The 288358-nt window shown below is 39.9% G+C and overlaps 1 protein-coding gene, 1 long non-coding RNA gene, 1 other non-coding gene and 2 pseudogenes across 5 annotated transcripts; 4 read left to right on the forward strand and 1 right to left on the reverse strand.

Annotated features, from left to right (window-relative positions):
• Positions 1-14973: 14973 nt before the first annotated feature.
• Positions 14974-15080, forward strand: LOC114514935. Its single transcript, XR_003686154.1, has one exon. It is a non-coding gene; the product is annotated as a U6 spliceosomal RNA (small nuclear RNA).
• A 10945-nt stretch (positions 15081-26025) lies between these two features.
• On the forward strand, positions 26026-41986 carry LOC118501880. Its single transcript, XR_004904542.1, has 2 exons — positions 26026-26061; positions 41890-41986. It is a non-coding gene; the product is annotated as an uncharacterized LOC118501880 (long non-coding RNA).
• On the forward strand, positions 41073-41830 carry LOC114514868 (annotated as a pseudogene).
• Positions 41987-60917: 18931 nt separating the features above from the next.
• On the forward strand, positions 60918-207125 carry FAM110B (family with sequence similarity 110 member B). 3 transcript variants are annotated; one of them, XM_028533959.2, is made up of 4 exons: positions 60918-61287; positions 91240-91337; positions 141919-142005; positions 204248-207125. In XM_028533959.2, the coding sequence occupies exon 4, from the start codon at positions 204570-204572 to the stop codon at positions 205680-205682; it is 1113 nt and encodes a 370-aa protein (XP_028389760.1). In that variant the 5' UTR covers positions 60918-61287; positions 91240-91337; positions 141919-142005; positions 204248-204569; the 3' UTR covers positions 205683-207125. The 3 variants fall into 3 exon arrangements, with proteins under 3 accessions (XP_028389760.1, XP_035887024.1, XP_028389761.1); XM_036031131.1 differs by lacking the exon at positions 141919-142005; XM_028533960.2 differs by lacking the exons at positions 60918-61287; positions 91240-91337 and adding an exon at positions 135993-136911.
• On the reverse strand, positions 81414-82213 carry LOC118501707 (annotated as a pseudogene).
• Positions 207126-288358: the final 81233 nt, after the last annotated feature.

The raw sequence follows: 288358 nt of genomic DNA on the forward strand, positions 1-288358 counted from the left end.
GCAGTGGCGGAGTTGAGTGGTTGCAACAGAGACCATATGATCCAAAGCTTAAAATATTTACTCTCTGGCCCTGTAAAGACAAAATTTGCCAACCTAAGCTTTAAGGTATTGATAAAACATACTAAATATGACAAGACTGAATCTAATCCCACTGTTGAGGCATCACATCCCCCTGAAGGCTGAGGCTGATGTTGACTCATTAACCAATACAATTAGACAGCTGGAATAAATCTATCAGACTACATGATTTTTAGGTCGTATGTATCAAGTATGTAAGTTAAAAACTTATAAAAATGAATGCTGACCTTGAATTAAATGAGTTGTCTTAAAAGATAAATCCCTTATCACTTTCTGTTTAAACAGTGATAACATTCAAACACAAAAGAATCAAACACAAAAGATATTTATATATAGGAGTGTAGAATCCTATACATGGAATTCTATGGAACATGGAATCCTAATGGATTCTAAGAATTCCCAAAATGGATTCTAAAAAACATTCAACCTGTGGAAGGAGAAAAAAATACATTAATGCTATAAGTTTGTGAAATGCTGTACTTGGAGATTTACAATATGTTAGTATATGAGAGATTTTGAGAATTCCTGCCAAAAAGAAAATATCAACTCTATTTATGCAAATATTACCCACTGGGAATTATTTCTTTCAATTTCATAACTCTGTGATTCTATTTTATCTGCATTTACATTACAGGAAACACTGTCAAATGCTTTGCTGACATCATTGGTACTAACCAAATGATTGATGATATTTTTCATGGTTTTCAGAAACTCTATCAACTTTATGGTTTTCTATTAGAGCATTGTTTTACCTGGAAGCTAGCCCAAAAGAAGCTGACAGTTGACCAGACAGAGGCAGAGCACTAAGATAAATGGTGTTTATCATCCACTCTCTCAGTCTCCCTATTCTGAGCCCAACAGAAAGGAATGAGAAGATAAAAGCAATAACAGTTTAGCTGAGAATAATGGCATCACTTGTAACTGCTGGAAGCAACTGGAAAGCTCTGTACTCAGCAAGGCAGAAGCAGATGGCAGGACAGCCCCTCAGCAGGCTTATGGTGGAGCTTGTCTTGATATGTACAATACAGTCTCGGACTGTAGGCTTTCATGCTGCATTTGGTAGAGACCCATGGAGGCCCACTCACAGGTGACTGTCCCGTCATCTCTCTCATGAAGTGCTCTCTACTATGCCAGCATTTTGATCACCCTTTCGCTCCTGTCAGAGGTGGTTTAAGCTATTAGAAAAAAAATAATTTATTTGAGCACTTAGTCATCAGTTTATATACTACTAATAAAATACTATAAACCTAACACTTCTGCTCACTGCACACCGGATACACACTAAGTGAGAGCCATCCTCACAAGTTATTTCTTTTCACACAAAGAATGAAATGGGTAAGATTCCAGTGAATTAGGATCTTCTCTCCTGCCATTAATTTTAATGATTTACTTCATGATACATTATCTCACTCAAAAACCAAGCTGCATTATCACTCCCATTTTGCAGATAAATATACCAAAAACCAGACTGATTAAATAACTTGCCAAATGTCTCAGAATTGAGCCAGGATTCAATACTTAGACATTTTATCAGCAAATCCAGACTCATTTTAACAAGCTATGCTGCCCATCCAAATACTCTTCATTTTTCTCATTCTGCAATTTTATCAGCTAGTAAATCTATTTAAAAAAAAACCTACAAGTAAAATTACCTGTGGCTCACATTATATTCTGGTGGATAGCACTGACTTATGGATCCAATGAAATCTCCATCAAAATCTCAGCAGGCTTTATTTATCATAGAAATTGAAAAGCTAACTCTAAACTGTATATAGAAGTGCAAAAGGCCTGGAAAGAGCAAAAGAAATGTGAAAAGAACAAAGTTTTAAGACATATACTCCCTATTTTCAAGAGTTACTATAAAGCTACAATAATCAAGACACTGCAGTATTAGGATAGACATGAAGATTAATGGAAAAAATAGAGATGGAAGTAGATCTACACTTCTGTGGGCAATAGATCTTCAACAAGTAGCAAGATAATTCTATGGTGAAAGAAAAGTATTTTGAATAAATGAAGCTGGGTCAATTGTATAACTACACACAAAAAATAAATTAAATTAAAATGAATCTTGACCTTTATCTTACACCAAATATAAACATTAATTTGAATTAACTATAGACTAAAATTGAAATTATTAAACTTTCAGAAGAAAAGCATCATAAGATATACTTGTGAAGTTAGGGTAAGGAAAGACTGTAGATAAAATACAAAAAGCATAAATCATGAAATAAAAAATGGATACACTGGACTTTGTCTAAATAAAAAAATCAGCTTTTTAAAACATATTGTTAAGAAAATGAAAAGGCAAGCCACAAACGTAAGACCATAGCCATAGCACATTAATCTCACAAAAAATCTGTATCCAGAATATATTAAAAATTCTGATAATTAAAAAAAGAGAACAAAACAAAAAAAACTAATTAAAATGGGCAAACATTTAACTAGTTTCATCACAAAAAAATATACAATGGGCTCTGGCCAGGCAGCCAGAGTCTTCCGATATGCTAAGGTTGTGGGTTCAATTCCCAGCCAGGGCACAAACAAGAATCAACCAATGAATGCATAAATAAGTGTAACAACAAATAGATGTCTCTCTCTCTCTCTCAAATCAATAAGTACAACTTTTTTTAAAAAGAAAATATAATGGTGTGCCAGTAAGCTAATTTGAAGATGCTCAATGTCATTCATTAGTTATCAGGATAATCAAGCCTAAGTACCCATCAGTAAATGAGCAAATCAAAAAACTGTGGTACATTTATACAATGGAATACTACACAGCAGAAAGAAAGAAGGAGCTCCTACCCTTTGCAACAGCATGGATGGAACTGGAGAGCATTATACTAAGTGAAGTAAGCCAGGAAGTGAAAGAGAAATACCATACAATCTCACCTATAAATGGAACTTAATCAACCAACCAAACAAGCAAGCAAAATATAACCAGAAACATTGAAATAAAGAACAAAGTGACAGTAATCAGAGGGGAGGTGGGAGGGGATAATGGGGGAAAAAGGGGGAAGAGGCATCAAGGAACATGTGTAAGGGACCCATGGACAAAGACAATGGGGGAGGATTGAATATGGAAGGTGGGAGTGGGTAAAGCAGGGAAGAGCAATGGGGGAAAATGGGGACAACTGTAATTGAAAAACAATTAAAAATTCAAAAAAGGGAGAAAAAATAAATTACAATACAGAATTTGTAACAAATTTAAAAAAATTAAAGCCACAAATACATACCCACCTACTAAAATGGGTAAAATTAAAAATATTGACTCTCCAATAAGTGTTGACAAGGATGTGGAGCCACTAGAACTCTTTATACACATCTTTTAGGACAACAAAATGGTACTGAAACAGGCTGAGCCTCTTTAAAGAGGAATTCCTCTGGGAACCTGGAAAGCAAAGAAATTTATTCTGTGCCTGCATGAAGAACCAAGCCCTATATAAGCCAGACCCTGCAGCAGTTCAGGAGGTCTGATTCTTCATTAATGTGTCACAGCCCCTCCCTTTATCCTTTCCCTCCATTTCATTCACAATAAACCCCTTCTTTTGCATGTTTTGCCTCCTCTCTTGATTTCTATCGGGAAGGGGCAAGAACCCCTTTGCAGGTGTCAGTACAAATGCTTTTGAAAACAGCTTGGCAGTTTCTTAGAAAGGTTAATATACATTTATCATGACTCAGTAATTTGATTCCTAAATATTTACCCAAAGAAATGAAAATGTATATTCCAACAAAGATTTGTTCTTGAATGTTCAGCAGCTTATTCATAACAGCCCAGAATTGTTCAAAAACAGTTGGGTGGATAAACAAATTATGGCCTGTCTGGAAAGTATCCAGCCATGTAATATGAAAAATAGAGATATTTATTGAAGAAGATACAAGATACAAGAAACGTTGTAACTAGGATAATGACACCTCAAGGTTTTTTTTTAGAGTAGGTACCTTGGGACTTCACACAGTTCTCCCAGCATCTCTTCCACTGTTCAAAACACTGAAAAATCCTTTGCTGGAATAGCCATTAGCTGCCCACTACTATTTTACTGAATCTCATCAAGGATCTGAAATCTCATCCCTTTCAAAGGCGATTTTGTTTTGTGAAAAGCCAGAAAACACGGGGCACCAAATCTGGGCTGTAGGGGGGCTGAGTCACCTGGGTGATTTGATGTTTCACCAAAAAATTCCACACAGACATGATGCATGAGCAGGCGAATTTTCATGATGAAGCTGCCAACCAGCAGTTGCCCATAGCTACAGCTGTTTTGGTCATATTGCATCTCTCAATTGATGAAGAATGTTGAGGTAGTACTGCTTATTAATTGTTTGATCTGGAGGAGCATCCTGTGATGGACAACATTTTCCCAATTGAAAAACATAGTTAACATGGTCTTGATTTTGCTCCAATTTTGCAGTTCCTTCAGGCATGGAAAACCAGGTGGCTTCCATCGGGATGATGGGGCCTTCATTTCCGGATTATAATCATATTCATGATTATATGAGGCTCATGATTATATAAGATTACATGAACATGAGACTCATGTTCATCTCTGGTTATGAACTTGAGGAAATCTGGATCATTGGTAGAGGTTTGAATCAAATCATTAGCAACTACAGCATGATGTTCCTTCTGCTCTGGTAGCAGAAGCCATGGAATGAATTTTGCTACAACATGTTTCATGCCAAGATCCTGCATTGAATTCTCAGATACAGTAGTTTTTGAAATCTCCATCAGCTTCTAGGTCTCACACTGTCAGTCACCAATCTTTGTTGATTGCAGCCCACACACATTTAACATTCTCAGGTGTTCTGCTTGTTGCAGGTCTTCCAGAATGTGAATCACTTTTAACAGATTCTTTATCATAGTTGGAGCATTTGCACCACACTTTTATTTGCTCTGCACTCATTGCATCATCCCCAAAAGCCTTCTGAATCCTCCAAATAGTTCCCATGGAGGAATGTTCAAGCTTAATGCAAGATTTTATGAAGATTTGTTGTTCTACTCACTCAGTCATTTTAAATGTGATGGCTGCACAGTATACGTGCTCTCTCACCAGTGTCTACCACCCCCACTGACTAGTACATTGAGGTCGTCATTGATCATGCATGTGCATTCCAGTCCACTCTCCTTGGCTGCCAGGTTACATAGATGTCATGTAAACCATTCTTGTTATGCTAACAAGGCTGTACATTTTCCAGACAAACCCCATGTGTATGTGCATATGTGTAACACATAGACACAGACAACAGTGTGGTGATAAAGGGAAAGGGCATGGGGAACAGGCAGAGGTAGGCAAATAGGGAGAAAATGGGGCTGGAAAGACACTTTGTTTGGGGTGATAGGTGCATGATGCAGTGTGTAGATGATGTTTTATTGAGTTGTACACATGAAACACATACCTCAATAAATTCAATTAAAATTTTTTAAAATCTTGTAAAAAAAAAAAAGAAAATTATACAGGGAAAATGGTTATATTACCAGATTCCCAGGCAGAGGAAGTAAACTTTTAACACACAAGACATAACGCATCTGCCAGCCAGACATAAGACAGAAAGCTAGCAAAGCTTCCCCATGTTTCTTACCATCTCACTTCACAGTGCTTCCTCAGAAGTTATTTCTTTGTCATAGTCTTTTAACCATCATGTTCAACAAATCACCCTAAAGAATTTTTTTAAAAGTACCGCTTGTAGAGAATGTCATTGGGAGACATTCCCCTGCCTAGCTGCTCCCAGGAGCTGATAGAGGGGCACCCAAGTGGGGAAAAAGTCCTGGTGGCAGGGAGCTGATGGGGCAGACAGTACTGAGAGCTCTGACAAGTTCAAAACTATAGAAACTCTAGTCCAGTGCCTGAGAAGTTTCCCAAACACACTGTAGCTGCCCAGGTGTAACTGGATTGACTCCGTATCTCTTCCATCATAATCACTCTTTTCTTGACTCTCAATATGTGCTTGTGTGTAGAAGGAAGACAAGGATGCACAGTAATCTCTGTAGGACCCATACAGTTGCATATAGATAAGTTGCTCAATAAATTTTCAATTATTTTAGTTCTTATGGAAAAAATACAACTGAATTTTATTCTAATGAAAAATCTGTGGTGTTTGAAATGCTGGAAGCCTAACAAGGTCGCTGTCATGCTCAGTATTTGAGAAAAAACATCTGTAAGTGATGAAATGGGTCTTGAATGGTGGGGAGACAAACCCTTGAGTTCTGTCCTGCATATTCTCCAGAGTGGGTGTGCAGAGCTGAACAGAGGATTCATGAGAGCATTATATAGCACAAGCAACATGCTATGTCAAATTCTAATCCAAAGGTTTGGAAAAATACAGATTTTGTGTTTCCCATTTCACTTAAAAGGAAGGTTTTTTTAACATACTATGTCTATTACCAGTGTAGCATACAATACATAGGAGCATTCATCTCAAACAATTGCTAACTAGACCTCTTTGAGACTTCATCGTGAGAGCTTGTCCTCTTTCAGCTCAGTGATCTTTTGTCTGCAGATGAGAAAAGTACTGGCGCTCTAATTAAGGATAATCTGTGAGCTATGACAATAGGAAATTCACTTATTTTTTTAAAAGAAGAGAAATATAGAATTATATAAACTTTAAAATTCAAAAAAAAATTTTAATGTGTTTTGCATTCCAAAAAATAATTTCTTAGTATTTCAGCAATCAGGTTCATAATAACATTGGCACTCTAAGGAGATTGGAATGGCATTGCATAAAAATAAATCAAGATAAAAATACACGCATAATTTACTAACTTTTCTATTTTGCTCTGAACCTATTTTTGGGGGGCGAGGAGGGGAGAGTAAAAAACACTGTTAGGTGTCCTTCAGCAGGCTTCTCTAAGAAATAATAATAAATTTATTCTTTTGAAATATTGTATTTCAGGTACCTCTGAAATTACTCAAGAATATTCTAATTAGTTCACTAAACTAATGAGATAAATAGGTTTGATATGTCAACAACTTAAATATGTAATTTGAATTTTCATCAAATTTATGAGTCCTCATTCTGAGTTCAAAATAAGTAACTATTGCAGTGTTACAGAGAGCTCTGATCAGATCATTGGAGAGAAGTAAGGAGGGGCCAAAGGAGGAGTTTGCTGAGGCAGTGGTAAACAGTCTTGGACAGGATTGACTGAGAAGCTGAATGCTTCCAGAGCTCATGGAATTATGGGCAAGAAGATTCGAAATAAAAGAAGGTCTCTTAGAAGGGCAAGGGTGGCCTCTCTCTGGCTCTTGGCCCATCTTCTCCCCCGAGGATGCCTGGATGATCGTGCTTCAGCTACCTGTGTTTCCCAAAGGACAGTATTTTGGATGGGAAGGATCGCCGGGGGGCAGCCTAGGGTCAGGCTGACCTGGCAGAGAGTGGCAGGGTTATTCTTCTAGAGGGGATGAGCTGTAAGGCAGAAGCCTGCCATTCTTCCAAAATTGTGTAGCTTTTGCATCTTATGTTGTTTTGGTTTGTAAATTAACCCTATAGAAATAACTAAAAACTAACAGTGGGAATGATAGAACTCAGGTGTTAAAGAGTTTAGCTTTAATTAATAGGCCTAAGTGACTAATTCAGGTGCAAAGCTGTTATTCCAAAATTGTGAAGCTTTTGAATGAAGTCTCCTTTCCTTTATCACCAAACCTTTGTCTCTAGAATTTTGCCTAGAGGGTGGCAGAGGGCAGCAGGACCCCAGTTGCAGTTTGGTATCACTAGAACTGATTGGCACTCATTGTTGGGAAGGGGAAGGTAAAATGTGGCTAGAGTCTTAGGAGTATGGTAACAATCTATCTATTATGCTCAGAAAACAAGGTGCCATTGTTGGCCTAAGACTTAAATAACAATACTCTGTACAGATATTATTAGAAGGACCTGTCCAGCTCTAAGATCTGTAATTCTACAATTCAATTATAGTTCACTTATTGGTGGAATTGAACCCTGAATGAATTGTGTTGTTCTCTATAGTTCCATAGTCTGCCTGTTGGGGTTTTTGAGACAGTAAAATAATCAGCATCACTCCGATGTCTATCAAAATTCTACACAATTGAGAAAAAAGACATTGGAATAGGCAGGTGAAGGTGAGGACATAATTGGAGAATGTGGCTCATATCCTCAGGTAAATGGAGTTCTTACTACTGAACCTAAGAGTTCATCCAGGGAAGTTTGGGACTGAGAACAGTTGGCATCAGGGCGAGCCTGTCCCTTCACTTCTCCCCTGTTTTTCTCTCCCCACAGAGCCTGCCTCTGGAGGGACAGTCAAGGAGAATGTTTATTCTTTGTAGACAACAGTCCTCAGTGAACATGGCTGGGCTGACAATGCTCAGATTCTCCTTCTAAAATCAGCAGATTCTCTCTAAGGGTAGAATGATAGGAGACACAGAATCAAATTGAATTTTTTTTCAGATTGAAGGAAACTTCAGGATAGAGTCATCTTTTCATAATGTCCTTAGAAAAACTGTAGACAGGTGTGTCCTCTACCAAGTGTTGGGGGTCTGAGACTGTATAATTTTTGTTGTGTAGTCCAAAGAAAGCCATCAGGTTTTGTCCTGTATCATACATCTTAATTCTGTGACCATTTTCCTGGTGCACCAGTTGGTCAAGATGGTAAAGAGATATGTGTCCTCTGTGGTAAAGGGTATCCTGGTGGATTAGTCATACTTGCCTGAGGGAGTTATGGGAAGGTGACTAAGTATGTACCACCAATCCTTCATCATAACCCTTGGGCCCTACAAATGGGGCTCTGTGAAATCAGGAACCATCCAAGGAGATGAGGGGAAAACGTATAATCTGGGTTCCAAGTCCTGGTCTTGTATGTGCTCCCCAAAAGTGTTTTTATTCTGTTGGTCTACAACTCAAAAACACAAGGGTGTCTGTTGCCTCTGCTTCTACCTCTGTACTTCCTTTCATATTCTTTGCAGGACTGGTTCATGCCAGTCCACATGGACTCTTCGTCTCCTCTCCCATAGAAACAGATTACCATATTTTGCCATGTATAATGCACACCCATGTTTTTGGCCCAACCTTGCAGGAAAAAAAAAAAAACTTCTCACTTTAATTTCTTGATTCAGTTATTTAGTTATTTATATTTATGGTAGATACTTGTTTTTTATATTATAAAGGAATTTTAGCATTGATTTTTGAACATATTATGGTACAGGAAATTTTATGTAACAAATAATTATAAAACACAAGAATAGGTACAAGGTATTTCAGGTACAACCCATGTGTAATACACACCCTCATTTTTCCCTCAAAAATGTGGGCAAAAAAGAGTATGTATTATATACCACAAAATACAGTAACCGACCTCTGCAGAACCTTCCAGTTATTACAAGGTAGAGTATGGTTAGGAATCAAGCAATATCATCTGAACGTTCATGTCCCCTCAGAATTCCTGTGTTGAAATCCTAACCCCCAATAGGATGACTTAGAAGACGGGACCTTTGGACATGATTGGATTATGGATTATGAGGGTTGAGCCCTCATGAATGAGATTAATGTCAATGGAAAGACTCCACAGAGACCCCTTGTCACTTCCATCTTGTGAGGACACAGCAAAAAGGCACCAGCTGTGAACAGGAAAAGGACTCAGCAGAATGCTATTATGCTGGAAACTTGGTATCAAGACTTTCAGCTCCCAGAAATGTGAAAAATAAATTTCTGTTGTTATAAATCTTCTAGTCTATGGTATTTTTGTTATAGCACCCCAAATGGACTAAGAAACTGAATCCTATTAAGTGATTGAATACAAGTACACTTTTCTTGGGAAAGAGTTCATGGCTTTCATTAGACCCTTCAGAAGATCTGGCTCCAAGAGGTAAACTGTCTGCTCATCATATGCCCTGGCACAAATGATGGACAGATCATAGTCGCAACACAGCAGACTCTCCCGAGACACCTTCTTTGTCATAAATACTTCAACCTGGACCACTTTCCCATCTAGAAACAAGTCCAAGATGTCATGTGTCAGGAGCAGCAGAAAGACAGTTTGTGTGTTCTGGTAGCTCAGAGGTGTCCCTTCACCATGCTAGGCTGCAATCCTGGCTTCACTGCTACAGCAATAGACCTGGCCTGCTCAGATTTCTACAAAACCATCAATCCCACAGCCTAGCTTTTGGAAATATTTAGTAACCCTGTTCCCTGAGAATTTCTGAACTCTGCTTTTTACCAGTCAACCCAGTTTATCACTTTTCCCAACAGGAAACTGGATGAATTCTAGTGGTGTTGAATTTCCCCTGGAACTGTAAGCACTGGATAGGGAGCAGACACAGAGAGGAATTTTGGCTGGGCTGGGGTCCACCTCAAGTGCATACCTTCTACTGAGTCAGAAATGCCTGATCTGCACGTGTTTGCTACTGTTCACGGATGGAGTTTTTAACATAGGTAAGACAATTAACTGCTTTACCTATTTTGGAACTATGAAAAATTTTCAGACTGGCCCTTTACTAGACTCCCTTTTCCAAATGTCTCCTCAAAACTCTCTCTGTAGAAGCAGTAACTAAATTATTGGAGAGAGCTTTAATCTGTCCTTTTCTCCTCATAAATTTCTAACTTCTGATTTTCCATTGAGATAGAAGAATTACTGGAAAAACTCCTACTTTCTTGTTTTGCACTTCTTTGCATAGTACAAACACAAAAAATGAAGGAGAGTTGTTTATATAAACTTAAAAACAAAGAAAAACCCCACTTTCCTAGATCTCCAGTTGATGAAGCCCAGACCTTAGCAACCCTTTTGATCTATCATTTAAAAAAGTACTTAAAGATGTTTTGTTCCATTTAATTTAAGAGAAACATTAGCAAAAATGAGGAGGGCACATAAAGTTAAAACAATCATATTGTTCTCCCAGATTCTCTGAAATCTCTCTTTCCTCTTACTTCCTTACATGGAAGTTAAATTATAATTTAGAGTCAGATCTTAGTTTATAAGGGGCATATGCTATCTTTTCCCTCTATTTGTCCTTTGGTTCCTTCTCTGAAGAACTTTACCTCTAGGCTAAATTATTTAGTTGCCAAATTATTTAGTTACTATAAATTTTCCTCAGTGCCTAGGAGCCTCTTACTTATAAATATTCTAGAGGTGCTAACGAAGCTTCCTCCAGACTAGGTCAGGAGAAGACACTGTGCTTTTCCCTATTCCTCTCTCATCCACCGCATGAACAAGAGAGAATTTCTCCCATCCACTCTTCAGAAAACAAGCCTGATTCTTAAGCCCACAATGATAGAGAGTCAAGGAACTTTGAGTTAAAGGTGCGAGATACAACTAAATCTTGTCACTGAGCAGAACTGGTAGCCACTGTGGAAGTTTTTCTGCACTCAGAATCATCCCCCTCCACACACAGAGCCCTGGCCACACCCCCATCCCAACTTGGACTCTCAATTTAAGATTGGAAGGTCCTGAGGGAATATCATCTACCCTACATCCTCAGGAATGCATCTAGCAACAACTTTCTTACCCCAAGGAAGCAAGTCAGGCACAGTTGAACTTAGAATGTTTTCAAATCAGAAATCTCTTACTCTAAGGTGAAGTTTCCAAATTCTTATTGAATCGAACTCAAATTTTCACTTACAGAAGTGACAAATTCTCTTGTCTCAAATCATGCCATTTGAAAAAAACAATTTGGATTTCTTAATTGGATAGAATAGATAATAATTTAATTTCCTACAAAGATTATACTTCATTATGCTAATAATTGCTATTCACTAGAAATATCAGTAGGTTAAAGTACTATTCCTCTCTTGTTTTCATTTAAAAGGTTTAGTTAAAAAAAATCAGTGGAGAAATCTAGAGTTACATTCAAATAACACACACAAAAAAATTCCAAATATTTCTTAGTACAAATGTTGATACACTGTACTTAACTAAAAAGAATCCACTTATGAAAATATTTTTAGTGGTCTGTGACACATCATTAAATTTAGAAGAATCCTCTTGTGTGAAATCAAAATATTATATTACAGCATTTAATTTCATTTATATGATTGCTTTGTGCTGATATTCAAATCAATATTTTTACTTAAAGAAGAAAAAAGCCTCTGAGTTATATAATACATTCTTAAGACTTAATCCCTGTCTTCATATCTGAATGCCATTTCCAAACCCACTTAAAGAAGATAATTACAAAGTAAGTTAGTCATGAGACTTCCTTTTACAAACTGTGTATGTTATAGTGAGATTCAATTTTAAATTCCTCTCCAGAGTTACTTCTCACAAGTCTTGAATTTGATGCATGTAAAGGTGATGCGATTTTAAAAATGGATGCCACTGACACAGCTTGACCAATGTCTAGCCAAATAACAATTCCAACCTAGAGTCATTTATAAAGTCTGATAAAATTTTGAAATTGAAATATATGTCCTAAATCTGATCTATGACAGGGATATTATAAACATGCTCTGAAGGTGCCAGCTTGAACTGACAAACCCTTCCCAGGAAACATTGGGTTGCTCAGTGTGATTCTGGAGCTTCTGTGGCTCCCTGAACTACAGCTCAAGCTCAGCCTGGAATGGATCCTTTAGAAACACTCCATTTCCAGATTGTCTCTAGGAAACGGGAATGATGAATGATCTTTAAGTTACCTCCAATATGGGGCACACCATGTTCAGAATTCAGACATAGTTGTAGAAAGTTTTCCAAAGAACTTACTATTGTAACTCCACTATCATGAAGATCTAAAATTGCTATGTTAAATCAAAGGATAATAACAGATAAAAACATCATTTGTATATATCAATTCTTCTCATTTACAAATGAAGAAACAAAAAGCATCTGATTTTGTGGGTCATTGTTGCTTGATATCTGTTCTTTAATGGCATACTCAGGGGTTCCTTAATATTTGATAAAGTTACTGTGCCTAATGGCAAGATCATGTAGGCACTTATGTACACCATGTAAACCTGTCAAAGCTTCTCTGGTTAATGAGTTTTAAGGGTAGCACAATAATAAACTTTGCACTGTTCAATTATATCAGCATCAAAGATGTGGTATTGAAAGGACTCATACTTTAAAATCATAGACCCTGAGAACTTTGTGGTCAAAATCATATAAGTGAATATAAGAGCAGAATAAACAAGCTGTGCTCTGGGATAAATCAGAATGCTGAACATGAAAACGTCTTATTTTAGCCTGGGAGCAATGAAATTCTTTTTTTTTTCTGATAGACCCAGTCATAACCTTCCCACTTCTATTAGAACTAGTCAAAAACCTGTTCATTTACCCAACATGATATACAAGTAAATGATCTACTCATATAAAGGTGAGACCATGTTTCCAAATGCAGCTTTTTCTTAGCTAGCAAGTATAATAAATTCAGTTTTGTCTTTTATTTGTTTTCGTATTTTTATTAACACTTGTTCCATGAAATGCATTTGTTTGGGCAGACTTTTATGTGCTTGTATTCACCACATAACAACTTGGAGCACAAAGAAATCTTAGTGATATATGTTACTCTTAAGCTAGTCTCCTAATCTTCTCTAAATTATTGCTCAAATATCACAAAGGTTAATAGTCATGGAATTTTGCCACAACTACATAAATAAAAAAGGAAGAAATCTTTTGTAAATTAAAAATGCTTAAAAATGTTAACTATTATTTTAGTATATCAAAAGATACACTATCTTTTTCTTAAATTCCACCATAGAGCAAAAGAAATGGAATGTCTCAGCAATAGACATTGAGAAACACTTATGAATTTAAAAATTCTTCCTTGTCACTTTTGAAGTAGATGGTATTTTTTGAGACCCTGAAATTCATGAAATTCAAAAAAAAAAAGACATAGCAGAAAAGCATAACCTTTGCAAACTATCAGTTAAAATTTTTTTTTCACTGTCTACATTACCTGCCTACAGTATATTGAATGTTGGAGCAGTTACAAAAATATGCATAAAAGACATCACCAAATCTCAAATAACATACATTTATTTAAGCTGATAAGACCAATGAATACCAAATAATTAAAGAATAATGTAATTCTGAGTGATTCAGACTAAAATGCAATGTGAGTCAAATAAACATTCTAAATGAAATATTAGCATTCCTTGGCAACAAGAATTCCTTTTAAAGAAGAGGAATTGCACTAAGAAAGAAATCCACCAGATTAAAAGAAATAAGTTTTAAATCAGACTGAAGGTGTTAAAGCAAAAATGATTCTAAAATCCGTTTATAAGCTATAGGAAACTACACTTTCATAGTTCGTTTTATAATTATTTTGTCTCTAAAAATCTTTACTATATCTAATTTATCTTTGGGGAGAAAATCTTACTGATTTGATGAATAGAAGTCTGACTCAATAAGGAAAAACATTAGAGGTTAACAGTATGGTATAACTATCATCTAGTGGATTAGTTTCAATAGCATTTAAGTTTCTCAAAGCTGAAAAATCACCTATGAAAAGAAATTATAGATGCCATGACCTCTAATCACTTAAAGCAATAAACATTCTTAGGTTACAAGTTAGAAGAAAATACGTTTTATTTAATTAATATAATTAGAAAGCTTTGTATGTACATATATTTCTTAAATATACCTGGAGAATTTATAAATGTTGACCTTCAGCATCATATAACTTATAATGTATATCTCTAATGAAAGGAAAATAAAACTTTAAAAACTTTAGAAGCATTCTTAGAAAATTTAAATTATATTCTTAACTGATTAATTTAAATAATATATGATAAGGGGAATTAGAATATATCTAGAAATGAAAGAAAACATCTGTATTAAAATTTCTGGGATATAGCTTAAATAGTACTTAAGGAGAAATTTATAGCCTTAAATTCTTACCTTAGAAAAGAAGAAACATTAAAATTTAATAAACTAATTGTTAAATTTGAACATTAAAGAAAAACAAAAGGAATTATTCTAAAGAAAATAAAAGTAATGAAATGATAAAACAAAAGCAATAATGGGTGCTTGCTTTGGCAGCACATATACTAAAATAGAAATGATAGAGAAAAGGTAAGTATGGTCCCTGTGCAAGGATGACATGCAAATTCTTGAAGTGTTCCATATATTTGAGCTAGAGTACAACATGAAATATAATAATATATGTATAATAAGGAGACCAGAAGGAGAAGAAGAGGAGCAAGGGGTGGAAAACCTGTATGAAAAACTAATGACAGAAAACATCCCAAACATTGATGAGAGAAAAAGTCACACAAATCTAAGAAGCACAGAGGGTCCCAATCAAGTGAACCCAAAGAGACCCACCCCAAGACACATCATAATTAAAATAGCAAAATTCAAAGACAAAGAGAGAACCTTAAAGGCAACAAGGGAGCAACAGGAGGTAACATACAAGGGAGTCCTGTTAAGGCTAGCAGCTGACTTCTCAACAGAAACATTATAAGTCAGAAGAGAATGGCAAGAAATATTCTAAGTAATGAAAACCAAGGGCCTGCAACCAAGACTACTCTATCCAGCAAGGCTCTCAGTTAAAATGGATGGTCAAATAAGCAGTTTCCCAGACAAAAGAAGGCTAAAAGAATACACCTACACCAAACCAGCACTTCAAGACATGATAAAGGGACAGCTTTAAGATGAAGAAAAAGAGTGAGAAAGAGGAACACAGGTACAAAGGGGGAAAATGGCACTGAATAAGTACCTATCTAATAACCTTAAATGTAAATGAATTGAATGCTCCAATCAAAAGACATAGGGTAGCTGAATGGATTAGAAAACATGACCTGCATACATGCTGCCTCGAAGAGACCCACCTCAGAACAAGAGACCTACACAGCCTGAAAGTTCAGGGCTGGAAAAAATGTTCCAAGCAAATGGACAGGAAAAAAGCCAGGGTGGCAAAAAGCCATTAAAAGAGACTTCTGTCCAAGACAGAGGTGTAGGTAGACACATTGTGCCTCCTCACACAACCAAAAGAAGGACAACAACAATTTAGAAACAAAAAAATAACCAGTACTGACAGAAAATTGAACTCTATGGAAGTCTGACAACTAAGGAGTTAAAGAAGAAACATTCATCCAGACCAGGAGGAGATGCAGAGTCAGGCGGCCAGATGGAGAGAACTCATGGCAAAGTGGTGGCTGGTGGACCCCTTGCGCACAGGCATCAGTGGGCAGACCCACCGAGGAGGCGGATTATGGAAGGGCCTGGCACACAAGGCGGCTGGCTGACTGGGTGGTCCCATATTCGTGTGCAGATAAACCAGGCAAAACTGGGGAGCGAGACAGACCATGCAACCCAGGGTGCCAGTGCAGGGAATTAAAGCCTCAAAACACTGATTGAAAACATCTGTGGGGGTTGAGGTGCTAGGAGAGACTCCCAGCCTCACAGGAGAGTTTGTTGGAGAGACCCACGGGGTCCTAGGATGTACACAAACCCACCCACCTGGGAATCAGCACCAGAAGGGCCCAGTTTGCTTGGGGAAAGTGGTAGAAGTGACTGAAATCCAGCAGAGAGTGGAGCAAGTGCCATTATCCCTCTCGGATCCTGCCCCCACATACTGCGTCACAATCTAGTGATGTGTGTTACCCCACCCTGGTGAACACCTAAGGCTCCGCCCCTCATATGTAACAGGTGTGACAAAAAAAAAATGGCCCAAATGAAAGGGCAGATCAAAGCTCCAGAAATAATACAACTAAGCAATGAAGAGATAGCCAACCTATCAGATGCATAGTTCAAAGCACTGGTGATCAGGAAGCTCACAGAATTGGTTGAATTTGGTCACAAATTAGATGAAAAAATGAAGGCTACACTAAGTGAAATAAAGGAAAATATATAGGGAACCAATAGCGATGGGAAGAAAACTGAAACTCAAATCAATGGAGTGGACCAGAAGGAAGAAAGAAACAACCAAACAGAAAAGAAGGAGGAAACAAGAATTAAAAAAAAAAAATGAGGAGAGGCTTAGGAACCTCCAGGACATCTTTAAATGTTCCAACATCCGAATTATAGGGGTACCAGAAGAAGAAGAGGAAGAGCAACAAGTGGAAAACTTATTTGAACAAATAATAAAGGAGAACTTCCCCATTCTGGCAAAGGAAACAGACTTCCAGGAAGTCCAGGAAGCTCAGAGAGTCCCAAAGAACTTGGACCCAAGGAGGAACACACAAAGGCACATCATCATTACATTAGCCAAGGTAAAAATGAAGGAGAGAATCCTAGAAGCAGCAAGAGATAAGGAGACAGTTACCTACAAAGGAGTTCCCATCAGACTGTCAGGCAAGAAGAATCTGGCAAGAAGTATTCCAAGTCATGAAAGACAAGGACCTCCATCCAAGATTGTTCTATTCAGCAAAGCTTTCATTTAGAATGAAAGGGCAGATAAAGTGCTTCTCAGATAAGGTCAAGTTGAAGGAGTTCATCATCACCAAGCCCTTATTATATGAAATGTTAAAGGGACTTATCTAAGAAAAAGAAGATAGAAAACATGTACAGTAAAATGACAGAAAACTCACAATTATGAATAACCACACCTAAAACAAAAAGAAAAACCATCTAAGTAAACAACTAGAACAGGAACAGAACCACAGAAATGGAGATTACATGGAGGGTTGTTGGCAAGAGGGCAGTGGGAGGAGGAGAGAGGGGGAAAAGGTACAGAAAATAAGTAGCATAAATGGCAGGTAGAAAATAGATAGGGGGAGAGTAAGAATAGTATGGGAAATGTAGAAGCTAAAGAACTTATAAGTATGACATGGACATGAACTAAAGGGGGGGAATGTGGGTGGGAGAGAGTGTGCAGGGTGGAGGGGAGTGAAGGGGGAAATGGGACAACTGTAATGGTGTAATCAACAAACTATATGTATAAAAAAGAAAAGAAAGATAAAAAAGAAAAAGAAAAGAAAACTGAGGCATTGAGATTCTAAGGTCAAAGTCAAATAGCTGATAAGTTTGGAACCATGACACAGAAAGGTAGGAAAGATGAGGGAGAGAGAGAAAAAAAAAGCCATTAAAAGAGACAGAGAAGGACACTTTATAATACTCACGGGTAGAATCCATCAAGAAGATATAAACATTGTAAACACATATGCACCCAACATAGGAGTACCCAAGTACATAAAAAAAATTTTGGAGGACTTCAACAAAGATATAGACAATAGCATACTTATAGTAGGGGATTTTAACACCCCACTATCAGCAATGGATAGATCTTCCAAACAAAGCATCAACACAGATATTGTGGCACTGAATGACATCAAATGGACTTAACTGATAAACATAGAATCTTTGACTGCAAAGAAGCAAAATATACATTCTTTTCAAATGCACATGGAACATTTTCAAAGATAGACCACATGATTGGACACAAAACAAGCCTCAACAAATTCAATAAAATTGAAATCACAATGGCTCAAAACTAGATACCAACCTAAAGAAAAACACTCAAAAACATTCAAATTCATGGAGACTAAATAACATGGTATTAAACAATAAATGGGTAAGCAATGAGATCAACAAAGAAATCAAAAATTATCTAGAAACAAATGAAAATGAACATACAACTGACCAAAACTTATGGGACACAGTGAAGGCAGTCCTGAGAGAGAAATTCATAGCAATACAGGCCTACCTAAAAAGATAGAAACATTTCAAATAACCAGCCTAACCCTACAACTATGAGAACTGGAGGAACAACAAACAAAGCCCAGAGCAAGTAGAATGAAGGAAATACTGAGGGTAAGAACAGAATTAAATGACAGAGAGACTAAAAGAACAATTTAGAGGATCAGTAAATCTAGGAGCTGATTCTTTCAAAGATAAAAAAAAAAATTGACAAACCTTTAACCAGACTCACCAAGAAAAGAAAGAGGACCTAAATAAATAAAATCAGAAACAAAAGAGGAGAAATTTCCATCAATACCACAAATATACAAAGGATTGTAAGAAATTACTATGAATAATTACATGCCAAGAAATTTGAAAACCTGGGTGAAATGGACAGATTTCTAGAAACATGTAATCCTCCAAAACTGAATCAAAGAGAAGCAGAAGGCATAAATTGACTGGTAAGAGCTAGTGAAATTGAAGCAGTAATAAAAAAACTCCCAGCACCCAAAATCCCTAGACTGGATAGCTTCGCAGGCAAATTTAACCAAATATTTAGAGAAGTGCTGACCCCTACCCATCTCAAACTAGTCCAAAAAAACCAAGAAGAGGGAAGACTCCCAAACTCTTTTTATGTGACCAGCAGCATACTAACTCCAAAACCAGAGAAAGGCACACACACGAAAGAAAGAAAGAAAGAAAGAAAGAAAGAAAGAAAGAAAGAAAGAAAGAAAGAAAGAAAGAAAAGAAGGAGGGAGGGAGGAGGGAGGGAGGGAGGGAGGGAGGTGGTAGGAGGAGGTGAGGAAGAAGGAAGGAAGAAGAAGGACTGACGGAAGGAGGAGACACGCATTCAATCCCATAAAGCCCCCCCATCCCCCCTCCCTCAATCCTCCCTCCCGCCCTCCCCCCCCCGCCCTCCATCCCTCACTCGCCTCACTCCCTCCACTCCCTACCTCCCTCCCACTCCTCCCTCCAATCCCCAGAAACTTGCTGCCATACTGCTGATGAATATAGATGCTAAAATCCTCAACAAAATATTGGCAAACCAGATCCAGCAATACATGAAAAGCATCATACACCATGACTTACTGGGATTCATCCCAGGGATACAAGGATGGTACGATATTCAGAAATCAGTACACGTGATACATCACATAAACAAAGGAAAGACAAAATTGCATCATATCAATAGATGCTGCAAAAGCATTTGATAAAGTACAGCACCAATTTATGATAAAAACACTCAGCAAAGTGGGAGTAGAGGGAGCATATCTCAACATAATATAGGCAACATATGAGAAACCTGCAGCCAACATCCTAACCAATGGGCAAAAACTAAAAGCTTTCCCACTAAGATCAGGAGTAAGACAAGGGTTCCTGCTTTCACTGTTTTATTCAACATAGTATTGGATGTTCTAGCTACAGAGATCAGACAAGAAAAAGAAATAAAAGGCATCCAAATTGGAAAGGAGGAAGCAAAACTGTCATTGTTTGCAGATGACATAATAATATACATAGAGAACCCTACAGAGTCCACCAAAAAATTATTTGATCTAATAAGTGAATTTGGAAAAAAAATGAGCTACAAGACAACATTCAGAAATTGAAGGCATTTTTGTACACCAATAATAAAATATCAGAAACAGAAACTAGGGAAAAAAACATTCACTATAGAAACAAGAAAAATAAAGTACCTAGGAATCAACTTAACCAAAGAGGTAAAATACCTGTACTCAGAACACCACAAAACACTGAAAAAAGAAAATAAGGAAGACACAAATAAATGGAAGCATATAATATGTTCATGGATTGGAAAAATTAACATCATTAAAATACCCATACTACCCAAAGCAATTTATAGATTCAATGAAATCCTTATTGAAATTCCAGTGACATATTTCACAGATATAGAACAAACCTTTCAAAAATGTATATGGAACCATAAATGACCCTGAATAGCCACAGCAATTTTAAGAAAGAACAAAGTAGGAGGCATCACAATATCTGATATCAAACTATATAAAAAGGCCACTGTAATCAAAACAGTCTGGTACTTGCATAAGAACAGACACATAGATCAATGGAACAGAATAGAGAGCCCATAAAATATACCCACGTCTCTATGATCAATTAATATTCAACAAAGGGAGCCATTGGCATAAAATGGAGTAAAAATAGCCTCTTCAATAAATGGTATTGAGAGATCTAGACAGGTACATGCAAAAAAATGAAACTCGATGACCAGTTTACACCATACAGCAAAATAAACTCAAAATGGATAAAAGACTTAGATATAAGCTATGACACAATAAAAGTCCTAGAGGAGAACATAGGCAGGAACATTTCAGATATCCCACGCAGCAATATTTTCACCTATATGGCCACTAGGGAAAGGAATATAAAGGAAAAAATAAACAAATTGGACTATGCCAAATTAAAAAGCTTCTGCAGAGCTAAAGAAAACATCAGCAAAATGAAAAGGGACCAACCATATAGGAAAATACATTTGCAAATGATGCCTCAGACAAGGGTTTGATCTCCAAAATACATAGAGAACTCACATGACTCCACACCAAGAAGACAAACAAATCCAACTAAAAAATGGGCAAAAGACCTGAATAGACACTCCTCCAAGGAGGACATACAGAGGCCCCATAGATATGAAAGGATGCTCAGCATCACTGGCCATCAGAGAAATACAAATTAAAACCACAATGAAATACTGCTTCACATGGGTCAAAATAGCCATCATTGACAGTTTAACAAACAAGTGCTGATGAGCTTGTGGAGAAAAGAAATGCTACTGCACTGTCAGTTGGAATGTAGACTGGTGCAGCTACTGTGGAAAACAATATGGAATTTCCTCAAAAAACTAAAAATTGAACTGCTTTTTGACCCAGCAATTCCACTGCTGGTATTATAACCTAAGAATCCTGAAACACCAATTCAAAAGAACTATGCACCCCAATGTTTATAGCAGTGTTATCTACCATAGCCAAGTACTAGAAACAGCCTAAGTGCCTATCAGTAAATGAGTGGATCTAAAAACTGTGGTACATTTACACAGTGGAATACTATGCAGCAGAAAGAAAGAAGGAACTCCTACCCTTTGTGACAGCATGGATAGATCTGGAGAGCATTATGCTAAGTGAAACAAGCCAGGCAGTGAAAGACAAATACCATATGATCTCATCTAAAAGTGGACTAACAAGTGAGGGGATTGATGGTGGGAGTGGGGTGGGGGTAGGGGAGAATAACAGGGGGAAAAATTGGGACAAGTGTAATTGAACAACAATTAAAAAAATAAAAGCAGTAATTTATTATTATAATGAAGAAAATCATTGCCAAAAACAGGTTTTTGAAACACTTACAATAAAGTAGAAAAAAACTCTGCTAAAACTGACCAAGAGAAAAAGAGATGGTGCATATACACAAATATGTTAACAAGAAAAAAGGGGATCTAGCACAGATGCATCAGATATCAAAAAGATAAGATAATAATATAGATGGCTTTAAACCCAGTAAATTTAAAACTTAGATAAAATAAATACATTGTGGAAAACATTATTAAACAAAACCGTTTAAAAGAGAAATACACAAGATAAACAGCCCTGTTATATTTAAAGAAATTGAATCAGTATTTAACATCAGTCTTTCCACAAAAGAAATATCAAATTTGGTTGTTTTGTGGACTATTTCAGTTTTATACCAAAATGTCCAGAGACGAGAAAAAAAAGGAGCATGCTGAAGTTCATTTCATAATACTGAAATCACCTTGATGCTAAAATTATGCAATAACAGCAAATAGAAATGAAATTATAAACCAACTTGCTCACATACATAGATGCAAAAATATCCATTGGCTACATTAATCCAAACAATACACATGTGAAAATATAATTGATCATTGAAAATATATTGAAGTGCTAAATGTCAGGAATTCAAAGTTGGTTTAACATTAGAAAATCTTTTTAAATAACTCAGTATATTAATAGATTAAGACAGTAAAAATAATCTCAACAGATTCAGAAAAAAATATTTGATAAAATTGAAAACTTATTTATGATTTTTTAAAAAGTTAAACTGATACCAAGTTAGAAATAGAAGAGAATATATACTAACAACTGACAACAAATATTACACTTAATGGTCAAGTGTTATCATTCAGGAACAAGAAAGTGATGCATGATATCATTTCTAATAAATATTGCTGTAGAGACCCTAAGTTCAAATTTGCAATTATGCAAGAGACTTCCAAAAAATATCACCATTTTAAAGCCACGGTGTCAGACAGCTGGTGTCACCTCATGCAGAGATGTCACCTCACACACACTTGCCTTTTCTTAGAGATTATTCACAGCACAGCCTCCCAGATCATAATTCCAGTTTGTAAGCATTTAACAGATAGCGTTAGTCCAAAAGGATCTCTGTGGATCTAAATTTTGCAGAAACCAAGTCCTTACAGAATCAAGAATGCCCGAAACATGGCGTCATTCCTCAATGGAATTTAGGAGGCTGCCTGAAGTCACCAAGAGTGGTAGGAGCTCATAAAATCCCCATGTTGGGACAATCTGTGATGTTCAGAGGACCCCAACTGAGGAAATTCTTTATTCTCTGTGCTTATCTAAGAAATTTTCTGTTAACAGCCTCCCAGTCTCTCCACATTAACTGAAATCTCCCATTTCTGTTTTCTGAAGAAGGGTAATTCCATTGCTCTGTAACAAGTTACCATAATTTTGGTGGATTACAACAGGAGTGAATTCTCTCACAGTTTTGGAGTCCAAACGTCCAAAATCAGTGTCTTTAGGCCAAAATCAAGATGTCAGCAGGGGCTTGTTCCCTTCAGAGGCTCCAGTGGAAAATTCTTGCTTGCTCCTTCCAGTTTCTGGTCACCGCCATTGTTACCCAGCTTTTGTTGCATCACTCTGATCTTGGCCTCCATGGTCACATTGCCTCCTCCTCTTCTGAGTGTGTCATGTCCCTTTGCCTCCCTCTTAGAAAGACATTTGTGATTGGATTTAGGGCCTACTTGGATAATTTATGATGATCTCCCCATGTCAATTTCTTTAAGTTAATCACACCTGCAAAGACCCTCTTTCCTTATAAGGTAATAATATGTACAGGTTCCAGGGTTAGGACCTGATATCTCTGGGTGGCCATTACTTAGCCCACCATTCAGGGTGACCCAACATCATGAAGAGCAGCTGGGGACCCTGACCAGGAGCAGTCTGGACACACCCTGGCACGGCTCTGCTGAGTTTTATCTAGGATGACTGCCCTCAAATACATGGTAATACTAAGTTCTGCCTTCTCAGGCCAAGAAGTAAAGATGCCTATGACTACCATCATAGGAAAAGGCAGCGATAGGTTTGCAATTGTGACCACAATATGTAAAAGATAACTTATTTTAATTTACTAGCACATTGGCATGCTCAAAATTAAGAAGCATGTGCCCCCCGACTAGCACAGAATTTACTGTCTAATAAGAGGCCACTAAGTAGGTATTGGGCTGAGCCAATGAATATATAAAGATATTTTTTCAAAGGAGATTGTATTTGAAGGAAATGTCCCTAGTTTACTTTATTACAGTAAAAATTGTAGAAACCTTACCAGAATAGTAATATATCAGTAAGATTTTTTTTTGATTAAAAAGGACAGGGCTACTTTAAAAAAGAGGACTGGGGTGAATTATGGTAAGATCATACACAGTGTACAGCAGTTGGTCCTAAAGCAATTCCTCTTCACTACTTTTCAATCCTCATGTATTTGCCTCTGCTCCTTTTAGGCTCACTGGGCTTTCCCCCAAATACACCCACTTTTCATTACTTCAGTTTGAGTGGGGGACCCATGCTGACTACCCCATTCAATTAGTGTCCGAGTAATTTTTGTCAATTTTCTTCAGAATGGTTTACTTCATAAGATATAATGTCTAATGGTTGCAACTTAATCTTTTTCTATCCAGGGGTTGTAGATTGGTTGATCATGGGGTCTTTGTCAATTCAAGGGCAGGGTGAGAAAAGAATTAAGGCAGGTTCATGTGATAAAAAGAACATACCACCTGGGGTCTAAGGTGTTGTGTAAGTGGATGTCCCCCTAGAAGTGTACAAGGGTAAGCAGGCATCCTAATCTACACCAACCACAATCTATTGGAAATCTGGGTCATTAAAATTCAAATAATGTTGCCCTGAGTGTGGCTTAGTTGGTTGGAGCATCATCCCATAACTGAGGGGTTTTGGATTCGATTTCCATTGGGGCACATGCTTGGGTTGTGGTTTCAGTCTCCAGTCCAGGCTGGTACAGGAGACAACCAATTGGTGCTTCTCTCTCATCTATGTTCCCTTCTCTCCCTTTCTCTCTAAAAAGCAATGAAAAAATGTTCTTGGATGAGGGTAAAAATAAAAACCCAAATAACTCCTCATAAAGCCAGCTTAAATGTACAGACTGTAATTTTTAAAAAACAGAATATACCATCTGGTTGTTACAGTATAAGCACTTACAGAGGAATGGATTTTTTAAATATAATTATGCTTAAAATCTAATGTCACATTCATAGTATATCACTATTCTCTTCATCTTTACTCTTTTCAAAATTTCAATAAATTACTCTCACGTTTAGTCTTACCTTGCAACTTTTTTCCCCCATCCTTCTCCTCACTGACCTCCTGGGCTGGAAGGATAGCAGGATACTAGGGGCCTTAGTGCCCAAAGAAGGGGCACATTCCTTCTCCTGCTTATTTCTGAACTATCTTAGTCTCAAAAGCAGACCAGAAGCCTTGCTTTCTGCTTAGTGGGAAGACTATTCTTAAATACTGAAGAAATGAAAAAGGAGCAAAATCTGCAAAGAGTTAAAAATCCCAAACCTGACCAGTACCAAAGAGGTAGTTCCTGAAAAATGTGACATCATTTATAATGAAGACATACTTGGAGTGGATACTAGCTTTCCTTCACTCAGCGTTTCATATTGAATCCCACTGTGCACTGTGAAGTGAGCCAGGAACTGACTTAGAAAGGACAGTCCCTGGTGTTGAAATGTGTTCCCTAACAATTGAAACAGACATTTTGTGACATAATATACATGCAGAAAAAGAAGTTTGTACACAGTGCAGTGGCTGCTTAATGGTTCTAGAAACACAAATTTGGGTATTCAGAAAATGTCTCATCATGCTGAAATCATGTTTGGTATGTGAAGGATATGGAAAACATTCTCTAGTCAGAGAAAAGAAAGGGAGCAATTATGATAAAAAGATGTACAACAGTGTCCATGTGCATAAATACACTGTGTCTGGTGGTGTGGAACACAGTGGCTAGAGTTTTTAGGATGTGTGACAAGAGAAGGGGTAGCAATGAGACAAAAAGTATAGACTGAGGCCAGCGGTGAATGACCTGGAAAGTCAGTAAGAATTTTCCAGTCACTGGAAAATACAAAAAGGTTTAAGATAGCCCTGGCTGGTGTAGCTCAGTGGATTGAGTGCTGGCCTGCTAACCAAAGGGTTGCCCATTCAATTCCCAGTCAGGGCATGTGCCTCAGTTGCAGGCCAGGTTCCCAGAGGGGTGTGTGAAAGGCAACCACACATTGATGGTTCTCTCCCTCTCTCCCCCATCCCCTTTCTCTAAAAATAAATAAATAAAATCTTTAAAAAATAAACAAAAACAAACAAACAAATAAAAACATGTTTTGAGATAGAAGAGAAAGGTGATCAGACTTGGGTTCAGCAAGGTGAGGACAAGAGTACTCGCAGATAGTTGTAAGGAAGGATGAGCTGGTCGGGAGTTATTTGGGAGGCCTTTGTAACAATCCAAGTGAGAACCACAGAGGCCCGAAACAAGGTTTGGAGCGGAGAGCTTTGAAACACATTTCAAAGGCAGAATCAACTGGATTTTAACACTGTGAGAGGAGAAACATGACATCTATTCAACCTGGGTTTGCTAGCTTGACTGAAACATGTGGGTGATGCTATTAATTGAACTTCTCACAGGAGAAGGAACACAGTTGGAACAGGTTTGGAGGTTGGATTGAGGAAAGGGGCTGGGTGAACTGCAGGGAGTGAAAAGTACTAATGGGGAACTTGGGTAGCATTATAATCAGGCAAGACAACAATGTGACTATACCAAAAACCATTGAATTATAGAATTTAAGTGGATGAATTGTATGCTACATGAATTATATGCCAATAAATCTGTTTTTTAAAAAAGTCAGACCAGGGAGGAAGAATCCACAAAAATGATAGAGCAAAGGTAACAGGAGAATTCAAGGAGGAAAACGTAAATATTCTTCAGGTTCCCACCATTTTTTGAATTCTATTATTCATTATTCTATGTCAAATTTCTACTTTTTAATCCCCATCAAAAGGGCCTGCAACTCGCCCTTAATGGAACCTAAATTCCACTGACTGATTCAGTAGTAAATTCACATTTCACATTTCTCATGAAAAAACTTGTGACTGGAGAGAAATCAACATTTTTATTTCATTGAGCATATGCAAGTGTCACATGAATTTATTGTACTATAATAAAAAGTGAAGTGCTTTATTTGGCTAATTTTTGTAAATGATTTTTGAACAATGATATCAGGGAAACTTAAGAGCAAAGCTTTTAATCTGATATACTATAACCATATATAAATACTAAAAAATTCACTGAAAAAAATTTTATATTGCATAGATTCATCATAATCCTGAATGTTTTTATACCAGTAATAAAGTATTGGTACATTTCCTATTATGTGAAGGACCCATATGTGATTTCAAAATCATGCTAGAAAATGATAAGAGTAAGTTTTCTATAAAAAATGATATTAATACCAAAAATATACCATACTCTTTTAAAAAAATTAAGTGAAAAAGGCCAATTTAGAGTAATCCTGTTAAAATACAGGTCAGAGCCTTATGATGCTGCTTTCTCCTCAAAACCCTTCCAAGCCTCCTGCCTCCTGCAGAATAAAAAGCAGGTCCTTCCACGGCCTATAAGTCCCCATGCTGCTGGGCTGTCCCTTCCTGCTTGACCTGTTTTCCTGCTCTCTGTCCCCATGTCGCATGTTCCCGAGATGCTGGCTCTCAAAGAACCTTAAACTTGCCACTTCTGACATAAGACAATGGCTTCTGCTCTGCCCCGTGGCCAGGAAACTCCTAGGCTGCACACCCCAAGTGGCAACTCCCTCACCTCCTTCTAGTCTTGATGGCCTCACCCCTACATCTCCAGGTCCCCCTCCACCACTCTACATCTTCCCAGAGCGCCTGTCCCTTCAAATGCCATGTCACTTTCTATTTGGTTTCTTGTTTCTCCATCACACTTAAATGTTGGTGCCACAGAGGCAAGGATGTTTATTTTGTTCACACATGAGTCACCAGCACCCAGAAGTGTGCCTGGCACATAATAAATGGCCAATAAGCATTTGTGAATGAAGGAAAGAATCTATTACTTTAGGTTTGCACAATACATATTTATCCAATTATTACTGTAGAAGTCAATACTCTAGATAACTGAAAAAGATTCTCCTCATTAACCTATATTAAGAAGTGTAATATATTCCTTATTAGGACCGCACCTCTTTGAAGTCCTGCGGATCCAGTAGGAGTCTTAAGTAATTAAATAATATGTACCCTATAGAGGAAATAAGTATATACAAAACACGTTTTTAGTCCAGCCTATGGTTTATTGCTATTAACATCTGTATATGTATCAAATATCCATGAAAGTCTAACTCAGTGAGTAATGCTGAAAATTCTATGTATTTTTCTGTATAAAAATAATTTTGGTTAAAAATAATCTTAATGAAGTCTCTTGAATTATTTTGCATGTGTATATATGCTTCCTTTAAATATATTTTGTCCTCTTATACTTTTTATAATGTCCAATTATCGATTCGGAGTGCGGAGAATAATTTACCTTTACTTTCTTTGTATCATTCTCCCAAATTTTACCAAGGAAATTTTTAAAAAGCTGTAAATAAGTTGCTGAATGTTTGGAAGTCCATCAGGACAAGGCAGAGGAAGGCCGCATGTGGACACTGCTGCCACAGTCCCCAGGCCCTATAGCTCTGACTTCCTCAGTCGTTTTGTTCAGGACTAACTCTTCATAGAGCTCTGCTCTGATTCAACACATAAGTAAATCTGTAATTGAAAATCCACAACCATTATGGAAAGCAGTTTGGAACTTCCTCAGAAAACTAAAAATGGATCTGCCTTTTGACCCAGCAATTCCATTGCTGGGACTCTATCCTAAGAACACTAAAACACCAATACAAAAGAACCTTTGCACCCCGATGTTCATAGCAGCACAACTTACAATAGCTAGGTGCTGGAAGCAACCTAGATGCCCATCAGTAAATGAATGGATCAAAAAACTATGGTACATTTACACAATGGAATTCTATACAGCAGAAAGAAAGAAGGAGCTCATACCCTTTGCAACAGCATGGATGGAGCTGGAAAGCATTATGCTAAGTGAAACAAGCCAGGCAGTGAAAGACAAATACCACATGATATCACCTTTAACAGGAATCTAAACAACAAAACAAAACAAAACAAAAAACTAGCAAAATATAACCAAAGACACTGAAATAGGGGATAGTCTGACAGTGGCCAGAGGGGAGAGAAGAGGGAATTTCAGGGGGGAATGGGTAGGGATTACAGGAACAAATTTGGAGGACACATGGACAAAAACTAAGGGTGGGGGGTAATGGGGGGAAGGGGGGAGGGTTGGGTGGAGGGGCTGAAACGGGAGTAGGGGGCAGAAAACTGTACTTGAACAATGATTGAAATAAAAAAAAAAAAAAGAAAGAAAATCCTTGGCATTTATACTATTTGAAAAAATAAATCTCTCAAGAGATACTGAAAAGCAAACACAACTGCTCACATTCTAATAAGATCCATTTCAGAGTATAAAAGAACATCTGGTTCATTTGGGGACATATATCATCATCTTAAGAATGTGGAGCGGCTAAAGCCCGAGAGAATCAAATTCACCGGGAAGTATATTCAGCATTATTGGAAATGTGTTTTACTGCAGACCATAAAGATTTATGACTGAGTCATGAGGATTAGCAGTAGTTTTTTCATTTTCTTTAATAAGTACATTATATCAATAATAGATTTATGAAACATCAGTGAGGCACAGTATAATTTTTAAGTTACCTAATAAATAATGATTAGAACTATTACTAAATCAATTAAAATTTAGATTCAAAATTCTCTAGTAAATTTACCTATACTTATTTTAGAGGTCTGTGAAGTTTCCCATCTTGCTGACCTGAAGTTAATTATTACTTAATGTGCTTTATGCACATACGTTCAAAAATTTTTAAAGTTTTACATAGATGATTATAATCAATATGTCATATTCTCCTAGTCTAGTTGAAAGGTATACAAAAATGAGGAGAAATAACAGAGTAGAAGTTTGTTGTGCAATCTTTCATATCTTGAATTTAACAGAGTATAAATATTTGTTCATTTACAATTCCATTCATCAAGAATAATTTCTCTGTGCATACATAAAAGAGATTCATAATGTTATATAGATAAAGCTAGTGAGATATTTAACTAGTCCATTATAGAAAGCAGAGTTTCTGACAAAACAAAATGGAAGAGTATTTTGGGATTTGTAACAAATATTCTGACTTCAAATTTTATGGTATCATTCCCTTCCACATGAGTGTTAAGAATACGGCTGGAATTCTGGTGCAATTCTCAGAGCCCTGTAGTTAATGTGGGGCCAGAAGCCAGTCTTTCTGAGCCAGGCTTCCCTGTGCATTCTTCCCAGATGAACCCTGTAAACACCTTCTACAGGCACTTTGGCCTTTAAATAGGTTCTTCTACTCCTTTTAGGTGAGTAATGAGACATTTCCAGAAGTATGATATAACTCTTAGGCAAGGTTCCTCCAACAATGGTAAATTCAAATAACAATATTTTCTTACAAAAAGGGTCAAATTATAAAGCCTGGAACTTCCAGAAAGAAAAATGTTAAAGCTCCAAATAGAAATATCCCAAGAGCAAAGTATTTCTTCCATGACTTTTCTCCCAACCTCTTACCCTCTGTCTGACCGTAACTTCTCTTCCCAGTTAGCACCTGTCATGGGAGGTCAGTAACTAGGAAAAAATATCTGAAAGCCAACATGGAAGAACCCTCTGAGTCTAGTTTGGGGGTGCTTTCTGTAGGCTTTTTATTGTTCAGATGTGTTTTTCTTCATTTCAGACCAACACAGTTATTCGTCCTCCTTCATCTGCTCTTTTTGGAAGCAGGACTGACTTTTCAGAGTTGGTAGACCTTGTTAGCAGGCCCATCAGTGGGCTATCTGCCCAGAAATGTCTCTCATTTATCCTCTTAAGACAACTGATATTTCACCATCAGGGAAGTCTTCACAACTTCCAGTTTCCATAAGGGAGAAATACCAATGGAAGTCTAATTGTTTCCAGACTTACAAGTCTGGTGGACACAGGGCATAATTTGTATTGCAGAAGATCAAGTTTCCAGGCTTCCCATTGTGGCAAGGAAGAGTGCAAGCACCACTTGGTTCACCTTTTGTGAAATTCCCATTAATATCTTGAGATAGTACTCATAAAATACATACATAATGCATTTATATCTGCATTATAAATGAGGAAGGACAGAACATGATGTGCCAAGAATCTAGGGCAAATTTTTACTGATTTCTGCATTATTAGGGCTCAATTGAGAAAAAAATCATGGGTCACCCCACACTCAAACCAGTATAGTATGGCTGGGAAAATGAAAATAGGAAAACATTATTATTTCTGTAACTTGTTTTAAATTTTCATTCCTACCACCCATCAGGGACTGAAACAGCCAGTAAATAACATAGCCCACATTCTAAAAGGCAAAGAAACTTTACAAAAAAAAAAAAAAAAACAGTACATGCAAGAAGAGAGAGAAAAGTCCTCAAAGAAATACATACTAAAGGATCTTTTAGTACCCAATCTGGATTAAAAGAACACCTTTCTAAGCAAACAGAATGCAGCCAGTAAAAGAGAATAATACAAATCTCACCTCTCTTCTTAGTCTAAAAGAGTGGCACTACATAAATACTGTATCATTCAGATACTGTCCATTGGAAATAACAGAAACCTAAATCATTTTAAGCCAAAGAAGGAAATTTATTAGCATTGCAGTTAAGGCAGAGGTGAAGCTGGATTCCAGGGCAATGTGTTCAAAGTATGTCTCTTTCCTCCCTCTTTCCCTCCCCCCTCCCTTTCTCTTTCTCGTCTTCATTCTCCCACCTTTCCTCTCTCTCTCTCTCTCTCTCTCTCTCTCTCTCTCTCTCTCTCTCTCATCCTCTTTTCCTTTCTGTCTCCTTTTCTCTGGACTTTCTTCCTTCTCTCTCTCCCTTCATCTTTCCTTTCTCCATGTCAGCTTTATGCTAAGTGCAATAGAGGAACAAAGCTTCCAGCATTCCTGTACTCACATCCCAAAGGCTCTAAATGTGGAAATAAAAGGTGGCAGAGAAGCCAGCTCCATTTTAACCTTGACAGCGAGAGGCTTGTCTTGGGTTACATGCCCATCTCTATGCCAGGGGAGAGAGTAACATGACCAGCAAGGCCAGTATCATATATCCCTGTCGCCATGGCTATGGTTGGGGTAAAAGGAAAGTGGCAATGCCTTTGAAGAAAGGGTGGAAAAATAACATGTGTTTTCTACAAATGCCTGCCAAGCATCCAAACTTTTACTAAGTTGGCATCTTTCTTTTCAGGTATAGATTTGTCAATATAACTTTGGTATATATAATCGTACATTTAAATATGTGTGGTTTAGTGTACTTCAATTATACTACCTGGTTAGCAAACCTGCCATGACAGATGTTAGTTGGGGAAGCAAGTTTTGGTCAGACAGAGGTTGAGATATTAGGACAAAAGTCAGGAAAGAGTTAATATTGCTTATGAGCCTGTGGACTCATTTAGATCACCCTAAATGTTGAAAGGTTTACCAACAGTTTAACAGAAAGGCTGACACTTAATTAGTTAAACTTTCTTCCATACTTATGCCATCCTTGACTTTAACAATTGCCAGACCTGTTTTTTTTAGGAGACTCCTGGAATGATTTAGAACCACAGGGTTAATCCAGCTCAAACCAGCTAGGGCTGGACAAAGTGGCCTGGAGGACCCTCTACTGACCTCCTCATGAACTTTCTCATTACACCCTCAATATAGTCCTAAAATGTTTCCCCCGGCGAGTGGGGTGGGGAATTCTTCCACTATTTTTTGAACATGTAATATATGTATAGGCATGTTTGCTAACTGTGCAGGCACAGGGATATCCCCACCTATACATGTGATGATGAAGCTCACCTTGATGTTTCCACGTGATTTCCCTAAACAAAGATGAGTTTAATCCTTTGTTCAGGGATGCACTGCTCTTAGAGTGATCCCCAGCGTGTTCCTGCTTACAGGCTTGCAATAAAGTTCCTTCTTATAATATCTTCTTAGAGCTGTCTTTTGGCTGGCAACTACTGAGTAATTGGACCTGCACTACTGAGTAAAAGATGAATTCAGTCTGGTAACAATCGTCACACTCCATTTACTGTGAAGTGAGTTCCTTCTTGATCAGAAGTAATGATGTATGAACTATCATGATGGTGGATAAGACATTCTATAAGTCCGTGGATGGTGGTTTTGACAGTAGCATCGCAAGTAGGGAAGGCAAACCATATCCAGAGTAATAATCTGTTGATGTGAAAACAAAACCCTACCCCTCCTATGTTGGTAGTCCAAAGTAATCAACCTGCCTACCAGGCAACTGGCTGATCACTTTGGAGAATGGTGCCATTGCTGGTACTCAGTGTTAGCCTCTGATGCAGGTTGGGCACTGAATAGTGCCAGCAGTCAGGTCGGCTTTGGCGGGTGGAAGTCCGTGTTGCTGATCCGAAGCATAACTTCCATCCCTGCCACCATGGCCATTCCATTCATGAACCCATTAGGCAACAACAAGAGTGGCTAAGGAATAAAACAGACTGGTATCCACAGAATGAACGAGTCATCCTCTCTACTTGATAATTAAAATCCTGCTCTGCTGAGATCGCCATTTTGTAAACATTCACTCAAAACACAAATAGATTCACATTCTTTGCCCATTCTGTCAGGTCTGTGCACTTCCTCCTTCCCCCCAGTGGCTGGCATGTGCATTTCCTTGAGAGCAGGAGCCTCCTGACATTTTGTGTGCTGGGCACCTCACTTATCTCACCCTAGTCCTGGGCAGCTTCATATCTCCAAGACCATGTTACTAAAAGATGAAGCTAATTCTATTTTAGAACTTCTACCATCTGACTTTTTAGAAACTGAGGAGGAAGTTAAACATGTCCAGAGACTGAAGAGGAGTAACTACTGACCAGTTCTGACCAGAAGCCCACTTGTTTACAAATCATCTCACTTAATGTCTGTTGTGGGTCAGGCTGGGCAGTTTGAATTTCATGCTGAGACATGATTAAAACTTATGGAAAGAGAATGATGACATTATATTTACAGTATGTGTGGGTTCTCACTACAGGATGAACCATGGAACAAAGAGAGAAGGGACTGGAAACAAGAGGACACATATTCTTCCTAAATGAGCATAAACAAAGTGGTAATCATTATACATCTATAAAGCTTGTAAGAAAGGACTAAGTGGTCAGCTCTGCTCAAGCTTGGCTAGCCAGCAGTTGGGAAAGGGGTATTATTGGAGTGGGACCAAAGGAGAGGTTTCAAAGATGAGATGGTAAAGAGTCTTAGAAAAATATGTAGATAAGAGATGAGAAAAGGGGGAAGGTATATTCTAGCTAAAGAGTGAACAGGATGATAGATATCTAGTTTAAGAATTATCCGAGCATGGACAATGGCTGAAAACATCAGGTAGTTAATAGGGCCCAGAACAAGATAATCTGAAGAAATCTCAACCCTTAGGGAGGAAATAACTCTTTCCATCAAACTCTGGGAAATTCTACTGCATGCAGTTGGGCTCACATACAAACAGGTATCCTCTGTGTTTTGAAAATTTGCTTTTATGAAAGACCTATATTAGTTACTACCTGTGTTCACTAACTGAAAAAAGAAATCTGAAGATGATTTTTACTTTTTCAAAATAAAGACAAAATGGGCAGATAGTGTAGCATTTCTTTTGTGGGGAGCAAAAGAGGCAGCACTCACCTGCAGCAGCTAGAGCGGCCTGCCAAGCTCCTTCCCTGGGAACCACACTCGGCCTCTCAGCCTCAAGCTGCCAAAGCTTTGAACTGTCTCTGTGAGCATCTGTGCTTTATCTTGATTTAGTCAATGCATCTGTTAGCAAGATGTGTGGTAAGGTAATTGCTTCTTTGCTTTCCCCCATTTCAGCTCAGGAAAGATTTGAAAGGTTTCAAAGGAAAGCTCCACTTTCGGATAACAAGAGAAACCTGTATCTGGGCACTAACTATTCCACAGTTCCTAGTTATTGTCCTCAGGCAATTAATTCATTTAACTCTCTCAGGCCCAAGTTCCTCTTATGCACAATACTTCGAAGGTTGTTTAGAGTGTAAAATCTGATCCCATGCTCTCATGCATTAGTAGTTTGCAGACACAGTTATTATTATAATTATTAATAATGGCAACTTGAAGAATTGTGTAGTTATGTAAATTTGTGACTCCCCCAAAACTGGTAATTAATGAATATTACCCTGAAGTAGGACTTTGAATAGATTCTATTTTGAGCTTACTCTCCTTTGGCCTTATTTAAAATATTAGCAATAGCTTCTATGTAAAATAGAATACATTTTAATTAAATTTACAATGACATCAAGTTGGGAGCAAAAGTATGTTTGATAGCAAACGAAAATTCAAAAGGAAAGCAAAGTGGTAGCAGATGAGACCATTAGGCACAATTGGCAAATTTAAAAGGAAAAAAAAGAAACAATGAATTAACTTACATTAACTTTCTTTCTGTTCCTCAAACATGCTGAGTTAGGAAATTCTTGCATTATGGCCTTTGCACTAGTTTCTTCTTGCCAGGAATGTTCCACTCCTTTTGCTGGATCCATTGTGTCCTCCAGACTTCAGCCCAAGAATCACCTTTCTCTCACAGCTTCCTTGAGCACCCCATTTTAGCACCATCCTCCTAACCAGTGCCTAGTTACCATGCTACTTTATACCATTACCTTTACAGCATTTATCAAAATCTAACAATTTTCATTTCATGAGTCTCCTTTGGAATGTGTCAGGTACTTCTCTTTGCCTAATGTCTATTTCTCTGAAAAGATTCTTTGATGACACTCACAAATCCAAGGCCTAACATATACTATTATCTGGACTCTTCACATCTAGACTCTGCCAGACTCAGAGTATGCTCTACCCCATATGCAACTGCCTTCCTTCTTTTCAGAGAGTTGCCATCCCCAATCTAGAAAAAGGACTATTGGTAAAAGTAGGGGAAACAAATAGGGAGGCCATTGTCTGTTCTCTGAATGGGGCATGCTTTTGTTTTCTGTTTTGTTTGGCAGGAAGTGAGGGAGAAATTGCTGGATTTCAGCCTTAATTTTTGCCAGTAGCTTTGCTCCATTTCATCTGACCACATAGCCTCACAGTAGCAGTTGCAATTCTTAATTCAGCTCCACTGCTTTTTAAAAAATACTTTATGGCAAATTGTCTCAGAAAATTGTCTAATTTGGCAATAGATGGGCACTTTTGGTATTTTCATTCGATTAGCAGCATCTTTAGTGCTACTTTAGAGAAAGGTTAACAGAAGTCAATTAAGGGCTCCTATCTAAACATTTAATCACTTCAGCCTCTCATAGCACGGAGGCTTCTTTTCATGTGCTGTTGACTTTTTAAGGGTAGGTTGTTTTCATAAACACATGAGTATGACTTTGTTCTTATACCTATTAAGCTTTACCTTGTAGCATTGGTTTATTGGTCCAAATTGGTGAAATCTCTTTAAAATCTGTTTCTGTCACTTTCCCCCTCTTAGTTATATGTAACTTTGTATTTCTTGAGCTATAATAGGTTATGCTCATGGTTAGAAATTTAGTAGTGTTACTTAACCTCTTCTTTGTATACTTTAAATATAAATTTTACCTGAAATATAATTGCCTTGCAGACATATATTAACATATATTTAAAGTGTTACAAAAATTTACATGCTTATATATTTCATTAAAGTGTAACTAACTGTAAAAATCTTGAATGTAAATTTGCTGAATTAGCACAAAGTGTACCCCACATAACCACCATGCATTATAGAAACATCAAATTACTACCAACTCTTAAGCCCCTCCTAGTCTATCCATTGCTTCCCAATTACTAACAGCACCCTATTACCCCAAAGTAATCTTACCTATCCTAACTTCTAAAACCATAGATTAGTTTTGCCTTTTATTAAATGTTATATATAAATAGAATCTTATGGTACACATTTTTTGTATCTAGCTTCTTTTATTTAATTAAGTGCTTATCAGTTTCACTCTTGTGATTGCATACATTAGCAGCTAATTTATTTTCATGCTTTATAGTATTCCATGGTATGAATATACTACAATTGATTTATCTATTCTACTTTTGAGAAACATTGGTTTTTGCAGTTTTTGGCTCTTGTAAATTGTGCTGCTATGAGCATTCTTGTCCATGTCCCTTGGTTCATGTATGATTGCATTCCTTTGGGCATATATTTAGAAGTAGAATCACTGGGTCTTAGAGTATGGGTGTGGTCAGCTTTGGTAGACAATGGCAAAGTGCTGTATATACTTTCACCCCTACCAGCTACGTATTAGAGTTCTAGTTATTCCAAAGCCTGTAAGTTTTTTTTTTTTTAATTTTATGTATTCTGATAGTTCTGTAATGGTAACTTATTATGGTTTTAATTTGCATTTTCCTGATTATTAATGAGTATGAACACATTTTTTATATGCTTAATGCTTACTTCCCATTTCAATATCCTCTTTTGTGAATGCTGTCCAAGTTTTTTGCCCCCTTTTCTTTGGTGTCTGTGAACTCTTTACATATTTTACTAAGGAGCTTTTTTTTCAGTCATAGGTATTGCAAATTCTTCCCCTTTGTGGTTTTCCTTTTAATGAGCAGAATTCTCTAATTTAATGTAGTCCGTTTTGTTAATCTTTTACTTCATGGTTTAATTACTGTCACATTTTAACAAGTCTTGGTATAACACAGTAGTAAAATTCCTCCAACTTCACTCTTATTTTTCAAGGTAGTTGGATAAAATTGTTGAAATGTTATTTGTTTTGATTATGCACTTTTTATCCAGTACTTTATAAGTCACTGTTAACCTTAAACTAATAAACAGCTGGATATTTCTACTGCAAGATGGGCCTACTCAGGAACAAGAAAGAATTTCAATTTGAGACATGCAATCTAGTGGCAACCCACGTGTGGTGTCCAAAGAAACAAAGGAAACAAAAGGGAAACGTGAGTGATATGTGCATGTCCATTTTCTCCTCTGGCCTCCCAGACTCCTTTTTAAATAAGGTTTGTTCCTATTAATTTTCACAGTACTAAAGGAAGAATCAACACTCTTTAATAAGAAAATGATAAACAAATTTTGAAATTTTCACTTCTTTTTTGAAAAATACTCTTTATCTGTTCTCTTCTGTTAACTAGATCAAAATCTTTGCTGACCCCAAAATGTGATTGACAGCATTTCTGTTATACTTTGGCCTATAATCAATTACACGAGGCATTTGAGAGAATTTTAATTCACTTAGTAGACATATAACACTGTTTTAACGTCAGAGGACCATATGGCCCTCTGCTTTTAATAGATGGTCTTAACTGCCCAGAACTAATTGCTTTCTAATTTAGCATTATAGGGCTACAAGGCTCAAATGAATTTTGAAGTGTTATGCTTCTTAAATCCATTAGTTCTTCCTCACAGCAAAATAGAATATTTTCTATTTGTAATCGATGACATTCTTTTATACCTAGTCTTTTATAAAAATGCAGAACAACTGGTCAGTTTGCTGTCTGCCCCATCACCCAAACTTTCATGTAGTTTCAGAGTCTTATCCCTTCTCAGTTGTCCCATGACCTGTTTCCAACTCCCTTAAAAATTATCTTAGCTATATTGAAAATGTCTTCCTCCAAATTTTTACTTTCTTTCATAAAAACATTACTCATAACTCTTGCTTATAGCTGGTTGAGTAACTGCTAAGTTCTCATTTTGCTTTGTGAATTCTATGAGTCTATTTATGTACAATGCACAAACATTATCTTCAGCATATAAATATTTTAGATTCTTTGATCAATTACTTTGTTCATAAATTATTGGAAGGCTTTGCCTGTCATTTGGTGAAGCATCACAGATACTTCTTACTATTCCTGCCATCCAAGGAACCTTAAAAATACCTGAAAATTCTCTTACAGAAAATATTTTCCTTAGATTCCCTTTTAAGAGTTTTGAAGTTTTTCTTATCACTGCAGAGGAAAGCAATTCAAGTAAATGAAAAGGAACAGAAGCTGGAAACTTTCAGGCATATTTGTGGCTGGAAGTGATTTCACTACTTGTACATTATGCGGTTGACCTCAACGTGTGGAAAAATACAGTAAGTCCTTCATCATACAGGGTGTAGTTATAGTATCATATAACTTAGATGGTTTATTTTTATTGCAAATATTTTATGATAAATACACAATATACTGAGATCTTTTCTGAATAATTGATGTCTATTGGTGTAAACAGATTTTTATTTATAAAAGCTCTTTTTAAGAACTTGTATTTCTACCTCTCCTTACTTCTATTAAAAAAGACAATTTCTGGTTATAAGAACAATCTGACAGTAACCAGAGGGAAGGTGGGATGGTATAAAGGAGGTGAAGGGAGGTAGGGTTTTCAGGAACAACTATAAAGGACACATGGACAAAACCAAGTGGGAGTGGAAGCAGGAAAGGAGATGGGATGGCTGTGTTGGGGAGGAAAGTGGTGGGGTATAAATGCAAACATCTGTACTTGAACAATAATAAAATAATTTTTTTAAAAATTCCAACCCACAGAGGATCCAGAGACACATGAAAAGATGGTCAATATCACTAGCTATCAGAGAGATATAAATTAAAACCACAATGAGATACCACTTCACACTGATTAGAATGGCCATCATAAACAAAGCAACAAACAACAAGTGTTGGAGAGGTTGTGGAGAAAATGGGACCCTAGTGTACTATTGGTGAGATTGCAGACTGGTACAGCCACTATGGAAAACAGTATGGAACTTCCTCAGAAAACTAAAAATGGAGCTGTCTTTTGACCCAGCAATTCCACTGCTAGGATTATATCCTAAGAACCCTGAAACACCAGTCCAAAAGAACCTATTCATCCCAATGTTCATAGCAGCACAATTTACAATAGCCAAGTGTTGGAAGCAACCTAGGTGCCCATCAGTAAATGGATGGATCAAAAAACTATGGTACATTTACACAATGGAATTCTATGCAGCAGAAAGAAAGAAAGAGCTCCTATTCTTTGCAACAGCTTGGATTGAACTGGAAAGCATTATGCTAAGTGAAATAAGCCAGGCAGTGAAAGACAAATACCATATGGTCTCACCTTTAACAGGAACCTAAACAACAAAACAAAGAAATAAGCAAAATATAAACGAAGACACTGAAAGAGAGAACAGGCTGACAGTGTCCAGAGGGGAGAGGGGAGGGAATTTCAGGGGAAAAGGGGAAGGATTTACAGGAACAAGTATAAAAGACACATAGACAAAAACTAGGGGTGGGTGGAAATGGGAGGGAGGTGGGGAGGGCTGGTGGGTGGGCTGGGATGGGAGTAAAAGATAGAGAATTGTACTTGAACAACAATTAAAATTAAAATAAAATTTAAAAAGAAGTTCCAATCCCACAAATGTGGAAAATATCTTTAAGTTTATTGAAGTCATTTATTCATGGGAGTATATGGAAAAAGTCTGACCTACCCATCAGGAGAGACAAAAAGAAGGAATTTTGAGTTATTAATGTATCAGATTTGCTTATGACAAAAAAATTACAACTTTTCTACTCCATAAATAATTCTTCTACTCTTATTAAGGGTGGGTTAAATTAATGTGTACAACACAGAAAGAGTTTATGCCCCACAAAGTACGTTTTTCAAAGTAAAATATCTTTTTAATAAATAATCCCCAGAAATCATTAAACTATTTGTTTCAGATTCTGATGTTTTCCATGGAGTCATTGATTTCATTAATAAGAAAAAGAAACACTTCTTATGTGTTTGATTTTAAGGATTAACGAAGTTGTAAAAGTCTACTGCTTTATTCTTTTTTGGAATCTTGAAAATTCTTAAGGACTTATTTTGCTGTATCTGTAAAATTCTAATGTAGAATACTAATCTGAGCATGAGATTAAGATGATTTCAAAAATATAGACTAAAATTTATATGCAGTTTCAAAACATGTTTTATATAAAAATTTGTTGAGTATTGTCACATAATTATGTTTTTTATTACTATGTACTTCAATTAACCCTATCTTTTTTCATACATTAAAAAGTCTTATTTTATCTCTTTCTTGAGGCGCCTTGAAAGGGATTGGCTACATCAGGATGAAGCTGAATATCTCTTTCGCAGCCATTGGCTGGCAGAAATGCATTGAAGTGGGTGGTAAATACAAACTTCATACCTTTTATGAGAAGCATATGGCCACAGAAGTTGCTGCTGATGCTCTGGGTGAAGAATTGAAGGGTTATGTGGTTCAAATCAGTGGTAGGAACAACAGACAAGGTTTCCCCATAAAGCAGGGTTTCTTGACCTGCGGCCATGTCTGCCTGCTACTGAGTAAGGGGCATTCCTATTATAGAGTAAGAAGGACTAGAGAGAGAAAATGCAAATCTGTATTGTGGATGTTGATCTCAGTGTTTTTAACTTGGTCATTGTAAAAAAAAAAAAAAAAAAGAACAAAGGGAGAAAAATATTCCTGGTCTCATTGATACTATTGTGCCTCATTACCTGGAACCCAAAAGGCTTAGCAGAATTGGCAGGCTCTTCAATCAATCTCTCTCAAGATCACACCCACCAACATGTTGTGAGAAAGCCCCTAAACAAAAGAGATGAGGAACTTGGGACCAAAGCACCCAACATTCAGTGTCTTGTTACTCCATGTGTCCTGAAACACAAACATCAGTACATTTCTCTGAAGAAACAATGTACCAAGAAAAATAGGGAAGAGGCTGCAGAATATGATAAAATTGTGGTTAGGAGGATGTAGGAGGCCAAAGACAAACACCAGGAACAGGTTGCCAAGAGTAGTAGGCTATCCTCTCTGAGAATTTCAACCTCTGAGTCTGAATCCAGTCAAAAATGAGATCTTCTGCCCTAACGGGTGTGCCTCAGTGGGTTGGATGTTGTTCTGCAGACTGAAAGGTCACTGGTTCAATTCCCAGTCAGGACACATGCCTGGGTTTTGGTGCCAGGTCCGCAGTTGGGGGTTTGCAGCCAATATTATATTGATGTTTCTCTCCTTCACTTTCTCCCTCCCTTTCCCTCTCTCTAAAAATATGTAAATAAAATAGTTTCAAAAAATTAGATTTTGTAAGAGTAACAAATAAATAAGAACAAGCATCAAAACAAGAAAAAGTCTTATTTTACCATTTAATCATGCCTGTCAACAATATTCAACAATAATGTTATATATTAAAATTAGAGATAAGTGACCAGAGATTCTCTTACGACTATCAAGAATCTTTTGAAATGCTGTTTAGAAGCAATCATTCAGCAAGGCAAAAGCAATTTTGCACTTGTGACTGTGCAAAAACAGTTTATTCTTATATTTATTTTTGTATTATCATTAATTAATTATTGTATTATTTGCCATATGAACAACTAGAGTATATATACTTTCTAACTTAAATTGCTTTTTTAGAATTTGAGGTACAGAAAAACAAACATAGTATCTGTTTCATCAATATATCACTTAGTTAAATGCAGGTTAAGAAGTATATTGCAGATACATAAAATGACCTTTTTATATTTATAAAGCTACATGGAAAATGCAACGCGTCAGATGGGCTATAGACCAATGGGGGAAAAAATGTGATTGGGTGCATATGTACTTTAAATACCTTAATTTAACTAACCAAAAAATATGAAATATGAATATATCCAGTATGTATAACTACCTAGATGAAGCCACAGATAACCCAAGCCATACAGGGAAGCATCTATTAGGATTGTAAAAGGACAGTAGTTCTTATGCCTCGGCTTTGTTATATTTGGAGGTCATATCTTCATTCTGAAAGAAATAAAATTATGATTTAAGATATTATTATTGAGAAAACTTTTTGGTATATTTTATTGATTATGCTATTTCAGTTGTCCTATTCTTTTCTCCCTTTTATCCTCCTCTGCCCTGCATCCCCTCCCACAAGCATCACCCCTTTTAGTTCATGTCCATGGGTCGTACATATAAGTTCTTTGGCTTCTACATTTCCCATACTATTCTTAACCTCCCGCTGTCTATTTTGTACCTACCATTTATGTTTCTTATTCCCTGTATCTATTCCCCCATTCTCCCCACCCCTCTCTGCTGATAACCCTCCATGTGATCTCCGTTTCTGTGGTTCTGTTCCTGTTCTAGTTGTTTGCTAAGTTTGTTTTAGTTTTTGTTTAGGTGTAGTTGTTGAGCTTCCTGGACTTGCAAGTCTATTTCCTTTGCCAGATTGGGGAATTTTTCCTTCATTATTTTTTCAAATAATTTTTCAATATCTTGCTCTTCCACTTCCCCTTCTGGCACCCCTATGATTCAGATGTTGGATCATTTAAAGTTGTCCAAGAGGCTCCTAAGCCTTTCCTCATTTTTTTGAATTCTTGTTTTGAAGAAATTTTTTTAATCAAGTGAGTATTCTTGGATCCCTTCTTGAACATTAGCTGACCATATACTCATGTGTGTATTTCTGGGATTTTGATTCTGCTACATGGTCTATGTGCCTGCTTTCATGCCAATACCATACTATTAGGATTACTATAGCTTTATCATATAATTTGAAATCAGGAAGCATGGTGTCTCCAACTTTGTTCTTCTTTTTCAGGATTGCTTTGGATACTCAAGGGTTTTTGTAGTTCCAAATTAATTTTAGGTTACTCACTAATGAAAACACAGTCTCTTCAATAAATGGTGCTTGGAATATTATATATTCAGACAGATACACACACACACACACACACACACAATACCCATTCACAAATATTAACTCAAAATAAATTAAAAACTTAAATGTAGGACCTGAAACCATAAACTCCCAGAAGAAAACATAAGGAAAAGCTCCTTGACATTGGTCTTGGCAATAATTTTTGGATATGTCACCTAAAACACAAGAAATAAAATCAAAGTAAACAAGTGGGACTACATCAAACTAAAATCTTCCTCACAGTAAAAGAAGTTATTAACAAAATGAAAATGCAACCTATGGAATGGGACAAAATATTTTCAAACCACATATCTGATAAGGGATTAATGTCCAGAATATATAAGAAAGCATAGAACTCAACAACAATGACAAAAACCCCACAAATAATTCAATTAAAACATGGACAAAGGATCTGAATAGATATTTTTCCAGAGAAGATATTCAAATAGACAAGTACATGAAAACTTGCTCAGCATCACTAACCATCAGGGAATTGCAAATCAAAACCACAATGAGTTATCACGTTACTTCTATTAGAATGACTGTCATCAAATGGGTGAGAAATGAGTGTTGGAGATGCTGTGGAGAAAAGGGAACCCATGTGCACTGCTGGGGAGAATACAAGTTGGTGCAGCCACTATGAAAAGCAGTATGGTGGTTCCTAAAGAAATTAAAAATAGAATTTTCATATGATCCAGCAATTCCACTTCTGAGTATTTATTCAAAGAAAGAGAAAACACTAACTCAAAAAGGTATCTGTACCCCTTGCTCATTCCAGCATTATTTACTATAGGCAAGACATGGAAACAACCTAAGGGTCCATCAACTGATGACTGGACGAAGAAAATGTGAGATGTACACACACACAAAATGGAGTATTACTTAGCTATGAATGAAAAAAATCCTGCCATTTGTGACAACATAGATTAACCTTGAGGGCATATACTGACTGAAATAAGTCCAACAGAGAAAGACAAATACTGCATGGTCTCACTTATATGTGGAATCTAAAAAAACCCAAAGCAACTCATAGCAACAGAGAACAGATTGATGGAGGGTAGGTAAAGGAGGTCATAGATCAAATGTCAAAATCCCATTTACAAGATAAATAAATTCTGAGGATATAATATACAGTATGGTAGTGGTAGTTAAAAACATTGTATATTTAAAAGGTGCTAAGAGAAGACCTTAAGAGTTCTCATCACAAGAAAAAATTGTTAAGTATGTGAAATGATGGATGTTAACAAAAAACTTAATGAGGTAATCATTTTACAATAGATACATGTATCAAATTATGCTGTATCCCTTAAATTTACATAGTGCTATATATCAATCATATTCCAGTAAAATTGGGGGGGAAATAAAATATGAGCATAGCCATATTTTCCCAGGAGAGAAAGAAAAAACTCTCAGGCTTGCCCAAAGAACATCTTTGCTTGTATGTTCCCAGTATTCTGAAAAGTCAGTTTTCCTCCTCCCCTCACCCCTCTACAGCCCTGCCTGAATGATTCCCAACTCATTGGTAAGTACATGAATTGTCATCATAACTCTATTTTCTCAAATATGATATTTGCATTTATTTATTTATTTACTTACTTACTTACTTACTTATTTTTCTTTCCTCACCCCAGGACATGCTTATTGATTTTAGAGACAGAAGAAGGGAAGAAGAGAGAGAGGGAGAGAAACACCTACTGGTTGCCTCTCGCAGGTGCCCTGACCAGAGACAGAACCTGTAACCTAGGCAGGTGCCTTGAGTGGGAATGGAACCTATGACCTTTTGGTTCATGGGACTACACGATAACCAAGTGAGCCACACCGGTCAGGGGAAATATTTGCATTTAGAGAAAAACAACACCTTATTCATAGGAGATTAACAAAAATATTCTTGTTGTTTATATTTTTAAATATGTAACTTTATGAATCTTTTCTAATCCAAGGAAAAGTTAGATCTTGTAATCCCCATTTTCATCATTTCCTGCATTCTGCTGTGTTTTACCAGGTGGGAAAAGTGATTTGGTGAGTATTGGTAACTGCACTGAGATAGGAGCTTCCCCAGGACGACAGCACTTCTTGGCACTCAGGTCTGGGCTGTCCAGGAAATGTGGCAGTGTGGAGACATTATAGCAGTTCCTAGGGGAGGGAAGTCAATGAATATAAAGTGACATCATAAGTATGCCACTAGCAGAGCTCGTTATCTCAGTGAGTATCTGATGAAATTTTGTCAGCTGCTCTGATTTTCCTAAGTAGTGTGAGAAATTTGAAAAGGGGTTAGCTACCTCCCTTTTTCTCATAGCCTAGTAGTGTCAAGGGACATTAATGAGGAGCCACCCAAGTACCATTAATTGAGCAGGAAAATTTATTAGTGCACAGAGAGGTTTGTGTTCTGAGAATTATGTGATCTAATCAAATGTAACATAGAAAGACCTTCTAAGAACAGCATAATTAAGATGTTTTCTAAGTGTTTGGGAATCCAGCCAATCCTAAATTTGTAAGAGATTATTATGCTTTATGATTATGAGAAAATTGTGCTAGTATTTAAATTTTCTACTCACTACTTTGCATAAAACTCCCAACTAACAATTAAACAGGAAATCGAGGCTGTCAGATGCGCAGAAGGAAGATGTGCATTTGCAAAAATGCCATAATTATACACTGACATTTCTGTAGCCCATGCTGACTATGTGTGCATCCATACTCTATTTCATCAGAAACACCAAAATGACAACATATGCTGATTTTCTCCCCCAGAAGATTTCAACATACTGTGATTTAGTCTTCCTGTACATTCTCCAGCAAAACTTGGATGAAGCTTTTTGAACTGGGTAGAATGGTGTGGAGTAGAGATACTCTCTTCCTCACCTCATTCAGTCTTTTCCTAACCTCCCTCCCTCAGTTCTGCTAATCATCTGTTTTCTATAAAAAACTGGCTGGGACTTTGCAACTGCCCATTTTCAAAAAGGATGTCTAGGCCCAGGTAGCTCAGTTGGCTGGAGTGTATGTCACCTATTGCACCAAAAGGTTGTGGATAGATCCCTGGTCAGGAAACATACTTAGGTTGCAAATTCGATTCCCAGTCAGGGCACATATGGGAGGCAACTGATGAATGTTTCTCACTCACATAGATGTTTCTCCCTCTCTCTCCTTCTCTCTCTCTGCTCTCTTCCTCTTGCTCTAAAAAAATCAATAAACATATCCTCAAATGCAGATATAAAAAATAAAAATAACATAAAAGGATATCTACTTAAATGTCCTGGCAGTTAGTGGTCAAACTAAATAGCAGAAAAGTAAGGCTATGTATAATCTGTGAGTACATAAAACAAGCGACAGTCATTAAACTACTGTTCAAAAGGTTGACCTTTTGCCAATTTTGTAAATGAAAGAATAATCAAAGGAGAGGTAATAAAGAATACATTTGACTGGCTGTGTGATTACACAATGAACTAGGAAAGTTATGGTACTAAGTGCAGGTAAGATGTGAGTGACTAGATGGATGAGTGAAAACATTGAACATGAGAGATATGGTGACAGAATGAGTGAGAGAAGCATAAGTGGTTAGAGGAGCTAAAATTCATAACTATACCAAAAGCATTCTGACATTGTTAAAATTTCCAATAATTTGCAGGTAATTTCACTTTTTTACTGTTGTTCAATTATACTTGTCCCCATTTTTCCCCCATTACTCTCCCCTGCCCTACCCACACCCCACCCGCCCACATTCAACCCTTCCCCCCAGGTTGTGTTTGTCCATGGGTCCTTTGTACATGTTCCTTGACAACCCTTCCCCTTCTTTCCCCCGTTATCCCCTTCCCCCCATTATCCCCTTCCCCTGGCTCTCTGGTTATTGTCAGTTTGTTCTTTATTTCCATGTCTCTGGTTCTATTTTGCTCACTTATTTCTTTGGTTGATTAGGTTCCACTTTTAGGTGAGATCATATGGTATTTGTCTTTCACTGCCTGACTTACTTCACTTATCATAACGCTCTCCAGTTCCATCCATGCTGTCGCAAAGGGTAAGAGTTCCTTCTTTCTTTCTGCTGCATAGAATTCCATTGTGTAAATGTACCACAGTGTTTTTATCCACTCATTTATCAATGGGCACTTAGGCTGTTTCCAGCACTTTGGCTATTGTAGATAATGCTGCTATGAACATTGGTGTGCATAGGTTCTTTCAAGTTGGTGTTTCAGGATTCTTAGGATCCACCAGGGATTCCATCAATGGAATACCCAGGTCAAAAGACAGTTCCATTTCTAGGTTTTGAGGAAGTTGCATACTGTTTTCCACAATGGCTGCACCAGTCTACATTCCCACCAACAATGTACTAGGGTTCCCTTTCCTCCACAACCTCATCAGCACTTGTTGTTTGCTAATTTGTTAATGATGGCCATTCTTATTGGTGTGAGGTGGTATCTCATTGTGGCTGTAATGTGCATCTCTTTGATGGCTAGTGAGTTGAGCATCCTTTCATATGTCTATGGGCTCTGTTCTACTTGGAGAAGTGTCTGTTTAGGTCTTTTGCCCATTTTTTAATTGGATTGCTTGTCTTCCTGGTATGGATTCATGTGAATTGTTTATCTATTTTGGAGATCAAACTTTTGTCCAGGGTATCGTTGGCAAATATATTTTCCCATATGGTTAGTTTCCTTTTCATTTTGCTGATGTTTTCTTTAGCCATGCAGAAGCTTTTTAATTTGATGTAGTCTCATTTGTTTACTCTTTCCTTTAATATCTCTTGCCCTAAGAAAGGCATTAGTGAAAATATTGCTGCATGGAATATCTGAGATTTTCCAACCTATGTTCTCCTCTAGGACTTTTATGGTGTCATGACATATTTAAGTCTTTCATCCATCTTGAATTTATTTTTATGTATGGTGTAAGTTGGTGGTCAAGTTTCATTTTTCTGCATGTAGTTGTTCTAATCTCCCAACACCATTTGTTGAAGAGGTGATTTTTACTCCATTTTATGCCATAAATGGCACAAAAGACTTGGGTTTATTTTGGGGCTCTCTATTCTGTTCCATTGATCTATGTTCTTAAGCAAGTACCACACTCTTTTTATTACAGTGGACTTTTAATGTAGTTTGATATCAGGTATTGTGACCCCTCTTGCTTTGTTCTTCTTTCTCAAGACTGCTGAGGCTATTCAGGTTGTTTATGGTTCCATATCAATTTTTGAAAGGTTTGTTCTCTATCTTTGAAATATGCCACTGGTATTTTACTAGGGATTGTGTTGAATCTATAAAGTGCTTTGGGTAGTATGGACATGTTAATGTTAATTCTTCCAATCCATGAGCATGTTATCTGCTTCCATTTATTTGTGTCTTCCTTAATTTCTTTCTTCAGTGTTGTATAGTTTTCTGAGTACAGGTCTTTAACCTCCTTAGTTAGGTTTATCCCTAGGTACTTTATCTTTCTTGTTGCTATAGTATATGGGTTTTTTCCCCCTAATTTTTGTTTCTGATATTTTGTTGGTAGTGTACCAAACTGCCTTCATTTTCTGAATATTAACTTTGTATCTCACTGTTTTGCCAAATTCAGTTATTAGTTGAGTAGTTTTTTGGTGGGCTTTATAGGGTTCTCTATGTATATAATGTCATTTGAAAACAATGACAGTTTTACTTCCTCCTTTCCAATTTGGATGCCTTTTATTTCTTTTCCTTGTCTGATCTCTATGGCTAGGACTTCCAATACTATGTTGAATAGAAGTGGTGAAAGCAGACAAATCTTGTCTTGTTGCTGATCTTAGGGGGAAAGCTTTTAGTTTTTGCTCATTGAGTATGATGTTGGTGTAGGTTTTTTGTACACGGCCCTTATTATGTTGAGGTATGCTCCCTCTATTCCCACTTTGCTGAGTGTTTTTATCATGAATGACTTGTGTGACATATCAAATGCTTTTTCTGCAACTATTGATATGATCATGTAATTTCTGTCCTTCATTTTGTTTATGTGATGTATTATGTTTATTGATTTCCAAATATGGCACCATCCTTGCATTCCTGGGATGAATCCTACTTGATCATGGTGTATGATCTTTTTAATGTATTGGTGGACTGGTTTGCCAATATTTTGTTGAGGATTTTAGCATCTAAATTCATCAGCATTATTGGCCTGTAGTTTTCTTTGTGGTATCTTTATCTGATTTTATAATTAGGATTATGTTGGCCTCATAAAAAGAGTTTGGGAGTCTTCCCTCTTCTCAGGTTCTTTGGAATAGCTAGAGAAGGATAGGGTTAGCTCTTCCTTAAATATTTTGTAAAATTCTCTGGTGAAAATGTCTGGCCCAGGGCTTTTGTGTGCAGGAAGTTTTTTAATTACTGCTTCACTTTCACTAGCTGTTATCAATCTGTTCAGGACTTCTACTTCTCTTTGATTCAGTTTTGAGAGATTATAGGTTTCTAAAAATTTGTCTATTTCACCCAGGTTTTCAAATTTCTTGGCATATAGTTGTTTGTACTAATTTCTTACAATCATTTGTATTCCTGTGGCATCGGGAGAGTTGTAATTTGTCCTCTTTTGTTTCTGATTTTATTTATTTACTTTCTCTTTTTTCTTGGTGAATCTGGTTAAAGGCTTGTCAATTTAGTTTATCTTTTGAAAGAACCAGCTCCTGTATTTACTGATCCTTTGAATTGTTCTTTTTGTGTCTGTCATTTAATACTGCTTTTACCTTGAGTATTTCCTTCATTCTACTTGCTCTGGGCTTTGTTTGTTGTTGTTCCTCCACTTCTTGTAGATGTAGGGTTAGGTGGTTTATTTGAAATATTTCTATCTTTTTTAGGTAGGCCTGTATTGCTATGAATTTCCCTCTTAGAACTGCCTTCACTGTGTCCCATGGGTTTTGAACTGTTGTGTGTTATTTTCATTTGTTTCCAGAAACTTCTTGATTTCTTCCTTGATTTCATTCTTAACCTATTCATTGTTTAATAGCATGCTATTCAGCCTCCATGAATTTGAATGTTTTTGAGTTTTTTCCTTTAGGTTGGTTTCGAGTTTTAAGTCACTGTGTTTGGAGAAAATGCTTGATATAGTTTAATTTTCTTCAATTTGTTGAGGTTTGTTTTATGTCCTATCAGGTGGTCTATCTGAAAATATTCCATGTACATTTGAAAAGAATGTATATTTTGCTTCTTTGGTTTAAAAAGTTTTATATATATAACATCAGTTAAGTCCATTTGATCTAGTTTGACATTCAGTGCCACCATATCCTTTGTTTGGAAGATCTACACATTTTTAGCAGTGAGGTGTTAAAATCCCTTAGTATTAGTGTGTGCTGTCTATATCTTTCTTGAAGTCCTCGAAGATTTTTCAAATATAGTTCCATACTCCCATGTTGGGTGCACATATGTTTACAATGTTTATGTCTTCTTGATGGGTTCTCTCTTTGAGTATTATAAACTGTCTTTCTCTGTCTCTTTTTATGGTCTTTCTTTTGAAATCTATTTTGTCTGATATAAGTATTCCTACTGGCTTATTTTTCCTGTCTTTTTGCTTGGAATATTTTTTTCCCAACCCTCCATTTTCAGACTGTGTATGTCTTCTGTTCTGAGGTGGGTCTCTTGTGGCAGCATATGTGGGTCATGTTTATTTTTTTCATTCAACACCCTATGTCTTTTGATTGGATCATTTAATCCACTTACATTTAAGGTTCTTGTTGATAGGTACTTATTCTTTACCACTATTCCCCTTTGTGCCTGTGTTCCTCTCTCACTCTTTTTCTTCATCTTCTTAAAGCAGTCCCTTTAGCATATTTTGCAGTGCTGGTTTGGTGGATGTGTATACTTTTACCCTTCTTTTGACTGAGAAATTCCTTATTTCACCTTCCATTTTAAATGAGAGCCTTGCTGGGTTAGTAGTCTCGGTTACAGCCCTTGCTTTTCATTACTTGGAATATTTTTTGCCATCCCCTTCTGGATTATAGTGTTTCTGTTGAGAAGTCGGCTGTTAGCTTTATCAGAGCTCCCTTGTATGTTACTTCCTATTTCTCCCTTGCTGCCTTTAAGGTTTTCTCTTTGTCTTTGAATTTTGCCATTTTAATTATGATGTGCCTTGGAATGGGCCTCTGGGTTCATCTTTTTTGGGACCCACTGTGTTTCTTGGACTAGTGTGACTTTTTCTCTCATTAAATTAGGGATGTTTTCCATCATTACTTATTCAAATAGGTTTTCTATCCCTTGTTCTACTTCTTCTCCTTCTGGTATCCCTATTACACAGATATTATTACATTTCATCTTGTCATGCAGTTCCTTTAACCCTTCTTCATTCTTTTTGAGTCTTTTTTTTTCTTTTCTTGCTCTTTCTGGAATTTTTTTTCTACCTTGTACTGCTCACTGTTTCAACCCTTTGCTTCTAGCCTGCTTTTGATTCTTTCTACTGTGTTCTTCAATTCATAAGTTGTATTCTATATTTCTTCCTGGATCTTTATGGTAGTTTCTGTCCTTTTTCATGCTGGTATCATTTGCAGTAAGTTCCTGGTAGCTTCCCTATTGGTTTTGGTAATTCTATCTGAGCTCTTTGAGCTTCCTTACAGCCATTGTTTTGAACTCAATATCTGATAATTACTTGACTCTATTTCATTGAGCACTCTTTCTAGGGATTTCTCCTTTCCTTTTGATTGGGGCTTGTTTCTTTGTCTTCTCATTTTGAGGGATATGTTTCTAGTTTGCTTCTGCTTCTTAAATTGATCTGTTTTGACTCCCACTATTTGTGGTCTGAACAATGGTAGGAGACCTATGTGATTTAGTAGTACAGTTTCCTTGATCTCCTGAACTTGATGCTATTGAGATGCCCTTTATGCCACTTACATTGGCCCTCTGCATGTAATTGGACTTTGATTATTGGTTGGCTGTTCTTTGGTACGTCCTACCTTCCAACTGGTTGACTAAGGGTCACTCCACCCACCAAGTCTTGTATGCTATTGAACATGTATGTCAGAACAAAACCACAAAGCCCAGGAAACAAATCCACACGTGCAAAAATAACTCCCACCTGCAATCCCACTATCAAAAGCAAAAGAGCCAGTATAATAAGAGTGTAAAGGGATTGACTATTATAAGAAAGGAGAGTGTATATAAGATGACCTACTGAAAGAAAAATGATTTTGAGAGAGCAGAAGGAGAGGGAGGAATGCTAATAAGAGCAGGGAATCAGGGCAATGCAAAGAAATAAAGTAAATTTACATCATGAATAAAAAAGGGAATGAAGCCCTGGCTGGCATAGCTCAGTGGATTGAGCGCGGGCTGCGAACCAAAGTGTCTCAGGTTCGATTCCCAGTCAGGGCACATGCCTGGGTTGCAGGCCATGGCCCCCGGCAACTGCACATTGATGTTTTTCTCTCTCTCTCTTTCTCCCTCCCTTCCCTCTCTAAAATGAATAAATAAAATCTTTAAAAAAAAAAGGGAATGAAGAAAGCAGAATGGAGTAAGAGAAGGGAAACCTACAGTATTAAGTTTAAACAGAAATTAAAATAAACAATGTAAAATAAAGTGAGAGAAAGAAAGAAAAATGAAAAAAAATAAATAATAGAAAAATAGGTACCAAATTGGAGAGAAAGGTCTACCACAGCACTATCAACAACAAATGAGCTAACATTAATATAAGTGGAATGGGAATAAGAAGGGAGGGAAAAAAGGAAGAAAAGCTTAAGAGATGTCTAGAAGAAAGTGAAGTAAATTTGAGATGATAGAAGAAGAGAGAATACTAAGATTGAGGAATAAAAACCAGGGTAAGAAAGGGAAAAATTAATATTTGAGACAAAAAGGAAAAAAAGAAAAAAATGGGCATGATGAAAGAAAAAAATAGAGAAAAATATGCTAAGACAGGCAAAATTAAAATCTGATGTGTAAAAAAGAGTCAAAGAGGGGAATGCTAAAATTTAAGATATGAAATACAAAATCAGTGGAGATTTAGGGACAAAACTTAAAAAAATGCAACAATGGCTCCCCTATCCACAACCAACAAGTAAAGATTGCTAAAGATGGTGAGAGAACACGGCCACTTAAAGATTGGGAAAAAGAATGTGAGATGACCATTGACAAGAAAATACCACAAATCATGGAGAAGACCATGGTGGATTTCATCTCAGTAGCATCTAGTCTTTATCATTGTTTTTTTCCTTCTGGATCTGCCTCTGGTGAAGTCAGAAGGTGACCTTGTCTGATCTTAGACAGCCTGTTCGAGATTTCCGGGGATCTGCTGTGTGTGGCTGACTCCTTCAGTAGTTAATCTAGTCACTCTGCACTCAGCAGTCAGGTTTAAGCACCACAGGGTAGGATAGAGTCCCTACTGGGGGAGGGGCTATCGCTTCCCCTCAGGTTTCTGCTCCTAGGAGGGGAGTGGTCTGCCAAAGCAAGATGGCTGCTGCTGTATGGGGTATGACTCAGCACCAGGATCCCCACTGCTACTCTCTCAGATCTCTCCCCAAAGCTTCAGTCCCCAGTCTCTCCTCAGGTGTCTCTAGCACACTGTGTTCCTGCCTTTGCCAGAGCCCAAGGTAAGTGGATACAAATGAAAGTGAGTGTGTTGGCCCTTTAAACAGCAATTTGTGTCTCCAGCCATCCACCTCTGGCAGAGAGCAGCCCTGCTGCTTTTTGTAGCTGGTTGTTATCTGTGTACTTTTGGGCTCTGGTGCTCTAGGCTGGGGTTCCTATTCTTCTTTGGGGGATCCGGCCAGCCACTTAAATATTCCTCCAGCAGTTCAGCTGCAGCTGCAACCTATGGCTCCCCAGCCAGCCCTCTCGCATCTTCACCACACTTCCTACCAGTCACATTGTGCTAAAGCTGATTCTTCTGTCTGTCCATTGTTATAGGCCTCTTTTTCACTATTGTTCAGTTTTTTGTTCCAGGTGATTTCTCCACAGTTTAGGTGTAATTCCAGATTGGCCCTGGGCAGAGGTCAGTGTAACTTCCACTCCTCCACCATCTTGGATCTCAGTTATCTATAAATGTTAGAAATAACCATTGCTAGTCCTTCAGAGTAATACTGGGTGACTAAAAAAATAGAATGTCTACATGCAACTCTGAATAGGTCTTTACCAAACATTTAGAAGCCATAACATAGACTTGAAAAAAGTTCAGAAAATAAAGCATGAAAAAAATACCTTGAACCCTCAAGCTCATAAGTTTGTGTACCTACTTTAAATGTGCTTTAAATAGAGGAAAATGGTTACTAGTATCAATTCAATACAATCTTTGACTCAGAGACCCAATATTCCCTTACATGTTCCTTTCTCATGTTCTCTCCGACTTATCTATTTTGTTCATTAGCATCTCTACTATGTAATGGTAGAAAGGAGGACAAAAGTTAAAATTAGTTCATTTTCCTGGCTACAAATGATCTGGTTTAATATTTGATTAGGAAGAGGTTTGAATGAAATTAGAGATTTCAGTTATTCATGCCACCTCTGATTTTTGATTCTAGGAAAAATGAGAATTAGTGAGCTCTGCACAAAGTAGATGGATTATATTTCTCTTAAGTAAGTAGCTTAAGTTCACCTTGTCATAAATAGTTTAACAATGCTCCGCGTAGTTCATACATTATTTCACTGTCTATGAGAATTCAGAAGGCATATATATTAACCAAATATTCCACATACTATGCAGGCAAATTCTGACAACTTAATCCTTTTGAAATAGTTGAAAATCTGGAAGTAAATGAAAGTTCTGTGCCAACTAAAAATAAGAGCTCATGTATTTATTTCATAAAAGCAGATGCAGCATCTCAGTTCTGAAGTGTAGATCAGTTTTATAGCTGGCAAGGACATGAACAGTTCCACATTCTTTTGCATAATTAACTTGTTAGATGCAATATATGGTGATCTAGCATTCCTCAGGAAACTTTTCATTGTGTTCAGTGTCAATAACAGAACAGGAAAATCAATTTGGTTCAGTTTAGTTCGATTAAACAAACATCACCTGTGTGCCCCCCATGGTCTCAGTGCCTGGGGAGCAGTCCTTGTTATTCCTTATAATTAATCAGTTCCCCTCCCTGGCTCCAACTTCTTTATCTGTGCTCTTTATGGTAGAGTTTTCTGTTCCTGCTAAAGCTGGGGTCTACTCACCTTCCAGTTTGTCCTTTCAGCTTCCCTAGCACTTTTGTATATAATTCCCCATGTTCTTGCCCCATTCCCTATTTCCTGCCTTCGTCCTGACTGATGTGTCAGTTAAGGACAGGTGGTGGTAATGAGAATTAGGGGCCTGGGGAACAGTCAACTACTCTCTATAATTTTTATTATTACTTCCCAATCCCTTATAGTCTGTTAAGTACATACAGTGTATAAAATACAACATGATGTCCCAGCAATGTCAAATTGCTATAAAAATTTATAAACACAAGTTTCCGTTTTCTAGATTTGTCTTGTCCTAGAGCAGTAACAAGCAATTCAAAGACCACAGCTAGTCCACAGACAGCGCTTTGAGTAGCACCAGTCTAATCAAGGGCTAGAAAAAAGAAACTTCTCTGAAATCACAAAATGAGGTGGGTGTAAAGATGAAAATTCTGGAGCCCCTTGCAACCTGTGGCAGATGGAGACATGGAATTAGGAAAAAACTCACAGAGAGTACATGGGCAGAAATAGAAGCAGGCTGAGGGTGGAATGTCAGTGAGCACTGTAATGAGTCCAACAGCGAGCAGACAGTTGAGTGAAATAGGAAGTGAAGGTAGGAAGAGAGAAGTCAGATGACAGAGAAGCATAGGTTCTGTGCAGCCCACCATTTAAGTGAATTGAGCTGGGTACCTTGCCCTGAATGCCAAAAAGAGGCACTTAGCTCAGTGTACTCTGCTGATTAAGGCAGGCTGCTATGGACTAAATGCTTGTGTACCCCTAAATTCGCACATTGAAATCCTATCCCCAAAGTGATGTTCTGAGTAGGTAAGGCCTTTGGAGGTGATTAGGTCATGGGGGTGGAACCCTCATGAATGGGATTAGTGCCCTCATAAAAGAGACCCTCACAGAGCATCTTGCTCCCCTCCCCTTTCTGCCACGTGAAGACAGCGAGGACATGGCCGTCTATGGTCAACCAAGAAGCTGACTCTCACCAGACATGGAATCTGCCATCACCTTGATCTTGGACTTTCAAGCCAACAAATATCTGTTATTCATGAGTCACCCAGACTATGGTATGTTTATGACAACAGCTCAAACTAAAACACGAGCACATAAATGTATTACATGTTTTAGAATTACATCAAAAACAGTTAATGTAAAGGAGTTGGAGTAATTTACTTGAGAAATACAGTCACTAAATACACTGCCTTACTCAATGACACAGACAACTGTGTGAAGCATCACTGACATAAAGAACTCTCCACAGTGATGGAAAAAAAATTTTTTAACTTGTGCCATCTACTAGGATTTAGCCACCCACATGTAACTATTGAGTACATGAAAAGTGGCTAGTGTGACTGAAAAACTGAAGTCTTCCTCCAATTTAACTTTAATTTATATTTAAAAATAGCCACATGTGGCTAGGGACTATCTGATTAGATAGATGATTCATATGACTCACACATAGGCAAGTTTGGTTTACAGTAAAAAGACATATAAATTTTGGGGTCACATGGTTCAGCCTTTAATCTTTTAATTACTAAGTCTATGACCTTAGATTGTCATTCATCTTCCCTGGGCCTGAGCTTCTTGTTCATAAAATGGGGGTCATATTTATATTTAGGGCCATTGTGATGAATAAAAATTAGGCATGTAAATTGCCAACGCAGACTAATAAATAATAACTATTACTCAATATTAAATAGGTCAGTATTCATGAACATAATTCAATTGTTTTGATTCTTCTAATCATCACCATCCATTAACATATAATAAGCTATGAAATATGCAGTAAGAGATAACCTTTGGGTCTGTAACCTCTAGTGGAGTAGCCTCAGGATGGCTTACCATAGTAACTTACAATGTTTTTCTAGTTAGTGATGCTCTTATCTCAGCCTTGCTCTGTGCTGTCCTTTCTCAGTGTAATTGTTTCTGGCAAAGGCTCCCCCTTCTATGGATCATTACTCAATGCTCTTTCTATAACCTTGGGAAGAAGAGAAGGCTGTTCAGGGAAATGACACACTGAGCTGATTCAATCACTAGCTTTAATTTCAAATACAATTTTAAGTCAGTGGTGTCTGGTCAGAAGGTTTATCAAGTCTTTTTCTGTGGAATTGAGAGCATACATTCACAGACTTTATTGACCTTTACCCTGGTGAGCATCACAATATCTGGAGGAAACTTTAAAACAAATGCAACTCTATCCCTCCTCTCCTTACCCCACAGACCTGGCATTGTTAGAAGCACTCCAATGCTACCAAAATCTGTCACAGAATTTTGAGACCCATTAAAACAAAGTTTAATGAGAAAAAAAAAAAAAAGAAGAAGCACTCCAGGCAATTCCATTTCATGGCTTGAAAAACACTGGTGAATACCACTGGTGAATGCCATGTTTCCAAAGTGAGCTCCAGACAGGTGTGGTTGTTTGAACCCAGATTAACTGAGAGACTGTTAGGTGAGAAAATGGCATAGACATCACACAGATCCAGCACGTGGTTATTGGGGAACTCTGGATATTTGACTAAAATTTTCCCTGGGGAATCATTGTCAGTCATTTGAACAAGTGTCACTCAGAGCTGGGCTTAGATTCCAGCATTAATTTTTCTTTACTTGTCCTCCTAAGCCACCATGTCATGTTTCTGGAGATGGTTCACCTCCTTATGCTGTTCTTTGTGAGACTCAAACTTGTTTATAATATTCAGGCTCCAGCAGAAGTAATGCCTGCTTGAGTGTAATAATTTAGTTTTAATTTGAACATTTCACCTAAAATGTCATGTGGTGTGCCTGAGTGTGATATTATGTTACGGAATTACATGGTTACAATTTTATAATGAAACAGGGGCATTATTTGTGCTGGGCCCTGTATTATTATTCAGTTCATGGACTTTTTTATACAGGAAATTTGACACAGCTAGGTGCATACTCGTCTGAAAAAAGACTAGTGAAAACTCTGAACTGGTATCCTAATTTCCCATAAGAAACCATGCCTACAGTCTGAGGCTCAGAGCAATGCCCTTATGTCCGTCTGTCAGGCTCACCCCCACGACACCGACACTCCCAATGTTCACAGTGACAGTGAGTGTGGTTAAGCAACATACTCAGTAGTCAGTGTAACACTGACTGGTCAGTGTTACATACTTTTAGAGACAAAACTGTCTGTGAAACAAAAGAACTTCAGTCATAGGCCAATGGCTTACTTCTGAATAATACTCAACACAACAAAATTCTAGCACAACAAACCAATTTCAACAATTCCTGAAAGTCTGTAGCAGGTCATATAATTTTCAGCTCAAAGGAGAGGAATTGTCCTGTATCAGCAAATATTGGAGATTCTGAAAGGCACGTTTGGAGTATTTGATAAGATTAAAAATTTATTGAGATGTTCTGGTTTAGACATTTTATTGCTCTCTTCAGTTCTCTAACCACATCTTTTATTAATTTTGGGTTTTGGCGAAGGCAATATGAAAATGTTAACTCTACACTGGGCAGTAGTAATACCCTAAATGAGAACCTTAATCCTATTAAAAGTTAGGGCTTCCTACTAAGTGACCTCCTTGGCATATACTTTATCATGAAGAGGTAATTTAAATGATAAAGAAGCTAGAAGTCATTTCTGATTTTCAGAGCATAGCTCTTATGGGAATCTTTCCTGGCTTTATAAGTGAGTATTTTGGAAAGAAACGTAACTCAGAATAGCATAAGCTAGAAAGACAATTTATTGGTGCATTTCCTCGGAAGTCCAGGGGTTCTGACTGGTTTCAGAGACAGCTGCCTGGAGGGGATCATTAATGTCATCAGGGCTCCGTCTGTCTCTATTGCTCACTTGGCTTTCCTCCTCTCTAGGAGGCTACCTCCAGCTGCTGCAGGCTTACACGGCAAGGTCTCAGAAGCCACCATATCAGTTCAGAAAGAGAACCCTCATTTTCTCTCACTTCCTTTGTGCCCAGGACCTGAGATGCTCTCTAATTGGCAAGCCTGAGTCACATGTCACTGCAAGGCAGAGATTTGTCACATGCAATAGGAGGGAGCAATTTCCAAAGGAAGAGGTTGGGGCAAAGGATTTTGGGAAAAAAAAAGTCTACTTTAGAGTAAGAGAAGTTGGTTGCATTTGCTATGAAATGATAAGAAACAACTTCATTCTGCTGTTAACATGACTTGTTGGAGTTAGTGGAGACCACAACATAATTTGTGATCACATGGAATGCATTAGTATGCCACAGGGAGGTTCCATTTAAAACCCAGTATCACGTCACTTTCTCACAATGGTTGTCTTGTAGATAGCCACAAATCTATTATGGAAGTCTGATTTTATTTCTTTGATAATTTCTGAACCAGAATGAAACAACAGCCATACAATTTGGATATAGATGATCTTTCTGAGAAAATAGGATGAATGCAATTGCATTTTGAATGTACTAAAGGTATAAAAGAAATCTTTGCTAAATATTTTAGAGAAGCAATTGTGCTGTGAGTTCCTCTCACTCAACAATTTTGACAAAAATGGATTTCATCTTTTAGAGTTCCCAATTAAAAAAAAACTATACTAGAATGTATTTACTCATTCTAAAATAACAAAACCATCTAAAAACCAACCAACTCATTATGCAATTCTAAAGGAAAAGTATTAGCAAACCATACATTATGAGATGGATAATGACGCACTCTATCTAAAACATTAATTTTGAAACATCGGCTAGTTTATACTCTAGGGGCAGCATATCCATCCTGTCTGAGACTTTTTTCTATATTCTTTACCAGAGTTTAAAAATGTCTTCAGAAATTAAATCTACAAATATTAAGACGGCCAATTTAAGCATATGAAAATCAGCAGAAAATGTTGTCAGGCGCCGAAGATCATCTGGGTGGCTTGACAACCTGGTGGGGTTATTACAGTCACAAAACAGGTTTTGGGTCTTGGCGCCATGTGTTCTAATCTCAGGCCTCCTGACAGCTGAAATCCGGTTGAGATTTTTCACTGGCCAGGAGTGAGGGTGAGGATACTGGAGGGGGTTTGAAAGTGAGCTAGATGGGTATGGGGGAGGGATTTGGAGGTGGAAATGTAATGGAGGGATTTTGGGGTGGGAGTGAGGGGAAGGGATGTAGATGAGGAAGGGGGCCCGGCTAGAAGTGGGTGTACAGGCGGGGGGAGGGGAAATGGGAAGTGGGAGGAGCTAGGGGCGGGATGGAGGCGGGGCGGGGCGCTCCAGGGGCGTGCACTCTGCCGGGGACATACACTTTGGGCCACAGCAACTCGCTTCAAGTTCCCTCCCTCGCTCTCTGGGGAATCCTGCCTGAGTCCTCCCATTCGGTGCAGACTGAACCCTCGCAGGCCGCCTGCTAGCCAGGGCTCTCCACGGCCTTGCGTCCTGGGCCCGCTGGTCGCTGGTCCTGCGGGTCCACTCTCTGCTCGTGGCCCCGCTGAGGCGGTGACGAGGACTAGGCAGCCCCTGCGTCTCCTGCAGCTCGCTCTCGGCCCTCCAGAGGCACCGGCAGCCCAGATCCCGTCTCTCCCTGCCCGACTCCCTCCCCGCCATCCCCGGGAACCTGGTGCTAGGCTCAGCCTACACTGCCCGGGACCGGGGAGAGTAACAGAGGTAAGGCTGGGCCGGTAGCTGGGTGGGGGACAGCGCAGCGCCCCCGACTGCGGACAATGCCGAAGCCGCACGCAGCTGGAGAGTAGCCGGGTCCGCCCCTGCAGCACACTACCCAGCCTGGGTCTCCGTCCAACCCAGCCTCAGGGCCGCGTTGGCCCAGATGGACACGGGAAGGCTTTCTGGGCTGTGAGGGTAGGCGCGGTGCCGCTGCCCTCCCTGCGCTCCCTGAGCCCCCTGCATGCGAGGCTTCACGTCTCCTGTCCCCTGATCTAGACTGGGCAGGGGCCCGGGAACAGTGCGGGGACTAGCTGGAGAGTGGGGGTCGGGCTTGAGGCGCAGGAACGGTGGGCTCCAAAAATGAAAACGAGCCTGCTGGTTACTGCCGGTCGTGTGGGGTTGGCCAGCGACTGGGACTCTGCGCAGCCAAGTCTCCTGGGAAGGTCTCTAACCTCGGGTGCTAAGTACTTTGGGGGTGTTAGTGTTTCCTGATGGCTGGCTGGGAGTCCTTGGAATAATGTAGATTCAAAGGCTCTGAAAGTTTGTTTTTGGTTATGCCCACCATCTCCAGCCTTGGTATCAATTGTCTCTACTTTCTTTGAAAGCATACAGATTTGAACTAGAATTTAATTATCCTTGGCTCGCGTGTGCCCCCATCACCCAGAGGAGCTCATAACTTGGCAACAAAGCGTGTGCAGGCTGTAAGGAAGCCCTGCTGCCCGATGCCCAGCCGAGTGCCCTCGGATTGTCGTTAGAACAGGAACCACATAGTGTGAGTGGCAGTGACAGTTCTCCCTCTCTGTGGGCTTGTGGGGAGGGAGGGAGGCGGAGAGAACTTTGCTGCATGCTTAAATTACTCTGGAAAGTGGAAAGAAAACACCTGGTGCCCAGCTCTTTAACCCTTTCCAGGTATTACTCAGGCTGGGTGACACCAAAATGAGCAGGCTTTCTTTTCTGCCTAAGATGAGGCTGACTCTGGGCTTTTCCTCCCGGCCATGTCCTGTGCAAACTCTGGCACACATCTGTGACAACATTACATGGCTGGCATTGTAAGCACTACAAACACTGTTTCTGAGAAGGGGAATATGATAGTAGAATAAGCATCTTTGCAGTATAAATTAGCATGGCTTCCTTTTTTTTTTCAGTTCCCTTCTTAACATGGAAGATTTTTATTTAGCACACCCCCCTCAATTTACACTCAGAGTCATTCCAAAAGAAATACCTGCATTCACTTGTACTTCATTTGTGATCCCACAACACCTGATTTTCAGATGAACTATTTACTAAGCATGGTTATTTTAACATAAGGGTGAGTCAGCCAACATTCTTTGCCAGTAGGAAATGTCCCATTGATTTACCCTATGGTATTTAACCTATGGTGTCATTATAGGTCATACAATAGTAAAGTCGCTATTTGAACAGGGAAGTGATGATGCTTTGTCAACCTGATATTCTGTAAAGGGTTTAGACTAGTGCCCGGAACACCGTACTGTGTAAGTGTTAGCTAGTTTTATTTTTAATTTTTAAATTTTCATCATCAATTCATGTGTTTTTGTCTGTTTGGAAAATGGATGTTTTTGTTTTTGTGTTTGAAATTCCAGATCTTTTTACATTGTGGTCTATTTTAAGCCTGTGGTTTAATTTTAGACAAGAACTGAGGTTGAGTTGTTGTTTTGCTTATGACTGACAAGCTGTTTTGTGTATTGTTATGCAAGGTGAGTTGATTTAGCAAATCTTGTGCAGTAGATCTGCAAGGGTCAGACCACAGCCCTGAACTGAGTCCTTCAAGGAGACTAATTACCCTTAGGGGCCTAATTTTGTAAGGAAAAGCCTAGACTTTAGGAGAAACTTGGACTACTGACCTCCCCCAACCCTCTTCTCTAGGTTCAGAATAATACTTCCAATTCTTAGTTTAAAGAGCCCTGTTGACTCAGCAGTTAGGTAATTCCCATGGTGTTAAAAGGTAATAAAAGGTAAACATGTACACTGTATATTCATCAACCAGAGCATGTAATTCTTATTCGTGCTTTAAAATCTTCAGAGCACTATTTATAGCCTAACTAGCTAAGAAAAGAAAAATTAAAACTACCTACTTGCCATGAGTCAGGAACCAAAAGATTATGTTTGTTGCCTAGATATTTTAAAAGATTGTCAGCAGTGTGCTTTCATTTTGAGATTTTTTTCCCTCTCTATTTAACTGTGAAGTGACATCTTTTTTATTCCTAAACAGTTTAGTTAGCTAAGCAAAGGCATGGTGTTAACTCTTGGGTCCCTGCAGAAGCGAAGCTGCTGTAGGCCCTGGGCGGCAGTAGGTGGTGCTGTGGGTAGTGCTGGTGGCAGAGGCACTGCGTGCTGGAGAATTGGAGGGATGAGTTTAGCAACCCAATCACTTGCCCTCTCCCCAAATATACTCTCATCCCAAAGACAACATCTAACACTCTTTTTAGGAATAAACTTTTAAAAAGTTTGTTTTTTTGTGTTTTCAACTTGTTAATACTATTTACTTGGCCAAATTTTTCCCTCTGAAAACCATAGTATTCCAGGTGTTAAGGCAAAACATTGCTTCTGAAACTATTTAGTCAACTGTGCCCTTATTCTTATTTCCCTACAACAGAGTAAGAGTAATCATTCTGAGCCTAAAAGGATCCCCAGCTAACCTAGACTTTGTCTTTCTTTTTTTTTCCCCACTACTCTTAAGTGGGAGAAACAAGTGATAAGAAACCTACTGGCATCATGACTAAATTAAATCATTTATTCTGATTTTTATCACTTTTCTGACTCCCCGTATGATGCAATGAGGATTGATATTCAGGTCGAACCTCTGTAAAGCAATGACTCATCCAAGCAAAGTATATTCATTCTATTTAGTTCAGCACTGAGGGTAGAAAGTAAATACACTCAGAACAAGGGTTTTCCGGATTACAATCAGAGTTATCTCTGAAGCAGCACTGGGACTGGCCTAGCCCTGGGCAGTTGACACAATATTCTTTCTACTCCTCTAACACAGAATGGTTGCTGTTGTCTCCTTTCTGCAGCTGAGGTGAAGCGACTTGGCGGAATCATGCAGCTAGTAAGTAGCAAAGCTGCAGGTTTCACCAGGTGTGTGTGCTCCTCTGGCACCTGTGGCTCTCTCCACCGTGCTATGTGGAATAATCTATGGTTTGTGCATCCAGGAAGCATTCACTATATTCTTTCTGGGTTTGATACCAACAAATCTCTTCCTCATAATTCAATGACAAGCTTTGAAATTCCTGGGTAGCATTTGGTCTTAAAAGAGTCCAAAACAGGAGAAATGGAGCTGTTTTTTGCTTTCAGAGGAAACCATAAGATTTCCCAACACTGTGTTAAAGATTGCTTATTTTAGGAGTGTTGAGGAAAAGGATGGTGGGTTAAGTTCTTTGAACCATGTATAAAGGCCAGTGCAAATGGCTTAGATTATGAAGTGATAACGTTGGGTCTGTTTTGACCTTGTTGCTCAGGTGATCTGACAAAAATCCTACTGCTCCTGTATGTCCATGTCTTTTTTCCTTTGGGTGAAAGGACGTTTATTCATTTTGATCACTTACATACATCAGAGAAGATCTTGATTAATGAAACATTGGCTCAAAACCCCATTTTATATATTTGTTGTTTTTTTTAAATTTTATACTTTATCCAGAGCCTAATTCATTATTTTTAAATGGCAAACTTTTTGGTGTTCAAAACATTATAGAAATAAAAATAAATACATAAATAAATAAATAAACTAGAGAATTGTTCAGAAGAAAGCACAAACTATGTCCAAAATGTTTATCAAAGAAGCTAAAGGGAGCATTGATTCTGAACTTTGATAGGAGAAGGTATGGATAATTTGCATGGAAGATTTCAGAAAATAGTATTAAGAAATTTAGTAATTGATTGTTCTTGGATGTCATCAGCCAAACATTGAATAATGACGACTGAGTTATCAGTAAGGCTTCAACATTGTTGTGGAATACATTTTCATCCTGTTTTTAAACCTGAGTTTTTTTTCTGGTTGATCTTTTGTGATAAAATTAAAAAACTTAAGTCATGCATATTCCTATTTTGATGCTTTTGGTTTTTTCCCTACTTGTGAGAAGGGACTGTGTGTGTGTTTTTTTACATTTTTAACATTTTACAGTTTGAGTCTCATAAGAAGATTCACATACACACAGCATTCAAGAACACGAGCCTTGTTTTGGGGATTGTTTTGTTTTTAGGAAACTCGAGTAGATGAAACAAACTCCTTCCTTTTTTCAGTATGTTTGGTGATAAAAATAGTGAATGTGTGGATGATTCAACAATTTTAAACTGGTATTAAAGCTGGGATTTTCAAATTGTAAACACTTAGGGAGAAGTTCAAAAATGAACCCTAAGCAAAAGGAAGCAACATGTCGTTTGGCTGACAGGTTTCCAGAATTATAAGAATACTGTGGTATGTTTTGTGTGTCAGAGCAAGATCACTGCATTTTGAAATTGTCCAGCTCCAGATAGAGCACTTAAAAATATAATTCAGAACCATATGGGAAATTTTTGAGTAGTTATGTTGTAATGCAAAGCACTTTTTCCCCTCACACCCCCATTAGAAGTTTGTTTTTAGGAGGAATCACAGATAGGCTTCAGAATAATCATTCTTGCCAGCATTTTTTCTTTTTTTTTTTTTTTGGTCCCATTGGCCGGAACTTAATGGAACTTTATGTGGAAGAATGTTTAGTAGTTTCTTCTATTATGACTATTATATTAAATATATTTATAGAGGATTCATTATGTGCCAGGTACTAGGGATAAGCAGCATCCAGGAATGACAAGGTCCCTGCCTCATTGAGGATTTACTGTGTAAAGTGGGAGAAAAAAATGATAATAAAATAAATAAATAAATGGCAAGCTAGTTTAAAGCAGCCATAAGTGTGGTCAAGCATGAGGGTGGCATTCCAATCTGGATTGCATGGTTAGTGAGGGCCTCATGGAGAATGTTTAAGATAAAACTTAAGTGAAAAGAACGGGGCAGCCTGTGTCAAGGCCCTGAGGCAGGTAGAACATTCCTTTGTGAGGAGGCCAAGTGCAGGAAACAGCAGCAGGGAATTCAGGTCAGCAGGACCTTAGAAGCCATGGGAGGAGTTTCTGTTTATTTTTAATGTAGTAGGAGCCCCCGAAAGGTATGATGTAAAGAGGGCCAGGCTCTAATTTTCAGAACTGGCAGCTCACTCTGTCTGCTTTGCCGAGAATGGATTACTAGGTAGCTGGTTAGGAAGCTGTTGTGGTGACCATTGCCAGCTGGGCTGCAAAGAAAGCAAAGGAGATGGAGAGAACCTGATGTTTGCAGGATTCTGAATATGTCCTAATCCCTCACAGCCTTGATCTTAAAGTACATCATTATTATATATACCACTAAGAAAGAAATGTCAACTGATGGTCACTGGTGCCAGTTCAACACTAACAGGAGTCCCCAGTTTGGGGTGTGGTGAAGAAAGAAACTTTACTCAGTCCAAACAGCTCAGTTGTGATACAGCACAACTGCAGAACAGCATGGCTGTGCGACAGTTTGACAGTGTTACAGCTCATTAATGAGTCAGAGACATGAGTGCCTGTTCGGAATGCATGGCAGTTCACTTGGTGGTCAAAGGTTTTGTTTCCCTCTGTTACACCAGGGTTGGTGAAGGTGTGCTCACAGCTATGGGGATTCTAGGCCTAATGCTTAGTTGTAGGCCAGCAAAGAGGTAAGTTGGTTACTGAGTTTTCTAGGCGAGTCTGTCTCAGTGCAAAGATTGGCTCTGTGTGAAGCTGAGAAAGTTACGGAGGCTTATGGAACCTCGGTTTTCTGATCTGTAAAATGGGGATGACCACGGTACCTACTTTACAGGATTGTTATGAGGGGTAAGTAAGATGATGCTTGCAAAATGCATCTCATGGATTTCCTATATTGCTCCCTCTGTCTTGTATATTCTCATCATACTGGTCACAGGATGAAAGCCACTTCTTCAGTGATACCCTGACCACTGAAGCTAATGTAGCTGCTTCCTCAGCCATTCTCTTTTCCTTTATTCTATTTTATTTTGTCCATAACCCTCATTCCTAACTGAAATTGTGTAATTTGTCTATGTGTTGGAAGTACATTTCTCCAGTTGAAAGGGACTCTAGGATGTAAACTGCTGTATCCTCAGTGCCTAGAACAGTGTCAGGCCACATCTCAGGGCTTAATTCTTATTTACTAAATGGGAGGTGAGGGTGACACTGCTGATCATGAGGACTTTGAAGGTACCACAAAAGCAAGCAGGGATCTCCTCTCCACTTTGTTTTCTGTGCTCTGAGATGATCCATATCTCCATTGGACAGGTTCTGAGCAGTCTGTGGTGGGGGAGGGCGATCAGAGGGTTGGGAGAGTTTATATTTAGAAACATGGGTTTCTTGAGGTAGTTGGACATACTTATTGTTTGGCCCGGCATTTCAGATGGGGTGGCTTGCTTCATCTTCAAGCTGAATGTCACCTGAGGCCTACCCAATGCCTGAGATGCCAGCTTACAGGCACCTAATTCTTATGAAGGCCACAAGAGTAGCCATGGTAGGGAACTGTGCCCACTGTGAAAGTAGCCAATGCTTGTCGGACTGCTTTGGCCACTGCAGAAGCCGGCACTGAAATTGGGGTTTAGCTGGAAGCCTGATGGACCTGCCCACTCAACACTCTGGACTTCGGGTTATTCATCTGGTTTCTAAGTTATGTTACTTATGATACCACATCTCGTTATAGTGACTTTTGTCGGTGCATTGATTTTGATGCTATTTTTATTTTTCGAAAGGAAATCATTCCCATTTTAGAAATAAGAATATAGATTCTCCCCCAGCTTTCAATATTTCACTTTGCTTGCTTGTTGACTATAGTCTTTGGGTGAAGGTTAGTGAGTAAAATGTAAAGACTTATTTTTCAAATCCTTATGTGATATTCCACAATCATAAGTGTATGGACACGTTTATTCACACACACCTGTAAATTGTTCCTCATCTTCCTTTCCCCAGCTACCATTTCCACCCTTGGGAAAAAAGAGACGTTTGGAAACTGGGAGCTCAGCAGTGCTGGGAAATACCAATGGATTCTGATAGCACATTTGTGTTTTGACGCCATAGTCGAACCAGGTGAATTGGGAGGCTCATTGTACGCTTGACTGGGAATTGGGATTTTTTTAATTCTTTTGATCTATTCTGGCCTGCGCTCACTTGAATGATCATTCATTGGAATGCTGTGATTTTTAAGGATCAGATGTTTTTCTTCCCAATAAATTTTGTTCTTGTGTACTGACCATGAGGGAAGAAGAGATATCATTGTGTTGGTTTTGAATGTGACTAGCCATGGAACTTTTCATTGCTGCTGTGGGCTTTGTTCTATCCTGCAGTTTGGATTGGATAATGTGACTGAACTTTTTTATAATGTTTTGGCCAGAGTGATCACCATCTTTGAAGGGATAGACTGGCTGTTCAGTAACTTAGTTCATTAATTTAATGAAAATTGTATTTTTTCTAATTCTTGTTAGTGAATTTGTATTTATAGTTCTTGTAGGGGGAGAGAATACTACTGTCATATAAATGTATATTTTGTGGGGAGTTGAAATATTATTATAAGTAGTGCCAGAAATTTGTGGCCTATCTTCATAAGCAGTTTTCAACCTTTTTTGTCTCATGGCACACATAAACTTAAGTTCTAAAATTCTATGGCACACCAAAAAATACATGTTTTGCTGATCTGACAAAAGCATAGGTGTAATTTTGATTGATTTACAAAAAATAATAATAGTAATTACCTATCCCTTTTGTTCCAAAATGACTTTTTAAAAAATTAGTTACCTATATGTGTATATAAGGATATTTCTGGTACCAAGAATTAACCAATCAGACGCAGCCTTATTATGCAATGTGACCAATAAGATGCAACTCTGTTATATGACCTATATTTTTATGGTTCCACAGCAGGCATTCACATCAGACGGCTATTGTTGTGTTCACTGTTGTCATTTTTTTATTTGGCAATCTAAGGAAAAAGAGGTCAATGCCCCTGACTAAATAGTCAGGTATTATTAGTCAGGTATTATATGTTTTAAAAATCTAATGAACAAACTGAACTAACAAGCAAAATAGAGACAGACTCAGATAGAGAGCTGGCTGACAGCTCTAGTGGGTGGTCAGGGGGTGGAGGGATGGAGCATAAAAGGAAAGGACTCATGGACATGGACCACAGGGTGGTGATTGTTGGGGGGCAAGTGTGCCATAATCCTTATGGCACACTGGTGTGCTGTGACACACTGGTTGAAAGTCACTGGTCTATATTATTTGGAAATTGGTTTTAAGTGAATTTTCCTTAGCAGTGATGGGAGTCCCACATATATCATATATAATTAGTTTGTGTGTGTGTGAATGTGGTGGATATGAATATGTGTTTTAAGTGTGTGTGTATAAGCATATACGTGAGTTTGTGTGTGCAAGTATGTTTGAATATATACTTGTACATATGAGTGTGTGCATGTATGGGAGTTTGTGTATGTGAGTATGTGTGTTTCTGTATGCAAGTGTGTGTGTGTGTGTGTGTGTGTGTGTGAGTGGGAGTGTATGTGTGGGAAGGCCAGTGTTCAGTATGGGCTTCTCAGTGCCAGTGTTTCCCAGTCAGAAGCCGCTCTGCCCTCACCCAGGGCAGACTGTTCCAGCTCCTGTGGCCTGATTCGCTTATCTGATTTCTCCTACAGGCATTTTTCTTTTGGAATTCACCAGCACAGGACTGAACTGCTTTGGTTGTTAATTCCCCATTGCTATTGCACATGCCTCTTCCAGAGGTAATTTCAGTGTGAACCGTTCACCTGTTGAAAAGCTCTGCCATCCCTTGGACCTTTCCCAAAAAGCGTTTAGGCAGTGCGAGTTAGTGATAAAGAGACGACATCACAAGGCCTTTAATACAGCATCCAAGACATTATTACATGTCTTTATTCATTTTGTGTCAGAAATACTTAAATGTCTTCATTTTAATTGGGATTTTTTATTTAGCAAGATGGTATTTATTAATCACATATACCAGAGAAATAGAATCAATTGGATCTCAATCTTAGCATCTCTCTCTAACTCTCTCCCTTCTCCCCACTCCATCCTCCTCATTGTTTCTATCTATCCCTATCTCTAGATCAAAGAAATTTATTTTAAGGAATTGGCTTATGCAATTACGGAGGCTGAGAAGTCCCACAGTCTGTTATGTGCTAGTTGGGGACCCAGGAGAACTGATGGTGTAAGTTCCAGTCTGAGGGCAGGAAAAGACCTATCCAGGCAGAGATCGAATTCTTCCTTCATGCACCATTTTATTACATGCAGAGGCCCTCAGCAGACTGGATGAGGCCCACACACATTAGGGAGGGCAGTCTGCTTTGATTTAGTCAACCAATTCGAATGTTAATCTCATCCAGAAACTTCCTCATCCAGAATAATGTTTAACCAAATATCTGCACACCCCTATGGCCCAGTCAAATTTATGCATAAAATTAACCACCATATACTTGTATGATAGTATAACCAGAATGTTTCAGTAATTAGGTAAGCTAATTTCAAAATGTTTTGAAAACATTTTGTGAAAGTACTCTTCCAAGCCTGTTTAAATGATGTTCCTAGAATGGTGCGACCAAGTGCCCGTCTCTCTAAGTCCTGCCCTGCCACGAAGGCTTTCTAAGAAGTGCTAGCAACGTTACACCTGTACCTTCCTGCTCAACACTGCCTTCATTGAGTCAACTGACTGCTGTATTTTATGATGCGTGCTTAGTTTGTGACTGTCTCTTTAGTGAGATGGTGTGTTCATCGGTGGGGAGACGGTGTCTCTGTTCCTCCACAGAATACTCTCTGCCAGGGAAACAGCGTTGTCTCCTCCCTTCTCTGTGTGGTCTTTGCATAGTGCACGTGGAGATGGTGTTCTTGGCCATGACTGTGATGGGTTAAGCCTCTACTTTATGATGTTTCTCCAGTACAATTTATGTTCAAGTTTAAAGTGACAGTAGTTACTTCATATAATTATATCCAATTTACAGTTTTTACTCTTACTTAATCGTCACATTCCAACCAGGTAGGGAAATGGTTTGAATCTTAAAAACATACATTTTCTGGTTTCAACATCAGACTTGATGGTAGATACCACTTATTGCCTATAATAGTGAATATAGGAAGAAATTGAATGCTATATAATTTTTGAAAAACACTTAGATTATTCACACCTCTGACTTTTCCTTCATTAGCATATGCAATCAATCATAAAACTAGTGATAATGATTTTATTGAGTCAGACTCTTACATGGTGCCTACTGTGTTGCTGGCACTGTTCTTAGCATTTCACTGATACTCTTTGTATTTGCCTGATGGTGCCCTCATCTTCCAATTGAAATAGTTGATATATTTTTGTTTATACATGATTTCATCTTTGTTTTCTGAGACATTTGGCTTCAAGAGGCCAAGAACTAATTAGTTGCATGTACTTAGAATTATTAATTTCTCCACCAGTTCACATTTATATTTACTTGTTTAGAATTCTCTGGCCCTTCCTAAGTCCCCTCTTTTGTTTCTGGTGTGGTCAAGAGTTGGTTTGAGACTAAGATTGACCACAGGTAGCAGCTTGCTATGAGGCCCAGGTGACCCTGACAGTGGTGGGTAGCTTCTGACCATATAGTGTGGCCTTGGAATATTCCAATAGGCTGAACTTAAAAGTCTTACTAAACTCCAGGGGAGAATTTTCTCTAAAAACATGACAAGATGAAGCTGGCCAGGGCAGAGAATGTAAAGCTAAAACTTCTTGCCTAACCTGTTGCACCCTTAGGAAGTGTGATTGAATTGTTCTCCGAAACCAGTGCTCAGATTTTGGTCAGCTGATACAGTAATAGTGGTGACCCTAGTCATTGGCAATGCTGTCATTTCTCAGTCAATACATGCTCTAGTACCTGCTGTGTGCTAAGGACCATGCTGCCACCTGGTTGGGGGGAAGTTGAGTCTTCACTCATGCTGAAACTCTGGGGCTTTAAGACCTACAGGACACCTCTCAGAATTTCACCTTTATCTTCAGCCATCTCTTACTTAGAGCTTCACTTCCCTAGCCCTAACCCCAAGTTACTGCCTGGTGTAAGAGAACTGAAGTGCCCTCCATGGTGCTTCTGACCTTGTCCATCCTCAGAAATGTGCTGTTGCCCTAGTTGAAATTGTTAGAGTGTCCTGTGTATTGGTGTCACGTGTGTCACCTGTTGCCTACGTGACTTGGGAGATGCAGTGTCAATAGAACAAAGATTTATCTTTTTATTATAGGGTGAAAATAAGACTTGTCTTTTTTTACTGTCACTTTTTTGGCCCTTCTACCCCCCTTTAAACAAAAAGTAATACAAAAGGAATATTATGTTAGAAGGTATTTTTTTCTTGCCTTTTGGTATGTAAGGTAGCGGAACTATAAGAAACTTCCTTCTACCAAAAAAAGGTAAATTCCTCAAACTTAAAATAGCAAACATAGTAACAATATCAGTCTGTGTTCATAGATTTTTAAGAGGTTAGTTGATACTTGTGGTCAATGAAGTGACAGTATAGAAATCAAGAGAAGTTTGCACTTGGGAATGGGGAGGGTGAATTCTTCTCCCTGCCTCCGAGGTGAAACTGACACCAGACACACTCCCTGTGAGCTGGAGAAGCCTCCTGACTGACAGCCAAAGACAAGCCCATATTCATTGGCCAGTGCTCTTACCAACGGATGCTCAGCAGCTCACTTGCACCGCACAGTAATATTGTACTTAGGCCCCTAATTCCCTTTGGTATCCTCACATCCTGGTTTTCCCCCACTGTCTAACCCTGAAATGTCTTTCCTGCCTGGCCGTGCTTTGTATTCCTGGTACACCTGCCACCTTAGTGTAGGATTTTTGTCATCTTTTCCTTTCTGTCTGATCTCCTGCCTCAGCCTTCTTCCCTTTCCTGTCTCTACTGTTCTGCCTCCAGAATTAGCTGATATCGTCCCATCCCATTGCTCAGCTGCTCCAAGCCCTGACCGTGTGTGTGTCTAGTACAAAGTCTAGTTAGCACGCTTTTCTGTGTCTCCCCTTACTTGGCCTCCATGCCCCTCTGACCCCTTTCCTGGATGTATCCCTGCCTTTGCACATGCTGCTGCTTCTGCCAGAAGTGCTCATTAATCTCTTCTGTGCTTCATGCACTCTTGGTTATTCTAAAAGGCCTCTATTATGTCTCCTCTCTAATTATTTTCCTCCTATGGTCTGAATAAAAAGAACAGAAGAAGCAATCACATCTTTCATGATGCTCGAGTAACTTAAATGTAAAGTCATAAAAGTATATCTCTGCCTTATCATTTCTGTAAGACTTGATAGAGGGGAGTAAATCATATTCATAGCAACAGCTTCATCTGAAACCACTCTGCTACTCTGAGAGTAGTTTGTACCTTGAGATCGAGGTGAATGATCTCTCAGGTGCTGAGGGAATTTGCAGATGGAATCAAGGTACCACAATTGATAATATCCTGGAAGTTTGTGTCAAAGGCAAGAGGTATCAGAATTAAGATAAATACCCTGATTTTGCAGAAGGCACCAAAAGATCCTAGGCCTGTGCTGTTCAGTATGGTGGCATTGGCCATATGTGGTTACCGAGCACTGCATTCCTAGCTGACCCACATCGAGATGTCCTGTTAGTACATATACACCTGACTTTGAAGATTTAGCTTTGAAAAAGGATATAAAGTAACTCATTAATAATTTTTTGTGTTACATGTTGAAATAATGTTTTGGATTTTGGGGGCTGAATAAAATATATTATCGAAATTAATTTAACCAAATTCTTTTAAATTTTTAATACAGCTCCAAGAAAATTTAAGATAATGTATATGGTTCCTGGTTTTGAGTTGCATTATATTTCCTTGGGGAGATATTCTAGACTCTCTACAATTCATTGATATTACTCCACATCTTTGGCAGCATTCTAAATCATAGTAGTAAGCAGATGGTTGTGTACTTGTAGAAAAGGAAGAAGTAGTAACTAAAAGCAAGAATAGTTTCACTAAGAACAAATTATGCATAGTTCATTTTTTATATGAAGTTACTAGGCTAGAAGATCGGAATAGTCCTCTAGATTTCTATTTGGATTTCTGTAATACATTTGGAGCATCTCCTCTGATAAAGCTTGTAGACGATTTAGAGAATAGAGAGTTGTGGTTGATGATGTAGCTTGGTCTGTATCTGGGTCAGGTTGAACTCCGTTCTCAGAATATCTTGCATTGATTGTTGTGTCAGAAACAGGCTGGGGGATGCTCTCAGCTTCCCATAGACATAGAGCTTGTTTCATGTCAGTGAAGCTAAATCATTGTGATGAGGTCAAGTTTGTTCAAGATTTAGTGGTCTAAATGAAGGTTGTGCCATACCACCACGTTCTGCTGAATGGTCTGGAGACATTCATTGACCACATTTATTGAGTGCACATGTGTCCAGGCACTATGCTAGTTACTGAGAATAGGAAGTAATAGTACTATTAATATATTATCTCTGATCTTAAAATTTTGACTAGTTGGAAAGAACACAACTTGAATAAAATGGGAGACTTTGTGGTAGCACACCGACAGAGGCATGTATGAGGAGGGTGCTAGGCAATGTGGGGGATATCGCCCACCTCTGCTGCTTTGTTCAGAAGATCTGTCTTGGTCCTGATAGCTAACTCTTGCCACATAGAATGGCTTAGAATTAATTGGTCTAAAACTGAAATCATTACCTTTAATGGTTCATACCCAACGGCTTAGTATATAGCAAATTAACTTGTGAGATTTAGAAAATCCTTAAATCTTGGTTTTATTTTTTCCCCAGCTTCATTGAGGTATAGTTAACAAATAAAAATTATACATATTCAGGGTGTATGATGTGATGTTTCGGTATGCATATACACTTGGGAAATGATGACCATGGTTAAGCTAATGAACACATCTGTCACCTCACGTAGTTACTTTATGTATGTATGTATTTATTTATTTACTGTGGTGAAAACACTTAAGATGTACTCTCAGCAAATTGTTTGTAAACAATAAGGTATTATGAACTATTGTCTCTATTCCAAGCATTAGGTTTCTAGAACTTACTCAGTTTATAACTAAAAGTTTGTACCCTTAGACTGATATCTCTCCATTTCTGCCACCTTCCAGCTCACGGCAACCACCATTTTACTCTCTGCTTATGTGAACTTGATGTTTTTAGATTCCACATATGAATATGTGAGATTTTTCTGCAGGTCTAGTAGAAAGTTTGGTGATATCTTGAATTGCTTTCAGAAATGTCCAGGTCAAAACATCCTGACTGTACTTTCGGAGATTTACTGGATTCATATAATAGAGTGGCCTTCATACTGTTACTTAAATCTGCCTGCCTTTGCCCACTAGGTACCTATCTGGCTGCATTCATCCAGAAGCAGGTAATTATGTACTGTGATCAGGCTTTTTGAACCTGAGTTCGAAGTTATGGACTGAGCTCTTAACAATCTAAGAGGCTTGTTGTTATAGAAGGTCTTTTTCAAGAGTTTATGTTGCCCATTGACTTCTTTGGTTCCTTCAACTTGGGTCTTCTGAGTATATAGTGAGTGGCTGTAGGCAACATCCAGTGGGCACAGTGGTATGGGAGACCCTCCAAGAACCTCTCCCCACCCTGACTGAGCCCCTCTCAGCCATCCTGTGCTCCACTTTGGTTGAAGGGCATTCCAGAGGTGGCTCCACGACATTTCTTCCTGTGTTTTGGTGGAGATGTTGTAACTCTTGCATTGTTATTTCCTGGTGTGATCTACACATTGCACATTTTAAAAAGTTGGCCAGAAACATGCAAGGCAATTAATTTGATTATTTGAAAAATAAACAGTAAATAGTAGGTAAAATTGAAGCTCAGCTACTGTAACTTAGTAGGAAATTGTGACTAGTTTCTTTTGTATCATAACTTCTCTTTTTATGCTTAAATTTCCTCTACATCCAGAAATTTTATTTTCTGTTTTCCTCTGATTTTATTTTGTTTTTTTGGTAGGTGTCTCACATCTTTTTGTGAAAGAAGGCAGAATGTAACGTTAAACTAGAGGCTTTTTAATGTCATTTTCAGCCTGTAAGCTGGTTGTTTAAACTCTTTACTCTGGGCAGGTAAGAGTTACATATTTGACCTTGTTGACATTTTCACATGAAATGTTAAATATTAAATCAATGGTGAGCAACTTTTTAATTTTACTTATGATTTGATGTAGATGAAAGAATATTTAGAAGCCATGTTTTCCATTAAAAATTGCAAGTTTAACGAGTCCTGTGGAAAAAATAAATAAACAGTTTATTTCTTGTGTAGACAATCTCAAAGAGGGGTTGGCTGTGTTTCTAGGTCACCACCAGGGCACTCTGGGAGTTTGGTTGGTCGAGTGTGTGTGAGACAAGCAGTCCTTCAGCTCCCGTGACTGTGTGAGGCTGCTGGAGGTCTTGTAGGGTCATTCCATGTCTTTCTCAGAAAAACCCTGCAGGGTTGATATTACTGTGGTCCTGCTTTACTAATGACGACATTGGTGCCAACAGGTGAGGTGGGGTCTTTAAGCCATTCAGGGAGTAGAAGATCACACACTCATTGTACTCGGGCTGCACACAGCCCGAGCTTTGGCTGTGCGCTGAATGGATCGCACTGCCCCACTCAACCGGGGCTTCCCTGTCTTGAGGTTGTGGCAGAGTGCAGTGGCATTGCCACTTTTGCCTCCCTGGCTGGTGCCCTCGTGGCTGGGCTGTTCCCAGATGTCCCAAGTTTCACTCTACCCAGGCCTGCGAGTGGTTGTTGGTAATCCCAGGATAGGTTTTCCTGGAGGAGCTCCCCTCCTGAAGGCTGTGTCTGGAATTAGATGATGTGCTCTCTCTGGAACTGGCACTAGCTGGGTATTACCAACAAAGATTTCTCTCAGCACTGCAAGAGAAGGCAAATACCTAGTGTTACAGAATATTTATCTAAATGCATCAAAGATGGAATATAAAAGCAAGAAGTGCTAAGGTCAGCATAAAATTATGAAGGGCAAGGGTGTGTGATGTGCCCAGTAGTGGGTCTCAGATCCATGCTAGAAACACATGGGAGGTGGGGAGGGTGGTGCTGTCCCCTCCGAGGCAGCTGCTTCCCTCTGGCCACACCTGGGCTCAGGAAATAGAAGTTGACCATATTGGAAAGGCCTTTGTGGGGTGGTCTACAGATTGCTGAGCAAAGACCCACGAGGGAAAGCAGGGTTCTGCTTCATGAAGGTCAGAGGTGACCCAGACGAGGATGGACTCTATTGTGGGGGTGGGGAGGCAGGTCGTGGGGGGCCTGGACAGTTGACTCTGTGTCCTGTGTACTGAGGCCAGCCCATAACTACCATTGCTCTTGCCATGTCCAGTACCACCTTTTTCTTGTTTTGGGTTTGTTTCATCATGCTTTAGAAGCTCTGAGTCTGCCCCACAGCAGACTTAATGGAGTCTACTCAGGGCACCCTCTCTGGCACAGTGTTGGAAAATAAGGTCACTCCTTTTTAACATGGAAATAAACTGATAAACACTTGTAAGTACAGTGGGGGAGGAGTGGAGTAGCTGGCCTTTAGTTTTGAAACGTTTGTTTCTCTGCTGGGAATGTGACGGGAACATGGGCTTCCTAGGAATGGGATTGTTTGGACATTAAGATCCTGGCATCTATGCGTGAAGAGTTGTGCTTCTGCCTTCCATTCTCTCTGGCTTGGCACAGGCCCAAGCAAAACGGGCACTATTAGGGACAACGTGCAGGGATGGTGATCAGTTCCTCCTGCAAGGCCCTTCAGGATCACCACTTCATGGGCACAACCAACCCAGTAAGAACACCTGAGATTCTGGAGCTTCCTGGGCCGCCCTCCCTCAAATGTGAATTGGAGAACTGCTGAGAGTATCTGGAGGTGCCAGTGATGCACAGGTGGCTTCAGGAGCCCTGACCTGGGTCAGTGGTTCCCAAGGAGCACACCGGAGTCACCTGAAGGGCTGTTAACACACCCATGGCCTGTTGTGGGGGGTTGCAGTTGAACTTGCTCCCTGGCGAGGTTATACTGCTCATCTGGGTGAAGCCTTCATTTTCGAGGTGCATGGTACTAAATTTGAGAGTTACCAGACACAGTAAACTTGGCAGGATCCTGGGTGAGAGGGAGGGTGGATGTCTGGTAGGGAAAATGCTGTAAAGCCAGAAGGGGTTATAAAGTTTCTCCCAGGGAAGACGACCTGTGGTGTCACAGGCTTTAACTTTTTCATCATGAATCATAAGTGAGTACATAATGTTTAATATAACACTTCTGCTTAATAAGCCACATGTATGCTATTGTTCCCTAACCATTTGGCATGTCTTTAGTCTGTGTGGATTTTCATGTGTAAAATATTAGTTCAGTTCTGATTTTTTGAGGTACCACTTAATTAAACATTTTTGCCACTTGGAAGCCAAACTATATGATCTCTATATCTTATTTTAAAATAAAATATTTTAATGGAATCTGTTATGGAGCATACTTATAGCTTTAATAAAAAATTAAGTGTATTTGATTATATCTTTGTTAAATCAATAATTTGGGCCATGAAAATATACTTATTTTCTTTGATTTAAAATAATGTTTTTACAGAATAATATTCTTTTCTTGGGAATTTTATTTTTTTTAATTTTATGAGTTGATGTTCCTTTTTAATTTTCAGATAGCTTGACTATTTTTTGTTCGAGTACATACAATTTACATTCTTGGACTACTTTTATTTCAACAAAAATATACATATTATTAATTGATTAAACCTGGGGCAATACAGTGAAGATAATTTCTAAATTTAGTCTTAGGTTCTTAAGCAAAAATGCCCTCTGGTGAGCATACAATGCAATATACGAATAATATATTACAGAATCATATACCTACAACTTATAAAATATTATTAACCACTGTTACCCCAATAAATTTAATTTTTTTAAAAGATGCTCTCCATGAATTGAAACATGTTTTTTTAAAAGTTATAAGTATGTAAAGTGAAACTTAGTGAAATGTGTATTCTATAATGAAGTCCTATTTGGAAACAAATTTAACTAATGGAATATTTAACTATTTCTTATTACATCATTTAATTTATTCTGTTTTTATGGTTTAATTATATAGTTGACCCATTTACTCTGAATACCTCACACCATAGAAACTAGGGTATCTTTCAAAATGGTTTTAATATATGATAATCCTGATGTCTTTTTGGTGTGGCCAGAAGGAATTAGAACATGTATACTCTATGCCTCTTTGATGATTTTTTAAATCTGCAGAATAAGTACTTTTAGATAAATGACTATACTGAGCAGAAGGAAAAGTGGAAGCTAAAGTACAATCTGTATTATCTCTCTTTGCATAGCAAACAACCCTCAAACTTAGTGGCTCAAACAATAAAGCTTTCCCATCATTCACGTTTCTGTGAGAATGCCAGGAGTCTCAGGAGCCACAGTGTCAGTGTGGCTGGGGCTGCAATCACCTGGAGGTTCGATGGGGGCTGGGGGGCTGCATTGGATGGAGGTGATGCAGCCAAGTGGCAGGTAAGTTGATGCTGGCTGTGGGTGGGTGGGAGGAGCTCAGTTCATCATGCCTGGGCCCTTTCCTGGTGGTTTTTGAACTGTTTGGTCATAGGTCGAATTCTTGGTCAGGGAATAACTTCTGAGACTCTACCCAACTCCATATATCCAGCAACTGCAAATACCATCACATCAGAGGTTAGAGTTTTCACATATTAGAATAATCTGAGGGGCAACACAAACATTCAGTCTACTGCAATAGCATTATTACTACTAACAGTTGACAAGCATTGCTTATTTACTCTGTTTCAGGTTCTACGCCAATAGTGTTAAACCCTGAGTAGAACTGAGATTCAAATTTGGGATAACATATTTGACTGCAAAATATACATCTATAACCACTAAGCTATAAATACTGCCTTGTTTAACCAATTTTTGATGATTAATCAATTTATTTTTAATATGTTAGACTAACAAGCAATATTTTATCCAATACCTACTTTTTTGTGGACATCAATTTGAGATGGATGTAAAAGAATTCAAAGACTGTTTTTAAACATATAATTTAGCTGGGGATGTATGGCTCACATAAAACAGCTAAGCGGTCAAAAATTGTTGCAAAAAATTACATAATAAAGGCTGTATTTTATGGAGTAAGTTGTAGTTTTCATAAGGCAAGTCCGTATCACCATTAAGATAGCAAAATTGCCTTAAATGTAATGCAGCTATTAATTTGATGTTTACTCATACTGTAAATCATTCCTGGCCAGTCATTTATATTGATATTAATTTCCCCAAAGCCCTAAAGATAGCATAGAGCAGACATTAATGAAAAGTTCTGTTCTCAGTGAAACCTTACCCTCTCTTATCTTGCAGACATGCCAGGTGGCGTGGCTCGCAGACCCCACTTGCTTACTTGCTGGGGGCCAGCATTGAAGGTTTCAGACTTGCCTTAGCAGAAAGGAAACCAGAGCAAGGCTCTCTGGTGCTGCTGATGCTGGTCCTTTTGGATCCTGCTTTCACAAACACAGATTTATATGTAGCAAGCCTCACCGGGAAGATGCCCCTGGCTCTACATTTCATTTGAACACTAAGGCTTTCCTGTGGCATGAGGAGTAAGAAATGCCCAGTCGACACACGCTACAATGTGGATGGTCCCCGAGGGCATTCTGGGGAGTAAAATGAGCCCGTCACAAAAGGACAAACACTGTATAATCCATTTAAATGACAGCTTAGAGCAGTCAAATTCATAGAGACAGGAAGTAGAATGGAGGTTGCTAGGGGCTGAGAGGAGAGGAGAACAGGGAGTTAATGTGTAATGGGTCCAGAATTTCAGTTTTGCAAGATGAAAAGAGTTCTGGAGGTGGCTGGTGGTGGAGATTGGACAATAGTGTCAAAGTACTTACTGCCACTGAACTGTACACTTAAAAATGGCTAAATGGTAAATTTTATGTTATATGTATTTACCCCAGTAAAAAATGCAATAATATAAAACAGGGTACCTTAATAAAACCTGCATTTGACTGTTAAAAAAGGTGCCCAGTATATTGTATTACATTTTAGTTTTTTTTTTTTATTTTGTTAATTTTCACAAAAGTTTATTCTTAAATGTGCAACAAGCTCCAAGACAACACTTCATTCTAGCTGTAGGTGGCAAGAGATGTTATGACAGGGAATCCAGATGTTAAAATGGGAATGGAACGAAGGATCACCATTGCCCCAGGCATGAGCTTACTTTTTGCCAGATTTCTTCCTTCCACCCGTGGCCAGGGGGCCTTTTAGCTCTTCAGGTTTCTTCTGCTCCTCTTTTTGCTTCTGCTGGAGTCCTTTATCTCTTCCATCTCCTTGGCCTGCTTCTTGGGCTGCTTCAGGGGCTCCTTCTTGCCACCTTTGCAGCCAGATATGGCACCTGCCATATTGCATTTTAACATTATGCCTAGTTTTTGTAGGAAGCAGAAAATATCAGTGTTGATGCTGACATTGTTCTATACTTGCTTATTAACAAAACGACTAGCTTTTTTAAGAGAAAGACGAAAGTAGAGATTCTTTGGCTTGAAATTGTTGCCACCTGTTCTGGAAAGCCCATGAAGGAGATTCCAATTAAATTATACCCCTCAGCTAGCCAGGACAACCCCAAGCCTCAGCATTGTTAAACAGAGGTTCTTTTCTTGGAGGCCAAAAACACAGTGTGAGAAAGTGGCGCCCGTGGGCTTGATGAGCGTGAGGAGTGTGTGTATCTTCAAACTGCCCAAGTGACACAGAGTCCTGTAGTCCAACATTATCTGTATTGTGGAGGCTAAATTGTAAGGCAAAAATGGAGACCTGAGTTTCATTAATACTCTCTCTCATTTGATATTTGGAGATTCCTGGAAAGAAGGAAAATGTCCAGTTTATAATCATACCAGAAAACAGAATTTTGTTGACATAATTTCTTGGTGTGATATTCTAGGGTTTAAATATTTAAATTACTATATTACAGTTTCAGTTTTTGTTTTTCAAGGAACATAGTGCCTAATTTAATAGATAGTCATTTAAAATTTATAATTTATATGTGTTCCTGACAATGCTTCCCCATTATCCTCTCCCACCTCCCCTCTGGTTACTGTCAGTTTGTTCTTAATTTCAATGTCTCTGGTTATATTTTGCTTGCTTGTTTGCTTTCTTGATTAGGTTCCACTTATGGATGAGATCATATGGTATTTGTCTTTTACTATCTGGCTTATTTCACTTAGCATAATGGACAAAGCCAAAGGGGGTAGGATCAAGGGTGGGAAATGGGTATGGCTGGGGTGAGAGGGAGTGAAGGGGGCGGGAAATGGAGACAATTGTACTTGAACAACAATTTAAAAAATGTGGAAATAAATAAATAACAATTTAAAAAGAATAATTATAAATAAAAAATTAAAAGTAATTATAAATAAAAAAATTTGTTTCTATAATTTATAAAAGTAGAATTATCATATGACCCAGCAACTCCACTTCTGGGTATATACCTGAAAGATTTGAAAGCAGGGTCTTGAAGAGATACGTGTGCACCCATGTTCGCGCAGTATTACTCACAATGGCTAAAATGTGAAAGTAACACAAGGGTCCATCAATGGCTGTATGAATCAGCAAAATGCAGTGTATACATACGATGTAGTATTAGCCTAAAAACAAGGGAAGTTTTCATACATGCTGCAACATGCATGGACCTTGAGGGCATTATATCAAGTAAAATAAGCCAGCCACGAAAGACATATATTGTGTGATTCCATTTATGTGGAATACCTAGAGTAATCAAATTCATAGAGACAGAAAGTAGAGTGGTGAGTGGGAGGGGTTGGGGGTGGGAATGAGGAGTTAATGTTTAATGTGTACAGAGTTTCAGTTCTACAAAGTAAGAGCTGTGGGGACGGATGTTGGCAATCACAATATTATTGAATGTATTTAATACCATGACATGTACACTTCAAAACAGTTAAGATGGTAAATTTTATGTGTATTCTACCACAATGAAAAAATTGGAAAAAAATAATGTAAAGGTCAGCCTCCAGATAAGATACATAGTTTCTGCCTTAGGTTGTAGTGAGTTCCTGACTCCTGTGTTTGTTGTTGAAAGAAGTATTCCTCACAATGCAAGTTAATAAGGGATTTTGCACATATGAATTTGAGTAACAACAAAATACATATTTTCTACAACAGTTTTTTCCTGACAGAGAAGTACAGTGACTTTGGAAGAACATGCTGACCAAAAAGGAAATAACTCTTAATATACTCTGGATACAGGCAATCTCTGGAGTTATATAAGAAGGCAAGTTTTTACACCAATAGCAAAATATCAGGAACAGAAATCAGGAATCAGGAAAAAAATCCCACTTGCTATAGCAACAAGAAAAGTAAAGCACCTAGGAAGAAACCTAACCAAGGAGGTAAAAGACCTGTGCTCAGAAAACTACACAACACTGAAGAAAGAAATTAAGAAAGACACAAATAAATGGAAGCAGATACCATGTTCATGATTGTAAAAATTAACATCACCAAAATGTCCATACTACACAAAGCAATTTATAGATTCAATGCAATCCCTGTTAAAATACCAATGACATATTTCACAGATATAGAACAAACCTTTCAAAAATTTATATGGAACCATAAATGACCCTGAATAGCTGCAACAATTTTGAGAAAGAAGAGCAAAGTAGGAGGGATCACAATACTTGATATCAAAGTATATTATAAGGCCACTGTAATAAAACAGTCTGGTACTGGCATAAGAGTAGACACCTAGATCAATGGAAGAGAATAGAGAGCCCAGAAATAAACTCAAGTTTATAAAATGAAGCAAAAATAGCCTCTTCAATAGATGGTATTAGGAGATTGGACAGCTACGTGCAAAAAAGTGAAAGTCAACCACCAAGTTACACCATACACAAAAATAAACTCAAAGTGAAACATTTTTAATGAAGGAGATCCCTTCCTCTATTCTTTCTAACCAAAGTATCATGTTAGTCCTACAGAATATATCAAAATCACTCTTCTTTACATGTTCTTCCTGCTGGAATTTTGGCTGGGAACCACTATAAACTCTGTTTGCTTTTTAATTTTATTAGTCTTTTATAAATGACAATTATGTTCAGCTACTGACTCACAAGTATCAAAACTCTAAAAAGTGACAATATTAATAACTGGATCATGACTAATAACATGCTAGGTTTAAAAATATGTATTTGTAGAGTGTTAAAATGAATATTTGAGATTTGCAACATGTTTTTAAATATATTATTTTGGAGCCAGGCACATTTACCTTTAAAAGAACTTTGAGACCCTGACACGATAGTAAGCAGTTTACAGCTTTTCCGTTATGACCTTTTTCAGAAACTTCTATCTTGGACATAACATCTCTTTGACTATATGTGGTTTTGCTAAGTGTTATTGTTTATGGAAAAATCAACAAAACTGATGGGATGCATCTGAGTGAACTTAATTGTTCACCAATTGTATACATCTGAGTGAAACTATGCGGTGTGCTTTTTTCTTTTTTTGTAAAGCCTAGAGATATGCAAGGATCTTAGTCAACTCAGTCCAAATAAATGATTTAGTAGAATACATGAAAGACCTCTGTGCAGTTGTCTTCCCAGCATATAAGGAGCATCACAGGGAGGTGGTTGTGATCTTTCTACTTTGAACCTCAAGAGGATGTCTCTTGTTGTGAAATCTTATCTTTTTGGAAAGGAAAGATAATTTTCTGGGAAGTTTTGAATCAGTGATTTATACCCAAGTGACTTTTCTATACCTTGCATTTTTACACATTTTTGTTGAAACACTTTATTCCAAAGTAGGTGTTATTTCCATTCATTGATGAAAAAGTGAGTAGGAAAAGGTTGCTGAGGATCAGCCAACATAGAGTGTTTTCCCTACACTGAGTCTTTTGCTGCCTTTTTTCTAGTAAGTTGGCATTTGATCTTCAGAATGACGCTCTGAAGTAGGGGTTCTAATTTCCTCCATTTTACAGACCAGGAGACCTGGGCTTTGAAAGGTTAAGTTACTCAAGGTCACATAGTGAAGGCATGGAAGCAGGATTTGAATCCAGCAGACTTCAGAATGCCTAAGAGTATCCATGAGGAAATCATTTTGGTCTCAATATTGTATCCCAGCTTCATCCTGCCTGCATTTTTCAGAGAGTTGCTCACCTCTGTTTTCTGTAGCCTCAGAATAACAGCTTTTCCCTGGGCTTACTCTGTCCTTCCTACACAACCCAAGTCAACACTGCTGTGGGTGTCAGATCAGACAAGACATACAGAACTGGAATATCTTGGAATCCCTGGTTTGTTGAGAAAACTCCATGAAGTGTCACCTCCTGGGCTAAATCATAGGGATTAAGATAACCAGACAGGGGTTAATGGTTTATCAGGGAGACAGAGCCATAACTGGTCCTTATATCTGGGCTGATGTGTTCATGGTGATGAGTGAGGCACCACAGCAGGAAGGGGAGGAACTGGTGAAAGCATGAAGGAGTCAAGGGAATGCATCTAAAAGTAGGGATTGTCGGAGCAATGCCACGGATGAGGGGGTTGAAGTCTCCAGACACACATCAGGAGGTATGGGGTATTTCAGACAGGGGACCTCATGTGCATAGTGTAAAGGCAAGAAAAACAAGGCCCCATGAGCATGTTCTGCAGTCATTCAAAATTGCTGCACACAGCATGTGGGGAGAATGGCAGAAGAGCTGTATTGACCGGGAACCGGCTGGAGTTGTGTTTGGTCCCGCAGTGGGAGAGCCACCAAAGGAGTGTAAAGATTGTAGGCATGGGGCAGGGGGTGGTAGGAGGGCACAGTTGTCACTAGATAAGAGATCAGTTTTGCTGCCCTGTGGAAAGTTGAAAGTCTGGTCATTGGAAGACAAATTGTGAGGTGATGGTAATGATTCATGTAGCACATTAAGATGAAATATTAGGAATAGAGTATGGCTGATTTCCTAGTTCAGTAAACTTTCCAACACTGGGTCCCCCTGCCTTATGAGGCAGTCATTCAAATGTGAGATTGTTCGGTGCTGGAATTCTCCTATCATGAGCCATATTTGCCTCATGCACCACTCAGAATGATGTCTCTTCCTCCAAATGAGTCCACCCCCACTCCCAGGTGCTTCCCTAGTTGATTTAAATATTTCCAGGTTCCCTTTTTACCTGCTTTTGCCTCAGTTTGTCAGGTTCTGAGAATACTTAACACTTTTATCATCCTGCATAGTATAGTAGATAACAGGGTAATTCCCAGCTCATGCATCATTTTAGGGATTTAGTTGTGCAAGGAATGGCAACACCACAGAGGATTTGGGCCCCTGAGCTGGGCTTTCGAAGGGAGTTTAAAATGAGTACCTCCACAGCACACTCAAACGTGACCTATACCCCTACCCAGGTTAACCAGTTCAGAACAGAGTAGTGCTTGTGAGTAACCATATTGAATTTTATTCTTCTCTTGTTTCAGCCTGTAATTTCACAGATGTTTATGCCATAGTTTAGGGGTGACTGATAAACTCAAACTCATAGGTCTTTTTCAGACTGGTTAATTAGTTTATACTTTCTACCACAGGAGTGCATTCCTTACATTTCTTGGATGATGAACTTTGTAAGGGCAAGGGCTCTTTCTTATTTAATCTTGGTGACATTTTGCATCTAGTGTAGGGACCAACACATGGTAGTCCCTCAGGAAATATTTGTTGAATGAATGAATTTGGTTTTTTTTTAACCTATATTTTACAGCAATACTTATAAAATTGTTTGGTTTTCTCACATTTAGAACCATGATTCTATTATATAACATTTTAGCTATTTTAAAACTTGAATCAGCTATAACTTTGATAAGCCTGTCTTATATCTTTATTTATATGATAAGTATATTCATTAGACTAGGACAAAGCCTACTGTTGTATAAGAGGTGCTTCCCAATTAATACATCAAATGTTTTTACAAGTAGTTTTAGAATTGATTTTAAATTCACTGATTATAAGTGTATTACTCAGTGAATTTCATAAGTATACAGGATAATGTGCCCACAACTGCCATTATGATGTAGATCATTTCCATCCCTCCAATATGCCTCTTTACAGTGAATCTCTTCCCCCACATCCTCACCCTTGGCAACAATTGATCTGCTTTCTGTTGATATAGTTTTGCCTTCTCACAAATTTCACATAAATAGAATTTCACATAAATGGAATTACACAGTCTTTTGTGTTTCCTTCTTTCCCATAGTGTAATGTTTTTGAGATTTACTTATGTTGTATGCATCAGTAATTTTTTTCTTTTCATTACAAAGTAGAGTTCCCTTGTGTGATACAGTACAATTTGTTTATCCATTCAGCAATTGGTGGGCATTTGAGTTCTTTTAAGTTATGGGCTCTTATGAATAAGGCTACTGTGAACATTCCTGTACAAGTCTTTGTGAGGAATTTATCTTTCAATTTCTCTTGGGTAAATACATAGGAGTGGAATTGCTGGGCAATATGGTGAGTATATGTATGAAAACTGCCAAATTATTTGTCAAAGTGCCTCTAACATTTTGAATTTTCCCCCAACATTGTATAAGAATCCCAGTTGCTCCATTACCTTGTAAACACTTGATATTTTTGTCCTTTCTTAAAAACATATAATCTTTATTATATTTTTCCATTACCATTTAGTTCACTTATACCCCTCTCCCCCCAGCAATCACCACACTGTTGTCCATGTCCATGAGTCCTTTTTCCTTTTTGCTCAATCCCTCCACCTCCTAACCCCCACTTAACTAGATATTTTTGCCCTTTTAAATTTAGTCATTCTAATGAGTATATAGTGGCATCATATTAAGGTATTATTTTGCATTTCCCTACTGTCTAAATTATATTGAGGATCTTTTCTTGTGCTTACTTGGCATTTGTTCATTTTCTTTGTTGAAAGTATGTTTAAAGCTTGTCTCTTTTTTAATGGGGTTGTTTGGCACTGAATTTTAATACCATTAATCAGTTTCTGTAAGGAAATATAAGGAAGGTATTTTTGTTGCTCACACACTTTCAAGAATGGAATTTCTTTCAATGATATTTTTGTTTCCTGTGCCATTCTCTTGCTCCTTTGGGTATGCATAAAGTGGTTCTTCTGTCATCTGTTGGTCTATTTTAATTTATCTTACCTTGCTTCCTGAACATATACTCTTTACTAAATCTGTCAGCCTATTCTCTGGGAAAACCCCACGTGAATTTACTTGCTATCTGCCTAAACACACATTGGCACACACACATTGGTCACTTGCAAACTTTGATTCAGTTAAATGAAAGCCTCCTTAATTATCTCAGTCATCACAGTACAGTAGGCAGGGACATCGCTGCACATGTGTTGGTTTCCTTGCACCTAGCACTGTGCAGTGTAAGTAACTGGGAGTCAACAGCTGCCTGTTCGTAATAGTGAGCTGCTGACCTAGGTAACTTAACTGCTAAGTGCTCTTGAATGACTCCAGAGCTTTAGAGAGTAAGAGTTCTGTCTGAATTGATGGATCTAATAGGATATTATCTTGAAATTCTTACTTTAAAAACTGCTTATCTAAGCTTTGACCATAGAATACTTATATTTTGCTTGATAGCTATCTATAAAATCTACTTGAAACTGCATTGTAGCAAAGCTACGATTATGATTTGACTGTGAATAAGAAAGGGAAATTCTATTTTGAGGATAAATGTATCTAGGTTAGACAGCTTAAAAGTATCTCAAATTTCATTTCATGGACATTCATTGTTTAATCTGGCTTTGTCAGGGGAGTATAAGGCAGAGTATGTTCTTGGACATTAGTAGTGTTTTGTATTAACATAAAATTGAGTTGACCCATTAACTGATGTTCATGCTATGAAGAATAATAGGTATGTAGCAAAACAGATGAAATTATAGCTCTTAATGGGTTATTTATGGAAATTATAAATTGATTATAATTTAATGGAGCACTGGATTGGCCCCTAGGAAACCAGAGATTTAACACTTAGTTTTGCTGTGTGACTTTGGAGAAGTCACTTGGCCACTCTGGGCTTTCATTTTCTGTGCTATGAAATGAGTCGATTGGAGCAGGTGACCATTCAATCCCTTATCTTCAAGAATAGGTGCTCTGAGTTATTTTTATTAGGATGATTTTGATGTCATATGGCAACTTTGAAGACAAGTCTAGTCCTAAAGTCCTTCATATGTGGCATCATTCCCCATCCTTGTAATTATGTGACTCTGCTATTTCTGCAGCATTAGAGTGGGAGTTCAGCTCCATTATTTTCTCTCTTCAAACTGTGAGAAGGAAAAGGCAAAAATAATGATAAATATGAAAAGGGATTTTTGATACAATTTTAGGACAAAACAAAAAATACCAGCTGCAAAGAAGTAAAGTATGAAACATTTTCAATTTTGATTATTGGTTGTGATCAATTTAAATTGGGCCCAAATATATTTTTTATTAAAATTTCTCTAACATCCTATTAAATATATATATGACTTTACTCAATTGAAGTCCTAGATCCCATACATTTCAAAAAATAAAATAAAATCTTAAATTGCCACAAACTTGCCAAAAAGTGCCATAAACTTGGAGTTTATATTTCTGTTTTATTCCAGTACTAATTTTACTTTTGCTCTTATTGAACATTGCTGGGTAATGGGTCAGGGGAAGTAGGTAGATTCTTTTGAGCATTTTAAATGTAAAAATGAGAAGTATCATTCTACTTGTTATTTAAATTGACATTTTTGGGCTTTCTTCTATTTTTTTAAGCTAAACAAAATCTAGGCCAAGATTTGCAGGCTTATTAATAAACTTCTGCCAAGTCATTCATTACACATCACTCTAGAAAGAAGATCGTGGTTGGGAAGCTGGCATCGGCCTTAATGAAGTGCTCTTCACCAGCAACTGTTGAAGCCCCAAGTGCCTCCTTAAAATATTTTTAGTGATGATTACTTTTATATCCACGCGAAATAGAAAGTAAATCTCAATTAAAAAGATATCTACTATAGTGAGAGCACTTTTGTTCCCTGTCTGTGAGCCCCTACTTTTGCATAAATGATGGTGAATGCGGAAAGCAGATGCTAGTGGAGAAGACAGTCAAGTTTTCCACTGTTATTTTGTTTGAGTTGTCAGGTGTATGGATAACAATCATTTTATGATTCATTCACATATGTCCCAATGCATATGTACTGGAAGATACTTGGATAAAAAAATGTTTAGGTGTCAGATGGCCCTAAGGACATGACTTTCTTCAAAAAGCCTCAGTTTCTTTCCTCTTTTGGAAAATACAGTCCTATAATTTCTGGGTGTGAGTATGTGCCCAGTTCACGCTGATTGTTTGAAAGGAAATACTGTGTAGTCAAAATTTGGGGCAGCGCTGCCTCCAAGGTCTGTCCTTCCTCCGGGCGAAAGAAGCCCCCACACAGATGGGCATGTGTTTGTGAGCTCATGTCGGAACTGGAACGTGTTTGGAGGACAAGATAAAATGCTGCTTTGTAGTATTTGACTCCCTTGCAAACATGAACAAAGTTTCTGAAATATAAGATATGTTTTCCTCCCCAGTTTGCAGGAGATTGTGAGAAGGCTACATCGTTGCTTCAGGATTTTGTGAACAAGTCGTGTGGGGGATCTTGTGGTGGACATGGTGCAAAGCCTCCGGGCTAGCGGCCCTACACAGGCTCCCTTGGTCTGTTTCCCACTGAAGGCACAAACACAGCCTATCCTTTAGTTCCTTTTTTTTTTTCTAGAATCAATTTAGAGTTTCCTAGAGCAGCTGTGTTAAAAGACAATTTGGACCCAATCTTTTTCCAGGTATATGAGGAAATGTACTGTGTTTGTTCTTTTGGTAAAAATCAGTTTCTTTTTAATGATACTTTAAACATTAATCACTTTTATTCTCCAGAATAATTTGTGTTCTGTCTCCTTTTTTTTTTAGAAATCTCCAATTGGATATCTAGAGCACCTGCCTTTGTTGTTCTGAGCCTTGGCTTGGAAGTTAGCAACACTTTCTAAGGCCTGAAAGGGAAATAAAAGGTAATTACATGTTAAAAATATGCTACTAAATTCATGTATAACTCTGATGATAATAAACGCAACCTTTTAATTGCTGAGCAGAATTTAGGTGTCCCCTCCTGCCCCTTCTTCTCCTGCCTTCATTCTGCCTGCTTTTCTCTGTCAGCTTTTTCTTCTCTCCTCTTCCCCTCTTTTCCCCTTTCCCTCCCCTCCTTCCTTCCATATATTCATTCACATCCACTTGTGGCATTTTTCCCCCAGTGCTGGTCACTGTTCTGGGCACACACACTTTATCACATTCTCTCACACCCTGGCAGAAAGGAGGGGATTGGCAGAAACCGCCTCTGGAACTGGCTGCCCGCCCACCCATCCACTGTGCTTGCTGGTCTGGCAGAGGCTGGTCTCAGCTCCTTCTCCTCCCTCACCGTTCACTCTCTCCTTGCTCCTGACCCTCTTCAAAGTTGCCTGGGTGTTTGCAGGTAGTAGCTTTTTCTGTGAATTCTGTGGACATGTAACCTCCCCAGTTTGGACCGTTAGAATCAGATTCTCTCATGGGGATAGTAAGTGAAGCAGGACCAGTATACTGGCTCCTGACCTGTGAATATATTCAATATTCTTACTGTGGTATGAGGCCCGGTATATTTTTTGCAATCATTAACATAATACATATGTTGCAAAACAATTAAATGTTACAGATATGTAGCATAGACTGTGCCTGTTGACATTAAAGTCACTCCCCGGAGGTAACACATATTAACTATTTTCCTGTCTGTGCATATACGAATGTTGTTAATGAAGACATTCAATCTCTAACAAGTGCCTTAACTGAATGGGGGAAAATAAGTGGTGTAAAGGTGGCTTTGCAATTTCTGCTAAATATTGTACCTTATTTCTTTCTCATTCTTCTTGGCCTTTGCTAACTGAAAGGGCAGTTTCTGTGAGGTGGGAACCATTGGCATTCTCGTGTGCTCGGTTCAGTTTGCGGGTGTTTCGTAGTCACATGGTGGAAGAGCGGCTGCTTACCTGCTACTGCACTAAGAATGCATCCGTCATCGAGTATTCTGTGGAGCACCTGGACTCGGGTGTTGCCCAGTCAAGGTGAACACCTTTGCCCTGGGTGCTGTGTGGGAGTGGAGACCTTCTCCCTAAGCTGCCACTTCTGCAGTACACGCTCCAGCATGGCTCTCAAGACATTAGTTTCATTTCTTCACAGTTTCTCTGTCTGTTCTGAAGTTGACAATTGTTAGTCAGTTGATAGCTAGCACAGTTGTCTTCCTCCTAATCGTGGTTCCTGCCTCGGCTCCCTGCTGCCTTTTCCTTTGGCCTCAGAGTTGACCCCCGCCCCACTTGGTGCTCCCCACTATATCCAAATACAATTTGCTGTGGTTCCTACATCCCTTATGCCACCACCTGCCACAGTTGTTTGTCTTTTTCCTCACACTGGCAGCTGCTGAGGTGGGTGCCTGGCTTGTTTGGCTTAGGAACAGAGAGCTTCGTGTGACCAGGCGCGTAGTGGGCCATACATTGGAACTAAGCAGCTGACCACCACTGAAGGGACGTGGGGCATCTGTCCAGAACAAGACTCTTTATCCTGGGATGTCTTGTGCTCTGGTCAGGTAGAAACCCTGGCCTTTGGGTCACATGCTCCTGGGACCATTGAGCTGTGCCAGCTCTGAGGCAGGACTTCAGTTCCCTTATTGTGAGTTTCTTCAGAAACACTAGGGTCCAGATTTATGAGTTAGCTTATGGACTGAGGGGTGTAGTTCTGGCCATATCAGCCCTGGCCCCCTTCCTGTATGCTGCTGTAGCTGTTCTCATAGGTGAGGCAGAGGGCAGGGCCAGAGAGCCAGCCTCCTTGGGGTCGGTGGGAAAGAATGTGGCTTTGACATTAGGAGGACTTGGGTCAGCATCAGGACTCTGCCATATATAACATGTGTGACCTTGGGATAGCTGCTTACTCTATATTTCTCAATTTCCTCATCTGTCAAAGCAGGGTAATAATAGCACCCACATCATAGGACTACTGTGCGCATTAAATGAGTGTGTCACTGCGTGCACTGGCACAATGGAAATGCTTGATACATGTGAGTAGCTGTTGTCACTGTCATCGCCTACAGAATGGAGATAATAGCATTCACTTCTCATGGTTATATAAACATTAAATGAGGTGGTGTATATAAAACACCTCGTGCCGGGCACGCAGTGTCCTCCATAGGTGGCAGCCCTCTGCGATAATGGTAAAACGACAACATCATTCATTATCAGCAAGGGTGCTCTGACCATGACCCTGAATATTGGCTAATGTCAAACAGGACTAGCCAAGAGTGGCAGCAAGTTTGGTTTGTCAACCAAACAGTACTATTTATTTTTTTAAAAGATTTTATTTATTTATTTTTAGGGAGGGAAGGGAGGGAGATAGAGATAGAAACATCAGTGTGCGGTTGCTGGGGGTTATGGCCTGCAACCCAGGAATGTACCCTGGCTGGGAATCAAACCTGGGACACTTTGGTTCCTAGCCCGCGCTCAATCCACTGAGCTACGCCAGCCAGGGCTGAACAGTACTATTTATTGACAACTTATGTGAAAGTTGTTATTTGAAAGTTCATCATTAGTTTATTAAATCATTTCTACACTTCGGTCACAAAAATGACTAAAAGCATTGGTTATGATTGACTGTTAGATTGCGTAGAAAGTTGTGTAGTCCTATAGTTCTTTTATGCTTACTAGTGCCCACTTCTTAAATATAAAGTGCAGTGTTTTCTTGGCTTGTTATGAAATTTTTAAGCTAACTTAAGAATAAGGATAATTAGATCTTGAATAACACTAGAACCCATTAGCCTACATGAACCATTAGCCTGTATAATCACAGCATGTACACAGATATGTGTTATTATTTTGGTCTCCCTCATTAGCTTTTCTGTCATCATTCTGAACTGTGAGGTATACTGAAGTGTTATCATCCATGCTATCTGGTTGTTCCAAAACTATAAAAGGGCACATAAACTGAAATTTATTAACATTTGGTTCTACTATATCTAAATGCAATGAGGCTTATACAGAAACTTTGATGTTCTTTTCTCTATACTCTAGACCAAAAGCACATCTGAATCATTGATGCTTTGGAGAATTTCTTATCATTTGTTTTACACATTTGTTTTTTTGTACACTTGAGACAAATGACATTACTTGGCTTAAGGATGCCTTTTAAAGAAAAGAGTGTATAATTGAAAGGACTGTGAGTCACCTTAGAAAGTGAATGTTTTTGAGCCCTTCTGGCAATGGAGCCCTGTCTTGTTATCTTTGCACCCATTCCCAGCCTTGGGAATGCTCAGTGAAGGTGGAAACTAAATTGAAAATGCAGCGAGGGAACTGGAGAACTGAACATGCCTTTGTTAGAACGCTGAGAATATGATGACTTTTCAAATGTGCCTTTAGTATTACTGTAACACAGTTTAAACTATAAATAAAGACATTTCAGTGGGAGTGATATTTTGTGTGTATTTGAATGCAGTTCTTGTTCTTTCCTCAGTTTAGGATGCTGATGGCATGGAGTCTGTCTCTTCCTGCCTCTGCCCTTCCCTCCTCCCTGCTGCCTCCTGCCCCCTTTTGAGATGGACTTTGAGCAACACACTGTCTGCCCCTGCTCTCACAGTGTTCCTGTGCAGTGGCCTGAACTACTTTGAAGGTCCTGATGGGAATTCAGATAACAGCAGTAACTAGCGTTGAACAACAATGCCACTTCTCCCGCCCTTTCTGCCATTGCGAATTGCATTGTGGTAGACCCCTCTCCGTGTATTACACACCCAAAGGAGGGAGCTGCCAGCCCCTCTGTTGGAATTTGCAGTGGTACATCTCTGCTGTTGACTTAAATCTACTGTTCAAATGGTTTCGTCAATGTCGTTTGCTACATCTTTTCTCAGCTCATTTGAGGTAAAAGCATTCTGCCTCTATTACCATCACCATGTTCTGGCAGAGAGCAGCATTCTGGTTGAAGCTCACAGGAAGACCCAGGTTTCGGTGGTTTTGACCTTCCCTTATCAGCCAGTGCTCATCTGTCATGGTGAAAATCTAGCACTGTGACGCCTCACTTGCTTAGTTGTTCTTCTCCACGGTAGATAGACATTACCCTCTTTAAATTGATTGATTTTGTGAAATCTGCATAACTTTAAAAATTTGACTTTGTCATGTGATTGTAATAGGTTATAGTTTGTCTTGAGATCAGACAAGTAAAAAAAGAATGCAGCTACTTCTTAAAATTGGTAGAAGTACCAAGTGAAAGCTTCTGAAAACCATGTAGTTTAGTTGCTGCTCTGAATGAGATGAATTAGTGATCCCCCTTCTCCTCCTACCACCCCACCCAGAAGTGACCTTTGATTTAACCTCTCATTGAGTTTGCCTCCTTACTTGATTTTGGTATTGATCTGACCTGAGTGCCATCCAAGAGCAAACTGTTTAAGACAGGTATATATTTCAGTCCTAAGAATTTGAATTTATCTCTTTCAACTCATGACTGTCTGTTTTTTTTTAATTTATGTAATATAAACTTAGCTTTTTCTAAACTGACTTTCCTAATTGATGTCAAGTCAGTTATTTATTTATTTATTATCTATTTATTTATTTTTACCATGTTTTATTGTTAAAGGAGAAAAGCATCTGATGGTATATTTTGGTTTTTCAGGTGTTTTTGAGACCATTAAGTTATCGATAGACCTGTCATGTGTTAATGACATTAAGGTACAAGTAAATATTAGAAACTGTTTTCAACTTAGTCTAATAATCCCAGGCTCTGCTTAACCTTCAACAAGCCTGTACTACAGGCTTGTATTAATTCTAATTCATCTGATTTTAAGAAAATTGACCCCATTTCAGGTTTTTGTACACAAATGTATCATTTGGCTTGTCTTCTCTAAAAGGAAATTTGTTTATTTCATTGACTTAAAATGTTAATAATTTGTCACATACTTCAGTTATGAGGATGAATTTGTGTTTTAACAAGGATTATTGTTTATAATCTTTAAAAAATTTTTAGTAGCTTCTCTTTTCAGTAACTACGGTTCTTGACTATATGTTCTGACTTCTAAGTTAATTGGAATTGGAAAACAGTCATTTCTTTCCTCTCTTTCTCGTTGTTTCTCAGGGTGCCCAAGCCTCCTCCCCTTGTTTTCCTTTTCTCTCTCCACCCACTGCAGTTAGCATTTCATTTCGTCTCAAAGGCCATTCTGTCTTTGCTCTCTGCCACCTGCACAGATAGGCATCTTCCAGTGTGACACAGGCAGGGGCTGTCTGTCTTTGAAATGCAGGGCGAATGGGACCAAATGAATTCTAAATTGTTCTGACCTAGTAACTCTCCCAATGTCTGTTTCTTAATCTTCAAAAGGAGGATAACTGTGCCTATTGAAAAGCATGTCATCTTTGTCTGTTCGAATGATTGCTAATGACATATAAATGTACTGGAGCCTCTTTTCACTTACATTTGGAATCTCAGGTGTTAGTCACTCTGGATCAGGTGGCAGAGCAGCAGTGACTCCTCGTCACCCCTGGGAACATTGTAAATGACTGTTCTCTCTGCTCGGAACTGTGCCATCTTTTGTGTATGAAATTGTGGAGTGTTTAAGTAGAGATTTAGCAGATTTAATTTTAACTTTTTGATTTTACAGAGGAGAAAACTGAGACTATTTTACAGTTGCCTTCATTTAATACATTTATGAGAATGTAGCAGAGATATCTTTTTCTAATTATTCTTAATATAGGCTTTCTTCATGTAATCAAAATGTTTATGGAAAGTAACTAGTGCATTAAATCACATTAAAAGTGATAAGTCTTCAATACCCACCAGAGTAAGGCACAGATTTGCTTCATCTGAGACCTGTAGGAGCATAGCTGGCATTCAGGAGTTTCCTAAGTGGCCATGTGATTGCATTTGTTCATTTAATAGTTCACTTGACTGATGTTCCCTGGGCATTCTCAGTACCTTCTGAAAAGATGAGGCTCCTGCCTTGGAGAACCACACTGTTAGAGTTTATGAAAAGGCAGCCCCCTCCCCTGGTCCTTCTGAGGTAATTCTGCCCTGTCACCCTTGGTGCCTGGGATTAAGTTACAGAGAACCTGACTCTGAACCTGCCAGGGCCCTACCACACTGGCCCTGCTTCGGGCACAGGACGATCCCTGAGTCATCCTTGCTCTGACAATGTGGGGGCACTGGGTCTCTGTGAGAGCCTCCGGTGTGGGTCATGTTAAAATTGCGAAGAGGTTAGGTCAGCCTTAATTTGACTTCAAGAATGAATGCGTTTCCCTCAGAGTGAATGTACTGTGTTCTTGGCTGGTTGACAGAGGGGGAGGGGCAACCCTGAAGTACCACAGGCAATGTGCCAGTGAGCAAGGGGGCCAGCGCTCCATTTTCCTTCTGTCCCCTTTCAAACTTCTAACCATCCGTGCAGAATCTTATTAGCATGGGATGACACTGCATTTACATGATCTCAAAATGTTATTCCTTAGTCCCCTCATCACACAGTTTTAAAATAGTAATTTATTAAGTCATCGCTGTCTACTAGGCTGTGTTTGGAGTCAGGCGAGTCCATTGAACAGGGGGACAGGTGATGGGAATTCAGAGATGAACTCCTGGCCTCCCTCTGACAATGGATTGAGTCTCCGTGAGAGAAGTCAGCCTCCTGTCTGAAGGTCACTTCTTCTTTGACTGACTGTACCTGCCTTAGCACTCCTTGGCTGAGCCTCTTACTTTTTTTTTCCTGAAGAACATTTACCTTACAATTGGGGCATGAATTATTTTGACCCAAAAGCATCCTGTCTATGTTGTGTGACAACTCATTTATTGAACAAAAGCAAAGCAATTTATTTACTGAACAGAACAAAGCAAAGCAAAAGCAGTTTGCTTTTCTCTAAGCATTTCATTTTGTCCCATCTGAAATAGTGCTCATGAAGAGAAACTGAGGTACAAACACATGGAGACCCAGGAGTTCCTGGATGGTCTCCTCCTAGGTCAGGACCATTATTTTTTTATGTTCAGTTTTAGTGAACCCTACAATTTTCATTTATATTTTTCTTTCTCCACTATCCTTATTTCAGCAACCTGGTTGGCATGTGAAGGTCATTGGTAAAATAAATTTTAGTGACAAGTTCGTGTGTGTGTGTTTTAAGCAAGAGTTTAGATATGGGAAAATCTTGATTGCTAGGGCACATCACAGTAATGTAAACACATGAATAAGTTCTCAGTGGAAATGTTCACCTGGCAAGAATTAGCCCTTTTAATCTAAAACAGGATGATGTTTACCACTCTTCTTCTATTCTACACTTTTACCCAAACTTAAAATGTCCTATCATGATTATGTATTTTCATACACATATTTTATGTATTGAATATATTGTGTTTATGTACATCACTTAAATACATTTTTGGTGGTCCCCATCATATAACTGGTGGTAATATTTCAGCCAACATGTTAGCAAATGTTCTTTCATTTTGATTTGTTTCTGCCTATTTGGAGGAAGATGCAGCCAGAGGGAATCACAGCAGGTGTACTGTAACCTGGGGAGTCTTGATGCCAGGTAGGGAAGGTTAGTGCACTACCTTGGATGGTGCAATTCACTGACCATAGTGATCACCAACTGTCACATACGTGTGGCATCAAGGTTTTGTGCTATAGTGATTGGCGAGGAACAGCTTCAGGTCAACGATGCCTCCTAATGTGAACCATCTGGTAAGTGAGGACTTCCCCTGAACAAGTGTGTGCATCACCTCGCCCTCAGTTTCAGCCACAGATAACGGTAACCCTGGAGGGAATTTCTGCTTTGCATTAGGAAGCAGCACCAAGAATTGCACTTATTTCCTAGCACCCACGTCTTTTCATATGAAATAAATAGGAGTCTAGCTTTAGTTCCAAGTATGATTTGGCTTCAGATAAGCTGTATAAACTTTCCAAGCTTTAGCTTCCTCTTATTTGCCATGAAGAGAAATAGATTCTGATTTTTCTGCTTCCATAAGCCATATACTTTTTGTTTGGCTGGTATAATCAAGCAGTAAGTTAGAACAAGTAACATTGGACCAAAAATATTGTTATTCTTTCCTTTTAGAAACTGTAGTCTATAGTCGATCCAGTATATTACACTAATTGCATTTATGATGAAGACATTTTACAATCACAGATGTTAATTGATTTAAAAGTAGAACATCTTCATTAAGCTGTCAAGAAACAAGGTTTGGGTGCTTTCTCCTGATTTTTCTGGCTGACTTCAACAACAGTGAAAACTCTGTGTGAAATATTAATGTCATTCAGAGATGATGTTGTGTGACCCTTTTGGTTTTTGGCTACTTTTTACACAGATTGTTTTACACGGTATATCTATTCCTGGTTTATTCAGATTTCTGCTTTACCTGGATTTTTTGCAATATAAATTCTAATTTTACCCCATAGGATCTCCCCATCTCATTTCTTGAGGCAGGGAACCAGTTAGGTGATGCTAACACAGCCCCTGGAGAGCCATGTAAGGGCTCCTTGGACTACTTTTGTTCAGCTGGCTAATGCAGGCACATTGTACACCAGGGTTTAATGGTATATACACAAGGTATAGGTGCAAGTGAAGAGTGTGTTTCCTGTGTGTTTTGTTTTTTGTTATCTAAAAGCTATATAGTCTTTGTCAAAACCAGTCATCAGACCTCCCCTTGCCGGATTCTTGTATAAGAATTGAAATAGACAAAAAGCATCTGCTCATTAACATGCCAGGCCTTTTTCTGACTTCTAGCTGTCCCATCTCACAGTTTGGAAATAGGCCTTGTTGCTGTCAGCCCGAGACTTTGCATGACACATTCGTCTTTATAACACATGCTGCCCCCTCAGGGCACCAGGAGCCAACACTGTGTGCACTGAAATGGATGAGATGATTTTCCAAGGTGTAAGTGGAATGCACCAGGGGTTGGCTGATATTTAAAGAACATGAATGAAAGCAATAGATCCCTCACCAGAGCATGACCCAAGAGCTTTTTGACAGTGATTCTCTCTTGGAATTTGAAGTCCTATCAATGGCTATTTTATGTCAACTAGAGTTGTTTGTCCATGGGGTATGTCCCTCCCCCATGAGGGGCGGCTGCTAGTAAATGTCAGCCGTGCTCGTGGTTCTGAGTGCCATGTGCATCAGCCCAGGTAGATTCTTAGGGACAACCTGTGTCAATAGTCAAAGTACTCAGATGCAGGAGAGTTTTGTTTTCAGACATGTTATTTCAAGTCATGGGTTTTTACCTTTGTCAGAAAGTTGCAGTGTAAAGGAGTATGACCTAATGAAAAGTTTCTTGTAAGTCAAGAACTTTCATTTTCATTCTGAAATGAATCACTGGTTCTTAAAACCATGAGAAATTGAGTCTCTTTCTGCTTTGATTTTCTTACCCAATCACACTAATCCCAAATCTGAAGACTTCCCTGGTGTTTACTACTGCAGGCACTCCTCTGGCTACTTGACATGCATTACTTCTGTAATCCTCACAACAGCTCTGGGGCAGGGCCTGCTGTTATCCTCAGTTTGTAGATGAAGAAACTGAGGCATAGGTAAAAACACCTGTTTAGGGTCCCACTAATAAGTAGTATATAGGATTTGAACCCAATGACACTGGTTCTAGAATGCCATTCTCTTAACTCCAAAAAGCTTCTATCAGGTTACCTAATTCCTTTGTATTTGGTTTGATTGTGTGAATATACACTTACCCTTTTAAGGAAGCTGTGTGAATCAGTGAATATGACTACTGTTTCTCTGGAACATCTTGGGTGGCCTGCATGAAACACCTTGTCTGTGCTATTTGAGCCTTACTTTCTGTAGCAGTATGGGCTCATACCCACAATTCCAAATGCTCAGAGTCCCCAGGCACTACTCACATAAACCATTGTGGGACAATGACGTCTCCAGGGTTGTGGCACATAGACTGCACAATTGTGTGCCCAGCCCTTCATAAGCTGGCGAACACCCTTATTTAGAAAACATTTGTGAACACATAGAAAATGAATATATTGTATCTCTGATAATATTTCATGCTTTCTTTATAAATTTACCTTAGTGCATCAGAGCTACCTTTCATCAACTTCATATGTCAGAAATGTCCATTTGAAAGCAGAGATGCCAGGTAAACAAAGAAGCTATTAGCGTTGTAACAGAGAAATGAAAATAAGTACGTACCTGAACCAATTCCTAATTTGGATGGACATTAGTTGGCCAGACTGTGGATATTTCAGTTACAAAATAATCAGCTTGACAATTTTGCAAATTACGGACATGACCCAATAAAATAAAAGACAGTTTTAAATATTTCAGCTATCATTGAGCTCCAAGCCACCAAAACTCACTCATACAGTGGATATGAGGGATTCCTGGATACTCTTTAGTTAAATACCAGTTGTAGTTAAAATCAGGCAACGTTTGGAAGTTCTCATGAGACAAAGGACAAAATACTTCATGGATGAATTGAAACAAATCCCTCAAACTGCTTTACGGTTTAAATATGTTCAGTATTTAAATAGGTTATATAGCATTTATACTACTTAGTTTTAAGAAATGAGTTAATTGGCTGAAATAAAAGGCTCTTTTTAAAGCAACTTTAATTATTTAGAAGTGAAGCTTACTAGGCTATTGAAGAGTTATTTTTAAAAACTTATGAAGTGAAATTAATTGGGATCTGACAGTAGGTCGGAGTGATGCAGGTCTGTGCCATTGGGGATAGTGTCACCACTTGTGTGACGGGAGGAGGTGGAGCCCTTGTTCTGCATGCTGCACAGCTCAGAGCATGCTAGAATTGCCTTCTCGTAACTGCTCAGAGCAGCAGTCCTCACAGCTACACAGCAGCGCCCCCCTGTCCCTGGCAGCATAGTCACACCCTCCCTGGCTTCTACGTTGCTCTTCAGCCCCAAGGTTGACCAGTGAGCTTGCGGTGAGCTCCACAAGGACAGGGAGTTGGGTGTGTCTGGTGACTGCTCCACCCCAAGGCCTGGAGCAGGGTGTGAGTCCTAGTGAGTGAATACTCCATGGTCACTAAAAGAAATGACTGAACTACTTCTTGATCTGACTATGCATCCTTTGCACTCGAGAGGCATAGGTCTTACATGCTTCCATGAACGGCTTTACTTTATGTGGCACCTTTAATGCAGCAGGCCCATTTTACACTGTGCTACTCTGCCCCTCAGCCCAAGTTCCAGCTGATGGGCATGTCTATTAGTCGATTAAAACAATTCAAGTTTTATCTATTATGTAAAATTCAGTGGCCACCTGTGCAAACCGCTGCAGTATGGGGCATAAACCAAGAAGTATTTTCATCACATGAAACTAAAGGAAAGTAGATGGTAATACCAAAAGGGAGGCATTTTTTTAAGGAGAATTTTTTCCTTTCAGCTAAGAGCACTTTATTAACATGAGAAAAATAAAATGTGATACTCATTGAGCATGTTGACCAAGTTAGCATTGTCAGGTTAGCTATAATTGAATTTTCACATTTTATGCAATTAATTGTCAGAAGAAATCCTTACTATATATTAATACATAACTATAGACTTTCAAATAAAATCATAACTTGGTTTTCTAAGACTTCTAGATTCTCAGAAATCATTTGTACATTTTATGGCAATTCTAAAGAGTAAATTCTATGAGGAAACTGGGACACAGAGAGGTTATAGGAGCCCAGGCATTAACTGTCAGGTATAAACAGAAGCCTTGTAATTCCATGTATTGTGTTCTTTCTGTTATAATACAGGGTCTGGCAGAAGTAAGGCCTGTTTGAGTGTGGTTGGTAGGGTAATAATATGGGTGTAATAATTTATAGTTTTAACTTGAACATTCCACATAAAATATTATGTGATGTATTTGAGTTCATATTGTTATGTTGCAGAATAACATGCTTATGATTCTGTAATAAAAAGGGGTGTTATTTCTGCCAGACCCTGTATGTATGCCGAGATTCCTTATTAAGCACATAGTCCCCATTAACAAATCCAAGATAACCAGAATGTCTCAGTACAACTAACATATATAATTTCTTTCTTACTGGTTCATCTTTGAGAATCCCCTTAGAGCAGTTTTACCGAGAAGGAAATCCACGTGTACATCTTACCCTAAATAAACGTACATGTACAGACGTGTGTGCACAACATTTCTTAACCTTCAGCATGTAAGAAGAGTGATTGATGCCAAGTTAGGCATCCATTCATTGTGCAGTTTAAAATACTTCATCTAAAAACAAAACAAAACAAAACAACTTCATCTGCAGTCTTACTCTAGACTGCACCATTCTGCCAAGTGATGGTTGGGGTCAGGGGGGTTCCTGATTCATTGTATTGATCATGGTCCAGCTGAATATGCAATGCTTGGTGTTTTTATAAATGCTAGAGAGAATGTGCCTTAAAATACATTGTGTTATACACACACACACACACACATACACATGATAGATACAGATGCTTCTGTCCAGAAAGTATCCAGGCATGCAATATGAAAAATAGAGATATTTATTGAAGAAGATACAAGATACAAGAAACATTGTACATAGGACAGTGATACCTTAGTCCCCTTCGAAGTAGGCATCTTGGGGCCTCACACAGTTCTCCCAGTCGCCATCAGCTGCCCCATTGTATTTTCCTGAATCTCATCAATGGTCTGAAATCCCTTCCCTTTCAAAGGTGATTTTAGTTTTGGAAAAAGCCAGAAGTCACAGGGTACCAAATCTGAACTGTAGAGAGGCTGAGTCACCTGGGTGATGTGATGTTTCACCAAAAAGCTCCGCACGAAACATGATGCATGAGTGGGCGCGTAGTAGCTGTGGACTTCTGAATCATCTGAATAGTTTCTGTGGAGGAATGTTCAAGCTTAACACAAAATTTGATGCAGATTTGTTGTTCTACTTGCTCATTCATTTTTAATGTGGTGGCCACACAGTACACATGCTCACTCAATGCCATCTACCACAGTGAAGTTGTCATTGTTCACACATGTGCATTCAGTCCCCTCTCCTTAGCTCCCAGGTTACATCAATGTTGTGCAAACCATTCTCATTATATTATTTCTACAGCTGATATTGACAACCATAATATTAACACACTTGCAAAGCAGAAGAAAAGTGGGATGGAAGAGTTATGAAGGGAAAATGTTGGTGATGGTAGGGAGCATTTTCAATTCATACTGAAATGGTATTCCAGGAGTGAACCTAATTAAGTGGAAAAAGGAAACTCGGTAGATTTCTTTCTTATGAAAACAGTGAAGACTATACAAAATAGTCAGATACTCTTGGAAGTAGTGACATGAGCCATCTGTAGGATTTTTGGTGATGAAATAATTCTTATGCCTTAATCCAAGAGGCCTAGCCTATGTGCAGGGAAGACAGGTTAAGTAGTTGAGCTTGGGTATCACAGCTGTGTTTGGGTAGGGTACCTGCAGTGAGGTTTGAGGACTAGGAGTGTGTTCATAAACTGTAGCTATATCTGGGGTGTCCCTGGAAGCTGCCGCTTTTGTTCCTTCCTCCCCAGAGGAGAGGAGGCACTCTGGTGCCTCCCTTTAGTGCCCTCGTCCCTGGAGGTCACTTCTTTTCCTTTCTCTCTCTTTCTTTGTAAACTGATTTCAGTCAAGCAATGATACTTAGTAAATGTTTGAAGAACTAATTTCCTGCCAAACAGTAATAGAGGATTCTGTCTTGGTACAGTTCATACTTGTTTGGGTAAATGATCGCTCTCTTGTAAAACTTGAGAGGCTGTTAAATGCATATAATGATTATTGAGATTTTAGTGTTTTTAAAAATGGCTTCTTCATGTAGACGGTTAGTGTGCCTGGAAACCAATTTGAGATTTTGGGAAAAAAATTTTTAATGTCAAAATAGGACTTAATTTAAACTTTAGCTTCTTTCTTTCAACTCTTCTTGCAACTTCTCCAGAATGTTTATTAGCCTAAAAGCTTGATTGATTCACATTCTCTAGTATATGTATGTGCTGTTGAAATTTAGTGTTGATTTTAAATACTTGCTTAATAATCTTTAAACCCAGCCTGAAATCTGGAGTGCTTAAGCGTAGTTTGTTATTATAAAGTCAGGCAGCAGTGAAGTATTTAGCAAACAGTGTTCTGTAGTGTTTTTTCTCTAACTTAGTCCCTTTCAGGGGCACCTGCAAGTTCTTTTCAGGAAAATTATCCAAAGTTTTGGTGGGAAATGTTTTGGTGCTGGTGAATATTTTTAATTTAAAAGGAATATTAACATTGATCTCACTGTTTTTATCTTGCTGAGCCTTGACCCCCTCACCCCCACAGTGGACTTTTTTCTTCCTCGCCTCCCACCTCATGTCCTTGTGTTCTGCTGTCCTGTCTGTGGTCATCCTTGTCCTTCCATTCCCCTCTGCCCTCCCTCAGCTTGCTCTCTTTTCTGTATTTTCTCTAGGATCTTGATCCTGATTTATGAATCAGGGACACTTTCATTCCTTTTTCCTTGACCTCAGGACCTTGTGACTTGCTGCTCCATTTTCTGTCATCCTCCTAGGTCAGAGTCTCTCATCTCCCCTTCCCATCCTCCTGGTTGATCCACTTTCTATGACCTAAGTCTCTGCATCCACCAGATCTCCAGCTCGGCCATTTGGTCATCCTTCACCTAGGAATATCCCCCTCACCCTCACACCTCGTGCCAGCTGTGCTTCACCATTGATTATCTCAACATTTATGCCACTTGCCAGGTCCACTTAACTAATTTTCCGCTTCGAACTCAATTCACAGTGTCACAAACAGACCTCCTAATGTTGCTGCTATACCAGCCTCTCTCCTGGCCTTTCTCCTAGAATACCACTGAGCATCCATTGCTAAGGAACCATCTTTGGAAAGCCTTGGAGAATCACCTTAAGTCCTGGGCATTCACTCATGCAGTGTTTTTGTTCTTTGACTCTTTCATATTTGTCCTTTCCTTTCCTTCCTGTGTTCCAAGTTAAGTCCTCATCTTCTTTTCTCAGAGAGTATTGCTGAAGCCACCTCCGGTTGATTACTCTGTCCCTTAAGTATTCCCTTTTCAGATCACCCTGAATATTGTCTGTAGGTAAATCTTGATAAAATGCTATCTTCATGCCACCTTTATTCTTTTTTTTTTTTTTTAAAGATTTTATTTATTTATTTGTAGGGAGGGAAGGGGGAGAGAGAGAGAGAGAGAGAGAGAGAAACATCAATGTGTGGTTGCTGGGGGTTGTGGCCTGCAACCCAGGCATGTACCCTGGCTGGGAATCGAACCTGGGACACTTTGGCTCCCAGCCCGCGCTCAATCCACTGAGCTACGCCAGCCAGGGCTGCCACCTTTATTCTTAAAATCCTCTTACTATCTCCCAGGGTGTAGGGGTAAAAGGTACAGAGGAGGTGTGGGGGTAAAAGGTGCCGTAGACTGAGTATGCTTCCTCCACAGTGGAATTTGAATTACCTTTTCAGCCGCTACTGTTCTCCTTGTAACCCCTCTCCTCAGCTAGGTTGGTCTACTTGAGATCTCGGATGCTTTTTGAAAACCCTGTTTTTTTCTGTTGCTCACAGAGTTTCTTAAAATCCCGAACCCACTTCTCTTCACTTAACCAAGTAAGGGTAAGACATGCCATTTACTGACCACGTGCACTGTGCCTGGCAAAAGGCTAACAGGTATAGTATATGTATGCCACTTAATCCTCTCCACAACCCTGGAATGTTGGCACTGTGCTATGATTATTCTCATATTGATGTTCTCCTGGTACCTGCTTCATGAGGTCCTATGAGAAATTAAATGAGCCAATTCCTAACAAGCATGTAGAGCCACACTAGCAGATTGTCCACCCAGTCTTTACACTTTTTGATTTTAGTAGGAATAAATGGTTACTTGTTAGTTAATGAGTTAAAGTAAAATTTGGTATTCATGAAATGAAAAGGCCTCACTACTGAGTAAAGTGAGTGTTCCATTTGGCTTTCCTGAGTCCCGTGTGTACTGCCAAGCAGCCCCGCAGCTGGGAGACCCTGTTGCCAGGTGGGATGCCTGCTTTTGGGACCGCGTGTCAGCGGGCATCATCTGTTGGCAGAATTCCGCTGCTGCCCGCCTGGTGTTCCACCATGTATTTGCAGAATGGTTGTTGCTGTACAGGGTGTGCACACATTCTGCAGCTCTCCAGTTCTCTTTGTAAAATGGACTGTAGTCAGAAAAAAAGAAGACTCATCTCATGTTTCCTTTAAAGGCTGAGCACTAGCTTAGATATACAGTATTGTTTTAAGATCTCACAGTTACTTTTGAATTATCAATGAGGGTCATTTTTATTGTTTTATTCTTAATGCTGGTAAAAAAAAAACCCTATAACATAAAATTTACTGTCTTAATAATTTCTAAGTGTAAAGTTCTCAGTGGCAAACTTTTTTGTTATTGTTTCATATTATTGCTTTTTAATTTTTTGTGTTTATTAACCACATCTCTACAGCTGATAAGTAAACTACTTAGGGGCTGGGGTCATGTTTTGTCTGTTTCAGTCACTGCATTGGTCACTGCATTCAGTCAGTCACTGCATTCGTTATGTGATAATTGTTCCTGAATACTGTGGTTTGCATCTCTGACTTCATCTAGCACAGAGCAAATGTTAAACAGTTGATGTCGGAGTTGAGGAAATTTTTATTAGGAATAATTTTTAGTCGTGGAATTTGTAAACAGCTTGTGTGAGGAGTCACAATTTTGTTGTTTTCTTTTTTAAATAAATGCCAAAGAAGATAAGATTTATTAGGGGAATTTTCTCACTTAAAAACCATTGTAGAGTAATGGGGATTAAGAATTTCATTCCCTCCCAGCAGGACTGGTATGATAAATACTGTGTGTTTTGGGGGCGGTGTGTAAGAGAGAGAGAAGTGAAACTAGTGCTGGGTCAGGCACGAAAGGTTCAGTGTTTGATTAAGGTCCCAAACTCTCATATACTCTATTCTGTTTCTGGGAGTCAATCTGGTTTCAATATAACTTTCTATTTGGAGAGTTTTAGAAGTTAGTGAACAAAATAATGCTCAAAACTTTATTGTACTCAGACTATTATATTAGAGACATTCAAACTTAATTGTGATAGATTAAGACTGTCAACTGCCTTTCATATTTAAACAGACTAAGGACAGGAGCATATCATGGGAAACTAGTTTTCTTTAATGAAAGAATGTGTTGGTCATAGTCCTTAGGGACACAATAAATGTCAGGACTACCCTTAATTAGGTCAGATGTTTCTGTGTAATTCATAATAGTCTTGGATGGATGGATGATGGATGGATGGATGAATGGAGATTAACACTTTCTTAACTGTTCACCATCATCATACCAAACATTATATAATTCCTAGCCTACACTGCATCTTATTCAATACACATATCACTAATACTGTACTGATTGAAATTGCTTGTTTCGACTCTTAATTGGCTTGTTTCTCTCAATAGGCTGTGGGTGGCTGGTAATGAAGGACTGACTTACGCTTCTATGTTTTTAGTGCCTAGCAGAGAGCCTAGCATGGGGTAGACATGAAACAAATGTCTGTAAACTGAAATAACAGCAGGATTGCTTGTAAAAGCAAAATGAAATGCAGAGTATTTATATTTTAACAATTAATGTTTTGCTCTCAAGAAAAGCAGTGGGCAAACATCCTCTAGTATTTACTTTTTTTTGTAATAATATGTGGATGGCATGTTTTCCTTAGCATTCCCTGAAACCACCCAACAAACAAGCACATACACAGGATACTGTGTGCAGGAGATAATCAGTTACTATTTTGATGAATAACAGATGAACACTTTTCCTAATACATGTCATAGAAACCTGAATAAATTATAGTGTTGATGTTAGTTAATGTTAACATCAATATCATGGAAAGGCTGATTCCTATTTTTCACATTTCTGAGAAATATTGCTTACAGGTGATGATCTTTAGAAGAGTCCCTGTCATTAAAGGTTTTCACGTTCTGCCTGTTCCCAGATTTCCTAATTTTGTAGGAAGGGTAGCGGTGTTCTTTTTCACTCTTCAGTTGCCCTTTCATGCCCCTCAGGACAGTTGATAATGCCACCAGGTCCTTTTAGGATAATGTTAATTTTCTGTGAATAGACTGAGGCTAGGCTTAGACGAAAGCATATTAGTTTACTATTGATGTATAACAAATTTCTACAAAAATTCCATAGCCACTTCTTAGCTCATAGTTTTGGAGGTCACAAGTCTGTCGTGGTTTAGCTGTGCTCTCTGCTCAGGGTCTCAGCATGTTGGCCAGACTGTGGATCTCAGTTGAGCTCTGGGGAAAAATTTGTTTCTAAGCTCACTGAGGTTTATGGGCAGGACTAAGGTCCCTGTTTCCTGGCAATTTCTAGATGCTTCTAGAAGTCAACTCCTCGCCCTGGTCCCCCCCTCCCTCCCCACCTTCATTGGCTTTCTCACAATATCACAGCAGGATCCCTCATCAGATTCCCCTCACTTCTCATCTCTTTGGTTTTTCTTCTGTGACCAGCCTGAGAAAACTGTCTGCTTTTAAAGGCTTCGGGAGATTAGGCTAGGCCCATCAGGATAATCTCCTTATTTTAAGGTTAATGTGCCTTAAAGTCACTGGAGTAAAGTCAATTATACTTACTGTGCTGGGATTAGGCAGGGTGTGCACACCAAGGAGCTGGGAATTCCTGGGGCCCTGTTAGAATTCCGCTTCCACAGAAAACTCAGTTGAGGTGCTTGGGAAATGTCACATTTACTTCCATGCTTATAGTGCTTTTACTTGGAGAAGCTGAAGACCATGTTTTATGGACTTTCTTAACCATACTGTATTTCTAAGGGAAAGAGAAGCAATCTGTTCTTCCTATAAAGAGATGCTTTTACAGTCAGTAGGGCTGAGGGTTTGATATTTGGGTTTTCATTCATTGATCTGTATTCTTTTCAGCCAATCACCCTGGGGCCTGGCCAGATGAGGACTGGAGTCAAGTGTGCACTCTTGCAATTAACATGAAAACCAAACTGATCTATGTAAAGGGTTAGGAACTTAACAGGCAAGGCCATAAGGAGAACTGTGAACTTGACAAACTGGGCCATGGAGAACCACCCTGAGTTCATGACCGGAGGAGTGCCTTGCCGAAATCACTGTTTTTGGCAGATTAACCTGGAAACTATATATATGGCTAGAGGAGAAGCCAGAAGCAGAGACCAGTCAGGAATTCAGAGGTGAATGCTTCTTTATCAGTGGCAAGGGAGATTTAGAAATTGATTGTGTTCCTCCAATGATATGAATTGTGGTGGTGCTAGCAAAATAAATAAGAGAGAGGGAGTTTAAACTGGATAAAAGAGAATGGCAGACTGCCTTTCCTGACCTGTGATGCCCTGAGCAGCATTTGGTTACTGTTGGGGGGTCTGTGTCCGAGTGGCTCTAGGCTGTGTGTCAGGCAGACCATCAATTTGTTTATAGCACTTGAGTTTGCAGTTGTGTTTATGAATGTTGTTTAAAGTGCATGTACCATACATTGTGTCAACTAGAAAAGGAAGTTACTCACCAGAGGTATGTGGAGTAAAATGCATATCCAATGTGTGTTTTCCACGGAGTTGTACTTCACATTTATAGTATTTGGCTTTGCCTGTTCTACATCTTGCAAAAAGCAATATTCCTTTAAATGAGGTAGATAATAAATGAGTTACTATTATCCTGTTACTTTAGTGATAGGATGTTCATTGTTTCAGAATACCATACTTCTCTCTTTGCTTAACTCACCAACGTAGTCACATATTTGTTATTTCCTTGGAGTCAGTATTCAAAGAAAGTTTGACTTTTTTTCATTTTTTTACTATTGTTCAATCACAGTTGTCTGCATTTTCTTCCCACTACTGCCCCCCACCCCAGCCAAACCCACCTCCCTCCCTTGCTTCCACCCTCCCCCTTGGTTTCGTCCATGAGTCCTTTATAGTAGTTCCTGAAAACCCTTCTCCCCACTGTCCCCTCCGAGCTCCCCTCTGGCCATTGTTAGATTGTTCTTAATTTCAATGTCTCTGGTTATATTTTGTTTACTTTTTTCTTTTGCTGATTATGTTCCAGTTAAAGGTGAGATCATATGGTATTTGTCCCTCACCACCAGGCTTATTTCTCCAAGGAGGACATACAGAGGGTCCAGAGACATATGAAAAGATGCTCAGTATCGCTAGCCATCAGAGAGATGCAAATTAAAGCCACAATGAGATACCACCTCACATGGGTCAGAATCACCATCATAAACAAAGCAACAAACAACAAGTGTTAGCGAGGCTGTGGAGAAAAGGGAACCCTAGTGCACTGTTGGTGGGATTGCAGATTGGTACAACCACTGTGGAAAACAGTATGGAATTTTCTCAGAAAACTAAAAATGGAATTATCTTTTGACCTGGCAATTCCACTGCTAGGATTATATCCTAAGAATCCTGAAACACCAATCCAAAAGAACCCGTGCACCCCAATGTTCATAGCAGCACAATTTATAATAGCCAAGTGCTGGAAGCAACCTAGGTGCCCATCAGTAAATGAGTGGAGTTTGACTTTTATTTTCTATTTCCTTCACTGTTTGAAGAATTTTTAAAATCAAACAGCTGTAGAAATCATCTATGAGCTTGGGAACTGGACAGTGACCATATTTCTGTTGTCGCATAAGTATCAAATGCTGGTTTTACAAATACTCTGTGTGTAGTTTTCACCACTATAAATAAACTAAAACTATATAGCTCTGTTACCATGGGAAGGAGAACATTTAGCTTCATCTTTTGTGACTAAACAGTCCTGACGCAATGCAGCAACAGGGAAAGGGGCCACGGAAATCTGTACTTAGCACCATAGATGGGGGATGTTGAGAGGCTGACGTGTTGCAAGCAAACCTATGTTGTAAATCATATATTCATCCAATAAATATTTATTAGTAACCTACTCTGAGCCAGGTACTGCTTTTCTGCAGGCAGGGGTAGAGCAGTAAACAAAACCTGACAAGCCCTGGCCAAGGGGCTCAGTGGGTTGGAGTGTCATCCTGTGCACCGAAAGGTTGCAGGGTGGATCCCCTAGTCGGGGCCCGGATAGAAGGCAAACAATTGATGATTCTCTCTCATATTGATGTTTCTCTCTCTTTTTTTCTCCCTTCCTCTCTCTCTCAAATCAATAAACACATCCTTGGGTGAGGATTAAAAAAAAAACAGATGGCAAAGTTCGGCTGTGGTGGGGCTTATATTTCAGTGAGATGAAGCAGAAGTATAAATGATAAAAATATTTGGTATTTCAAGTGATAAAAACTATGGAGGAAAATTAAGCAGGGATGGGCACAGATGTTGTCATGAGCATCTGACATGCATCTAGCATGTTTGTGATAGAGTCTTTCCTATATCAGCCAGGCAACTGCTTGGCCAGCTGCCTGCTGAGCTGCCCGACACCAAGGAATAGACAAGAGTCACAGCAGTAACTATACCATTCACTCAGCTTTTGTTGAATGCAGGTTCACTCAAAGTAGAACATCAACAGACCTTAATATCCTACTCACACTCTAAAAATCTAAGAGAAATATAACACACACACAACAATCACTGGAGGATAATGAACTTGAGTCTCAGTCTCAATCCGCATGTCCTCAAGACAGCACGGTGGGCAAGGGAGTTGTCAGTGACTTGCAAGGAAGGATCTCTGGAGCCATGTGGGCAGTGGGGCAGACAAAGTCCTCAGTCCAGCACTGCAGAGCCTCTGGCAGCTGATGCCAAGGGAGATCAGTGGGAATAGAGCAGCACTCTGGTGTGTGGAGCTCAGGGCTGTCTCAGCAGTGGTCTGGAGCTGGCCTCAATTATACCATGAAAGTGGCACACTCCACCCTTCTGGGTCTTTTGATAAGTGTCTTGGCACCCCTGATGTCAGTATGGAATTTCCCCAGGAGCCTATGGGTGGTGCATGGCTATTCTGCTTGACACCCCTGCTGGCAAGTGTGGAATTTCCCCAGGAGTCTATCTGTGGGTGGTCCCCCTCTGCAGACACAGCTGCTCTGACCACATGTGCAGGTATCTTAAGTGTGTCTCCTTGCCAGAAGTGTCCGCTCTGATTTAGGTAGTTTCCTTCTTGAACCAAAGTGTCATGGCTGACTGGCAGCCATCTTGCTTGACATGAGTGACTCCACTTACTTTTATATACTTTATACTATCTTGACTGAACCAATGCCATTTTACTGGTCCTGCTCTCCACATATGTGTGGCAGGAGTGGAATGGTGGCATTTTAGAGCCATGGCAGGCAGAGTTCTCTGATGCCCCTGCACTGGGTGGGGGGACTCTCAGAGTATGTGAAAGTGATGATGTCACTGCTGTGATTATTAGGCGACATTATAGGAGAGCCCATGTCAGCAGACCCTCCTGCTGGCGATGAAAAAGTGAGCCATGAGAGGGCCACAGCAGGACTGCGAGCTGCCTCTGGGAGATGAGAGTGGCCCCTCACAGCCAGCAGGAAAACTGGGAACTTAGTCCTCCAACCTCAAGGGACCGAATTCTGCCAATAGCTTTGGGAACTCAGAGGAGAACCCTGAGCTTCTTAAAGGAAGGCCACGCAGATGACACCTTGACTGCGGCTTTGAGAGATCTTGAGCCAGCCAAGGACCCAGCTAAGCCATGCCACATCCTTCACAGGAGATGTGACGTAGTAAATAGGTGTGACTTGAAGCTGTGGAGTTTGTGGTGATTTGTTACACAGCTACAGAATACTGATGCAGATCGGGGGCCAGGGAAAGTGGCATTAGAAGGGAATATTTGAGTCAGGAGCACAGGGGAGAGTATGAACCAAGCAGCTTTCTGTGGGAACAGCCCCTGAGGCACAGGGGACCTGGCAGTGCATGACAGGCACAGGTGAGTGAGGTCGGAGAGCTTGCTTGGCACCAGACTGGGCAGGAAGATTGTTGTTCAGGTTTTGGTTTTTGCCCTGACGGCAATGGAAAGTGCCTGGAAGGCAATGGAAGGCAGAAAGGTTTTGGACTGAGGAGTGACTTGGTCTGACTTTTATTTTCACCGGTTCTCTGTGTCTGCTGAGCTAAGACTGGACAAGACTAGTAAGATAGGTGCAGTAATTCAGAGCACAAGTGGTAGTGGCCTGGGCCAGGGTCCAGCTGTACAGGTGGTAAGGGATGGTCAGGTTCTGGAAATACTGTGAAAGTTGAGTGTATAAGATTTAGTGACAAGTAGGATGTATGGTGGGATAGCAAAGGAAACATAACAAATGACTCCAGGGTTTCTGGCCGAAACACCTGGAAGGAAGACACTGCCACGGGCAGAGAAGGGTGTGGCAGGGACAGGTTTGGAAGGGCGTTCAGCAGCTTGCTTTGGGACCCCTTAAGTTTGAATGCTGGTTCCATGCAAGTCTGTATGTCAGGGGAGAAGGGGGGCTGCAGACATACATGCGGGAGTCATTAGCGTATTATGGGACCTAGAACCATAAGGTTCCTAAAAGAGTCACTACAAATAGTCAAGAAAAAGGTTTAGGACTCAAGCCTTAGTGCTCCCAGAAAATATTTTCAGTATTTTATTTAAATGATTTTTTTACTTCTGGCCAAGATGGAGGCACAGATAGATATACTTTGCCTCCTCACACAACCAAAACAAGGACAACAACCAATTTAAAAACAAAAAGCAACCAGAACTGCCAGAAAATCAAACTGTATGGAAGTCCAACAACCAAGAAGTTAAAAAAGAAACATTCATCCAGACTAGTAGGAGGGGCAGAGACAGGCAGCTGGAGCAGAGAGGACACACAGCAAGGCAGTGGCTGGAAGACCAGGCAGTCTCACATTAACGTGTGGATAAATCACTAGGAACAACTGAGAAGTAAGACAGACCATACAACCCAGGGTTCCAGTGCGGGGAAATAAAGCCACAAAACCCTCAATGGGGATTGTGGCAGCAGGAGCAACTCCCAGCTTCACAGGAGAGTTTACTGGAGAGACTCACAGAGTCCTAGAATGTACATAAAGCCACCCACCAGGGAATCAGCACCAGATGGGCCCAATTTGCTTGCGGGTAGCTGGGGAAGTGACTAAAAGCCAGCCCGAGAGCCAAGCAAGCAGCTCTATTCCTTCTCAGACCACTCCCTCACATACAGCTCCATAACACAGCAATATGGATTGCCCTGCCTTCGAGAATATCTAAGGCTCCACCCCTTAACACATAGCAGACATGCTGAAACAAAGAAATATGGGCCAAATGAAAGAACAGATCAAAACTCTAGGAAAAGAAGTAAGCAATGAAGAGATAGCCAACCTATCAGATGCACAGTTCAAAACACTGGTGATCAGGATGCTCACAGAAATGGTTGAGTATGGTCACAAAATAGAGGAAAAAATGAAGGCTATGCAAAATGGAATAAAGGAAAATATACAGGGTACCAACAGTGAAGGGAAAGAAACCAGGATTCAAATCAATGATTTGTAGGAGAAGTAAGAAATAAACATTCTTCCAGAACATAATGAAGAAACAAGAATTCAGAAAAATGAGAAGCTTAGGAACCTCTGGGAATTTTAAATATTCCAACATCTGAATCATGGGGCTTCCAGGAGAAGATGAAGAGCAAGAAATTGAAAACTTATTTGAAAATATAATGAAGGAAAACTTCCCCACTCTGGCAAAAGAAATAGACTTCCAGGAAGCTCAGAGAGTCCCAGAAAAGTTGGACCCAAGGAAGCGTACACCAAGGCACATCATTATTAAGATACCCAAGATTACAGATAAGGAGAGACTCTTAAAAGCAGCAAGATAAAAGGAGACAGTTATCTGTAAAGGAGTTCCTATAAGACTATTAATTGATTTCTCAAAAGAAATCTTACAGGCAAGAAGGGGCTGGAAAGAAGTATTCCAAGTCATGACAGGCAAAGACCTACATCCAAGGTTACTCTATGCAGCAAAGCTTTCCTTTAGAATGGAAGGGTAGATAAAGTGCTTCCCAAATAGGGTCAAGTTAAAGGAGTTCGTCATCATCAAGCCCTTATTATATGCAATGTTAAAAGGACTTATTTAAGAAAAAGAAGACCAAAACTATGAACAGTAAAGTGATAATAAACTCAGAACTACCAACAACTGAACCTAAAAACAAAAACAAAAACTAAGCAAACAAATAGAATAGGAACAGACTCACAGAAATGGAGATCACATGGAGGGTTATCAGCAGAAGGGTGAGGAATGGGGGGAAAGGTACAGGGAATAAGAAGTATAAATGGTAGGTACAAAGTAGACAGGGGGAGGTTAAGTACAGTGCAGGAAATGGAGAAGCCAGAGAACTTATATATACAGCCCCTGCGTATGAACTGCGGTTGGGGGGGATGCTGTTGGAAGGGGGGCTGCAGGGTGGAGGGGCATAAAGGGGAGAAAAATAATGGGACAACTGTAATAGCATAATCAATAAAATATGTTTTAAAAAATAAATAAATTATTTTTATGTTTTTTTAATCCTCAGCCAAGGATGTTTTTTATTATTGATTTTAGAGACAGAAGAAGGGGCAGGGAGAGAGGGAGGGAAGGAGAGAGGAAGAAAAAGAGAAGGAGGGAGAGGGAGAGAAACTTCGATTGCTTGCCTTGATTTTGGGCCTCAACCAAGGATTGAATCCGCAGCCTTTTGGTGCAATGGACAGCCCTCTGGTCTACTTAGTCACCATCCAGAGTTATTTTTATGTGTTATTGTAAGCTTTTGCTCACTGTTTGGCCTGACTTAAATTTTCTATACTCTTCCAAACTTCAGTGCACTTAAAATTTTTTTTCTATACTGAATTATATATTGGACCCTGGCAGGTGGGGGAGTGAGTCTAGATATGAACCCTCTGTTGCCACCTCCTGATCAGAAGATTCCAGCACCAGCTAGGAGCCGCCTACACCGGAGGGCCATAACCTTGCTTCTTGAAGGAAAATAGATGCAGATGTCTAAGGCCTCTTTCCATCCCCAGCTGAACAACAGCAAGAAAGGTATTTAAATACCTCAGCCTAGTCCTCACCTTCATTACTACAGACTTGGTAATCCATCAGTGTGGTTTTTCAAAGTGGAGTTTATTGTAGACCCACTGGTAGCTGGGTACAGTTTGCTGTAGTTCTTCATTTAGACACAAGTGCACAGATGCACAAGGATTTGGTGGGTAGGAGAAGATGGAGATGGCAGGAACAGAGCAGGTGAGAGCTGGTGAAAGCCTTGTGTGGGCCCTTATGAAATCCACACGCACCTAAAGCCCTGGGACCAGTACGTTTGAAACTAGAGGCTTGTGAGAGTGAAGAGCATCATGTCCCTCAGAAGCTGAAAACTGTGTGTGCTACTGTGGGTGCATCTGTTTTTATATAAATACTCACCTTAGTTTGTAAATTTCCTTTCAGACCAGTTACATATTTATTCATGTATCTTAAAAATTCACAATTATTTCATAGCAGTTTCTCAGTTCTTCTCGGTTTTGGTTTTTTGCTCTCCATTTTCTCCATAGGATGAGATAGTCTCTTTAACCTGATACTGAATTGCTGCAGTCTCAAAGTAGCACCTTTTTAAAAAAAAAAAAATCACACAGATGGTTGATATAAAATTTTGGGAAACTGAGGCAGTTATTTACAACCTCTCTTGTTCCAGGAAGGACGTGAGTGGCATAGTGGCGACCTTTGGGGTGTGGGTTTTGAGTGGTTTGCCTTCTGTAGTGAGGATGCGGGCCCAAGGCAGCTGTACTGCCTGTCACTGGGACCGGGAGCAGGGGCATCAAAGAACAAACACATTTTCCTGTGGGAACTCTGATGTGCACTGTTAGAAGTCCCTCAGAACTGTCCACCTTACCTGCCGAGAGCACCTTTGCAGGCCCGAGGCAGGCGTGCGCTGCTGAGCATCCTGTGTTAGCCAGCGGTGCTTGAATATATTCATTCTTCTCTCTTTCCACTACAGGGCCTTCTTTGTCTTTTTTTTCCTTTTCATTTGGGGTTCTGTTTCTTTTTGGCATTTAACGAGTTACCATTCCTGATCTAAAGATTACATTTTAATTCATTTTCCTTAAACTTGTGGACACAAATTCTTTTGTGTCATTTGAGAAGGATACATCAGGTTATTCTCTACTCCCTCAGTGTTCTGTGTGTTTTTCAAAGCACGCCATTTTCAGTGCCCTTTTGAAGTTGAGTGAAGTGATTGTGCTCTTAAGTGGCAGAAGTGACTTTTTTCTTTTTGAGGTGCCTTAGGCCTGTTGAGATCCAATTCTGGTCAAATGAAGCTTCCCCTCATAAGTAGAACACTCTTTAGCCATCTGGAGTCACAGGTAGGACATGCTCTGTTTCCAGCTGTGATCAGCATTAGCACCTGGTAATGTGCTATGTGCAACAAAGGATAAACACCTTCAAATTAGCAACTTCAAGGAACTCAGAAAACATTTGCCATATCTAACATTATACAATTGGATACAAGGGGTTGCTTTTTTGGATTTTTTTTTGTTTGCTCTGAAGTATCATTATCCACTATATATTAAAAAGATTATATATGAAATATATATGTACATAATCAGTTTCCAATCTGTTATTAAAGATTCTGTTTTCCTCTAGTCTACATGAGAAGATGGGAAACCATGGTCCATAGGCCCAATCCAGCCCACTGTTGGTTTTCGTGAATCAAGTTCTGTTGGTAGGCAGCCGTGCTTATTCATACGTGTGTTTGTTGCCTGGATGGTTTCACCCTACGGTGGCCGACTTGAGAAGCTATGACGGAGACTCTGTGGCTTGCAAAGCTTAAAACACTCACCGTGGCACTTCACAACAAAATTTGCCAAACTGTGGCCTAAAATATATATCATTTTTTAAACTAAAAGAATTTCAGTCGTAAAATAATTTTTGGAATAATTGATATCACTAGGTTTTTTAAGTTGTCAGGACACATCCATCAAGAAAATAACCAATGGTTATTTTAATAAATAAAATTGAAGTGTTGTACCATTTCAATTTCTGCTGGTTATCAAAATCTATTTAATTAAAGAAGCATGATATGTGGAAATGTAAAATAAAAAGCATCGAGTCACACTAAAAGAGAACACTGACATTTCTATGTGAACCTAAGTATTAGGTTGCGTTTTCATAGGGCTCGATAACATTTAAAACTGAAATCTTCATGAAGGCATAATTCACATGTCTCCTGAGGTTTCCCTTATAAATCGTCCAAGATGACATGTTTATAGGCTACAGTGAAGACTGAATTTGCTTTAACTAACCTCAAATGAGAGCTGAGTTTGTATCAATTCCTGTGTGTATGTGTGTGATGATTTTGATGCTTTTCTGATTGGCTACATTTCCATGCTGGCACATAGTTTATTTGAACTGCTGTTTTGTTTTCCATAGGCTTTCCTTGTTAATGTGTCACCCAGTGAGACAAGGACGAATCCCCTCTGTCCCTGTGCTCTCCCTCTGTCCCATTCCCGGGGTAAATGCCAGTTATCGTCATGCCACCTGGACCCTGAGAGACTGTTCTCTCCTTGGCTGTCTTGTGCTTTGGGGGCCAGGGTAGAACATGGGGCTCCAGGTGAAGAAGCCTGTGTTCTTAGTGGGAATGAGCTGCCTGTCTTTCCTGTCCAGAGCTGGTAAATGAGGGAAACAGAGGGGTTGTGTTAAGAGCTATAAGATCTAATCACTGCTTGATTTATATCCATATGCACACGGTGGCTGAGTACTGAGTTCACTGCCATGAAAACACTCTCAGCTTGCCCTGAGTTGCCTGGAGGGCTCTGCTCCCCTCTGCTGGCCCCTGCAGTTGATGCTGCTCTCCTTGGTGAGAACCCTGGGCACCTCACACCGACAGCAGGGTGAAAGCCCCAGAGCACAGGATGCGGGCATGGCTGAGGAAATGCTGGGCTTGATTGTGGAGTGCCTGAGAGGAACTGGACACACACACACACACACACACACACACACACACACTTAGGTAGCTAAACACACAGTTTCAGCAAGTCTGCTCTTCTCTATTTCCTGTAGATTGGGAAATTACACTGTCGTTTATTTTCTTAAGCAATAAAGCTGGAGGCTCTGCCCTTTTAATTGTCTTTATTTTTTGTACTACTCTGAATCAAGCTTGAGGATCAAAATTCAGCAAAAAAGGTGGTTTTAAATGGAGAGTACCCTATTTCTGACCTTCCCACTCCCTTCTTATCACCCCTGAAATACCCTGGGAAGGCTCAGAGCTCATAAACAACAGTGCGGCTTCACGGTTCAAAGGGATGTGCTGGGGCTGACTGCTGGTGTGCCCCTGATCCCAGCACTCACTGCCTGGTGCCTTGAGAAGGTCATGACCTCTCATTCCATTTCTTCCACTGTAAAGGGGTGATAATAGTATCTGCTTTATGGAATGCTGCGAGGATTAAATGATGAATGTGTTTTAGTATGGAACCAGGCACACGGAAAGTATTCCATAAAGATTAGCTGTTCCAGGCCATAACCAAGTGAAAGACCGACCTCATTCTCGTGTTACTTCTTCCTCCCTTCACTCCTTCAGAGGTGGCCGGCAGACACCATTGCTTTGATTTGTCTTATGTGGGGTCAGTGGGAACAGTTTGCCCCAGGGGAACAGGTATTCAATCACCGATATGTTTTAGAATTAACTTTATATAGTCAATACACCCTCCTTACTAGCTGCAGGGGGTCAGCTCCCACCTGCTTCCCTGTTTGAAGATATGAAATAGCTGTTGATACAACTACTTATTTAAGAAACTGAGTCATAATGAAATTAAGTAATTTAACCTAAATTCATCTATAAGGAATAAAACAGATATTCAAATCCCAGACTATCTAAACACCTTGTTTAACACAAATTGCTTATTAGCTTTGTGTTTAGTTTTTAATTTTCTTTTGAAAAAAAATGTTTTTAATTACAGTTGACTTTCAGCATTATATTTGTTTCAGGTGTACAGCATAGTGGTTGGAGATTTACATAATTTACTAAATGATCTCCCAGTATGTCTAGTACCCACCTGGCACACACAGAGTCATCACAATATTATTGACTATATTCCCTTTGCTGTAATTACCCCTGTAACTACCAATTTGTACTTCTTGATCTCTTCACCTTTTTCACCAAGGCCCCCAGCCCCCTCTCCTGGCCACCATCCTTTTGTTCTCTGTATCAATGAGTCTGTTTCCCTTTGTTCATATATTTTGTTCTTTAGATTCCACATGTAAGTGAAATCATATGGTATTTTTGTGTTTGTTTTTAAGAGTGATATAGAAGTCACTCAGAAAACAAAGGCCAGTGGTGTTGTATATTTGTATAAAATGTGTTCATTTCTTCCAAAACACTGCTTTATTACAAACATGAGACAAATAAAAGAAAAATTGATTAGGTAAATGCTGAAGAGGCAAAAATAACTGAAGAAAAGGTATTCCTTAAATGGGTGTTACCAGTGGTTAACTATGTAAAATAAGCTTTCCAAAGGCTCACAAATATTCTCAGATCCTAATAAAGTAATCTGAGTATAAAAGCACAATCCAATGCTCACATAAATAAACTGTGTTATTAATTCATGTAGAATTGAGTCATTTTTTCTTTATATAACATAGGATACTACATATAATAAGACCTTGACAGGTTCAGAAGAATTTAAAATAAAAATAATTTTACTAGGTTATGAAATTAGTAATAAAATCTTGGTGAACCTTTGTAGTAAGACTGTTTTTATTATATTGTTTTTTATATAATAAAGGTTTTTGAGGTAAAATTAGAAATTCTTAAGCATAGTTTGATAAGTTCTATCTAATATGTATACTCATGCAACCTCCATAAAGTATACAGAACATTTCCATCACTCCAGCAAATTCTCTTTTGCCACTTTCTACTTATTTCCCCCTTTTCTTTTTTTTTTTTAAGATTTTATTTATTTATATTTAGAGAGGGAAGGGAGGGAGAAAGAGAGAGAGAGAGAGAAACATCAATGTGCAGTTGCTGGGGGCCGTGGCCTGCAACCCAGGCATGTGCCCAGACTGGGCATCAAACCTGCGATGCTTTGGTTCGCAGCCTGCGCTCAATCCACTGAGCTATGCCAGCCAGGGCTATTTCCCCCTTTTCTACCCCAGAAGAAATTATTGTTCTGGTTTTTATCACCATAAACTAGTTTTGCCTGCTTTTAACTTTACATCAGTGGACTCTGTAGTAGTAAACACTGTTTGCACTGATCCCTTCATGTAGTATCATGTCTTTGAGATTTGTCCTTGTCATCTCAGGAGCTCCTGCCCCATTGCTGAGTAGAATCCTGCTGTGTGCTCACACCTCAATTTGTTTGTCTCTTCTTTTGTTAGTGGACATTTGAATTGTTTCCAGGTGGGCATTTCCAATAAAAGTTGCTGTAAACACTGTTGAACAAGTCTTTCTATGGAGGTAGTTTTCCTTCATCTTGGATGGAATTGCTGGGTCATAGGTAAATGTTTCATTGACTTCCGACTTTCCCATTAAGTGGTGTATGAGAATTCCAGTTGTTCCACATCCTTGACAACATTTGGCGCTGTCTTTATTTTTAGTGATTTGAGTGGCTATGAAATAGTGTCTTTTTTATTTTTAAGTATATTTTATGGGTTATGCTATTAGAGTTGTCTCATTTTTTTTCTCTTTATACCTCTTAGCCCTACAACCCCTTCTCTCCAGGATTCCCTCCCACCCAGCTCCACCACTTAGTTTATGTCCCTGGGTCATACCTATAAGTTCTTTGGCTTCTCCATTTCCTACGCTATTCTTAACCTCCTCCTGTCTATTTTGTACCTACCAGTTATGCTTCTTGTTCCATGTGCCTTTTCCCCCATTCTCCCTTCTCTCCCTCCCATCTAATAAACCTCCATGTGAACTCCATTTCTGTGATTCTGTTCCTGTTCTACTTGTTTGCTTAGTTTGTTTTTGTTTTTAGGTTCAGTTGTTGAGAGTTGTACGTTTGTTACCATTTTACTGTTCATAGTTTCAATCTTCTTCTTTTTCTTAGATAAATCCTTTTAACATTGCATATAATAAGGGCTTGGTGATGACAAACTCCTTTAACTTGACCTTATCTGGGAAGCACTTTACCTGCCCTTCCATTCTAAATGAGAGCTTTGCTGGATAGAGTAATCTTGGATGTAGGTCCTTGCCTTTCACGACTTTGAATACTTCTTTCCAGCCCCTTCTTGCCTGTAAGGCTTCTTTTGAGAAATCAGCTGACACTCTTATGGGAATCCCTTTGTAGGTAACTGTCTCCTTTTGTCTTGCTGCTTTTAAGATTCTCGCCTTATCTTTAATCTTGGGTAATGTAATTATTATGTGTCTTGGTGTGTTTCTCCTTTGTGGTTTTAGTTAGCACTTTCCACATGACTAATGACATTAAGTACCTTTTCATGTTTTAATAGGTCTTTTGTATATCTCCTTTTCTGAAGTTTCTGTTCAAGGTTTTGCCCTTTTTTAATGATAGATTGCTTGTATTTTTGAATTAATTCATAGTTCTTTTTTTTTCTGTGCTAAATGTCCTTTTTCCAGATGTATGCACTGGGTATGATTTCTCCCATTTAGTGTTTTCCCTTTTCCTTTTCTTAACAGTGTCATTTGCTAAGCAGAAGTTTTAAATATTTTTAGAGACCAGTATGCCATTGTTTTTACAGTTTTTGTTTTTTGTGACTCTAGGAAATTTCTATCTACTACAAGATTGCAAAATATATATATTCTCCTCTGTTTTTTTTTTTTTCTAGAAGCTTTATAGGTTGTGTTTTTAACATTTAGGTCTATGACCTACCTCAGATTGATATTTTGGGTGTGTGAAATAATAGGCAAGGTGTACTGTCTTTTCAAATGGATATCCAATTGTTTCATCATTATTTGTTAAAAAACACCTTTCATTCTCCATTGATTGTCTGAGTTCCTTTGTGAAAAAATTAGTTGTATATCTGTGGATGTATTTCTGCACTCTCTCTTCTGCTTCACTGATTTGTTTATTCTTATTGCCACCACTCTCTTGGATTCCACAGTCTTTACAAAAGCACATCCCGTCCTTGTCTGGGTGCAGGATGATTTCGTGTCACTGGGTGCACAGGTGAACCTCCATCTCGGTCCCTCACCGTTGTTCACATGCCCACAAAATGTGAAACATCAGTAATACATGACCCTGGCGTGGAATTTCACAAGCAGAATGTGTTATGCATTTAGACAACTTTAGTTTATTCAGATATTTAAAATTTGGTGTAATACATTTCATTTCACAGCAACTTAAGTCCAGGGATAATGCTGAAAAGAAGTATGTATGAAGGCAGGACTGAGCACAAACAATAGAATAGCCCAAAACTAGTAAAGCAAAAAGGATGATAAGTTAACTGAAATTCCAGTTAATTTTACACAACTGAGACCAACCAGTGTTTAAAATAACAGTGCTTTAGTATAGCTTTTTCTTGGTTGCCAGTGGATTTTTTTTTACCTGCAAAATACATTCTTCCAAACTATTCACAGTACACATTTTAGGAGGACAGAAATTAAGTTATTTTGTAAAAAGAAAAAAAAAACAGAAAATTCTGTTCCACTGCTGAAAATAAGGAAATATTTAGAAGATTAGTAATTACAAATTAAGAAAAAATTTCCTTCCCTGTCTTTCCTCTCTTGGCTTGTCCGAGGCTGAGGCTTTGAGGCACAGTCCCATGCCCATTTCTGCAAGGCCCCGGCTCTCTCACCTGGAGCCTCTCAGGGATCTGTAGTGTTAATTCTCATCAGCTGGGCCACTCGTCACTGCCAATGGAGAGCAAGGCCTGTGAGACTCTCTGTTTCCTTCACCCACAGAAGCCAGGATCCACTCATTTGTGTGAATGAGCTGTGCCAGTCTAGACAAAATAAAATTAACTAAGACCACCTACCCCACCTGCAGGATAAGGGAACACCAGGTTCTATCTTTTTAAAGCCTGGCACTGACTCATATCATATATTCAAATTGTCCTTAAACAAAAATAAAAACAAATGTGAAAATTACCTTTGGTGGGAAAATAATTAAAACTGTGAAAGCTTTAGTCTATAAAATGTGCAAATGCAATCAAGAAATCAGGTGGGCAGCTTCTCTTGCTGCCCCCTGGACTCCGATAGTGCTTTGATACTAACCTGCTAGGTTCATTATGCCATTTCTTCCCATTAGAGAGCGTTTCTGCAATATTAATTTAAAAGCTGTCTGTATAATCCAGTATGCAAACCACTCATGTAGGCTTGACTCAAACTTTATGATAAAAAACATTTGTCATGTGCTGTTTCATGTAAGAGGAATTTAGACCGTCCTCTCCATTAGAGGACCTGCCTGCAGTGGAATTAAAATAGCTTCCCCCTGAATGGGAGCATTGACTTGGCAAAGATATGAGGAGTCATTCGAGAGGAATGTAATCGAATACTTGAGATTTAAATTAGCTTGTAATCTGACTTTGAAAATAAAGTAAAAGAAAAACCCAAGGAAGTTTCCTTAAGGTGATTCCTGTCCTTCAGATCACTTCCAGTTTCAAAGCTAATCACATACACGTGATAAAAGCGATATGTAATGAAGCTTATCTTTTGCATGTGCTTGTTCTCCTGGATACTCTGATACTACTTAGAAAAGGTGCCCTACATAGAGAGAACCCACGTGTGCAAAAATGACTTTCAAATGTCACCAGACCTGCAAGCCGGTCCAGTAATGTTTGAAGGAATAACTTTTTCTTTATTGTGTCCATAAAGCATAAATTGTTAACCCAAGCAGCAACCTTAAATACGTGACACAGATTTTCTTCTTTATTTAGAAACCATTCAGATGTTCATATTTTCAAAGGATTCTTTCTGTTCAAACAGCTTCCTCCTTCTCCTTGAAGGACACAGTGTTGTCTTCTGTTAAAGTGAGTGAGTGGTGAATGTTTCCAGGGCACTAACACTTGTTAAATGTAAAAAGGCCCCATAATCATTGTCCCTGCCCTTAATGGGATTACACAATGAAAAACTACTTTTTGGTTGTAAAAGAGAACAAACAAAAGGATCTCTACCTATGAAAATGGAAGCACGAAGCCCAGATACAGAACACCAGTTATCATTTATGAGAAACAACATTCAAAAAGAAACAGGGTAGGGGGCGGTGACTATTTTTAGTAGGAAAAAATCTTCACAGGTCGTTGTTACACACTCAGCTGTGTAGATGGCGTATAGCTCAATTTGCTAAAAGGCAAATTTCTGTTAAACAAGTGCCATTTGCATATTGATTTCTACCGTGGAATTTAAAAAATTGGTCCCTAGATATAATAAAATTACCTTTAAAATGTACACATACAAATGAAGTATCTTTCTGATGAAACCATCAAACCATTGTCTATTAAGGATTCAAAGTTGTGGTTGACAGGTTTTTTAAACAGTGAAAAGGAAAATAAAGTTCTTATAGGCAGACACTCTGAAAGAGGCTTGCTATACTTTATTTTAAACTCGATTCCCACCATAGTACTAATAATCCATAAAGCTTCAGAAACTTGCCAAGGTTCCAGTTAATTTTGAATCATGCTAATGTTTCTAACTTCACATCCAAAGAAATTATTTTTCATTTTCTCCATCACTTAAAGTTACTGGCTTCTTTCCAGACATTTGAACCTGGCCATATCTTCCAAATGCATAAGAATGTCTTTAGATAAAAAGGAGAAAATTATCCAAATAGCTGTGGGAAGGAATATGTAAGCTGTACTTAGCATCAGTGCCAACAGGGGCTTGCCCTAGTGTGTAATAATAATCGGCAAATTGACTGATAATCCAGCATGAACTTTTGGTTCCCACCGTAACGGTTTGATTTATGGCTGGGAACAATTCGCACACCAAAATCGCATTTGCTGACGGTGCCGCTTACTAGCTGGTTCACGAAGCCGCGCTGTGCCACGTAGACTGGCTGCCGGTCAGATCCGGTGACCAGGGCTTGTAAGGCAGCAGGAATCTCCAAGCCCATGGTTTCAGAGAGGCTACTCCTTAAAACTCAGGCCCCACAGTTTTCTCCGTGGGTGGGAAAAAAACACAGAGTTTTAATAAACAATTTATGTTCAACGTTAGTAACAGCACAGTAGAAAATTAGATAATTGAGACAAGCCAATCGTGCAAAGACAAGAACTATTCACATTGTGGCCCTGCCCCCAGTTTTTTCCTCTGTGCAGAGAGATACAGGTGTATATAAACACAGAAATAATTTTAACAAGAAGGAATCATGATTTACATTGATGTATGACTTTCACTTAATATTCAGCTAGATTTCCATTTAATAAATATACTTTCATAATACATAATATCACTTTTGAAGAGATGCATAATGTTTCACTCATTTTTATTTATACAGCATCATTTTATGTCATCAGTTGGCTATTGTTGAAAAAAGATTTTCAGTTTCTGTTTTTTGCTCTAGAAAGTATGCTGTGAGAAATAGTTCTCTTTTTTGGCCTGTATCCTCTATTATTTCTAATTAATTTTGTATGTGTTGCCAACTATTTCCTAAGGAAGTTTTCCCAAAGTGAATGGCCAGGGGTAAAGGTATACACATCTGTAAAATTATCAAGAACTTTTTCCCTGAGGAAAAAAGTTGTGCTTATGTAAGTCCTGGGATTTCTAGGTGCTCTTAACAAACTCTTAACGTGGTGACAACATGTCCCATCAGGGCTGTGCTCAGGACAGGATGGCTGTGTGTTTTTATCACAGATTTCATTTTCTGGGTCAGAAAACAGTCAGAAAAGGGGACAGTTTTTCAAACGACATTACTATAATTTGGCCTGGATGTTTTAATTTTTTCACCAGCCAAGCAGGAAGAACTTAGTTAATGTCTGCGAAGTGCTGGGCACTCCCTAAATGCTTTCTTTATATAGTAACTCCTGTCTTCATCCTCATGTTACAGATGAGAAAGTTCAAGCATAGAGAAGTTAAACAGCGTACCCAAGGTTACCCGCTGGAAAGTAGCTAGATTGGGATAAAATATAATGGGTAGAAGATGAGAAGTATATTGTTCTAGCAACATAATTTCTCCCAAAGAGAAATAACCTCAGAAGTTGTGATGTGATCCATTTTCAGCATAGATGGCCTTTCATCTCTACTGACTTTAAAAATGTCAGAAAGGCCCCAGATGAATTTCATAACAAAATACATCCTTGTGGTTACATATTTTAGAAAAAGTCTAATCTTTTAAAGTTCGCAACACTAAAACATAATGATCAACATTCATACCATGCCTGCCTTGAAATTCTCGCACAGAGTTTTTGCTTAAAAGAGCATGTGTTACTTATGCAAGAGCATCTCTGCCTCGATGTCGGGCAATAGTGCAGAGGTGCACCCAAGAACTGGTGCTGATACTGGAACTATTCCGATTACAGCACACTGCAGCTGAAATGTGGCGGCCTCCCACTTTGGGAGACAGAGTTGAAATCTAGGGATTAGTCCATTATTATAATTTAAACTTTTGTAGGAATAATCCTGTGGTCAGAGAGTCCAGTCTTGGGTCCTTTTGATAATACAGAGACTATTGATGATATACAGAGATTATTGATGACAGTACAGAGATTCTTGATGATAGTACAGAGATTATTGGTGACAGTACAGAGATTCACATCCTAGAAGATGCCCATCAGTGTTTAAAAAGCATGGTATTATTTGAGAACAGAAGGGAAGTAAGCTCAGGACTACTTCTGCAATCTAATCCATAGGTATTAATCTGTTATTGTACCTAGTTACTATTTGATACTTACATTATTATAGATAAGACTATTTAATAATATCTAATTATTTTGCCCATAGGGTAATTAATTTTTTGTTTGGTAGAACAAACAAACATGGCTTTATTGAGAAGAGGAGTGATGTAGGAACTAATTAAGTCTGTGGGTGCTGAGCAAGCCCTATGACCGCCCTGGGCCTGCTTCCTCAACTCGGAAGTGAGAATGGCAATAAAAACACTACTTTGATAGCACTTGGCAGAGACTCACAACACAAAGTGTATGTGAAATCTCCCTGTCAACTTAGAAGTTCTGTTCAGGTTTAGTCATTGGCTTTGTCTTACCTGCCTCTTTTTCTGGTTTGGAGGGTCCATGTCCTCATCCTAGCACAATATTTGACAAATAATAGGAGCCAAATAATACTAGTTATATGTCATTGTGAGGACTGAAGAGCCTTGTTGGGGAGGAACCCCACTGGAGAATCGAGGAAGTTCAGGGCCCAGCGTATAAGTAGCAGTAACCTGTCAAGTACTGGGTGTCATCATCCATCTGGCAGCATTCTCGGTGCTTCCACATGCCAGTTCTTATCTAATCTTCTGAGAAGCTCAGGGGCAGAGCTCTGCTGGTTTGGCTTTCTTGCCTGAGGGGGACAGTGAGACACCCCTGAGGTGAAATAACTTGCCCACATTCACAATACCCATGGTGTCGAAATGGATTCCCCACAGTACGATTCCAGAACATACTGAACTGCTGGGTTGTCCACCTCTGGAGGCTCCATCTCAGCACCTCAAGGGTCAAGGTGGTTTTACTTCTCTTTGTGTTCTCAGTGCCCGGCACACAGAAAAGCACTAATGATTTTTGAATAAGCACATGAAATCCTTTCTGTTTTATGTAACTTCTCTTTTTATTGTGGCCGAGAGCCTTTACACACCACCCTGAAGGATGTACGTGTCGAGACTGCCCCATTTGATGTGAAAAGTCTGAGGTGAAGATACAGTTAATGAAGAAAAAATGCACATGTCCACATACAGAAGACATCAGCAGGTCTTCCTAAAACAAACTGTGGTCTTCATTCCTCTGCTTCTTCCCATGATGAGGGGCCAAAGCTGCCCCTGTTGGGGCTCTGCCACCTTCCAACCTCATATCTTGCCATGTGTCCCAGGATCAGAGTCCCTAATGTCTTTGTCAATGGCCAAAAGTGGTGAACACACCAGAACAGTGAAGACAGAATTCAGCGTTTGAAGAAAACGTCTGCCACCAGTGCTGGGACAGAGTCTCAGTATCACTCTAGTTTGGTGGCTCCCTGTTCCGTAGCCCCTCCCCTCACAGCAGGCTCCCTGGTGCTCCTGCCTCCTGCCCTGCATGCTCGTCATGGCAGGGGCCATAACCGAATACGTGATCACTCCATAGGAGCTTCACATATATTTCTTGAATTAACAAAACAGCATCACCTTAGTATTTTAGGTTCTCAGCCCTCTCTCCTTTGCCTTACACTTCCGTTTCTCAAGCCCAGTTGTGAAGGATTAATCTTAGTTATTTAAAATCATTCCCGTTAAAGTATGTCTTAAACCACCACAGTGGCTCCATTGTTGTTGTTAAAGATGGTCTCTTAGCAACATTAGTTTTTAATTGCTACAATGCCCGTTCACGCAGGGTGCTCAGCTGTCCACATGCCATTTAGACATGTATGTTCTGATACCAATAGGTACTTACACCTGTATGAAATGTCCATGTGCATCCTACCTCAGCAGCTCATGAATGAACCCATGTATGACTTAAGGAAGGTGGGAGTTTTTATTTTTAGAGATTAGAAATCATTTCATCATGTAATGCTTAAATTTGTGCGGAGTGAGAAATTTGTAAAAATTCTCTGTAATTGACTATTTGACACTGTAATTAAGAAACAGTCATGTGGGTAAAAATGTGCTGCTCTAGAAGGCAGGGGAGTCAAAAAGATGCTTTCCTAAGAATAATGTGATTCCAAGCTACAACCCTGAAATGCAGAATGTAACCGTTGTACTGAAGGTCTTTCTAAATGGGATTCATTAGGTACATGTATGCTTTCTGCATCAAAGTTTCAAGACTTTCTTATATTACCCTAACCATTTCATTTTCTTAGCTTTGTGGGGAAAATGCCTTTTTGTAGAACTACCATATTCCAGCTCTTTTCTTAATCCCGTCCACCTGCACAGAAGCACCTCTATGGGTTCTTCTTGATTTGGGCCACTTTCCATTGGACGTGCTGGTTACCATTCCTTAGCAGGCTGGAGAGCTCACCCCCAGCTTGGGAGACTCACGTACTTACAAAAAACTAGCTTCGGATAAGTAGGGGTCATGCTTTTGAGCAGGAGGACAGAGGCTGGCTGCATGGTTTGGGGACATGAGGAGGTTTGGGGCCAGGCAGACTTAGGTGTTCTGCTGCTTTCGTAGGCACAGAGTACTCTCACCCTCTGGGGCCAGGCTGCTGCATGTTAGGGTATGTGAAAGGCATGAAACATAGCAGATGTAAACTTTGTCTGGATAAATCTTTTTGAAAGTTAGTGCCATACCTAGGAAATTCTTTTTTTTGTCTTCTTGTACCCTGTGACTTCTTGCTTTGAGGTCTGACAAAAGCAGTTACATTCTTGGTTAAATATGGAAGCCTGGGCTCATCACCATGCTGCACTGACCTATGATAAAGCCGTTTCAAAGTCTGAAGTGCTGACCTCAGTGGTCCATCCGTTGGGCGAGCTTCACTGACAAATGATGAGAGAGGCTAAGTTCACATCAGGCCTCATGGGCTTACTATTGGGGGTTACAGCAGGAAAGTGGCCAAAGAGATGGAGAGAGGGGGCCTCTGTGAGATGACCTGTCCAAGTGCTGTGCTTAGCTACCATTCATAAGTTGTCCAACCATACATGGGTATGTGGGGTCCTGAGGGGCCCCTCCACAAGCATGTGTGGGCTGCACTGGATCTTCAGCCCACAGACAAATACAGGTGTTTGAGGCTGTCTGATGGCCAAGGTGACCAAGGCTCCTGTACCTTAATTTGGTAGCAGCAGCCAGCCATTTGAAGCAAGCCTCCATGACCAAGAGTCTCCCAAGGTAGCCTCCCCTCAAATTCAAAACTCCCTCATTGTCTCATTGTTTCCTATCATTCCATATTTCTTTACCAGAACTATAAAATATGAATCTCTGGAAAAAAATAAAAGAGGAAAAAAGGTGATGGTGTTGGAAAGGCTTTGAGAGACACTACAAGATGCCCGGCTGGACTGTAAACCGGACCCCACTGAGAAGACTTCTGTGGTGTGCTTATGTAGCCTGCCATGCCATTGTCCAAACACTCATGTGTCTCAGCGGGAGGCTCCCCAGGAGGCCCCTCACACTGCTGTGCAAAGGAACCTCTGAGACCCTATTCAGGCAGGGCGTCTCTTCATGGTAAACAGGGTGAGATGCTAAGAATCTGAAAGAAGAGGGAGCTGAGGGCTTCTCGTGGCCTTTGGAGCTGCTGGAGTAATTTCCAGCAGCCTGCTACAGTGTTTCCCAGTCCAACCACGTTACAACTGCATTGAGTACCATATGCCACATTCCTTAAAAAAAAAAACAAAAACGATATGTGGGTGTTCCGAAAAGAGAAGGAAGGGGGCACCAGTTACCCATATGCTTGCCCAGCAGTAGTCCTACTCATGGCAGCCAGAGACTTGGACAGCTTAGGCTTTCATTCCTTTCCTTGGAGTGGGGGGTGGGCCCTGTGCTCAAGCCCCTCACATGGGCTCTGGGGAGCTGCTTGTGAACAACTCTGCCCAGTTCCACGTGCAGTGAGTTTGTGTTGTGGCCTAAAATGCCACGTTGGGAGCTGCCTGTTTCTTCACTCACTGGCCGCTCTCTATGTGGACCATCCAGAACTGCCAGCCCCTTCCCTCTCCTGGCAGAGCCTGGTTGTGGAGTTGGGCTGAGTGTCTCACAGCCCCAGAGTACAAATGTCAGCCTGGTGGCCCAGCTTGTGATCAGGCCTCCCCATGCCCATGTCCCTGTTCCTCAGGGCAGAAGCGCCTGCCCTGAGGTCCCTTCCAGTGAGGTGGAGTTTCTCAGTTGAAACTGAGACACTTCTGGTCAGAATTTTCTGACGAGTCCAAAATTATGTGGGAGCCATGGATCATTTTTCAGTGTGTGAACCCAATTTCCTTTCTAAGGTAAGAAAGTTGTAACAGAGTTCTATATGGAGATTCTCCATACATGAACTTTCCTCTCTTCCTTCTCCAAGGTTAAAAAACAAAAACAGAACTTGAAGAAGCCCCTTCAGTGACATAAACCATTTCTGCGGCGACTGCCTGGCCCTGCTTGTCCAGGGTAGCAAATGTGAAATGTACATGGTTTTTATTCTTTGTGCAATGAAGGGTAAGTGAGGGTTTTGACTTGGAAAATAATGGAACCTATTACTAGAAAGAACTGGGAGGCATAAATGGGCAGTCAGATTTCCAGAGGGCTTTGACCTAATCCTTTTTCTCCTGTGAGCTGACTGAAGCTGTCTGCACAGCATGCTGTGGCTTCTGGCTCCCTGGGCTCTCCAGGACCTTTGCAGCATGCTTGGCCCTCACCCACTCTCCAGCCAGAGCCTCCTTCAGCCACAGACCCAACTTTCCACCCCCACTTGCTTTCACAGCAGCCTGCACTTCCCAGCAGTTACTCATCAAAATCACTCAGTTGTTAATGAGTCACTTACTGTTTATCTCCCTAATTTGAATGGAGACCCCATTGGGAATCAGACCACTGTCTCGCTGCCTTGAGTATTCCCGAAGTCCAGCCCAGTCCTTGCACATAGTAGGTGCCTAAAACTATTTCCTGAGTAAAAGAATGCTTTTTCCGATTCGAGGAGGAGTTGATTGGTGTTCAAAGCCGAAAGTGCTTATTCCAGAGGTTAAAAAATATATAGGCTCTCCTAGTAGATTGGCAGTAAGAAAGATTACCAATTAACTGTTACTCAGTTCCAGACAAATATTGGTTCTAAACATGCTGAAAGATAAGACTTAAGAAAGGACAGTTGCCTTCTTTTCTTAGAATGAGTCTGCCTTGTCTTATACAAAACAGGCATGAGACAAATTAATCAAACAGCTTTTTAAAAGTGCTTTTATTTTGAGCCTGCAGTCTGTTAAATGAAGAGGAAGGCAGAGCTGTCGGCTGTTTCCTAAATAAATGCCTGGAAGTGTTACTAGTCTGCACCCTGGCAGCCTCCAGGGAGCTGTGCCTTAGGCCAAATCACAGAAGCCAATTCCTTTTGGAGTTTTTGTTCCTGATAGTGGCGACTGAGCTTTGATAGTTCACATGGACAATGCTTCCAGGTAGCACACGCAGGTATTTTTTTTGGCAGGTGTGTCTCCATTGTGTTTTGCAAGTTTGTGTTTGTGTCTACGTTTGTTCACAGCTTTTCATTCTTGAATTTATGGACCATGAGTTTATTTGCTTTCCCTTGAAGTTCATGAGCCACACCATTCTTTCCTCCAGTTTATTTCCCAGTGCATGGTATCCAAAGATTGAAGAAGGAAAAATGCCCCCTAGTCAATATTCCTTTTCCATGGCTACTAATTAATCCCTGGGAGTAGTTGGTTCCTTAGAGCAGATTGTAATGATTGTTGGGGGTGTTAGCATTTTGTAAAGGTTTACAAATAAAAATCAAACAAAATAAGACTACAAAAAATGAGAAGCATGCATATTATCACGGGATTGAAGCTTGACTGGTAGAACATACCAGTTTCTAAGAATTGCGGAAAATAAATTTAACAGATTAACAGATTTGACTAATATCATCCCAGGACTGGTAACTTTGCAGAACATATTTAGAAGAAAGGGAAAATCAATAAATAGAGGCTGCAGAGACAGAAATTGCATTTGTCTGGCTAACCTCTCTCCTCTCTCCTTTTCACATAAATTTGTTATTTTAAATTTAATGTAACATCTTATTATACGCTTCCCCTAATTTACCATATATTCCATGGAAAACACTTTTCAAATGTATATCATTTGATTTATATTTCAAGTCATTAGTGAAATACAATTATAAGCCCATAATTTCCTGAAAAGTCCTTTTAACATTGCTTTACATAGAATTAAGGGAAATTAGTGACCATTACATAGCCAAAAAGAAGTTGGTGAGATCATTTTTGTTACCACAGTGGATACCCATGACAGTTCTATATGATTAATCAAGTCTGCCACCAGCTTGTCACTATTAATTACTTCTTTATGGTGTTTCTGATAAAACTGTACAATGGACCAGTATTTAGCATTTCGTTTTTGAGGAGTGTGTTATTGGGGACAGTGGTAGACAATATGGTATGGTGAGAAGATTGCTGCTATTAATAACAGCTTATTTAGAACTTGCTCTGTGCCAGGCCCTGTCCTAAGTGTTTACAGCTCCTTGTCAATAATCCTGCGAGATGTCGCTCATTATTGCCTCTGGGACACAGACAAATCCAATCACTAGTCCCAGATCACACAGGTAGAACGTAGCTAATCCAGAATTTAAACCCAGGCTGTTAGAATGTATGTTTTTCACTGTGCCTCAAACTGCCTCTCATAGGGTTTGGCCTCTAGAACTAATTTTACCATTAATTGTGCAGCGGACAAACTTTTATGTTATTGAAAATATATGATGTAAATATGGTGTTGAGAGCATAAAAATTAAAGACTTATGACAAGTCAAGAAGGTCAAGGGACATACAAGCAAGAAGTACACAGATAATTTCCTTAAGAGATAAATTTTAATATACACAATAAAATCTTAAGTTTTTATTTTTCACCTTTCCCCAAAATTGTAGCCATGAAAGCATCTCAATCTGACCAAATCTCAAGTTGGTCTAATATACTATTAGACTAACTGTATTATCAAGTTTGCTGTGATTGTCATAAATCATAAAAGTTAACAGAAGTCACTTAAAAAGCTGTTGTTTGTATAGATGGTAGATTTCCAGTTTTTCTTAGCTATGAGTTTTACTCAACTCTAGATTGATTCAAGATAGGATAGATTCAAAATAGGATATTTTATTTGATAGCTGGTTATCATTTTAGGCTTAATCTAAACAAATTTAATGTTTATTTAATACTTTATTGAAGATCATACAAAAGCTCCACAATAATTTTAACCCCATAATAATTTTACCTGGATTTAAGAGTAGGCAGATTTAATTTTTGCTCTTACAATGATTTCTGGTATTCCTTTTTCATCTCTTGTAGCTCTGAATGATTATCACTGTCAAGATGATGACTTTTGAGGCTTTGATTAGCACTTTTCCACTATGCATAGCCATTGACATGGTATTTCAAAGTATATTGGAGACTAATTAGCACTAGAGGACCAATAAGTGGCAAATGGCTGATCAGGGTAAATTAAGTAAGACTCAGACTTTATAGCACTAGCACTAATATCTTCCTGGTATTGATTTGATTATTTACTCTTAGTTCTGGAACCTGTCGTTTAAGTCAGCTGGCAGTACTGTATGCTTAATTTAACCACTCTTTGTTTCTCTATATTGGAGGAAAAACAAGAATGCACTTTAAAAATCACTTACAGTTTATAAGGTGACACATTAATCCTCAAAATGACAGGAAATCAAGATGATTTTGTCTGTGGGGTTTAATTTATTAAAATTTAATTTGCTCATGTGCTTTGCTCCAATAGCTCTGTGCTAGCAAACTAGCTATAATTAGATTAGCAGCCTGCTAAATGCTGGTGACAGCCTGCGCCTCAGAGAGCATGTGCTGGATTCTGCCTGAGCCTCCCCTCATTGGTTGCTAGCATCGCTGCTCACCAGTTTGATAGGTTTCCACCGTACTCTTTATGCATTGGAGACATAGATACAGAGATACTCTACTGTGTTCTGGCAACAGTGGAGGTGCTTAGCTGGCAACGTTAAAGAAAGAAGAAGGCACCGAAGAGAAGGCGTTCTTCTTTGTTGTAGAGCATCGGCAGTCACCGACTGCCAGCTGCCAGAGGGGATCAGTGAGGAAGTTTCAGTTCATGGTAATTACTTTGAGTCTTTATCTCACAGGAAAAACACGGCCATGCATGAAATGAAGCATGTTCATCGTGTCATCTATTGAATTTGATCTTGCATTTTTGTTAATAGCATGTGTGGTCCAGTGTTCCATACCAAAATATGTTCTCCTGGAGAAGGCTTGGCTGGTAAACAGCTACTCTATTCATGAAGGAATATTGTCTTTACCTGGATTCAAGAGTGCATGTGCTGGGGAGTGATTCTTATTGGTTCTCTTCTGTTTTGGAAAGCCCGATGTTGCATCAATTTCAGTGCCTTTGGAGGGGCGTTTCAGTATCCGATTGACTTTGTATGCATTGAGTCCAGCCTCTCCTGAACAATGAGCAATCAAGGAGAGTTCAGTGAAACATACTTTAATTAGGATGGGCCAGCAACCCTCCTGCTGTCAGTGCAGGGTCGTGGGAGAAGCAATGTGCTATTGTTTCTTCAAAGATGAGTGCAGCCTTCATTTTGGATGGTTTTCTTTGTCTCACCTTTTGTAGTTTTCAGTAAGCCGTTTTTAACAAAGAGAATGATAGCATATTCCATGCTGCCAAAAATATTTCTAGGTGTGTATTCAGCTGTGCCAAGGAGAGAATTTTTTGAGTCCGGGCTTTGTTTAACAGGGATGTTGCTTTTGGAGTTGAAATTAATCACAGGAAGGTGGGGTTCTTACCACTTAGACTAATGTTTGACAACAGTTTAAAATTTCTGTTAATGGTTGCCTGGATTATTTTCCGAATCAAACAATAAGTAATTTTAAGTGCTGTAATAAATATGGTACCTTCTAAGGGAAAAACATTTAAGTGGCCAAGACTGAGCTTAAAGAAACCCCAACAAATGCAATGTGAGTTTTTGCTTCTTAGTGTGCTCTTTCCATAGAGTTCCATTTTATTTCAGAAGCGTCCCTGCTACCACTTAGTCCTCAAAGTTAAGAACCGATGTGCTTGCCATTTCAGACTGTGGAGACCACAGAAACTTGTGTACTGAGTCACCAGTGACATGGCTGGCTGGCTGCCACCATGCGTCTGCTCTCCGTGGAGAGCCCTGCTGATATCTAAAAGCTGTCAGAAATTATTTCCCTGCTCCTGGAAAGCCAAACGTGGCCATTTAAGTATTTTGTAATGTTACTGCTTTGATTTAAAACCATATACTGGTTGAAGGGGTTCAGCGTATTCTTTGGTAGAGGAAAACTTCAGATTCCTAACTATGCTTCACTGCCCCCTCCCAGATCTCCTCCCAAGTCTGTCCTGAAGCCTAATAAATTATCCAATGTAACATTTCACTCAAATATCAGTTTTAAGGGGAAAAAAAGAAGGAATATTATGAACATTTTTCACTTACTGTAATACACTATCGTGTGTACAGTAAGAAAGTTTGATAGTCATTTATTGCAATACAGGGTCTCTATGGCTTGAAGCAGCCTGCAGCGTTCAGTTTTAAGATTCCATGTGTGCTGAAAAGATCATGAGGAGGGGAGCTCGACCAAACACTTACTTCCTCTCCGGAATCCCTTGTAACAGACCAGGAGGTCGCAGAGCAGTGGCGGAAAGCACAGTTTCTACTGTACTGGTGCTGTTCTTCTTCACACAAGTAGACCCCGCACTCCCGGTTCACTTCTCCCCCTCTGCCTGCTGCAGACATGCACCGCAGCCTTCTCTGTGTCCACTGTTAGGCTCGGACACTTGTTTGGTGAAGAATAAGTTGATGCCATTCCATAATTGTCTCTCCCTCTTCTTCTCTTCATCTCCTGAAACACTAACTACATTACCTTGATCTTAGAGAATTTCTAAGAAGTGGGTTACCTTAAAATAAATTATTGTCAAAGGCAAACTTTGTAAACTTTCTGTGAGCATTGCCCTATTAAGCTGTGTGTCACCAGGAGCCATCGGGAGTATTCTGAGTGATGCTGACTCTCAAGGGCTGTGTCTTAAAACTCTTGGTGTCTGGGAGGAACTTTTTCAAAATGTAACATCAGTGTGTACTATGTAATGCACTGTGATATGCACTGAGGGCCTTCCAACATATACTAAAGGGGCATTTTTCTAATAGCACCAAATAAAAGGTTTTTATATTTTTGTAATAAAATCTGCACTTTTAACTTTAGCTGAATCACATCTTAACTTTTTTAAACTACATTAAAAAGAGCTGTTAATATTTCTGAGGTAAGAAAATAAGTATGAATTTTTTAAGCACTTTGCAATTTTGTTCTCTCCCTCATTGTAATCCCGTAGCTCTTTATTGGTGAGAGAATGACATTTCCCACCCATCAAATAGGTCTGTTAACATGAACTGGACTATAAAATATATAATATTTTAAAATTAAAACAGTATCTATTATAAGTGATACTGTCAAACTTTTTCTCTTAGGGGCTTAAAATCACAGCAGGAAAAATGGTCATAAGTGACTTAAAAACGAAAAGTCACTTCATGTAGAATATGATGTGTGATGTGCCAGAAAGCAACTAGGCTGAACAAAGCCTAAAATGTTGTAAAAAGGAGGGAGCAATGGGCAATACCTGCTATTGGCTATAAGAGTATAGGTGGCTGTGATATCAAAAGAACCAAGAGAGATCTGTCTTTAGCAATCAATAAATATTTCCGGATTGACAGTCCTAAAGTATCCTGGATTAGAAAAATATTTGAAGAGACATCAGGCCTGTTATCTAAGTGTATTTATTATTTTATTTTGTTATTCAATTCTACAACTAGAGGCACCTACTATGTGCTAGGTTCTGTGCTAAGCCTTAGTGAGAGAAGGATGGAAGACACAGCCACCCTGCAAGAAGCAGCCTACCAAGGAAGCACAGCAAAAAATAATAATAGGGAATGTAAGGAATGGGACAGAGCACCAAGGAGGGTTGACCAGTTCTCTGGACAGCTGCAGGGAGCAAGAAGGCTTCAGGAGGAGAGAGATAGCAGTGCCTGATCCAGAAAGAACTCTTTCCCACCTGCCTTGTACCATATCCACCGTGTACGTGTTAAGTGGGATTCGGTGTGAGCCACAGATCTGTTTCATACTACATGTTGACTTTCAGTTTTACCCTGTTGTCTGATTTTTTATCTGTATTAAATGTTCAAGGTGGGGGTTAGGAGCCCTGAACCCTGTGCAGTAGAAAATTCACATGTAACTTTTGACTCCGCCAAAACTTAACTACCCTTAGTACCTATGGGGGATTGCCTCTGGGATTCCCCCGCAGTTACCAACCCGTGGATGCTTAAGTCCCCATGTAAAGTGGCCTATGTCAATGGACATAGGCAGCCCTTTGCCTCTGTGGACTCCCAAGTGAGGAGAGCAAACAGAACAGGTATCCATTGAAAAAAAAATGTATGTATATATAACTGGACCTGCACAGTTCAAAACTGCAACCCATGGTCAAGTGTATAAACTACCTTTTTTTCCTTTCTTCTTCCACTGTCTCTTCTTAGAATACACATGCAGTTGTTGTATGGAAATATTTTTATTTATTGTAACAGATTTTTATCACATGAGATTGAAAAATTTGTATGTAAAAATTTATCTTTTTCTATTTTATTTTATTTTTTAACTTATTTTATTTTTGTTCAAGTACAGTTGTCTCCATTTTCCCCCCACTACTCCCCCCACTGCAGCCATGTAGAAATTTTAAAATACATCTAAAGGAATTACAAAATACATTCATTTCTGTTTTACTCTGAAGGAATTCAGTGATGACTTTTGGCACTGTTGGCATCGCCAGGAATTAGTACTTGCTATTAGATGCCTGTTGACTTCTCTTTAACTGACTCTTTTGTTCATTAAAGTCATTTGTTGTGTACATGCTTATTAAAGACAAGCTTGTTAAAAAGTCTGGGCTTTGACAGTAACACTTGCATTTCATCTTATTATGATTAAGGCCTTTTGCTTTTCTTATACATTTAATTGAATTTAGACAGATTTTAAATCTTCCTGAATTGGGAGGCAAAGTCCACTGTCAGGGTCACATAGTTGCATCAGATCTTGCCACCAGGAAAATGTTCCCATGAAAACAGACACTGCATTTTGGATCCTGCAGAACATGCACAGACCCCTCCTGATTCTGTGGTGTTTTGCTCTAGTCGGCTTCCACACTTCCTTGGCCATCCTTCCCTAGGCCCCCCTCTCAGACTTGGAAGAGTTCTCGGAGCTGATTGTCAGAGCCGGAAGCTCTCCCACTCTATGGCCTCCCTTCTGTTTCCCTCCTGTCTGGCTGTCCCTGCCCCGTCTCCTTTCCTTCCCACCTTTCAGGTCGATATTCGCCCAAGGTTCTATCCTATGTCAACTTCCCTCTCATTTGATTTCCATCACCATGGACTTAGCTGCCACTTCTCTGTCAGCACCCCCGACCCCCTCCAGGGCCTTGGCTGCCCCCTCTGCCTGGAAATTGCTTCCCTCAGTAGACCCTGGCTCACTTCCTCACTGCCTTCAGGATTTTGCTCAAATGTCTCCAACTGCCATCCCAGAGGGACATTCTGAGATAGTATCTCTTCTATTTAGTTTGCTCTTGCTGGAATGCAGAATATCAGAGGTCCGAGATTTGGGTCTTAACCACCAGAGCCTAGAACCGAACTTGGTCCCTGAGTGGACCCCTGGGGATTGTGCACCAGACAGGCTCTGAGGCCCTGGAAACTCGAACACCCTATCTCTCATGCTCTGGGTGGACTCAGACTCAGGTCCAGCAATGAGATGACGTCCCATCAACCTTTATTTAAGTGACTTCTCACAAGTTGATGCTTACATTCTTCCTTCTGTATAATTGCTGTCTACAGTTAGATGTCTCCTAATAATGAAATTGAAGTGAGCAAAACACTTGACTTCTAAATGAAGTTTGTAAAAACTAACACATTTTGGTTTATGTACATGTTTGTTATTTATTTTTAAAACTTAATGACAATTTTTAAAAGCATTGTCATTTTCTGTTGCTATATATGTTTGATAGCCTGCCTGTTTTGTCAAATAAAACAGCAATAGCCGTCTGTTCTTTCTCTATTTTTAGATACCTCTTGCTGCAGAGAGTACTTTCAGAAAGGAAGTCTTCCCTGTGACTTCTGCCTACCATCCATAAAATACTCATTCCTTTCAAGTAAGTCTATTGTGTTGCTATGATCTATTCTCAGCAGAAGGTATTGATTGTCTCTGAAAACCTGTGTCATTATTACATTAAGACAAAGAGGCCGAGGTTTCAGATAGTTTGCTATCTGGCTAAAAAATAAATAAATAAAAATCCCTTCCTTTGAGGTCCCTGCCAAGACCAAATAACACAAATGATGGTTCGCTTCCCCAAGGGTCTCCACGATGTGTCTTCTACATATTGCTAGTAGTTACGTTTTTTTTAAAGCTGGATCCCATTTACCAGTAATCAGGTATTGAGCAGTGCATGGATTTGAAGACAACATTAAAAGATGAGTATCTGTACACTCCAGCGAGAGGTATACTGTCTGTGGTTGGGGAATGCGGTGGTGCTTTCTGAAAGGGCAAATGGTGTGGGGCCGGCAGCAGATGCCCTGGGAGTGTGGCGAGGAGATATTTGCAGGATGGCCTCTCAAAGGAGGCCATGTGGAGAGTGTAGAACCAGTGTGCCAGCCGAGGGACAGCCCAAGAGGGCGGAGAGGGTGTCAAGGACAGCCAAGCCAGCAGCCTGGGAATGTGTGTACACATGGAAGACACTGCTGGGTACTCTGCCCCACGTGCACGCCACTCCCAGCATGGCTGCCTGGTCTCCAAAGCTGATGGAGAGCCTGGAAACATCCCACGACCAGACCATGAAGGAGCTGAGGGAGTGGATGAACTTCAAGGTACAGATGTTTCTCCTCTTTACAGAGGGCTCGAGAGTTCAAAATTGCCAAATGAGGAAATTAGGAGTGTTTAGACAATTGAGAGATGGCTCTCTAGCTAATTCATGTCAGCAAACACCTGAAGGGTAGTAAAAAGAACACAAAGTCCTAACCTCTGTGTCTTATTCCCCAGGGGCATGTGCTGTGATTTGACTGATGCCCTTCCTGGAGTCTCCTCTCTAGCCTCCATATGCAGCATGCCATTACTTCTATAGTGCACTGTGCATCTTGTAGTTTGTTATTATGGCATTATGCAGGATGTTGTTAGGTAGATATTAGTGCTCTTCAGGAACCTCAGACTCTTAACTAAGGCTGACAAGCATGAATCAGCCTGTGCCAGCTGAAATTCTACGATCTTTGGAAAGAGACAACAATCTTTGGAAAAAGCCAATAAGATTTCTTAGTGATACACCCTGAAACCCATCGCTCTTCTCACTACATTACCTTATTTTCTTATCCCAGATATAAGAAATTCTGATACAAAAGCCTTGGGCCCCTGTTGGCTTGCATCCCCAGGCCTTGTAGAGCCCAGGAGGTAGCATTGTACCTGAGCACAGGTAGATTTAGGTGGGGAATGCCTCTGACAGAGCTGTATTCTCTGTACAACATTGTTCTCGGAGCCCATGCATCCTGGTTTGCCCACAGACAAGGGGTTTTCTGCCACATGGGGCTTTCAAGTGCAAAAGCAGGAAATGTCCCCAGCAAACAGGGTCCTGTTGGTCTCCCTCTTGATTCTCAGCACCCCTACTCTCATACACAGCCAGATGATGTTAATGCTCACCAAGCTGTCTCCTGACAGCAGGTGAACCTCAGCTTCCCTGCTTACTGACCCTGCTAATGGACATCTCTAAGCCTCAGTTTACCATATGCCAGATAAGAATAACAGCAAGTTAGCGGGGATTTGGGGAAGGTTACATGGCATAAGCTCTGGGAAGTACCTGGTACAGCATGGACATTTGAGAAGTGGAGGCCCCTCCTTTCTCCCTCCCAGATGAACTATCTGGAGAAGACAGTTACCTTCACAGGTGGAGCCATCTTCAGCTTTGTCACTATCATTATTTAGCTACGTCCTGTGTGGGGAAGATTAGAAAGGATTTAACCATGTGATTCATTAACACAATGTCACCTGGCTTGTAGACACTAAATCCTGGCCCCTCATCTAATTCTCAAATACATAGTTGTGTACAAGTTACTTGAAGTTGTTTTTGTATCAGCTTTCCCATAGGTAAGAAAGAAACATGTAATGCTTTAAAGATTATTATGAAAAGCATCATTTTTGTTTTATTCAAATGTTATGAACTACTCTGGGCCATTTTTGAATTTAAAGTTCATTAAAATTTGATTCTATTCTGAGCTCTTAAAATGCAGATCAATAGCATCATGAAGACATGTTATACTCTCATTAACGTTTTTCACTACTCCTAAATACGTGCACTTAAGTTTGGTTTTTAGAATACAAGGTGGATCCTGTTTAAAGTGGTCCCATGTTTAGGGAAACTGAAAAAGAAATGAAGGCATAAAATAACCTCATAATATTCTTTTGGTCAAACTTTTGAGTTTTTCCAATCTAGAATATAAAACCTCCTGTGTAATGTGTATGTACATCATCTTGAAAGGAATATACAAACACCGGTTTCTATGCATTATTCATGTGATTGTAATTTCAGGAAGTAGGTTACAATGTTCCCTTTGTTTTTAGTTTTTTCTTATCTTAATCAAATTTAAGTAATTGATAGTCAGTTTCTCTTGGAAAGTTTTCTTTTTCACAACTTCTCTGCGAGGGACTTCTATTCTTTTACAGTGTGAGAAATTGCTGCAAGCAAAATCCACATCTGCAGATTTTTGTGTGTGTGTTAAATGGTCCTGACCAAAAATAAGTGTTAGTTTTCCCCAAACACCATTTTTCCCATTTCAGTGTTTCCTAAAGTTGGTCCTCCAAAGTGAGTGATTTGTTCCCTGTCCATGACTCATCTGTCTTTCTCGCCAGTATCTCTCTGACTTTTGCCTTTCCCTAGATCAGCTCTTTGCCAAGTGAATGACTCAGAGCTCAAGTTCTACCAATACAGTCAGGTGTGGCTCCTCCAAAGCCCTCTCAGTGACCTTGAGCGAGGTATCCTCGGGAGCCAGGGAGAGCCGGCCTCAGTAATGAGACCCACCTGCAGTTGAACAGAGCCAAGCTCTTGACCATGCTTGCTGCTTTTTTTTTTTTTTAAGGAAGAGAAGCAGACATGCTCTTGAAAAAGTAGCTGGGGTTTTAGTTGATTTATTCTGCTTATTCACAAAAATAAAAGAGACTTCTAGAAGAATAGACATAGAGATATTCCGCCCTCTAAAGTAAAATACTCTTATACTCACACACAAAGTATAATTCCTTTTCTTGAAGATTTAAGAAAAATTTATTATGAAGTTCAAGAGGTCACTATTGACTACATTTTAAAATGCTAAATTGCCAATTAAGTTATTTGGCATATATAGGTTATTAAACTTTTTAATCAAGTACGACAAATTCTGTAGGTTACTATCTGTATGTAGGTTTTTTGTTTGTTTTTAATTATTAATGGCTAATACATTATAAACCAGTTCATTGTCAGTGTCATCACTGATTGCCTACAAAGAGCATCAAAAGAGTTAAGCCCATCATCTGTGGAAAGCTAGCTCTAGGAGAACTGTGCTGGAGGCATCCTGTGCCTCAACAGCAGCCTTCACTTGTCCTCCAGAGAAGTCACTAGGGTCTTCATTGCATAGATGAGGATGCAAGAATGAAAGAACTAAACCTCACACCAAAGGGGAACCATATGATAACACATGCTGGGTATAAAACCCAAGTCTAGCCAGGTTCCTCAATCAAACCCTTACCAGCCTGTTCATACCAGTTTACTTCTGTCTCATGATGGGGCCATAAATAGAATGGGAAAGTTGTTTGGGGGAAACTGGGCTGTAGGGAAAGTACAATGGGAAAATGACAAGACAACATGGATATCTGATAGAATACTAGAATGACTCCCTAGAAACCACTGAAAGTCTTCAATTAATTAAGAAGGGAAAAGACCAGAATGTCAAGTAATTAGAGACGGAAACCTAAGAGCACGCCCAATAGAGGTACAGAGCCATTGCAGTTGTGCCTGGAGAAAAGTTAGAATGTCAAGACTTCTACATTTTCTCCTCCAACCTGTTAAAGTGTCTGCTATTGTTATGTGGACTGACAAACTCTTCGTGAGTTCTGACTACTTAGAGAAGTTCAGCGAGATGCAAAGTTCCTCAAGACCATGTGATCAGTGAGCATTAGCGTACCCTATCCTCTCCATACTGGTCTCTCTCTTGAGTAGCCTATGTTATAATGGCACTCTTCTGTGGCACTATGGTCTGAAGGTTTGTGTGCCCTGCAAAATTCATATGTTGAAATCTAATACCCAATGTGATGGCATTTGGAGGTGGGCCTTTGGTAGGCAATTAAGTCATGAGGGTGAAACCCCTTATAAATGGGTTCTTATAAAAGAGGTTCAGAGAGCTCCCTAGCCCTCCCTGCTATATGAGGACACAGAAAGAAGTCAACAGCCCAGAAGAGGGCTACCACCAACACATAGCCATCATACTGGGACCTTGAACTTGGACTTCCAGCCTCCAGAACTGAGAAATACATGTTTATTGTTTATAAGGTGCCCAGTTGGTGGTATGCTGTTATAGCCACCTGAACAGACTAAAGGCACCTAGGGTGGAAGTGGACTCTGACTTTGGGTAGCATTTGGACATAGCTCCTCTCATAGCTTCATATATCTTTCTTGGTTTGTCCTTGTCCTGAAATTTTTATCTCACTTTCACTTGAGTGTCATGGGTCTTCTTCTCTATAGGACACATTTAAAACAGAGCTGCTCAGCATTGTCCTTGGTTATAGAGAGAGTTTTCACTACAGCAGGTAGTCGGAAGGCTCCTCTTCTGGAAGGAAGCCCCTGTGAGTAACTCCTGGTTCTTGGCCACACATACGCATCCAGGCATCAGGCCCTGCTGGCTTCCCCTCAAGCATCATCCATTGGCATTACCATCTCGTCATCAACCCCTGACGACTGAGCCTTGGGCTAGTCAACCTACCTCTAGTCTCTGCTCTCAGACCAGTCAGATTAGAAAGTAGAGAACTCTTTTACAAATGCTCTTTTCATTATGTTACTTCTCTCTCCAAAACCCTGTTTTCTCCCAGTTGCCTATCAATCAAATGTAAATCCCAGAGACTGGCAGTTAAAACTACCTCTCAGTTGGTCTCTCCATACTTACCCAAAGTCAGTATCCATTATTCTTCCCGAGTTCTCTACACAGCTGGCTCCTAAGAGTTTTTGTGCTTCTTCTTGTCCAGAAATCCTTATCAATTCCTAGTTCCCAAAGTCCAGGAGTTCCTTTGAGGTCTATTTCAAAAGCTACTTTTTTCTTTTAGAAAGAAAACAAACTGAGCAAAATCCAAAAATGTTTACTATTGTGTATTCAACAAATTCATGCAACAAAGTTAGTCATGGTTCAGTATATAACATATACATTTATAAGTAGTTTTGAAATTATTCTTTGCCTTAAACATTTATATGATTCTCTAATTCTATCATAAGTTCATTTAAAACTGTTCCTTTAATGCAATGACTGCACAGGCTCCCATTTGCCCAGGAGGCTGAGGAAACAGGCGGTGCTCTCCCAAGCTGGCCGGTGTGCGAGGTGCACCATGAGAACTTGGGCCTGGTGAAACTCGAGGGGAGATTGTAGGTCATTCTGCACTGTTACCACTGTTCTGCGACTGATTAGCGGCCTGAAGATGAGTGAAGTTATATTCCAACCCTGTGAAGCCCTTTATCAACAAAATAACAATTTTGTTGACCAGCATAGAGTGGAAATGTCTGTAATAGAGTGACATCTAAATGGACACAGAAAACACAACCAGGAGAATATTGGCATCTCCTTTGGAAGGCAAAACAGACCCACTGGCAACAGAAAGCCCAAGTAGAAACTCTGTCGAACTCCCACTCGTGCATGAGGCCCAGGTCAGATTTCCTCTCCTGTGTGCAGGTGATTCTTATCCTAAATCTCCATTTATTCAGAATTTACTGTCTGTGTACTCATGGTCCCTTCTGGCCATAAGTTCACAGTCATGGATTTTTCCATCCTCTGAGGACATGAAGGGCACTTGTCAGAGTCTGATTTATATCACAGTAAGTTGCTTCTGAGTCTTCCTAGTAGATTATAAGCAATTTCAGGGTAGGAGTGATTTATGTTTTAACTCTGAAATTTTAAAGTCCAGCATGGACTCTGGCAAACTATAAGGATTAACAACCATTTGTGGATTTTAATAGGACTGAAGGACTTGTTATGCATATAAAGGAAAGCATGGGTTTTTCATCTGCCTTTTGATAAGGCCTGTAGTAGGTCTAAGACATGGATGGCAACATGGGGTTTAACGGGGCCGGCAGGGTTATTACACTGAAAGAGAAACAGTCTGGTCTGTTTGTGGAGAAAGCAAGGAGAAAACAGAGTCAGAAACAAAAAAAGGAAAAGAAAAACAGGAGAAATTTATTTTATGGTATAAGAACTTAAGCTTAACTTTAGTCAAAGGAGGGAGTAATCTTTAAATCTGGACTTCTCAACTGCATTTAAAATATAATTTTGTTTACAAAATTTGGCTTAGATACAATTTCTTTTTTCTTTTTTTTTTTAGTTCAAACTGAGTGTTCTCTAGAGATTCATATATCCAACATTCAAAAATTCAATTATTTGTGATTGGTCCAAGTTCAGTAATTGCCATAGTTCTGCAGTTTAGGGGAGGTACCACCTCAAAAGTGCACATGCTGGAGCTGATGCGAAGTAGGGAAAGAATGTGGCCATCCACTGTTCACACTCACCCGACTTAACGGCCCATGTGCTAACCCATTCACCATTTCCATCCAAAATATGGATTAGGTGCCTTGTGCCTCTGAGGTTCAATGGGTAAGAGACTTTTCATGCTCCCAAAACACATCCTTTATATTTGAGACATGAATATAAAAACTTTTAAAATTTTTCTTCCATATTCCCACGTTTTTTTAAAGATTTTATTTATTTATTTTTAGAGAGGGAAGGGAGGGAGAAAGAGAGAGAGAAACATCAATGTACAGTTGCTGGGGGTCATGGCCTGCAACCCAGGCATGTACCCTGACTGGGAATCGTAATATAAAAACTTTATATTTGAAAAATCATTTTGAGAAGAGTGAGGACTCCTTGTGCTGCAGGTGGAAGTGAAGAAAATGTGAGGAGGTCCAAGGAAGTGAAGGATTTTAGACAGAACTAATGCCCTGATCATGTAAAAGAATAGTGCGGCTAATTCCTTAATAATTCATTCTACAACATATGAAATATTCCATTACTGAACTCTGAAGTCTGCAACCTGTTTTTCCTGAGGGTCAAGTTTCTCTGGTGGCCAAGACCTTGCTGACTGACATTTGACTCTCATATAGAGGAGGATAAAAGAGGGTAAAAGAATGTATTGCTTGTGTATACCTCACTTAAGAGATGAACATACACCCTGGCTGGTGTGGCTCAGTAGACTGAGTGCCGGCTTGCAAACCAAAGGGTCGCTGGTTTGAGTCCCAGTCAGGGCACACACCTAGGTTGTGGGCCAGGTCCCCAGTGTGGGGGCATGTGAGAGGCAACGACACATTGATGTTTCTCTCTCCCTCTTTCTCCCTCTCTTCCCCTCTCTCTAAAAATAAATAAATAAAAACATTTTTTTAAAAAAGAGATGAACCTATTTTGAAGCATTACTTAATGGCAGTTGGCCTACAAAAAGTGTCAGAGTTTATCATTTTAAGTGAATATATAAATTCTCCATCCATGCAGCAACTTTCCATCCATGCAGCAACAGACTTGAATCTCAATTTTTTCAAATACGACTTTTTGCTGGAAAGCTTAATGCCCAGTATACCTACCACTTCCCATCTCCCAGGTGAAGAGAGGGTGGTAAGCTTCACTCTTTATCTGTTCTTGTGGGTTACTTCCCAAGAGGTTTCTCTGGTGCCAGTGGAGTTTTTACAACGTCATTGCTAGGTCCCTAGCAATACAGTAAATACAGTATACAGTAAATATTCCCACCCAGCAGCATTAGGTTGTAATTACAGCACATGGAGCAGCACCCACCCTCCATTCTCCCAGGACCCCTCCCACTGTAAGGACACTGCATTATTAGGTATGTTGGCTGGCAGGCCACCCCTGGTCACACGAGGCAGGCAGGGGCCAGGGCAGGCAGAGTTGGCATTGATGCATGACTCTCATCCCCAGCCCACTGCTGTCTTTGCCTCTCTCTCCAGCTCTGCGTTCTTGCTCTAAGCCAGGCAGCAGATGGCAAAATAGGGAAAAATGCAGAGCTTCGTTTTCCTTTACTCTCCTAGTTTTATTTGTGGTTCAGCATTTCATCTTGTGTTTGCAAGAGAGATTCAGCCCCTCTTTTATTTTTTGGTCGTACCCCTCCATTTAATACAATAAAATGTTGGAAAACTGATTCCCTTATAGATTTAATTTTAAAATTTGACAACTGGCTTCTTGTGAACTAGGAAAATGCATGCATTTGTTAATCTGGGCCTGAAAAAGTTCCACTTAGGAGTTTTTACAGAGTATAATGAATTTTCCTGATGTGTACCTGCCACATGAATTTAGAAAGCATTTTAAGACTTATGTTCACTTTTTTCCTGGAATTATACACCAGATATGTATTTTTCTGCCTTGAACCTGACACAGGACTTGTCCCTGTTATGTAATGTGCTGCATCGTGTTTTCTATAGCTGTTTATTCCTCACTGCCAGCCTTGTGGGCTGCCTGTTTGCACAGCATACCTTATTAACCTCCAGTACAGCTGTGTTTCAAAGCACCTTATGAATATTAGACATTTGCATTCAGTCGATCTCTTATTTTTAAGACTGTTGAAACCTGGTTTTGAAATTGTTCTTATACTTTAAACTAATAAGCAGTTTTTATTACTTTATTGGCTACTTTACTGGCACTTTTCTTCCTTCAGAAGTAGTACCACCATATTCTTCTTAGGGTATTTCATAGAGTGCTACTTCTGTTTTAAACTTGGGCATTATTGCTGTGATATACATATACAGTATTTTACAAACTGCCTTCTTTAGTTTCCAGTCTCCTCACTGGTTAGTGGTGGGTGGTGATACTCTGCAGAGCACCTTTCGTCTGGCGTGGTTCTCAGTGAAGACAATGGGACACCAATGGGCCAATAGCTCCCGGGTGTGATGACTTACATGAATACTGCTCAGTCAGAAGACTGTGTGGCTGGTGTTTGCTTAGCATTTACTGGGCTTGGCCTGGGGGCCAGTTATGGTGCTCAATCCTTTATTTGGATCATCTCAAGAACTTCTCAGAACAGGTAGCTGTTGGGACAAAGCAGGTAATCATGGGGTGAAATTCAAGTTCCTGTTTGTCTGGCTACAGATCAGCCTTCTTACACACCTTGCTGAAGTCTGTTGGGTTTGATTGTTTTATGTGCCAGTTGTTTCTCAGACATTGCAGATAATTGTTTTCTCTTTATTTAGAAACCATATTCTTTTGGCATATCAGATTTACTAAAGGTTTCTCTTTTTTAAAAGAATATTTCTGTTGTTATTCTATTACAGTTGTCCCAGTTTGCCCCCTTTGCCCTCCTCTGCCCAACACTCCCACAGTCAGTCCCCACACTGTTGCCCACATCTGTGGGCCATCCATATGTGTTCTTTAACTAGTCCCTGCCACATCTTTTAAAGGTTTTTCTGAACAGAAGAACTTCCTTCAGGTGGCAACCAAGCATTCCCTTTAGGCATGTTTGTCATGGTGGCTCCTAAGAGCCCAGTTCTCTGCATCACCTCTGTCCTCACCCGGGCCCTTGGAGAGGTCACCTGGCTGTCCGGGACTAGGTCTCTGGTTTGTTCCCAGCTTTCTGATTTGAGTCACTGATTTGATTTTTTTTAATAGACTTAACACATTTTACAAAGAACTTGCACTTCAATGACTTGGATGGGTGAGAGGAACTATTATCTTGGGTTTATCGATGAGGCAACAGAAACACAGGAGAAGGACACCTTCTCAGAACTGCAGGGCTCCCAACCAGAAAAACCAGAACACGACCCTTTCTATATCCCTCTACATCACAGCTCCAGAATGAGTCTTCTGCTGGGAACCAGCACCTCATTTGCTCATTACTAGAAGGAATGAGTTAAATGTCACAAATAGCTTTCAAACTCTGTTCCTGGAGCACTAGAGTTTCAAGGCATATGGAGCATTGAGATTTGAGGCTTGTTGCGTCAACCAAAACCACTCTACGTCTGTCTATTTTATGTAATGATATTCCATAAAGTCTTTACTTAGGGGAAGCTTCTGCAGCTACAAATACCTTGAAGACTGCTGAATGCCAAGGTTCTTATTGCATTCTAAGCTCTAGCCTAGCCTTAGGGGCCAGTGCCAATTAAAAAACATCAATGAAATTAATATCAACCTGAGTCCATTGTCAATGGGAAAATATGATTTAAGTTACAAAATTAATTTGCAGCTTTCCAAAAATGTATTTGTTGGGTGTAAGGCCAAGAGACTTCCCCAGAAGTAAAAGTCCCAAACACCTAGTTCAGAACCAGATACCTAGCTGAAACTCTAGTCCTGCCTTCTCTGGGACTTGGCCGCTCTCCTTGCCCCTCATATCTGCTCTGCCCACTCCAAAGATCACCAGTAATGGAAAGCCTCAGGAGCTCCCTGTTCCCCACCATTTAGTGGCTCCCATCACTTATGAGGTCAAGTTTAGGTCCCTTCATTTGAATAAAAGATTCACCACGATAATCTATCACCTCTCCTGTTCTGTCTCCCCCCTCACAGAGATGGTGGAAGGGCCCACAGTCTCTGTGAACGCCAGGCTCTCTGTGCCATTGGGCACGGGTTTATACTGTTCCTGGGCCTGCCACTCAGCTTCTGGGGTCCTCCCAGGCGTCATTTCTGCCAGGATGGTTTCATTTCACCCTTGGGCTCTGTGACATAGCCCCACGTGCCCCTCTGTGGTGGTTTCATAATCCCTCATGTACCTTCATCTCTGCACTGAAACAGACCCTTTCAATTCAGATGGTATCTCTTCCTCTCTAGTCTGCTCTCCCTAGTGACAGAGCATCAATGTCAGTCATTGTTGTACCCCTCGCTGTTAGAACATCACCTGGCTCATAGCAGGGGCCCAATAAATGTTGGCTAAATGAAATTAAATGAAAAAGTAAATTTCATTATGGTATATATGTTAATCAATGTACAAAATATCAAAAATGCCTTTATTTTACACCTGTTTTAGTATGCTGGCCATATAAATAATTTCACAATTTTAAAGGCTAATCACAACTTTTAGTTTTTCCACTAAATTTTATTTTATTATGTGCATACATATATTCAGTGAGTCTGTATAATATAATGAATTTCCCCACTTTCCCAGTCACTCCATAGATGTCATTATTTTATTGACTTGAATTCCTAGTACCTTCAGGGTACAAATAATATTTTCAAGACATATATCTAGTTTAGAACTCTTACAAAGAATGACATTTGTAACAGAATGCCCCATTTTCACAGTTAAATTCTGAATTCAACCAAATACTTCTTGCTGTAATACAGCACGTGTGCTCTCCTTCTTCTCAGAAGAGACTAGAATAGAGGGGTCGCATGTCCTGCCTTTCATGGGATGCTATGAATATGAACATTTAGTTTAATAAACAATATAACATTTGTCTCATCTCCCAAACTTTAGAAAGGTTTATGATTCCAACTTGAATGTGTGCACTGGAATCTCTGGAAATTCCAAGAACACTGAACATCACATCCGGGTTATGTAATGCCCTCATCCTAGGTGCAGCCCAGCCCTAGAGTAAGAGGAGGAAGGTGAAGGAAGTGATGGTTTGTCCAAAAACCTTTGAGGACAGATTTTCCTGCTTTTCATACTATCTTTTTGCTTAGAGGGCTTCCAAGGTGAAACCCGTGCACATCAGCTCTCTGCCTTGCAAGTGTCATCTCTTTCAATCCATGACATTTTCCTTGTTACAACAGTGCTGTATTCCCTTGTACATGAATATTAACTTTGACAGGAGCACAGCCCAGTGTCATGAATATCCCTTTAGTCGTGGTGAAAACTCTGCAATGAAGCTTTGAAGTTTAGGATGATGATCAAATCGTCCAACAAAGGGCAGGGAGAAGCTAAATAAAAACCTTCACAGATGAGTGGTTTTATTTCACATCAACTATGTGGTCTTAATACTGCCCATCAGATTCTGCTTTTGCACATTATTTGCATCAGTCAGTGACCTTTAGTGTACAAAGATCTTAAGCTGTTTCATCACTTGAAGGTCATATGTGGCTAAGCTATAATTTCCACAGTTCTGAGAAAATTAGAGAGCTGTATCAAACTTATCATTTGCATGGGGATTTATTTCAGTGTTAAGTACTCATACTTGACTGTTGCTTTCCTCTGTCGTAGCGCTTAAAATGTGGTGCCTTAGATTCATAGTAAATTAGTTTTGTGGTTTAATTTACTTGTTGGTGGTTTTTTGTTTGTTTTTTGCTACACACACACACACACACACACACACACACACAAATACGCTAATACCAAATCTGAGCCTAAAGCCATTACCTTCTACTACGCAAAGTCCACATCTTCCCCTGGTCAGTTTTTCTGGTTGGAACCCATAGTTTTCCTCTGAGGGGATTCTGCTTGGTATGATAAGTGGATTATGACCAAGCTAATTAAGACATTTTGAAAAGAAAATCACTGAGAGAAAAACTGTGAACATCCTAACATTATAATGATATGATACAGAGAATTTGAGGGATAGATGTAATATAGGGACATTAATGATAAGTTTTACTTCCAGGTTAAAGTTATTCACTGTGAAAGTTCACATAGCCTCCATTTATTTTTCAGTCAGGAGATCATCTTTTAGAAGAAAACATTTCACACAGGTAAAATACCACTAAAACCAATTTTTACCTAGAAAACATATTTTTTATTTTCTGGCATCTTTTAGAAAATGGTATCCTGTACACATCTGAATGGCGATTTGTGCCCTTTTCCCCAGAAGTGTCCTACGTGACGAAAATTCAGTAGCAGATCTCCAATTCACTAGTTTTATTCAAAATCAAGCTGATGTTTTCTGTACACTTTTCAGAGAGTTTCTTTCAGAATCTCATTGTCTTTGTCTCATTTTCTATAAAGACTGACTTGAGTTTTACCCCACAACACCTACCAGGGGACACTGCCTAATTTTTAGTGTTAACAATGCTAATAACATTAACAAGAATAACTATAGCTGCTGAGATTTATTGGATGCTTGCTATGCACTTTGCCCCATTTAGAGCATTAACCTGGCTTTTCTCACTTCATTCTTACCGCTGGCCCTTGGTACAGATGAGGAAACCACAGCACCTGAGTCCCAGCCTCGGGCTGCTTGGTACTTGGGGTCGAGTGCACTGCAGGTTTGGTTTGGCCTTTGCCCTCCTCCTACACAGGGCCCTTCTGGCAAATCATGCCCTTTGGTTGACCACTCAGCTCTGTAGTGGGCCAGAGAGTGTCTAAAGTTAATGTGACACTCCGAAAGGTAAATGTACTCATTTCTCCAGCCATAATTAGAATTGAAACAAAGCAGAATGAAAACATTAAAAAAAAAAAAAAACCAGCGCCAGTGGAGGCACCCTAATTCAGGGATTTGTGACCACTCAGCTGCAGGTTTTGGGCCTCTGCTACCCTTGTTTCCAGTTGGAGTATGAGCCTCTCTCTGGGCCACGGTTTCTGCTTGGTCCTCCTTGGGGTCACTTGGTCATTTATCACTACTCAGTTGTCCAGCTGGTGTTCATGAAGCCCTTGCTGGACAGCAGTCACTGGTCGTATTTCATCTACACTGGCGTCACCAATGTCCAGCTTTTTGGCTTAGCCCCTCCTCTCTCAGGATCCAGCGATTTTGTAATCCTGTGTGCACTCACAGCGTGCGTTAAAGTGAAAGCCGTGGATGACTTTGTAACCACCGTGTTCCCATCAGAACTCATGCCTGATGGTTGTAGACCGACTAAAGAGGAGAGAAAAATTTAAGGGGGCTGGGTGTAAAAGGTGAAAACTCATAGACACAGTCAACAGTATGGCAATTAGCAGAGGGCAAGAAGGGTGGGGTTGGTAGCAGAAGATAAAGGGGGCAGGAATGGTGATGGCAGGAGGCTTGACTTGGGGTGGTGAACTAACTCACAGACAATGTACAGATGATGTATGATAGAATTGTCCACTGGAAACCTATGTAATTTTATTCACCAATGTCATCCCAATAAATTCAATACAAATTTAATAAAGATTAAGCTTAGGTAACTTCCAAACATTAATGCCATATACATGCTCATAAAGATAAAAATCCTACCAAACATCATCATGATGGTGACCGTAAAAACCCAAAATGCAGATCTCTTTTCTCCCCCATGTGGTTGCTGGGTTATAGGAAATGTATGAAATGATCTCTCCATGGCAAAGCAGCCTGTTACCATGGAAACGCACTTACTCAGTTTCTAATCCCTCCAGCTAGTTCCAGGAACATTTACACTAGGCTAGTATTAAAAAAAATAAATCTAAGATTAATATTTAGCTTTTGAATAGTTAAAATTATTGAAACAAAAGCATTCATTTAAATTGCAAATGGACTTTTCTCATCTGAAAAGTGTCACATTTGATATTAATAATAATAATACTTCATATAAAGCAGAGTAACCGCTGCTAGTACACACACATCCTCTCAACACTAACTGGCCCTTGTTTTTCCCTATCGAAGTTTGGGGGATGGCATTAGGTTCGTCTGGGAGAACACGATGTTCTTTAAGCAAACTTCACCATTTATGTATTGATTTTGCCTTGAAGTCTGAACTCCCTTAGGGAGACATGGTGTGTATCAACCCCACACAGACAGGATGAATACCTGTTCACTCCTCTCACTTAATGGTGGATTTTTCTGTGCAGTGGCAATATTCCTGCTGATTTCTTGTTTTGAAACTGGCAACAATACATGAAGGGGTATATAGAAATAGTCAAGGTGATATAGGAATGGTGATATGCTGAAATATTTAAATGTAGTTTTTAAAAATGAATACCTAATAAGCTTAAAAATTAAACACTTAACAAATTTTCAATATTTAAAGACATTTTTGAAAATTTGTGGCAAGTTACTGTTTATTCATTCAGTTTGTTGGTTCTTATTTAATTCATAATTCATTTCTGATCCTCCTCTCAGGTCACTCTGAGTAATTCAGCTCTCATATACTTATTAATTTGCAGACATTTATTGTTATTTCATGTATATATCATTAAGATACTTAAATGTATATAGACAATAATATTGCATACATATATTTTGAGCCATATTTTCATTCCTTTTCAGAGTAGGTCTCATCTATCTTTTATTTTCTTAATATAATATTTCTTAATAAGTCTTTTCTATCAGGTGGGCAAGCCTAATGCAGGCTATGTGTTTTACATGCTTTGTTTTCATTTAAAGGGGGTTTTCTTTTGGACATTTCTGTGAGTCTCTTCATTCTCTTTTCCTACTTCCCAATTGACAAGCATTCAAAAATATCACTGTTTTTTCTAGTACCCTAGTCACATTGTGTGAATTTGTCCATGCTTTCTGCTTCTCCGAGTTCTCTGTCAATACCGTCCAGCTGAACTTCTACCTGCCCCAGTCCCTGTCCCTAGCCCCTTTCTTTTCTGTTATAACTTAGATTCCAGGAAAATCTTCTGGATCCCAGGGATTATCAATCCTGTTCTCCTGCTTCTGTGTGATACCCAGCACAGGCACATTCACGAACCACATACACTGACATGACGCTTCTTAAACTGGATTTGGTGCTTCCTCTTAGACTTTGAAAGGACAATCATTTATTTCATTTTAGGTATTGGTGGTTATTTCCATAAGGTAAGTTCCAAAGGTGGGTGGGCTTCTGATCTCAGTTGAATACATTCCACATATTGTATTAGTTTCCTAGGGCTGCCCAGACGAAATAGCACAGAGAGTGACTTAAAGAACAGAAATGTATTGTCTCTCAGTTTTGTAGGCCAACAGTCTAGATCAGGGCATCCATGGTTCATGCCTCCTTCTATGCTTTTCACTTGCTTCTGGTGTTTTCTGGCAATCTTTGGCATTCCTTTTCCTGTGGAAGCATCAGTCCAATGTCTGGTTTCTTCTTCACACAGTTTTTTCTCCTTATAAGGGTGTCATAGAGACCATATGTGTACCAACCATATTGGATTAGGGTCCACTCTGCACCAGTATGACCTCATTTCAACTTAACTAATTAAATGTGCAACAACCCTATTCCCAAATTGGGCCCCATTCTGAGGTCCTGGGGTTCAGAACATCCTCAGAAGCATTTTAGAGGGATTTAATCCAACCCATGTCATTATGGTAAAACTTGTTTTGTATCCTAGCTCTACTCAGTTATTTTACAACAAGTAGATTTGTGTTTGGATCATAATACAAATCAAATATAATTGGTGTGGGTGTATTTAATACATGAAGTCTTGAAGTTTATGCTTAGCCAGCTCCACTAAGCACTATGGTTGTACATATACTTGGAGGATCATTTATTCCTCATCAGACTAGCTTAACCTTATTTAAAGAATAAATTAATTGTGTCTAATCTTGTGCCAGCAATTGTTACTCCCAGAAGGCAGTGAAATCTCTAAACATCTTTTTAACCTTTTCATCAAATGATAATTTCATTTGATTTCAAAAATGGGCATGACTGTAATGAGTGTTTAGTCAGAGTAAAATAGAGTATATTATTAATTAAAGCTGTATTGATTTCCAATCTAAATAAACTGACTTCCTCCAAAATCTATTATTTTCCATGTTTTAAAATTTAATTTCTTATTGATGCTCTACTGCGCGATTTTCAACCACTGTGCTGTGGCCACTGGTGCTCTGCAAGAATGTTTAATACATGTGATACCTGACCGTTTAGTCAGGGGCACTGGTATCCCTTCCCTGAGATTGTCAAATTAGAAAATGACACCAGCCAACACAGCAATACCTGTCTGGTGTGAATGAATCAAAAGTATACCATTTTTTGGTCAGAAAGTCAAAATATCTTATTTTTGGCGTGCCACAGAATTTTGGTAACTAGTTTATGTGTGCCATGAGATGAAAAAGGATGAAAATCACTGCTCACCTACATTGTAATTTTTTTTTCCTTTTCACTCTTTCCTCCACCCCCTCCCCTTTGGCAGCCATCAGTGTAGCTCTGTGTCTGTAGGTCTGTTTCCATTTCGTTTGTTCATCTGTTTTGTTTTTAGATGCCACATATAAGTGAAATCATATGGTATTTTGTCATTCTTGGAGTTATTTCACAAAGCATCATGGCCTGTAGGCGTTTCTATGTTGTTACAAATGACAAGGTTTTGTTCTTTTTTACTGTGAGTAGTATTCTAGCGTATATACGGACCACATCTCCCTAACTCATTCATCTGTCTGTGGACATGCAGGTTGCCTGTATATCTGGGCTGTTGTAAATAATGCTGCAGTGAACATGGGGGTGCACATATCTTTTTGAAATAGTGTTTTTGTTTTCTTCAGATAAATACCCAGAACTGAAACAGTAGGTTGAAGGGCAGCTCTACATTTAATTTTTTTTAGAATTTTATTTTACTTTATATTGATTGATTTTAGAGCAGGGATGTCAAACTCATTTTCACCAGGGGCCACACCAGCCTTGTGGTTGCCTCAAAGGGCCGAATGTAATTTCAGAACTGTATACATGTAACTACTCCTCAACTAGGGGCAAGGAGCTCGGCGCTGCCGCCAGGTAGAAACAAGGTGCTGGGCTGGATAAAACAAGGTGGAGGGCCAGATTCAGCCTTCAGGCCTTGTGTTTGCCACCTGTGTTTTAGAGAGATAGTGGGGAAAGAGAGAGAGAAAGAGACAGAGAGAGACAGACATTGATTGGTTGCCTCTCATACACAATACACACCCCAACTGGAGACTGAACCCACACCCCAGGCATGTGTCCTGACCAGGAATTGAACTGGTGATTTTTCACTTTGCCGTGTGATACCCAAACAACTGAGCCATACCAATCAGGGTTGTTGATTTTTTTTGATGATAGCCATTCAAGCACATGTGAGGTGATGCCTCACTGTGGTTTTGAATTTGCATTTCTCTGATGATTAGTGATGGTGAGCATCCCTGCATGTGTCTGTTGGCCATCTGTGTGTCTCTTTGGAGAAATATCCATGCAGGTCCTCTGCCCATTTTTTAACTGGGTTCTTTGCTTTTTTTTTTTTGGTGTTAAGTTGTATGAGTTTCTTACATATTTTGGATATTAAATGCCTATCAGATATATTATTTAGGAATATCTTCTCCCATACAGTGGGTTGTCTTTTTGTTTGGTTGATGGTTTCCTTCACTGTGCAGGACCTAGTTTGATGTAGCCACATTTGTTTATTTGTTGCTCTTGCCCAAGTAAATATTAACTAAAAATGTTGCTAAGACTAATGTCAAAGAGCTTACTGCCTATATTTTCTTCTAGAAATTTTATGGTTTCAGGCCTTACATTTAAACCTATTAATTAATTTTTAGTTTACTTTCATGTGATATAAAAGAATGTTCCAATTTCATTTTCTACATGCATCTGCTCAATTTCTTCAACTCCACTTATTGAAGAGACTGTCCTTTCCCTGCTGTATATCCTTATCTCTTCTGTCATAGATTAGTTGCCCATACAATTGAAGAGTTATTTCTGTTATTTCTATTCTGTTCCCTGATCTACATATCTCTTTTTATGCCAGTACCATACCATTTTGATTATTGAAGCTTTTTAGTATAGTTTGAAATCAGGGAAAGTGATATACTTTCCCCTTTGTTTTTTCTTGAGGTTTCTTTGACTATGCTGGGTCTTTGGGGGTTCCATGTAAATTTTAGGATTAATTGTTCTAGTTCTGATAAGAATGTCATTAGTGTTTTAATAGATTGTATTGAATATGTATATTGCTTTGGGTACTAAGGACATTTTAACAATAGAAATTGTTCCAATTCATGAGAATGGTATGTCCTTCCATTTATTTGTATCCTCTTCAATTTCTTTCTTGCCTGTCTGATAATTTTCAGATTATGTGTCTCTCACCTCTTTGAATAAACTTACTCCCAGGTATTTTATGCCTTTGTGCAGTTGTAAATGGAATTGTTTTCCCGCTTCTTCTTCTGATCCCTCATCATTGGTATATAGAAATGCACAAATTTCTGCTTATCGATTTTGTATCCCACAACTTGACTGAATTCCTTCATTAGTTCTCACAGTTTTTTGGTGGAGTCCTTAGGGTTTACTGCACTGTAATTTAATCATAGTATACTTAAGTCAGCAACCATTAAGACAGCATTGGTTCTCAATGGAAATGGCATCTAGCAGCTCACCATTGTACCTCTTTGTAGCCATTTCCTCAAAGCCACAGACAGGTCTGTGCCCACCAGCCATGAGGCAGTAGTAACTCTCTTAGTTGGAGCCCCTGGACACCTGCTTCATTTTTCCACAGGGAGAGAGACGAAAGCAGTAAGCTGGAGCTATAGCATTTGCCAATTCGTACTTTATTAAATGATGCACAGGCCCTACATCTAAAACTTGAAAGGAAAAGAAATTTCAGTGTTAATATCATTTTTAGTTATCTAGACCATCATATCTTACTCTTCCTTTCACTGAACAATGCTAACTTACTAAAACTTTTCACGAATGGGTGTGCATGAAAGTAGAGTGAGGATGTTAAGAGACCCAGATTGCAAACAGCGTTGTCACTGTTTCAGTGGAACTGGGCGCGAGTCCCCTCACCTCAGCTACGGAAAGAGGAGCTCTGGTTCAGAGAACATCGAACAAAAGGAGACAGTGCAGCAAATGGATATTCCCACAAATCGATGTTCTTCTATTTTAGGGCAAAAAATGGGAATTACTATTTATAGTGTACCAACTTTTCATTATGTAATTTGATTTTAAGTCTAGAGGTTTCACTGTTTATAGTTTTTATTTGACTTTTAATAAACTTGCCTATTTCTTACATCTTTTGGTTCAGATTATATCTAAATTAACTGGTTAAAAATATTTTTAAATGTAGCAAACTACTTCAAATCAGAATACATGATATCTAATTATGGAAAGGAATTTATTTGGGGAAGTACTTGTATAAAAATAATTACATGTGTTGCATAAACAGGTTAATTTTCACCAAGGTTGTAACAATATATCTCACTCATAAGAACTGTGCTGGGGTTGTTTGTTTTCTTCTCTGCCCTCCCCCACCCCCCCCCCCCCCCCCCCCCCCCCCCCCCCCGTTAGCCTTCCTGGTGCCAACTCCCATACCCCATCCCCACGTTGGTACCCCCAGTTGACTCTTCTGCTTTTGTCTTTTCTCATTTCATATATGTTTTCGGTTGGGGCATCTGTATTTCCCTGAGTCCCCACCGCCCCCTCCTTCCCAGGGAAACCTGTACCTCTGTACCTCCCTCCACACAAGTCCACCCCCTTCTTGCACATATCACTCCTCCACTCCTCAGGTATTCACCATGCCATCGGCCAAGATGGGCATTGATCAGGCGAGAAACCTCAAAACCTTTATAGAGGTCCAAGATGAGAATAACACGACCAGACCTGTGCTTTGGAAATGTCAGTCATAATCCTTATCTGTGCGATATTACATAATGAAATGCTTATTATAAATAGGCCTATTGAATTAAGCAACTCCACAAGGCAAAACAAAAAAAAGGATGGGATCTGGAACCTGAATTTTAAGGATCTGGAACCTGAATTTTAAAATTTCTTGTTTCATTTAAGGCAAGTTTCAGTCCTCAGAGATGTGAAACTTTGTAAGGGGGCTATGGAGAGAGGTTTATATAGTTGATTCAATTAATGCAATATACAGATTATGGCATATATTACTTTTTTTAATTGTTGTTTGAGTACAGTTGTCTCCATTTTCCCTCTACCACTTTCCCTCACCCCACCCACCCCCAACTCCCACCCTCAATCCTTCCCCGCTTTGGCTTTGTCCATGTGTCCTTAACACATGTTCTTTGACAACCTTTTCCTTTCTTTCCCCTGTTATCCCTCTCCTCCCTCCCCTCTGGTCACTGTCAGCCTGTTCTCTATTTCAGTGTCTTTGGTTCTGTTTTGCTTATTTGTTTGTTTTGTTGATTAGGTTCCTGTTAAAGGTGAGATTGTATGGTATTTGCCTTTCACCTCCTGGTTTATTTCACTTAGCATAATACTCTCCAGTTCCATCCATGCTGTTGTGAAGGGTAGGAGCTCCTTCTTTCTTTCTGCTGCGTAGTGTTCCATTGTGTAAATGTACCATAGTTTTTTGATCCACTTATTTACTGATGGACACTTAGGTTGCTCCCAGCACTTGGCCATTGTAAATTGTGCCGCTATGCCATGTATTTCTATAAGCAAATACCCATGTCACTCCCCAGACATCAGTCAACCTTGGTTGTAAATTGTACTGATGCAGTACTCCAGTATCCCATCATTTTCACTACTCTGACCCCTTCCAGGAAATATAAAGGCACAAAACTGTGCCATAATAGTTTTATTTTTCCATCATATCTTTTTTTCCTTACCTGGCACTCCATAGCATGTATGTGAATGTGAATAAGGATTCAAACAAATTTCTTGTGCTTTGAAATCCATTTCTAGCATCACTGCCTCTAGAAAGTCCCTCTCTTCCCACCTCCTGCAGCCCCACACTGCTCATTTAGTGCCTTTCTTTGAAGTTGCCCAGTGCTCTGTTTATAATTCTAACCGGCCTGTATATCACACCCCCATATAATTGTCTGGTTGTCTGCTGGGTACAGCAGTTTGCTAGAAACTGAAAGTGTGTCCTTCTTTGTCTCACTTCTTAGCACCTTGCACTGTGGTTATTACTCAGTCCACTCAGTATACATTTGCAAAATAAATGAATGAAAGTCTAGGACAGAGATATCTTGACTCTACTTCCAGCTTCTTAGCCTTTGCTTCCCTGCATACATCTAATTCTTGCTGTCAGTTTCAAGGCTTACCTTTTCAACTTAAGAAACACATTAATTAGATGAGAGATGTTTCTTGACATGTAATATGAAATTACATGGTCAGAAAGGGACACTGTAGTTCTACCCGTTCTATCTCCAAGAATTGTAGCGAAGCCTTCGCACTGTGAAGTCTGTGCAGTGGGCTTCACAGAAGTCTAATAGGAAAGATGACAGAACACCTGAGTTTGGGCTGTGTCCTAGATAAAGGAGAAAATCACCTACTGAAACTACAAATAAAAATGAAATGTAAATATGTCTTTTTATATGAGGACCATTTTCTTTGCACCCATGAAGGAGAACACCAGGAGGTAGAATGAGACTAGATTAAAGAATGATTACAGACTTTCTTATAACATATCAAACTGACCATAAATGTTAAAAATTGAACTGCAATAACTCACTTGCCGCCTTCTGTGTTGTAAGACAATATTTAACTGCTTTTGAAACAATTACTCCCCACAGTTTTTATACTGATAATCCTTATTTTTATATTATAGTTATATATTCCCCCAAATTCATCATAATTGATTACTTTTTTCAGTTCTTAAATATTTGAAATATGTTTTTATATGGAAATATAATCAATCAATATAAAACTACATTGTATAAGCTAATATTCCATAAAGGTTCTCAAATGGCATGGCTCAGTGATATCTTAAAGGAAAGAAAAACAATTTATCAATGGAGAAAACCAGAGTTTGTCTTCTCCTGGGAATACAGGTTGAGTTTTAACTGAGTACCTTGCATCAGCACCTGCTGGAATTGGCACATTTCAGGTGGTGGATTTCTACACCAGCAGTCTGCATGGAGAAAGATGCCTTTTTTTGCCTTTCCTGAGAGATGAGAGGGTCCTCAGATGGGTAACTATCAAGTGTGCAGGCGAGAGCTCTCACCAGCAGTAGAACCAGGTGCTCTGGACAGCATTGCCTTTTGTAGGCAGGGAGGGGGCACTTTCAAAGATTTTTGCCATTTTCTTAAAATTGCTATTGGCTCTGTGTTACCTAAGGTTGAAGGACAAGTTCTGAAGCTGATTACCCCTGGGTCTCATCACAGCTCTACCACCTAATGGTGTGGTGAATTTGGTGAGCTAGTTAACTCCTATCAGCTCAGTTTCCTCGGGTTTGTGTGCACTAACTGAGAAGATGGATGTAAAGCGTTTCTCATACAGTCTTATCTTGTGGTTTTGATGGTCCAAAGAAGGTTGAGTTCTTTTCCAGAGATTTCATTTTTTCTATATTCAGATGCTTTTTCAACTCTGAATGTTTGGGTAAAGCTTGAGGATTTGGTTGTTGGCCCAGTATGAAAAAATATGACATACTCTGTTGCAGCTATGGAGCTAGAACAAAGGTTTCTAGTAGATTTGAATTCTGCCCAATCACTTCTCTTTGATTTTACATGGTTCCAGTCTGCGTGAATTTGGATCGCATGTTTTTGGCTAAGTAAAACCAGTTGTCCATCTCCACCATTTACATTTCAGTTACCATAATATATTAACTGCAGTTTCATAAAGTACACAGTTCGTTGCTAGCTCTTCAATCTACAGGTCACTGCATAAATAGTAGGTGCCTGTCCTGACTGATGACCAGTCGTGTCACTTCATTCAAAGTCCGTCAGTGATGGGTCACTGAACATCTGTTATTCAGTTTACCCACGGATGGGAAAGCATGCAGTGATGCTACTTCCTTGTTTCAAGGCAATAACTTAGGACATTTTATAAAAATGGACACTTGAAAAGGGAATTGGCCAACCGTGAAGGAAGTGTGGCAGAGCAGTACAAAGTAGCGGTACAGGAAATGAAATCTGAACCAAAGGTAGATAGAACGCATAGCTCACCGTGGGAATGTTGTTGCACTGCCATCATTCAGGAGACTCAAATACGCAGACAGGACTGAGTGAAGGGAACTAACCAGCATCAATGAAGAGAGTGGTTGTGACAAAAAGAATAGTTGTCCCAGAGGAAGTGATGCCATCAAAACCTCCACAGAAAAGGAATTCTTGGAGATAGTTATGACATTTCGAGCACAAATGATTAAATGGTAGAAGCTAAAAAAAAATAAAATAAATGCTGGAAGCTGGTCTGGAGAGGATTGTGACAGTTCACCAAGGCATAGCAAAGATGCTTGCCTTGTTTCTGTGCTGTAGGATGAGACGGAGAAGGCAAGCATTGATCATTCCCACTATCCGTGATGAGTTTTTACAAAGAAATGAATTCTCAGTGTGTTTATGTTGTCAACTATACTGTTTTAAATTATAGTGTTCACTTCCCTATATATTTATTATCAACAATAGAGATTTTCAACTAAAAATTTGGAAACGTCACAGGACCTTTATAATTCTTACCATTGATTATTGAATGTGTGCTGCATGAGTTCAGCTTCTGTGCTTCTTTTTAAAGTAATAATCTTGAAAAGTGAGGACCATCTGTAGTGAACAATAGTCAAATTCTCTTGTTGTTTGGATTTCCTATTCTGAAAAAGTAGTTCACCCGTTCTCTTTAATATTGTATTTTCAACTACTTTCCTAGCCTTTTAAAGGCAGTTTATATAGTAACAGATGCCTTGCTGGTTATGAAACTTCTCTGATTTTCTAATATTTACTTTTAATTTTCAAAGAGTAGAGCCATTAAATATTCGGAGGCTCATATTATTAGGGTGCTTTTTGTAAAATATTTTTGCAGTATAAAAATTTTTGTTTGTTTTCATTGTAAAAGAAGGCACCACAGGTATGTTGCATAGGCAAACAGCCAAATCACTTCGTTAATGAAACATGATGAGTCTTAGTGACAGTTCTATGGCGATCGCTAGCTTTGCCATGCAATCTGCAGCGGGGTGAGCATGTGGTCTTGCTTGCTAGTTTCAGGCAACAAGCTGCAGGGCTCCTTGTGTATTTTGTAATATGCATGCAGAATGTTTTGATTTCAAACGTCTAAAATAACTAAAACTGTCTAGTGTCTTTCAACCTTATAATAAATACTGATAATTTGAAACCTCCAAATTAGTTGGTTTTGAAAGATGTTAGTATAATGAATAATAAGAGCCTCTGGGTTATGGTTAATGCATCATATCCTGTACTGTGGCCTGTGTAAGAGAAAGGAAGCTGATTACAATGTTAGGGAATGTCCCTGGTGGCACCAGCATGGCCCCATGGTCGAGCTGTCCCCTGCCGGGCCTCACACTGATAGCACACTTGGTCACATATGGCAATGAAAAGCCGTGTGTGGGGACTGTTTGTGCTTTCCGAGGTTGGTTTAATAATGTTCAGGGAATGAAGCTGGTTTAAACATAGCTCAAAGGAACTCTGAGACGGGAAAGACTGATATTCTTCCCTGTCTTTTTCAACTCCTTAGCAGTCATGTAGCAAGAAATCCAGGTGATTTTGTTCTTTTCAGGATCTGCTCTCTTTATATACATGGATTTGCATGTAGTTTTTCACGTGATTTATTTCATCATACTCATCAACTTTATAAAGAAAAAATAAACTTTGATTCCAAAACATTTTGGCCTGAACCTGAAGTGAAGATCACTGAGAAGCAAGAGGACACAGGTGCCAGTAAAGAAAGGGGGGCTTGGAGGGTCCTTCACTAATTCTCAGATTCTGGTTATTATTATTTTTCAACAACACCCATCAACGAGGGCAGTTTCAAAGATAAACATACAGGCAATGTACGCACCTGAACCAGCACTGACTGGTGAGACCTTCAGGATCCTGTGGGACCACAGAGGCCACCCTCATGTCACTGCTAGACAGGCTTCAACTTCAGACTTAATCTAAAGAATACACAAAGCCCATCTTTTGGCCTGAATCCCACAGGAGGCTTTCTAGCACATTCGGGAAAATGGTGCCTTGGACTTTGCTGCTGTTCCTCATTGACCTCCTCCTGCCAGCGGTGTTTGCTGCTCAGGGGTGCCAAACCACGCAGCCCAGCCACCTGGCTGCAGCCCAAAGCTCCTGCTGGTTCCCGGAGTGCAGCCTCCTGAGCCTAGGGCTCCAGCTTCTGCACCTCCCCCTCCCCCAACGGCAGTGCATCTCCATCCCCTGGGTCTGGCTTTCTGTAGGTCATGACTTAGCTCAGACTGCCCTTCTGCGAGCGGTGTCCCCGCTGCCCCCTTTTCCACTTGGTCACTTTTGCACCACAGTTAAAATGCTGACAGATTTTTGCTTACGTTTCTTGGAAACTTCATTACAAATTCCCCTAAGTCCCGGAAGTAATTGACTCTTAACCACCATCCATCCCCTCCTGTGTTTTGGGTGCCTGTTATGTGCTGAGGTACTTGGCACACATGATCTCAATTCACCCAATGACCCTATTCAACCCTATTACAGGTGCTAGTAGATGAGGAACCAGCTACCTTGCCCAGAATGTCACTAGTACGTAGAGGAATTTGGATCAAAACACATCACACATCCCTTGAATTTTGTCTGCCTGCTTCATTTTCATCCTCCTCACTAGGCTATACAGGCCTCTGTCTTATCTGTTTATCACTTCCACCTCCACCCTGAACATCCAGCCCCATGCTTGGCCCACAGCCCTTGTTCCATAAATAATATCAGAGGGCCAGATGAGGGATTGAATGGAAGTTTGAATTAATTCCCAAGTAGCTACAGGGTAAAAGACTAAAATCCAATTTTACAAAATTAACATTTCTTTTTGCTATACAAATTTGGCTATTGTGAGAGTCTCTAAATAGAATTCTTAAAGACTCCAGGGCTTAATTTACTTATTGGCCTCAAAAAAAGGCACAGTAGCTGTTCCTAGTAAGGACACTGAAAAATTATGGTTTAATTTCCTACAGGACAGATCCTGTGTAAGCACCCCTTTTGGTTACTGGTCAGGGGGTACATGAGGGTAGTTTGGGGAGGCTCGTACTCCTCCCTAGCTGTGCTCCAATGCTACCGTTAAAGGACACACAGGGGACTAGTGTCTATAAGCCTGACAATGACAAGGTGCCTGGGATACCGATAGAGTTCCAAAAGGGCCACCAGGAATTCCCACTGACATCAGAAAAGCAGAAGGTTAGGCAGGGCATTGTCAGGGTGGTCACTTGAGCCAGCGACATCCCAGCCTGCAGTGATTACTGGCCCTTAGGCTGAATAACACGCCACCGCCCTCCCGTGATTAATTTGCCCTCCCATGCAGCTAATTTACTAGGAGCATGGGGCAGGCCTGGAGACAACTGTCTGTTGTAACTTACTCAGTTTACTGATTCAAAGGCTGTAGTGAGAGACATGGCCAAACTGAACATTCGAACATCATGTCTTCCCTGTTTACTCTGATGACTCCTCCATTACTATCTGCTAAATAGCTCAGGGGCACAGAATTCCCCGAGAAACTGAGATAGGGCCCACCGTGAAGGTCTGAAGATTCCATCCAAAAGGACTAAGTAACCTGTCATTAGCAGGAATTAAAACTGCTACCTACTTAATACCCACTTTTTTACATTTGGGCTGCTTAGAATTATTTATCCAAGAAATTCTTCAAGGCAAATGATTGCATCAACATACTCATTGGTTTGGAAGGGTAAATGTATTGTACTTACAAGTTTAATTTGCCCCAAACCAGAAAGTGCTACTAAATGCTATGATTAGGGGAAAAAAGAGAGAGAAAATCTGTTTGTTTATGAAATTTATGTCATTATTATGCATTTTAATTTTTAGAGGAGGGAAAGGAGAGGAAGTGGTTAAAATAAGTAAAATTTAAATTTCCTCCGAGAATGAATGACTCACAACGGCTCTGAAGGTGAGCATAGTTGGAACTGTTACAGTGATTCATGCATAATGAAAATTTAATTCAGTTTTATGAAAAGGGGACAGTGTTTTAAATGTATTTTCCTGATAATGTTATTTTTATTTTTCATATTCTTCTTTATGATAAACCAGAGCCCCTGACCAAGGGTTCTTTGTATTCTAGAAAAATTACCTCAAAAGTTGACTTGGATTATGTTACTACCCAAATATTATACTTCCTTTTATCTTTCAAGTGCAGATAAACTGGGTAGAAAATCAGATTAAAATAGCCACAGTTCCTTTTTCAGAGGTTGGGAAAATTTCCACAGAAAGTCAATTATATACTAGCTGTTTGAATATGTCACTCAAACAATGCTATAAAGTTGTGCCAAACACTTTCAGGAGTGACACACAAGGGAAACACTGGTGGCAATTATTCCTCAGATAAAAGGTTGAGTCTTTAAATAGCTATAAAAGATGCTTATAGGAAAATAGATTTCAAATTTTAGTAGGCCAAATATAAAATCTGCTCCTAAATGTCATTTTGGAACTTCACTTTTCTGAAGATAGCATTGTTTCTAAAACTATAAAACTGATTCAATTGGATATTATTACTTGGTTATAGCAATTCATAAATTTTAAGTTAGGAAATATATTGTATGTTCAAATAATGCAAATTAACCTTATAAAAATAATTGTATGTTTTGTATTTATTTACATTTCTGTGTATCTCTTTTTTTGCAAACATAAAGCAACATTCTAAATACACGTGTTTATTTTGTACCAGATCCAACCCTCATTTACCTGTAAGTTTAAAAAATAATCCTGTGCTTAAAAAATATCTTTCACATTATAAATGACATAAAAATAATCTTCACTCCTAAATTGTCCATTCAATGCCTTTGGTTTGTATTTAATGTGAATATTAAAAATTTCATTATCTGTTTTTTAACTCAGTAGGTTAGAAGCAAGAATTAGGAAGGGATTGAGAGACATTTGGATGTATGAATAACAAGCCAATAACTAACAACCTGGTTTCATGTGGAACACCAGAAATCTGCAAAAGTAAACTTCTTAGACAGTGTTTATGTGCAGTGTAGTAATACAATAGCCATGAATCACCAATAAAAGACATGCAAGCATGCAAACTGCCTTTAAAAGACTCCATCACAAATGCCTTTTTAAGCAAACGGGTTAGATCCTTAAACATGTGGTGAGTGAGTGAAGGACAGAAGCTTCCTTTTCCCTGGTCCCCCCAGGCATGCACCAGCCCCTTGGTCCCTGAAGCAGGAAGTAACTGAGGGATTAAGGCCATATTCTCTCAACCTTTAGTGGATGTCAAGTTTGTGCCTGGCATCGTGGTTGGCATTTTCTGTGTCTTATTTAGCTGAGATAAGTGAAACAAAGTCACATGAGGATATTCACAGTTTGAATTAGTTACACTTGAAACAAAAGACCATTGGTAACACAATATAATTTTATTTTGGGTTGTTTTAGGCCAATTTAAAAATAAAATAATATTAGAGTTTAAGATTATTATCTTCCCATGCATAGCTTACTTAGTAATTTTTACAAGTAAACTCTAACTTATGAACATCACCTTGTCTAAAGCTCAACTTCTGAAGTCTGAGTATCAGAATCTGTACCTTGAGCATTTGCTTGTGGCTTTAATAATGACCCACCCGCCCTTCACCTGGACTTCAAATGGCTGTGATTTCACTTTTGCACCATGCACCGTGGTGCTGAGAACCCACAGGGCTAGGTCCCAGAGCCCCCTGGTGGGCGTGCGGCTCCACCTCATGGTTAAGGCCCCAGCCTGATCCGGCCTCGTGCCAGATGAATTCTGGTTCCCATTAAACCTGGGAGCAGTTCCTAGCAATGTGTTCCCAAGAACATACCCAGAGGAAATATCATCTGGCTTTATGGTTCTAAGGGATCTTTTAAAGTTTCCTGCAAAAGAAGGAAACAAATCTCTGACCAGGAGCAATTCATTAATAAAGAAGGGCCTTCTGGGCATGGGCCTTCATGGTGTTTCATTGGTGTTCATATCTGCAAATTGCTTGGGTTCATGCCTTGGCTACCACTTAGTAAGCAAGGAAAGAAGATGACTGTCACCAGGGAGTGTGAGTGACTGCTCCATTGTATTTAAAAGGCTCATGCTGCCTCATAGCCTCTTGTCCCTTTATTTTCAAATTTCAGGTTTTAAATTAACTCACATCCTGCCCTGCCATTAATGTCATCTGCACACTTAGTAAGTTTGCTCTAGCCTGCCCTCTGGGTATTAAATGAGCATGCCCTGTCCCTTAAGAAGAGAAATACTCACTAATAACTTAAGGCTAATATTTGTACAGGGAGACACTACTCCCAGAGCATTGCTGTGATACGAGACAGAATCAGAAGTACTGGTAGGTTCTGCCTGTGACTTGTCCCCTTTGCATGAAAAGGGATCGTGTTAGTCTGAGAGAATTACTCCTAAAGCCATAGTTGCTCTTCCCTAAGAGTCACATAAATTTATATTGAGTGATTATTTATCCCAATAGTGATACAAGAATACATATTTCCATGAATTCCCAAAACTTTCTTTGAAAGCTCTAATTATGTGTAATAATCAAAAAGAGGTACTGGCATTCTCTGCGGGTGAGCTCATCCCATGGCCTCTGCCATCACAGCCAGCCTCTTGTTGGCCTTCGTGACTTTACATTCTTGATATAAGACTCCACAGCCATCTGTCTCTTGAACCCCAGGCATAGGACGCAAGGCACAAGAAAGAGATTTCCTTTCTCAGTCACATGGATGAGCTGGGGGCCTTTAGACACATTTGCCAGCACTGGGGGCAGTGAACAGTGTTCAGTAAGGTTCATGGAGCAGTATGAGCCAGACACTATTCTAAATGTTTGGGTTGTGTTAATTTACTTAATCCTAATGTAATAACCTGTGAAGATGGGCAATACTTTACCGGTGAGGAGATTGAGGCACAGAGAATTTAAGTATCTTGCTGATGGGCATTTTGCTGGCCAGGTAGAGGCAGTATCTAAACCCAGCAGGTCCTTCCTCTCCAGACTTCATGCTGTGTGGTCCTCTGATTAAAGGCAGCGTGAGCAGAGGTTTTAATGGTCACCAGACCCCTGCAGGAGCCAAGTGTTCTGGGGTTACCTGTTCTTCTCTGTTGGAAAGTTTGTTGCTGTTCTAATTAGTAGCTGGATCACTGTAAATTCTGGTAAAATCCACCTTCCTCAGAATCTGTGACTCATCTTGACTAACACTGTTTTCCAAAATATTCCATTGTTCACCTCCTTGTGCCCACCCCCATCCAGTTTCTTAAACATTTTCCTGGCTCATTTTCAATTTTCTTTAGAACTACAAAAAGGAATTCCTTTTGCATGTACTTTGTGTAACTACACAATGGCAATAATATGGTATCTCTACCAGACAGTAAATCCTGTATGCATAGAGACTCAAACCAGAGCTGAGCCAGACTCAGGCTTGAGCATGTAGGAGTTTCTTTGGGTTTTGTCATGTCTCGTACCCTTATTTTCCCAATGTCAAGACTGTTTGCAGATTGATAAAGATGCAAGTTGTTCAGATGTTGAGAAATGCATTACACTGTGAATAACTTAGAGCAGGAGGAAAATTTTTATTCTTGATAAAAATGTTAGCAGAGGCAGAATTACAGTGATTATGAACTGCGATTTGGAGGTGAGAAAGCCCTGGATTGGAATCCCAGATCAGCCATTTGGTCACACTTTGGACTCTAGCAGGTTCGTTTACTTATTCAACAGCTGTTTGTAGCTGACATGTGCCCAGTACTGCTCTAGGCTCTGGAGATGCAGAGAACAGAACAGACCAAGGTTGTTCCAGTGAAATTTAATACTAATCTGGGAAACAGTAAATACATGTTATCTTGCTGGCTCCATCTTTAATGTACGTCCCAGAAATGACCAGTTCTCACCACCCCATTTCCATAATCAAGGTCCACACCCCTGGTATCACCGCAATAGCCAGTTAACTGATCCCCATTCTGGCCTCCTACTACCTCTTCCCAGCAGAGCGCCCAGAGAGGCCCCTCTAACTCATGAGTCCAAGCCTTTACTCCTGGGCTCAAAGTGCCACAGTGGTGTCGTTCTCTGTAGAGTTAGTCATGGTCCTCATAGCGGCCCACAGCATGCACACAGTATGCCTGTTAGCCTGCCTGCCTCCTTTCATGCTGGGCACGTGTATGCCTCCAGCCCCCTGCACGTGTCTTTTTCCAGCATCTTTGTGATCGTTCTCTCACCTCTTCCAAAACTGTGTTCAGATGTTGCCTTTCCAGGGAGGCCCCTCCTGCTCGACAGTCAGAACAGTCTTGCACATAGGAAGAACTCACATATCTGTTGAATGTACACGTATGCCAACCCTAAAATCCAGATTAGATGTGGTCCTTAATGCCGTAATTGTTCTGTAACCCATGAATGGAGTGAATTAGCCAGTTTCCAAGATCTGGGGAGTCCTCTTCCTTCCAGACACTGACATTTGGATGTGTCGTGATAGCCCAGAGAATATAAATGAATGAACACTTAGCTTCTTAGGAAAAGATAAGGGAGAGACAAGTAGATTACCTTATTTCTGACACTTGTCCAGAATGTATTCCATTTCAGGCTGGTAATTCTAGATTCCAGAAATGGGAGGCTATAACAGAACGCAGAGAATCAGGAATGGTTTGTTAACCCCAAACCGTTTTGTGCTTCTCCTTAATGTGATGCACACAGCATCTGGGAGCTGCCTCTAGGACTACAAGCCTAGCAGCTCCATCAAGACCTAAAGAAAAGCAATGAGAAGGACAGAAAGGACATGTCTCAAGACCCCATGGGATGGCTTCGAGCAAAAAGCGTCTTTTTTGGCAGGTTTCTTGTATAGCATTTCTATACAGTTCTTTCTAGAATACCTGAAGCAGGAAAAAGAAAAATCAATAGTACGTAAACCAATTAGGGCATCTAAGTGAAGCAGTGTCTCTGAGCCACGCTGAGCTCCACGAGAAGAGCTGACATAATTCTTTGCAATGCTTTCCTGGTGGCAGCTGGATGGAAATAGAGAAACAAAGAGTAGTTTGTTCAAGTTTGCTCCCCAGTTTGACGATCCGTGAACCAACATGCAGGAAGACAGCCAGAGAAAACTGAGGAAGGGGACAGCTGCAGGGGCCTCAGTGTTTGTGTCTGAGCACACAGCCACAGAGCCATCCCCAGAAGCCCCTATTGCAGCAGCTCAGTTTCTTCCCTGGCCACACAGTGATCGGGAGAGGGGTCTAGTGTGGAGCGGCTTTGCCTTGTTCGAGTTCCAGCTCCACCTCTTCCTAGCTGAATCAAGTAAAGCTGGAGTGTTTTGTAGCAAGTTATTGAATGTCTTCACATTTCAGGGCCTTTGTTTCTTCATTTGTAAATGTGGGAGAGTAGTAGTCCCTACCTAATAGAATTATTATAGTAGTTAATGTGTTAATATTTGTAAAAAACTTAGAATAGATCTGTCATATAGTAAGGACTATCTGGTAGTGTTTGTAATAATCATTATTATTAGGTAGTATGTACCTAATGAATATATTATTAATAAACTTTGTCTTCATAACCCAAAGTATTTTTGCAGTTTCCTTATTTAATCTACATTAAGACAAATAGACTTAGGTTCCTTGTTTCATTAGAAAACAGAGATTAAATACAGAAAAACATTTTTAAAACAAATCAAAATATCTCTTTTTATAAACACTTAAATAGTACCATGAAATATCTTGGCCTCCAAAATGTGAGCCTCAGAAGGATTCTTAAGTGCGATTCTTAGATATGAAGAAGATATATCTAATGTATATAACTGTCATTAAGTTTAAGTTTTTTAAATGTTTATTCAGTTATCATCAATCTGTTTATTGTACCCAGAGACTTGATACAATACTCATGTATTCTTTTTCTCTTTCTTCCACTGACCTTGTCCTGTGACATTTTCCGCACATTTGATGAATGGGAGCATTCTGTCCTACACATGCTGGTCCCTCAAGTCAGGCAGATACAGCCAATAGCTATCAGTTGAGTCTCAAGAGCCAAAAAACTCTGGAGATTTACTGACTCGAAGAAGGGAAACTAGCCACACAGTCCAGGGCTTTCAGCTTTTAATTCTTCCCATCTTGAAACAGAGCCTTTTTGTGCAGAGTGTGGGGGAACCAAATATCAGGTGAAGGTGCTTAGGTCAGCAGATTAGGTGTGGGAAGTTTAGCCACTGGCTAGCTTAGGTGGGAAGCTTTATCAAACAGGTAGTTACTTTAGAGCAGAGACTCCTCATGATGGCGGATTGGGATAGCACAGCCGTGGTGTAAGGAACCAAGATGCATGTGCACAGGCTGCACTAAGGAGGATATTTTTACTGAACACACCTGTAGTTTCATCTGCAAATCAGCAGGCTCTGCAGAAGCTTCAGTTGTAAACATCTCCCAGACCACTTACAGGTGAAAAACTCCAAAAGTTCCTTTTGAACATTAAAAAGGTAGGTGGAAAAGTACTTCTTTTTTTAATGTCTATAACTTTGGATGTTAGTTTTGTGTAGCCTGGGGATAACTGTTTCCCTTTGCTGCCCTAAAACAAGTAACAGTGAATAACAATGATAAATTTTTAAAACCTCTCAACCATATTTGTGCTTCTAGCCTTCCAGTCTTATTTTTGATTCTCATTTTAACATTGCCTACAGACATTATTCTTATCTATTACTTTGAACGTTCAGAGTTAATATTATTTGTGATTTATCTGAACAAGTGGGATCATAGTATTTCTTTTCGTTGGCAGAAACAAACACACTCTGATACATGCCCATCCCTCTATCTCAGGAAGGCTGCTCAGAAACTTTTCATCCTTCTTTTTGATCTTCCAAGATGGAGTGAGCAAAAATCAGGCAGCATCACTGAAAGCAGTTAGTGTGCATGCTCTGCCTTCTCTTAATTTGTTTTCTCTTCATTTGAGTTCTGGGAAAATATGGGTACAGAAATTTCTCATTGCAATAGATCTAAATAACTCGCTTCTCCTTGCAAGTTTTTGAGAAGTTGTCAGAAATATATTCCTGACTTTTTTTTCATGGGTCCTTGCAGTCTTCTTGTTGTGGTTCCCCTGATGGCCTGTCTGCAGACATTTTTCAGGACCATACTGCTTCTCACTCTGACCTGTATCACACAAGAGTAGGTGATGGCTATGATTGTGCAGCCCTTTGGTGCTCCCTGCACCTGGCATCAAACTCAGTGCTTTTGGTATATTACCTCATTTTAAGTCCACAGCTATCTGGTAAGGTAGGGTATGCATCCTTCTACTGTCAAGAAAGCCAAGGTCCAGCTGCAGGTAAATAACCTGCTTTGTGACATGCAGGCAATAAGCAATGGAACCCAAGGTTAACACAAGGTCTTTCTGACTTCCAAATTTATACTTTCGGTCAACATTTGTACTGTCACTGAACAAGTGGGCAAAACATCCTGCCTCTCAGATTTGTGTCCCTGACTCAGTGACTCCAAGGACGCCTTCCGTGAAGGCATGTGATTTCTGATAGAATGAGAACTGAGGAAAGGCATGCGGCCTGAGCATATTTACAGAAGATAACCAAACTGCATTTGCACATAAATATTTTATCATTATTTAAGATATCCTGTGCATCATATGCTGCTTTCTTATTGAGATTGATTTAGAAAATCTTTATGTATCACTTTTCTGGATGTTCCCCTTTTTCTTTTTTCACTGAGTTATAATTGAAAAATAACATGATATTAGTTTTAGGTGTTCTACATAATCATTTAATATTTACATATATTGCAAAATAGTCACTATTGTAAGTCTAGTTAACATCATCACTCATACTTAAAAAAATGTTTTCTTGTGATGAAAGCTTTTAAGATCTACTCTCTTAGCAACTTTTAAATATGTAATACAGTATTAACTATGGTCAACATGCTGTACATTACATCCTCATGTTATTCATTCTCTAGCTGAAGTTTGTACCTTTGGATGCCTCCCTACTGATCTTCCTCATCTAGCTTTTCTTATCTGAATTATCCTGTAAATTGTTTAATAGTGAAAAATGATGGAGGATATAGGAATAAGAGAATAACTGTTGATACCCACTGTCTACCAAAAGAAATTCAGAAAGGACACCTCAAGGAGACCTCTGGTATTTCACCAGGTGAACATTCTCTCTAATTTATTTTTGTGTCAGATATGCACTTACATACTGCTGAGTCCCAGCCCAGAAGTGCCTGCCCCTTCACTGTAGGTAAGGATAAGCACTATTCAAAAGGAGGGGAATACCAGCCCCCATTATTGAGGTTTTGACTTATCTACCCAGGAGTTGAGTTATAAGGAACTTAGCAATATACTGTATTTTGCTGGGTATAATGCACATTTTTTTTACCCAAATTTTTGAGGGAAAAATAAGGATGCGCACTATACGTGGGTATGATGATTACATACAATGGGTATAATAATGGGTATTATAACCCTGTATATAATGCACACAAAAACATGAGTGTGCACTATACATGACAAAATACAACAGTAAGTGCATGCCTCTGGGATCCATGAAATCCCCAAGGTGAGCAAGCAAGGATGGATGTGACAGGACTCCAAAACAGGTGATAGTTATTTAAAGTCCTGGAGGGGTGGCTAGACTCAGAATCAGCTGAGGCAACTGTTAAGAGACCCATGCCTTGCCCATCCAGACAACATCCACAGGAGGTGGAGTTCAAGGGCTAGTGATGCAGGGTGCCCTCCATGAGAAGTGTGGGATGTCCAGTGGATGCTTCTCTGGAGGCCTATCAGACACATATCTCTCCCTTCTACTTACCCTTCATTAACTCAATCATTTGAATATTAATGATGCTCCCTGGAGATACAGGAGTGAATATCAGACACTGTGATGTCTTCATGGAGCTTATGTTCTGGTGCACGAGACAGATAATGAATGAAAAAAGGGTTTCAGTTAATGGCAGATTTATGCAGAAAAATAAGCATTGTAATAGGTTGGGGCATGATGGGAGTACAGAGCTCTGTGCCTGCTGGTCTGAGGAAGTGACATCTGAGCAGAGGCCCAACAAGGTAAGCCAGAGAGTCACTTGGAACACGCAAACATCCCCGTTTGCATGTTGTCCACATGCACACACAGTGGATGCAGCTTAAATCATCTCAACTGACAAAACGGCATAAGGGAGCCTTTGGTTTATTCTGGTTCAGGTCTGAGAACCTGGTAGAGTTCATCAAACTCGGGAACAGTTATTTGAATTTTAGTCAATATTAGGTTCCCAGATTCCAACCAACCATCTGAGAATGTATATGTAACATTTTGAATTAAAGTTTCATTTGTCCTACATGTAAATATAATATAATGATGTGTTAAACTCCTTTTATATTTTTTTCCCTTGAATTACCCAGGGAATGTGCCAGACAACAAAAATTATAAAAAGTTTAGAATCACTATAATTCATTTATTTTAAGTTGATTTTATTATGAGCAATGTAATATAGCTACACACCCCGCATTCTACAAACACAGCTGCTTTCTCGCAGAAAATTGTCCCGTTGTCATAGAGTTACTGAAGGCCTCCTTTTGTCTTCGGCCTTATTTTCTAATATACCCGAGAGTCATTTTTTCCCCAAATGTTTCAACATTTCTGCCATATGCCTCTGAATAATATTTCACAAATACTCATACATGTCTGCTTCCTGGAGCTCTGTGTCCCCAGGGTCACTTCTGGGTGAGCTGCTGTCTCAGCTGCTCAGCTGCTGCCGGGCTGGGACTGCTCACCAGAACACACGACTGCCCTTGACTGCGCCCGTGGGTGGGGGGGACAAGGGACGACCCTCTTTCCTTGGATTTCTGTATCTTTTCTTTCTAGGTGTATTCTTTGTCTTAAGGAACATGTCCTCTGTAAGCCTCCGAAGTGCCTGGGATGCCTATTTTTGAATCCCCGCGTGTCTGAAAGATATCTTTATTCCATCCTTGTGCTTGAAGAAGGATTGCCCAGGCATAAAACTGTAGGTTAAAAAGCTATTTTCCCTCAGTTTTGAAGACATTGCACCATTATTTTCCGGAATCTAGTGCTGCTTTTAAAAAGTACAATGCCATTCTGATTCCTGAATGTTTCCTGTTTTCCTCTCGAAGGTTTTAAAGATCCTCCCTTTATCCTGATGTTCTGAAATTTAATAGGGAGGTGACTTAGTGTGGATTTTCTCATTTGTTTCTTTATTCTTGAGACTGCTGTTCCTGCCTCTCAATGCCTGCACCCCTCCACCTGACTAACTTTTTCATATTATTTCTTAAGTAACCCCTCCCCTTCATATTCTCTGTTCTCTTTGCCTAGAATTTGTATTCCTTGAATATTGAAATGTCTGGGTGGACCCTCTCATTTTTACCCCTTTTTCTCTTCCATTTTTCTTAGCTTTGATTTTGGCTCTACTTTCTAGGAGATTTCCTTCATTTTCCTTCAAACCCTTTGGTGGAATCTTTATTTCAATTAAATATTTAATTTCCAATGCTTATTTTTGCTTTTTTTTTTAAGAGTGTTTGGTTTTTACTTGAGGGCTGCAATAACTTCCCTTACTTTTTTTTAAGATAATTTCCTAGGTCTTTTGAAGTTTTCTTCAAATGTCCTTTGAATATTTTGTGTTCCTCCAGGTTTCTTTTTTCCTGTTTGATTATTTGGGTGTCTGGCTTTCATGTCAGAGGCCAGGCTGCCTATTAACACTTAAAAGAGATCCTGAGACTCAGGTGGGGATCTCAGCATGTGAAAGTGAGAGCTGTGGATGGCGGATGTCCTCCACAGGCTGAGCCAGCTTTCTCCCAACTGGAACCCCCTAAACTTCTCCTGCATCTATCTCCCACCTCCATCCACCCCGACACCTACCCAGGGCTGATCAGTTTCTTCAGAGATTAAAAAAACAATTCCTTCTGGAAAGTGTGCCTACCTCCCACTCCTGGTGTGGTGAGAGTTCCTCCACAGAGGAAAGAGCGGAAGACCCTACTGCTTAGCAGCTTCGTTTTAACTCAGCCCTGCTTCCAGCCACCCCGGCCCACGCGGGAGTCCTGTGGGTGCTGGCACAGGTGGGGGTCTTGGGCCGACCAATGCTTTGGAGTTTCACAGGCTTGAATTTTCAGCTTGATTTCTAACATCCCCTTCCCCTGGGTCTGTACTGCTCCCCCAGGAAAATCCATTCGCTTTCTACCCGGATCGTCCAGCAGACTCTTAAGAGTGTAACCTCCAGTGACAGTCCCTTAGGTTAGTTACTACTCATCCATCCGCTTTGTGCCTCTCTTATGCTTTTCTTGCCCTTTTTATCATTTTATTCTCTTTTTAACAAGGTTTTGGGAATGAAAGGAGATAACAAAAGAAGCCACACTACTGTTCTGTACCAAAAATAGCATTTGGGATTTTCTCTCTTTTTTACTGTATGTATTTCACATTATTCAAATTATAACAGTCTGTGTCATTAACTAATATTCTCCATATGATTCTTCCACTTTGGAAACCATTGTGCAGAAAAATGCCACATTCTGTAACATGTGAACGTGACATGGTAAAGATTTTATACAGTTAGGATTTAGAAGTTGTTTAATTAACATGACTTGTGCTTTATAAAGATTAATTGGAAAAGAATTTTGTCAGTTGCCAGACGTTTCTGCAGCTGTCCTGATGGTTGATTCTTTTGTTTTCATTTTGATTGTTGATTCTGAGATACAGTTTCTTCCTATACAGACTTCCTTTGGAAAATAAAATAAAAGCAGATTTCTAAGTTAATTAATAGTGTTTGTGACAAGGATTCGATTTTGTTCTATTTATGTAGAAAATGTGTTTTTCTGACTCTTTAAAAATTAAGAAGCTATGATATCCATAACAGGAAAAGGTCTTTTTAATATTATACCCTCTTTTACGTCTCGGGTAGGTTGGTTTACCTTATGTCTTATCTTTTTTAAGTTGTTATGCAGGTGTATGTGTGGAGAGGGTGTCCCTAGTAAGAGTGTCAGCTAGTGAATGTGATAATGGAAGTAGGGATCATTCAGCCTTAAAGGGGAAGACCCAGCCCCAAGTGACATCTTCTTGGCCAGTAGGTCTAATAATTAGGATCCGTCTCTATTCCATGTACATACATATCAGAGACCATATATACTGGCAGAACCTTTACTATTGAATTAGTTAGGATACTCAGCCACCCCATAGTAAAATGAATTGGACTAGAAGGTCTTTTAAGTCCCTTCCGGCTGTTATATCTGACTGTGAGGTCCTCAGTTTCCCTGATAGCAAAACATAGTGAACTGTTGCTACCATGAGTGCTGATAGAGTCAACTTAGGGTATCACTGTCCACCAGGAAAATGTCACCCTCAAAACCCAACAGAGCTAATGAGCTAGTGAAATAGAGGTTGGGATTTCATATCACACTGCACATGTAACCTTTTTCATTAGACCTTTTTATTCTATTTTGCTCACACAGAAGTGCCATGCCAGTCCGCACCCTGGTGACTATAAAGGAGAGGGTGCATCCTGAACTGGCTGGGGCAGTTCTGAGAACTGCAAGAGGATAAGAAAACAACCTTTTTTTAAAAAGGAATTACTAATTCTAGAACAGATTCCATATTTAAATAGAACTTAAATTTGCAAAGCATGTATTGTTTTCTTTATACCCTCACCAGCATTTATTTGTTGACATGACTTTTTTGTATCTTAGTTGCTCTCCCAAATGTGCAGTGCTAGTGTTGTTGAGTATCTTTGTGTGTATGTGTTTGACCCTTTTATGCCCCTTTGTTGAAATGTCTCTTTGTCTTTTGCCCATTTACTGATTTGATCATTTGCTCTTATAAAGTTGTACTCTGAGTCCCTGGCTGGTGTGGCTCAGTGGATTGAGTGCTGGCCTGCAAACCAAAGGGTCACTGGTTTGATTCCCAGTCAGGGCACATGTCTGGGTTGTGGTCCAGGTCCCCAGTAGGAGGTACATGAAAGGCAACCACACATCGATGTTTCTCTCCCTTTCTTTCTCCATCCTCCTCTGTCTAAAAATAAATACATAAAATCTTTTTTAAAAATAAAAATAAAGTTGTATTTTGATATTATTTATATACAAGGTCTGTCCAAAAGGTATCCCGCCATGTAATATAAAAATAGAAACATTTATTGAAGAAGATACAAGATACAAGAAACATTGTAGATAGGACAATGATACCTCAGTCCTCTTCAAAGTAGACACCTTGGGACCTCACACAGTTCTCTCAATAGCCATCAGCTGTCACCTCATATTTTCCTGAATCTCATTAACAGTCTGAAATCACTTCCCTGGCAAAGGTAATTTTACTTTTGGGAAAAACCAGAAGTCACAGGGCACCAAATCTGGACTACAGTGGGGCTGAGTCAGCTGGGTGATTTGATGTTTCACCAAAAAACTCTGCATGAGCAGGCGTGTTGTCATGATGCAGCTGCCAGTCATCAGTTGCCCATAACTGTGGCCTTCTGAATCATCCAAATAGTTTCCATGGAGGAATGTTCAAGGTTAATGCAAAATTTGATGTAGATTCGTTGCTCTACTTACTCAGTCATTTTGAATGTCATGGCCACACAGTACACATGCTCACCCATTGGCATGTACCGCCTCTGCTGACTAGTACAGTGAAGTCATCATTGTTCATGCATGCACATTCCAGCCTACTCTCTGTAGCTGCCAGGTTACATCAATGTCTCACAAACTGTTCTCATTATATTAACAATGGTTCGATTTTTTCTGGACAGGCCTTGGAATTCTAGATATGAGTCCTTTGTCAGTTATGTGTTGCGAATATTTTCTCCCAGTCTGTAGCTGTATTTTCATCCTTGCAATGGGGTCTTTTACAGAGCAAAAGTTTTTACATTTTGATAAATCAAATTTGTCAATATTTTTCTTTTCTGGATCATGGTTTTGATATCATATCTAAGAACCCTTCATCAAGCCCCAGATCCCAAAGATTTTCTTCTGAATTATCTCCTAAAAATTTTGTAGTACCAAAGCATTTTATAAGTCAATCTATGATCCTGGGTTAATTTTTGCATAAGGTATGAGCTTCTCATTTTTACCTATTGATTTCCAATTGCTCCAGCACTATTTGTTGAAACAACCTATTCTTTCTCCATTGGATTGCTTTTGCACCTTTGTTAAAATAAATTAACCCTACTTGGCTGGGTCTATTTTGGGGTTCTCTGTTCTGTCCCATTGATCTATATGTCTATCCTTCCACTCTACCACAGAGTTGATTATTACAGCTATCTAAATAGTCATGAAATTGAGCAGAGTGATTTCTCACACTTAATTCTTCTTTTTCAGAATTGTTTTAGCTGTTATGGTCCCTTTCATTTTCCCTATTTTAAAAATGATCCTGTGTTTGCATATAACTGATGGGAAGTTTTGCGTGGTAGCCACTCTTCCTCCCTGTCTCGCTTATTTTCATTTTGTCCACTTGGCTCATACCTACTTCTTCTTTGTTGTCTACATTGTCTGACATGATTGTCTACTTGGAAAATATCAAAGGATCTACAAAAAAAAGAAAAATCTGACTCTAGAACAAAAAAGTTGACTCAACAAGCTCATAGGATACCAGATCAACACAGAAAAGTCCGTTGTATTTCTATGTACCAGCAATGAGCACATGGAAACCAAAATTAAAAGTATAATGCTATTTACAATGGCTCAAAAAATGAAATAACCAACGGTAAATCTAACAAAACATGTAGGACTTGAATGCTGAAAACTGTAAAACTCTGATAAAAAAAAAATCAAAGACTTTAAATAAAGAGACGCACTGGGTTGATGCTCCAGAAAAGTCAACCTGGTAAAGTTGCTAGCTTGTCTCAAATTGCTGAACAGGTTTAATGCAATGCCTCTCAAAACTCAAGAAAGATTTTTTTTTTTTGGTAGATACAATTCTGTTTTAACGAACTTCCTTTTCACAAGAACATATAGGATTTTCATGTGTTTCAAAATGATGAATTGACCAAGGAAATGGTTTTCCAAGAATACCAAGTAGTTTCAGTACTTTTGATGAGATAACATTTTTACTGTAAAAATTTAGTGTTTTGGGTCTGTATGCCAGGCCCTATGCTAAGTGCCTTCTATTCTGTGATATGGAGGCTTCATAACCACCCTCCAAGGAAAGTGCTGTTATTATTCCCATATAACAGATGGGAAAATGGAAGCACAGTGAGGGAATTTACCTGCTCAACATCACAGAGCTAGAAGAATCGGAAGCAGGATTCAAACGTAGACCAACTTGGGTCCAAAGTCTGCCCTGCCCACAGTCAGTGTTCCCGCCCCTCCGGAGGTCTTGGCATCTTCATCGGCTTCAGCAGAGACTCAGACCTCACGCTGTCTCAGATAATCCTGCTTTTTGAAAATCACTGTAATCCTTATATCACTGCACTACACAGTTCCTTGCAAGGCTCTGTTTTGAGTATTCTAAGTCTATCAGAACATTCCAATTCTGACTAGAGAGCTGAACCCAAAGGTTACATTAAATTGTCCTGTTCTAAGGGAACCTTTGATACTTTCTGGAATTTGGGGGGGGGGGGGGGTCTTCATTTAAAAGAGTCTTTCCCATCTGTCAGAGAAGGATGACTCTAGAAGTATTCTCTTTTTCCCTGTCTGTGGGAGAAATGGACTTTGGAATGACACATCACTTTTCTTAGGTGTCAAGAGAAGTAGGTCACTTTATCATGTTTATCATAACGTTTGAAAAAGCTGGCATTGAAAAATGAGAAGTTGAATATTGAGTAGTTCTTTGTCCAAAAACTAGCAATGGATTACTTAAATACATTCTAAGATGGGGCAATAGTTTTTTAAATATAATTTCCTTTTTCCAATGTCTCAAGATAATTTTCATTTTAATGGTTAATTATAGCTTCCTAAAAGGAATGATTTAGTCTTCATATATTTATTGGCTTTATTTATTGAAATATTTTTCTAGATATCCTTGTAAACATGGGAAGGCTCTAACTAAGCTCCTCGAATTTTAGAAATGATTGGAGCGATCCTGGGGTGCTTTAGTAAGTAAAATAGATGAAAGTTTAAAAGCCTCTATCTTTAAAGCTATTAAACAAAAGAGAAAAATCCAATCCCCTTTCTCTAGAAATCAATAAAGAAAAAAGAATGTCACAGAAGAGTTAGCGTTCCTCTAAGCTAATGGAGGAGGAAATTACATGAATCAAAACATTCATTTGGAGATGCAAGCATTGCATCCAAAGTGGCTTCTGGCAGTATCTCTCGGTTTGGAGCCAGTGGCCTCCTGTTGCAGACATACCCCGTCCTGACTGCAGGGTTTAATAACTGTTACTACACTGCAATTGCTGGCCAAGTGTTCTCTGAAGAATTTGGGATGACATGATCCCAAAAATAAGCTGACACGCTATAGGCAGATAGAACACTTCTGTAGCACATTTACTCTAGTAACCGTCCAGCTCTTGATAACAGTAAAGGCTGCCTCTGACCTCCAGGTATCAACCATACCTCTGCTGCCCATAGGTCATCCCTTAACCTGGTAAATGGCTTCTGCATGACCATTTCCTGGGTCAGCCCTTAAACTCATTGGGAAGTTTAAGAGTTTGTGCACTGCTTAAAGAACGCAATACAGTCTCTACATAGAAACATTCTATAAAAGAAGCACAAGAATTTCAGAACAGAAACAGTGTAAGGCATGCACTGTGGCATAGACCCTGGACTGCTGGGACAGTGTGGAAAGGAAGGCAGGCAGCCTACCTGGGTACAGCGAGGGGTCGGTGATTGTAACTGACAAGATGCCCCCCTCTGCTTTTCCCTTTTACACTCATCTAGTCCACTTTGCTTTTACAGTAGCTGCTTCTCCTTTGCTGTGTCTTTCTTGGGAGACTTAATCTGCTTGTCTCAAACATTCTTGCCATTTTCTAAAAATAGCCTGTATAATTATGCTTTCCATGCATAGTAACTTATTACAATTTATCTTCAACTTTTCTTTTGTCTTCACATTCTGTCTTCATGAATTCTCTGTCCTCATGTTCCTTTCTGCTTGCTCTAAACAGAGTAAATTAAATCTGGGCAGTGAGAAGAGTTTCAAACATACACAGAGCTTTTCGGAAAACAACTTGACATTTATCTGCCACACCTTCCCACCCATTAAAGGAATCCCCTCTGAAGTTTCTTGGACAGATGGTAAGCTGGTATCTCTGCAAACCCTTAGTGAGATAAAAAGCTCACTCTTTACAAATGAGTTAATTCCAATTAGGGACTCTCTTAATTGTACAAAAATTCTTCCTTAAATCAGTCTGCTAATATCCACAGTCTGTGATGTTCATCAGACCGACTTTCTCCAGCTCATTAATAGGGACAGTGGTTAACACATATTATCCACTGTGCTAAGATAGGTCCCAGTGTCATCTCCGTGGCACAGCTAAGGAACCTGAAGGTTAGAGACACTCTAGGTCATGTGGTGGTAAAGGGTGGAACAAGCCAGGGTGGGGAATCCGATTGCCTGACCCCCCAACCTGAAGAATGCGGCCACAGCAGCCTTATGGGACTGTCCTCCAGGGTCACATATGCTCCCTAGGTCTCTCCTTTCCTCATTTTTAACTAATCCCATCAAGTCCTCTGTAATCCGTTTCTCTCAGACACCTTCCCCTCTGTCTCACCACCAACATGGTTATGAGAAGGATGAGTATTCTCTCACTTTCTCCTTGGGTGCTCCTCTGCCCTCGTTCCCTGGATTCCAACCACAGCATCTCACCACCATCACTCTGATTTGCACTGTCTGCTGGCAGGGCTGCTGTGAATGCTACGTTGTGTCTGTTCCACTCACGTCTGTATCTCCAGTGCCTGGAACATGGCAGGCACTTGACTGGCATTTGCTCAATTCCCTTTCTTAGCTGTTACATGTTCTACAAATTCTTGGCTATTTTTCCCTGTTGGTAAATTGTAAATTCGAGGAAGCAATACACTCTTCCTCTGTCTTATAGGAGATAAAATTATAATTTTTCAAATAATTTGCTTTTGGCAGATGGAGAGGGAATGGAAAGTTGCTGCTTCCTATCACTGTTAGGTTTTGCTCTGTGGCAGTTGAGAATCTATGAGAAGGTAAATACTGATTCACTGGGTCTAGTACACATTCCCACAGCAACATCACTGTTTTTCTTTACATCTTTCAACATCAGCTTGATGCTGTCTACCCTGTGCCCACCCTCAGGCTCCGAGGGGTCTGTATAGTTACTGCCTTGAATCACAGCAGTGCCACTGCTATAGAGCTGGTATCATTTAAAAATGTTTCCTCCCAGACTTCCAGCCAAGATGGAGGCATAGGGAGATATACTTTGCCTCCTCGTACAACCAAAACAAGGACAACAAGAAAATTTAAAACAAAAAATAACCAGAACTGCCAGAAAATCAAACTGTATAAAAATTTGACAACCACAGAGTTAAAGAAGAAACATTCATTCAGATCGACAGGAAGGGCGGAGACAGGCAGCTGGGGCAGAGAAGACTCGCAGCAAGGCAGTGGCTGGAGGCCTGGGCAGTCCCACATTTGCATGCGGATAAATCAGGAGCAACAACTGAGAAGCAAGACAAACGGAGAAACCCAGGGTTCCAGTGCAGGGAAATAAAGCATCAACCTCCAGCTATAAAAACCTGTGGGGGTTGTGGTGATGGGAGAAACTCTCAGCCTCTCAGGAGAGTTCATTGGAGAGACCCACAAGGTCCTAGAACATACACAAACCTAACCACCATGGAATCATTACCAGAAGGGCCCAATTTGCTTGTGGGTAGCAGGGAAGTGACTGAAAGCTGTCAGAGAGCCAAGCAAAAAGCATTGTCACCTCCCGGACCCCTCCCCCATGTACAATGCCACAACACAGCCAGGTGGGTTGCCCCACCCTGGTGAACACCTAAGGCTCTGCCCCTTATAACAGCTATGTGGAGACAAAGAAATATGGCCCAAATGAAAGAACAGATCAAAACTTCATAAATAGAACTATGTGATGAAGGGATAGCCAATATCAGATAGATGCAGAGTTCAAAACACTGGTAACCAGGATGCTCACAGAATGGTTGAGTATGGATGCAAAATAGAGGAAGAAGTGAAAGCTGTGCAAAGTGAAATAAAGGAAAATATACAGGGTACCAACAGTGAAGGGAGGAAACCAGGACTCAAATCAACAATTTGGAGCAGAAGGAAGAAATAAGCATTCAACCAGAACAGAATGAAGAAACAAGAATTCAAAAAAATGAGGAGAGGCTAAGAACTGCTGGAACAACTTCAAACATGCCAACATCTGAATCATAGGGGTGCCAGGAGGAAAAGAGAAAGAGCAAGAAATTGAAAACTTATTTGAAAAAGTAATGGAGAACTTCCCCAATCTGGCAAAGGAAATAGTGTCCCAGGAAGTCCAGGAAGCTCAGAGAGTCCCAAAAAAGTTGGACCCAAGGAAGCATACACCAAGGGACATCATTATTAATATACCCAAGATTAAAGATAAGGAGAGACTCTTAAAAGCAGCAAGAGAAAAGGAGACAGTTACCTACAAAGGAGTTCCTATAAGACTATCAGCTGATTTCTCAAAAGAAACTTTGCAGGCAAGAAGGGGCTGGAAAGAAGTATTAAAAGTCATGAAAGGCAAGGACCTACATTCAAGATTACTCTATCCAGCAAAGTTAGCATTCAGAATGGAAAGGCAGATAAAGTGCTTCCCAGACAAGGTCAAGTTAAAGGAGTTCATCATCACCAAGCCCATATTATATGCAATGTTAAAGGGACTTATATAAGAAAAAGAAAATGATCAAAGACATGAACAGTAAAATGACAACAGACTCACAACTATCAACAACTGAATCTAAAAAAACAAAAGCAAACTAAGCAAACAACTAGAACAGGAACAGAATCACAGAACTGGAGATCATATGAAGGGCTATCAGCAGGGAGGGGTAAAGGGAGGATAGGAGGAAAAGTATAGGGAGTAAGAAGCATAACTGGTAGGTACAAAATACACAGGAGGCGATTAAAAATGGTATAGGAAATGGGGAAGTGAAAGAACTTATATATAGAACCCATGGAGATGAACTAAAGGGGAGAATGCTGGCGGGAGGTGGGGTGCAAGGAGGATGGAAATGAAGGAGAGGAAAAAGATGGGACAACTGTAAAAGCATAATCAATAAAATATACCTTTTAAAAAATGGTCTCCCCCAATATCACAGGCAGTTATGAAAAGTTCCACACAACGTTCTGACACCTGTAAAAAAAGCCATTATTTACCACCTGTGTTTAAGTCTGTGGTTCTTGTTTTTATTCCCCTGTACCCAGCACATTAATGTGAAGTCTCTCCTGCATCAATGTACATTTTTCTCTTTCCACTGTATTCTTACCAACATACAAATGTGATGTGTCTAAAAACAAAACAAAACAAAAAAGCCCTCTCTTGATCCTACTCACTCCTCAAGCTATCATGGCATGTTAAAGCTCCTAAAATATGACAATCCTGTATCCAGTTTCTTTGTTCTCATTCTGCCCTGAACTCCACCACTTTACCAAAACTCCTTTTTTTGAAGTCGGCCATAATTTCCCCCATTCTAAATCCTTGCTCCCCTTTTCTTTTTAGCATTTATGCTTATAATACTCATATTTTATTTATCTTATTCATCATTTTGGTCACTGCCTAGTACATAGTAGATGCTCAGTAAACACTAGTGGTGCTTCCTGCAGTCTAGATTCTACGTCTGTATAAACGTGCTTAAAGATGTCCCCATTGGAGTCCATTCTCTCAAGGGCGGGGATTATATGAAGTTGTCTTTGTCACATTCAGTGGGACTTCGTGGTCTGAAGGATCCATGCCCTTCTGTAGGCAAGCCCGGAGGTGGGCTCAGGCTTCTTCCAGACAGAGTCTGGTTTTTATATAATCAGGTGATGACTACATTGTTATTTTTCTGTTGTTTAGAAGATATTCTCATTTCTTTAGCAAGATATTAGCATAGTTATTTTCCACTAAGGAGGGTATAGTCAAATTTTGAGAGCGCCTTAGAGAATCTTACCAAAGAGCTTTTATTGCCACTGCCATGGATTGGATTTATTGTGCCTATTATTATATGTTTTATGAGTGTTTTCTCACAAAATTTTCAGAACATCTCCCTGCATCTTATTCCCCCCACTGCTTTATCCTCTGGTGCAGCAAGTTCTGCTAACTCCAGTATCTCCCAACAGTGGGCACACAGATTTTGCTCTCACAGCAGAAAGGAGGTTTTGTTATGAAAGCAGCCTTGGACCCGGCATTGTGTGGACCAGCAGTGGTGAGGAGGGCACGAGTTCTCGTTCTCTCCTCCCTTCCTTTCTGGCTTACTTCCAAATGGGCCCATCTTCACTCCTGGCCCCCGTGGATGCATCCATGACTGTTGGGAGTGGTCCAAGGGCACAGGTCTAGAATACAGACAGACCTGAGGTTGACAACAAGCTCTTTCAACTCACTAGTTTCAGGAACATCTCTTAAACCATTCAAGCTTTAGTTTTCCCATCTGCTAAGTCCAACAAATGATGCCTTTTGGGTGAGGCTGATAGAATAAGCACAAGGTATCTGCCTCATTTGGCATGAGGTCTGACAGAAGGAGGCACCCAGTAAATGGGAGCTACTATGTTTCTCAGACTGAAGTGATTAGGCCCAGAATTTTGAGAGATCATGAAGCACAAAATATCAGCAACCATCTTTTGCCAAAAGCAAAATTATTCTCTTTCATGTTAAAAAATAATAGAAAATACCATTTCTCATTAAACAAATAAAAGAAATGCTAGAGACTGAGAAAAAACTTTCTAAAAACTAACTCCCTTTTTCACTTTGGATGAGTCATTTGTGTTCAGTAAACAGGGATAAGAAGCTTGCAAATGAATCCAATGAGGCAGATAGTATCATTTTTAAGTGAAAGCATAAAGAGATAGGGTAGAAAAAGCACATTGTACTAGAATGGACATTGAGAACAGAGTTTTCAGATCTCATGAAAGCTTTGTTTTGTCCATCCAGCAATGTCTGTAGTTTTTTATTTTAAGTATTTACCAGATACTTTTTCTTTTTATTGTGCCTTCAATGGTCTGAATCCTTCGAGAGCCTATTAGGTGAGCTAGCTTTGTTTGTTTGAGCAGCCAGAGTAGGAAGGTGGGGAAGTAAAAAAAGCCTTTTCAGTAGTTTCAGCTGTTCATTCTTTTATACTGAGGCAAAGACACATCCTGAACTGGACACAGTAGACATGGGTCCTGTGAGAGGGTTCGAACTCTTCAGCCCCCCAGCAGGAGGTGCAGGGCTGAAGCGGCAGGGAGTCAGGAGGCAAGTGGGGTGTCTCCACCTCTCTGATAATAAAGACCATAAAGGAAGTGCTGAGAAGGAAGGGTTGGATGTAAAATGAGAAATCAGAAAAGGCTTCCCAGTGTGTTTGGGCACAGTGTCTCCAGCTGGAAAGACTCTGGTTCAGGCCTAGGGGGGCAGGGCCAGGGGTGTTCCAGGCCAGGGAAGCAGGATGTGGAGGCAGACATCAGAGAATGTAACCAGGAGGAGCAGTCCTGGTGACAGGCAAGGACCGACAGGTGGGAGGGGACCTGTGACCTCAGCCCCAGATGTCTCACCTGATGACCGGTGTCTCCCTCTCCATCCTAGCACTGTGCCTGCCTCCAGACACAGCTGGACACATGGGTGGCCTGCCACTTTCAGCGTCAGTGAGCTCACAGGCAGCATGGAATGACCCAGGCAAGGCAGAGTTTGTCAGTCATTCCTAGCTCCTTGCCACATGGGCCCAAAAATAATATTTGAAGTGCAAATGGTGGTGAAGCCTTACCTGGTATCATTCTAAGCTTGCAAATGATGTAAGAGGTGTTAAGTGCTGAAGATTAAAATGTGTGCTGCAGACACAGGTGTCTGTCAACTTCCATGTCTTACTTTGAAAATTATTATTTGTCTCACAATTCCATCTGAGTCCTTAGAAAATGAAAAAATACTGTTTTCCTTTTCTGAGTACACTTGAGGCAAAGAACAAGTTGTTCAAACAATTGCTGTACTAAGAGCTATTCAAGAAGTGAAAAATAATTCCAGGTGTTCATGGCAAGTGAGATCAGCAGTACTTTTTTTTTCTAGTGAACCTACTGATTCTGCTTTAAAGTTCTGCCTGGTATTGATTTCTCTTTGCACCCTATTTGTGTTCTTTGCACAGTTCAGCACCAATGCATTCCTTACGATGTGAATAAACAGGTTCTGTGTGTGCACATGCGCCATGCTCTCCTGTCCACAGGAGGCACTTGGAGGGCTGCTGCAAATTCATGAACGCTGTGTTCCCAAGTTTCACTCCCCAAGTCTGTCATCTGACCTCTTCATCGAGCCTTTACAGTATAAAACTATACGCTAGGTATTCTCCTGAGTGCTTAGCATTTTCAGTAATTCAGTGCACATTTTAGTAGAGAGTCTCAATGTGCACAGCTGGGGGCTTTGGTAGAAACAGCAATAAAAAGCATGTGATCTCTGCTCTCCAATTGCCCTGTATAGTAAGACAGATTGAAAACACAGTCTTATGTTGCCTGATTGCTCTTTTTAATAATCGTTATTTTCATCAAAGTTGAGCTTACTTTGGTACCTCTGCAGTCAGCGGTGTCAAGAAAGTTAAATTAATGGAACCCAGTTTGTAAACATCTACCTTGAATGTTTGTGCATTTCAGCTGTTAGCAAGTAGCATGGTTATTTGATTTAATAGCAAGTTAAATGATTACTTTTCCTCTTCTCCCTTCTGGGGGAGGCTGGTACTGAGTAGCAAATGGTGAAAAGAGTAGATTTTAGGAACTGAAATATAATTAGTGTGGGTTCCTGAGCCATAATATTCAAATAGAAAACATTGTAAAATACATCAAACATATCTTGTTAAGAGCTGAAGGAATAGTGGGACCTCATAAGGCAGATCAAGGTGCACCTATACAGACTGGGGTGTGGAGCCCACAGCCGCTCAGATGGGTATCTTAGACAACTTTCTTAGTTAGTGTCTTTGCACATCAGTTTCCTCAAATGTGAAGACTGGATAACACTTGCTTTAGAGATATTGGTGGGATTGTATTTAAAAACCTATGAAATGTATCAGTATGGTTTTGGGATCATCATGTGTACGCTTAGTAAGAAATGCTTATATTAACAGGTAATTTGTAAACCATTTATAGAGCAATTTACCTGATATATTCACAGCAAACATAGTTCACCCTCCAAAAAATGCTCTTTACTTTTTCTTCTTGTCAAGTTTAAGTGTTTTACAATTTTACTTTAACATACTTCAGTATTTATTTTTAAGTATGTTTTATTCTTTGCCCCGAGGCTGTCCACTAGAAGTTAAAAATATATTCAGAACTGAATATTCTATCTCTGTGGCCACCCTCATCTTTTTGTATGTGCTATGCAGGTGCCACCAAGTATAACTCTACACAGTTACGGGAAGAAGCAACATATAAAGTGCAGATACTTAAAATCAGTGTTGGTGGGAGACCTGAATGCAGGGTCCCCAGGCCGGGCTGTCTGGTTATCACTCACAGGTGTTGTACTCACCGTCTTGCTGCTGCTGTGTAGACCAGACTGCCTCTCAAAGGGGTCCCTGTGAGGACGATGGGTTGATCTCTCAGCACCATGTCTCAGAAACTCCGTGAATTGCCCCTGGAGTTCATGATCCTTGAGTTCTCTGAGATGTTGTCCCTGCTGCTGGAAGGTGCTCCTGGCCCACCACATGGTGGAGAGCCAGCTAACACTTAGACTCGCATAACCCGAGAGTCTTCTAAACCTGTGATTAAGTGTAGTGGTTTATAGAAAAGGACTATGGTCACTGGAATTCCATGTTCATTTAGAGTGTAGCTATGGCCTCACACATTCTCCTGGCGTGACAGAAAGCCGCGGACAGCTCTCTCCAGGAGAGGACAGAAGTGGCCAAAAGTGGGATCGTTTTAGGTTTGTTTCGATAAGGCCAGCAGTCCTATTGGATTTTCATTAGGAATGCTAGTGGCCCTGCTTTTTAATTACTTATAGTAATTTTTATCAAGTAAATCCTTCGATTTACAGATGATTTTGGCACTGGCTATGCACAGCATGCATTTTTGTAATCTCCAGTAAAAGGTAGGCCTCCCCACATTCATTCAAGTGGGCGGCCTTCTTATTGCAACACTGTGTTTACCTTCCGCCAAAGATGAATGTTGAGCCAGAGTGTGTGATGTTTGTATTTGTTTGATTCCCTACTTCATTTTAATTGTTTTGAATAGGAGGAAGACATTTTAGGAGAAACCCATAACCTTTTATTAGTAGTGGATTTACTGATGAAGAAGCATGTGAAATGAGTTTTCTAAACAGCTTTAGAGAGTGACACTCAAGAATCCATCCTGGATTGAGATTTGACCTGAGATTATTTTTCTCCGACCAATTTTATAGATTTGATTTCATTTTCCATAATGGCTTTATTATTTACTCTGGCCTGTTTCACTCACATAAGTGTTAGCTTTGAAATTTGCAACCACATATTTTCTTTGTAACCCAATAAAAATGGGGTCACTCAAGTGGCCTTTTAGACAGAAACTGCACCGTCGGTCCACTTTGACAGAAATAGCATGTGCACTATCACTGGAGAGTAATGGAGTCATTTTAAGACAAAAGATCATTCAGTCGCCCTAAAGCTTGAAATCTAATGATGGTGACTATCGTGCCAAGTTGCAGACACCGGGGACGAAATTGAGTAACAGCTCACCACTTACTGAGCACACTCGGTGCCGAGCTCCGCGCCAAGCACTTTCCGTGTGTTACCTCATGGGATTCTCATGTCAGCCCATGAAATGTAGAAATCATTACTGTCAACATTCTGTACACCAGGAAACAGGTACCTGGAACCTGAGTTGCTTGCTGAGGGTCTTGGAGCTGTAACTGGCCCAGCACAGAGAACCCCATTTGAAACCTGGACCTCGCTCTTGCACCAAGCCAGGGCACTGTGCCCACAGGCAGACAGACAGAAAACCTGGAGGAAACTGCGTGGACCCATTTTACTTTCTGGCCTGGATCATTAGGGGAAAAAGAGGAGGAGAGTATGCTCTTTTTCCCATGCCCTAAGAATTCACTCTGCTGACTTCTCCTTTCTGCCCCTGGGATGAAATCTCAGACAGGACCCATAGCCTCTTCAGTTCATCTTAAATTATTCAAAGTCCTCAGATCAGTTTCAGGAATGAAAGAGCTCAGTCCAACATCGTGATCAAAACTCCAACCTCTCCTCCAGTTCAAATTAGCTCCTGCCTCTCCCAGCTGAGGCCCCTGTTGGCTTGGAAACCTCTGGAGGAGGGGACAGGAAATTTAATCAATCTTGGGTAATTTTTTTCCTCTTTTCCTGCTCTAGCTCCTCTCCCACTCATGAGACCTCACGTCTAACCTCTCGGGGCCCCACGTGGGTGTATGAGTGTGCAAGGTGGGCAGCTTGTGAAAGGAAAAACTACAAGGTTCCCTTCCTTACGTCTGACTCCTGTAATCGGGTGTTCCCTGGGTACCAGGGATTTCGAAAGTTCTTTCTCTTTGGCAACTTTTTCGTTCCCTGGGGGCAGCCATCACTCCTACCACTAGGGGGAGCGCTCAACCTTTTCCTCGGGTCAGAGCTGTTGGCTTCCTTTGGCAGGGGGATCTTTGAGGGGAGTTTGTGTTAAGATAACCCCTGAGCACCTTTCCCCCAAGTACATGCGTGGTCTCAGAAAACCCTCACCCTTCATCTCATGGAAACCCAACTTCCCCTCGCATGTATCCTGTATTTGGAGAGTCCAGCGCAGACTCTGCTTTTGAACCTCTCAGGCCTGAGCTACAAGCCAGTCTCCACGTTCCTCAGCTCCAAGAGACCTTCCTGTGTTGCACTTTCAGAGGGCCCTGAGTCCAACCTCTGCCTGTTTGAGATGAGTAGGCACACTTGGCCACTGTCCTACACACAGTTCTAAGCAAAGAGTTTGAGATGGCCCCGCTCCCACTCAACTTAAGCGAAGTTGTCTCAAATTCGCATTGCTCTCTTTCTTGACCCACCTGAAATCAGCGAAAACTCTGTGGGTAAGAAATTGTCCCCTTCCACTCTTCCCTCCAGACTTGTTCAGTTCACAGTGCCACCTGGAGGATATTGCTGGTACACATTCAGTTGGTGGAAGACATTTATCAATAACGCCTGTGCACATTTTGTGCTGCTCCACCAATGTGCCTCAGCACAGCACATGAGAGCCCCTGGGGGAGACATTATTCCTTGGTCCATATCCATAAAGTCATTAGCAGGTAAGGGTTGGCCTCTCTGGCTGTCTACACTCATTCCAACATTCGTTTCCTATCCTCTGGTCCAATAGAATTTATGTGTCAAAAGAAACAAAGCAAAAGAAGTTGCTAAAAAGAGGGAAATGGTTTAGCCAACATGTGGAAAATTAAGGCAAAGGAATGGAAACCTAGGGAAAGGATTTTTTTTATTAAATGTTATTTAAAAACCTACTCCAGCCAACTGAAAGCATAAGCAAAAAAATGTCTAAAACACTAGAATTAAAGTTTGAATGTTATTAGGAAAAGCCCATGGTTTCCATGAATATATAAAGTGATCGTAGGTTGGCAAAAAGATGATTTCATTTACAGCTCGGAGCTGATGGCTGAATAGAGAAGGTTCAGCTGTCAGAATTATAGATGGTCAGGGGTGTCACCAAGTGACGAAAAAGGAGGCACATCATTCAGTAACTGAGACAGTTCAGGCCGTGCAAGGGTGGTGGTTTTGACTTAATGTTTCCAGATGATTTGTTCTGATTTCTTAGTTTCTGCTCAAATTTAGTATTTCTTTGATAAATGCTTTTGTTGCATCCCCCTTTAATTTTTTATTTCTGTTACTCCCCTTTAGTTTTTCATTCTTTACAAGCTTTTTCACAATATAAAAGGCGATCATAACAGTGACTACATTGGGAAGGAGCGAAAGGGGAAAGTGTTGAACAACATGGCATATTAATTAAAATGGACAAGTTAATGTCTTCCAAATGGAATGGCATCGCTGCTTTAACCCACAGAACTAAGCATTATTTATTAATACATTTTGCTTCTAAATAGAATTTTTGTGGTAACCACAATACCGTTAACTCTTTGTGATACACGTTGAAGAAATGACAAGCTTCACGGTGGGGAAGGGCAGAAGTGTGGATGCTCACAGCTGGCTGGAAGGGGTGGCCATGGCACAGTTTGGTGTGAGCCCGGGGTGCAGAGGAGGATGGGACAGAGGATTGGATGAGAGTGTGCGCTTCCCCACAAGCCACTTCTCAGCAGCCAGACTTGGCCTCCTCACCGTCACATTCAGTCTGTCTCCAAGTTGGGCTCACAGGACCTCTTGAAATTGTCTACACTGGTCTCCATCGCCAAAGACACCCTTCTGATAAGGGTGACATGAATGAAAAGTGTCTTTATGCCTTTACTTTACTTTCTTAAATTCCCTGAAGAGATAGGTATGATTACTAGCACCATTTTAGATCTGGGAAACCTGAGGCACAGGAAGGTGGAGTAACCTGCACAAGGCTACTTAGCAGTTAAGACACAGAGTGAGGACTGAAACCCAAAGGCGGTGTCAGAATGGGCAGCCACTCAGTGCCTGGCTGGCACCTCCCCTCTCCTGGTCAGAGCCTGGCTGACACCTCTGGCCTCTCAGCAGCTACTGGTCACCTGCCGCTCATATTCCCCTCTCTCTGTGGCCAGGAGGATTTCTTAAAAAGGCAAATCTGGCCATGTCACTGATGCTTCATTACCCTGTAATGTTTCCCCATTACTCTGTATAGAATCCAAAGTCCATCTGCCCCTTTCTCACCCCCCCCCGTAGGGTTCTCTCTGCTCTCCCCCTTACACTCCGTGCCAGCAGTCGGCGTCTTTTGATTCTCTTGAATGTACCATGACCCCGTCGAGAGCTGCTGTGATCATGGACCTACTGAGAAGTGGTGTTTGGGACGTCCTTTGTGATGGCCCTACTGTAGTTTTCACCACCGTTCCTCAATTAATATTCATCAGACGTATTTTGAACCCTTTTTTTAAAATTGCCATGAGTCCCTTACACATAACTGCTCAATCTGTACTAATCAATTGAACACAGTACATAATTCAGTAATCACTCTTATATTTTGAGTGCATTTCTCCTACATTTGTAAAAAGTTCAAAAGTTAACATTGTCCTAGGAAACTGTGCATTTTTACTTCAATGACCAGGATGCTTCTCTGTTCTTAAATGGGAAAAACCAAGCACAGAGTTAAGACAGTGGCCCCCAGGCAAGCTGGAACCTTCAAATGAAGTCAGTAAGCACAAACACTTTAGCAAAAAACAAAAAGCAACCGGGACAGTTTTACTCCTATTGCAGTGTTTTGTGATTGGACATGGAAGAAAATTGGAACATCACTTTTTTGAGATTTCTTATTAACCTCAAAGGTAAATTGCTTCTTTTGCTCTTTACCTCCAAGAATGTTGGAGCTGAAGATATTTTCAAGTTCACTAAATTCAACGCATTCATTTTCGTAGGTAAGGCCAGGACACTGAGGTGTTAGTTGACCTGGAGTTGAGTGAGTTCCCTGCCATGACACACCCGACTAATGGCTGGTTTTCACACACTGAACAAACTCCCTTGGAGGAAGCTGGGGTGTGTTCAGTCATGGGGTCCTCATTCTAGTTCCTGCGCTTTCTTCCCACCTAACATTTAAATACGAATTAGGCATTAAGTGTGTTTTTCTTTTTGACTTACTGGGAGCAATTAGCCTGCAGTATTTTATGATAGTGAATTTTAAAATCAGGAGAGGCTGAGCAGAGGTCTGAATTTGCTGTTTCAATGCCGACACCCGTTGCCCCGGCAGCCCCTAGCGGGAGGCCGCAGTTACCCGCTGTCCTCACAGGCACTCAAGTGTGTACCGCCTGGGTTGGAAGAACGCCGTCTTTAAGCGGTTTTTTAGATGGATAATATTTGGCCACTTTATCCAGTTGTCGAGGAAAAAGAATTCAATTTGGGACACAGGAGAATAAATCAAAGGGCATTGTTTCTTCATATATATACATATACAGTAGACATTAAAGTTTAATTGAAACCTGATGTATAAAGTTATCAAGACAAATATCTCATATTAAACTCTAGTTTTAAAACAACAGGAAACATTAAAATGATAAATTGTTAATTAAGAATAATTACATTATTAAAAAGTGCTAGTATATGAACACCAGAATGCAAGCTATAGATATTTATGAAAAATATTTGGACTTCTGAATGCATTTTTTTCAATAAAATCAGGATTTTTTATTTTTCAGTCACTGTCAACATACAATATTATATTCATTTCAGGAGTAAAACAATCATTAGACATTAATATAATTTATGAGTGACCACGCCGAGTATAAACCGTGTATATTGAGGCTCATTTTCTATTTCCAGCTGCCTCCAAGGTTGCAAAGGTTCCTGGAGCCAGCCTGCTGGGTCTCCCCAACATCACACATCCGCCGAGGCTCCTGGTCTTAGACCTAACTGTCCCTCTGTGCAGCTGGCTGGTTTGAGGTTAGAAAGATTTAGGCTACTTTGGTTTTAAAAGTTTCAAATTCTCTGGGATTGCTATTTTTGTGCCCCCAAAGCCCCAGACTCTTACTCATTTAAGAGACAAGAAAGTTTGGCTCTTTCCTCTGTGCCAGAGGCATTTCGAGTCTAACGCTCGTTAGTAATAGATGCTCAGGACTGAGTCTCCTTTCCTTTCCCTTTCCCCCTCAGAGGCTGGGCCAGCTTCCTAGGCATCTGAGAAAGGCAGAATCTAGGGCCCCACCCCAAAGCTGCTGAAACAGTTTCTATGTCTGAAGGAGTTCCCTGAGGGTGTACAAGTGCCACCAGGGTGAATGGGCATCACCATTTCTTCATGGCTGTGTCCTCTGTGCCTGGCTGGCTCTGTGCCATGGCGGCCCTCCTCACACAGACCAGGACTCCCACACAGATAATGTGACCCCTATGGCCAGGGTTCAGGCAGGGAGGGAGCAGGCAGGACTCTGCCCTGCAGTCACCCCCCAGGCCAGGTTGCTGTCAAGTTCATGTCTGCCCTGATTTGGTGGGTCATTTTGTACCTCAGCTCAGCCGAGTTTTATTCTCCAATCCTTTTTATCCTTCCATGAAATTTTCAAATCGATACTAAATGAGGTAGAATGTTGCCAAAATGGTTCATGAACAGAAGTTTCTCTCTCCCTCAGGCTGTGTTCTTTCCTTAGCCAGAAGTCAGGAGTCAAGCTGGGCTGTGTAAAACTTTTGTTTACGAAACCCTATGTGGCTGACACTCACTTTCCTTCCCTGAAACAAGATGGGGAGGAAATAGAAGGCCCAACCCCTGGTGTGCTCCTGGCAGGTCCTGGCCGCCCCACAGGGGCCCTGCGGCAGGGCTGCGTCAGCACGGGGTCCTGTGCCACAGCGTTCTGTGAACACTGTTCATTGTTATCACATTGACGACATCGAAACATAGGTCCAGTTTCCAGGTGTGTCATCAACCACTTGACTGGCCTTCTCAAATGTACCTGGTCTACCTCATACAAAACTCTAGGACTACACAGCTCTGTCCCAGCCAACACTGCTTAAACATCACAGAGTCAAAGAACAGGAGCCAAGGATTATGTAAGAAAGAGGAGAAGCAGCCAAGGCCCCCTTCGGAATGTTTGAAGTAGCTTTAGTTTGTTGGCTAAAACAGGTATAAACTTAGATTGTGCCTTATTATCCTGTATCATCCAGTCCATTCCTGCAGCTTGTTCTATGGCTTTTGATTCTTCCAATAAGATGCTTTATTTTTTTCTCTTCAAAGAATTCTAACTAAAACTTTTAAACTCTGATCTGGTTATTTCTAAACATCATCAGTGTGTTGAAATTATTAGGGAAATTGAGAATGACAGGGTAGGGGGAGGGAGACAAACAAAACTGAAGCGTATATACAGATAATTAGTTTTTCTTACATAATCCTATTCTTTCACACCGGCTTTATGTCTCACAACTGCTTCCTGAGGTTGGGTGGTGTGGAGTGCCTAGAGGGGTCATCCTGAGGGTGTCCGCCTCTGTTTGCCTATGTCCGTACCTTCTTTTCCATGAAGAGAGAGTGAAAGGAAGCCAATGGGCATTCTAAAAGACACTTCCTATAAAATAGATATTTCCCAGTCTCATGAGTTCAGAGTAATGATTTTTTAAAAATCGTCACCCAAGGATATAGTTATTGATTTTAAGAGAGAGAGAAAGATATTGATCAGTTACATCCTGTACGTGCCCCAGCCGGGCATTGAACCCACAACCGTTGGTGCATGGGGCAGTGAACCAACCAACTGAGCAACCTGGCCGGGGTGAGAGTAACAATTTTTATATAGTGTTCTGAATGGTACCAACGCTTGCCTTAATGGCCAGGTCAGTAGTGGACATTTCAGGCTTTTGGTTATATGATAGAATTAGAAGACAGGCCATTATGAGCTTTGATGCCAGTGGATGTTATATGTTTAACTATAGCTCATCACTCAAAGAACATTTTCCTAAGAACAGCAATTGCAGTAACTGTAGAAAAGTTCAGTCACGGGCCAATATTCCCAGGAGAAATTAGAAGTAACTCACTTGGTGTTAGCTCCTCAGAACCATGTGATTTTAGATGGAGAAGGGGTAGGAATCTCGTCCGGGCATCTCATGTCACTCATAGAGAAGGGGACAAGGCCCCAGAAGAAGAGGTATAAGCTCTGTCTCCTGTTGCCTGCTAGGCCATCTCCCTGCTTGCTGGAGGTTTGCTGTGGTCCTTAGGCAGAAAGCTGATGGGTGCGGAAGTCAGTCCTATCTCTCACTCTGTCCCTGAACATTCTGAAACCGTCCTCTCCCTTGATGAATTTTGGAAGTTGTAGAGGTCATCAGTGAAGAGGCCACAGCTGCTCTGCTGTAGGAAACACGGCCTGTCCTGGGAGCAGACTTCTCTCAAGCACCCTTGGTGTGATGCAAAGGGTTTGTCTCTGAGCCCAGACTCTGCTGTTCTATCTGTGAGCTCCCTTAGTGGAGGGGGGCCCAGCTCATCTTCCCAGTGAGGTGGGCCCAGGGTGGTGGATGGACAGATCCAGAGGCCCTGCAGAGTAACTGTCACTTCTCTTCTGGCATTTCTTTCAAAATGTGTTCAAAGAAACAATCTCACTTAATCTTCATAAAAGGAGGTGGTTTTTTAAACTAAATTGAAGTATTATAATAGAACCACACAATTAAGGAAATCATTATGTAGAAATTGCCTTGAGGTTTCTCAGATCTTGCACAGGAAAGTATTTTTATTAGAACAAATCCTTTCGCAGAGTACCAAAATTGTCTCTGACAAAAAATGGCAATTGGGTGTATATAGAGATTAAGAATTTCAAAAGATATTAAGGAGAAATATCACCCCCCAGTTGTTATTAATAGACACTTCATTTTTTACCATGAGAGCAGATGATTTTATAGTAATATTACTACTTGTTTTATAAATTAGTTATTTGACATATTAGTTGATTACATTATCCAGTAGTCCTAATTATAACCAAAAATGTTAGAAAGGTCTTTACCAGTTACTTTCAAAAGCTGATGGCCTCATAGGTGTTCTCTGCCAGCGGTAACAGACGAGCGGAGGAGCTGGTCCAGGGCTGCAGAGATAAATGCTTTATTGTTTTGCAGTAGAAAAACTCCCTACAGATCCACATTGGAAGATTGATAAGTGTTTCATTATATTGGTTTAGGTTGGGGGTGGGAGTAGGCAAGTTCAGAAAGCCATGACTTAGTTCCATGAATGCTTAACTATTATGCAAGTTCTCTGTACAGTAATATTTTAGGTATGATTGACATCTTAAGATTTTGTTCTTTGTTTTCTAGCAGGGTTGGGAAAATACCACAAAACTAACTTTTGATTTCTGCTCATTAAATGTGAAAAACGATGGAGCATTTCAAATCAAATTGTCTACTTCTATACTTAATCTAGAAATATTTCTAGCTTTTTTTAATTAAAAAATAAGCTTGCAGTAGGATGAACTTCATAAGCATTCTTTGTTTCCAGGAGGAAGTGTTTTTAAATTATTGATTGGCAAAAATAAGATAACTCCAACATATTGATTACTAAAAATTTGTCCTCTTCACTGCTGATCCCACTTCTGTCCATTGCTTTAGTTGTTGAAGAGTTAAGTGCTTGTTTCAAGTGTTAATTGAGAGATGGGTAGTAAGAAATCAGAAGTTTTGCTTCATTTCAAAACAGACAAAACTTAACGGATGTTGCAGCCTAAAGCAGGTAGGGATTCTTAGGAACCCAGCAGCATTTAATGAACTAGGAACTGCGCTTTGCTAAACCCGCATTTCTACATTCATCTAGCATTTCCTGGGTTTTGACAATAGTGAGGCCGACTGGGTGTGATCAGAGGCGGTTCCCACCAATGGGGAGGCAGCTGGAAGAGTTCACGCGTGGGAAATGTCAGCCCCTTTCTCCCAGACTCCAGCCTCTGCCAGCGGTGCGCGAGGCGCAGGCTCGGACTCCCAGCCCAGCCTCGCGTTCTGGGAACTGGGATCCCTCCCTGAAAGGCCCGGGCGCGGGGGAGCGCAGTGGTCTGCCGAGGTGGAGGCAGCGGTGGCGCCAGGGGTTTCTAGGTTGCTACAGCCGTGATGTCACTCGCCCATCCTAACCCGTGGTTGGCTTTTTTGTGTTTCAGCTCTGCCTGCAGTTGAACACAAAGACCTAGAGGAGACTCCCACATCCTCGGGGAGAAGAAAGGAGGAGGCGGAGCAGATTCGAGGAACTTGTGGCTTGTGGCCTTTTTGTACGGGGGCTGCCTGAAAGGGGGAAAGTGACTTAAAGACAAGGCGGCGGTTAATGGGCTGTGAGATGAGGCGCTGCTCCTACTGCCGCTGCTGACACTGAGGTTCCAGGGTCCGTCTGCTGCCCTTTGTGCTCCGTGTACATGTGTCTATTCAGCGCATCCGGAGGCGCCCAGAAGAAAATCCAACACGGCCGCCGGGGAGAGACCACCCACCATGCCCACGGAGACCCTACAGACAGGTAGCATGGTGAAACCGGTCAGCCCCGCGGGCACCTTCACCTCCGCGGTGCCCCTGCGCATCCTCAACAAAGGGCCCGACTACTTTCGCAGGCAGGCTGAGCCCAACCCCAAAAGACTCAGCGCTGTGGAGAGACTGGAAGCGGACAAGGCCAAGTATGTCAAGAGCCAGGAGGTCATCAACGCAAAGCAGGAGCCAGTGAAGCCTGCGGTGCTGGCCAAGCCCCCAGTGTGCCCGGGTGCCAAGCGCGCGCTGGGCAGCCCCACGCTCAAAGTGTTCGGGCCCAACGCCAAGACGGAGAGCGGCGTGCAGAGGGAGACCCTGAAGCTCGAGATCCTGAAGAACATCATCAACAGCTCGGAAGGCTCCAGCTCGGCCTCGGGCCACAAGCACAGCTCGAGAAACTGGCCCCCTCACAGGCCAGACACCACAGACCTGCACCGGCACTCCTTCGCTGAGTCCCTGAAAGTCTACCCGACGCAGGGCCGCGGGAGCCCGCAGGAGAGTAGTTCCCACGTGGGCAGGAGGCTGCTGGAGCAGACGGCAGAGTCCTTCCTCCACGTCTCCCACAGCTCCTCGGACATCCGCAAAGTGACCAGTGTGAAGCCCCTAAAAGCGATCCCCTGCAGTAGCTCCGCCCCTCCGCTGCCTCCCAAACCCAAGGTGGCCGCCCTCGCCACCATTAAGTCCCCCGAAGCTGACCCGGTGGAACCTGCTTGTGGAGTCAGCCGAAGGCCCTCCCTGCAGCGGTCGAAGTCGGACTTGAGTGACAGGTATTTCCGAGTGGACGCAGACGTGGAGAGGTTCTTCAACTACTGCGGACTGGACCCAGAAGAGCTGGAAAACCTTGGCATGGAAAACTTTGCAAGGGCTAATTCCGACATCATATCCCTCAACTTCCGCAGTGCAAGCATGATCAGCTCGGACTGTGAACAGTCTCAGGACAGTAACAGTGACCTTAGAAATGATGACAGTGCCAATGACCGGGTGCCATATGGCATTTCTGCCATCGAAAGAAATGCTAGGATCATCAAGTGGTTATATAGCATCAAACAAGCTAGAGAGTCACAGAAGGTCTCCCACGTGTAAGAGCAAGTGCGTGAGAAGGAGGGAGGGGTGGGTCTCTGTCTGTGCATCCGCAGTTGTGAAGGTTGTGAGGTCTCCTTGAAGTGTTGTGAGCTTCTCCACTCTCTTTGTGTTGCTTGTTGTGCAATGTTTTCAAGTTGCATGCCTGTCAACATGGGGACTGACCTGGCATCCACGTCAACCGTGGCTGCAGAGCCTGGCTGAACACACGGTCCTCTGCCAAACGTTTCCAGCCAGAATCTGATTAGGGCTTTGATCTCAAGCTAAACTGTTTACACGAAAACGGTATACAACTTCTTCAATATTTATGTGGTTCTTGTGTTTTCTATCCCATGCTATTGTGTCTTAATTAAAAGTTTTATCAACTGGCTTTTAAATTGAGAGTAGAATCTTTTTGAAATAAAAAGCCAATTTGCCTACATGTGAGACCAAAACAATGGGGAAATAAACGGGATCTGCTACCAAGCAGAGAGAGTGACTGACCTAAGATAGAACCAGGCTGGGTTTTCTGAGGAAGAAAGTGGTAAGCCTGATGTTAATCACGTACATGTTGCAATTCTCTTGCCACTTGCTTAAAGTAATGATTGGGCAACGATGCTACATTCTGTCTCCTATTCAGTGTGTAAATAAATATCGGTGGTTCTGTGTCATACTGACCCCAAGAAAAGACAGTCAGATACAATGAAGGTGATTAGATCTGGGAGGTTGAATATCCGGGGTATTGTTGATATTTTTCTGATTTGGGTTCATTCAGAAATTTCTACTATTAATCTTTTGACAGGAATGACCACTCTAAACCTGTTACTTGATGTCTTAAAATTTTGGGAGGTTTGGGGGGGGGTTTTTTTGCTCAATAACTAATTCCACGCTGATTCCCTACTTCCCTTCCATTGTTGTTTTATCTGGAAGAGGGAAGTGGGGTTTGTGCAGGTTTGCGCTATCTGAAGACATGAACACAAATGGAAATACCAGCCATATCAGTGTATAGAGCCTCCTCTTCAACAGTGCACACCTTTGGTAGCTGAACCATAACTGAGCAGTGTGATTGTGTTGTCTTGCATATGTTATTCTCTCAAGCTGTGGACCTTGGTTACAGCCCTATGAAACTGTAGAAACACAATGCTATGTAGCTCCCCCCACTCCATGGTGTCTAGTGCTGCATATCGACTTGTTCCCTTTTTTCCCCAATAACCTGTCTTCCAGTTGGCTGTCAACCAGCTGACGGCTGTGGTGTGGTAGCAGAGAGGGACACGTGCAGCGGCCTACTTCACTGCTCTTGTAGTTATGCTCTGAAGTTCGGGAGCACTACCACAGACTTCGTCAGCTCATACGAAACTTTTTATGGTGTAAATGCTGTAAGACTTTGTACATACTTCAGTTGTTATAGAATCTTGAAGAAAAAAAAGAAAAAGTTACGCTAATAAATAGCTCTGGTGCAGGCACTAATGGTGGTGGTTTCTCTTTGTACTTTTCCTTTGCTCCCTCCACAAAAGTTTAACTTTGGAATATGAGCCAGAAGCAAATTTTTGATAGTCTTGAAGAAACATTGTTTCATTGTTATTTTCACTATATCACAACTATTTTGAACCTCGGTGCTCTTAATTGTTGCTACAGCAATGTGCTTTTGCTAAAATAGTTGCCTCAAGGTTCCTTAAATAGGCTTTCTCTTCTTAATTCACACCTTGGTTATTTTTATCCTAAACATCAAAGTCTTTCACATCTTCCACTAGACTCTTCAGTTGTAAATATGTTTGGGTTCTTACAATGGAGACATACCTTGGAAATTTACAGCCTTGTTCTTACACCCACCCAACATCATTAACGTGACACGTATTCGTGCATCTGTCACTCCGCCATTTATTCTCCTTTCAACGTGTCATTTGTGGAGTCACTCCTTTCCCAGGCCTCACAACAGATGGGGGGTGGGGGGGGGGACGCTTGTGGTCAGCAACATAGTCTCTGCCTCAGGGGACTTGGATTGTCACATTTATTTTAAGAGAAATATCTGCTACTAGGACAATTAGTATTCAACAAGTATTTATTGAATCAAGTTATTTGAAGGTTAATATTTCTTCAAAATTCCTTATATTCAATAATATGTAAAATAAAGCATTATTTAAAAAGCCATTTTCAGAAACAAGTGATGCGACTCCCAGCTATTACTGTTCATAAACATTTTTCTTCTGAAAATGAAATTTGGTTCCTTGACTCTACTGGTTCTGAATTCTTCCTGGTTCTCTGATTAATCTTCAGTTCAGCTAGAATTTTACTTCCCAGAAGAAACATTTTGAAATGTGGTTGAGTGGTGATTGGACAGTGCATTGAAGATAATGGGATGAAAAAACACACCAACACACATTTTCTTCCCTCAGCACTGGGATGGAAATGTGGCCATTCAAAATACAGGGTCTGGCAGGAGTAAGGCCGGCTTAAGTGTGGTTGGTAGGGTCATAAAATGGGTGTAATAATGTATAGTTTTAATTTGAATATGTCACCTAAAATGTCATATGGTGTGCTTGAGTGTGATATTGTCATGTTACAGAATTATGTGCTGATGATTTTGTGATTTAAAAAGGGCATTATTTGTGCTGGACCCTGTATTCAAGTCTTAGTGCTTATATAATCCATCTCTTTCTGGGGCTATTGAAATCCAAAAATAGATATTCTTTTTCTAAGGAAACCAGTTTGGGAGATGGATGAGCACTTCTTTGCTAATTTAATACCACTGCCCTATGTTGTTTTACTCATAGATTCTACTGAATCTTCCAACATTTCAAAATCACATTAAATTAGATTTCAACGGGTCTATAAATCATCCCACTATAATTGAGTCTAATATTCTGTGGCCTTATTTGTACAATGGACAAATGAGGCTTTTTTTGCTTCACTTTAAAGAAAGTAGGAACTCATTTTCTTTTTGTTCTTGAAATTAGAGTTTCTATAAAGGACTAATTCAAATGCTTAGTAAATCCTCAGAGGGAGATGTTTCCTAATTGTGGGTTCTTTTTAGCAAAATTCTCACTCTGTTAGTGCATGGAAGTAAGTATCTCATGTGTGTGTGTGTGTGTGATGTTGGTAAGAATACACTTTTTCCCTACACAGTGCATAGTGAAGCATGATTGCACTAGATGGACCTGAAAACTTGTCGTTTCTTTCTGAAAACCACCAAATTATAAGAGAGCCCTCCCATATCCACCTCTTCTGCTGTTGTCTTAGTTCTAACTCTCATCTTCTCTCACCTGACCTACTGCTCCTACAACTTCCTGACCGGAAGTCCCCCCTCCCTCCACTAGGCTCTTCCCATCCCCTGTCATTAAAAAGATACCACAATCACCACTGATTGTGTAAAAACTCTGTACAAGTGTCCTCTATGTAAAAGACAACCTCCAGCTTGAATATTTTGCTGATAGTATAAATCCTAACTTCTTAACGAAGAATGTTGGGCCTCTACCTTACAGATTTCATCTTCTCTGTCCCCTTCAGCCTCCCATCCTACATGCCAGGCTCCAACTGAGGAAGTTTCCACTGGGAACTTCTTATCACTGCACTGATGATTTATTGCTGGGCAACACATTTCCTTAAAATTCAATAACTTAAGACAATAAATATTTATCATCTCAGTTTCTGTGGTTCAGGAATCCTGGAGTGGCTTAGCCAAATAATTCTGGCTCAGGGTGTTTTCATTCAGCTGCAGACGAAACATCAGCCAGGGCTGGTCATCCAAAGGCTTGGCCAGGGCTGGAGAATCTAATTCCCAAAGGGCTCACTTGGTATTGGCAAGAGTCCTTACAACATGGCATCTGGCTTCCCCTGGAGAGAGTGACCCAAGAGAAAGCAAGGTGGAAGTCACACTGCCTTTTGTGGTCCAGTGTTCTAAAGGAACCCACCCATCACATTTAGTTCATACAGGGGTGACCAACCTTTTGGGGGCCTCTGAGCCACACTGGAAGAAGAGTTGTCTTGGGCCACACATTAAATACATCGTGACACAAAATCACAAAAAAAAATCTCATCATGTTTTAAGTAAATTTACAGTTTTCTGTTGGGACACATTCACAGCCATCCTGGACTGTGCTGAGCATGCTGTCGGCAGACCGCAGGTTGGACAGCCCTGGGTCATTAAATGAGCCCCAACTCATGCAGAGGAGGGTTAGACGTCATCCTTTAAAGGAAAGAATATCAAAGGTTTTATAGATATGTTTTGAAATCACCACTACTGCTGAGATTCAATAGCTTTTCATTCTGTGAGAATTGCTTTCTCCTCACTCCTTGACCTTGCAGGCTCTTGCTCTTTCAAGATTCAACACAACTACCAACAAGTGAGATTAGTTTGAGTTTCTATGTTGCCCTTTCCCTTTAAGCTACCTAGCCTAACTGGTGCCTTTGTGAGAATTTTAAAAAAGTGTACCTTCCTCAAAACATTTTATTTTCTTCCAGGAAAAAAAAAACTGTCCTAGTAAATATACAGATATCAGACAATTGTAATATAAACTATGGTCTCAGAGTTGGGCAGTGCATATCATGCAGCCAACAGTATATAGTCAACACTTAGTAAGTGTGGCATGGATTTTTTTAACCTATCATATTTAAGTCCTATGCTATTACACTATACATATTATCACAATGAACCCAAGGTGGTGGCTATAGTCCCATGTTGGAGGTTAAGAACCTCGATTCCAAGGAGATGAAGCCCCTTAACTGAGATCCCAGAGAAAGCAAGTGACGGAATGTACTTGGCCGAAGTCTGAGTCCAGCTCTGCCCTCCCTGCAATCCAGCACAAGACAAGGAGAGGCAGACTGAGCGTTGTACTCGAAAACAGATATGCCCCTGAATTCATCTTTTGTCTGCTGCCTGCATAAATATAAACATGTCTCAAATGGTCAGAATTTTGGCAGTTTCACTCTTACCTAAATGGTAACCAATACAATTTAGAGAAAGATTTCAGCTGTCTATTAGGAGTAACACACAGCCCATTAGAGAGGTTTAGTTGGGTTCAAAGAGACAAGGCTGTTAGAATTGCCTTCTTTCAGTTTTGAAAGTGCTGTGTTTTGAAGCCACATCCTGCCTATTTTGATCAAGGACTTTTAGAAGGGCAAACAGTAGAGAAAAATGTCTGGCCACAGTTCAGTAGTTAGAAAACACATTTTGACAATTTGGTGAGTCAGCATCACTCCGTTCCCCTAGCCTTGAAGATCTTCATGGTGTGTTCAGACCAGAACATGCACTGGAGAAAGAATGCAAAAGTTAACAGTGCTCCAGAAGAACTGAATAGATTCTTAACTCAGGAAAGATAGCACCATTTTCAAAATGTCAAACCTGCCTCGTCCCCCTCACCCTGTATGATGACTGTGAGTTCTATTGGCTATTGTAGTGCCATCCAAGAGCTGTGCTAAAAGGACCACAGGCTTGGAGGCTGCATGTTTGACTCTGAACAAGTTACCTTCATGAAGGGTTTCTCTCACATGTTCAGCTCATGCCCCCTTGCTTTGGCAGAGACCCAGCAGAAGGAAAAGCCAGCCGGACATGGGCCTCTGCAGCCCTTTGGAACCCCTGCCTCCAACAACTGAGCCCCACCTGCCTCAGAGTTTGCTTCCATTGTCTCCTCTGTAAAAATGGGAGCAAAGCTGTTTGCTCTGTGTGTGCCCTTGGCCTTGGGGCTCTCTGACAGCACTGAGAGCTGTTTTTGAACATTAGGTTGAAGTGTGAGGATATGAAAATTTAGAGAAGACTGCGTTCATATTGTCATGGCAAGTGGGATGGCAGGCAAGGTCTGATGGGGCCCAAACAGTTTGCTGAATTATACTTTGCCCATCAGCTGCTTGAGAGAGGTTTAGTTGGGGAAAGAAATGAAGTCTATAAAAGGATTCTTCCCTCAATGGAAGGAATCTCCAAAAGCTTTTTAGGTTGTCAGAAGCTAACAGAATTGAAAGTACCCAGGTGCACACCAAAGTAAAAAGTTATGAGAATAATAATAATGATACAGTTTTCATCATTGAGCATTTCATTCATTCCACATTCATGAAACAACTACCAGTACATATTAGATGTGATGCTAAGTTGTCACATTATCTCATTTTATTGCCATGAGAACCTTCAAAATAAAGTAGAATCCATTTGCCCATGAGGGATCTTAGGATTAAGCAACTTCCCAAAGGCACACATCCAATAAGTGGAAAAAAGTAATAAGGCACCTCTTCAGACTCATTCTTTCTGAAATGTCAGCACCCAGTACGACGGGGGCCATGTTGGCTCCTCTGCGGTAGGGTGTATTGCAGAATGTTTTTCAGAAACTGAAAACACTAGTGTGTGTACTGGTTTATGATTCTTCTCTCCAGTGAGTGACTCAAAACTGTTCATCCTACTTGATCACATCAGGACTGAAGCTTCCAGGTTGTTCTGAGAGGGATATTAGTGATCAACTGTCCCTCTCCATCGAATTTTACAGGGGACAAAACATGCAAAGGAATGAGGTGACGGGAGTCAGTCAGCACGGTAGAGCAGGCTGACTGGCAGACAGGGCCAGAGCAGAGAAGACTGGTCCTCCACAGCCCTCCCTGAGTGCCTGGTCAGGGAGCCACGGAACTGTGCCTTCACGTGAAGTGGGAGCGACTTGAAAACATATGCTCTCTTTTCCTGGGCAGTTCCCTGTCTCAAAACTATCAGATACTTAAATAAACTTCCATTGGGAGATTTTCTATTACTATACATTCATTGTTTTTCAATTAACATAGCAGTACTTTGTTAAGCACTTAAGTAAGCAAAGTACTTAACAAAGATTGAGAAATTTCTCCAAGAAAGTTCTTAGAATTTTTGGAAATCGATTACTACTATTTTTATGTTATTATTTTAGGACTTTTGCAGTTCACAAATGCCCAGTATTCCTCAAGGGCTTAGGAACCATTTTTCTAGGCCTGATTTTTCTGCCTCTGTTCCCCTGGGACAGACATTTCCACAGGTTCCAATATCCATTTCTCTCTCCTTCCTGACCCACAAGAGGATTGCATTTCCATACCCCATAGCGTTAGGCTGGACAAGGAACCATGAATTCAAGTGACACCCATAACAGCTGGGAGGAGGTGTGGAGCCAGGCCCAGCTTCTGTTTCTCCCTCCCTAACATGTCAGCCAGCAGAGTTCCAGAGAGTGGCACCAGCAGGAGGATCCCGACTGAGGACAATGTTGAACAGAGCCCTCCATCCCCAACCTGGAATGAATAGGACAACCCAGGGCATGAATTCTGTCCTTGTAAGCCACCTAAAATGTGGGGGTTGCTTTTTACTGCAGCACAACCTAAGCCATCCTGACTATTGCCTGCGTTGCATAACAATCTGTGCAGGTGTAGAAGCAGATACATGAAAAACATAACGCCATGTTAGTCCAGCAGGAGGCAAGAGGCAGGATCAGATGGCCAGCTTGAACCCACTGTTTCTCAAAGAGTGCCCAAAACACTACATTTGAATCTCTGGAGGTTCTCAGGACAAAGCAGATTCCTGAGCTCGGCTGCTGACCTCCCGAGACCGAAGCATAGGGAGTGGACCCAGGGATCTGCCTTTTGAACAGATGCCCTCCAGAACATTCTTAGATGTGTTAAAATTCCAGTCTCTACTTTCATGGAGAACTTTCAAGGATACTAACTAGGTAACAGATAAGAAATGCTACCATTGCCAGATATTTGGAAATACTTTGGGTACATTTTAGAATCATAATTACTAGCACTAGCCTTTGGGGTTTTTTATTTTCAGAAGTGAAAAACATTCAGGACTACTTGCTGTGATAAACACACAGGACAGTTCGGAATCACAGTGCAGTCTCTGTTCGTTCCCAGGGTGCCAGACTGCCCCACCCCCCAAATCTTGCATCTGGACCTGTACCGCAGTTTCCGAGTGGCTGCCCACTGCGCTCACTCCCTGTGTGTCATTCCCATAAAGCAGCCAAAAATGATCTTGGAAAAATGGATATGCCCAGTGTCATTCCACTGCTCAAAATCTTTCAGTGGTTTTCCATTATATTTATGACAAAATAAAAAATGCTGTGCTTGAGTCTATAGACTTGCCTCCTCCCTACCATGCCCCTTGACTTCTGGGGCCCCCATTCTCCCTACTCCCACTCTGTGTTGTAGAACACACAAGCGCTTCTCACCTGGCTCCCAGGGTCCGGGATCATGCTGCTCTTCTTAGTAGACCATTTCCCCCTTGATATTGTGCCTTCATGTTGCTCACTTCTCATCTTAGATTCTTAGTTTCACTTTCATTGAGAATTCCTCAGAGGACCCTTCCTACCACTCTCTGTAAACTAGACCTTTTGTGTTAGTCTGTCCCCCTGCTTATTCCCTTCCTGGCACTTGCCACAATCTGAAATTCTCTTATTTAAGAAGTTGTTGTCTATCCCGGGCACTCCTTTACCCCCTTTACCTAATGCAATGCCTGGCAAAGGCTTGGTGAATAAAATGCATCTTTGGAATGCATGGATGAATCCAAACCAAACTTTTCATCTAATCCCACCTCATGGCAACAGAATCTCCCATCACCTTCACCTTGCCCCCATCCTGTCTCCATCGATGACCCCACCATTCTACAAATGGGAACTGGGATTGGCATCTCGCTTCTTTCCCTAGTACCTGTTCCTGGAGAATGAAGAGACAGCGTGTTCGAGGCAAGGGGAGCCCATGGCATAGACCTTTCTGAATAAAGGGATGTTGTAACCAGTGTTTTTCACTCACTGTGCACCTACCTGGGAAGAAAGGGACATCTGTGCACTTGGTCCTATAGCCCAAGGCAGTGAGATGCTCAGCCCAGTGTGTGTGTTGGCGTGGGGACAATTCAAGATGGCAGACCTGATTTTCATTCACCTCGACTGCCTCATATGTGTCCCAAAGACCAAGGAGTGACATACCTCCTTTCCTTGCCAAAATACAAACGTTTACCCTTTCTGTGAAAACACATGTTCACGGTGACAGGACAGGATACGAGATGCCCTCCTGGCCGACTGTCTCCACGGAAGCTCTGGTGCAGCACCACCTCCCCGTGGGCATTCCCGTGTGTGCACTCTGACCTCCCAGCCATGGGTCCGCCATCCCGGTCTCCGAGAATGCTGCTGAGCAGGGGAGGAAAGAAAAGGCAAGCCACGTGTGAATGCACGCGCCCCCTCAACAGAATCAAACTGCGGTGGTTCCTCATTGATAGCATATGGAAGTTCAGCTGGGAGGAGGGGACGCAGGAGGGAGAACTCTCATCAAGCCACCTCCCAAAGTGCTTAGGTTAGCATGTTTTGCTTTCATGAGTGTTAATATGTTTGGGGCTTTCAAGGATTTCCAGGCATACTTAATCTTTTCTGGTGGTTTCCCGTTTTTTTATGAAGATAGAGAACAGCAGCCAGGTGAGTTATTTTTGTGCATCACAAGCTCAGCTTCTGGCAGGCAGGCGCTCCGCAGGTTTCAGCCATGTCGCTTTCCTCTGTTGAGTTCCAGACCGTTTTAAGGACTTGAACTACTGAGCATTTCTTATGGTAAATGGTGAAATATTTCATGAACCTCAGGAGCCTGTGGGTATTTGACTGAAGGCTTTTCCTGTTTTCTCCCAGGGGGCTGACAGCTGCACGTGGCTGAGGAATAAGGGCTCCTGTCTGTCTGTGGCAGCAGGAACATGACTCCACCTGGTCTGGACAAAGGCTTGATGTGTTTTGTCCATGTTTCAGGTTTCTCAGAGCGTCTCAGGGTACCGCATCTGACATAGAACTAACCCGCGCCCCTATAGGCCCCTGGCTCTGAGTTGATGGGTTTGCTTCCATCTGCTGAGAGTTCTTCAGCTTAAGGAATCAGTGAATTGAAATCTGAACTGCATGTTGACTTCCTAAAGTTTTATTTTCAGCATTTAATTCACCACCTGATGCCTTTTAAACCCAGTCTAATAGTTGAAATGGTTTTTTGTGCTTTCTACACTTACATGATTATGTGTTCATATGCATGCACATGTTGGATTTCTTAAAAAACTTATTCCAGGCAACTGTTCTAAGGGTTCAAATTACACTATGGTTATTTTTAAATTAAAATTCTAGTGATTTGGAGGGGTCTGTTCAGGGGGGTTTGAAATTCTATACACAGCAGCGGATAAGAAGGCAGGTTTCTAGCGAAACAGAAATGTAAAGCATCTTCTTTTCTTTAGCATTTATTTCCCTTTCACTCTCTTCTCCCAGGAACTGGGTTGCTTTTTCTCACATTTTTGTTTAGGGGAAAGAGAAAACATGACAAGCAGACATTTGCCCAGTGACAAAGCTGCAGCTCCTCTGCGCTGTCCTGCACTCCACTGTCCCCTCACTGTCCTTCACCTGTGCCCCTCAGGAGGCAGCCTCCCTGAGGACAGACACTTTTTCCCACTAGTGTGTCGCCGCTGCCTAGTTAATCGTCTGGTGTGTATTGGGTGTAGGTGCTTAATGTTTGCTAAATGAATGTGGGGTAGAGAGAACCCAAAGTCACGTTAGGAGTCCTAGCCCGAGGGGAAAACCTGAAAGGCTTAGTGAGAGCCTTCCCATCACCTGCGCCCTGTCCCTTCCTGAGGCTCCTCAGAGACTTGACCTTCTCCAGCTGACTCCCTTCCGTGAGTCGCCACTCTGGGCCAGGCCCTGCGCTAGGCCTGGGGATGCATCCCTGAGCCCGCCAGTCAGAATGCCCACCCACAGGAGCTCTGGTCTCCTCGTGAGATGGACAGGAAATAGCTCAGTAAGTCAGGTACAGTACAGCACAGAGTATGTTAGGGGATGATACAGGCTTAGGAATAAAAAACAGGGATGAGTGATAGAATGTGGGCTTACTCAGGGTGTCATTTGAGTGCGAACAGAAGGAAATGAAGGTAGATCCTTACAGATATCTGGGAAAAGCAACCCAGGCTACGGACACATCAGATAAACTTCCAGAGGCCTAAAGAGGAACAAATCTGGTGGCACCTGCTAGCTGTTTAGTAGTAAGTGCCGAAGGAACAGAAAAGGTGCTATTTATCACACGCCATCTTAGGGAAACTCTAGGTTAAACGAACAAGCTGCTTCTCTACTCTTCCTCTAAGCCTTTAATCTCTGAGAGGCAGCTTCAGCGCAAACTGTGTCCTCAGTGTATTCACGTGAGGAAGCACTTTGGGGAGAACCCGTTCTCCAAAGATCACAGAGGTAAACTGAGAGTCTGGGAGTGGCAGGAGAGGCTGGCACATGGCCCGCCCTCGTCACTTGCTCTGTCCCCAGTGCCTCCTAACCTAGCGTAGGACATCAGCTATCCGAGGAGGAGCCCACGCCACAGTGAACTGCTGTGTCATTGACAAAAGGAACATTGTTAAAAATGTTATGTTTTACATATATGTGTTTACGTAGTCCTACTATTATCACTGCTGTTAGCTATTGTACTACACTGTTACAGCTGTCACTGTCAGCCAGTCCTAGTTTGTTTGTTTAAGTAATAGTATTTATGTAGCAGAAAAGTAAATAGTACAGAATAATAAATGATTTCAAATAAATACCTATTCTCATATCTTTATAATAAAGTAATAACATATGTATATACTTATGCATATACTTATCTATATACATATCTATATAGTGATTATACATTTACTTTATATACATATCATATATTTATATACAATGTACACCTATATAATAATACAGGTTACATATTTGCATATATAACATATGTAACTATAAATACACACCATAGCTACATATCATGTATATATATAACATACATACATATGCTATATTTTTATATGTGTGTGTGTGTGTATATGAAAAGCTGGCCACCTTACTTGAGCTCAGGGTTCTCTTCCCAGTGGTAAGGTGGAGAAAGCATTAGCCACCAGCCCCACTTGGAGAAGAGACAACAGAGACCAACAAAACAGTGAATGTCAGCTAACACCTGCAACAGGGAGTCTCCTAGAGCAACACAAAAATCTGGAACCTAGACTGAAGCCAACCACAGAGGCTGAGGCAACTCTGAGGACTTGAAACTCCAGTCTCTGGCAGCGCAGCCAGAGAGCTATCAGGGAGCTATCAGCTCCCTGAAAGTGCCAGGCCCCTCCTGTCTCCCAGCTCCTGCTCTTCCAGCAACTTACTCATTTGCTGAGCCTCAGTTTCATCATCTGTAAAATGGACACACTGTTGGCAGGTCCACAGCAGGTATGAGTAATCCTTTTGTGAAGGTTAAATGTGTATACACAGTGGACCCTTTGTGAGGGTTAAATCTGTGTATGTAGTAGCTCGCAGTGAGGTGTGGCATCTCCCCTCCTCTTTGCTGTATTCTTTCAAGAAAAACAGAAAGTGTTGTCACCGGAATGCGGCCCTGAGCTTTAGGAAATGATTTGCCACAGGAAAACTTCTTCCAGTCATTTAAGTAAGAATTACCACAGCAGGCCTGGCATGTCCTGGGTGTTTTGGAAGCACAAAGAGAAATCAAACAGGTTAGTGGGAGAGAGGAAATAAGTCCTTCCAGGGCATCCAGTCACCTGGAGCAATCTGTCCCTGCTTTCCTCCAGTGCCAGCTCAAATCCTCTGAAATCCAAATCGAACTACCTCCTTTCCACATCTTTGTTCCCGCTGCCCCCAGACCCCAGGCCTCCTGCCCAGGTTCCCCCCAGCACTAAACAACCCAGGCATATGTTTACAACATTAAGTTTTACAGAAAACATTTGGCAATAAATCCTGTCAGTTCTTCTATTTTTTTAGTTGTTGTTAAAATTGTTCCTTAAACCTTACATTAGTCTATTTAACTTCCCCCGCTGAGAAGGCAATGGGAACATCACCCCTCTAAGGGCTCCCACTGTGGCTTCATCTGGGAAAACCCACTCTGCGTGCAGGCCGCTGGGGTGCTAGGGCATTAACCCTAATTCTAATTCACTTCAGAAGACTTTCTGGGTTTTGTTTCTCTGCAAAATTAACTGTAGTTCTGAAAGTCATTTGGGGTGCCAATGGGGTGTAGAGATATGTAGACATGTGCAGTTAATTAAAAACCTCAGTCGACAAGCCGTGCTCTGAACTGAACATTGCTATTCCTTTCATTGTGACAGCCTGCTGTCGAACATCATTTAAAGCAATTAGGTTCTTGCATTGGGCTGCACTGTTACAGTAATAGGAACTTTAGTGACCTTGGGGTGGGGTGAGAAGAAGGAGAGAAGTTTCTCTAAGTGCTGTATACTGTTGTGAACTTAACTTATTAAAATAGAGCTTTTTGTAGAACTCATTATTTATTACAACTTTCCATGGGCTAGAAATTAGGCTACACAGTATTTATAGTGACTCAGTAATTCAGGGCTCAGTTGTGCAGGGCTCAGCTGGATTTCCGCACTGAACTTGAGACAGAAAGAGGCAGTTTGCTGGAAAACAGACCAAGAGTGGCCACTCAGTGGAAACAAGCATATTTGCAGAGTTTGTCTGAGATCATTCACATGCATCTCCCATTGCCAGCAGCGAAGGGCTGGGGAGCTACAGGGCCATCCAACAGGATTAAATGTTGCTCTGGGAGCCATTAGAAAGTGAAGATTTTAGAAGACTTAGAAGTGGTGAACCCACAGGATTTTCTGTGTATGAGTGTGTATTCATACTTTTATCAGAGAAGTTGTGCTCTATGATTTAGGGAATTGAAAGGTTGAAGAGGGGATGGGACTCTGCCATGTGGGATGTTTTTTAATCCTCATGGAGGACATGTTTATTGATATTGATTTTAGAAAAAAGAAAGGGAGAGAGAAAGCAATTGGTTTTCTGCCTTACGTGGCTCAACTGAGGATTGAACCCACAGCCTTTTGGCATATGAGAGGATATTCCAACCAACTGAGCCACCCGGCCAGGGCTGCCAGGTGGTTTTTCTTTGGTGGTTCTCACTTCACCAGAGCCAATATTTTAAGTACACTGATATTTCCAACCTGAGACCTTGCAAATAAAATGAATGCTCCTGCTGGTAGTACACAAGGCTGGAACGCAAACCGCTGAGTTGCCTGGGGCAGATGCAAAGACATCCTCCCCAGGACTGGTCCCTCTGCATCAGTCAGTTCCAGACTGGCAAAAACAACGGCCCTATCTTTTCAAACAGCACAGCTCCTTAATATTCTGACACTGACTTCTGCATAAGGGGGCATTTCTTGTAAAAGACAGCAGTGTGTCTCTGAGTGATGCATGGCTAATGATGGGACACCAAGGCTCTCCACAGAACAAAGGAAAGTTTCAGGGGCATCCACCCAAGAAATTTAGGGGTGGGAAAGGGTGAGGGAGACAACCAAGGACACTTCCAGAGCTAATACTCTAACCAGTTCAAGGATTCATCCTAGCCTAGATTTTGTTGTTGTCGTTTTCATTTGTAAGTGCTCGGAGTATGTTAGCCTCTAACAACTATTCTTCCCCTTCAAAATGAATACCTAAATATTTTGTCAAGCAACGACATCACTGATTAGGTGTGGTTGCTCCCATGTGACAACATTGAGTAGACTCTCCACAGAACGGGTAGAGCCAGGCTGCAGACACCCAAGTTCCCCGGACCTAACCCTAGAGCCCTGGCCACACAGCCAGTGTTAGGGAGATGCACGCACAGGTCTGCACATTGACACCCTTTTCTCAGGCACTGCTTCTGTTTCACTTACTGTGAGGGAATTATAAATGGCCTATTATAAACCAAACTAATTTTAACTATTCCTTTGTGTGCCGAGGTCCTCGGTATCATGCTGTGGACATCCCTGGTTCTGTCTGTGCAGTGCCCACCTTCCCCAAACACTACCCCTAGTTTCCCCTATGTTATGGGCGTGGGAGGCTACCTTCTCACCCACCCCACAACTTCCCCTCACCCCATCCAGCTCTCTGTCAGCTGCGGGTTTGCCCATGACCCAGGCAGGGCCAATTCCAGGCTGCCCCATCTCCTGGCTACAGGGCCCAGAGGTCCTCCCTTAGAGAAGTGGGGAGAGGCTTCCCCAGAACAAGCCAGCAGGGGCAATCCTGGAGCTTCTGATGGCCATTAGCTGGCATAGACCCAACAAAGATAGGAGGGGAAAAGAGGTGGCCCTTCAGCCATGCCCATCTGACTTCCAGTTCTATTAGCAGAAAAAAAGGCATCACCCCCAAACTTTGTGCATTAATTTGAGTTGTATTTTCTGTCTTTAAACAAAGAATTGGATGAATGCCCTATGTATGGTGTCTTTGCAAGTCTGTTAATTTAAAGACTGTGGAGAATTGCATAGAGCTTGAGCCAACTTCTTAGACTCTTGCTCTCCTTGGAAATGGGTCCAAATGAGGCCTTCATTAGAGCGCACAGGGCAGCACCTACAGGAACAGTCCACGGACTGTTAAGAGTGGCCCACTCAGCCACTGCACAAGTCAGGGGCCCCCTCTGAAACTGTAGGCACTTTAAAACAAACTCGTTTGTTCTCATCATGCAAGCAATAAATAATAATTCTAGAAAAACTGGAAAAAATTAATAAGCTAAAAAGAAAGAAATTGTCATGTCTCCATAATACTCATGATCAAGGCAGGCAAAGATGTGGCTGATTCTTGCCCATCCTTCCACTGTACTTTGAGCACACAGACAGCTCTGGGGTCTAGCATTGTGCCAGCCTCCTGGTGAGCACAACAGTCAATTAAAGTAGTTAGCAAATGAATGAATGAAAAGGTGTGCAGCACAATGTGGTGATTCCAAATCCTATAAGCCCCCAGAAAAATCATCTTTGCAAGACACTCAGGGATAAAGGAGGCTCTTTGCAGCCAGAGACAAATACAAAGGATCCCTGGCTGCCTGATTCCTGCTTAGCTGTCATCAGCATAGAATCTAGGGAAGTTCAGGTGTCCTTCTGAACAGCGGTTGGTTTTGAATCAGACTTGTTTTGGTCTTTTTTTTAACTTGCTGATTTTAGAGAAAGAGAGAAAAGGGGGAGAGAGAGGGAAGCATTGATTTGTCGTTCCACTTATTTATGCACTGATTGGCGGTTTCTTGGCAAGTGTCCTGATCAGGGATCGAACCCCCAACCTTGGCAATTGGGATGATGATCTAACCAACTGAGCTACCTGGCGAGGCCCCTGATTTGGTTGTGACTCAGAGACTTACTAGGCTTTTGAGTTTTACTCAGGGTTAGATGCAATTACCTCATATACTAGGTTCTCTTCCCTCAGGAGGCCCAACCATGATTCTTATCTCCTTTTTTTTTTAGCACAAATATATTTTTCTTTTTTTAAGTATATTTTATTGATTATGCTATTACAGTTTTCCCAATTTTTCCCTTTATTCCCCCTCTGCCCTGCACCTCCAACCCTTGTCTTCCCAACCCTCCAACATCCCCCCTTAGTTCATGTTCATGGGTTGTACATATAAGTTCTTTGAGTTCTCTATTTCCTATACCACTTTTGACCTCTTCCCATCTATTTTTATGCCTACCATTTATACTTCATCTTCCCTGTACCTTTCCCCCCTATTTCTCCCCTCCCTGTCCCCACCAATAACCCTCCACATGATCTCCATTTCTGATTCTGTTCCTATTCTAGTTATTTGCTTACTTTTTGTTTTTGTTTTTTTTTCTTTTATTTTAGGTTCATTTGTTGATAGTTGTGAGTTTGTGGTCATTTTACTGTTCATATCTTTGATCTTCTTTTTCTTAGGTAAGCCCCTTTAACATTTCATATAATAAGGGTTTGGTGATGATGAACTCCTTTAATTTGACCTTATTTCTGCCCTAAGGATCAAGTTCTACTGCTCAGGGGCTTCCCTTAGCCCATGTCCTAGGACACAGACTGTCCTCCTTGTTGTGTGAACTTGAACCACAGACCTGAAGTAGAATACATTTCACTTTGGATGGATCATGTTCCTATTTAGAAAAGGGATTTGGGGGAAACAACAAAATGAGAATAATACGAGTCAGAAAATTTTATTTTTATTTTAGAATGATAGAACTATAGAATAAAGGATACATTGATAATTCTTATGCAGTTTTTCAAAAAGTATCTTGAAAACCATTCTAAAACCAGACTATTTTAGGAAATGACACCCCTGTGAGAATGTGCATCTCATCTCCCACAGTAAACTCTCCGGAGAGTAAGCCTCATTTGATGTCTGATTCCAGCCAGCTTACTGAAAGCACATGTCCTTATAGTAATACCACCCAACTCCTACCACTTCAGAAATACCCCTTCACGTTAGCTTTGGGGCAGGTGCAGCACTCTTTGTGTTGGGTCACATCCCTTTCACTGTCACATCAGTTGATCGTCTGAAAGAGCATTGGTGGTACAAAGCCAATAAGTAGGCGCTTTGCCTTGCCCTTGCCCCAAGCAGAGCCTAGTGACTCTGCTTAGCCTCACTCAGTCCCACATGTTGAAGAGACTAGAAGGAACAATTTTTATATATCTGCTTTTAGGAAAAGCCTAGCTAGAATCATTACCAATCAGGGAAAATTGTATTCTTTAATTTTTTTATCTGTCAGTCTTTAACAATCATTATCTGGACCTAAATTCAAGTTCTTACTCTTAAAATTTAGTTTTAGAAATAAAGCAGAATTCAAAAAGCATTTTAATTTTACTTTTACATAATATAAATTATATCAAAAATCTATTTTAATAAATACATTGAATATAATATATTATGTGATGCAATTTGTGAATAAAATATAGGTCATACTATTATATAAATTGTATAAATTTTTGGTATGCTATGCAATATTAATGCCAATCACCAAAATATACCTTGTATCCAAATGGGAATAATAGTAATAGGAACCAGCCTTCGGTACACATGTCTTACTATCTAGGTGCAGGCATTGAGCTAAGGGCTCTTCAGCATAATCACACTTAAGCCTCACAGCAACCTTGAGAAAGATGAGTATGATTTATTCCTCTGCATGGCTGAGGACCAAATAGTTTGACTTTGGAAATTTTCTCTTGGTCCCGTTAACCCAACCTGGCACAAAAGACTCTCTGGCATTAACTTGATGAAAGAAATAAAACTTATCTATGCTTTACATCATTACAACTTGGAAATATTTCCAAAGGTCGTGACAGGCTGGTTCCACACTATTGCAGGAAGCTTTTACTAATGTGGCAATGGCACTTAATACCCGCTGAGGCAGCTCCTGTGGACCTGTGTCCTGGTCCAGTGTCTCAGGCCCTCACACAGAATTCACACAATGTTCTCTGAGGACCACCAGCCTGGATCTGGGAGGGCCAGCATCTGGATACACCGCGCTGTGGGACAGGCTCCTCTGTACCCAGACAGGTCAGTGGCTGACTGACTAGGATGAGGTGCTGTGAGAGGGTAACTACTGCCAAGGCCCACAGATACTGTTCCCATCAGAGGAAAAAATCATCCTGAACAAAATATCCTTCCATTTCTTACAGGAAATTCAGCTCCATTATAATCTCATGGGACCACTGTCATATGTGTAGTCCACCATTGACGGAAACGTTACGTGGCACATGATTGTACTGTAGGGTGAAAGATGAACACACCTTCCCACCCGCCACAGGAGCTTGGTCATCCCTCCCTCACATATTGTCGCCACCTTCATAAACACACCTGGTTCTACTCCAAACCTTCCCCACTCCTCCCATCCACTGACACCCTCACTATCCCCATCTTCCACAGGGATAAGGCCCAGGAAATGGTGAGGCCCCAATAATGGGTAGGAGGGATGGCAGAGGAGCCCACTGGAACAGTCAAATCTGGTGGGTCAAGGAAAACTCTGCACTGACAGGTGGAGAATGTGGGTGCTGAGAGAGAGACTAGGGACGTTACAGGGTGAAGGAACATCCAGTCTGATAGGGAAGGAGAGAAGCTCCACTCACCCTGGGCCTAAGGGGACAAAAGGGAGGGGGTATGACCCCATTGCACACCCCTTCACTGACTCCTGGAGGTCTTGGGGGTGGGCAAACTGCTGTGCCTCCCTCCTCTCCCCATATAAGAGCATCTCCCGTACACGTGGGGCAGGCCTGTGAGGGCCATGGTGTTGGAGCACAAGTGAGATGTAGAAGGGAGGGATGCTGGCTGGAGGTTTTATCAAACCCTCTGCAGAGTCTTGGACACCTGTTCCAGGCCTGGAGCTCCCCATTTCTTGGGAGGCTTGGATCACACCCAGGCCTAGTTTAATTAGAAAGAGCTGATGCTAAAGTCACAGCTGGGAAGATCCACTTGAGTTATGCGGTGAGCTCGCTGAACATCCAAAAGCAGACAGCAATGAAACAACCTATAAATAATTTGTGCTGAGGCAGGAGTGCTCGTCTGGCTTCTCAGCGAATTTTATTGACAGTCCGGAGAGCCTCTGCGAAAGGACTCACACATTTCTGGCACAGGCCGAGCTCTTTTTCGAGTGGTGTTAGTCCCTTGCTGGAAACATGTCAGGGCTTGAAGCATTCTCAGAAGCCCCTGAATTGCACACTGGAGAATTTACTGGAGTTGGCCCAACACTCAAGTCACATACCTGCATGTGTAGCAGCTTCTATTGTGTTTTGACAAGAAAACAAGGCTGTGGAGAAAAAGCAGGGACAAAATGATCTGAGAGGAAATCACTGACAAGAAAACCGATGGTTGCACCCTTGGGCTCTAAGTGTCTGGAAGGCTCTCAGAAAGGCAGGCCTGCTTATCTGCATAAGTTACTTGGTGAGGGTTTTCTGTCAGACTGCACTGAGGAGACTCGCCAAAGGTACAGCAGCACTATTTAAAGGGGGGTCTGGGAACTGGTGTTGGTCTAGAGAATGATCGCTACTAGTTCACAAACAGTTAAGTATGGAAATAATGAGTGATGTTTAGAAATGTTTATGGCAATTTGACATGGCTGTGACATTCAAGAATTGATTCAGGGGTATGTCTCATTGAACAGAGCAAAGACAAAAGACACTGGTCTGCAACATATTGGAAATGAAAACAACAGCAACAAACAAAAACAAAACCGCATAGCAATCCCTCACTGCAGCTAGTTTTCATGGCAGCTCTGTGGAAAGCACAGTGAGGAGGGAGTGGATTTCAGTGGTTTATCATCTACATTCATGGAGTGCCAGCCTGGTACCAGCAGCTGGGAGGGAGGCATATTGTCCTTGAGGAGCTCATAGTTCAGTTGGAAAAGGAGATGGGCCAGCCCACTCATGGAACCCAGTCCCCAGTTGGATAGACCCAAGGATCGACCTTCAGATTTACTCCCCAGTCCCTCCAAAGCAAGGCTGGTCTTCTTGGCCACTTGGGATACCTGGCAACGGTGTCCATGTATTGAGCATTCCCTTTGTCTCAGACTCTAATTTAAAACTTTACATATACTATCTATTTAATCTCCACAAAAACACCTTCTGGAATAGGTACCTTATTGTCATTTTTAATTTATAAATGTGAAATTGGGGCTTAGGGAAGATAAAAAATCTCATCTAAGATCATAGATTTCATAAGTGGAAAATACAGAATGCACACATTGCCTGATTTCAGAGCCCAGATTCTTGAGCCCTACCTTCATTGCCTTTAATAGACCATGTTGAACTTGTTGGTTTGGTGGGGAATAAAGACAGACTCTGGATTTCTGGAAGGCATTGCATCTTTAGCAGCTTACAAATGGTTGGCACATAGTAGGCTCTTGTGACAGAATAGAAGATTGTTCAGCAGGTAGTCATCCCTTCCCTCCCCAGCCAGACTCCAAGGCAGGAGTATGTACCCCCTTGCCATTGATGGTGAAGGTGGCCATGTGGCTTGTTTGGCTAATAAAGTATGTCAGTGGAGCAGGTTCTGACGACAATAACATCGCATTTCCACCTGCCCCTCTCTGTTTCTGCCTTTGCCATGAGACGATCCTTAGATACCCAATGGTCTAAGGAAGATGAAAATAAATAAGCAGGTTGAAGCCCATTTCACAGTTGGAAACCAATCTCAGCAAAGCCAGCCTCGATCAGCCTACACCCATATAACAGCCAGATGAGTAAATGAGAAATAAATGCTTACTGGTGTGTGTCACTGAAGGTTTGAAATTGTGATGGTTCATTTTGTAGCAATACCTGACTAATAAAATGCCCAAGAAATATTGGTTAAATAATGAATTTGGTGCCCTGTGGGTCATAGAAAAGGGTACCAACTCATTGGAAGGGAAAAGAGTCCTAGAAGAATGCCTCTTTGAGTTAGCTATTTATGCACATTTCTCCAAATGAATGGAGCTCCATACTTCTCCCGGTGCCTGCACAGAGCAAGCAATTAACACCAACCAGATGAGTGAGTACCAGATATTAGATTAATATAAAGTGATGTATATGATGTATATGAGCTAGGAAAGACTTCTAATCTAAAGAATTAAAGTTACTAATACTAAAATTTATAACTTAAAAACATAGTATCCCTGAAATTTTTAACAATTCAATGTTTCAAGTCTGAAATGGCCATAGCCACCCCTCTGTCTCTGTATACCCACTGATGTTACAAAAAAGCCAATGCTAAAAATGCAGCTCTCTGAAAGTTGATGTTTACTCAGTACCTGCATGCCTCCTTTGCTGTCAGGGCTCAAGGCTGAAATGATAAAATGCCAAGAGATAAACAGTTTGCCTAAGACGGACAATATGAAAGAAAGCCAGAGGTACCAGCTTCTCTCAAAAGATTCTGACCAGATTTTGCAGATGCAACAGATTTAAATAAATAGCCAAACTTTTTAAAAATTGCATTTATTGGGGGTGACATTTGTTACTAAAATTATATAGGTTTCAGGTATACAGTTCTATAATACATCATCTGCATATTATATTGTGTTAGCCACTCCAAGTCAAGTCTCCCCTTTATCCTTTTCTACCTCCCCCTATACCCCCTTCTCTCTGGTAATCATCATGCTGTTGTCTATAAACTGAGGTTTTGGGGTTTTTTTGCTTAATCCCTTCACCTTTTTCACCCAGCCCCCCAAACTCCTCCTGTCTATTCATCTGTTCTCAGTATGTATGAGCCTGTTTCCATTTTGCCTGTTAGTTTATTTTGTTCATTAGATTCCACATACGAGTGAAAACATATGGTACTTGTTTTTCTCTGACTAGCTTTTTCACTTAGCATAATGCTCTCCAGGCCCATCCATGCTGTCACAAAGGTTAATATTTTCTTCTTTTTTTATGGCCAAGTAGTATTCCATTATGTAAATGTACCACAGCTTTCCTTATCTACTCATCTACTGATGGGCACTTGGTCTGCTTCCAAATCTTAGCTATGATAAATAATGCTGCAATGAACATAAGGGTGCATATATTCTTTTGAATTAGTGGTTTGGGTCATAAGGCATTTCCATTTTTAATTTTTTGAGGAAATTCCATACCGTTTTTCACAGAGGCTGCTTTAGTGGTTTCCCTAGAGTTTGCAATTAACATTTACAAATAATCCAAATTCATTTTCAAATAACCCTGTACTACTTCACATGTAGTGTCTTTCCTATATTAAGAAAATAATTCTAATCTCTCCCTTTCATCCCTTGTATTTTGCTGTCATTCGTTTCACTTATATATAACCATACACAAGCATATATATTATATGTGTATATATTTGTATATGTGTGTATGTGTATATATCTCTATATATACACACATATATGATGAGGTCTGTCCAAAAGAGTCCAGCCATTGTTAATATAATGAGAATGGTTTGGGCAACATTGATGTTATCTGGCAGCCAAGTAGAGTGGACTCTAATGTGCATGCATGAACAACAATGACTTTACTCTAGTAGTCTGTGGGAGTGGTAGACACCATTGAGTGAACTTGTGTACTGTGTGGCGGTCACATTCAAAATGACTAAGTACAGCAACACATCTGCAACAAATTTTGCATTAAGCTTGAACATTCTTCTACAGAAACTATTCAGATGATTCAGAAGGCCACAGCAATGGGTAATTGGTGATTGGCAGCTTCATCACAATAACATACCTGCTCATCATGTCTTATACAGAGTATTTTAGCAAAACATCAAATCACCTAGGTGACTTAGCCCCTCTACAATCCAGATTTGGCACCCTGAGACTTCTGGCTTTTCCCAAAATGAAAATCACCTTTGAAAGGGAAGAGATTTCAGGTCACCAATGAGATTCAGGAAAATACAATGGCATAGCTGATGGCTATTCCAACAAAGGATTTTGCAGAGTGTTTCAAACAGTGGAAGACATGCTGGGAGAACTGTGTGAGGTCCCAAGGTGCCTACTTTGAAGGGGACTGAGGCATCCTATGTACAATGTTTCTTGTATCTTGTATCTTCTTCAATGAATGTCTCTATTTTTCATAGTACATAGCTGGATAGTATCTGGACAGACCCTGTATGTATATATACACACACACATATAAGCAAGTGCAATCAAATATAAACTGTTGCTATTATTGTTTTGAACAGATTGTTATCTGTTAGATCAATTAAGAATAAGAAAAATAAATTGTTTTATTTTACATTCATTTAAAAACTAAATAAATAAATATCCAAACCTTTACATGCTTATAAAGACTGAACTTCTGAGAGAGCTCATGAATAAAAATTATATTTAACTGTAAATGTTCCCTTGCTCCTTGTGGCTCTCCACAGAAGGTTAGACAATATTTTGAACAAGTCAGTCAAAGCCATCAACTCTATAGGTTACATCTAAAACAAAGTAAATAGCATGTGATTACTGTTAACAGACGTGAAACTGACAACAAAATGTAGTGGAGTTACCTGCTGTAGCATATCTGGAAGTATAAATGATTTTTCCTAAAGAATGTTTTCTATTTCATTTCTACAAATATTTAATGTACACATAATCCCGGGTTTTCAGTTTGTCTACTGCCTAAGCAGATGGCTAATAGTATAAAAACTTGGAACTTGTTCAAACATCCAAACCCCAGGCCATTTGGTTTATTTTGAATACCAAATTGAGTTATCTGAATGTTTTAAATTAAAATTCACAATTCTTACCACCTTGATTAGATGTTTAAATTCTGTACTCAGATTAACTAATGAAATCACAGATTGTGAAAGAGTTAAGAAATAAAGCATGATAGGGCCTTTTTAAAAAAATAATTTATTCCCCAAGATGGAGGAAGTAAAACATTTTATGCCTATCCTGTTCACCCTCATTATGTAACACATATTTTAAAGGAATCTTATTTATTCTGTCACTCAAAGTATTCTTATTTTATATATTAAAATAAGTTTGCCTACTGGTTGGAAAAATCATTGGCCATGTCCATGTTTCATTGGCTTTGCCTCCTTTCATCAGCGGTATTCTGTTCCTTCCTCTTTTCCATCTCCTCATCAATCCATTTCTTCCTGTAGCTTCCTAAATTATTTGCCAAAGATATAGGCAATTAACATTTTGTTATATTCAGTGATTTTCCATGTAGGGGATTAACATCAACTAGATGAACGAATACAGAAAACAGATTAATATAAAGTGGTGTACGTGAGCTAGAAAATACTTTCTAATCTAAAGGATTAAAGTTGGAGAAGACGATGCCGCTATCTCTTGCTGGCAGGGGAATCAAACCAGGAAAGCTGTAAGCCGCTGCATTGAGCGCCCTGCCAGCTCCTATCCGGGGCAACTTCTGCAGCTGTCCAAGGACCTTGTTCCTGAAGTGATGCCCTGTCCGGTGAAACTTCAGCTCTTCCGCTCTTTATGGCCATGCTCTCAGCACATCATCCTTGTGCGGAACCCCTGAAGTTAGAATCACTGCCAAACAAGCCCACTCTCCTGGAATGATCCATATCGCCCTCCTGCTACCCTGTCTCGTTTCTGTCTGTCCAAAGCCAAACTCCTTAGATTTGCCCACATTCTCTGCTTCTGCTTTCTCATACGTTGTCACTCTTTGCCCACTGCAAACAACTTCCAATATTTTCAGGTCGCTGAAACTACCCTGTTAGGGTGCCTCATGGCCCCTAGTTGCTGATGAAATGGGCATTTCTCAGCCGGGCCCTCGTCTTACTCAATTTGCAGCAGCAAATAGCACCTTCTAGAATCACTTTCCCTCTATTGCATTTCATGGCCCCATACTCTCCTGCTTTTGCTCCTATTTTGCTGGCCACTCTTTCCCAGTTTCCTTTGCTCCCTTTTATCAAAACTTTTTAAATGGTGGAGTGTTTCAGAGCTTGCTTTGGAGCCCAATATCCACTCTGCTTCATTTTTTCTATAATCTCATTCAGTCTTATCAACATGCTAATAACTTTCAGATTTCTATCTTCAGCATCTCACCTGAGTTACAGATTCATAAAACCCACTCTCTGCTTGTTATTTCTACCTATAGAACTTAAAACCAAAAGTGAAATAATGCAAAAAAAATCATCTAATTATTGATTTAATTTCCCAACTTGTTTCCCCACCCTCCAAAGTAATTGGCATCACTTATCGTCCTTGCAATCAAATCGTTTTACTGCCCACTTCCAATTACCAACTCAGTTCTATTTGTTTTTTTTCAAAATCAAAATATACCCCCAACCTGTTCAATTCTTTTCACCTTCACAGCCACCACCCTCCTACCCTCATCTGTCACCAAACACACTGCATGAGACCAGTGGCTCTCACAGTGCAGTCCCCAGACCAGCAGCATCAGCAGCTTCTATGAAATTGCTAGAGAAATATAAATTCTGGAATATTGAATCAGAAACTCTGTTTTAATAAGCTCTCCTGGTGATTCTGATACAATCCAGACGACTAACTTGTCTTTTTGCTTAATTTTTTTCTTAGATCATACTAGCTTGTAATAAAATTTTCAATGACAACAACTTATATATATTTTTTTAATTTTTAACCATAGCACACAAAGTTCTGCAGGTTCTAGTCTCTTTCTCCATCTTTTTTAAAGGTTTTATTTATTTATTTTTAGAGAAAGGGGAAGGGTGGGAGAGAAAAGGGAAACACCAATACGCGGTTGACCCTCAAGTGTCCCCGACTGGAAACCTGGCCCACAGACCAGGCATGTGCCCTTGACTGGGAATGGAGCAGGTGACCCTTTGGCCCAGAGGCTGGTGCTCAATCCACTGAGCCACACCAGCCAGGGCACTTTCTCCATCTTTAATCACACCTCATAACACATCCTCCATCCCACCCAATACTCCATTATCATTGTTCAATCCTTGATTATGCCAAACTCATATCTACTTAAGTGCCTCACACTGACCATTCATTATTACTGCAATTCTCTTCCTAAACTCCTGCCTTCTACCTCTTCCTTGTACTTCACCTGTCATCTTAAATGTTAACTCTACAAAGAATCTCTACTAAATTCATATCTGCTTACCAAATCACTTTCTATTGCATAATCCTTGTATTTATAACATTTACAATATCATGACATAAAATTATATTATTTATTGGTTTTGTGTTTCTATCTCAATAGGACTTAAGCTTCAGAAAAACAGTTACCTCACCTGTCTCATTTATTACTCTACCACCAATGCCTAAAATAGTACCTGACACATACATATTTGTTGAGCAAATGAACATCCATGTTCTGTGCTAACTCCACCTTGAACTTAAGTTAATAACCTTTCTGGTACTGAATATCTTGCCCTGTATAAATAAGGAAGTTGTAGTACTTAATCTTAATTTCTGAGTTCCTACCCATCTCTGCAATTTGATAAAATATATAAATGTAAGCCCTCTTTCTACCTCATGCTTTGATAATCATTAAAGATGTTTCAAATAACTATTCTATATATAGTAAAAGAATACCAGAAAATATGTCTTATAAGTATTTTATTTATTTATTTTTAGAGAGGTGAAAAGGGAAGGAGAAAGAGAAGGAGAAAAACATCAATGTGTGGTTGCCTCTCGAGCAACCCCTGCTGAGAATCTGCCTACAACCCAGGCATATGCTCTGACTGGGAATTGAACTGCTACCCTTTGGTTCACAGGCCGGCACTCAGTCCACTGAGCTACAGCAGCTTGGGCCCAGAAAAGATGTTATAAGAAAAAAAATTGAGAAAAGAGGGAATAAGGAAGAGAGAGATGGAAAGAAGAAAAGGAAAAGGAGGAAGAAGAAGAGGAAGGAAAGAAAGAAGAACCACCTATGGTCCAATAAACCATGTGTTGGAATTTTCATATATCCTAACCAATCATTGTGCTAAGGGTATTTCCTTTCCCTTATTATTAAAAAATGGGATTGTATTGTGCCTTTTTGAAAATTCCCAATTTCACTTAATATTTATAATCATCTTTCCACATGCATTAGTCAGGGTTCTCATCTATAGGGAACAGAAGTTGACTAGCTGAAAATAGGGAAAAAAAGAATTTATTAGAAGGATAAGGAGTATTTCACAGACTTACCTGCAGTTTGGAAGAATCAGTGCTAAGACTCCTTTGTCCACATCAGTGCTTGGACAAAAATAGCACCAAAAATGATACCACAGGATTGGAAAACTATAGATATAACTATTGTCACTCATACAGTCCATCACCAGAACGAATTTTTATTGAGTCATCAACTTTCAACTGAATACATGACTGGAAAAGGTCTGAGTAATGCACACACTCCTTAGCTGCAAGAAAGCCAGAAAAACAACTATCTGGCATGTTTAGCTTCTGTAGTTGAAGCTAAATAGGGGCCCATAAGAAAAGGAATTCCCCAAATATAATTCCTCATATATACTACTTGACCTCCAATAAAAGACTAATTTCCACTACAGCTCATCTCCTCAGACAGACAGGCAGACACACACATGCACGCATATACACACATGCACACACAACAATTATTGTGCAATATTTAATGCAATTAATCCTCTCACAACTGAAAATATGCTCACCACTTCCCCCAAAATGATTCATCCTAATTCTCATTAATTCCTGCAGCCATCGTGATCCAAAATGACAAAATTATGTCCATTCTTTCTTTTAGCTCTGTCATAAGCCTGTCTTTTTATTCTGTCGCTTACAGACTAAATGGTACAGTCAACAACCAATAACAAAAATATGCATACACACAAATGGATGAAGGGAAAAGAAATAACAGTAGTAGTTAATAAATATGTGCATGAAAATATAAGGAATAAAATGTAATTACATGCTGTAGTTCTTGTTTCTGCAACTTGTCCTCAGGTTTTATTTAATAATATGTCTTGCCTGCTCCACTACCCAGTCCTTTACTCAGCCAGCATTTTGAGGGATGATGAAAAATCCGTTGCTAAGGGCTGTGTTCCCTTGGTAGTACTTCTTTTATAGGCATCCTTTAGTTTGTCATGTACTAGTAGATGTCTCCTATCCACTTCTATAGTTAGTTAGTAACCTCAATTTCCCTACAATTTATCACCCCAGTAAATGCCATAACCCTAATTTTTATCTGTTTGTCCAGTGAATGAAGAGTCTGAAATAACTAGGTAGCAACCTCAGCACAACCAGCTACATAATTTGTAGAGCACAGTGCAAAACGAAATGTGGTATCCTTGTTAAAAAGGCAACAGCAGAGCATTAAACCAAACCTGGGCTGTTCTAAGGCGGGGCCCTGTGTGAGTGCACTGACTGCATGCCCATGAGCCAGCCCTGAGTCTCAATTTTGAATTCAATGGAGCACGTATGTGCATTATAGCAGATTATATTTTGTTGCTGCATCAATATATTCCATGCCACATACTTATCTTCCAATGTGTCGTCAATGTCTCACCCCATTGAGAGGTGAGATCTATGTCCCTTCCCCTTGAACCTGGGAAAATCCTTATAACTGCCTTTACCAGCATGATGTTTTCATTCTCTCTTTCTCTTTCCTCCCTCCTGCCTCCTCTCTTTCCCTTCACTCTCTGCACTCTGGGAATGCTGGGCTACCCTGAAGCTGTCATGCTGCAAAAAGACCCCGTAAAGAGATGTCTGAGGTTCCTCAGTTACCCTGGGCCCCCAGCAGTTCTAGTCTTCCCAGTCTGGGCACTAAACTTGTAAATGAAGAAGCCTGGGAGGTGATCCCAGCCCCAGCTACTATCGACCTGCAAGCTCATGAGAAACACTGAGTCAGAAGCATTCAGTCAAATATACCCCATTTTTTCCCTGGCTGGCATAGCTCAGTGGACTGAGCGCAGGCTGTGAACCAAAGTGTTGCAGGTTCGATTCCCAGTTAGGGTACATGCCTGCCTGGGTTGCAGGCCATGACCCCCAGCAACCACACATTGATGTTTCTCTCTCTCTCTATCTCCCTTCCTTCCCTCTCTAAAAATAAATAAATAAAATCTTAAAAAAAACAACTATGTTACCTCATAACATTAAAAAATATATACCCCAGTTTTTTACCCAAAAAATCATAATAGATAATAGATAATGATTACTGATTTAGGCCATTACATTTTGGAGTGGAAAGATCTCCAACCAGCAGAGTCCAAGTCTTGGGAATGGAAAGAAAAAAAATTATGCAAGAAGGTTTTTAAGTATAATTGTGAGAGATGCCACTCCCCCTTACATTCTGTGGTTCCTACGCTATCATATTGGAGTTTCAGGAAGAGCAGCAGCATACAGAAACTGCATTCAGACATAATACTGAATCCTACAGGACAGCGCCACAAACTTGCAAGTGTAGTTTCCCAGTTAAAGCTTTAACTTAAACGCCAACAGCTAGAAAGACTATCATTTGGATGATATTTTATCATCCAAAGCAGGACATTCTAAGAGCAAAAGGGACAAATTTGAGTGATTATTCTGGAACAACAGGCATGGATGAGTCATCTCAGATAAACCAGGACTATGGTTACCCTATCAATAATGTGTTTTGGGTCATGGGATGTACAGTAAGACTGGCAAGTCACATGAACATCTACTATCATCTTACAGCTAAGAAGTAGCATTAGTTCCTCGGTCAAAATAATGTGTGGGATACCATGATAGAGAATAAAGTCTTAAGCAAATTAACTATACTGATACCAGTAGAATCAAGGCATAAAAGTAATGACAAATACAGAACACCTATGTATATTCTGCTGGGGACCACTTCCTGCCTCTCCACAAGAGGCACACTAACCTGCTGCCAGGTGACTGGCTGGTCCATCCGGCATGTATGTGCTCCTCTCCTGGCACTCACACTGGTCAGTGTTGCTGCAGGTCAGTAGCCAGGTAACCATAGTAAATGTTCCATAAGTGCTGGCTGGTAATTACAAGTTCATGTTTCAGCATCTGATAGACGAATTCCTATCTTACATTTTTTTAATCTTCACCAGAGGACATGTTTATTGCTTTTAGAGATGATAGATAGATAGATAGATAGGTAGATAGATAGATGATAGATAGATAGATAGATAGATAGATAGCAATGTAAGAGAGAAACATCAATCAGCTGCCTCCCATACGTGCCCCGACCGGGGATTGAACATGCAACCCAAGTATGTGCCCTGATCAAAGATCGAACCCACAAGGTTTTGGTGTACGTTCCAACAAACTGAGCCACCTGGCCAGGACCTATCTTACATTTAAAAAACAAAAACATTCTTCACTTATTGAGCATGTATTATTTTGGTTGAATTTTAGAATTCTGTTCTAGTTTCTAAAAATCTCCTAAGGGATTCTGATTCAATTCCATTACATTTATAGATTAGCTTGGGATTTAATGAGGGCTAGAGAGGAAAAGGTACATTCTTCCTATCCAGATAGGTCATGCACTTTTAAGGAGTGATTTGTATACAGACTTTCTCAAAGATAGGAGTATAGACTAATCTCTCAAAATCTCTACATTTTATCAGAAAATTACATCATTCTGTAATGACAGTACTAATCTTAAGTTAACTGTATCTTTACTAGTTATAACCAGATTTTTAGCTAGAATTAATGAATGAAACTTGGAATTTAGCAAGTATATGATTATTAGACTTAGGCCAATTTTACATAACACAGTCGAAATACTTTACATATATAGATGTCCATGGATAATAAATAAATACATAATGTTTTGTTCTTGGTAATTACTGAATTTCTCAGGATAATGTTAGACACATAACCCATTATTTATATCTATCTGTCTATCACATTGTTCTCTGATACCTTTTAGTTTTGCTGAGGAATAACCTTCAGGTCACTTTTTGTCATAGGTTAATTTTGTCAGGTTAATTTTGTCATAAATCACCGATGTCCTGAGTCAGGCACTCATGCAGTTGTAGTGGCAGTTTGCTTGTATTCAGTGACAGAAGGAATAGAGATTTGCAGCTGGCTCCTCGGTGCTTGTGGCTGTTCAAAACATTTCAAATTTGAATTTTTCATTTACACAGCTGGCTTTATTTGCTCTGAGTATTATTGCAAAGAGGACAGAAGCAGCACATGTGTTATATACAAAGCTCAAGGCTCATTTAAACATTTCATCTTCCAGATCCTGAACTGCAATTGACCCCATCAAAGTTCAGATTTATACTTACTCTTGGAATTATTAAAATTTTTGTTTTTATAAAAGAAATCACAGAAAAAATTATTGGGAATAAAATCTGTCTCTCAAAGCCTAAGTAATTATAAGTAGAATTAAAATTGTTAATTTAACTCCCCTTAAATAACTCTAAAAGATATAAATTAAGTACACAAGTAGTTTTACATCTACTAGTATTGCATTCATTTAAAATATTATTGACATTTGTTCATGATTCATTATTATCTATCTTCCTGATTCAAAAGAAGTCAAATAGAAGGCTTCTTGAAATATTAGGAGACTTATCTATGAATATTAACTTTATATCTTAGTGATGACTTTCTTATAGTGTCATTATAGAGCTACTAGAGACAGAAATATAGCAACGGAACCATAAAAATGCATAAAATACATAATGTGGAATTTTTATATTATTCTTAAGACTAAAAGCGACTGCAAAGTGGGATTTCCTGAGCTAATAAGTTATCTCTTTGGGTACCATATTTTTTATCTAGTTTCATTTTAGAAACATGAAGTGCATTATTTTAAAATACTGGGTTCCCACCCCCTGAAGGCACAGTTGGTTACCTATGGAAACAGCACAGTCTTCAGCAAATCTTAGCAGTGAACACTGGGATTTGTATCGACATTAAATGCTTGCCACAATAATCACTTCTCATATTTAGTGATTTATGGGATTATTGGCCCCAAGGTAAGGCAAGACCAGGAGTAGGAAAGCAGAAGGGCGAGGGGCATACCTGGGTAGGGCACACGTTTGCGTGGCAGGACCCCTGGCACAGGAGCACAGGTGGTCAAACCAAGGGGTATCAGATGTGCTAAAGGATGGATGCTCTCGGCATGGATGCAGAAAAAGAAGCACTATGCTTAGTAGACACTGGAAGGGTCAATTGTAAGACTATTTTTAATCCTCACTCGAGGGGATATATTTATTGATTTGAGAGAGAGAAGGGAGGGAGAGAGACAGTGTGTGTGTGAGAGAAAGAGAAAGAGAGAATGAGAAAGATCAATCAGCTGCCTCCCATATACTCCCTGACAGGGGACTGAACCCACAACCTTTTGGGGTACAGGATGACACTCCAACCATCTAAGGGAACTACCCAGTTTGCAAGAGTATTTTTAAATCAGTTTTAGATATAAGCAGTGACTGGTATAGGAAGTTTATTCTAACATATGCTTATTAGTTCTTTTATTCGACAAATACTGCTGAGTTCCTATAATGTACCAGGTGTATCCTAAAAGCTGGCAACACGAAGAAACTTTTGTACGTTCTTTCTCTCAGAGATTTTCTTAGTCTAGTGAGACTATATAAAATGAAGGGGAGAAGTAAGATAATGAGGGCAGTTGGGGAACATTTGCAACAGCAGAAGTTGGCTCAGCAGGAATGCGGATAGAGTTGGGTTGGTGTGGATATACATCTATGGAAAGCTGATAAACATTGATCAATTATTTTATGTGGAGAAAATGAGAAACTTTTAAAAAATTCCTCAGTCATTGGATCTGGTAAACTAGAGATACTATTAGCATAGACAGCATCCTGCAAGTATAGGTTTTGAAGAACAGCTTGTGTTAAGATAGAGAAGCCCTGACTTGCCAGGTCCTTTGAGCTCTCCAAGCGGGCCAGGAGTTAGAGCAAGAAATCATGGTCGGGTTAGAGGAAGAGCGACTACATGATTTACTATCCATGCCAGGACTCCTCCGAGAGTGCGCCGGACACTATTAATACCTACACCAGGACAATAAACAAACTGGAGCTTTCTCAGGCAAACCAGGATGGGCGGTGACCCTTAGCTGCAGTCATCCACACCATCTCAATCGCTGGCTTTGTAAGACAGTATGAAGTGGGGAAGGGAGAATGTGGAAAAAGAGGAAGAGCAGACGGATGGCCATACCTCTCCGTGAAATATTTTGTTAAGTTGCGATTCAGGAGACATTGTCTCAGTTTACGTCCTAGAAAGCCTTCCAAAACTGCGGAAGAGGTTTTGGCAAACCTAGAGTTAAAGGGTCCAATTAATCTTTATAAATCTACTTACAGTTACCATTTTACCACAAAAAATCAAATGGAGGATGAAAAGGCGTAGATAAGTAAGTCATAGCACCTCTTTAAACCTGTTTTTAGCACCACATCCAGGGCTGCTCCAAGCAGCGAGGGCTTGCACTGTGGGCGGTGGCAAGACCATGACCGGACGAATGGAAAAGCACAGGCTGAGCAGGCTTTTCGTTCATACGATGGGTGCACCCTGCAGAGGAGGGAATACAGTCATGAAATATCAGGGGTCGGTGGTGACATGCTTGTTCACAGGAACCGTGTATTTGCTCAGTGGACCCCATTTGCTGCAGATGCGCATTAGAAGGTACATAAAGAACTGTGAAGGGGGTACTGAGTGACGTGGTATGTCTGAAAACGCTAATCTAGATGCTAACTGAAGGCTCTGTAACCTTTCATTCTTTGAAAATGAAACATTTTTTTTCCTCAGGAAAAATATTACTGAGTTTTAAAAGTCTTAACCATGATATGCTGAAGCTAGTTCATACTAGTTCACAACAATTGCTTGTTAAATTTTCAGGAATTGTTCCAGCTGGTTGTTAAGCATAGCCATTATTAAAATTACAAAATAATTATACAATATTACCTTATTATTACAATATTATTATGTTATATAAAAGGCATAAACACTTAAAACTCAACACTTTCTAATCGCTGTATTTCATTTTACTATGCTCTTGAGTATCTTCACTTCTTTTTGTGCCCATAGATAGAAATACTATATGATGGAAGCTACTGTACATCTCTCCCCAACTCCACCATCTGTGATGTCAGGTTGGTAATTTCAAATCAGCCATATGGATATATTTACACCTAAAATATAAGTACACACTGCAAATCAGGGCAACATTCCAACCCTCAACTCCAATAACCGGTTGTTAAATACTTATATAGGTACGATCTGGTAAAAAGTAATTAAGTGGATTTCACTTACTATTGTTAACTACAATACAAACCAGTTGTCATGTGAACTGTTGATTTCATATTACAGTGAACAGATTGTTAAATGCTTCCACAGGACTCCTATTTTTAAAAGATTTTATTTATTTATTTTTAGAGAGAGGGAAGGGAGAGATAAAGAGAGGGAAATATCCATGTGTGGTTGCCTCTTGCGCACCCCTGCTGGGAACACCTGGCTTGCAACCCAGACAAATGCCCTGACTGGGAATAAAACCCCTGACCTTTTGGTTTGCAGTCCAGCACTCAGTCCACTGAACCACACCAGCCAGGGCAGGACTCCTTTTCAAAAGTAAATTCATAAGGGTGACAGCCCCACAACAGCAATCATTGCAAAAAAGCAACTATTTAGGAACTGCCTGACCACTTCCTTTAACTGAAAACTCTTTATAAAACAATATTTCTCTGGGAAAAATTTTACCCTAGTAATCTTACATACACACACACACACAGGAAACACTCCACTCCAGAATTTTAGTTTGGACACTGCTGTGTATTAGAAAATATATATTTTATTCTGTACTCCTGGATTACAGACAATTAATCTCAATTTTCTGTGAACTGGATTCTTTCTAAATTAATGTACACTCACAGACTGACATGGATCATTTAACATTCTGTGTATTATTTTTACACTTGTATTGCTGCTTTATTACTTCGGTGGTTTTTTCATGATAAAAACATACTAACAAGGAAGGCTAACATATAAAACCCAAATTAGTTGGTTTTCTAACCACAGTTTTGCAATGACATATTTATGTGCCAGGGTGAAGGAAACTTATCATTAAATTTTCTAACCAGTAGATGTAGAGCGGATTTAACGAGCCGCAGCCCCAGCAACATTGCCCCAGGAGAGCACAGCCAAGACCACCTGAATTCCCCAACGTGGAATGTCAAGGCATTGCTAACCAGCTGATGTTGATTATAATTAACAGGCAGTCCTTTTGTTTGTTACTTTTTTGTGGTGTAGATTTCACTGAGACCCCTTGATCAGACTGTGTAACCAAACAACAAATGGATAGTTTGATTTAATTTTCTCATCCTTCTACCTGTTGTGAGAGGCTTATAGGGAACTTCAAAATAAAAGACATATATTTTAATTAATAAACCATAAAATAGACCTTAATATATCACATTCAGAATATCAAGAGGAAAAGTGCTTTACATGAAGCATCTATGAAGTGGTATTTTTTAAGGGAAAGATGCAATTTAATATAATGCATTAAATACAGCTATTATTTGTCACAGGTGGGCTCCATGCTTCCCTGGATTGTTGGAACCAAATAGGAAGATGTGATTCTAATGACCCTGCTGAAACACTGTGTAAGTTGTGCAGGCACTTTCAAGGGGCTGCCCATATGAAGAGAATACACATGAGTTTCTAGCAGATCTTACTGTAGCTTTTAATTTAAGCCTTCTCTTCAGCTAAAGGCTGCAGCATTCATGGTGACCTAGGCAAACTTTGGGGAGCCTCTTACCTTACATAAGGTGTAAAGTTAAAGGACATAGCAAGAGTCTTATGCAAGAACATAGTAAAAACAGGAGAACAATTTGGACATAGAAAACTATTGAATTTCATTCTTTTCTTCCAAAAATACTTTTAGCAGTAGAGCTGAAGAGTGTTTGGCTATACTTCCAACAACAAAATCATTATCTAACTAATTGCATAGTTATATACTTAAGAATGCAAGAACTGAGTGGAGAAATTTTTTCCTAGGTATGTATTCTCCAAAGATGTTCCTGTAATAATTAAATCTTATTGGTGCACATTCTGTTTAATAGATAGATAAATAGATGATGATGATGATAGATAGATAGATAGATAGATAGATAAATAGATATATAGAAGGAAAGAAAGAAAACAGGTGTAGACACATTTATATGAAGATGTATAACCATCCCCATTTTTCTTCCTTCACCCTTGCCTATCCTGTATGGAATTCAGGAGCACAGGGTTGGTCAATTTCTTCTTTCTGTGTCCACTGAATAAGTGTCCAGTGTGTAACACAAGTATCTAAGCTGAGTTTTTCTCTTCTCCATTGTTAAAATTTCAGCTTCATACTTACCACAAACCATATGATCATCTCTCCAGGGTGAGGAAAGCTTTAAGCTGAAGAATTCATGGGTATTCTAATAGGAGCCCAGGCCAGCCTTGGGCATCTATTCATGCTTTCTCTCTTTATCCAATAACCACCCCCCTCAAGAGTGTAACTGGTTTACACATTGTCTTGATAAAAGCCTCCTAAAAGGAGTATCTTAAAGACAGCACATATGGAGGCACTTGGCAATGCTCCCCACTGAGAGAGAGCTGTGTCAGTAAATCAGGCTCCTCCTAATGTAAAGTCCATTGTCATCTAGAATACATTTTTCAGCCTGGAAAGTGACAGAATGCATCTCTGAGGAAACAAACCTGAGACCACCTCTGCAAATTAAACAAGAGGCTTCTGAATCTGGAAATTTGATTTAAGGAATCATTCTTACATAAATTGATACATGCTCACTCTTTCAAGTAAATATAAGCAGGATATCACCCATTTCATACGTCACCTTTCAGCTAAAAATGAAGCAGGAGGGTCAGTTGGATGAGGACAGTTGGGAGAAAATTATAGCAAGATAATTTCTCAAATGAAATGAAATGGTAAAAGTTGTAGCCTGGTATTATTCTCTATGATTCAGAAAATGAGGAAAGAAAATTATAAACAGTTTCAGTAATGAACCTGATTTTCATGCAACTGACAATAGAAGTAATTTGGGTATATATGTTGATTGACATTAGAAGTCTATTCCTGTTTATTTAACTCTGAGTTACCATTATTTTTATATTAAGTTAATAGAGAAAGAAAAGACCTACCATCATCTTGGCAAGCTACTCAGAGAAATAGATCTGGTTTCCTACTGGGAAATTATAAACATATCTCTTTCCCGTTAGGATAAAATCAGAACTGTAGTTCATTTCCTGTTGGCCTTATACCGGTTGCTTCTGTGACACTGTTAATGTAGAAGCAGTGAGATTTTTTGCATATCAGAATTATAATCATGAAGGATATCGATGCAGGAAAAGAATACAAAGGACAGCCTAAGTATAGCAGCATGAGATAATCAAATGCATATGTTGGTTCTTCAACTGTATTTTGAGACTAAATTCTTGAGTGTGAATAATTAGCATGTGCTTTTCTTCTGATGGGTAGTTTTTATTCATCTTCCCAATACACTGTTTTTTTTTCTTGTAGCCCAGTAAGTATTTATTAAAGGCTAATTTTACTGAAACTCTGAGTTTGCATTTTTTGTTAAATGCAATTACATGTTTATCAGAAATAAAAGATGAAGACTATTTAGAATGTCTGCTGTATACATGGCAAAGTATGACCTATGAGGCCTCTTCTGAAGGTAAATCTACCTCCATGAACCAGAAGTGGGTGGAAGCTAGTCTTTGCAAAGAACCTTTCACTCCCTCAATGGATATTGCAGAGAAAAATGAATTCTTGCATAAGTAACAAACTTTTGGCAAGTGTGATGACCATGTAGACCTAGGGAAATCAACAAAATTAAGTCTCTCTTATGTCAGCCAAACAGATGCAGACTGGCCAGCATTCCCCTCACTCCTTGGTGTTGTGAAAGTCAGTTCATTGAATATTTAGCCACTTTTCTTTTTTTCTTCCTAACATAAGCCCTGGTCAAGCCCTATGGTACATACAAACTTAACCCAAAAAGCGATATCTGACACTTCATGAGGGCCTCCACAAAAATCAATGTGGAAATTTAATGGGCCTTCTATAGAACAGCAAAGCATTCTAAACCTATATTTCAATGCTTTACAGAGAGAAATAATTTCTTCCCCTGTTGACTTTTATTTTAAATCTGTAGAGGTTCATTCTTCTTATGAAGATGACAAGGACAGAGAATCAGATATAAACTAGTTTATTTATTCAAAAAATAGTACTGTAAGCTTACCAAGTGTTAGGCTCTAGCCTAGGCCCCAGGATGCAGTGAGGATTAGATAGTCACTGTCTTCATAAGACTCACACTCTTACAGGAAGATCCAAATGTGTTTAGAAATTCATACTTAGCTGATCAAGCTATAAGTAAAAGCAAAGACACTATTGCAATAGCTGGGGAGTAGTTGTCTAGAAGGTGAATGCAGGTGTTTTCTGGGCCATATTCTCTATGTTATCTAGTTATACTTTTCCATGTGTTAGATTTCACATTAAAAACATTTTTAAAAACAAAACCAAAAATAAATATGGAATGCTATGCTTGTGGTGATAAATGCTCTATAACAGAACAAGGTAGGTGGTGGAGCCCTGACCAGTGTGGCTCGGTTGGGCATCATCCCACAAAGCAAGAGGTCACTGGTTCAATTCCCAGTCAGGGACAGGCCTGGGTTGCAGGTTTGGTGTCTGGATAGGGTGCATACAAGAGGCAACCAGTCCATGTTTCTCTCCTGCTCTTTTTCCTTCCCTTTCCCTCTCTCTAAATATAAATACATAAAATCTTTTTTTTTAAGACAGTGGGGGGAAGGTGACCTGGCAGAAGAGAGATTGGTGGTCAGAGAAGATTTCTCTGAGGAAGTGACATTGGAACAGAGTGTACATGGTCAATGGTAAGGTACTAAGCCACATGAAGAAGGTCTCAGGAGGGGTATACTAAACCAACGGAAGAGCACATGTAACAAACAGCCTTGAGAGAAAAGAACACTGACATCGCAAGAATGATAAAAACGCTGATGAACCTAAGGTGGAGCAAATGAGGTCCCCATTAAAAAAGGTCAGAGACACTGACCAAAGTCCACTCATAGAGGGCATTCTGGATCATGTGAAGGGGTTTGCATTTTTTTTTGCATTGTGGAAAGCCACAGGAAAGTTTACAGCTCAGAAATGGCATGAGCAGATTTATATTTAAAATAAAATCCCTCTGCTATGGACAGAATTGGATATAGGGGGAAAGGAAGGAAAAAGGGGGAGATGAGGAACAAGGGCAGAAGCAGAGAAGAGCAAACAGGAGATGATGGTGGAGACTTAGACCAAGAAAGAGAGGCAGAAGTGGCAGGATGTCAGACTCGGATATATTTCAAAGGAGGAGCTGACAAGATATGCTGATGAACCAGGTGATAAGGGAGAGATAGTGGGTTTAGGATATTTGTAGGATTATAACTGAAAGAATGATATTATTTATGGAAACAGAGAAGACTGGGGAGGGAACATGGGAGGAGTGTGCATGGCTTGTTAAGTTTGAGATGTCTATTAGAGAAGCCAACATATAGAGTTCAGAAAAGTGGTCTGGGCTGCAGATAAAAATTTACTGAGCATCAGAATGTAGATGGTATTTAAATCCATGGGATGGGTCAAGACCCTCTAGAAAATGAGTGTAAATAAAGAAGAGGTCTGAGGGTGGAGCACAGAACTCTGGACCTCCTACCTTCTAGCAACTGGTGAGTACAGAAGCCAGCCATGAAGACAGAGAAGGCACATGGAGGGAGGAAGAGCACCAGAGCGTTACAGTGCTCTAAAAACCAAACATAGAAAGTGTCTCAGGAGGAAAAAAGTAAACCTTATATCATATGCTCCTGAGAGGTTGAGCACAATGAGCTTGTCACCTTGACAATTATGTTTTCAGCCTGGAGGCAGGAGTACAGCTGGAGTGGAGAAGACTGAAGAGAGAATACAAGATGAGTCTATAGAGACAATGCTTTCTAGATGGATGCTTACAAAGCAACAGGGAACTGGGGATGAGGCTGAAGAAAATGAGGATTCTTAAAAGAGCATTTTTAGGGGAATTATTATAGTATGTTTGCCAATGATCATGATGTAGTAGAGAAAGATAAACTGATAAAGCAGGAAAGAGAAAGATTAATTACAGGATCTAAGTCCTTGAGTAGACAAGATTCAACACACATGTCATGTTGCTCTCAGGGGTAGACATAGTTTAAGCATTGTAAGAAAGGGGTATACACAAAAAGTGGGCAGAAGTGTCAACAGGCTGGTAGATTTGGTGGTGGGTAGACAGGGTAATTCTTTTCCTAATAGTTATTATTTGTTTCAGTGAAATGAGAAGTCAAATTATCATCCTAAAAGAAGAGAAATAGGGTATTTAGAGATTTGAGGAAAGAGAAGATGTGAAATAGTAATTTCAGGGAATGGAAAAGTTAACTGACAAGAGAATGAAAGGTGAGTTTTTGGACAATGTTGAAGGCTGACTTGAAAATTGTGATCATAAATTTAAATTGAGCACATTCAGCTTAGGTGTGGGTTTTTGTTCAGCTTATTCTGCTGTTCATGAGCAGATTAGAAGCAAATGGAAAACTGGAGTTCTTCCAAGTGAATGTGATGGAGAGAAAGTCTTGGACAATAAATATTTTAGGCTTGTTTTGTGGGCCATACAGTTTCTGTCACAACTACTCAGCTTGCCACTATAGAACAAAAACAGTCACAAACCATATGTAAATTCAAGGGGTGTTGGCTGTGTTCCCATTAAACATTATTTTTAAAAACAGCGTGGGTTGAGTTTTCCACAGGGCCTTATTTTACTGACCCATTGTCTAGGGAATTGAGAGTGCATCCAAGAGACCTATTATAGTGGGAAACTGTGAATTCAAAGCTGAGTAATGTATGAAGTAAACGTGAAGATGTGACGGATTGCCAATGGCCTCCAGGTCTTGATGAGGTCCAATAGTAAACTATTAGAATAGGAGTACTAATGAAAATGAACTTAAAAAGAAAGAAGTTAATACTTAGAGTGTTTGCTGCTGGGTTTCTAGTGGTTGCAGGTGATGCCCTCCTTGGATAAGATCTGTGTGAGGACAGGAACTTGGGAGCTCTGGAGCTACGTGGATTAAAAATGTTTTGGGGCTGAATCTTGGTGAGGAGAAGGAAGGTCTTACCAAGTTATCTTCTTGAATTTTCTCTTAAATCAGGGACATCTGGGGTTTTGTAAGTTTCTTTTATATAGTGCCACAGCATCAAGATGGGTTGACTTTCCAGGACTCAGATCTCTACCAAACACTAAAAGTGCTGGCATGGCCAAATAGAAGCCACTAAAGTCTCACTTTAATTCACTTATTGATTAGCTCCAGTGTATCTAGTACCACATCTCTTCCAGATCATCATTTGTTAATATTCTAGAGAGGGAAAAAAGACAGAGTTATTATGATCCTTTCAAAATCACTTAGTGGATAATGGGCACTGAGGGACATTCTTGATATATCTTTCCCAAGTTATGCAGTATTTATATTGGGAAAATTTAATGATAATTGTAGATGTAAAGTATTATCGTTTATAGTCAGTTTCCCAAATTAATTCATGTGTTTGTTTACACATATGCTTGGCAGATAAAAATATGTAAAGCCTAGTCTCTGTCCTCAAGATACTTAGATTAGAGGTGGAGTGGATTACCTGAATAAATAATTGCAAGACACTGAATTGCTATGAGAAAGCAAAGAAAGCAATTTGTTATTCATCACAAGTTCCTTTTTTAGTACTTTCTATATGTTAAGTAGACAAAAACAAACCATATATTTTCTTTGCTGTCAAGATGCTTAGAGGCTATGTGTGGAGGTGGATATATAAAAAAATAATAGGAAGACATTACACTTATTGTTATAATAAAGCGGTACAAATTGGCTACAGTGATATCACAAAGGAGGTAAGATCATTCTGCTTGGAAGGTAAGAAAAGTCTTCACAAAGGGGAATACCCCTGAGCTGTGTCTTATACAGTGATTCCGATATCATCCAGCACAAAGGGACATTCTAAGAGGAGGAAACTGGCAAAACAAAACATGTAGAGAGTATGGCTAAAGAATTGGGACAAGAAAGGTGAGTAACAGGAAATGAATTTGGGGAGTAAGGAGAACCAGAGAGGGGAAGGAGGCCACAAAGAGGAATTTAGACCTTATTAGTCATGAAATAAGAGACTCAGAAGGGCTTTAATCAGACAAATAAACACTAAATTTTATCTCAGAGAGATGGTAAAGAATGGATTGGAGAAAGGTAAGACTCAAAACAAAAATTTACTAGTTTATTTTTCTTTAATTTAAAAAAATAGGGGTCATGATCAATTAAGTTGATATCATGGTTACTAATGGGCTGACTTTTGAAACACAGACATTCAGAATTGGATGGTTCATAAGGTCTTTTATAATTCTAATCTACGCTGGTTTAGGTTCCCTCCTCTGCACTCAGTTATCTGTGTTTAAATCCACAATTGCACGTGCCCATCGGCTCATGTGCCAGCTTATGTGGTAAATATTCATATATAGGTCTTTCTCTCACAACAGACTGGGGAATTCCCTGAAGATGAGGAACACAGCTTGTTTACTTAATATACACCTGGCTAATGTCTCATTGTACAATCTCAACAACTATTGCTTTATGTTCAATAGTTGTATGCTCAGAGTTAGTGGCAACATAATGTCAACTAGCAATATTCCTGGTAACTTGAAGCCATATCTAACAATGGAATGAGGCCACTTGCTCCAACCTCTAAAATATTGTTCAGCTGATATTGCAGAACTGAATAACCTATAAGAGCAAAGAATGTGAGTTCTATTGGACTTAACTGCAATTTGAACATCTTCAAAGTAAAAAATTTTAACCTGCTTATAATTTATTTCCTAAGATGCTGACTCATGATATAATATATGAACATGACATAAAAGCAATTTTTCAGGCAATATTAGAAATCACTAAAGTTGGGGTCTAGCTGTGTCAACAGTGCAGCTAGAAAATGACGATGTACACAGATAATCAGCTGTGTGTGTCTGTACTGTGTGTGGCACTTCAGGCATTGTCACCTCTGTAGCTTGATCACATGCACCTGCTTAAATTGAAGCCACACTGCTCTGTTGTACAAACAGAACAGTTGTTTTAGCAGACTTTAATGTTTCATTTCCCCCCATACATTGCCAAACACAACTTGATAGTAGTGGCACTATTTCGGTAGCTTATTAGCCATTGAATAAGACATACAGAAATGAATTTCATGTTGTATTCTTTTTTAGTATAATTTAAAACATTATAATGCCCTTCAGCACTATAAATTAGATAAAACACAGGCTCTGTCTAAAGTTCTAAGATGCAGGTAGTATCTTGAAGGTTGTGTTATTTTTAAAGAGCACAGGCAAATTAATTGTTTACATGTCAAAAAAGAAAATGATCCTCAGTTTCCTGCAGGAATGAAAGGGGTAATATGCTTAAACATTACTGGTTTTATATCTCTGGTTATGATACCAAGAATGGTTACATCCTTTCTAAGTTTACAGTACATGACATTTATGACTTGACATTAGAACTCCTACCTTTATGGCCCATTTATACACAAAAGTGTGTTCTCTGAGAGGATTTGGTTTTCTTCCTCTGACAACCCCAACCACATAACTCATAGTATCTTCACAGTGATAATTGTAACACTTTGCACTTCATAATAGACTCACATGCTCTAAAAAGATTTATTGATGATGACTCAATTAATCTCTACCAGATTTCTATGAATTAGGTCTTATGGCCTTATTTAATTTTTTTACTGATTTTTAGAGAAAGGAAGGGGAGGTAGAGGGGGTGGAGAGACAGAGAGGGGGGGGGGAGAGAAACATCTATGTGAAAGGAATCATTAATCAGTTGCCTCCCATACATGCCCTGGCCAGAGATTGAACCCACAACTTAGGTATGTGCCTTGACTGGGGACTGAACCTGCAACATTTTGGTATATAGGACAACACTCTAACTGAACCACTTGGTGAGGGCTATGGCTTTATTTAATTTTTATACAATAGCTCATATATCACTGATGATAAACAGGTTGCTCTAATGTTCCAAGAGAGAGAGGGGAGAGTGTAGAACAAGGCATGCTTTAGTAAGGAATCTCACCACATGGTCATGTTAGATGGAAGTCTGTTTATTATTGAACTTCATGTAAAAGTTAGTGAATAATCAAGGAATTTCCAACTCTCCAGAATGTACTGAATCACTCTGAAACAAGCACTTATGCACCAGGCAAAATTTGAGCCTGATTACCTGCCAGAAAACTTGGCTGCCCTTTCCTCAAGAAGATTCTATAAAGATGACACAATCACTTCACTTTGCATAAGGGACCACCTTAAGTCTCATTTAGTTTTTCATGTCAGCCCTTTTGCTCTTCTACACAGTTCTGTACATGTGAAGTTTCACAAAATGTGGGCGAGGAAAAGCAAGAATGATTTGGTCTAAAGAAAGTGAATCAATGTGAGTTACTGAGGAAGACCGTCAAGTCACTTTCATTCTGTGGAACTTGAGCTGTTTTGGATTTAATCCTAGAAATTAAATGTGGTAGTTAATGTTTCCCCCAGTGGCTAAAAATATATGTATTTTTAAGTTTCAGTTTTCTATTACAGTTTACATTCAATGTTGTTTTGTATGGGTATTAGTTTCACATGTGATGGTTAATTTTATGTGCAGAGAGAGAGAACCTGGACTAAGACAGGGAGACATTCATCAAGAGACGGATTCAATTGTACCGGTTGTTCATTAAGAGACTGAGGGGCTTTTTGTATTTATTGGTCTCCAAGACCACTCTGAAGATGACTGCCCTAGAAGGTATGCCTCATCATCACTATATGGCTTACTTGCCCTACTTGGAATGTCTTTATAAGCCAGTGAAGAAGCAGGTCTGGATGGCTAAGATTATACTAAGTAACCCAGTTCCCATGCCTGTAACTTTCTAGACCAGAGACAAATGATTGATTAGGGGTGTGGAGGATTGCTAATCCATTGGCTAAATTGAACCAAATAAGCACTTCAGGACTTGAATCTAAGGTCTTAAGGATTTGAACTCAGAGACATAAACAGTCAGGGTAGGCACTGCTAATTAAAACAAATAGAAAATTTGCTGCAATCTTTTAAACCCTCAAGAGGCTAACCAAAGGAGGCATGGTGAGAGGAGAGTGAGGCATGAAGGAGAGCAGAGCATTCCTACAGTGAGCTACAGTGAGAAGGGCTTTGACTGGGAGGAGAACCACACACTCAAGGGCCGAACCGGGAAGCCTAAGAAACACACTATGCACTAAGGACCCTGAGAAAGATCTACACCTGCCAGTACATTGCTGATTTAGTTATTTATTTTTAATGGTTCTTTTACTTTCCCATTATCATTTATCCCCTTTAAACCCTCTCCCACTTCTACTATATACTGTTAATTTAACTTCTGGCTTCGACTACACCATTATTTGACTTTAGATAAGTCAAAATTCAAACTTTGACTTACCTTTTCTGGACTTAGTTTTCTCATGTGTAAAATAAAAGGCTTTACTGTGTAGAGTTCTAGGAAATCCAGCAGTTTTAAGTTTGTCTTTGAAATAAAGATTGTTTAATGGAGGGCTCTCCTTTAATCTTATTAGGCTGCCTATCAGTCCCATCTGTGGCAACAATGGGGTTGTTTTCCTGAGAGAAGTAATTTTCAAACATTTTTTTTCTTTTGCCAGGGAGCACTTTGTTAAGAAAAAGCCTTACAGGGAGGTTTAAGCAAATAAAACAGATAAAAGCTGAGCGGATCTGATCAGAGTGGCAGGAGCTCGAAGCTTTGCCCCCGTGGCCTTTCCCAGACTTCCCCGTCCTCACATCCCAAGTTCAGCAGACTCCAGTTTGAAAGCCTTTGCCCTTGAGAAAAAAGAAAAAGATGATTTAGAAAGTAGGAGAATAAAAATAAAGTTATAAACTGCAGGAGCAGCTGGAGACCAGCAGGATTTTAGAGATACACAATCTGGAAGTATTTCCTGCCTTGGCAGGACAAATTCTGCAAACAGCACCGGCAGGAACCTGGAGGCCAGGGTTGAGGAGAGATGGCTTCCAAGTTGGGGCCAGAAATAAGTGGGTGTTATGAGAAAACAAATAATAGGAGGGAGCAAAGGTGTACCCTGTGGTGTTACTGTGTCCAAGGATCCAAATGACACATGAGAAAATAGCGAAGAAAGGAGAATACAAGTACTTTCCAAATATGGTTGAAATTTAAAAGGAGCCTTATTGAAAGGGTACTATAATTTAACTAAAAAGAGAAAGCAAGGAAGATTTAGGAGGGTTTTTTCTGATATATTTGATAGGAAAGACCATATTCAGTGTTGTTTCAATCAGATCAAAGAAGCAAAGGACACCAACCAAAATAGTGGGGTAAACACCTGCAAAACATCTCTCCTCCAAAAAAAGTGATGAAAACATGGACAAAAATTGTCAAAATCAACTTTTTATGCACTCTGGAAATTAAACAAAGCTTGAAACAATCTGAAGAGCACATATTCAAGTAACAGCTAAGTATAAGTAAGAACAGTGAGTTTTGCAGCATTTTCACTTACCCAATCCTCTCTCCTCTTGAGCTCTGTGGGAGCCTTAAAAACTAACATCAAGAAACCATGGTGAAAAACAGCAACATGCAAGCTTCTGGAGGTGGAATGAGGCTGGTGAAGCTCCTTCAAGATCTGTCCTCAGAGAACTGTCATTATTTGAATGGTGTGGCATTTCCTGGCAATTATCCCACTTGCAAGGTTCCCTTTATTCAATATGACTTTGAGTTCACCTGTCCAAAAGCCTTTGACCCAGGGACACTTATTCAAAACAATCAGAGGCAATTGAACACTGTGGCTGTGTGAAGCAGAAGACAACACTGGAGGCTAAAAAAACCCCAAACAAAGGATCAATAGGAAAAGCTGAGGTATGAGATGCCCATAAGGAACTTCAAAAGGCCACAAAATATTCTCTGGAATCTAGAAGGCCACATGTTCGCACAAGGCTACATGCATGAACAGGGTGTGTGCACCCTCAGAAAAGACCAGAAAAGCTCCTCAGCTATCATTTTGGGTTAACCCTCAGGTTCTGCACAAACAAGAAGTGAAAGCCAAGGCAGAGTCACAGACTGCCTGGCTGAGTGTTGGAGGTATGCGCCAACACACACACTGATCCCTCAGCAAAGCCTGGGAGAATTACTGATTCCAGATGGAAAACAAAGTCTCTGTCTAAATATTAACTGACCAGTATGCTAACCAATCAGAGACATCGATGATCACCCAAAGAATACAGACCATACAGAATTAGTTCAGAAGTTACTAAACAAATAACAACAATGAACAAAATTTGGGAATGGGGGAAAAATCTAGTTTCCAGGATTATTATATTATATTTTTAAAATGTCCAGTTTGAACAAAAAAAATGTGAGACGGGCAAAGGAATAGGAAAGTATGGACCATACACAGGAAAAAAAAATCAATCATTAGAACTTGTCCATAAGGAAATGCAGACATTAAACATAGATAAAGACTTTAAATCAGCTATTTAAAATATGTTTAAAGGACTGAAGGAAACCATGTCTAAATAAATAAAAGAAAGTATGAGAACAAAGTCTCACCAAATAGATAATATCAAAAGATGGAAATTATACAAAAAAATCAACTAGAAATTCTGTAGTTGAAAAGTACAACTGAAATGACAAATTCACCAGTGGGTTTCAATATCAGAGTTTACCAGGCAGAAGGAAACATCAGCAAACTTGAAGATAGGTCAATTGAAATGACCCAGTATGAGGACCAGAAAGAAAAAAGATTGAAGAATATTAAACAAAGCCTCAGAGATCTGTGGGACACCATCAAGCATGCCAGCATACGCACGCATAATGTGGGACACGGAAGAAAAGGGAAAAGGGAAAGGGGCAGCTAAAAACATTGGAAGATGTAATGGCAAAGAAACTTCCCAAATTTGATTAAAAAACATTAATATACACATCCAAAAAGCTCTTAACTTCCAAGGATGATAAATGTGAAGACATCCTTACTAAGGCACATTAGAATCATGTATAGACTCAATACCCCATTTTCAATGCACAGAACAACCACACAGGAGAGCAATAAAAGAACCAATGACTTGAACAACACTGTAAACCCCCTAGAACTTGCAGGCGTCTATAGAACACTCCACCCAACAGCAAAATATACATTCATCTTAAATGCACATGAACCTTTCTCCAGAACAGTCTGTGTAATAAGCCTCAAAACAATTCTCAATCAATTTTAAAAGACAAATCATGCAAAGTATTTTCTCTAACCACAGTGGAATGAAGTTAGAAATCAATAGCATGATGAAACTAGAATTCACAGATATTTGAATTTTAACCAACTCCCTCTTAAACAACTGAAGAGTCAAACAAATCATTTAAAAGAATAGAAAATAGAGGCCAATGAAAACAAAAACACAACATACTAAACCATATGGGATGCAGAAATAGCAAGGCTCAGAAAGAAATTTATAGCAGTAAACACACACATTGAAAAAGAAGACCTCAGATCCATAATCTAACTTGACATTCGAAGGAAATAGTAAGAGATTACAAAAGTAAACTTAAAGCTTTCAGATAAAAAGAAATAATAAAGGTTAGTGTGAAGATAAACAGAATACAAAATGGAAAAAAAACAGAATCAATAAAACCAAGAGTTAGTTCTTTGAAAAAATTAACAAAATTGACAAACCTTTAGCCAGACTAATCAAATAAAATGAGAGAAAGCTCAAATTACAAAAACAGGGATGAAAGAGGGAAACATCACTACTGACCTTACAGAAACAACTGGATTCTAGGGGAATACTATGCCAACAAATTAGATACCCCACATGAAATAGACACATTTCTAGAAAGATACACTCACTCAATAAAATAAAAAAATATGAACAGACCTATGGCAAGTAAAGAGATTGAATTAGTAATCAAAATCCACATACATAGAGGTAAAGCCTGAGACCAGGTGGCATCACTAGCAAAGTCTACAAAATATTTAAGGAAGAATTAAAATAAACTCTTCACAAACTTATTCTAAAAAGTAAAGCATGGATCACTGCAGAGGGAAGTCACTTTACAAAGACAGTGTTATGCTGGTAACAAAAGCAAAGATGTCTCTAGAAAAGAAAGCCGCAGGCCTATACCTCATATGAACAGAAACACAAAAATCCTCAACAAAAGGCTAACAAATTAAATAGTAATATATAAAAAAATTATATACCATAACCAATTGAAATTTATCCCAGGAATACAAGATTGAGTTAATCCATGTAATATATCATACTTTAGAGTGAAGGTCAAAAACCACAGGATCATCTCAATGGATGCAGTAAAAGCATTTGACAAAAATCCAAAATCCTTCATGAGAAAAATACTTAACTAGAATAGAAGAAAACTTCCTCAACCTATTAATGGACATCTATTTTTTTAAAATCCAGCTAACATACTTATTGGTGAATGACTGAATGGTTTTTCCTAAATTCAAAAATGAGGCAAGGATGCCTACTCTCATTATTTATTTCAACACTGTACTGGACATTCTAGCCAGAGGAGTTAGTCAAGAAAAAGGAATAAAAGGTATCCAGTTTGTAAAAGAAGAAGCAAAACTATCTCTATTTCCAGATGACTTGATTTTGTATTTTAAAAATTCTCATGGACCCACAAAAAATATGTTAAAATGGCTAAATGAGTTTATCAGGTATGGAGGGTATAAGATTAATATACAAAAATCAATATTTCTATACACTAGCAGTGAGCAATCCAAAAATAAAGTTCAGAAAACAAAAAGAATAAAATATTTGGACATTAATTTTTAAAAAGTGAAACATTTTTATACTGAAAACTACAAAATATCATTGAAAGAAGTAGAAGCAGTTCTTAGTAAATGGAATGGCATCTTACATTCACTTGGAAGAGTTAATATTGTTAAAATGACAATGCTCCCCAAATTCATCTACAGAGTCAACATAATTCCTATCAAAATTTCAGCTGGATGGTTTGCAGAAGTTGGCAAGTTGCTCCTCAAATTCATAATAGAAAATGTAAATTGTCCAGAATAGCAAAAACAATCTTGAAAAAGAACAAAATTGAATAGCTCAAACTTCTCATATTCAGAACTTACTGCAAAGCTGCACTAATCAAGATAGCATGGTTCTGGGATAAGGTGCTGACCTAGGTCAGTGGAATAACATCATCAGTGCAGAATTAAACCCACACGCCTGTGATGGACTTATTCTGAACAAGGGCACCAAAACAACTGAATGTGGGAATTTTTGCTGGTATAATTAGATATCCACATACAAAACCATGAAGTTGGAATGCTACCCTATACGAATACAAAAATTAATTCAACACAAATCAAAGACCTAAGTGTGTAAGCCAAAACTATAAACTCTTGGAAGAAAACCAGTGTAAATCCTTGTGACCTTAAATTACTGTGTCATATATATGACATCGAAACCACAGAAAAACAAGGAAAAAAGTAGATAAATTGGATTTCATAAAATTTTAAAAGTGTGTGCTTCTAAGGACACAGTAAAGAAAGTAAAAAGAAAATCCACAGAATGGGAGAAAAGGTTTGCAAATCATATTTCTAACAAAGGACTTATATCTGGAATGTATAAAGAACTTTTACAATCCAATAGTAAACAGACCACCCAATTTAAAAATGGACAAAGGACCTGAATAGACATTTCTCCAAAGATTTACAGATGGCCAATAAGTACATGAAAAGATAACCAACATCATTAATCATTAGAAAAATGCACATCAAAACAATAATGAGATGACATGTCACATCTACTGCAATGACTGTAATTAAAAAGTAGAAAATAACAAATGTTGGCCAATATGTAAGAATGTAAAATGGTGCAACTGCCTTGGAAAATAGTTTGTAAAATATAACCATATGAGGAATTGGTCAAATGAAGATGTTCCCATTTTATCCAATAATGTCATTCCTATGTAAATACCTAAGAGAACTGAAAATGTATATTCACACAAACACCTACACCTCAATCTTCAAGAAGAAGTATCATTTATAATATCCAAAAAGTGGAAATAACCATGCAACTCAAAATGTGTCTCATATAATAAATTGATAAATGTGGATAAACAAATAAAAATATAATGGAATATTACTTGGCCATAAAAAGAATGAAGTACTGATTCATGCTACAACATGAACAAACTTTCAAAACATTATACTAAATGAAAGAAGCCAGATACATATTGGATGATTCTATTCATATAAAATAGATGGAATAAGCAAATCCACAGAGACAGAATGGAGATTTTATAGTTGCCAAGGGCTAAGGAAAGAAGAGAATGAGGGAGTGACTACTAATGAGTTTATTTTGGGAATCATGAAAATGCCCTAGAATTAGATAGTGGTGGTTATTGCACAAATTTGTGAATATACTAAAAAATCACAGAAATGTATACTTTGTGAGGTGAATGTTATGGTATGTGAATTGTAGTTAAATTTTAAAAACATGGGACTCCTAACTTAAATGGCCTGAGGCAAGTGTTTAAATCATCTTCTTGGTTAATTTCCCTTCTTATTGTTGTCCAGAATAATTCATCCTCTTAATACATGGCTCATCTGTAGCTGCCCCCCATTTTAGAATACTTGGCCTTTTTTGTGGTGCCTGTGGAGGTTTCTCACTTACTCTACTGATCAAAGGCTGTGAGACGTAAGGGAGACCCCACGAGACACCATTAGTGTTAAGACATTGAACTAAATGTCATCAGCTGTTAATAGTTCAAAAGGAGAAGATAGGAAGGGACAAACATACCCAATCTGGGGTGAAGTAGATGTGACAGGGGTGAAGACGAAAGGCCCGGAAGTGGACTGGAAGTGCTGAATAAGGGAAAAGAGTTTAGGCTTGAATAAGCCTAGGTCTTCACCTCCCCATTTGTACAAACTGTCACTATTTCTGGTTGCCATGGTACTGGGGAAGCCATAACATCAATAAATTCTTCCAAGGTACTGTCGGTCAGTCCTGTGGTATCCTAGCACCTCGGATCCAAACTACTGGAGTTGTGGGCCTAGAACTAGAAAACCACAAACAATGGCCTCATAGAAATGTGAATCCCTGTTTCCAACCAATTATATGACAGGTTTAGAGATACGGATATCTATGATATTCTGGGAAAAATATGAGGGAAAATTGGCTGTCTATTGGTGATTTTATGACAATTACACCAAGACGAATTTTATTTGCTTTAAAAATTAAAGGGTTGTATTGTAATATATGCTTTTAAAATACTATGCATTGAATACTAATAGTCCAAGGGAAAACTGGTTGAAGTGTGAATTGAACAATTAAATTGTGAAAGAAGGAAAAGAAGGGCAAAATTTTTTAAAGCAAAAGCAAATTATTTATGCAGCTCATAGAGCATTTGTACTTAATATGTCTTAAGTTATAAATAACGGTTGTTATCCACAGCAGAAAGGTTGGCATTGCCAAGGTCAGAAAATATAATGATACCACTGTTTCGTTTCGCATTCTGACTACCAACAATTTTGTATAATTTCTTCAGGAACCGAAAGGAGGAGGTGTGCCTGAGTTATCATAAAAAACCTAGAAAAATTGACGGAAAGGGTAATGTTTGTCATCAAACCTGGAGTTTCTCCATTTATATGAAATAGCTGACTGACAAGGCTGCAGGCCTGGCCGGGTGTATGCCATCTATCAGAAACTGCTTCTAGAACAAGGAAGATGGAATGAGCATTGCAATAAGACCTAAGAGAAGTGGGTGGGGGGAGTGGCATTCGGGATTATTGTGATAGAGTCCAGAGAAGAGCAGAGAAAGGAAAAAGTTATGTTTTTTTAAGGGGGATCTATAAAATAATAGAGAAAGTAGGAATATAAAACAGACTTTGGAAGACAAAGGAGGACCAGATACCATATGATTAAATATTTAAAAGATCTAAATCAATGTTATAAATTGTTAAATGAAATTTATTCTAGCTTTCTATTTTGACAAGTATTCCATCACAGCTTGGAAGGCCAGGGCAGACTTGCAATTTGGGGCCCCCTGGATTAGTGCAGTGAGCTGTGCACCTGTGGAAAAGCCCAGACAGCCTGAAGCCCTTCACCTTTCCTCCACCCACTCTGACTCCATCTGCACACAAGGGGCCGCCTGTGCTTGCCTGTGGATATCTCGTCCAACTTTCCACACATTCTGCAAACTGTGGCCGCACTCAGTAGATTATATCCACCTTGGGATCATGATCTCAGTGAAACGATCTGTGGGGACCTGGGAAGTGGGCTTCAGCAGGAAATTCCAGGGTTCTAGGTACCTGGAAGTGATTTTAGAAGTTCTAGAAGGGGGCACAGGATTTGAGTTGGCACAATCCCTTTCTCCCACAGAAGCCTCCCCTGATGGGGAGGGTCACTTCCAGAAGAGGACCAAAGAGAGGCCCTCTGAGTCCTGGAGCCCAGGGCAGGAACGTTCTAGTCTGAGTCAAAGGATGATGTTGACATGAGAGTTTTATAAAGTAATTAAAGTAAAATTAAAGTAAAAGATAAAACTCTCTACTGATGATGGGTTAAGCAGACCAGGAGGCAACAAAAATAAGTGAGATAAACTGAAAAATAGTGAAGATAGTAAAATTTAGTTTGTTGCCAGAAAACTGGAGATTCAATCCAAACATTCTAAAAGATAAAGAGCAACTTGAAGGCTGGAAACCAAGGAAAAAGCATAAACCCAGGTGGGGCAACTTGGAGAGATCATTCCAGAAAACCTTGTTCATCACACACAGGAGAACGGACAAAATGCACCCAACGTTAGAACTGGGCTGTGAAGAAGCAAAGTACAGAAGAAAGAGGTTTCCCAAATAGAATTCGAATGAACATTTATTGTTTGTTTGTGGTATTGTTTAAGACATATTTAACACTCACAAAAAGTAGATTTAGTCAGTAGGACCGGAGTCTTGCAAAGCAAGATATACTATTGACGATGAGGCAATATGGAGGGTGGGCTGAAGGTGGGAGTAACTGAGGTGTAAGAGGAAAGCTGACAGTAAAATATTTCTTCCTTTTCCTCCACAAAATCATAAAGCTGCGTGGGGCCAGGGACTGGAGACAGAGGGCTGGTTACAATTTGTCATAGAACGGCCCTGACAATTTAAGTAGCATCAAAAATAACCCCGCATTTGTGCTCTTAGTTTCATCTCCTCTTCCCGTTTGAACACATGAGACAATTCTATTTATTTATTTTTAAACTTAATTTTTTCAATTACAGTTTACATTCAATATCATTTTGTCTTAGTTTCAGGTGTACAGTATAGTGGTTAGACAATCATATATATACTTTACATCATTCCAAATCTTGAAAAATCTAAAGTATTGTTTTTCATAAACAATACTAAACTATGAAATGCTTAACGACTTACTATTACAAATTTTCTCAGTAAACAGGGCATTTTCTATATTACTTACAAAATATGTTTTGCCTTTAATGGAAAAATTTCTTTCATAAAAAGTCATTTCCTAGCCATCTTGTTTATAAAGTGTGATAAATTACTATTTTATATTTATGAATTGTATATGCAGTTCATCATTTTAAGCCTTAAGCTTTTTTGCATTTAAAGCAAATATCATATATATTTGCTTTGGAGATAGTGATTTAGTTGACCAGTGATTTAATTGATGACATTTTAGTGCAATATAAAATTTGTAAACAAAAACAGAGACTAGAATTTCCTCTTTTTATTCCTGCAGGATATTTTACATGACAGGAAAAATTAAACTGGGATTTAGAGACTCTTATATTGGAGAGTGGAGAGCTTTTACGATTTCACTTTAATTACCTTCATATTTTTCTTTGTTGTTTAAATTAATCAATGAAAGATTTTGTCTTCCATTGTTATTATTATATCTCAAGCAAATTACTTTCTTAGTGTTTGATCAGAGACAGAGCAAGAAAAAAGAATTTTCAGAAATAAAATAATACAATTATATTTTCTACATGTTCTAGAACATTGATGTTCATTACATCCCTGATTTAATAATCAATATGTTCCATATTTAAGTGATGAATACTATATTACAGGGTAATATGACCTCCTAATTCTTTTCAATTTTTCCAAATATTTATCTGAATCCTCTGCTTTGCATATGTGCAGACAGGTATTTGCTTAGCACTTTCCAGTAGAAACAAAGGAGCCCGTGACACTGCAGATACGTTAGTGTCTGATTTTAACAGATGGGCTGACATTAAGTTTTAAGAACTTTCCAACTGTTTTCACTTTACTGTTGGTTTACAAATAGCCACAGCTAATATATTCTGAGGGTTTTTACATTTACCACACACTGTTCTAAGCTTAGAAAATGTATTAACACACTCAGTCTTCACAACAACTGTATGGATCAGCATGAAGAGATTGCACACCCTGCAAGGAAGTGCCAGAGTGAGGATTTGAACCTCAGTAACCAGGATCCATCCCCCACACTTTTAACTACATTTCCTCTAAATGTATCAGGGCTTTACTATTAGGAAACACTCTTTAGAAGTATGATGAAGGTCATTTTGAGATTATCATCCACCTTTTTATTTAATTCACCTTTTTGTTAGCCTAATACTCATTACCTCAATGAGAAAAGATAATCTCATCTTTAAATAAAATTATTAAGATATACAATTAGGAACTGATAGTGATAGTTTGGATAGTCTTGAAAATACTTTTCCTTCATTTTGCTTTAAAATTCAAAAAATATATTTGGAAAGGAATGAAAAAAGTGTTATAACTAGTACACCTGTATGGAATCACTTTAATATGTACTCACTGTGACATAAGGGCTTATAATTTAATTGTCCTAATTTGCTTATTGCAATATATTCTCTTGTTGCAAAAGTTGTAAATGTTCTTTCTCTCATAATGCTAAAAGCATATACTGAAAAAAAATCCCTTTGTCTAACTCCATTCTCATCACAAATTGTTTTAGTACCAGATGAGGAGAGAAGAGAAACAAGTACCCAGAGAAGAAGAAAAAATGTCCAGGACCTTGGTGGCAAGAGAACTCGCTGATTCCCTAGGTTGAGGGCATAGTTAGAGCTATTCTGGCGAATATTTAAAATTGGTGCTTTCTGGTGGGATCCCCTAGAGTGGGGTAAGCGAGAACAGCAGATCTGCATGGGCCTGAACATGTTGGCCCTTACATGTGTGAGGTGGGAAACTCGGCAGTCACGTTTAACAGCTTTCTCTGGTTCATATGAGCAACAGAAGCTTAAAGTTGCTCCTGATTTTCATAGATCATGGTGTCTTTTAAACTATATGTGTCTCCCAGATGGGTACTTCACACCTATGCTGTGAATATCACTCATTATAACACTGTGTTTTCATGTTTCTTATATCAGCATTCTACTCATCAAATTGTTGTAAATTCATCCCTGGGATGTGTGCCCTAGTAAATTTCAGTGATGAAGTTTGCTTCACTGCTTGATTAAACACACACATAGACATACACACCAAGTAAAGGAGGAAGCCACTTTAAAGAACTCAAATATGTGGAAATAGCTCCTTCAGTGAAAGACACTTTTTCTTCAGTAGGACTCAAATGTGTCCCACCAAATTCCAAGATAAGGATCTGATGGTATTTTGAGATGGCATTTGAGAAGGAAAACAGGTAGCAGTGCTCCTGGTACACAAATGGAAGGCAAAGCTGGTGATTACAATATACTGGCCATAGGAAAACATTACGCCTTCATCATTCCCTAAGACATCATTAAAGAAGAAAACAGTCAATGCAAACTTTAGGTTGTTTAGGAAAAATCATTTCTGCAACAGCAGAGCCATCATCCCAGCCTCCCCTGTGATAAAAGGAGATGGACATTACATCCACAGAGTATCTTCAATGAGGAGATTTCACTTAATGACTTACTCTACATGGTTTTTCCTACCTAGTAAGGAGATAATTATTAGGAATAGACTTACAAAGTCACCTAGCAATCTAGGCCTTTGTACCAACCCATGATGGTGGGTCCCTGCTTCTGTTGGTTTGTCTTAAGACTGGTCTAGTTGCCTCACCCCATCACTTGTTGGTAAGGAGTCTGTAAGCTGTGGTGGAACTTGTCATTGAGGTATTGGATTCAGGTCCTGTAGCTGAATTTGGAACAGGATTAAATCACTTGATCAACAACAAAAAACAATATACAAAGAAAAAATGCACCACGGGAATAAAGCAACCCAAATTCTTCACACATCAAAAGCGATGACTGGAAGAGAGCTGCATGCCTGGCCTGGAATCTGGAGAGCAATGCTTTTCTGATGGGCCTTCCCCTGGGGGTGTCTTTTTCTCTAAGAATCAGATTAACACTACTTCTAAAGACAGAGAGTCCAACTCAGAAATGAATTAATGTGTCCCACTGATTTTTATCGACTCTCAGTGGTATCAGCAAGGGGTTAGGATTATGGTTATTTTTTTTAACCTAGCAGGACTTCTGGTCTGAAATATTTGCAGCAGTTTTTGAAGTTGCCTTTCTCAGGCACCTGGAAATGGCAGTTTCAATTCAATCCTGAGGTGCAAAACCGCTGTTGACTGTAAGAAAGGACCACCAGGGAGAGGACTGAAGGGTGTAGAACACCTGAGGTTGTCATGTGATTTAATATCAGAACTCTGTTTTCAGCTATTACACACACACGATGATATTCGCCAGAGATGCTACTGAGCAATGTGTTAAGAAACATGTAATATTCTGAATTTCATGCTCCTAAAAGTTGAGGCATGCAGACTTTAAATACTTGCTGTAGTGCTGTAGCTATCTGCTGTGTCTCCCCTCTTGTTTTGCCAGCAATTCAGAGAGGCTTCATATGATCATGCATGTTTTTTAAATGAGTGAGTGGATTGCAAAAGACACCTTGAAAGAGAAAAAAACATTGTACTGACGTCAAAGACCTCTTCCCCTACCCCTGTACTTAGTCTACCAAAATAAATAAACAAACTGAGGACACTTGAAGAAAATTAAGGTAACAGAAAGTAATTATACTAACACCTTAAAAGAGGAAAGCTAAACTATAAAGTTATTTTTCATTCTTGCCTTATAAATGTATTTATAGTTGTAAATATATACTAGGAATTTATAAAACTAGGCTAACACTCTTTCTTTTATTTTAAATCACAGGGTGTTTTGTTTCAGTTTAAAGGAAAGAAAAGAATTTCTCAGGTCTAAAACAATGTTTATTTATAAAAGTTGAAGATGTTTTAAAAAGGAATACAGATCAGCACAGCTCTGTCCTTTGGAAATGTAATGGGAGGCACATGCATACTTTAAATTTTTCAGGTAGTCACGCTGTAAAAAAAAGTAAAGTTAATTTAATAATATGTTTTATTTAATCCACTGCAGAAAGATATTATCACTTCAACATCTAATCCATATGTAAAATTATTCATATAATTTTATGTATTTTATACTAAGTCTTTGAATCCAGTGTGTATAGCACATTTGAACTTGGACTAGCCATATTTATCATTTCAAGTGTTTGGTAGCTCCTACATCAGACAGCACAGATTTAGCATAAAGTTTAAGAGTCCTGTCTCTCTATAAAATGGAGAGAATAGCATCTAACTGCTAGCATTTCTGCTGTACCTCATACTCTGCTGCCAATATTTGAAGTGCAACAAAGTAGATTACTATAGCACAGATGTCATATAATATTTAAGTCAGCTAAAAACAATTATTCTAATGTTGAAGAATCTGCTTTGTTCCAGATAACGTGAAGGTGTACGCAGAACTGTGCCAGGCTGTGCCATCCAGCCGACGGCTAAGTTGGAACATGGAGGCACAGCACTTTCTTCGTTTAGGTTTTGGAATGTACGTGTGTTATAGAGGTCACACTTTTCTGAACTTCCTGTAGAGAACTGTGAGTGGGAGAACTTTTGGCGTTGAAGCACACAACTCCCAGAATAAGAAATAGCAGACAAGGGCTGTGGCTGGTGTGGTTCAGTGGATTGAGTGCCAGTTTACAAACTGAAAGGTTACAGGTTTGATTCTCAGTCAGGGCACATGGTCTCACATGTTGCCGATGTTTCTTTCCCTCTCTTTGTCTTTCCCTTCCCCTTTCTCTAAAAATAAATAAAATCTTTTTTTAAAAACTCTATTCCTGAATGGTTTTTAAAAAATAGCAAACAATCCTCTCCAACACTTTATTTAGGACTATTTACATTATTGGTAAGTCACCAAGGATCTAAAGCCAGTGCTCAGCCAGGTGGAGCAAGTGAATTCCCAGAGCCCCTGATGTCAATCTAGTCAGTTACACTTTTTGGGCCATAATACACTCACTCACTTAAGGATTTAGAGGGATTTATTGCCCTCACTTTGGATCCCAAAGAACGGCAATGGTACTGGCTCCTCAAAGGATACCATGGGCCTCAAGACTAGAACTTAAGAGTTTGATAATGATGTAGGTGATAAAGATGCTTATTGAGCCCCTGATACACAAGGAATTATTACTGACTCTTGTTAACCCCATCCATCTCAGGCCCAAGGAATTTATTCCAGAATAAATGGTTTGGGTTTTTTAATTTACATTTTGAAGTCAGTTATCAAGATCTCTGCGCCTTGATTAATCAGAAGTTTCTGAATTGTCAAAAAGACACAGTCAAAGAAAGTCATGCATTGGCCAGTGTGGCTCAGTTGGTTGGGGCATCATCCCATAAACTGAAAGGCCACAGGTTCGATTGCTGGTCAGGGCACATGCCTAGGGTGCACGTTCAGTCCCTGGTCTGGGCATGTGCAAGAAGCAACTGATCAATGTTTCTCTCTCACTTCGATGTTGCCCTCCCTCACTCCTCCCTCACCTTCTCTAAAATCAATGAGCATGTCCTTGGCTGGGGATAATATATATATATTATCCCCAGATATATATATGACAGAAAGTCACAACAGTTTATCTTCAGGGCTGAGCTGGCTATCAACGGGAGAGAGTGGTGGTGAGTGATATGGTCAGAGACTCGGGAAAAGGTTTGGGAACACTATCTCTGAGAGCTTGTAATAAAATCATACGGGGAAGTCTCTTCACAAGATATCTCATGCTCTTGTGTGTGGAGGGAAGCATGGGGCAGGACCTCATAATGATGAAAGCAATCATTTTTCTTTTTATTTTCCCAGCTCCACCAAAAAGAACTAAAACCTCAATAGTAGTCTGAATAGACTTCCAATGACTAAAGGATCCTCTTTGATTTTTCACTACTCAGCAGCAAAAGCAATGCATTCTGAGCATGTAAAGTAGTTCAGCTGAGTTGAATAGCTGAGTTGATGCTTTTCATAAAAAGCCACTCAGAGTCCAAACCTAGGGAATCAATATCTCGAGCCATATTATCAACACAGCTGAGGATTTTAAGGCTCATTTCAGTAAGCCTGAGCACAACAGTGCAATGCCTCACTGGATGAGCATGGGGGTGAACAACATTGACTGGGGGCATGAAAAAAGTACTATTTGTCATTCTCACACCAAAGGGACATTTGTTGTAAAACACCCCAGGCTAAAATCTGGTCTGACATAAAAGTTAGGCTACAAACCAGAAAGGAGAAGTCACTTCCGTTCCTCTGGACTGGGTCGAAGAAATCTCCTTCACTGTTTCACATATTCTGGGGCAATATGCTGAGCACAGAAAGCATATTCCATAAATCTGCAGTCTTGTCTGCAGTAAGAGCATTTCATCACTTCTCAAACTGCAGGGCTCGGTGTTGTCTGTTCTGACTGCCTCCATATGAGTCAGAGTGGCAAAGCTGCCCCACATACCTAGTTCTTGTTTATCGAGAGACCTGAACCAAAGCATCATGCAAATTTCAACTGACAACAATACACTCAGAACAGCCAGAAACCTCAGGATGTTTAGCTTACAGGCTCTGGTGAAGATAATATTTAATCACAAATGTGCAATATTGGCATTTTCTCTCATCTTTGCCTCCCTGATGGATCTGTAGGGGGAGTTTGTGATGATCTGTAGAGAAATGCGACACTCTGAGATGTCCCTGCATTGTGGAATAAACCTCAAGGAGAAAGCTCAAAGGCACACTTCTGTTTTTGGTTCTGTTACGGAAGAGACCTGGGGGGAGGCGGTGTGAATGATATACTATTACCGAATGGACCCACCCTTGTGCTTCAGGGGTCCCCCACCCTGTACTAGGTTTGCCTTGCTTGCTGCCAGGGAAAGATGTCTCTCAATGCCAGAGATTGAAGAAAAGGAAAAAGATTATTTATTTAAAGAGTTATACAAACTTAAGAGTAATGACTTCATTACTCATGAGTAATGAAGATCTCAAAGTCCTTTAGAATACCCACAAATGCACAATCCTTCCTCCCCCCTCTGCCCAGTCTGGGGTACCATATCTCAGAAAAAGAAATAGAAGGCCATGGTTCTTCTCTGCCCAAGCCATGTGGTCCCAAAAGATCCCACCTGGCTGCTATGCCTGGGTTTAAATCCCAGCGCCAATCTCCCTCTCCTGTGCGATTTCCAACTCTTCCACAATTGGCCACAGTTGCCAGCATTCCCGAATTCTTCCAACTTTACTGGGCTGCCATAGTAAGTCTGGGCAGGTGTGGCCCTGTGGCATGGAGCCAATCATTTCCAAGCTATTACACAGGCTCTGTAACCAAGAGGAGTTGCCTCCCAGTTACATCTTGGGTGGAAGTCCCTCCCATTGCTCTGGCTCAAAGCATTGACCACAGCTATTTAACATATCTATGAAACCAGTTAAAGGTATAGATATGTTAAACAACCATTCTAGAGGTTATCTGTAAAAGTGTTGCTATTCAAAACAACTCTCAATGGCCCTGCTCCATGAGTCCCATCCCACAGCTCAGACTTGTGGAGGTGAGGACATCCTATATATATTTTTTTTTTCTAATATTTCCTGGACACCAAGTTCTGGACCCCATTACAAATCCCTATTTGGGGCCCCTCTTGGCTGCACCCTGTTACAGTTCTACATGCTGTCTGCACAAGTACAAAATGCATAGGATAAGTGGTTTGTCAAATTATTGAGAGGATTGTAAAATACTTTGTGTTTATGAAATTAGCTAGCGAATGTTCTAGAAGTTCTAAGATAATAATACTAAACTATGTTCCTACTATAGAATATAGGTCTCTCCAAAATATAAACTTTAATGTTCCATGTCATTTATTTTATATTCATTCTTAAGAGTATAGGCACCTTCTCAGACAAATAATTGGAGGCACGCTTAAAATATGTGACTTTTAAAAATGTACAAAATATACTTGGGGTCGGGGAAGCCACTGCTTTATGGGACATACAGCTTGTAATAGAAAGTTAAAATATCTGCATCTACCCAGTCCCTGCCCCCATGAGAGGTATGAAATGAAGGTAGTAACCAAACCCCTCAGAACCTGGATATTGTTTTTGTCTCTAGATTAGATACAAATTAGGTCCTTCCAGAAACTAATGAGCAGGTCCAACTCTGCAGAAAGCACTGGGGCCTCTCTTGAGATCTTGGAAGGCAGGAATGGGTGTCCTCTAGCTATGATCCCACCACGGCTCTTGGCAGGCAGACTACTAATGTCAGGACACTATGGGAGGTTTGTCCTGCTTCTGATGCTTCATGTCCCAGGGGATCTGCTGAGAACATTTAAAGAGAGCATGCTTGTGCTAGTATGGCTGAGAGGAAAAATGTTCCAGGGTGAAATAATTTTCACGGTGTGGGGAAATAGAGTTTATTTTTGGACATGTTCAGAGATGGGTCAATAATAAGCACGTGGAGAACTGAAAACTAAACATTCTATACCAGTTGGAATTCATTTGGGCTGTGTCCCAAGGAGGATCTTCTGGTTTTCAAATGAAATGCAGTTCTTAGGTTATGATTAATTACCCATGAACAGGTTTGCAAAAGCAGGTACACTGACACAATTTGGAGAAAATCCAATTATAGCAATTTTATCTCCTCCATTTTTCTCTGGAGGTAAATGTGAATGTAGTATTCCTGGCTATTTGTTTCTCATGGGTAATTTTGAAGACTTTGAAAAACTTTATTTGTTTTTAAATTGGCCCATAGAAACTACTTCAGGGGGGAAGATAGCCAAATAAATAATTAGCTTTGTAACATATTATATTACTTTATAATATAACTAATTTCCATTTCTTTCTATTTACCAAATGAATTCTATCTGATTTTCTTCAATAAAACATCTTCTATATATTAATAACTACATTCCGCATTATTATCTTGAAGACAAGTTTAAACAAGGAATTATTTTTCTTAGAGGTTGTATTAAATATACAAGCCACTATACAGTTTCATGTTATTTTTGAAGACTTAGTAAACAGTTAACTCCTAACTTCAGTTTGATTTCAAGAGACCTGCAAGGTCACTATAAAAAATTATTGAACTTGCATCACAGAAAGTGGAGTCCAATAAATTTGGACTTTCTGGTATTCACCGCATTGCACATGCAATCTCTCAGAATCTGCTTGACAGTGTCTGTGGGAAGGTAAGTCTTATTTACTATACTGTCCTGAATAAAAGAACATTGCAGTGAAGTGTGGAATTTAAAATAGCCTTTTCCCTGGCACAGGGAAATAGAGCCTCAAACCTCTGACTGAAAAAGCCTTTAGGGATTGTGGCAGCGAGGGAAACTCCCAGCCTCACAGGAGAGTTCACTGAGAGACCCACAGGGTCCTAGAATGTACACAAACCACCCACCTGGGAATCAGCACCAGAAAGGCCCAATTTACTTATAGGTAGTGGAGGAAGTAACTGAATTTGGGCCAGGAGCTCAGCAAGCAGCATTGTTCCCTCTCTGACCCCTCCTGCACATACAGTGCCACAATGCAGAGAAGTGGGTTGCCCCACCCTGGTGAACACCTAAGGCTCTACCCCTTACAACGTAGTGGCTTCCCAGAGACAATATATATATAATATATATATATATATATTATATATATATTATATATATATATAGTCCTAATGAAAGAACAGATCAAGGCTTCAAAAATAGAACTAAGTGATGAAGAGGTAGCCAATATCAGATGCAGAGTTCAGAATACTGGTATTCAGGATGCTCACAGAAATGGTTGAGTATGGTCCAAAATTGAGGAAAAAGTGAAGGCTATGCAAAGTGAAATGAAGAGAAATGTACAGGGAACCAACAGGGATGAGACAGAAACTAGGACTCAAATCAATGATTTGGAGAAGAAGGAAGAAATAAACATTCAATCAGAACAAAATGAAGAAACAAGAGTTCAATAAAAATTAGGAGAGGCTTAGGAACCTCCCGGACAACTTTAAACATTCCAACATCTGAATCATAGGGGTGCCAGAAGGAGAGGGGAAAGAACAAGAAATTGAAAAGTTATTTGAAAAAATAATGAAGGAGAGCTCCCCCACTGTCAAAAGAAATAGACTTCTAGGAAGTCCAGGAAGCTCAGAGAGTCCCAAAGAAGTTGGACTCAAGGAAGCACTCACCAAGTCACATCATAATTACATCACCCAAGATTAAAGATAAGGAGAGAATCTTAAAAGTAGCAAGAGAAAAGGAGAGTTACCTACAAAGGAGTTTCCATAAGACTGTCAGCTGATTTCTCAAAAGAAACCTGTAGACAAGAAGAGGCTGTAAAGAAGTATTTGAAGTCATGCAAAGCAAGGACTTATATCCAAGATTACTCTGTCCAGTAAAGCTATCATTTAGAATGGAAGGGCAGATAAAGTGCTTCCCAGATAAGGTCAAATTAAAAGAGTTCATTATCCTTAAGTCATTATATGAAATGTTAAAGGGACTTATCTAAGAAAAAGGAGATGATCAAAAATATGAATTGTAAAATGACAACAAACTCACAACTGTCAACAACTGAACCTAAAGCAAAGTAAAATAAAAACAAAAATAAACTAAGCAAACAACTAGAACAGGAGTAGAATCACAGAAATGGAGATCATATGGAGGGTTATCAGCAGGGAGGGGGAGGGAGGAGAATGGTGGAAAATGTACAGGGAACCAGAAGCATAAATGGTCAATACAAAATAGACAGGGTGAGGTTAAGAATAGTATAGAAAATAGAGAATCCAAAGAACTTATACGTATGACCCATGGACATGAACTAAGGGGTGGGTGGTAAGGCATGTGCAGGAGTGCAGGGGGGGTGGGGAATGGGACAACAGTAATAACATAATCAGTACAATATATTTTTTTAAAGATGGTAAACGACCCGTGTAAGTCTTCAGCTACTTTTTTTTAAAGATTTTATTTATTTATTTTTAGAGAGGGAAGAGAGGGAGGGAGAGAGAGAGAGAGAGAGAGAGAGAGAGAGAAACATCAATGTGCGGTTGCTGGGGGTTATGGCCTGCAACCCAGGAATGTACCCTGGCTGGGAATCGAACCTGGGACACTTTGATTCCCAGCCCGTGCTCAATCCACTGAGCTACGCCAGCCAGGGAGTACAATATATTTTTTGTTGATATTTCTTTTTTCAAATATTTTATTGATTATGCTATTACAGCTGTCCCATTACCTGCCTCCATCCCCCTCCACCCTGCACACCCTCTTCCACCCATATTCCCCCCCTCTAGTTCATGTCCATGTGTCATAAGTTCTTTAGCTTCTACATTTCCCAAACTATTCTTGTCCTCCCCCTGTCTATTTTCTACCTACCATCTATGCTACTTATCCTCTGTACCTTTCCCCCGTCTCTCATCCTCCCCCTCCCCTGCTGATAACCCTTCATGTGATCTCCATTTCTGTGGTTCTGTTCCTGTTCTAGTTGTTTGCTTAGTTTGTTTTTGTTTTAGGTGTGGTTGTTAATAATTGTGAGCTTGCTGTCATTTTACTATACATGTTTTTATCGTTTTTTTAGATAAGTCCCTTTAACATTTCATATAATAATAAGGGCTTGGTGATGATGAACTCCTTTAACTTGACCTTATCTGGGAAGCACTTTATCTGCCCTTCCATTCAAAATGAAAGATTTGCTGGATAGAACAATCTTGGATGTAGGTCTTTGTCTTTCATAACTTGGAATACTTCTTTCCAACCTCTTCTTTCATGCAAGATTTCTTTTGAGAAATCAGCTGATAGTCTGATGGGAACTCTTTGTAGGTTACTGTCTCCTTATCTCTTGCTGCTTCTAGGATTCTCTCCTTCATTTTTACCTTGGCTAATGTAATTATGATGTGCCTTGGTGCGTTCCTCCTTGGGTCCAACTTCTTTGGGATTCTGAGCTTCCTGGACTTCCTGGAAGTCTATTTCCTTTGCCAGATTGGGGAAGTTCTCCTTTATTATTTGTTCAAGTAAGTTTTCCACTTGCTGCTCTTCCTCTTCTCCTTCTGGTACCCCTATAATTTGGATGGTGGAACGTTTAAAGATGTCCTGGAGATTCCTAAGCCTCTCCTCATTTTTTAAAAATTCTTATTTCTTCATTCTTTTCTGATTGTATGTTTTTTTATTCCTTCTGGTCCACTCCACTGATGTGAAACCTAGCTTTCATTCCATCACTGTTGGTTCCCTGTGTATTTTTCTTTATTTTATTTAGTGTAGCCTTCATTTTTCATCTAATTTGTGACCAAAAATAAACCAGTTCTGTGAGCATCCTGATCACCAGTGTTTTGAACTATGCATCTGATTGGTAGGCTATCTCTCGGTGGCTTAAAAGGATGGGTTCTGGGGCTTTCATTTGTTCTTCTGTTTGAGCCACCTTTTTTTTTTGGTTTGGTTGTATCTGTTACATATGAGGGGCAGAGCCTTAGGTGTTCACCAGGGTGGAGCACCCCAGTTGCTGGGTTGTGATGCTGTACATGGGGATGGGGTCCGAGACAGAACAATGGTGCTTGCTCTACTCTCTGCCAATTTCAGTCCCTTTTGCCACTTCCCCCAAGCTAACTAGGCCCCTCTGGTGCTGATTTTCATGTGGTTTGGCTTGTGCACCCCATAGGTCTTTCCAGCGACCTCTCCTGTGAGGCTGGGAGTCTCTCCCTGGCACCTCAGCCCCCACAGGTGTTTTCAATCAGTGCCCCAAAGCTTTATTTTCTGGTGGTGTGATCCTGGGTTGTGCACAGTGCCTTGCTTCACAATCGCCGCCTCACTGGGTCTGCTGGTTGCCACCCCTCTTCCAGGGTTTTCCAGCTGCCGCTTGCAAGCCTAGGGTCTGCCTGCGGCGATCTTACATGCTCAGTCACAGCACTCTTTGTGCCAAGAGACCCCTCTCCGCCCAGCTTCCTGACTCCGCCCCTCCTACTGGTCTGGATGAAGTATAAGTGGTCAATACATAATAGATAGGGTGAGCTTAAGAATAGTATAGGAAATAAAGAAGCCAAAGAACTTATATGTATGACCCATGGACATGAACTAAGTGGAGGGGGCTAAGGCAGGTGTGGGGGTGAGGGGGGGAATGGAACAATAGTAATAACATAATCAGTACAATATATTTTAAAAATAAAAATATAATAAAATAAAAATATAATAAAAAAATAAAAAGACAATAAAATTGTCTTTTCTCTACAAATGGCCATACGCAAGAAATAAAAAGTATTTTACTCTTCACAGAGAGAAAGAAGGAGTAACAGCAGGCTTCTTAACCCCACCAGAAGCCACACAGCTCCTAACACACTTGGGAGCTTGTGAGCCCAAGGTGTTTTAAGGTCTTTAAATGAATTGCTTATTTATTCTTACAACCTCCCTTGAAGTTAGAATTATATTCACCCCTATTTTACAGCTGCGGAAACTGAGGCAGGTTAGGTGACCTGCCCAAGGACATGCCAAAAGTAAAAAGCAGAGTCAGGATCTGAATCCAGGAAAAATGAGTAGAAACAGTCAAATGGCAAATAACATCTAATAGATAATAGCTTGTTTCACTATCAGTTTTTATAAATACCTGTTAATGCAAAATCACACTTAAAATGATTAAATCCCTATTTCGAGCATTCTTTTAAACAAGGATCTGGGGATGCCTGGCAAAGTCATAGACGAGCTTCAAAGCCACATAAATATGAGTCTGTGCATTTGTCCATGGCTGAGGTCAAGTACATTTATTGCATCTTCAAAGGGAATGGAGACAGTATCCCTCACCCTCCACAATAAACCTCTACCAGGACCCAATGACCCATGCCATGTACCTCTGCTAAGTTCTGCAGCAGGTCCTACCCATCCTGTTCAGCAAGGTACAGCTTAGAAAGATACTTGTTATAGTAATTTGCCCAACCTGGTAAGCACGAAAAACTGGCTGAAATGTGTGAGCTGCACCAGGACTGTACTAGTTACATCAGTTGCATGAACAATCTGCCATGCCTATTCTGAGAAAATGGTGCTGGGTTTTGAATTATACCAACCTAACATTTTAATCCAATTTCAATGGCCTCTCAGTCAGTAAAATCATGACAAGAGTGTGATCATCAATGCTGTGCATTTTTATTCTTTGCTATAACTGCATGGTTATTTTAATGGAAGTTTGGAGAGCCCATATTGAAAGCATGATAATCATGTGCCTTTTGAAATCAAGATCCTCACTAGAGATTTTAAAAACCATTTTTGATGTGTTAGTGCCACTGGTGACATCAGTTGTTGTAGATTAAGTTATCCAGAGGCAGATGTTGAGATGGAGTTCGGCATGCAGGATCCTTATTGGGAATCAGCACCTGGGGACAGGAGGGACAGGAAGCAGAATCGGCAGATGGAGAAGTCAGATTTTGATGAAGGCACAGGAAGCCTCAGCTAACCCAGCAAGAAGCACTGCAGCATGTACAGCCCAGTAGGCCTGGAGGTTCAGGAGGAACCTGGTTCAGGAGGAAATGGCTGGACCTTTATCCCCTTGCTTTAACCAGTCCTTGTGAGACAGGTCTGTAAGCCAGGACAAGTGGAACAGGGGAACTGAGACACATAGCTGAACAAACTGGCCAAACAATTTACAGCTAGATACAGAAGGCCACCTCCCTAGAGATAACATACAGGCCTCAGCTATATTTCAGTTTCAGGCCATAAAAACAGCAAAACCAGCTGTACAAGGCCAGGACCAACTGCAATGACTAAGGACCCCCTGCCTGGCACTGACCAGTCAGTGGAGACCATGACCCTGAAAGGGCACACGGGGAGAAATGATGAATATTCTGCCGAAACCCTCCCATGAGGCCTCCCCTAAGATTCTGAGGGCTGACAAGGAAGAAATAAAAGCCTCAAGACAAAGGACCCAGAGTGCTCTCCCTCTGGGGAGGAACCCATGGCATTCCTTTCCCTCTCCTTCCATTTCTTCTTCCCCCCACAGGCATGCACTTGTAAACTGTAAGAGTCCCTGGAGACTTGCTACCAGGGGAGCAATGGGCAGTGGCAGCTTGTCCCAGGCTGATCCCCTGAACCTGTCCCCAAGGCCCCCTTTTCTCTGACTTATGAGTGAGCTAAGGCAGCCCACCCTAGGCTCTCCCATTGCTTCTTCTGCGCTAAGCCCTTCCTTGATTTACTGTCCCCAGTTTTAATAAGCATAAAACTTTATGGTTTATTACCCTCATCTTTATGGACTCATGTTGTGAATTTTTCCTACATGAAATCAAGAACTCACACACTACCTGCCAGCCCTAGGCAGACGTGCTCAGAGCCAGGCTGGACATTTGGCTGGGCATGTCTTTGGGAAAGGTGACTCTGCAGCTGAGGTAAATCCTTTAGAAGCTGACTGCTGGAGGCTGTCTGCCATAACTGAGGCACCAGTCCTCTCTCTGAGAGTAACCTAGGTGGTGCCTCCTCATGTTCACTGCAGTGCATGCCTTGTACCACTTATATTTGCTGCTTCCTATCAGCTTGGGAAGTGGTTCCTTCAGGATTTTGGAGGGCATCTCTTCTTTGAGAAGATGAAAAAGAGGAAGAAGGTCAGTTACATAATGTATAACACTTTCACTACTGCTGGTCTCAGGGCTACAATCAATACTCACCTCCTCTCTTCACTTCCTCTCTCCATTCTAGACTCCTCTTACTTTCAGGTAACACTTTAGCTGGCCTCAGTGGCTCACCTGACGGCATGGCCAAGACTCTCACCACCAAGAAGCTAAGCCCTGGGGTGACCATGCACTTCTCAGGCCATGGCTGCTGCTGCACTTATCTATTATTAACCATCAACGCTGAGCAAGGGATTACAAAAGGGCACCCAAGTGGACCTCCTGGTCACTGCACATGTCCTCTCTCTTCTGTTGGGTAACAGCAGTCCTTCCTCCTCCTGGTGACCAAGGCCAATTACCCCTTCTAGGAAGGTGACTCACCTTCTTGCTTGCTGGCCACCTGGCACAAGGAGGCAGTAGAAGCTTATAATTCAACAGGAAACTTGCTGTATCTTCCAGTGGAAATATTCTGTCTTTAAGAACCAGCACTCTGAACATCCATAACCTAGAGCTGTGGGAACTGGGAGCACAGTTCCCTCAGTGGATCACTGGAACTGATGGTAAGCAGGGCCAAGTGGAACTGCATCCATGGTTCTGGACCCATGTGGTCTTCCTGTTGGTGACACAGACCACATGAAGGTCTTTGATGCATAGTGCATACCGTACCCCTCTCTTATAAATTGTCACCACTGAGCTGGCACTTCAGCTGTGCCATCAGGGCAGTCAGTGGGTGAGTGCAGTGATATCTTTATTCTAATGGGATATCATCTGCAAACCTGTGCTTTGGACACTCTGTAACTATTGTCCTTATATTCCCACCTGTACCCACTAGCACATTTGATATATATGAGTGGACCATCCCAATTCACTTGAAAGTCTCTAACTCCCAAAAGTCTTAATTCTTCTAAACCAAAACCCCAGAGAAGAACAAGAATAAACAAAAAACTGTACCCTTGATTAGTTCTTCCTTTTCTATTAAATTCTTTTAAGAAGATGTAAAAATCAGTCCTCCGAGCTGTTCTGAAGAAAAATGCTCTATTTATAAAGATTCTTACCAAGAAATATTGTTGAAGAAAGGTGTTGATTTTTTTCCAATGAAAAATGTAGGGTCTCCCTAATGATTTGGAGGAAGACATTTTTTTCTAGCCTAAAAGTCTTTCGGATTTCTTCTTATACATGTTAGCAGGTTTTGTAGTGCTTTGTATCAGACCCCAAACTTCATTCATTAGTTTAAATCTGTTTTTATAAGTACCCATCAGACTACAACTTGAACCCAGGCTGACATCAAAGAGCAGTCAAGTGAGGACTGAAAGCCTGTGAAGGTGGCAGTTCACAAATGTGAGGAGGCAGCCAGTGGTCTGCGATTTCGGCTGCAGGGTCCTCTGGACATATTAAATGTGTCCCCACACACATTTAATCATCTCTTTGCCAATGGACATGACTTCCTGATAATTACTCTTTTAACAAAGGGGTAAACAAAATCTATAATACTGGTTTTTGTTCTTTCTACACCATCTTTACTAATTTTAAGGGAGAGTGAAGTAATTTGAATGTCTTACACCAGGTAATAATGGAACATGGCAATTTAGTAACTCATTTTTGAGACATTGTTATCATTGAAATGCTAGTTTTTATGGTTGTGTGATTGTAATAATTGAAAAAAAGATAGTAAAAACAGCCCCTTGGCTGGCTCACTCTTCAGGCAAGAAAGAAATTGAATCAAAGGAGTATATCACCTGGGAAACAATCGGGTGACAACAACAGACAGTGGCTGCAGAGCTCATCGGAGCCCCGTATGTGTGTGTTAATGATACTAATTAGACTCTGAAACTATATTTCTACTAAGGACTCGACAGTTCCAATTTAAGCTTTTCTTACTCTGCCTAGTTTCAAGAAATATATAATGCATTTCATGGTACTGCTGATTACAAATCTCCATAGAAAATGTTATAGCAGAATGCTGATTATATATGCAACCTCTGCAAGTTGTATAAAATGAGCTTCACATGATATATACAGGTCAGCTACATGTCTTCTCATAGGTGACACTTACATTTCAAGTGCATTCACAAAAAGGGATAATACAGAGTTGGATAACTCCATATTTATAAAGTGTTTACTTGGGGTATTGCTAAAGAGAGGAAAATAAATGTCTTTTGTGCATAAATACTTAAATAGGCCAAAGCAATTCTTTACATAGAAGATTAGCTATAAATTTACTGCTTAAATGTCATGAAGTATGAGTTAGTGTCTTCTTTAGACAGAATTAATATATTGGCTATTGTGCTTTAACAGTGTTCAAAATACCAATATATTATTATCCAAGTATGCAAATAAAGGCTATTTAGTTGGTTATGCAAAACCCACCACACTCCTCAAAAAGGGCATCTAACATTTTTGTACTTCTTGAAAATATTTAACTACTTTCTCAGTTTTCCTACAGAACAATTTTAAATGTACATGAGGAATATCCCAAGAGAATCATAAATTTAAAGGTCAAAGCTACCATTTTCTTTAGAAGCATTATTCCTCTGAAAATGTTATCAGACTAAATCAACCACTACTGAGAAAAACAAACTAACTTTTGTTTGAAAAAGCAAAGCAATGTGCTCTACATTCCTGTTTTAAATATTTTTCCTGCTAAACTTTGAAAACAATTAGTTTCAATTTTAATGAGACAATCAATTCTGATTTTATAAAGAGTTCTCAAATTTACATTTGGAATAATGCTTTAAGTAAGATTATTACTTGCATCCCCGAAATTTATTAATACAGTATAATGCCTCAATAAGAGATGAAGGCTGATAAAGACTATAAACAATGGCACAGGAGCAGCAACATTTACAGGTTTTTTTAAATACTGATGAGAACACAATGATAAATACATACATGAGAAAACATAAGACTCAGAAAGACAAGTCCAAACCCTGAATAACTCTCTGTGAGCTCTTAGGACTGTTTCCAAGCCAAAGACCTGCCTGTTTCCTAACCCCAGCTCTGTGGCACACTGAGCCAAGCCACTTGGTCTTGCCTCCTCATTTCCCTCCTCTTGAGGATGGGGGTAACATGCTTCCCTCCAATGGTTGTCACCGTGAGGATATACTAACTAAAGGACTTGGCCCAGAGTTAGTGCTCAATAAACTGTAGGCACTCTTAATCAGAACCAAAGTGAAAATGTAATTGGAAACACAATGTCATCTTAAGCCTTGAACTAATCGATTTTACATTTACAAATGACAAGTAAGCATCGCACAGAGGTCTCTGTAGTGTTTTTTGTAACTTTGGAATGCATGTCTCCCAGTATTTTTAACACTAGTTGTTGGTCGTGTTCCGTGTGGTGTGTTCCCCTCACCTCCTTTTCCACAGGCAGAGCTGGAAGTGCCAGGGGCCTCACCTCACTTCTCAGGCCTCTCTGACCAGGGCTGTGCACCATTCCTACCTGAGGAGAGAACATGTGCCTTTGGGAATCTTGAATACACAAATTCATGATTCTTGGAATAAAGCTTATCCTGGAGCTCAGGGAGTCCTGGGTTGCACGAAATGCGAGAAATATCCCTGATGACGAGGAAACTGGAGCTTCCGGTTTCCTCCACTGCCTCCTCTAGCAGGCCCAGGATGGTGCCCACTGGCGAGTTGCTGATCAGTTTCTCAGGAACTGGTGTCTCCTTCACTCATAAAGGGCAGTGGAACTTCATCAGGTCGAGTTTTGCCAGGCCTGTCCAGCTGGTATACCGCAGGCCAGCTGGTGTGCACCGACATCTTGTCTCTTCTCTGGTTTGTTCCCTCCACCCCCTCCTCCTGCCAGGTGATCGTCACTGTCCCTGTTCTCACCAGGAGCCACACTCATTCCTCACCAAAAATATACTTTCAGTGTTTGTTTCATGCTCAGTGAGGGTAACAAACCTGCATTGAATATGTTTCTCACCCTTGTCTCAAAGCCTCAAACTACTTACATTTAATCCTGGCTATTCATTCTAATACTTGATAACCAAAAGTGTGCTGGAAAATATTTTTAAGTTGTTTGTATGCCCTGACAATGTGAGCAAATGGGTCAAAATGTAAAATAGTTTAGTCTGCATTCTTTTGTGCTTGTAGCATGCTATGAGCCCACTAGTTCCCAGAACCCAAATGTAACAAACAACAAACAAAATAAAATGTGTGCCGGGCTGGGAAAATATTTTGTCTTCTGATAAAATGTAGTTGACCTAAAATAAATTATATTTCACTTTACTCTCGTTTAGATATCTTAGAGTATAGCACTCAGAAAAGGTGCTCGGGGAAGCAAAGCTGGGTGACAGTCTGACACCTGAAACTAGGCTTCTGTAGTTTGGCCCTCCCCTGGCCTTGTCCTGTGCCCAGTGTTCTCGCCCTGTGTACTCACCTCCAACTACGTGCATGTAGAGTAATTAGTACGTGGACATGTCCTGGAAAGGCTCTGCCTACACCTTGTGCTAGTACTATTTTTATCCTTCTGCCTTCAGGAGAATCAAGCAATACTGTATCTCTCTAAATATATTCATTCAGATACTATTGATTGAACTGTTTCCCTCTGACTTTGGCTTTAGTTAAACTGAAACTGAAGTTGGTTTCTATCAACAAAGATACTTCTGCTAACGTTATATCCAAAGGAGAGGAGCAGCCTGATTTCCAGGGATGTGGTGTTGGGATGGTGAAGACCCCCGCCCCGGCCCCAGCAGGGGAAAACCATCTCTGAACAAACAACGAGACAGGAATCCATGTGTCTGTTCAAGAGGTTATTAAAGATCACCTGGGTCCCTGATGAGGCTATTCTTTCAATAAAGAGCCAGCTGGCCTTGTCTCCACAACAAAACAAAGGGGAAAATCAAGGCCACACTCTGAATGATACAGATAACGTTTTAAGAAACTCTGACAAAGAAAAGAAAAGTAAAGCCCCTGCCCCACCTCCCAGAGACATTCTGAAGATACCTGAGATAATAACTGTGAAGGCTTACATCACACAGGAGGCTGGTCTTTATCTCTATATAAAGGGTAAGCCCAATTTTTCGTTATTTATAATCATCCCACTGTTTACATGATAATTATATCTTAACTATGCTGGCCTTTGTAATGACTGTTCTTACTGTCAATTCACAGTCCATTTACTTTTCCCATGTTATTGAGCTAATTTCCCTACAGCATGTTCATATACTTATTTATGTGACAGACATGTGGAAGGCGCATTAGGACCCAGATATTGCACTAGTAAAACCTAATTCCCTTCCCTCAGGGAGCTTACATTCTAGTGGGGTATCAGACAAGAAATAAGTAAAATGTAAGCATATCAGAGAGTGATAAATGCCAAGAAGAAAAATAGACCAAGGAAGGTACCCTGGAGGTGTTGGAAGGGGAGTAAGGACTTTAGACAGGACAGTCAGGAGAGGGCTCACCGGGAATGTGAGTTCTGAGTAAAGACCGGTAGGAATGAAGGAGTGAGCTGTGAAGCTGACAGGGGACAGGCTTCCAGGAGGAAGGATCAGAAAGTGAGGGAGGACCAGACAAGGTCCCCAGGAGGGACTTCGGTGAGAGTCGACGAGCAGAACTACCGGCAGAGTGACAGGAGACTAGGGTAGACAGCTGAAGTGAAGTAGGAAGAGCTAGAGTGCTGGGCCAGGTGGCACAGCCTGACTTAGGCTATGGCAGCACCACTCTGGCTGCAAGTTGTAAAGAATGTGGAAAGGGCAGGGAGGCCGTTGAGGACATTACTGCAGGTGGACAATGGAGGCAAGAACTTACTGGATTCGTAGTGATTTTGACAGGAGAGCTTACAGGATTGGACGTGGGTTGGATGTCAAATGTGAAGGGAAGGAAGCAAAGAACACCCCAAGGATTTTGACAGGAGCAACTGCAAGGTTGGTGTGGGAGAAGAGAAATTATATATACTGGTGCCTGCCCACCATTTTCTGGCTCCTAAAACCCTTGTAATTCTCTAATTGATAATAGAACTAGGGCCACTTTTGTTCTATTTGGTTTCTGACCCCAACTCCTAAGTCCCTTAAATGTCCTGGGTTACAGCAGCACCTTTCGTTCTAATGAGCTGACTCTGGGCGGGCTCCTGGATGGGGGCTGGTCACCAGAAAGCCCACACCATAATGAGAAGCTTGGAAGTTTCAGCCCTGCCTCCCATTCACTTGAAAAGGAAAGACTGAAAAGGGAGTTAATGATCAATCCTGTCTACATGAGGAAGCCTCCATAAAAATTCCAAAAGTATGGGGTTTGGAGAGCTCCTGGGGGAGAAATGAAGGTGGCACAGCCCCACGAGTTAGCAATAAAGTTGGTGGGAAACGTGTGGAGATGCTGAAAGGGCGGCGAGGCCAGACAGGGCTGAGAGCCCCACACCTCTCTCCACATACCTTGTCTTCTACATCTCTTCTGTCCAGATGTTCATCTTAATTCTTTGCCATACCCAGTTCATAGTCTTTAATGAACTGGTAAGCGTATTTGTTTCCTTCAGTTCTATGAGTTGTTCTAGCAAATTCAAACTGGAGGAAGGGGTTGTGAAAACTTCCAATTTGTAGCCCAGCAGAGCACAAGCACAGGCAACAACCTGGACTTGTGATTGGCACCTGAAGTGGGGCTTAGGGTGGTCTTTGGGACTGAGCCCTTAACCTGCATGATCTGATGCTATCTGGAGGCAGTGTCAGAATTGAGTGAAATGGTAAGACACCCAGCCAGTATCACAGAGAATGGCTTGGTGGGGGAGAAAACATATGGTGTCCGAAGTGAGCATTGAAGTTGTGTGAGAGCAAAGGATAAAGACAGGAGGAAGATTGAGGTTTCTCCCTTTTCAGTTGGTTTAGAGTTAAATAAGAAACAAGTTTGGGATAGAATTCAGGAGATCAGCTATAGACATGGTACTTTGAGATGCCAGTGAGCCATCTGAGGGGACAGGTTGAACAAGCAGTTGAATTCCATAAATATGGAATGCAAGGGAGAGATCTTGACTACCGATATACATTTGGGAGTTATTGGGAAGAGGTGGCATTTGACCCATTAGACCAGATGAGATCTCAGAGGGAATAAGTGAGAAGAGAGAAGGGCCGTGGAGGACACTGTCCTTAGGAAGAAGTGAAACCAGGACAGAAAAACAAGAAAGGGTGGACTGGAGAGCCAGGTCTGCACCATGTCCTGGGAGCCAAACGAAGAATGTATTTCAGAGAAGAGATGATCCACAGTGTCCACTGTTACTGGGAGGTCAGGATGATTAACCATTGCCTTTAGACACGTAGAAGTCACTGGCAACATTGGGGAGCAATTTCACTACCATGAGCGAGGGAAAAACGGGTTGGGACAGGCACAAGAGAAAATGAGAGAAGACAGATTGGAACCTGAAGTATAGATAACTGTCTTGAGGAATATTGCTATAAAGAAAAATGTGGCAAATGGAGGGGGCAGCAAAGTCAAGAGAGTTTTTCTGTTGTTGTTGGGTGGTTTTTTTTTCTGATAGATCTGTATTTTCCTTTTCAATAATAGAACTTTATATGTAAAGTTTACATTTTCAGTTAAGACACTGAAAATATTGGCACTCCACACAGGCAGAAAACAAAACTAGCTGATTTTGCCTTTGCTTTTTGTTTGTTTGTTTGTACCATAACAGAAACAACAGTCTGTAAGCTAAGTCAGTCTCCTGTGACTGCTGTAACGAGTCACCACAAACTGGGTGGCTTCAAACAAAAGGAATTTGTTATGCCCTCATTTTATTAACTGGGATCTTGGTCAAATTATTCCCTGGAACCCTCAGTTTCTTTACCTGAAGATGGGGATAATAAAGCCTTCTCACCCATGATCTTGTTGTAAGAATTAAGTCAGATGATCTGTTTGTGATGATTACCACAGTGCCTGGCAGAAGAACAAATAAATATTGACTTATGTTTATTATTATTATCCTGACTCAGTCTATGACCAGAATGTGACAGACCCATAAAAACAAGAAAATATGTACAATAGGTTATGTACCCGATTGATTTTTCAATTTAATCTGTTTAATGGTTATATTACCCTCTGAATATCCCCCACATAAAAATGTCAAATGATAGAACGACATTGTCGGTAAGATGGAATGCTCTGAATTTTGCCTGCCTTTGAATTCTGTCTCCCTTAAAGCTGTATGACTTAGGAAGCATCATTCCATGTGGCTTAGTTCTCTTATCTATAAATTGAAGATACTGTGTTTTGCCATGTATAATGTACACTTTTTTGCCTAACTTTTTGAGAGGAAAAATAAGGATGTGCATTATACATGGGTAGTCCTAAAACCGTGGCTGCACTTTGTACACGAGAGTATATTATACACTGCAAAATACAGTAATTGTATTTCCCTCCTAGGTTCAGGTTGGATGGGATAATCCAGGTCGAGCAATTGTCCCAGTGCCTAGCAGAGGGTAGGTGTTCAGTTTACAGTAGCCAGAGGAAGCAGAATAGCCCAATAAATAATAGCCAGGCCCTTAGAAACAGGGAAAGTGTTACCTATATTAATGTATGTGGACATTTCTTCTATGTGTTTTATTAGTTACTTCTAATTGTGAGGCAAGTCAGTACTTATATTCCAATTTGGGAATTAAGGACCAATAAAAAAGTTAGAGATCCCATTTTTTTCTAAATAAGAAAAATCACCAAGCCCCTTAGAACCGAAAAAGTAGGAAGGACATGGTTGGAATTTAGAGGTCAGTCTTTCAAACTGAATGATTTGGCTTTATGAAAACTCATTTATTATTTTTTTCAAGGACTTGTGGAAATCTTATCTTAGGCCAGTGCTGCTGCAAAACAGCAATTAGGGAAAATGGGGCCGTAACAGATTTAATTGTAAGAGCCAAGCATGGATTGATAAGCAAACTTGCAGGGAGAATATCACTTCTCCAGCTGTAAGCAGGGGGTGGAACCTCCCATCCTGCTTGCTGAGGCACTGGGAAGATGCTCCTGGCAGTGACTGTGAAGCCCTAGATCAGAGTTGGGAGAAAGAAAGGTCCTTTGCAAATCATGAGCCTCGTAACTTTTACTTAATATCACCACTTTTAAGTTTTACATTCTTTTCCCCTAGACAAGCTCATCTTTGAAAATTTCTTTATAAATAATACCAACAGATTGTTAGTCATGTGTTATTTATCCTTTTCTCTTTTTATCATCTTTGAAATTTTTAATCTATTTATCCTTTTCATAAACAGTTCCTCTCACCTGACTATACTCTCAAGTCTCTGTGCAGAGGTGGGAATCTGAAAATATGGAGTTGAGGTGTACTCCAGGAACATTTGTTGCTTAATATTTGGGGCAGCTTCAGAAAGTTAGTGGGTACTGAGTGATATTTAATGCTGTTTAAAGGAAAATCCTTTCCCTCTTAGGCATGTGATTTTTTTAAAAAAACATTCTAATAATAATAAATACTTCAGCATCAACTTTCTTAGCAATATGTATTAAAAAATTAACTTTATTTCAGCCTGTCCCATTCCACATTTCTGCCAAAGCTAAGGCAAATTTCACCACACGAATTTTCTTTTAACTCATTTTCTACAAGATAAGCCAGATTCGCTAATGTGGTATCAGAGGGCAGTCCAGGCTGAACAAAGAGAGAGAACATTCAAAGACTGGATATTGTTTACATGAGGTGTGAAATGGACTGAAGCACATATCACATAAAGGAAAGTGTGTCAGACTGAGGCCTTTTACTTAGCTGAGCTATTTCTTTAGACATTTTTTTTGTGTGAAAAAGTGGGGCATTTGTGAAAAAGTGGAAACTTCATCTCACAAAGAAAATTCCATTATGAGAATGAAGATAGAGGCCTTTGCTCTCAAAGCTGCACTCATTGTCTTTAACCAGATCCCTATTCAAATTTTTCCATCCAAATTTAAGACAAAAAACTTGGGCCTTGCTTTTTTATCCATTCAGTTACCCTCTGTCTTTCGATTGGAGTATTTAAGCCATTTACATTGAAAGTGATTATTGATAGGTACATATTTATTGCCTTCTTACTCTTTTAACTCTTCCTTTTTTGTTTTTCTTTTCTTCTTCTTCTACTTCTTAAAGCAGATCTTTTAACTTGTAATATTGGTTTGGTGGTAACAAATTTTTAGCTATTTCTCATCTGGGAAGCTCTATTTCTCCTTCAATTTTACTTAAAAAATATTTTTTATCTTCACCTGAGGACATTTTTTTTCCATTGATTTTAGAGAAAGAGGCAGAAGCAGAGAGAGAGAAAAAGAGAGTAAGAGAGACACTGATGTGACAGAGAAACATTGACTGGTTGCCTCCCATACACACCCTGAGTAGGCATCAAACCAGGGATGGAACCCACAACTTAGGTGTGTGCCCTGACCAGGGATTGAACTGGCAACCTTTGGTTTATGGGATAATGCTCCACCCAACTGAGCTATGCTGTCCAGAACAATCTTCCTCAATTTTAAATAATAGTTTTTCTGGGTAAAGTAGTCTTGGTTGTAGGTCTCTACTTTCAATCACTTTGAGTATTTCACATCAGTCCCTTCTGGTCTGAAACATTTTTGTTGAGAAATCAGCTTACAGTCATGAGAGCTCTGTTGTGGGTAATTAATTACTTTTACCTTGCTACTTTTAAGACTGTCTGTCTTTAACATTTGCCATTTTTATTATGATGTGTTTTGATGTGGGCCTCTTTGGTTTCCTCTTCTTTGGGATTCTTTGTACTTGCTGGACTTGTGTGTCTTTTTCCTTCACCAGGTTAAGAAAGTTTTCGGTCATTATTTCTTCAGATAGGTTCCTGATCCTTTGCTCTCTTTCTTTTTCTTCTGGTACCCTGTGATGCAGATGTTGTTACACTTCATGTTGTCTCAAAGTTACCTTAAACTATCCTCATTCTTTGTTGTTGTTGTTATTATTATTTGGTTCTCTGATTGAGTGTTTTCTTCTACCTTGTTTTTCAAATTGCTGAGTAACCCTGTGGTTCATTCAATGTACTTTTTATTCTTTCCAATGTATTATTAATGTCAAATACAGTATTCTTCACTTTCAACTGCTTCTTTTTCATGCTGTTGTAGTTTTCACTAAGTTCTTTGAGCAGCCTTACAATTATTACTTTAATCTCTATATCTGATAGATTGCTTGCTTCCATTTTCTGGAGATTTTTCCTGTTCTTTTATTTGGGGTCTGTTTCTTTGTCTCCCCATTTTCAGTGTCTCTTTATAGTTGTCTCTATGTTTTAAATAGTTCTGCTATGACTCCCAGTCTTCATGGGGTGGCCTTATGTCATAAGAGTCCTGTGGGACCCAGTGGTACAGGTCCTTGATATCCTGAGCTAGGTGCCAGAAATGTCCCTTGTGTGAGTTATTTGGGCCTTGGGCCTTCCTGTTGTAAATGAGTCTTGATTGCTGTTGGCCTGTTCATGGCTAGGATCAACCCTCAGGCTGGCTGACTATGAGGCTCAACCCTGACTTTGATGTGCAAGCTACTGTGTAAGTACAGTTTTGACATGACTTCTGTGAATCCTTGGTTATCAGACTCCTCTTCAGCCAGGCTTTAGTTGGTTATTCAGGGTGATTGTATCCCAATTTAATTGTATTTCCAGTTTGGCACTGGGAGGAAGTGAGTACAAGATCTACCTACTCTGCTGCCATCATGAAAAGTCCTTTTATTTCTTAATTGAAAGACAACTAAGAGAAAAAAATTTGGAGAGAGGGAGAAAGAAGGAAAAGAGAAAACTTGAGCCTGCTACTGGTTGAGTTGTACCTTTGGTTTTATGTCATTGCAAGAGAATTCCAGGGACTTATTTAGCTCTGCCTATTTACTATTGAAAAATAAATCTCAATCCATTCATTTTGCACCAAAATTTTAAAAATCTAGTCATTTTCTTAAATTTTTACCTTATAGGAATAAGAATAAGTTTAAGTTTTTGTCCAGAATTTTTTATTTATGTTAATGTTTTAGGTTTTTCCTTTACAGCATTTTCCACAGATCTGCTCTGCAATGGTATGTTTGGAAGTTAAGCACAAAGCAAGAGAAACATAATGAACATGATTGCCAAGTAAAATGGTTTCCCTGGCAACCATTACCCAATGAAAGCCCTAAGAACTTCCATTCTTTCCCACATGAATTTTTTCTAATGATTTTAGACATCACAGATAGAAGAACTATGTACAAAAGTACCTGTTCCAAATGTGCTGCTGCAGAAACAAAGCTGACTCAGTGAGAGTTACTCTGTTCTTTTCTGTGGTTAACTAATATATTTCCAATTTGTAGTATAATTTTTCAATAATTTTAAAATGAACTCATTCCTTTGTGCATTATAGTATGTGAATGTATTAGTTTTCTATTACTGCTATAATAAATCACCACAAATTTAGTGGCTTAGAATAACAAAAATGTATTATCTTGCAGTTCAGTAGGTTAGAAATCTGACAGGTCTCACTGGACTAAAATCAAGATGTCAGCAGGGTTGTGTTCTTCTCTGGAGCCCTAAGGGAGAATCTATTTCCTTGCTTTTTTCATTTTCTAAAACACAGCTTCATTCCTTGTTTCATGGCCCCCTTCTTTTTAAGTTATTTTTATTTCTTATTTTTTAATCCTCCCCTGAGGATATGTTTATTGACTTTTAGAGAGAGAGGGAAGGAGAGAGAGACATACAAAGAGAGAAACATCAGTTGGTTTTCTTCCATATTCATACCAACTGAGGGTTGAATCCACAACCTACATATGTGCCCTGACTAGGAGTCAAACCCACAACCTTTTGGTGTATGGGATGATGCTTCAACCAACTGAGCCACCTGCTCTGGGCCCCTTCCTTTTTAAAGCTGGAAACATCATCTTTCTCTAGTCTTTCTTCCATTATCATCTTATAGCTAGTGAAGAT

This window comes from Phyllostomus discolor, chromosome 7 (assembly GCF_004126475.2).
Source record: "Phyllostomus discolor isolate MPI-MPIP mPhyDis1 chromosome 7, mPhyDis1.pri.v3, whole genome shotgun sequence".
Taxonomy (NCBI): domain Eukaryota; kingdom Metazoa; phylum Chordata; class Mammalia; order Chiroptera; family Phyllostomidae; genus Phyllostomus; species Phyllostomus discolor.

What these genes read in the sequence shown, in the direction of transcription:
- FAM110B (XM_028533959.2), top strand. Translation starts at nt 204,570, where the DNA reads ATGCCCACGGAGACCCTACAGACAGGTAGCATGGTGAAACCGGTCAGC.